At 44.5% G+C, this 261959-nt stretch overlaps 4 protein-coding genes and 1 long non-coding RNA gene across 16 annotated transcripts; all 5 read left to right on the forward strand.

Annotated features, from left to right (window-relative positions):
* The first annotated feature begins 19559 nt into the window (after nt 1-19559).
* Nucleotides 19560-61776, forward strand: tlcd1 (TLC domain containing 1). The gene is made up of 4 exons (XM_033046325.1): nt 19560-19917; nt 27160-27242; nt 41092-41174; nt 61351-61776. Exons 1-4 carry the CDS (start codon nt 19730-19732, stop codon nt 61741-61743), a joined length of 747 nt encoding a protein of 248 aa, XP_032902216.1. The 5' UTR covers nt 19560-19729; the 3' UTR covers nt 61744-61776.
* Nucleotides 61777-70970: 9194 nt separating this feature from the next.
* On the forward strand, nt 70971-190604 carry LOC116988694 (nuclear pore membrane glycoprotein 210-like). Its single transcript, XM_033045539.1, has 41 exons — nt 70971-71122; nt 72408-72544; nt 93640-93771; nt 98274-98370; nt 98727-98877; nt 101773-101905; nt 109146-109304; nt 113005-113073; nt 114039-114160; nt 116417-116557; nt 120212-120334; nt 122245-122400; nt 123247-123445; nt 126696-126875; nt 129763-130005; nt 131048-131274; nt 133562-133735; nt 135895-136087; nt 137796-137893; nt 141711-141818; nt 146589-146690; nt 146767-146895; nt 147288-147415; nt 152570-152702; nt 154817-154879; nt 156119-156298; nt 160452-160532; nt 161012-161143; nt 163839-163997; nt 165312-165403; nt 166164-166338; nt 173770-173945; nt 178412-178632; nt 180277-180413; nt 181822-181948; nt 182908-183054; nt 184369-184622; nt 185529-185739; nt 187216-187323; nt 189010-189078; nt 189734-190604. The coding sequence occupies exons 1-41, from the start codon at nt 70971-70973 to the stop codon at nt 189805-189807; spliced, it is 5892 nt and encodes a 1963-aa protein (XP_032901430.1). The 3' UTR covers nt 189808-190604.
* Nucleotides 190605-192752: 2148 nt separating this feature from the next.
* Nucleotides 192753-223004, forward strand: tada2a (transcriptional adaptor 2A). Of its 12 annotated transcripts, XR_004416136.1 has the most exons (16): nt 192755-193098; nt 194644-194750; nt 200441-200500; nt 203466-203557; nt 206508-206665; nt 208228-208316; nt 210198-210270; nt 210763-210826; nt 212212-212255; nt 214453-214563; nt 214917-214988; nt 217808-217940; nt 219233-219276; nt 221243-221342; nt 222164-222237; nt 222595-222658. XR_004416136.1 is itself a non-coding variant. In XM_033046329.1 (15 exons), exons 1-15 carry the CDS (start codon nt 193074-193076, stop codon nt 222778-222780), a joined length of 1335 nt encoding a protein of 444 aa, XP_032902220.1. In that variant the 5' UTR covers nt 192755-193073; the 3' UTR covers nt 222781-223004. The 12 variants fall into 12 exon arrangements, 8 of the variants coding, with proteins under 8 accessions (XP_032902225.1, XP_032902220.1, XP_032902224.1 ...); XR_004416138.1 differs by lacking the exon at nt 222595-222658 and having other exon boundaries at nt 192753-193098; nt 217808-217928; nt 222155-222237; XR_004416137.1 differs by lacking the exon at nt 222164-222237 and having other exon boundaries at nt 222595-222724.
* On the forward strand, nt 203565-205011 carry LOC116989121. The gene is made up of 2 exons (XR_004416139.1): nt 203565-204241; nt 204279-205011. It is a non-coding gene; the product is annotated as an uncharacterized LOC116989121 (long non-coding RNA).
* An 18911-nt stretch (nt 223005-241915) lies between the features above and the next one.
* On the forward strand, nt 241916-254893 carry dusp14 (dual specificity phosphatase 14). Its single transcript, XM_033046335.1, has 2 exons — nt 241916-242066; nt 253184-254893. The coding sequence occupies exon 2, from the start codon at nt 253270-253272 to the stop codon at nt 253876-253878; it is 609 nt and encodes a 202-aa protein (XP_032902226.1). The 5' UTR covers nt 241916-242066; nt 253184-253269; the 3' UTR covers nt 253879-254893.
* The last annotated feature ends 7066 nt before the right edge of the window (nt 254894-261959 follow it).

The following is a 261959-nucleotide window of genomic DNA, read 5'->3' on the forward strand; positions in this document are numbered from 1 at the left end:
CAAAACGTCACCCATTCCTTCTCCCCAGAGATGCTGCCTGTTTATTTTTGGAAAACAAAATGTAATGTCCAATTAACCCAGCCCACCGCCCTTGAATGAGCGTACTGTATTTATTTACTTGGTCATGTGTTGTGCTATCAAACGGCACACTTGGGCAGGAGGTTCCTGCACAGTGAGAGGTGTTTTACATGGACACCTGTGTAGCATAAAGTGTGCAAGACATCACTGCAAGTGCCAGCGCAACAAGCTGCTGTAGATCCACAAACCTCAGTCTGCACAGCAGGGATTGGTGTGTGGTGGGTGTCCCAGGGCAACAGAAGGTTCCATGCTTGCCTCTGCCCACTGGTCAGACCACAGTGTACCCCCGAGTCTGGGCAAAGGACATGGCTGCAGATACAGAGCAGTTCCCACACTGCACTGGCACCGTCTCTGGTGAGATGCCCCTCCTCTCTAAAGCGAGAGTTCTGCACCCTCTCTTGCTGCACCCCCTCTGTGATTCCCCCCACTCCCTGACTCTACCACCTCCCAGACTCACTATCACAGCCAACCCCAGCAACCCTCTCTCTCCGACCCTCCCCCACCATAGTCGTCATACTAGTTTCACTGTCGTCGTGTTGAGTTTCACTGTCTGTGTAACTCGTTATCATCTACCCCACAGCCAACAATGGACCATTGTGGGCTCCACCTTTCCTTGATCAGTGTTACATACTGTATTTAGAGATACAGCACGGAAACAGACCCTTCGTCCCACCGAGATCGCACCGACCAGCAACCCCAAACACTAACACTCTCCTACACACACTAGGCCCAATTTACATTTACACAAAGCCAATTAACCTACAAACCGGCACATTTTTGGAGTGTGGGAAGCAACCAAAGATCTCGGAGAAAAGCCACGCGATCACAGGGAGAACGTACAAACTCCATACAGGCAGCACCCGTAGTCAGGATCGAACCTGAGTCTCTAGCACTAAAAGCGCTGTAAGGCAGCAACTCTACCGCTGCGCCACCGTGCCACCCATATCTTACATTCATTTGTTCTACGTACCGTCTATGTCTCTCGTCCCCCTCTTTCCTGACTCTCACTCTGAAGAAGGGCCTCGACCCGAAACGTCACCCATTCCTTTTCTCTGGAGATGCTGCCTGTCCCGCTGAGTTACTCCAGCTTTTTGTATCTATCTTCGGTTTAAGCCAGCATCTGCAGTTCCTTCCTCCACATTAGGTTAAGGCACCAACAGCTGAGGCGAGTGTAAGGATCGCTTAGCACCGTGACTGGAGGGCAGAATGATCTGCTCAACGTTTCTCCTTCACAAGAACATCAGGTCATCAGTGACAGGAACAGAATTAGGACATTCGGCCCATCAAGTCTACTCCACCATGCGATCGTGGCTGATCTATCTCTCCCTCCTAACCCCATTCTCCTGCCTTCTCCCCGTAACCCCTGACACCAAACATTGGATCATTGATTCGTTATTGATGGAAACTGCGCAGGTTACTCGTCATGTTTATCTACACAATGGACTCGATGTTTGCAAGGATAATGCATTGGCTATGAAATGTTCTCCAGGTACTTGATGAGATGCTAATACCAACACTAATCTTGCAAATGGTTTTTGCTCAGACCAATTCATAATGCACATTATAAGTAGAAAATTCAATTTACAGAAAATATTCCAACATACTGCAGTGACCATGAATGTAACGACTTATTGGAAAGGCACTTAAAAATTTAATTGCAATGAAAATTGTTTTCCATTTGTAGTCTTTAGTCATAGTCATAGATTCTAACAGCATGGAAACAGGCCCTTCGGCCCCACTTGCCCATGCCAACCAAGATGCCCCATCTAAGCTAGTCCCATTTGCCCGCGTTTGGCCCATATTCCTACAAACTTCCTCCTTAGGGTGGCACGGTGGTGCATCGGTAGAGTTGCTGCCTCACAGTGCCAGAGACCCGGGGGGGGGGGGGGGGGGGGGTGGGTGATAACATCCATATTCAATGTTTTGGATGATGTTTTGGGTCGAGACCCTTCTTCAGACCCTCAGATTGAAGAAGGGTCTCGACCCAAAACGTCACCCATTCCTTCTCTCCAGAGATGCTGCCTGTCCCGCTGAGTTACTCCAGCACTTTGTGTCTATCTTCAACATTGGTTGACAGGTTACAAGTCGTACATCCTGGAACCATTGCATCTTCTCCTCTCTTTCACCATCTGGTAACGAGGGGTCAGTGTGGACAGGACTGGTGATGATGACATGAGATATTCTACTGTTCACAAATAGCAAACATAGCACTAATAACTCTGCTGCAGTGCTCCTGAAACCCAATGTGGATTCATTACAGTCTTCTGGTTTTATAAACCAACCTTTGTGTTTGAGTGAAAAATGAAGGTTGTAAATGAGGCTTTGTAATGTAATTCTTGCTGAATGTTCCAGTGAGCTGCCTGGGGCACCAGGTGTGTCGTGTACCTGGTGTACCTGGTGTACACATGGCCGTCAATAACCTCAATAATCATAGGTTCAATTATATTCCAGGTTGTGTCACATCTGGACATCGAGGCTGAGACACACCTGGGCTTAAATTACTGTGTTAAATCTGCGCATCATTGCTGTGGTTCCCCGTAACATGAGCGGACAGGCGGACGGGACTGGGGTTACCCCGGACAATGGGGGCTCGCTGACAGGTAGACTCTGCAGACCCCCTTACAAAGAGTTGTGGACGCAGCCCAGACCATCACACAAACCAACCTCCCTTCCATCGACTCCATCTACAACTCACGCTGCCTCGGCAAGGCCAGCAGCATCATCAAGGACCAGTCTCACCCCGGCCACTCCCTCTTCTCCCCTCTCCCATCGGGCAAGAGGTACAGAAGTGTGAAAACGCACACCTCCAGATTCAGGGACAGTTTCTTCCCGGCTGTTATCAGGCAACTGAACCATCCTACCACAACCAGAGAGCGGTCCTGAACTACTATCTACCTCATTGGTGACCCTCGGACTATCCTTGATCGGACTTTGCTGGTTATTCCCTTATCATGTTTCCACTAATGGGAGAGTCTAGGTCTAGAGGTCACAGCCTCTGAATTAAAGGAAGTTCTTTTATGATGGAGATGAGGAAGAATTTATTTAGTCCAAAGGTGGTGAATCTGTGGAATTCTTTGCCATGGACGGCTGTGGAGGCCAAGTCAGTGGGTATATTTAAGGCAGAGATTGATTCTTGATTAATACGGGCGTCAGAAGTTATGGGGAGCAGGCAGGAGAACGGGGTTAGGAGGGAGAGGTAGGTCAGCCATGATTGAATGGTGGAGTAAACTTGATGGGCCGAATGGCCTAATTCTGCTCCTGTTATTTATGAAATTATGAATGTATACTGAGGATAATCAGTGGTAAAAGTTGCAGGATGTTATGGACAATCAGGTACCTGCCCCCTCATCTCCCAGCCCCTGGAAAGAGCAGTCCCTCCCTCACCGAGTCCCACAGGTGACTCAGGTATCTGGACATGACCAAAGGTAGACACAAAATGCTGGAGTAACTCAACGGGTCAGGCAGCATCGCTGGACTAATGCCTGACCCACTGAGTTACTCCAGCATGTTGTGCCTATCTTCAGTAAACCAGCATCTGCAGTTCCTTCCTACACATGAGGACATGGTCAGTGCCTGTGTAGGGCACCCACTAAAGTCCAGTCAACATCAGTGACAAAGAACAACAGGCTGGTAAAACCCACCTCTGCTTTAGGACGTGTGCGTGAGGGGAACAAGAGGGACCGGCCTGAAGACTGAGCTGAATGATGCCCTCACCCTCCCTCCTCACACTCTGCTCTCGAGAGACATAACTCAGTGGGTCAAGCGGCATCTCCGGAGACAATCCTGACTACGGGTGCTGTCTGTACGGAGTTTGCACGTTCTCCCCGTGACCTGCGTGGGTTTTCTCCAAGATCTCCAGTTTCCTCCCACACTCCAAAGACGTACAGGTTTGTTGGTTAATTGGTTTGGTATAAATATAAATTGTCCCTAGAGTGTGTAGGATAGCGTTAGTGTGCGGGGATCGCTGGTCGGTTCGGACTCGGTGGGCCGAAGGGTCTGTTTCCACACTGTATCTCTGAATTAAACTAAAAGGAATAGGTGATGTTTCGGGTCGAGTCAGGGGGAAGGAAAACTAGAGATGTGGAAGGGTAAGGTGTGAAAAAGACAGATCAAAGCAGACGATGGTCAAGGAAATGTAGATTGGTTCAATGTTAGCAGAGGGGAAGGTGACACAACATCTCCCTGGGTCCAGATAACCCCCTGGCTAGGAATTTAATCTAAAACCAGAGGGACACAGGGAGGTCTGAACCCTCCCCCCCCCCCCCGTTCTCCAGCAGTGCCCGCTACAGTGTCCGGAAGTGGCGGCGCTGCCCTGCAGCTGCGACTCGCCTGCAGTCCGTTTGTCTTTTGTCCTGTTGTTTGTTTTATGTCAGTTTATTTTAGTTGTGTACGTGTGGGGGGTGGGAGAAACTTGTTTTTAGTCTCTTCCTTCGGGGGGGGATTCGACCTTTTCTTGCCGTATCCCCCGTCTCCGTCTCCGTCTGCGCTGAGGCCTAATCGCGGGGCTGGCGGCCTCCAACTGGGACCGACCTCGAGGCTCCTGAGGCAGAGCCAGGACTCACCAACGCGGGGCTGGCCGACTTCGGGGCTGTGGTGGCGACCCGACTTCGGAGCCTCGGAGGCTTCGGCCGTGGTCCCAGTGGACTCTGCCGCAGGCCCAGTGGACGACATCGTCGGGAGCTCGCAGGTCCCAGGTTGGTGACCGGTTCTCCGGAGTTCCTGCAACAACAGCTTCGTCCATTGGACTGGAGGGCGGCAGCTTCGACCGCCCCGGGCCGCAGAGTTTGAACCAGCCCGTTCACGGAGCTCGGATTCGGCCGCGGGACTGATTACCATCGCCCGGTGGGGGCCCAACATCGAAAGCCTGGATCGCCTCAACGCAGAGGGAGAACAAGGAGGGAAGAGACAAGGACTTTAAGACTTTTGCCTCCATCACAGTGAGGAGGTGCCTGGTAGACTCACTGTGGTGGATGTTAATTTGTGTTTATTGTTTGTTTTGTTATTTTATTCTATGTTATGACTGCAAGGTTCACAATTTCGTTCAGACTGAAAGGTCTGAATGACAATAAAGGATACTTTGACTTTGACTTACACACACGCAGAGCTGGCTCAGTGTGACGTGGACAGTGATGGAGACCTGGTGACATCTCCACCCCAGACTGGCTGCCCCTCCTCTCCCAGTCAGTGATAGCCAGTGCCCAGTGTCGATGCTGTACCTCGCTACACGTGACTAGAGACTAAACTGAACCATGATGCCCCTCGGCCCATAGATGAATGAACTCTACTTCAGTCACTGATAACCATCAAGTGTTTGAAATGAGTCCATGATATTATAATGCCGACAATAAACATAGCAGTAGATTGCCAGTACAAGCCCCTTTACCTTGAATCTTTAATCTCCTTCATTAAGGCAGTTGGTGAGACTTCAAACGCACGCGCTCTGAGATCTTATCACTGAACACTATGCAGGTTCCAAGCTCAGATCTCCAGCAGCGCAGGCATCAATGTGTTATTTATGTACACGCTGGTAAAATGACAAAGAGCCAACAAACTCCTTTCCCAATACAGAACATAAACACACAAAGCTGGAGTAACTCAACGGGACAGGCAGCATCTCTGCAGAGAAGGAATAGGTGACGTTTCGGGTGCAGACCCTTCTACAGACTAGAGTCAGGGGAAAGGGAAGAAAGAGATATAGATGGTGATGTAGAGAGATGAAGAATAAATGAATGAAAGATATGCATAAAAGTAACGATGATAAAAGAAACAGGCCATTGTTACAGACGGGTTACAGACAATGAGACTCAACAAGGCGACTTTGAAACTAGTACTTGGGATGGAGAGAGAAGGAAAGCAAGGGCTACTTGAAGTTAGAGAAGTCAATGTTCATACCGCTGGGGTGTGAGCTGCCCAAGTGAAATATGAGGTGGTGTTCCTCCAATTTGGGTTTGACCTCACTCTGACAATGGTGGAGGCCCAGGACAGAGAAGCCAATGTAGGAATGGGAGGGGGAGGGGATTTTCTCAATACAGAGTGGACATCTACTCTTCAGTTGGCGCCGACCTGTAGGGAGTATGGCTGCCTAGCCTGCAGCTGTCTGTTTTTCATTTATTTTTTCTTAATTTTAGTTAGTTTAGTGTTTTGTTTTTAAGGAGTTCTAGCTTTATGTGTGGGGAGGGGGGGGGGACGGGGGAAACTAATTTTCAGGGTCCCTACCTGGTCGGAGATGCAGCTTTTCTCCGGGCTGCACTTTCGACCCGTCCTCGCGGCCTACCAGCGGGCCTGGAGCGGCATTTCCTGAGGGGACCGCCCGGAGCCTCGGCATCGGCATCGGCAGCGGCGGAGCTGCGGGTCCGAGGATCGAGGGGACCGCCCGGAGCCTCGGCATCGGCGGCGGCGGCGGCGCTGGCATCGGCGGCGGCGGAGCTGGGGGTCTGAGGACGGCGGTGCAGCGCTGGAGCGCCATTGCGGGGCGGGCGGTGCCTTGCCTGGGACGCCGCGCTGGAACTCCGGTGAGCTGGGACCGGCATTAAAAACATCGCGGAGCTGCGGGCGGCGGCGCTGAACTTTCCATCGGGAGCCTGGGATCTCGCAACGAGATCGCCAGTTGAGCTCCATTCGGCGCGGCCTTGTCGGCTCCAGAAGCCACGGTCTCGAGTAGGGAGGCGGCCGTTCCAGGGTTCCCAAGCCGCTGAGAGGACTCTCCCAACCCCGGAACATCATCACCCGGCGAGGACGGCCTGGAACATCGGGCCTCCGTAGAGGCAACTGTGGAGGCCTCAATAGGCCCGACTATGGGTGGACATTGGGGATGGGACTGGACTTTGTGCCTTCCCCCATAATGGGAACCATTGTGGGGGGATGTTTTTATGTTAAAGCTATTTATTATTGTTATGTTTGTATTCTTTCTTATGTGCTGCATTGGCAAAAGGAATTTCACTACATCTAGGTGTATGTGACAATAAATCAACCTTTGAACCTTTGAACCTTTGAAGTCTGAAGAAGGGTTTCGGCCCGAAACGTTGCCTACTTCCTTCGCTCCATAGATGCTGCTGCACCCGCTGAGTTTCTCCAGCACTTTTGTCTACCTTCGATTTTCCAGCATCTGCAGTTCCTTCTTAAATACTCCAGTTTGGGCATGGCCAATCAGTTCCCCAGGGCCGAAGCTGCACGAACTGCAAAGAGATTGAAACGGAGAGAATTTTCCACGTCTATGATTTATATGGTCCGATTGTTAATGTTATTAATTTATGCTTAATCTGAAGAAAGTGTTAAATATTATTCACAACAACCTGCTGAACATTTGTAATGTACAACCTGCCATTATCTTAATATGAATTTATGTGTCTTCTAAGATTAAAATGTAAATGCTCTTTTCCTGAAGTCATTTGAAAATGGGATGGCAGAATAATTGAAATCATGCTTTCATAATGTGTAAGGAATCTAACAAAAGGCCACATCAAACTACAATGCCCCGCCTCCATCATAGCTCGATTGTACGGGTAGGTAGTGATCAATTGTAGGGCAGGGCAGGAGGTGATCAATGTGCAGGCATAGTTTACCACAGGCAGCAGCAGGTCCACATGTCCCAGTAGATGTGGCATTGGCCATTCCTCCCATCCAGTCTATAAATGTCGCTGGTACACAAATCCCATCAGCAGTGATGGAAATGGGTGCGCTAAGGTCCGTGAGGCTGAGGTTAGGAAGGAGGGGGGGGGGGGGGTTTGTGCGGTCATACCCATGTAAGAGTACAAGAATCCATAACTTGTTTATGGGTATTTGTAATACAGTTTATTGTACTTTCTTGCATCTCTCTCTCTCTCTCTCTGTGTTGGCTGCAGCCATTGTCTACTTCGGTGAGGGAAGCAGGTCAGTGATTGATCACAACACCCCTCGGAGACTGTGGCTGATTGGCCATCGAGTGACCAGCGCAGTATGTGATTGGACACAATGCCCTTGGAGACAGAGGCTGATTGGACGGGAGGAGACTGATTTGCTAATTGGACGAGAACTTGGGAGGCTGGTGCAGGACTCTCAAAAAGTTAATTTGCAAGTCGAATCGGTAGTAAGGAAGGCAAATTCAATGCTGGCATTTATATCAAGAAAACTGGAATACAAAAGCAGGGATGTAATGCTTAGACTCTTTAAGGCACTGGTCAGGCCACATTTGTAGTACTGTGAGCAAAATTGGGCCCCATATCTGAGGAAGGATGTGCTGGCTCTGGAGAGGGTCCAGAGGAGGTTTACAAGAAAGATTCCAGGAATGAGTGGGTTAGCATATGATGAGCACTGGGCCTGTACTCGCTGGAGTTTAGAAGGTTGAGGGGTGACCTCATTGAAACTTATAGAATGATGAAAGGCCTGGATAAAGTGGAAAGGATGTTTCCACTGGCAGGAGAGTCTAGGTCATAGTCTCAGAATTAAAGGACGTTCTTTTAGAAAGGAGGTGAGGTGGAACTTCTTCAGTGAGAGGGTTGTTAATCTGTGGAACTCATTGCCACAGAGGGCTGTGGAGGCCAAATCAGTAGATATTTTTAAGGCAGAGATAGACAAATGCTTGATTAGAACGGGTGTCAAGGGTTATGGGGAGAAGGCAGGAAAATGGGGTTAGGAGGCAGAGAACAGCCTTGATTGAATGACGGAGTAGACTTGATGGGTCGAATGTCCTAATTCTACTCCTATAACTTGTGAACTGAAAATCAGATGAAGTTCTGACTATGGTTGTGGACGTTACCCTGTCTACACAGGTAGACACAGGTAGAAATGTTGCCTGTCTACCTCCTTCCACAGATGATGCCCGACCCACTGAGTTCCTCTAGCATTGTGTTTTGTTCACTACCTGGAACTTGTGAAGAGAATGTGCCAGCAATGGGCTTGTGTCAGTGAGGTCCACATTTGAGCATTGGCCAAGCGCTGCTCATCAACAAAAACACTTTCAGTCTGAAGGTGAATGGGAGAGTGATTCAGCCTGGAGCTAATGCAGGGAATCTGCACATTCCAATCACGATATTGTGTGTGAAAGTCTCTTTGTGTAGAACTGTAGCTAAGTCACAGGGCTGTATTACCTTTCACAACACTACCCCGAGCTTCACCAATCACATCCAGGGATGTAATCTCTGACTGTTTGCTCTGCTCCCTGTTAGTGTAGGTAGGGAGGAGGTTAAATATTGACCAGCGATTGTAGTTGCTGGAACCCTGAGCACAACACAAAGTGCTGGAGGAACAGTGACCCTGACCCACCCTGAGCTACGCCAACACTTGCCACTGTAGTCTGGTGACTGACCTCGACCGCACTGGAGCCAGGCACCAGCTCTCGGACACCTCATACCCACCCCCTGACCATCACCCCACAGTCAAACACCAGACCACCATCTCCTAGACTGTTTCTGATCTCATCACCTCCGGCCATCATTCCCCAGCCCTGCAGTCCTCTACGTCCATCCTAAAGTCCACAAACAGGACCGCCCTGGCCGACCCATTGTTTCTGCCTGCCCCTGCTGTCACGTTCATGAGCGATAGGAATAGAATTAGGCCATTCGGCTCATCAATCATGGCTGATCTATCTCTCCCTCTTAACCACATTCTCTTGCCTGACCCGCTGAGTTACTCCAGCACTCTGTGAAACGTCACCTATCCCTGTTCTCCACAGATGCTGCCTGACCCGCTGAGTTACTCCAGCACTCTGTGAAACGTCACCTATCCATGTTCTCCACAGATGCTGCCTGACCCGCTGAGTTACTCCAGCACTCCGTCTTTCATAAACCAGCACTTGCAGTTCCTTGCTGCCACTTTTTATCTTCAACCTTCGCTGGATTAAATGTTGACCTAGAGCGCCACCCTGTGACTGACACTGGATACTGCAACCTCCCACACGTGGCCATTGACAGGTGAGGGAGTGAGGATTAGATTGCCAACTGTTGGCAGACCTGTGCCTTCCTTGCAAGCTTTGCTTCCATTACAATGATCAGCTGGCTCCCTGCTCAGGTGCTGGTGACATCAATGAGCATTCTCTGTGGCTGAAGGGGAGTGGCACACTTTTTAGTCTTTAGAGATATACCGCGGAAACAGGTCCTTCGGCCCACCGAGTCCGCTCCGACCAGCGATCCCCGCACACTAACACTATCCTACACACACTAGGGACAATTTACAATCAAACAATGCCAATTAACCTACAAACCTGTACGTCTTTGGAGTGTGGGCGGAAACCGGAGCACCCGGAGAAAACCCACACGGTCATGGGGAGAATGTACAAACTCCGTACAGACAGCACCCGTAGTCAGGATGGAACCCGGGTCTCTAGCGGTGTGTGGCAGCAACTCTACCGTTGTGTCACCTGGTGACAGGTGGGGCAGGAAGTGCCTGGTGGGTTTGAGGGAGGGTCCTGAGGTACAGACGTGAGGTTCTCAGCACACCCCACACAAACCTTCTCCATGACCAGCATGTTGTGTCAGACAAATAGCAGGAAGGAACGGAAGATGCTGATTTAAACTAAAGATAGACACAAAATGTTGAAGTAACTCAGCGGACAATAATAGTGGTACCAACACTGAACTGTCCGATCCCTGTATGGTTCCGTCCTCAAGCCTTGCATGTGCAGCCTTTTTATTTTTGACCAAATATATAATCTCTTTGATCATCCGAGGTTCCCTTACATTGCCATCCTTATCCCTCATTATTGGAACACACTGGTTCTGAACTTCGATCAACTGGCCTTTAAACAACTCCACGAGTCAGATGTAGACTCACCCAATAACAACTGCTCCAGTTTAGTACCTACCCACAAGTTCCAGCATTCTCCCTATTCAAAACAATCTTCAAACTTATGAACTTGTGGTCCCAAAATGCTCTTCCACTGTAGCACCAGTCACGTGTCCAGGCTCATTTCCCAACACAAGGTCCAGTATGTTCCCTTCTAGGGTTGGGCCAAAGATCGCTCCGCTATAGGATCTTTGGGCTGGACTATCCACATACTGTTTCAAGAAACCCTCTTGGGTTCTGCCTTGCCTATGCCTTTGGCACTGAGCAAGTCCCAGTCAATACTGAGGATGTTAAAGTCACCAAAAAGGCACACTGTTGCTTTGGAATCTTTTGGTAATCTGTCTACATATCTGTTCCTCTGTCTCCTACTTGCTATTGGAGTCTAGAGTACAATCCCATTAGAGTCCTTGCACCTTTCTTATTTCTAAGCTCAACCCACACCACCTCAGTGGATGAACCCTCCAGTCTGTCCTCTCTGAGTGCTGCCATGATAGTCTCCCTGATCAGTAGTGTAACTCCTCCACCTCTTTACCCTCCCTCTCCATCTGCAGACAGCAGGCAGTGAAGAAAGCCAATGGCATGTTGACCTTCATAGCAAGAGGATTTGAATTTAGAAGCAAGGAGGTCCTACTGCAGTTGTACAGGGCCCTGGTGAGACCGCACCTGGAGTATTGTGTGCAGTTTTGGTCTCCTAATTTGAGGAAGGACATTATTGCTATTGAGGGAGTGCAGCGTAGGTTCACCAGGTCAATTCCCGCGATGACATATGGTGAAAGAATGGATCGACTGGGCTTGTATTCACCAGAATTTAGAAGGATGAGAGGGTATCTTATAGAAATATTTAAAATTCTTAAGGGATGGACAGGCTAGATGCAGGAAAAAATGTTTTCGATGTTGGGGGAGTCCAGAACAAGGGGGGTCACAGTTTAAGAATAAGGGGTCGGCCATTTAGGACTGAGATGAGAAAAAACCTTTTCACCCAGAGAGTTGTGAATCTGGAATTCTCTGCCACAGAAGGCAGTGGAGGCCAATTCACTTGATGTTTTCAAGAGAGAGTTAGATTTAGCTCTTCGGGCTAAGGGAATCAAGAGATATGGAGAAAAAGCCGGAATGGGTTATTGATTCTGGATGATCAGCCATGATCATAATGACTAGTGGTGCTGGCTCAAAGGGCCGAATGGCCTACTCCTGCTATTTTCTATGTTTCTATGATCCCGTCTGAAACATTGACATCCCAGGACATTGAGCTGCCAGTCCTGTCCCTCCCACACCCATGTTTCCACAATGGCCACAACACCATATTCCCAGCACCGATCCAGGATCTAAGCTCATCTGCCTTCTCCACAATACTCCTTGCATTTGAATAAACACACTTCAGCCCTTCAATGTCACCATGTTCCTTCACTTCTCCCTGCCCATCCTTCCATTGAGACTTACTGGTCCTAACCTCTATCTACCCATGAGGAATAGAAAGTGTTTAGTTTAGAGATACAGTGTAGAAACAGGCCTTTCAGCCCACTGTGTCTGCACTGACCAACGATCACCCCGTACATTAGCACTGTCCTACACACACTAAGGACAATTTATAAATTAATCTACAAACCTGCACATCATTGGAGTGTGGGAGGAAACGGGAGCACCCGGAGAAAACCCACGCAGGTCACAGGGAGAACGTACAAACTCCGTACAGACAACATCTGTAGTCAGGATGGAACCTGGGTCTCTGGCGCTGTGAGGCAGCAGCTCTACCCGCTGCACCACCGAGCTGTCCTACCAGCAGAGCATACAGAGGTCAGTAAATGCCTACAGAATTAACATTATTTAATGATTCAAGAGAGTTTATTGTCATGTGTCCCAGATAGGACAATGAAATTCTTACTTTGCTTCAGCACAACAGAATATAGTAGGCATGAATACAGAACAGTTCAGTGTGTCCATATACCATTATATAAATATATACACACATGAATAAATAAACAGATAAGTTGCAAAGAAACAGATAAAGGTCTATTAATGTTCAGAGTTTTGTTTCATTTGAGTTTAATAGCCTGATGGCTGTGGGGAAGTACCTATTCCTGAAAGTTGCAGTCTTCAGGCTTCTGTACCTTCTACCTGAAGGTAGCGGGAAGATGAGTATGTGGCCAGGATGGTGTGGGTCCTTCATGATGCTGCCAGCCTTTTTGAGGCAGCGACTGTGATAGATCCCCTCGATGGTAGGGAGATCAGAGCCGATGATGGACTGGGCAGTGTTTACTACTTTTTGTAGACTTTTCCGCTCCTGGGCACTCAAGTTGCCGAACCAAGCCACGATGCAACCGGTCAGCATGCTCTCTACTGTGCACCTGTAGAAGTTAGAGAGAGTCCTCCTTGACAATCCGACTCTCCGTAATCTTCTCAGGAAGTAGAAGCGCTGATGTGCTTTCTTTATAATTGCATCAGTGTTCTGGGACCAGGAGAGATCTTCAGAGATATGCACGCCCAGCTCTTGACCTTCTCCACCATCGACCCGTTGATATAAACGGGACTGTGGGTCTCCATCCTACTCCTTCCAAAGTCCACAATCAGTTCCTTAGTTTTGCTGGTGTTGAGGGCCAGGTTATTGTGCTGGCACCATATGGTCAGTCGGCCGATCTTTCTTCTATACTCTGACATCAGTGATACGTCCCACAACAGTGGTATCGTCAGCGAACTTGATGATGGAGTTCGCACTATGACCGGCTACGCAATCATGAGTATAGAGTGAGTACAGCAGGGGGCTGGGCACACAGCCTTGAGGTGCTCCTGTGCTGATTGTTATCGTGGCTGACACATTTCCACCAATACGGACAGACTGTGGTCTGTGAATGAGGAAGTCGAGGATCCATTTGCAGAGGGATGCGCAGAGACCCAGATCTGAGAGCTTGGTAACCAGCTTGGAGGGGATGATTGTATTAAATGCCGAGCTGTAATCAATGAATAACAGCCTGACATATGAGTTTTTGTTGTCCAAGTGGTCCAGTGCGGAGTGGAGGGCCAGCGAGATCGCATCCATCTCCTGTGGGCGGCGCGACTCTTGTCAGCAGCGGCCTCTGCAGTCCGTCTGTCTTTTTATTGTTTTCTGTCTTGTTTCTATGTAGTTTTAATGTTTTTTTTGTCGGGGTATGTGTGTGGTGGTGGGGTGGGGTGGGGGAACTTTAAGGTCTTTCCCCTGCACGGGAGACCCGACCTTTTCTTTGTCGGGTCTCCGTTATCGTTGGGGCTGCAACGTGGAGCGGCCTCCAACAGGAATGACCTGGGGCTCCAGTCGCGGAGCTGCGAATTTACTCACCATCACGGAGCTGGCCGAGTCCGGAGCGGGTGGAGCTGTGGTGGACGCTGCTGTAACCCGACACCCGGAGATTCGGAAGCTCCTACCGCAGGTCTGTGGACAGTAATACCGGGAGCCCGCGGGTCCCTGGTGGGAGACCGCTTTTCGGGGCTTCCGCAACGGCGACTTCTCCCGCCCGAGTTGCGGGGTTGAAGATTACCTGGAGCGGGGCCTTACATCACCGCCCCGCGCGGCTTGGAATGGCCGCGGGACTTTGTGAGTGCCCGCCGGGGCTCCAACACCAAGAGCCCGCCAGGGCTCCAACACCAAGACCCGGTGCGTGGCCTTGCATCACCCGGCGTGGCTTTAATGGCTGCGGGACATTTAACATCGCCCGCCGGGGGCTTTGACTCTGTCTTTGACTCTGTCTTTGACTCTGACATGGGGGGGAGAGGGGAGTGCAGGGGAGAGATATGTTTAAGTTTTGCCTTCCATCACAGTGAGGAGGACTCACTGATGGATGTTTATGTGAATTGAATTGTGTTGGTGTGTGTCTTTGTTCTTTTTTTGTATGGCTGCAGAAACCAAATTTCGTTTGAACCTCATGTGAGGTTCAAATGACAAATAAAAGGTATTGTATTGTATTGTATTGTATCTGTTGTGGCGGTAAGCAAACTGCAGAGGGTCCAGGTTTTTGTCGAGGTAAGAGTTGATTTGCGCCATGATCAACTTCTCAAAGCACTTCATCACCACCGGCGTTAGTGCCACTGGTCGACAGTCATTGAGGCACGTCACCTTGCTCTTCTTGGGCACCGGTATAATTGATGCCCTTTTAAAGCAGGTGGGAACCACAGACCTCAGAAGTGAGAGGTTGAAAATGTCCGTAAAAACTCCCGCCAGTTGATCCGCACAGGTTTTTAGAACACGACCGGGTATACCATCAGGTCCAGGCGCTTTTCGAGGGTTCACCCCTCTGAAGGATTTTCTGACGTCGGCCTCTGTGACTGTGACTGAAATACCATCCCAGCGAATGGGGGCTCGAGAAGGCACATCAGTATTCTCCCTATCAATGCGTTCGTAAAACACATTGTGCTCGTCAGGGAGCGATGTTTCGCCGACATTCGAGCTGCCTCCTGATTTCGCCTTGTAGGAGGTGATTCATTCAGGCCCCGCCACAGCTGCCGAACATCTGTCTCATCCTCCAGCTTGGAGCAGAAGTCCCTTTTGGCCTTTTTGATGGCCTTACCAAGGTCGTATCTGGACTTTTTTTAGACCACTGTATCATCAGACATGAATGCTCGGTGTCTGGTCTTCAGAAGAGTGCAGATCTCAAAGTTCATCCAAGGCTTCTGATTGGAAAACACTCTGAAGATTTTTGTAGGGATGCAGTCCTCCACACATTTCTTTATGAAGTCTGTAACGACTGTGGCGTATTCGTTCAGGTTGAATGTTTAATATTAACATTTTCAGAATTCTGGAAACTTGGGAATGTATATTTGTGTCGCAGAAACTCCCAGGAGGTTACATGCAACATACCCGGGTACTGCAGCCTACCAGTGGTTTACTGCACACATGTAATAAACTTTAACAAGCTGGACCTTTCCCAGGTAATTTCTGATAGTCTCACGTTTCCTCAGCACCCCGGGTATGTTTTATATTTGATGCAGAACCAGGACCTAGTGCTGGGAACATTCTGCCCATTGTTGACTTACTGACCCAGTATCCCCCTATCCTGTAAACGTTCCCCCCCCCCCCCCCGTGACCGTATGTTCCCCATGTCCCGTGTCCGTTCCCATGTCCCCCATCCGTTCCCATGTCCCGTGTCCGTTCCCATGTCCCGTGTCCGTTCCCATGTCCCCCATCCGTTCCCATGTCCCGTGTCCGTTCCCATGTCCCGTGTCCGTTCCGCGTCCCGTGGCCAAGTAAAATTCTAGGTTCAGACGTTGACCTGGGTGAGGTCGATGGGGCACCAGCCTCCTTGAACTAAGAGTTCATTGGAGGGAGTTCCCTGCATCTTGTTACATTCTCCAGAGTCTGCCCACATCTGCTAGTGACCGCCCCTCCCTCTGACCCCTGGTCTCCCTCTGACCTCAGGACCCTCAGCTCCTTCTGACCCCTGAACCCATACCACCCGCTAACCCCTGGACGGTGACCTCCCGCCGACCTTACAGCACGGTTGCACCAGACACCAGCAGAAGGGGATGTGGTGTACGACAGGGTTTACTGGCACTGACCCCAGGGATGAGGGCTTCATCATACATGTACAGTCACCTCGGATGTAAACACTTACCGCCCCCTCTCAGCCCCACCCCCACACACACCCCCACACACACCCTCACACACACCCCCACACACACCCCTACACACACCCCCACACACACCCCCACACACACCAGCCCACCTCAGGTGACGTGCGACAGCTCTAGGCTCCAGGTGGCACACGGACCTTCCCCCGCTTCAGGTGATACGGGGTGAGGGGGACACAGCACGGAAACAAACCTGGACCCTCATCGCCCGAACCCCCACCCCCACCACCACCCTGGTCTCAGTTTTTTATTCTCCCCACAACCCTATCGCCTCACCTCACATTCTGCAACTTACCCATGCATTCGGGACAATGTACAGTGGACAATTACTGGTCACAGGGAGAACGTGCAAACTCCACACAGACAGCACCTGAGGTCAGCATCGACCCCAGGACTCTGGCACTGAGGCAGCAGCTCTACCCGCTGTGTCACCGTGCCCCTGTTCAAACATGCTCTGGAGAGGAGCGCACGTCGTTTGAATTTACGAGAGGATTCCTCATCCTGAGGGATTTGTTCACGCTGGAGGCTGGGGTCAAGGGTTCACAGCCCTGTGGTTCTGTAGCGTGCCGGTTTGACGTATAGGACAGAACATTGGTCACGCGTGTGGGATGGAGACCACACTGCCAGTGCTGACATTCACGCCCCATTCCAGCGGGTCATGTGTGATCACAGCTGCATCATTCCTCCATACCCCAGTGGGGTTGAGAGGGAAAGGAGAAATGTCTTTAATCAGAGGGTGGTGAATCTGTGGGATTACTTGCCACACAAGGCTGTGGAGGCCAAGTCAGTGGGTATTTTTTAAGGCAGAGATAGATTTTTGATTTGTACGGGTGTCAGGAGAATGGGGTTAGGAGAGAGAGATAGCTCAGCCATGATTGAATGGCGGAGTAGACCTGATGGGCCGAATGGCCTAATTCTGCTCCTACACGTATGAGCATGTAGAGCAGGAGAGAGATCGTGAGGGGCCTTGATCGGGTGGATGCACCGAGGATGTTCCCAATGATCGGGGAAACTAGAACTAGAGGACATAGTTGCAGAATAAGGGGGGGCTCTTTTAAAACTGAGATGAGGAAGAACTTCTTCACCCAGAGGGTGGTTAATTTATGGAATTCACTGCCCCAGGGAGCAGTGGAAGCAGAAACTTTAAATATGTTTAAGACTAAAATAGATGGTTTTTTAGCTGCCAAGGGGATAAGGGGCTACGGGGAGAGGGCAGGGATATGGACCTAGGTATGGTTAGTATAGTAAGACCTGAGTGATCTCCTGGACAAGTGTCGATCGCCTGGATTGGGGTCGGAGAGGAATTTCCCGGATTTTTTTCCCGAATTGGACCTGGGTTTTTATCCGGTTTTTTGCCTCCCCCAGGAGATCACGAGGTTCTTGGGGTGGAGAGGGGTGATAGCGGTATAAAGGGGAGGGTAGTGTCTTGTGTTCTGTGTCTTGTGTCTACTGTTTGTGGGTAAGTGTGTCTGTTTAGTGTTCAGCCATGAGCGAATGGCGGTGCGGGCTCGACGGACCTGGTGGTCTACTCTCGCACCTACTTTCTATGTTTCTATGTTTCTATGTAACATGATCTGGAGCTCCGTGCCCCGTTTCTCCCACAGAACACACAGTCTGGGGCTGCACCACTCTCCCGTCCGATCCTTCACCAGGGTATCAGGAAATCCACGGCCATTGCCCTCAAAGTTCCCATTCACTCCCAGCCCTGGTGAAGGATTGGACTAGTGAGTGGGGCAGCCCCAGACTGCATGTTCTGAAGGAGTAGTTGGGCACTGAGGCTGCAATAAGTCACAGAGCTCCAGGTCATGTACATACGTGTACGAGCAGAATTAGGCCGTTTCCTGGTGAACCAAGTCTTCATCAATGAGCGAGTGTGTAGCTCACGTGACTGATCAACAGGGCAAGCTTCTCAACGGCAAACAACAACTCCAAAGACGTTCAGGCTTGTAGGTTAATTGGCTTCTGTAAACTGTCCCTAGTGTGTAGGGTAGAATTAGTGTGTGGGAATCGTTGGTCAGCACAAACTCGTTTGGCCGAAGGGCCTGTATCCGCGCAGGATAGATAGACAGACAGACAGACAGACAGACAGACAGACAGACAGACAGACAGACAGACAGATAGATAGATAGATAGATAGATAGATAGATAGATGGGTGGGTGGGTAGGTAGACAGACAGACAGACAGACAGACAGACAGACAGACAGACAGACAGACAGACAGACAGACAGACAGATAGATAGATAGATAGATAGATAGATAGATAGATAGATAGATAGATAGATAGATAGATAGATAGATAGATAGATAGATAGATAGATGTAGCTTAGATCTGTTTGGTCCATTAACTCACAGGCACTTTTTAAGCGCACATTTTGATTACTTTCCATTCTACCATAGAGATATAAAGTCTATAATAGACTTTAATTATATTTCTATGAATCTACAGACCTTGGCTGGGAACATGGGGCTCACAAAATTGTTCCCAATTGGGCCCCGCACCTCCTAAGCCCGGCCCTGTCTGAACCTCTTGCCTGATGGGAGAGGAGACGCGGGAGTGGCCGGGGTGCGACTCGTCCTTGTTTATGCTGCTGGCCTTGCCGACAGCCAGAAACTAGACATCGGGAATAAATAGGAGATTTTCAAGTTAAACTGGTGTAACCAGTGTGGTTCCACGGGAGGAGCCTGGCCGGGGACAACTGCTACCAAAGTGTATCAACAATTTGCAAGAAGGAATCCTGTATCTAAGATAGACACAAAATGCTGGAGTAACTCAGCGGGTCAGGCAGCGTCTGCGAAGAGAATGAATGGGTGGCGTTTAGGGTCAGAGGATGAGACAGAGTGTCACTGTGAGATTGGGAAAGGTTGACTTGTTACAAGCTTCATCCTCATCTGATGTGAAGAAGGGGTTCGGCCCGAAACGTTGCCTATTTCCTTCGCTCCATAGATGCTGCTGCACCCGCTGAGTTTCTCCAGCATTTTGTCCACCTTCGATCTTCCAGCATCTGCAGTTCCTTCTTAAACATCCTAATCTGAATGTTTCGATTGAGTTAAACTTGAGCCGCCGTTGGGAGCGGGTTCAGGAGGCTGGGGTGGGGGTGAGGGAGGGGTGTGAGGGAGGGGGGTCCAGTAGAGAGGTCCCTCCTCCACGGCACAGGCAACCCAGGGGTTAATGCAAGATGCGCCGCTCCCTCCTCTCTCCGCTCCGCTCTGCCGGCGGGAGGGGTCTGATCCCGGGGCGGGACCCGGGCGTTACCACCGCCCACCAGCGAGCGCGGAGTCGCGGTCGCCCCCAGCCCGGCTATGGTCGCCCAGAGCCACCCGCTGCTCGCCATCCTGCTGTCGGCGCTGAGTTTCAAGGCGCTGCGCTCGGCGGTGCGGGCACGGGGACTGGCGCCTCCGCTCACAGACCCGACCCGGGCGTGGAGATGGATCAACCTGCACGTCTCGCTGCTCCACTCGGCGCTCAGTGGACCATGGGCGCTGCTCTGGTGAGTCCCGCACCCCACCCCACCCCACCCACTGACTCACCCCGGGGTCACCCATGGGTGCCCGCTCATTGTCCACACTTGACTCCACGCCACCCCGGCGCTGGTGCCGCCAGCGATGGACATTCATTCTACTCTTACAGGTTGAAAATAAACTTGAGGGCTTGAATACAAACCTGACCGCAGTTTCATCGTCTTTAGCTGAAAGGAGTTTTCACCGCAGTTACCGGTGATGTCCAAGTTTCCTGTTGGTTAACTGGATCACACAACGCGGTTTGTGCCCCCCCCCCCCCCCCCCCCCCCCCGGGCGCTCCCCACACCCTGAGCTCCCCACTCATCCCCACCCCTACAGTAAACCCCTTACCCCCCCACCCCGTGACCCGCACCCTCTGTCTCCTCCACCTCCACCACAATCACCCACCCTCTTTCCAGTGGCCCCCACTGTGCCCACCACCCCTCTACCCCTTGCCCTGTACCCCTTGCCCTGTACCCCTTGCCCTGAACCCCTTGCCCTGTACCCCTTGCATTCTGCCCCTTGCCCTGACTAGACGACAGCCCAACCTGCCCAGTGTAGGTCTTGCCCTTGTTCCACAAAAGGATTCCGCTGTGGCTGCAGAAATATGAGACTACAAACATTTACAAACGATCAACATTGAATAGGTACTGTAGATAAAGCTACAGGTGAACACATTAGCAAATGCCCCTTCCTGTGTTCCTTCTCCCAGTCCCACATTCCCGTCTGATGTCAGTCAGGTGCCACTGTGCCTGAGCGGGTCAGGGTGCTGGTGAATCTCGGCAACGTTACTCTCCCATCATTGGAACATTCGGAGTCATACAGCATGGAAACAGGCCCTTCAGCCCAACTTGCCCACACCGGCCAACATGTCCCAGCTACACTAGTCCTACCTGCCTGCGTTAGGTCCATATCCCTCCAAACCTGTCCTATCCATTAACCTGTCTAAACGTTGGGATAATCCCAGCCTCAACTACCTTCTCTGGCAGCTTGTTCCATACACCCACCACCCTTTGTGTGAAAAGGTTACCCCTCAGATTCCTATTACAATTTTTCCCCTTCACCTTGAACCTATGTCCTCTGGTCCTCGATTCCCCTACTCTGGACAAGAGACTCTGCATCTCCCCGAGCTATTCCTCTCAAGCCTTTTTGACCACCTCATCTACCTGCGACTCGACCTTCAAGGAACTCCTGGATCCCTCTGCTCTACAACACTACCCAGAGGCCTACCATTCACTGTGTAGGTCCTGCCCTTGTTCGACGTCCCAAAATACAACACCTCACACTTCTCTGTATTAAATTCCATCAACCATTCCTCCGCCCACCTGGCCAATCGATCCAGATCCTGCTGCAATCTTTCACAACCATCTTCACTATCTGCAAAACCACTCACTTTTGTATCATCAGCAAACTTGTTAATCTTGCCCTGTATGTTCTCATCCAAATCATTGATGTAGATAACAAACAGTAACGGGCCCAGCACTGTACCCCGAGGCACACCACTAGTCACAGGCCTCCAGTCTGAGAAGCAACCTTCCACCATCACCCTCTGCTTCCTTCCATGGAGCCAATTTGCTATCCATTCAGCTATCTCTCTTTGGATCCCATGCGATCTAAGTTTCCAGAGCAGCCTACCATGTGGAACCTTGTCGAATGCCTTACTGAAATCCATGTACACAATATCTACAGCTCTGCCCTCATCGACCTTTTTGGTCACGTCTTCAAATAAAATAAATCAAATTTGTGAGACACAACCTCCCACGTACAAAACCATGCTGACTGTCCCTAATCAGCCCTTGCCCATCCAAATGCCTGTATAACCTATCCCTCAGAATACTCTCTAGTAACTCCGACTACAGATGTTAAGCTCACCGGCCTATAAATCCCTGCATTTTCCCTGCAGCCCTTCTTGAAAAGAGGCACAACATTTGCCACCCTCCAGTCTTCCGGCACCTCTCCTGTAAATTGTAAAACTCGTAAATTTCAACCATGGTCCCGCAATTTCCTCTCTTGTTTCCCGCAATGTCCTTGGATATATCTGATCTGGCCCTGGAGATTTGTCTAGCTTCAAACACGACAGTACCTTCAGTATTTCTTTAACGGTAACACTGACTGCTCTTAAGATACTTCCATTGACTGGCTCATGTTCCTCCGTCCTACTGCCTTTCTCCTCAGTAAATACAGAGGAGTAATACTCATTGAAGACCTTGCCCATCTCCTGTGGCTCCACACAGAGGTGACCACTTTGATTCCAGAGAGGTCCCACTCTCTCTCTAGTTACCGATTTCCCCCTTATGTATTTATAACATCTTGGTATTGTCCGTAATGCTGCCCGCCAGAGCTATCTCCTGGCCCCTTTTTGCCCATCTGATCTCCTTTTTCAGTTTACTCCTTAGTTCCCAAAACTCCTCCAGGGATGCACTTGATCCCAGCTGCCTACACCTGTCCCATGCATCCTTCTTGTTTTTGACCAATGCCTCAATTTCCTTCATCAGCCAAGCTTCCTTACGTTTGCCTGCTTTAACGGGGATGTACATACCCTGAGCTTTCATCAGCACACTTTTATAAACATCCCACTTGGCCGATGTTCCTTTCCCCTCAAATAATCTGCTCTAGTCAACTTGAGCAAGACCTTCTCTGCTGTGGGGTTCCACAAGGTTCCATCCTTGGCCCCATTCTCTTCTCCCTGTATATGCTCCCCTTAGGCCAAGTTATTCAAAGGCACGGCATTTCCTTCCATTGTTACGCAGACGATACACAACTCTATCTCCCCCTGAAGCCCAAAAACCAATCAAATCTACTTAACCTTACTCGCTGCCTCGAGGATATAAAGTGCTGGATGGCCCAGAACTTCCTCCAACTAAACGAGAGTAAGTCTGAGGTCATCCTTCTCGGCCCCTCGGACTCAATCAAAATGATAGCAGGCAGCCTTGGAAGCCTTACCCCACTACTCAAACCTCACGTCAAAAACCTCGGCGTGATATTTGACTCAGCACTGAAATTTGACAAACAAGTCAATGCTGTGGTAAAAGCTAGTTTCTTTCAGCTTCGGACAATAGCTAAAATAAAACAATTCCTCCACTTTGATGACCTCGAAAAGATCATCCACACATTCATCTCCTCCCGCCTAGATTACTGCAACTCCCTTTACACTGGCATCAGCCAATCTTCCCTGTCCCGCCTGTAACTGGTCCAAAACGCCGCAGCGAGACTCCTGACGGGCAACCGAGAAAGGGACCACATCACCCCGATCCTGGCCTCTCTCCACTGGCTCCCTGTGCGGTTCCGTATACATTTCAAGACCCTCCTCTATGTCTACAAAGCCCTCAATGGGCTTGCCCCCTCCTACATTAAAAGTCTTCTCACCCACCACACAACCTCCAGGTCCCTCAGATCGGTCGACTTGGGGCTGCTGAATATCCCGCTGTCTAGGCATAAGCTTAGGGGCGACCGCGCCTTTGCGGTTGCAGCTCCTAGACTGTGGAACAGCATCCCCCTTCCCATCAGAACTTCCCCCTCCATCGACTCCTTTAAGTCAAGACTAAAATCTTATCTATACTCCCAAGCCTTTCCTGACGTCCACTGAACGAGGGTTATATGTATATATGTATGTAGTTTGTTTGTTTATACTATTCTTATAACAAATGTAAAGCACTTTGGCCAACGAGAGTTGTTTTTTAAATGTGCTATATAAATAAATGTGACTTGACTTAACTCATACCCTCAAAGTTGGCCTTACCCCAGTTGAGCATTTTATAATGCAGTGAACAGATTAACTTTACATCTGAAACAGCTAATTGTCAATTAAATAGTTTGGGTCTTCCTGAAAGGCATGATTTGAACACATGTCTGTCTATCTAATTTCCATTATTATCAGGTAACCTAACCCTAATCCTAGATAATGTTTAGAATGATTTCTTAAGCCCTGTACCTCTCAGTTTGAGTGCAATGGGGATCTGATTGACGATGGAAGCATTGGTGCCAGCCTCAGTTACACTTGAGACACAGTGCAGGCCCATTGATGTGGTTGGGGAGGGAGGCCATTCAGACTCTGCATCAATGGGGAGTGGATATGTTTCCAAGACAGGATTGTGTGTGGATCTAAAGAAAAGCTTGGACCAGCTCCCTGACCTTGTGAGCAAATGTGGTGCCTTTTGGAGATGGAGCAAGTTGCAACTACTGTGCTTCAATGATGGAGGATGTAAACATGTAAGGAGATGGATGGATTACCAGCCAAGGCAACGGCTTTGCCTTGGAAAACTGACTGATTGAGTGTCGTAACTGCACTCACTCTAGGCAAGTGACGAGCATTTTGCTCCTGACCAGTGCCATGTAGATTTTGTAGGACTCGTCACGCAGTTCAGTGACAAAAAAATCAGTTCCCTGTAAAAGCAGATCATGCTGGATGCACTCACCAGGCCAGGCCATACCTGCAGACGGTGCAACAGGTCAATAGAACAAACCCTCTCTTGTAGCAGTCTAGTGTCTAGTCCATGGCTGGTCCTCTATATCTGATGGGCACTGGAGGACTCGATGACATGATCTGAGTGTTAACAATGGGCGTGGGGACTCCCTTGTTGAAGATGGTTGTTGTCTTTTGTGACACCTCCCATCGCGTGCCATATTGTTTCAGACATGCTGCATGGAGACACCCAGGAAGTGTGAATGGAGTTCCTAAAGCACTGTTCACAGAAAAACATGGGTTCCTGCTCGTGACCAGAGCAAGGTCATTTATCTGTTCAAAAGGGAACTGCAGATGCTGGAATATCGAAGGTACACACAATTGCTGGGGAAACTCAGCGGGTGCAGCAGCATCCATAGATGGGCATCCATAGATGCTGCTGCACCCGCTGAGTTTCCCCAGAAATTGTGTGTACCTAAGGTCATTTATCTGGTAATTTAGCTTCTTGTTAATCTCTGGGTTTATGCCATGTCCATGTCAGCTGTGATGATTTGCCAGAGTGACTACTCTTCTTTTCAAAAAGTACTTTATTCAACATGAAAGAATGAATATTGCTGAGGATATAAAAGGCGTTGCGTAACAGCACGCCCATTGTTTAAGTTAAAATGTGAGGGGTCGGAGCAAGCAGGTTACCATGGGAGCAACGTATGCAGTAATTGCTATCGGGAAGACCAGAAGCACCAGAGATGTGCTAACACAGTGCGAATACATGTAACAAAGTACACAGTACACATTACTTTAGTTGCCCCCCCCGCGGAACTGTCTGTCTTTTCAATACGACGTATATCCCTGAATATTCAGTTCCCAGCCCTGGCCCTCTTGCAGCCGTCTCTGTAATTCCCACAACATCATACTTGCCAATCGCTAACTGAGCCTCAAGCTCATCCACTTTATTTCTTACACTTCACGCATTCACTTATAACACTTTTAATTCGGTATTCACCTCCCCTCTCACACCAGTTCCTATTTCACCTGACCTTGCTCTTATCCCTTCTTGAACTTTCCGTCCCATTAATTCGGGTGTCCTTCTTTTCCTATATACCCTTTCCCTTTAACACTATCCATATACTCCCAATTTGTCAACCCCCCCCCCCCGCTATTTAGTTTAAACCCACATGTGTAGTACTAGCAAACCTGCCTGCCAGAATGTTGGTCCCCCTCAGATTATAATTCTGATAACAATACAATCCTTTGAAATTAAGAAGACGTTTATAATTTCTAATGGAAGAGCTCCATCCTGTTTGATCTTTCCTGATTCATGGAATCAGTCTCTGGTGATGTTATTTTTCTGCATCCTTTCTTATGATGTGGAAACCAGGTTTCTTCACAGTGCTCCATGCAGGATCTGACCATGTTTCCTAAAGCCCCTGTCCCACTTAGGCAATTTTGTTCGGCGACTACAGGTGACTAGGCTGTTGCCACATGGTTGTGGGGTGATGCCTGGATGGTCGTGAGTAGTCTCCTCAAGTCGCCTAACGAGTCGTAACCATTTTCTGGTCGCCACTGGATTTTGAGATTTTCAAAACTTTTCGGCGAATGTGGGCTTGACGTAGCTTGTCTTCTCCGGTCCGATCGTAGGTGCTGTCGTAGGTTGTCACCAGGTGACGTAGGTTGTCGCCGGGTACTGACTTTGGTGAATTCCATTGGCGACTACCTACGTCAACCTACGTTGACCGGCGACAGGTATCGGCGACTGAATTGTCTTCAGTGGTTGCCGACATGGTCGTTGCTTGTCGTAGCTTGTCGCGGGTGGACGTAGGTTGATTTTGGTTGCCGTAGGTTGTCGCCTGTGTGGTCGTAGGTGGATGTCCTAATGGGTCGCCGGTTGTCGGTAGCTTGCCGTAGTTTGACGTCGACTAGGTGGTAGGTTGTCGTAGCTTGTCGTAGACATTGTCTAAGGGGGTTCCAGTCGACGCTTTTTCGGCGACGTGTTATGACCGTGGCAGTCGCTGGCAGTAGCAGAGAAAATCGCCTGTGGGACAGGCCCTTAAAGCAGTTAATGTAAGTTCTATTACTGTTTAATTCTGTCCCCCAATAGATAACCACTGTTTGCTGATTTCATGGCCATATAAACCAGTCATGTTTGAGAATAACAAGAACTTTCACATGGACAACACCAAGAGAAGCAACACAGCAAAGGAGAAATGAATCATCTTTGTGAATACACGTGTAACATTTACCATGATCTTCCCATGGAAACTTCCTCAGCATCTGCTGTGACAGGTGACCAGCAGTAGTGATTTGGGAATTCCTATTTCTCCGTTAGCTAATTAGGTTCCATAAATCCCAAAGATTGTGGGATGACAGTAGAAAGTAGGGGGAATGAAAACTATCAGAATGCCACCAAAGCTAACTGGTTCAGTGACATTCCTGTTTGGTTTCACCTACCTGTGAATCTTTGGCTGAGACGGATTGCTGACAAAACTTTTTCTTCTTCTTGCATATGGCGTGCACAGCCTGAAGTTGTAAGACAACTTGCTCTGTTTGATCTTCTGTTTGTGCACGGCAAGTTGATTTCATTCGTCGAAATAGGGTGGACTACGTTGTAATCTCACACCCTGCTGACAAAACATAGCAAGTGATTCCAATCCCATAGTAAACAGCTTGCACAATCGTACACCCAAAAATAGAAATAATAAGGATAATAAATTCCTTTTGCTTGATGCTATGCAGTAATCTACGTTATTCGTCTTCAGTCTAATACTGTGTACTGTATCACAACTTATGTAAAGCACAGTTCAGTAACATGTCTCTTTCTCCTCTCTTGCAGTGTTTACAACGCGCCTGAAATGTTAACTGACATTTATGCGTTCCAAAGTTCCTTTTCGTACTCGCTTGTCTGTTTTTCCACAGGTGAGAATCTCTGTCAATGGGAATGTCATGAACAGTGTAAAAAAAATAATGGCCATATTCAGAGGTTCTTCCTGACAGTAAACTCAGACAAATGTCCCAGCTAGCAGAAAGCCTGGTTAGAGTGGATGTGGAGAGGATGTTTCCACCAGTGGAAGAGTCTAGGACCAGAGGTCATAGCTTAGCCTCAGAATAAAAGGACTATCCTTTAGGAATGAGGTGAGGAGGAATTTCTTTAGTCAGAGGGTGGTGAATCTGTGGAAATCATTGCCACAGACGGCTGTGGAGACCAACTCAATGGGTATTTCTAAGGCAAAGATAGATAGATTGTTGATTAGCATGGGTGTCGGGGGTTATGAGGAGAAGGCAGAAGAATGGGGTTCAGAGGGAGAGATAGATTAGCCATGATTGAATGGCAGAGTTGACTTGATGGGCCGAATGGCCTAATTCTGCTCCTCATGCGATGCGGTGCCATATCTGTGTGATGTATAGTTTCCAATGCCCATGGTGATCTGCCAGAGATATGTGTCACTGTCACATCTGGATGAATGAGCCTCTAATGAAACTTATTTCACTGCAAAATGGAGAGTTCAATATGTGTATGAAGGAACTGCAGATGCTGGTTTACACCGAAGATAGACACAAAATGCTGGAGTTACTCAGCGGGACAAGCAGCATCAATGGATAGAAAGACTGGATGACGTTTCGGCTGAAAGGGAGACACAGAGATATGGAAGGGTAAGATGTGAAAATGAGATATCAAGGGATGTAGATTTGGGAAAATGTAGAATAGATCATTATTAGCTGGGGAAAGTGACAACGAAGCTTACAAAAATAAAATGTAATCAGGAGGACAGTCAGACTGTGGGAGAACTAGGTATACTTTGTTGTCACCTTCCCCTAGCTAACAATGATCTATGTACATTTTCCTTGATCTATGTCCCCTTTGATGTCTCATTTTCACACCTTACCCTTCCATATCTCTGTGTCTCCCTCTCCCCTGACTCTCAGTCTGAAGAAGGGCATCGACCCGAAACGTCACCCATTCCTTCTCTCCAGAGAATTCATTATCATTGATCCAATCCTGTTCTGGTCATAGCATCAACAAAGTTTTCAAATTTACATTGGAAAATGTGTTATTTTAAGCAATGCATCTGTGGGGTTTTTTTTCTATTGCCTTTCAAGTCCACTCACTGGAATTTGGAAGAGTGAGACGGGATCTAATTGAAACTCACAACATTTTGTCGAGGCTGAAGATTAGATGTGGAAGGTAGACAAAAGTGCTGGAGAAAGTCAGCGGGTGCAGCAGCATTATGGAGCGAAGGAACTAGGCAACGTTTCGGGCCTAAACCCTTCTTCAGACTGATGTGGGGGGGGGGGGGGGGGGGGGGGGCCGTAAAGAAGAAAGGAAGAGGAGGCGCCAGAGGGCTGAGGGAGAGCTGAGAAGGGGAGGAGACAGTCAGGGCTACCTGAAATTGGAGAAGTCAATGTTCATGCCGCTGGGGTATAAACTGCCCAAGCGAAATATGGTGGTCCTCACTCTGGCCATGGAGGAGGCCCAGGACAGAAAGGTCAGATTCGGAATGGGAGGGGGAGTTGAAATGCTGAGCCACCGGGAGATCAGGTTGGTTATTGCGGACCGAGCGTAGGCGTTCGGGGAAGCGAGCGCCAAGCCTACGCTTGGTCTCACCGATGTAGATCAGCTTGGAGGAGATACAGGTGAACCTCTGTCACACCTGGAACGACTGCTTGGGTCCTTGAATGGAGGGGGGAGGTAAAACGACAAATGTAGCATTTCTTGCGGTTGCAAGGGAAAATGCCCGGGGAGGGGGTGGTACGGGTGGGAAGGGACGAAATGACCAGGGAGTTATGGAGGGAGCGGTCTTTGCGGAAGCAGACAGGGAGGAGATGTGAAGATGTGGCGAGTGGTGGGGTCACGTTGGAGGTGGCAAAAATGACGGAGGATTATTTGTTGTCTGTGACGGATAGTAGGGTGGAAGGTGAGGACTAGGGGGACTCTGCCCTTGATACGAGTGGGGGATGTGAGAGAGAGCGCAGTGTTACGTGGTATGGAAGAAAACCTGGTGAGAGCCTCATCCTGGGTGCAGATGCGGCGTAGACGGAGGAATTGGGAGTAGGGGATGGAGTCCTTATAGGAAGCAGGGTGGGAAGAAGTGTAGTCTAGATAGCCATGGGAGTCAGTGGGTTTATAGTGGATGTCGGTCAGAAGTCTATCACCTGTGATGGAGATAGTGAGGTCAAAAAATGGTAGGGAAGTGTTGGAAATGGTCCAGGTGTATTTGAGTGCCGGATGGAAGTTAGTGGTGAAGTGGATGAAGCCAGTGAGTTGTGTGTGGGTGCAGGAGGTTGCACCAAAGCAATCGTCGATGTAGCGGAGGTAGAGGTCGGGGATGGGGCCCTGGTACGTCTCGAACAAGGATTGTTCGACGTATCCTACAAAGAGGCAGGCATAGCTAGGGCCCATGCGCGTGCCTTGTGTTTGGAGGAAATGGGAGGAGTCAAACGAAAAGTTATTAAGGGCAAGGACCAGCTCTGCTAGGCAAAGGAGAGTATCTGTAGACGGGGATTGGATGGTTCTCCGGTCGAGGAAGAACCGGAGGGCTTTGAGACCATACTGGTGGGGGATGGAGGTGTAGAGTGACTAGACGTCCATGGTGAAGATGAGGGGACGGGGGCCTAGAGAACGGAATTCCCGGAGACGACAGAGAGTGTCTGAGGTGTCTGGAACATAGGGAGGGATTTAACCAGGGGGAATAGGATGGAGTCGAGGTATGTGGAAATAAATTCGGTAGGGCACGAACAGGCAGAGACAATGGGTCTACCAGGACAGTCTGGTTTGTGGATTTTGGGGAGAAGGTAAAATCGGGCCGTGCAGGGCTGGGGAACGATGAAGTTGGAGGCTTGGGGGGGGCAGGGAGCCGGAATTGATGAAGTCAGTGATGGTGCTAGAGATAGTGGCCTGGTGCCCGTCTGCGGGGTCATGGTCCAAGGATAATTAGGAGGAGGTGTCTGAGAGTTGGCGCCTGGCCTCAGCCTTGTAGAGATCATCACGCCACACTACCACGGCACGTCCCTTGTCGGCGGGTATGATAACACTGTCTGGTTTGTTGCGGAGTAAGTGGATGGCTGTACGTTCAGGGGGGTAGAGGTTAGAGTGAGACGGGAGTGGAGAAGTTGAGGCGGTTGATGTCCCACCGGCAGTTTAAAATAAAAAGGTCTAAAGCCGCTAGATGTCCATGAGGGGGGGTCCAAGAGGACGGGGTCCGTTGGAGACGGGAGAAGGGGTCATCAATGGGGGGCGAGGACTCCTTCCCATGGAAGAACGATGTAAGGCGGAAGCGACGGTAGAAGAGCTCCAAGTCGTGGCGGGCGCGGAACTCATTGAGGTGGGGATGGAGGGGGACGAAGGTGAGGCCTCTGTTGAGGACAGACCGTTCGGTATCTGAGAGGGGGAGGCCAGGGGGGATGGTGAACACACGGCAAGGATGGGGGTTAGGGCCGGAGGAAGGCAGGTGAGTGGACTGAGGCCGAGGCGATGTCTGGTGGACCCGGTGCAGCGGCAATGTTCGGTGGGCCCAGTGTGGCGGCAATGTTCGATGGGCCCGGTGTGGCGGCAATGTTCGATGGGCCCGGTGTGGCGGCAATGTTCGATGGGCCCGGTGTGGCGGCAATGTTCGATGGGCCCGGTGCAGCAGCGATGTTCGGTGAGCCCAGTGTGGCGGCAATGTTCGATGGGCCCGGTGTGGCGGCAATGTTCGATGGGCCTGGTGTGGCGGCAATGTTCGATGGGTCCGGTGTGGCGGCGATGCTTGGTGGGGCCCGGTGTGGCGGCGATGCTTGGTGGGGCCCGGTGTGGCGGCGAGGTGAGTAGGCCCCGGTGCGGCGGCGAGGTTTGGCGGTCACGTTATGGTGGCGATAGTCGGAGGAATCGGGGAGGGTGAGATAGAGTTACCGGTGAGGCAGCGAGGCTCGGCGTCATCGATAGGCTGGTGAAGGTCGGCGGCAGCGTCGGCGAAGGCGGCGACCTGGTGAGTGCTGGTGCTGCTCCTCGTGGGCAGGATGGCGTAGCGGGACTCGGGCAGGCAGCGTGGGCCAGTGTAGGGGCCTGGGGCCTGCAGGCAGTCGAGTCGCGGAGTGTCGGTGGCAGGAGAAGCCTGGAGGTGGGCTAGTTTTAGGTCCTTGGTGGAGTTAAGGTGGGCCAGGAATCATTGATTGAAGACGGATTTTCCGGCGGATGAAGTAGAGTTGGGGCCCGTTGCAGGTCTGGGTGAGTGAGGCCCGAGGTTTCGGGAGAATCAAAGTGAGGTCCTGCTGGTGCCGGCGCATCGCAGCCAGGGTAGATCTCAGTGCCCGGAAGGAGAATTGTTGAGTATGGTGGCAGATAGCTAGGCGGTATCGATAGTCCGGCTTGGGTCCGAACTGGGAGGTAGGAAACTGGAGCTGGAAGCCATGAGGTACAAGATGGAGGCGCAGGCAAGTGCCGAGGAAGTAAATGAGGCTGTGGTAACGGATGTGGTCGTTGAGTTGGAGGGAAGGGGGAATCACAGAGGGGGGGGGCAGTGAGAGAGGAGGTTGTTAAACTGTCTTCGGAGGGAGGAGGAGAACTTCTTCAAAGTAGGCATACCTTGAGATATCGCAGTGGAGTAGACAAAGTGTTTAAGAAGGAACTGCACATGCTGGAAGATCGAAGGTAGACAAAAGTGCTGGAGAAATTCTATGGAGCAAAGGAAATAGTGTGTTCCTTGGCAGAGGAAGGGTGTGGGATCTCAATCAAAAAATAGTTTCAGGTCACAAGATTCAGATTCAGATTCAACTTTAATTGTCATTGTCCGTGTACAGTACAGAGACAACGAAATGCATTTAGCATCTCCCTGGAAGAGCGACAAGGCAATAGATTTGGAGTTGAGAGGAGGAGAAATATCTTAATTGAGAGGATGGTGAACCAGTGGATCTCGTTACCTATGACCTGTCGAGGCCACTCATGCCATATACAAGTACAACAGGTAGTGCAAAGAGAAATACCAGAGTGCAGAGAATAGTGTTACTGTGTTGTAGCGTTATAGTTACAGAGAAAAAATCCAAGGTCTGCATTGAGGTAGGTTGGAAGAGCGGCTCTATCCTAGTTTATGGGAAGACCGTTCAGTAGTCAGATAACTGTGAGGAAGAAGCTGTTCCTGAAACAGGTAGAATGTGCTCTCAAGTTTGCTTGTTTTAAAGGATTAATCAAGGCAGTGCAACTTTGGTGATTCCTTAAACAATGCCCATGGAATAATTCTGTACATGGCCTGAATTATGAGGGATTTGGTGACAGATGCTCAGCACACAGAGCCTTGCATTTGACCTGGCTTCTCAAATTGCAAACTTGATGGAAGGAACTTCATCCAGACACAAACCTGACTTGTTTAGTCAGCAGAATCAGCATAAGCTCCATTCCCCAAACCAACGTCAGGTCACGTGGATTTAATTGGCATGTATGTATAAACTGATGCAACCCTACATCACAGTCCATAGAATGGACATGATGGTGGCATTTAAATCCAAGCCCACAGTAACAGACTGGAGCAAGGTACCAGTGCCGTCTCATCACAGAGTGGAGGGCTTTAGAACAAGAATAGTGATGGAGTCCTCATAAAGTGAAATGGAACCAGACACAAAAGAGCAAGACTTGCAGAGTGTTAGTCTATGCGTCTAAATGACAGGAACCAAGAAGGCTTTACAGTTACAGTGTAGATCAACTGTCAGTCAGTAGAAATGTAGAAGGACAAAATGACTTTTGCATAATGATGAAGGCACTTTGACCAAGAGGAAAACTCCTCTTGTCTGCAGACATACACTGGTAAGGGGCAAAGGCACAAAGAGAACGTGGTTGGCATAGTGCTTTTCAATGACAGTGGCCACGTACATAGAACAACTGCCATTACTTGGCAAGGAACAATAACGGAATGAGGCATCAATTGGGAAGATGTGATCACTGAAGGCAAACATCATCATCATAATAGTACTTTATTAGCCAAGTATGTTTTGCAACATACAAGGAATATGATTAGCCACATGACGATATTAATGCAAAAGAGACACAGTCCAGCCATACAGCATTCCTTCTCCATAGATGCTGCCTCACCTGCTGAGTTACTCCAGCATTTTGTGTCTACCTGCCATACAACTTATGGAAGATGACTTCATTCACGGCAGATAAATTATTACGACAATTATCAGCAAAGGTTGGATCAACTGATAAATATTCAAATGTGGATTTACAATTATTTTACTATAAATGGAAGACATCATTGTTTGCAGATGTCTCAAGTGGGGCAGAAACACACATCCCTCGGTCTGTAAGTCAAGTCTCACTACGGCCTTACTCAGACCATGCCTGCACAACATGGGGATTTATCCATTACTCGGCTATGATAAAGATTTCTAACATCTAATTTCAACATGGAAGATGGGTAGAGATCATTTTTTACAACTTGTGGCATACCTGAAGAAGGTGTATTAGACAATTGTCCTTCAGTCACATCACATCTGAACACTAAAGAAGTAACAACACACCCTTATTTGTTAGGACGAGGTTTGCAAGCTTTAACTATGAATCTTCACCATCATCATCGAGCTAGCTTTCTATGTAGGTATTACACAGAGCAGCGTTTCAGTATAGGAATCATCCCAGCAGAACTGTTCACCTGCCATCGATCTCAAATGGACTTGACTTAAAGTGATAGAATCTTACAGCGTGAAAACAGGCCCTTTGGCCCAACCTACCCAACATGTGCCATCTACACCAGTCCCACCTACCTGTGTTTGCCCCATATCCCTCTAAACCTATCCTATCCATGTAAAGTGCGACTTTAATGCAGCCTTGCCTGGACAAGGGAGTGGAGGGTCGGCCATTCAAACAAATGCAAGTGTAGTAATCGCATCTTAATAACTCAGTGGGGAATTGACAAAAAGAAGGCCTTTGTGTTGCAAGGTGCAGTGGAGTGGAGTGCTGGAACTAATACACTGGTACATTGAGTTGGGATCAGAGGATGCTTAGTACAAATTGGAGGACATGTGGTAAGTGTCCCTGATGGACCAAGTGATTACACAAAGAGATGAACCAGAAGATACTGGAGAGATCTGTGATGTGTAATTTATTCCAGGAGTGGACATAACCAACAGCAAATCAACAGAGAGGTAAGGTCAGGATGTCAGACAGCCTTCAGTTTTAAGACATAACCACAATAATTGGACATACAGTTTCAGCGAAGGTTCACTTTTGAGATAAAAGTTACAGACTAAGTTTGTAACTGTGTATATATGGGGGAGAAAATGTCAGAGATTCGACCCATCAAGATTCTGTGGGTTGAAGGCCTGAATCTGTGCTGTACCTCTCTATGTAAGAGCTGTTCCTTAAGTTAATAATAATAATAAATACTTTATTGATCCCCTCAGGGAAATTCAGATGTCCAGAAGCCAACAACCAACAAACCCACACATTCAGAACGAAAGCAGACAAAAAATACATAAAATACAATATGGAAAATACCTGAAAGCAATGGAAGACATGGATTATCATTGTATACCTCAAATACCTAAAAAGACCCAATAATTAACTATTAAAAATGCAAAGCATCCCCATACAGCCTAGCGGTCAGTATTATAAAATCTAATGGCTGCAGGGGTGAAGGATCTCCTGAACCGCTCCGTCCTACAGCGCAGGGAGAGGAGCCGGTTGTTGTTCCGTGTGCTCTTTTGACCCTCCAGAATTTCATGGAGGGGGTGCCCAAAGTTGTCGAGGATGACCTGCACCTTGCACCTCATACGCCTCTCAAGCACATCCCCCACAGAGTCCACTCCCCCCCCCCCCCCCCCCCCAGCACTGAGCTAGCTCGTTTTACCAGCTTGTCCAACTTCTTGCTGTTTTTAGCACTGATGTTGTTGCTCCAGCAGACAACAGCTCATGCAAGTTATGCAACAGCAACAAGTTATGGTGACCACCTAATTTCTTGACAGTTGACCACACCTCAATTCCTGTAGTCAGCCAACAACCTGAATATTGCAGGTCCCACAGTGGTTATGTGGAGACATGGGACAATTAGAGGCAGCACCCTGCACATTCCTGTTTAACAACATGCCTCAGATATACATTTTCATACAGACTTGGTGTTGCTGACAAGCATTTTCATCGGCAAATTGATCTCAGCTCGTAGAGACTCACACACTCTCTGAGTTTATTGTTATATGCAGTGAGGTACAGGTACAATTAAAGTCTTGCAGCAGCATCATAAGATAGAATGAAGACGGCAAAAAAAGGACCGGTTTAGAGGGATATGGGCCAAACGCAGACAGGTGGGGCTAGTATAACTGGGACATGTTGGTGGGTGTGGGCAAGTTGGACCGAAGGGCCTGTTTCCACACTGTATCACTTGAGTGTAAAACACACTGTAGTGTTCCATTGTCATGGTAGGATCAGGGTTGTGTGGGTTGATTCAATGAACTGATAGTTGAAGGAAAGTAACTGTACCTGAACCCTGAACCTCCTGCCTGGTGCTAGCAGTGAGGTGAGGGCATGGTCCAGAATGTGGAGATCCTGGAGGATAGATGTCACCTTCTTGAGGCAGCTCCTTGTGTAGACGGTTTCATTGGTGGGGAAGACTGTGCCTGTGATGGTCCGGGCTGAGTTCACTACTCTCTGTAAACAATGAACAGCAGGCTGATGTCTGTATTCCTGTTATGTCGAGGATGCAGAACAGAGTGGAGAGCCAGTGAGAGTATCTACTGTTGCGATGATAGGCAGATTGAAATGGATCCAGGTCATTTGTGAGGCGGGAGTTGATTTCTGCCGTAACCAACCTCTTGAAGTACTTTGTTACAATCGATGTAAGTACTATCAGGCGGTAGTCCTTGAGGCAAGTCACCATGATCTCTTTGGGTACCAGTACAATAGATGCGATTCTGAAGAAGTTTTGATAAACTTCAGTTACAAATGGAGTATCTGATCAACACACTTACAGCTGGTTGTGATTGTCCTAATGTGGGTGCATTCGATTAACATCGTTCCACGGATGACAGATTTCAGCTATAAGTTTAAACTGGAGACACTAAGCTGCAAAGAAGGTTTAGGGAAGATTGGTTGAAGTGTATTGAGGATCCTGACTGATCCAGTCAAAGACCGCATATCTGATATGACAGTGGGTATGTATCTGACCTGTACTGTCAACCCAGGATCTGGGCCTGGGTTCCACCAGCACAGGTAGAGAGTTTATTTCCAAATGACAACATTTGTTTGAAATCAAACATATACAATACATATTTGCTGTAGCAGATGGTGTTTGAGGGCCCTAGTGGTTGACAGGTATGACACAGGGAAGATTTGCAGGCCAGGTGTGACTCCTGATTCCACAGACTGTGGTTGTACAGAGATGCTGTAGTTGCCGGAGATCTGCACACACCGTGAACAAATACTGATGTTTGGGGGCAGAGATCAAAGGGAAACTTTGGGAAAACCTTTCCACTCAGATAGAATCGATAGGAGCAGAATTAGGCCATTCAGCCCATCAAGTCTACTCCACCCTTCAATCATGGCTGATCCATCTCTCCCTCTAACCCCATTCTCCTGCCTTCTCCCTATAACCTCTGATACCAGCACTAATCAAGAATCTATCTCTGCCTTAAATATATCCACTGACTTGCCTCCACAGCCTTCTTTGGCAATTAATACCACAGATTCACCACCCTCTGACTAAATAAATTCCTCCTCATCTCCTTCCTAAAGGAACATCCTTTAATTCTGAGGCTATGACCTCTGGTCCAAGTTTCTCACACTAGTGGAAACATCCTCTCCACATTCACTCTATTCAGGCCTTTCATTATTCGTTAAGTTTCAATGAGGTTCCCCAGTGCCATGAAATGCTCATCATATGTTAACCCACTCATGCCCGGCATTTATGGAGAAAGTCCCTGCATGTGAAAGTGATGGAAACAAAATCAATCAAAGGCTTCAAAACAGAACTGGATGTGTGTTTGAGAAAGAATAATTTACAGAGCATTGTGGAAAGAGTGAGGAAATGGATTGTTGGAGCCAGCACGGACTCAATGGGCCAAATGGCTGCCTTTTGTGGTGTAATAACTCTGAGTGCATGTTAGTGAGACTGTCCTGGCTATTGTGGAGCAAAGCTCTTGAATGAACATTGGTAGTGAAATAAAAGGCAGAGGCAGACACATTAGTTAGTGGAGAACTAATTAGATAATGATAATTAAAAGGAGGCGAGAGAAGGGAAATATATGCAACACCATTGATACACAGCATATAAGTGGGTGGTGAATCTGTGGAATTCTTTACCATAAACGGCTGTGGAGGCCAAGTCAGTGGAAATTTTTAAGGCAGAGATAGATTGATTCTTGATTAGTGCGACTGTCAGGGGTTATGGGGAGAGGAAAGGATAATGGAGGGAGGGAGAGATAGATCAGCCATGATTGAATGGCGGAGTAGACTTGATGGGCCGAATGGCCTAATTCATCTCCTATCACTTATGATCTTACAATCTAAGCTGCTGTATCGGCCAACCAGCCAAGCATCACATGTGGCGGACAGAGGAGATCGAGAAGTATGATGCTCGAATGCAGTTAACCCTAACCCTCATGAGTGCAGTATTGGGGAAGAGTATCTGTGCTTCCTCACAATAAGCAGACATCTAATGAATGTGTGCTGACCCTGATAGTTATTGACGGTAATATTCCATGACCCACTCACCCACCAGTGGAAACATCTGGAAGGTCACAGTTACAACTGAGCACTGAACGTGTGTGCTTTATAGTGCAGACTAAGAGCAGACGAGAACAAAGATGTCAAATTCCAAACTTCTTCAGTAAATGTGTAACTTACTCAGCCAAATAATAATACTCTGCACCAAGATATAAAAATGTTTCCACAAAATTATGCATGTAACAAGATTGTTTTTACCCTGAGCTGCTATTGCAGAGTTATTGATCATTGCTGAACAAATCAAATGTGTCACAATACAATACAATACAATACAATACAATTTATTTGTCATTTGGACCCCTTGAGGTCCAAACGAAATGACGTTTCTGCAGCCATACATTACAAAACAAAAGACCCGAGACACAACCCAATTTACACAAACATCCATCACATCGCTGTGATGGAAGGCAAAAATACTTATCTCTCCACTGCACTCTCCCCCCCGATGTCAGAGTCAAAGTCAAAGCCCCCGGCTGGCGATGGCGATTGTCCCGCGGCCATTAAAGCCACGCCGGGTGATGCAAGGTCGCGCACCGGGTCTTGTTGTTGGAGCCCCCGGCGTGCGCTCGCAAAGTCCCGCGGCCATTCCAAGCCGCGCGGGGCGATGGTAAGTATCCCCGCTCCAGGTGCTCTTCAACCCCGCAACTCGGGCGGGAGAAGTCGCCGTTGCGGAAGCCCCGAAAAACGGTCTCCCAGCAGGGACCCGCGGGCTCCCGGTGTTGCCGTCCGCCAGACCTGCAGTTGCAGCCTCCGAAGCTCCGGGGGTCGGGTGGTAGCAGCGCTCCATCACCGCTCCACCCGCTCCGGACTCGGCCAGTTCCGCGACGGTGAGGTGAGTAGTCCGCAGCTCCGCGACTGGAGCCCCAGGTCGTTCCTATTGGAGGCCGCTCCACGTTGCAGCCCCAACGACAACGGAGACCCGACAAAGAAAAAGTCGGGTCTCCCGTGCAGGGGAAAGATTTTAAAGTTACCCCCTCCCCCCTACCCCCCCCCCCCCCACACACATACCCCAACAAAAAAAAATAACAAAAACTACATAAAAACGAGACAAAAAAAAAAAAAACACAGACGAACTACAGAGGCCGCTTCTGACAAAAGTCGCGCCGCCCAACAGAAATACTCACTTTAGCACCATTAAACATTGCTGTTGTTTCTGTAGTTAATGCAAGCAGATTATTGAATGTGGAGTACCTAGCTCTGTCCTGTAGTGACTCTGTGTTCAAAAACACATTACATTTTGACCAGAAATATAGACAAAGGAAATATTTCAGTGCTAAATTAAAGAACAAGACATATAATGCTATTAGTTATCTCAAGGAGTTGCAAAATGCTACATGGTCAATTAAGAACATTTCAAGCATAATTGGTATTATAATGTATTCCCATGAATCTCAATTTATTAATGATCAGATATGCTGTTGGTGCCTGCATATGCTGGCCAAGCTGCCAGGAATAAGGTGCCTGATTGTCTTTAAGAGAGTGCTGTGGGAACTGTCACCTCCACCTGAGAGGACAGGGGCTGTTTGGCTTTAACAGAGATGATGCAAGTGGGACTGGCTCAATTAGGCCACCTCTCTGTATGGACAAGTTGGGGCAAAGGGCCGGTTCCGTGCTGCATATGTTGAGGCTTTTGGAGAGGCACATGGATATGCAGGGAATGGAGGGCACAGACATTGTGGACCGAAGGGTCTGTTCCAGTGCTGTACTGTTCTATATGCTATACAACTATGACTCTTCAACTAACTGAGCCATCTTCTGCCAATTCAGTAGACAGATAGATCCTTTGCTGCTATATTTTTAAATAGCTCTGAAAATACTGGACAATATTCTTCCCATAAACCTGCATTACCAAGGACTGTGGGTTTCCTCATGTGGTCACCTCACTTTCCAAAGATGCTGGTATGATCATTGGCAATCGTGTAGGTGTCTAATACAGGTGTCTAGTACAGGTGTCTATTACAGGTGACTAGTACAGGTGTCTAGTACAGGTGTCTAATACAGGTGAGTTAATAGGAAAGGGGATAGAATAAACAGATCAGTAAGAATGAGTGACACAAAAAGCTGGAGTAACTCAGCGGGTCAGGCAGCATCTCTGGAGAACATGGATAGGTGACGTTTCACAGAGTGCTGGAGTAACTCAGCGGGACAGGCAGCATCTCTGGAGAGAAGGAATGGGTGATGTTTCGGGTCGATACGACTCCGTATGAATGTGCGCTTGCTGTTCCAACCCCGTGTCGCGGGGTTGGAACGACCCGGAGCGGGGCCGTTCATCGCCCGGCGCGGCCTAAAATGGCCGTGGGACTTATCATCGCCCGCCTGGGGCTTGGACATCGGAAGAGAAATGGAGAACAGGGGAGAGAAAAGACTTTGCCTTCCATCACAGTGGGTTCACTGTGATGGATGTTTGTGTGAATTAAATTGTGTGTATGTCTGTAGGAAATTGTCTTTGTTTGTATGGCTGTGGAAACGGAATTTCGTTTGAGCCTCACTGAGGCTCAAATTACAGTAAATATTGTATTATTATTATTGTATTATTATTGTCAGTGTGGACTTGATGGGCCAAAGGGACTGCATTCATTCTGTGTGATTCTGTGAATTTGACAGTTAAGTAGTAAGAAGAAGCATCAGCCTTGGCCTAAGCAGTGCGAAGACAATATGAGCACCACTCTGGCTAAGTCCCTGATGGAACTGTGTGGTCCCTGGTCGCATGACCACGCAAGAAGTCAGTGGATGGGAAACTTGTTTATTTTTGCTATTTTCTCAACTGTTGATGATCCAGCTCTTTGAATAAGTATATTATTTTTCCAGTCATCTGTGGCTTTTAAATGTTTAAGAAGGAACTGCTGATGCTGGAAAATCAAAGGTAGACAAAAATGCTGGAGAAACTCCCCGGATGAGGCAGCATCTATGGAGCGAAGGAAATAGGCAAAGTTTCGGGCTGAAGAAGGGTTTCAGCCCAAAACGTTGCCTATTTCCTTCGCTCCATAGATGCTGCCTCGCCCGCTGAGTTCCTCCAGTATTTCTATCTATCTGTGGCTTTCAAATGATGCGCTAATAGCTTCTTGTTCTGTTCTTTGTCATCAGGCTATTTTATCCAAGACGTGGCTGATATCACCCTGAATGGACAGTCTCGAGCTTCCTGGGAATTCCTTTTACACCATCTCCTGGTATTTATGCCCTTGAGCTCATTAATTAGACGGCATTTCAAATCAGCTTGTAGCATTAAAGGGGTTAAAGTGAATTGGGTTGTGGGTTGTAAAAACTTTCTCTCCCAGCCTAGTCAAGTACTACACTGAGAACGCATCAGTAGTCATAGCAACGGTCAGTGTTATCTGCTGTTGTATCACAGGGTGTAATTTTATGAGTCACGGTGTCAGCAGGGAGCTTTGTTTGATGAAATCACGTACCCAGAACTCCTGATGATGTGGTGCACGACTGTAGCCACTCAGCCCACTGCACAGTCTGTGTTGTATCTCAATACAACAACTCATCTTCAGAAATAACATTGCAGATGCTGGGAATACTCAGCAGTCGGTAGGATCTGTGGAAAGTGAAAGATAACCGTGAATCAAAGCTGGAAAAAAAGTTAGAACATATGTTGTGAGTGATGTGTAAGAATGAACTGCAGATGCTGGTTTAAACTGAAGATAGACACAAAATGCTGGAGTAACTCAGCGGGACAGGCAGCATCTCTGGAGAGAAGGGATGGGTGACGTTTCGGGTCGAGACCTTTCTACAGACTCAAGTTGTGAGCATTGGTATGTCTGCTAGAATGGAAACCAGACACATATGGGCACGAGTTTGTTAACTGGAGCCAATCTATTCACTTATTTCTGTTCCTCCTCCTCCTCGTCTCTGATGTCTGCCCTCACCAGGGATTGGTACCTCTCCCCATCAGCATGGTCCCACTCCTTTCCCTTCTTCCAGATTATCTCTCGTATCTCTCGTATTTTCTTTCTGTATGGGAGGAGGCCATTTGGTCCACTAAGTCTCTACTGGCTGTCAGCTCATTTCCTTGTTCTTTGCTCACACTCATCTCCTCATTCTCCTGTTGTCCACCTTCACTTGGGGATGCTACTGTAACCATTTAACCTGACAGCATGTTAAAGCATCTTTTAAAAGCCACAGATGGCTAGAAAAACAGTATGCATATTCAAAGATCTGGATCATCAACAAATTGAACAGTGAAGAAAATAGCAAGAGTAAAGAAGTTTCCCACCCACTGGCTTCATACAGTACGTGGTCATGAGACCGGGGACCTGCACAGTGCCTTTGGGATGTGGGCGGAAACCCACAGAGACACAGGATGAACCATGTGAACTCCACACAATCAGCAGCCAGTGTGGGGGTTGAACCCACGGGAATGATGTGGTAACACCACCAACTCCTGCACCGTCATGCCACACCACTCTGCCACCTTCCATGCCCCTTTGTTCTCCTTTCTGAGATGGTGTCACTAGCACTGGTGTGTGGATGGGACAGGAGGCGGACACCTCATGTGAGATAATTAGCCAGGAAGAACTGAGGGAGCACATCCACACATCTGTCTGACCTACACCTGCAGAGTTTGCAGCCCCTTTATGGAGGTGGGATGTAACCACCATCATGTAGACTGGTTCAGGGGAGCTCCTCACAGGTTCTCATATCAGAAAACTAAATGCCTAGATGTTTCTGGTAAATCCTGCAACCATTAAGTGTCAGATGTGCGCTGCTGCTTCTGTAACGTTTGATTCCATTTCCCGCTCCTCAGCAGAGGGGACAGCCCGTATTCAGGCAACATTCAGACATCAGTAGATAAACGGCAAATAATCTTTGCTTCATAAATGATGCACCACTGGCGAACTCCAACAAGAGGAAGTCTAACCACCTCCCTCGGTATTGAGTGGCATTACCATCAACATCAATGGTGTCACCATTGACTGTCAACTCAGCTACACCAGCAACATGGCATTGAGAGCAGGCTGGGTATCTGTTGCAGTTGACCAAGCTCCTGAAGCCCAATACCTTCCCACCATCGACAGGCTGCAAGTCAGAAGCCTGATGGCGCACCTGCCCCTTGCTGGGATGAGGTAGTCCCAGTAACTCTCAAAAAACCTAATACCATTCAGAAGATACAAGTGTATGAATCGGGAAAAGGAGTAAGTCGCTTGCCCGCTCAAGTCTGGGATTTAAACAACATGGTTATAACCAATTGTTACGCCTTGCCAAACAGAATTGTTTTCGTCTCCTCTCTGTTTCCGGCTAGTAAGCCAATCCATACTAATATATTATTTCATACAACAGATTTTAATTTTCTTCAATATACTTGGAAATAGTATTGTTTCAAATGCATTCAGAATATCAAAATGCAGTACACCCACCTTTATCCACATATCACCTGTTCAATGAACTCCAATCTACACTGGCCAAACTCCAATACACTGGCCAAACTCCAATACACTGGCCAAACACCAATACACTGGCCAAACTCCAATACACTATGGCCAAACTCCAATACACTATGGTCAAACTCCAATACACTGGCCAAACTCCAATACACTGGTCAAACTTCAATACACTGGCCAAACTCCAATACACTATGGCCAAACTCCAATACACTGGCAATCTTCAATACACTATGGCCAAACTCCAATACACTGGCCAAACTCCAATACACTATGGTCAAACTTCAATACACTATGGTCAAACTTCAATACACTATGGCCAAACTCCAATACACTGGCCAAACCTCAATACACTATGGCCAAACTCCAATACACTATGGCCAAACTCCAATACACTATGGCCAAACTCCAATACACTGGCCAAACTCCAATACACTGGCCAAACTCCAATACACTGTGGCCAAACTTCAATACACTGGCCAAACTCCAATACACTATGGCCAAACTCCAATACACTGGCCAAACTCCAAACCCGCCCCCCAATGATGACCCCTTTTCCCGTCTCCAACGCACCCCCTCCTCGTGGAACCCCCCTCATAAAGTCCCGGCTCTGGAACTATTCATTCAGAACTGCCGCCGCGACGTCAACCGCCTCAACTTCTCCACTCCCCTCTCTCACTCTAATCTTTCCCCCTCTGAACGCACTGCCATTGAATCACTCCGCAAAAACCCAGATTGGGTCATCAAACCAGCCGACAAGGGAGGTGCCGTGGTAGTCTGGCGCGCCGATCTCTACAAAGCTGAGGCCACGCGCCAACTCTCGGACACCTTCTCCTACTTACCCTTGGACCATGACCCCACTGACGAGCACCAGGCCACCATTTCTAGCACCATCACCGACTTCATCAATTCCCACGCCCTGCCTGACCAAGCTTCCAACCTCATCGTTCCCCAACCCCGCACGGCCCGTTTTTACCTTCTCCCCAAAATCCACAAACCCGGCTCTCCCGGCAGACCCATTGTCTCTGCGTGTTCGTGCCCCACTGAACTCATCTCCACATACCTTGACTCCATCCTATCCCCCTTGGTCAAATCCCTCCCCACCTATGTTCTAGACACCTCAGACACTCTCCGCCGCCTCCACGCATTCCACTCTCTGGGCCCTCACCCCCTCATCTTCACCATGGATGTCCGGTCACTCTACACCTCCATCCCCCACCAGGATGGCCTCGGAGCCCTCCTGTTCTTCCTCGACCAGAGGAGCAACCTATACCCAGCCATTGACACTCTCCTCACCCTCAACAACTTTACATTTGACTCCTCCCATTTCCTCCAAACACAAGGCGTAGCTATGGGCACACGCATGGGCCCCAGCTACGCCTGCCTCTTTGTCGGGTACGTTGAACAATCCTTGTTCGAGGCGTACCAGGGCCCCATCCCCGACCTCTACCTCCGTTACATTGACGACTGCTTTGGTGCCACCTCCTGCACCTACACACAACTGACTGACTTCATCCACTTCACCACCAACTTCCATCCGGCACTCCAATACACCTGGACGATTTCCGACACTTCCCTACCATTCCTTGACCTCACCATCTCCATCGCAGGGGACAGACTCCTGACCGACATACATTACAAACCCACTGACTCACATGGCTATCTGGACTACACGTCTTCCCACCCTGCCCCCTGTAAAGACTCCATCCCCTACTCCCAATTCCTACGCCTACGCCGCATCTGTTCCCAGGATGAGACATTTCATACCAGGGCATCGGAAATGTCCTCGTTCTTCAGGGAACGGGGATTCCCCTCCGCCACCATAGATGAGGCTCACACCAGGGTCTCATCCATACCCCGTAACACTGCTCTCTCTCCCCCCATCCCCGCACACGCAACAAGGGCAGAGTCCCTCTGGTCCTCACCTTTCACCCCACCAGCCGGCAAATACAACACATAATCCTCCGCCATTTCCGCCACCTCCAACGTGACCCCACCACTCGCCACACCTTCCCATCTCCCCCCATGTCTGCCTTCCGCAAAGACCGCTCCCTCCGCAACTCCCTCGTCAATTCTTCCCTTCCCTCCCGCACCACCCCCTCCCTGGGCACTTTCCATTGCAACCGCAAGAAATGCAACACCTGTCCCTTCACCTCCCCCCTCGACTCCATTCAAGGTCCCAAGCAGTCGTTCCAGGTGCGACAAAGGTTCACCTGTATCTCCTCCAACCTCATCTACTGCATCCGCTGCTCTAGATGTCAGCTGATTTACATCGGAGAGACCAAGCGTAGGTTGGGCGATCGTTTCGCCGAACACCTCCGCTCAGTCCGCAATAACCTACCTGAACTCCCGTTGGCTCAGCACTTCAACTCCCCCTCCCATTCCCAATCCGACCTCTCTGTCCTGGGTCTCCTCCATTGCCAGAGTGAGCAACAGCGGAAATTGGAGGAACAGCACCTCATATTCCGTCTGGGGACCTTGCGTCCCTATGGCATTAACATTGAATTCTCCCAATTTTGCTAGCCCTTGCTGTCTCCTCCCCTTCCTTAACCCTCTAGCTGTCTCCTCCCACCCTCCTATCCGCCCGCCCTCGGGCTCCTCCTCCTCCTCCTCCCCTTTTCCTTCTTCTTCCCCCCCCCCCCACCCCCCATCAGTCTGAAGAAGGGTTTCGGCCCGAAACGTCGCCTATTTCCTTCGCTCCATAGATGCTGCTGCACCCGCTGAGTTTCCCCAGCAATTTTGTGTACCTTCAAACTCCAATACACTGTGGCCAAACTTCAATACACTATGGCCAAACTCCAATACACTGGCCAAACTTCAATACACTGGCCAAACTTCAATACACTGGTCAAACTTCAATACACTGGTCAAACATGATTTCACTTTGAAAAAAAGTCATATCTTGCTTTGAATTTTTCTAAGTGGCCTTCTATAACACTTTTAATCATAGATTCCTGCATCTCCCCAGTGACAGGTGTTAACATAAACAAGTTTACTGCTTTTTGTCTCTCTCCCCTTCTAAATAAGTCAATTGTATTTCTCATTAATGGGAATTTGGAAAATTAAAACCAACACATCAACGATTGAAGTCAAGCCAGGGCAGGAATGGAACCGTCATCTCACCAGCTAGAGTGAGGTCCTGACCTCCCATCCTGCTAATTGGAGACCTTTGAACTATCTTTAATCCTGCACTAAATGTTATACCCTCTATCTTGTATCTGTACACTGTGGATGGCTTGATTATATTCATATATAGTCTATCTTTGACTGAACAGCATGCAATGTAAAGCTTTTCACTGTACCACATGACAATAATAAACGGAACCACAGTGAATGGCAGGGCTCTGGGCAATGCTGTGGAGCAGAAGGATTCAGGAGTGCAGGTACATAGTACATTACAAGTAGATAGGGTGATCAAGAAGGCTCTCATCACACTGGCCTTCATCTGTCAAGGTACTGAGTAGAGGTTTGGAATGTTATGTTACAATTGTACAAGACGTGGTGAGACCACTTTTGGAGTATTGTGTTCAGTTTTGGTATCGCTGGTATTGGAAAGATCCATGTTAAGCTGAAAAGTGTAAAGAGAAAAATTATGTGGATGTTGCCAGGACTTGAGGGCCTGAGTTATAGGGAGAGATTGGTTAGACTAGAATGTTATTCCTTGGAACACACGAGGATGAGGGATGATTTTATAGAAGTGTATAAGAACATGAGTGGAATTGATAGACTAGATGGCAGAGTATTTTACCCAGAGTAGGGGAATCAAGAACCAGAGGACAATTGTTTAAGATGAGAGGGTGAAGGTGAATATTTAATAGGAATCTCTAGAGGGTGGTGGGAATATGGAATGAACAGCCAGAGGAGAGTTGAGCCTGATACTATAACAACATTTAAAACACATTTGGACAAGTACATGGATAGGAAAGGTTGAGAGGGATATGGGTCAAACGTGGGCAGGTGGGACTAGTGTAATTTCTACAGCTTGCGGCGTGGGAAGGTTGGGCCGAAGGGCCTCCTTCCACGCTGTTTAACACCATGATTAGATTATCCACCAGAAATGTTCAACAGGTCCCTGTGAGTTCTGTCATTTCTGACACAGAATCCCATGTGATTATTAACTCATTAAACAGCCTAAACATTCTCTCCACCACTGGCACTCAGTGGCTCGAGTGTAAACTATCTACATAATGCAGTGCAGCCAATAGCCTAGTCCACTGTTACAGTACCTTTCAAGCCTGCAGCTTCCACCATGATGTACAAGGACATGAACATGGGAGTGCTTCATGTCACAGGAATATATCACAGATCCTTCATTGTCACTGGATCTAAGTTACTGAGCTTCCTCCCCAACAACACTGCAGGAGGATCTTCACCAGAACCACTGCAGCTGTTCAAGAAGACTCATCATCACCCTGTGTGGATCTTAATTTCTTTAAGGGCTAGGGCAATAAATGTCAGGAATACCTTTTCCTAAAAATGAATAGAGAATAAATAATTATTTTCCTTCCTCTTGATAAGCAAAATATGGATAGGAACCCTAATCCTAAATAGGTTCCCAACCCGAAACTTCATCTATCCATGCTCTCCAGAGATGCTGCCTGACCCATTGAGTTACTCCAGCACTGTGTCTTTCCTTGGAAAAGCAGCATCTGTATTTCATTGTTTCTACATAGGAAACCTAAATGTTGTGAAGACCTAATACAAAAGAATATCTGAAATTAAATCAGCAATGCTGGTAATCGTGGGTTGGCCAGCACCTATGGAAGGAGAAACTTTAATGTTTCAAGTCAGTGATCTATTATTTGAACAAACTGGGTGGGATATACCCTGGGACTGAAAGAGGGCCAGTGGTTCGAAACCAGTATTCTTATGTGGTCTGTTTTACTTTTACATCGACGACTGCTTTGGTGCCACCTCCTGCACCCACACACAACTGACTGACTTCATCCGCTTCACCACTAACTTCCATCCGTCAATCAAATACACCTGGACCATTTCCGACACTTCCCTACCATTCCTTGACCACACTATCTCCATCGGAGGTGATAGACTTTTGACTGACATCCACTATAAACCCACTGACTCCCATGGCTATCTGGACTACACTTCTTCCCATCCTGCTTCCTATAAGGACTCCATCCTCTACTCCCAATTCCTCCGTCTACGCCGCATCTGCTCCCAGGATGAGGCGTTCCACACCAGGGCATCTGAAATGTCCTAATTCTTCAGGGAACGGGGGTTCCCCTCCTCCACCATAGATGAGACTCGCACCAGGGTCTCTTCCATACCCCACAACACTGCTCTCTCTCCCCATCCCCTCACTCACAACAAGGGCAGAGTCCCCCTAGTCCTAACCTTTCACCCCACTAGCCGTCACATACAAGTAATCCTCCGTCAGTTTCGCCACCTCCAACGTGACCCCACCACTCGCCACATATTCCCATCTCCCCCCATGTCTGCCTTCCGCAAAGACCACTCCCTCCGTAACTCCCTTGTCAATTCTTCCCTTCCCTCCCATACCACCCCCTCCCCGGGCACTTTCCCTTGCAACCGCAAGAGATGCTACACTTGTCGCTTTACCTCCCCCCTCGACTCCATTCAAGGACCCAAGCAGTCGTTCCAGGTGCGACAGAGGTTCACCTGCATCTCCTCCAACCTCATCTATTGCATCCGCTGCTCTAGATGTCAGCTGACTAAGTGAGACTAAGCGGAGGCTTGGCGATCGTTTCGCTGAACACCTCCGCTCAGTCCGCATTAACCAACCTGACCTCCCGGTGGCTCAGCACTTCAACTGCCCCCCCCCATTCCGTATCCGACCTCTCTGTCCTGGGTCTCCTCCATGGCCAGAGCGAGCAGCACAGGAAATTGGAGGAACAGCACCTCATATTCCGCTTGGGGAGTCTGCATCCTGGTGGCATGAACATCGAATTCTCCCAATTTTGTTAGCCCTTGCTGTCTCCTCCCCTTCCTATCTCTCCCTCAGCCCTCGGGCTCCTCCTCCTCCTTTTTTCTTTCTTCTCCCCCCCCCCCCCCCACCCCCCCATCAGTCTGAAGAAGGGTTTCGGCCCGAAACGTTGCCTATTTCCTTCGCTCCATAGATGCTGCTGCACCCGCTGAGTTTCTCCAGCATTTTTGTGTACCTTTACTTTTACATTTTCTTATTAAGATGACAAAGACAAACTTAGTACAAACCCACATGGCAAAGATTTTTTCTTTACAAATGAATAAAATAGAGCAGCAGGAAAGACTTTCAGTGTTGAAAATGTTAGCATCTTAATCATGAGATCTATAGGGTAGTATAATGATGTTAGCATTTCACTGTTGGAATAAACAGCGCCTTCAAGTTTATTTTTAGCCTATGTCTGATTAAGTTGCTGACAATCTGTCATGTGAATTTTAACATTAGTATGTAGGTTAATCATAAGATCACAGCAGTCTGGAATCTTACAGATCAGCCAGGCAGCAGATAAATTTACATAATGACAATCAGCCCGCAACAAGACATTAAAGAAATCACAAGAGATCAGTGAAACCATTGTGCGTCCTGAACTCAATGTGAAGACTGTTTAATACACACACCCTTGTGATACCAGTGGAACTATGAACAGTGCCATTTCTGTTATTATCAGAAGTGGAAAATGGCTAATGTAAATGCAGCAACTTATAATAGTATTGGGGGTGAAATGAGTAGACTGGTGCCATTAGCTCTCAGAATTCTGCTATCTAAATATAGTGCATAGTCTTGTTCTTGACAACACAGCTCAGAGGTTCTGGGAAGGGCCTGTGAAGAGTTCTCCAAAATGTATTTAAAATAAAAATTGGATGAGGCTTGCAGTGTGAATTTTTAATTATTCTCCCTAGAGCACAATATTGGAGATGTATTCACGCTACACCCTTGATTCAAACCTGCTCTCCAAAACAAATGTCTACCACTGGCAGTCTCTTTTGTGTAAGAAGGAACTGCAGATGTTGGTTTAAACCGAAGATAGACACAAAAAACTGGAGTAACTCAGTGGGACAGGCAGCATCTGTGGAGAGAAGGAATGGGTGGCGTTTTGGGTCGAGACCCTTCTTCAGACTGGTTAAGGATAAGAGAAACGAGAGATACTGACAGTGATGTGGATAAAGAGCAATGAATGAAAGATATGCAAAAAAGTAACGGTTAAAGGAAATAGGCCATTGTAAGCTGTTTGTAGGGTGAAAACGAGAAGCTAGTGCGACTTGGGTGGGGGAGGGATAGAGAGAGAGGGAATGCCGGGGCTACCTGAAGTGAGAGAAATCAATATTCATACCACTGGGCTGTAAGCTGCCCAAGCGAAATATGAGATGTTTTACCACCAATTTGCATTTAGCCTCACTCTGACAATGGAGGAGACCGAGGACAGAAAGGTCTGTGTAGGAATGGGAAGGAGAATTAAAGTGTCCAGCAACCGGGAGATCAGGTTAGTTCAGGCGGGCTGAACGAAGGTGTTCCGTGAAACGATCGCCCAGTCTGCGTTTGGTCTCGCCCATGTATAAGAGTCCACATCCTGAACAACGGATAGATTAGATGAGGTTGGAGGAGGTGCAAGTGAACCTCTGCCTAACCTGGAAGGACTGTCGGGGTCCCTGGACAGAGTTGAGGGAGGAGATAGAGCGACAGGTGTTGCATCTTCTGCGGTTCCAGGGGAAGGTACATGGGGAGAGGATGGTTTTGCAGGGAAGGGATGAGTTAACCAGGGAGTTGCGGAGGGAACGGTCTCTGTGGAAGGAGGAAAGAAGTGGAGTTGGGAAAATGTGGCTGGTGGTGGGATCCCATTGGAGGTGGCGGAAAATTCGGAGGATTATGTTATGTCTCTTTTGTTGTCTCTGCACCCTACAACATTCTGCAATGATTTTGTTGTGCAAGTTGTTGAACCATTTGGTCCAATAGTTGAGGAACCCGTTTAGAATTAACATGTTGGCAGCTCAGAAGGTAAAGAATTAAATAAAGAACACATCAAGCTGGGTTATTATAAGGTACACAAAAAAGCTGAAGAAACTCAGTGGATGCAGCAGCATCTATGGAGCGAAGTAAATAGGCAACGTTTCGGGCCAAAACCCTTCTTCGGTTATTATAAGATTGTAGTTATTTTGAAAAATGACATAAAATATTAGAGTCCTTGCTATTTTTCCAATGTTTCCTTGGAATTAGAAATAACACACAATTTAAACAGTTCCAAAGATGATAACACCACTAAGTGATCTGTGGATTATTGTGAATACTGTGCCAACATTCTGGATATGTTGCTTATTCTTGTGGGGACAGGAGGCCAACAAGTTCAACCAGATGGCAATCATCAAAGCTCCAGACACATCTATTGTTGTGTATTAAGCATTAGCTAGTCTTTGCTGAATGTTTTCTCCATTATTTTCGCACTGTAGCACTAGGGCAGGTTTGGCCTACGTGCCTGGCTGGCTGAAGGTGAGGGACGTAGATCGTGGACTGTTTGCTTTGCTTGCTTCATGCAGCTGGGCCTGATGTAATTAACTGCAATCATTTAGGAGGATGTTTTGCAGGGTAAAATTTGCAATGTATAATAAAGATGTTAAAGGCTGTTGTTCGTCAGAGCAACTAAAATTGCATTTTAATATTAAAGGACTTTATCTTCTCCCTTTTGTCCTAAATTTCAAAGTAGCAGTTCTATAATGAATGGTTGAAGCCAGTATGTGGATGGAGTCAGGAAATGGGTCAGCCATGGTTACATTAAATGTTAGAATGGGGATGAAGGGCTAAATGACCGACTCTGATCCTGTGCCCCGAGTTTCAGTCTGAAATGCAGATGTCATTTCAGCAGGACTGATTACACCATTGATAGGGAGCTGTGCATGATGGTTTCAAGCATTAGATCATAGAGATGTTGAAGGTACTATTGTGTATGAAGGTAGACAAATCTCCAGGGCCTAATCAGATATCCAAGGACATTGCGGGAAACTAGAGAGAAAATTGCGGAAGCCCTGGTTGAAATATACACGTCGTCTTTAAATTGAGCTGCAGGGAAAATGCTGGGAACTATAGGCCAGTGAGCTTAACATCTGTAGTTGGAAACTTACTACAGAGTATTCTGAGGGATAGGTTATACAGGCATTTGGATGGACAAGGGCTGATTAGGGATAGTCAGTATGGTTTTGTACGTGAGAGGTCGTGTCTCACAAATCTGATTGTTTTTTGAAGACGTGATCAAAAAGGTCCATAAGGGCGGAACTGTAGATGTTATATACATGGATTTCAGTGAGACATTCGACAAGGTTCACAAGTTATAGGAGTAGAATTAGGACATTCGACCCATCGAGTCCACTGCGCCATTCAATCATGGCTGATCTCTGCCTCCTAACCCCATTTTCCTGCCTTCTCCCCATAACCCTTGACACCTGTTCTAATCAAGCATTTGTCTATCTCTGCCTTAAAAATATCTACTGATTTGGCCTCCACAGCCTTCTGTGGCAATGTATGCCACAGATTAACAACCCTCTCACTGAAGAAGTGCCACCTCACCTCCTTTCTAAAAGAACGTCCTTTAATTCTGAGACTATGACCTAGACTCTCCCATCAGTGGAAACATCCTTTCCACATCTACTTTATCCAGGCCTTTCATCATTCTATAAGTTTCAATGAGGTCACCCCTCAACCTTCTAAACTCTAGCGAGTACAGGCCCAGTGCTCATCATATGCTAACCCACTCATTCCTGGAATCTTTCTTGTAAACCTCCTCTGGACCCTCTCCAGAGCCAGCACATCCTTCCTCAGATATGGGGCCCAATTTTGCTCACAGTACTACAAATGTGGCCTGACCAGTGCCTTAAAGAGTCTAAGCATTACATCCCTGCTTTTGTATTCCAGTTTTCTTGATATAAATGCCAGCATTGAATTTGCCTTCCTTACTACCGATTCGACTTGCAAATTAACTTTTTGAGAGTCCTGCACCAGCGCTCCCAAGTTCCTTTGCACTTCCGATTTCTGGATTCTCTCTATATTCTGCAGTCCTTGCTGCCTCTACATTACCTGCCCTCCACCTATCTGAGCATCATCTACAAACTTGGTCACAGCCTGCAATCCGCTTATCCAAATCATTAATATTCAATGTGAAGAGAAGCGGCCCCAGCACCAACCCTTGCGGAACTCCACTAGTCACTGGCAGCCAACCTGAAAAGGCGCCTTTTATTGCAACTCTTTGCCTTCTGCCATCCAGCCAACCCTCTATCCATGCTAGTATCTTCTCTTTAATACCATGGGCTCTCATCTTCCCTAGCAGCCTGGCTCGCGGCACCTTATTGAAAGGCCATCTGAAAATCTAGGTAACCAACATCTACAGCCTCCCCTCTGTCTGTTCTGCTCTTAACTTCCTCAAACAATGTCAGGCAGGACTTCGGCCTATTTTATCGTGAATTTCCAAAGTACTGTGTAACCTCATCCTTTATAATTGACTCTAAATTCTTACCAACCACCGAAGTCAGGCTAACTGGCCTATATTTTCTGCTGTTCTGCTTTTCCCCCTTCTTGTACAGTGGGGTGATATTTGCAATTTTCCAATCGCAAGGTTCCGCATGGTAGGCCGCTCTGGAAGGTTAGATCGTATGGGATCCAAGGAGGGTAGCTGAGTGGATAGAAGATTGGCTTTTTGGAAGGAAGCAGAGGGTGATGGTGGAAGGTTGCTTCTCGGACTGGAGGCCTGTGACATATGGTGTGCTTCAGGGTTCGGTTATTGTTTGTCATATACATCAATGATTTGGATGAAAACATACAGTGCCCTCCATAATGTTTGGGACAAAGACCCATCATTTATTTATTTGCCTCTGTACTCCACAATTTGAGATTTGTAATAGAAAAAATCAAATGTGGTTAAAGTGCACATTGTCAGATTTTAATAAAGGCCATTTTTATACATTTTGGTTTCACCATGTAGAAATTACAGCTGTGTTTATACATAGTCCCCCCATTTCAGGGCACCATAATGTTTGGGGGACAGCAATGTCATGTAAATGAAAGTAGTCATGTTTAGTATTTTGTTGCATATCCTTTGCATGCAATGACTGCTTGAAGTCTGTGATTCATAGACATTACCAGTTGCTGGGTGTCTTCTCTGGTGATGCTCTGCCAGGCCTGTATTGCAGCCATCTTTAGATTATGCTTGTTTTGGAGGCTAGCCCCCTTCAGTTTCCTCTTCAGCATGTAAAAGGCATGCTCAATTGGGTTCAGATCAGGTGATTGACTTGGCCACTCAAGAATTGACCATTTTTTAGATTTGTTGCTTTAGCAGTATGTTTGGGATCATTGCCTTGCTGTAGAATGAACTGCCGGCCAATGAGTTTTGAGGCATTTGTTTGAACTTGAACAGATAGGATGTGTCTATACACTTCAGACTTTATTATGCTACTACCATCAGTAGTATCATCAATTCTTCTGTCATCAGCTGTGGAGGTCTTCCTTGACATGCCAGTCCCTTTGCAATTAGTAAGCTCACCAGTGCTCTCTTTCTTCTTAATGATGTTTAAAAGTTCCCAAAGGTGACATTGCTACATTGGCCCTCATCAGTCAGAATGTTGAGTATTGAGGTTGGGAGGTCATGCTGCAGATGTATAAGACCTTGGTGAGATCGCAACCAGACTACTGTGTTCATTTCTGGGCACGATGTTATAGGAAAAATGTTGTCAAGCTGGAAAGGATACAAAGAATATTTACGAGAGTGTTGTCAGGACGAGAGGATGTGGGCTGTAGGGAGAGGTTGAGTTGGCTGGGACACTATTCCCTGGAATGCAGGAGGATGAGGGGTGATCTTATAGAGGTATATAAAATCATGAGAGGAATAGATCGGGTAGATGCACATAGTCTCTTGCCCAGAGTAGGTGAATTGAGGACCAGGGGACATAGGCTTAAGGTGAAGGGGAATTATTTAATAGGAATCTGAAGGGGTAACTTTTTCACACAAAAGATGGCGGGTGTATGGAACAAGCTGCTAGAGGAGGTAGTTGAGGCTGGGTCTATTCCAATGTTTTAAGAAACAGTTAGACAGGTACATGAAAAGGACAGATTTGGAGGGATATGGACCAAACACAGGCGGGTGGGATTAGTGTAGCTGAGACATGTTGGCCGGTGTGGGCAAGATGGGCCGAAGGGCCTGTTTCCACACTGTATCCCTCCATAGAAATGCCAATTCCACTCATCCATCCATTCATTTTGCTTAATTGAATGTTATAACACAGCCACGTATGTTTGAAGAACCCCCACCATTCATATGTTTGTTTCTAAGATTCATTGGGTATTTTGAGATTGAGTTAAAGGAAATGAAAATACTATATATAGGGTTTGAAACTGTATTGCCTGGTAATTCACTCAGTGGTGCTAAATATGTTCTATGGCGGTGTTGACACTTGGACCTTGCATGTCAAACACACTCCACTTCTAGTGGTGGTGTTCCCACTTGGACTCTGTCAAACACATTCCACTTCTATCCCAGTGCAACCAACAAGTGGTGAATTTCTAGACAAGTCTGAGTGCCAGTCACAAAGTGTAAAATATATTGGGTTCTAAGATTGTGCAGATGCCATGTAGGTTCGAGTTCCAAGCTGTGGAGGCTTGTGTGAATTACGTATGAAGCTAGCACCAATCATAAGATGTATTTAGATCCTCAGAATAATGTACATGGTAATCGGCATTCATGACTGAGGCCCAGAAAGGAACATCTACAAAATGAATATTCCCAATTTAAAAAAAAACTATATCTTTTCAGTACTTAATTATGGAATTGTTGCTTTTAAAAATATACATATTCACATTCATATAATGTAAGACCTTCACGCAAACCTCCCACACTAACAAACAAAAGCAAGGATTGCAAATTGCTAGAAATGTTAATACATGTTTCTCCATACGATTTAGAATAATTTGGACCAAACCAAAGCATGTGATAAATATTTGTAAGGGCAAAGATGATTCCCAGACACATACTGCAAATCCAAATACCCGCTAAAATTTACTAATGAGAATGTACTGAAGGAGGCAGAGTTAAAGTGGAGAAAATAAACAGCAGGGTGTTTCAAATGTCACTCCACCCACAGCATTTAATTTAAGTGAATTATGTTCCTGTGGACCCAGCTGCGTGACTTACCCAAGGCTGCACAAATGAATAGCTCGCTGGTACAGAATTGCACCGTTCTTGGTACTACAGCTTTAAATTGTTCTCGGTACTTTCACACTGACTCCATTGTTCAGCCTCCAGTGAACCCGAGTTACTCTGTTGTCAGGACACCTCACACAGCAACTTCTCGCTGCTCGGCAGTCGATAAATTGGTAAATGTGCTTAAAAGACAACTATTCAGTCTATCTTGCATGAGATTTTACAGATGTCGCCTGTTCATTTGAATAGAAACATAGAGAATGGGTGGAGAAGTAGGCCATTTGTCCCTTTGAGCCAGCACAACCATTCAATCTGATCATGGCTGATCATCCAAAATGAGTTCCGCTTTTTCCCCATATCCCTTGATTCCGTTAGCCCTAAGAGCTAAATCTAACTCTCTTGAAAACATCCAGTGAATTGGCCTCCACTGCCTTCTGTGGCAGAGAATTTCAGATTTACAGATGGGTGAGAGTTGTGAACCCCTTATTCTTAAACTGTGACCCCTGGTTCTGGACTCCCCCAACATCGGGAACATTTTTCCTGCATCTACCCTGTCCAATCCTCTAAGAATTTTATATGTTTCCATAAGATTCCTTTACATCCTTCTAACTTCCAGCGAATACAAGCCCAGCCGACCCACCGGATCTGTACTCCATAATTTGAGATTTGTAATAGAATAAAATCACATGTGGTTAAAGTGCACATTGTCAGATTTTATTAAAGGGTATTTTTATACATTTTGGTTTCAACATGTAGAAATTACAGCTGTGTTTGCACACTAATATCTTGTGTGGGACCTTATCAAAGGCATTTTGAAAGTCCAGATACACCACATCCAATGTGCTGCTATAACATCTTTAATAATCGACTCAAGCATCTTCCCCACTACCGATATAAGGCTAACTGGTCTATAATTCCCTGTTTTCTCTCTCCCTCCTTTCTTTAAAAGTGGGGTTACATTGGCTACCCTCCAGTCCACAGGAACTGATCCAGTCGAGAGAACATTGGAAAATGATCACCAGTGCATCCACGATTTCTAGGGCCACCTCCTTGAGTACTCTGTGATGCAGACCACCTGGCCCTGTGGATTTATCTGCCTTCAGTTCCAACAGTTTACCTAACACCATTTTCTGACTAATCTGGATTCCTTTCAGTTCCTCCCTCCCACTAGATCCTCGGTCCCCTAGTATATCCGTGAGATTGTTTGTGTCTTCCTTAGTGAAGACAGAACCAAAGTACTAGTTTAACTGTTCTGCCATTTCTTTGTTTCCCATTATAAATTCACCTGTAAGGGTGAACATTCGTCTTCACTAATCTTTTCCTTTTTACATACCTAATAATTTTCTACGGTGCAACCTTTTGATTGAAGACATCTTGACAATGAAAGAAAGGACTGATGTCAATGAAGAAGGCACAAAGTAAAATGGTACAAAATCTGCAAGAGACTTTTTTAGTTTATTAGATGTTGTTTGTGGGCCTACATTTATTGCTGATCACCAACTCTGCCATTGGTTTATTATTGTCATGTCTGCCATGCAGTGTTGGAACTTGTTTGTGTGCTATTCAGTCAGATCACACCATAGACAAGTATAACAGGTAGTGCAAAGCGTGCACAATGTACTGTCACAGCTGGAAAGAAAATGCAGATTAAAAGGGGATGGCATCCTTACAGGAGGCAGGGTGGGGAGGTAGTTTCCCAGCAGCTATCTGAGTTGTTTTCAATTGAAAGTCTGCGTCCGGAGCTGACAACAGAGAAATCCAGAGAAATTAGAGAAATGATAAAAGTGGTCCAGATTAATTTAAGGGCAGGGTGGATATTGGTGACACCTTTGATCTGCAAAAATGTGAGGAGTTGAATGAGAAGTTGTTGATGATAATAGCAAGTTCTGTCAGCGAAGGGAATGTTAGTTGAGAACTGGTTGGTCTTCATTCAAGAATGGGAGTTGGAGGTATGTAGACAAAGATAAAAAAGTAAAGATGATCCTGTTGGGATCACGCATTTCTAAGTTGTCAAAATGATGAAGGCATGAGAAATGTCCTGATGTAAGTAGAAGGTAGATAAAAATGTTGGAGAAACTGAGCGGGTGAGGCAGCATCTATGGAGCGAAGGAATAGGTGATGTCGAGACCCTTCTTCAGACTGATGTAAGTAGAAATCACCTGGTGGACAACTGGAATTATTACTGTCAGGAAAAGCCAAGGTTCCTCCAGATCAAACCCAACCCCTGTGTCATTCCTCCCTCATCTGCTGGTGGCAAGATTTGCTCACAGGAAGCAAAACACTTATTGCTGCAGGAACTGCCTTGCCGCACCCCAGGGGAACAAAGACTCGATATTTGTGTACCTGTGTGCACCCACACCTGTGCTGTCCCCAGGTTTTTTCATGTCAGTGCTCTATGTCAATCAGCTAAAACCTTCTGTTACAGTTGCTTCAGGATAGATGTTTATTTGATAAAAATATCAGCAGATACAAAATGTTTTCAAAATGTGAGAAAAGAGTTTGTGTCATTTAAAAAGTTACCCTCATACCATGAGACTCCTGTGCCCATTAATGTTTGCAAGTTAGGCATTAAGTAGTAATTCAGCATTACTTTCGCAATTTTATGTTTCTTGTCTAACTCTGCCACAGAGTTTTGAGGGGCTTGTGCAGGGCTTGGTCTTTACTCCAGATATAAGCACCTGATCACGATCAGTGTCACAGGTGGGAATAATAAATGCTTCTTCCAGAGAGGCCAGTTGAGCACTCCTCCAGCCACTCCAGGTGTTGACGTCCCAGTTCAAACCCAGCTCCAGCTCTCATCGAAGATAGACACAAAAAGTTGGAGGAACTCAGCGAGTCAGACAGCATCTCTGGAGGAAAGGAATAGGAGACGTTTCGGATCGAGACCCTTCTTCAGACTGACAGGCAGCAGTAAATATCAAACACATGTTGCCGCTGATGTAATCACAATTTGTTGCAGATCAGACCCATGCTGCTGTGTAAACAATCCAGTAAAATATTCTCCAACAATCTCCAGAGACTTTACTGTTGAAAAGTAGAAGCATTGGAATTTTTCATCTCATTATGAACATTATCCTAACGTTTCAAGAGAGCTTTTAACACAGAATTATACGCAGAGTTATGCAGAACTCTGAGCATAATTGAATGTGTATGGGTGGCATGGTGGCACAGCAGTTTGTACTGCTGCCTCACAACTCTATCCACCTGGTCCGATTGACCTTGAGCACCGGGTACTTACACATGCTGTGACTCTGTGAGCATCCCCCTCCTCCCACCCCGGCATCCAGTAGCTGGGTTAGTGACTACTGTAAATTGTTTCTAGTGTAGGTGGGAAGAGTTGGGGTCATTTATGGGCCTATGGTTGATTGCAGATAAATAAGTTGGGGAATGAGATTGATAGGATTAGTCTGAGAGCTTGCAAACACCAGATGGGCCAAATGTCCTCTTCCTATGTCACATGAGAAGTAAGTAAGTAAGTTTATTGGCCAAGTATTCACATACACGGAATTTGCCTTGGTGCTCCGCCCACAAGTAACAACATGACATACAGTGACAGTTACGAATGACTCAGAAAACACTAAACATTAATAATAATAAAACATTAATGATAAAACACCATTGATCAAGCAAGTGAACCAACAAAATAACCGATCAAAGGGAGTCTACAGATTTTTGGCTGTTGAGTAGAGCAACTACTCGTGGATAAAAACTTTTTATGTCTGGCTGTGGCAGCTTTGACAATCCGGAGTGGCCTTCCAGAGGGAAGTAATTCAAAGAGTTGGTGGCCAGGGTGAGAGGGGTCGGAGATGATCTTGCCCCCCTCGCTTCCTAGCCCTTGTAGTGTACAGTTCGTCAATGGAGGGAAGGGAAGAATGTGAGAAGATGGAGAGTATGTGCTCACAATGTAGAGTTAAACCACGGGAAAGATATGCCAGGGTATTGTTCGTGGGTTAAAAGGACTGCACGATTGTGATACTACTGTCGAGCAAAATAACTGACTTCCAGCTCAGTGAATGATTTCACATAAATTATGTTATAAATTACATTATAGTTGGTGTGTGAAATTCATGTGTGTGTGCATTTGAACTGTGAAGGCAGACAGCAATGTAATTAATATTTTTATACTCGAACGATCTTTTCAAATTTGTGTTGTGGAAAGATAACTGACAATTTGTATTTTGTGGCAAAAAATTTAACTACCTCAGGTTAATTTTTGAAAATGCAAATGATGTGACAGAATTGCAATTTGAATGCGTAATGATAGGTTGGATCATTTTGATTAAGTAATTTTGACTTTATACATTTGAGTATTTTATATTGAATCCTAGAGGACTTGTTACCGATGAAGCAAATCTGAGGTGCTGAAGAGGAATATCAAAAATATTATTAGTATCAATTCAGTTGCCTCTGAAGCCTATTACTGACAATAAACCTTTTAAATGTAAATAACAAACTAAATGTGTGTATAATTTTTCTTCCTGCTTACAATTATATATCAGGCACTTCAATGCAACAGGATGTGTGTGAAATGTACATTATAATCCTAGGTATATAATTTGTGAAGATATCGCTATTTATTTGACCGCCACTCAAAAATTGTAATAAAATAGCCCGGATTGGTACAGGTGTATAGTAGTATAAATAGTATATATAGTATAAATAGTATAGATCCTAACTACAGAAACACATTCTGAGTTGTTTTGTGCAGAGGAAAGCAGTTAATGTTCCAAGTTGTTGAATTGATGGAAATTATTTGAAGCTGATGACCTGAAATGTTCAAAAATACATCAGCTGGCATCTAACGATGATTTTTCTTTGCTCCCCAGGTGATTTCCACCTTCCTGTATATAGTCCTGACCCACCGCTACGTGGCTGGAGCTGTCATTGCCTTGTTTGTTGAAGTAAACAGTATCTTCCTCCATGCCCGACTGCTCCTGAAGCTGGCAAATGCACAGGGCTCTCTGCTCTACCACTACAATAAGTATATCAATGTTTTCACCTACATTGTTTTTCGACTCTCACCCCAGTTTTACCTCACTTGGTTTATGCTGAAGAGTCTCGGAGTCCTCCCGCATGCCGGCTACATCATTCTGTCCTTGAATGCGGTCAACATCATGATCCTGGTTTACTTCTGTCGCCTGATCCGTACAGATTTCTTCAGTAAGCCGAAACACTGCTTACAGAATGGAAACAATAACACAAAGTTTGTGGATGATTAATAGAACCCCAGCTTTTGAAACCAAGATTTGCAATGAAAACAAAATTGTTGAATTAATCTGTGTGAACTACAGTGCCCTCCATAATGTTTGGAACAAAGACCTATCATTTATTTATTTACCTCTGTACTCCACAATTCGTAATGGAAAAAAATCACATGTGGTTAAAGTGCACATTGTCAGAGGGTATTTTTAGGGTATTTTTATTCATTTTGGTTTCACCATGTAGAAATTACAGCAGTGTTTATACATAGTCCCCCCATTTCAGGCACCATAATGTTTGGGACACAGTAATGTCATGTAAATGAAAATAGTCATGTTTAGTATTTTGTTGCATATCCTTTGCATGCAATGACTGCCTGAAGTCTGCGATTCATGGACATCACCTGTTGCTGGGTGTCTTCTCTGGTGATGCTCTGCCAGGCCTGTATTGCAGCCATCTTTAGTTTATGCTATGCTTGTTTTGGGGGCTAGTCCCCTTGAGTTTTCTCTTCAGCATATAAAAGGCATGCTCAATTGAGTTCAGATCGGGTGATTGACTTTGCCACTCAAGAAATGTTAATTTTTTAGCATTGAAAAACTCCTTTGGTGCTTTAGCAGTATGTTTGTGACCACTGTCTTGCTGTAGAATGAACTGCTGGCCAATGAGTTTTGAGGCATTTGTTTGAACTTGAGCAGATAGGATGTATCTATACACTTCAGAATTCATTATGCTACTACCATCAGTAGTTGTATCATCAATGAAGATAAGTGAGCCAGTACCTTCAGCAACCATACATGCCCAGGCCATAACACCCCCACCACCGTGTTTCACAGATGAGGTGGTATGCTTTGGATCTTGGGCAGTTCCTTCTCTCCTCCATACCTTGCTCTTGCGATTACTCTGAAATGTTAATCTTCGTCTCATTTGTCCACAAGACCTTTTTCCAGAACTGTGGTTGCTCTTTTAAATACTTTTTGGCAAACTGTAACCTGGCCATCCTATTTTTGCAGCTATCCAGTGGTTTGCATCTTGCAGTGCAGCCTCTGTATTTCTGTTCATGAAGTCTTCTGCGGGCAGTGGTCATTGACAAATCCACACCTGAAGAGGGTTTCTGATCTGTCCGACAGGTGTTTGGAGATTTTTCTTAATTAAAGAGAGAATTCTTCTGTCATCAGCTGTGGAGGTCTTCCTTGGCCTGCCAGTCCCTTTGCGATTAGTAAGCTCACCAGTGCTCTTTATCTTCTTAATGATGTTCCAAACAGTTGATTTTGTAAGCGTACGGGTTGGCTTTCTCTGTCTCATAATGGCTTCTTTGACTTTCATTGGCACAACTTTAGCCTCATGTTGATAAACAGCAATAAAAGTTTCCAAAGGTGATGGAAAGACTAGGTGCTGAGAGCTCTCTTATACCTGCATTATGGAGGCAATTAAACACACCTGAACACCTGTGAACCATGTGTTGCAAACATTATGATGCCCTGAAATGGGGGGAACTATATATAAACACAGCAGTAATTTCTACATGGTGAAACCAAAATGTATAAAAATACACTTTAATAAAATCTGACAATGTGCACTTTACCCACATGTGATTATTTAAATTACAAATCTCAAATTGTGGAGTACAGAGGCAAATAAATAAATGATAAGTACTGGAGTAAAATTACTTACATGTTAACATTGGCGTTTGTACAAGGTTGCATTTTAATGTGATGTATGTAAAGGGAATGACTTATGGCTACTCCAGAAAAGGAGAACATAACACATGTTCATGACTACTGACTATGTATTATTCGTTGTTAGCCAATATGGCTAGATTGGGTAGGAACTTTAACTAAAAAAAAACTTTGTGCTGTAATTGTTAGGTTAAACGTTATGTGAATGTTTTCATATAATTCACAGTAACATGGGAAGTAAAAGAGTGCAATAATACATTTAAAGAGGTCTCATGGAGTTCCTCTGAAAGTTAAAACACCTTTTATCTGATAAATCAATAAGGAATTTTGATCTGGTACCCAATCTCTGGACCAATCCCTACTGTGATGTTGGGGATTCCTTGCATTCCTGGTTTAAGGCAGCAAAGTAACACTGATGATAGCTATCCAGTAATGGTATGTGTCAAATGTACAGCAGGTTTGGGGCAGCTTGCAGCAATGAATATGCCCACACTGTGGCCCCTCCGTATGGCTGCAGGTGTGGACCCTGGATAGCAAGGCTTTGGCGAGGGAGGAGCACATCACAGCTCCAATGACACTTGTCAATTTTCAGAGTTGGGTATTCAGCAGAACTTTGGTCAGACTCTGCCCGGAAAGGATGTTGAGAATGGAAATGGAAGATTGTTAAATTTTTTTAATTAAAGTTAAAAATTGGCTTTGAGAAGTGTCTTTGTGCACATAACTGTTTTGCCATTGGCTAGACATTTCTTATTCTTTAGCATTAAAATCACTGCTAGCTATCCGTTGTAAAGCTGGTTGGATTAACTAAAACATCGATACATTCCAGGATTGTGAGCAATATAATGATGGGAAATCCACTGAGCAATTTATTCATACCTATTTATGGCAATAATAATAAATTTGCCAATGTTCAAAGCCCGAGTGCGTCTTCCAGCAGGGGATGGTTAGGAGTGCTACTCATAAATTGGCAGCGGCTTCTAACTCATTTTATAAACTTTGATAAAACATCCCACAACTTAAGAAAAAAAGTGTATGTCAACAGTGAAATGTCAACTGCTGTCAACTTCTGGTTTGTTCACCAATGAAATTCCATTCAGTGGTTGCTGTCCTTCTGCAGAGGACCTCATAACATCATATTATATTAAGTGCTTTTGGTGTTAATGGCACTATTACAATTTAAAATTGATAACATTTATATTACTTACATTAGGAGACATTTCAATGGAGAGCACCAGAATATTCAATCAGTTTGTGTACTAATTTGGCAAACGGGCTACAGTCCTATTTGTGCTGAGAATGGAAGCAGGAGTGTGTGTAATTCTCCAGCCCATGGTTTAAAGCCATTTCTAGTATGTTGCAAGTTGATTGAGAAGGTGCTGCATGGTTGGTAATTTCTTGTTTGTTATTGAGGCAGCCCTACTGATATCATATATCACAGCAGAAACACAATGTTACTGTTTCACAATTACATCTTGTAGAAATAAAACAGATGGACAGAATTTATATTTTGTAGTTTCCAAATTTGCAGGCAAATGTGTTCTCAGTGTCAGCAGGGTTGGATTTCATCAGCACTCTCTTGCTGTTCCAAAATTTTCTAAACAGTAAATTTCTGCCTCAGCAGCCAAACATTCCTGAAGACACGTGGCTGCCAATAAGAGCCAGCTGGATAAAGCAAGAAGAACTGGGAGGGGAATCTGAGTTAACTGTTTGCTGCAGGACTTGTACTGCTCTTGGAACAACTCTGTGGTGGTGGTACCCTGGGGGCTTTGTCCTGGGGGAACAGCCCTCCATTATTGCCTGTAGCCTCTGGCTGTTTTTTATAAATGTGTTTCAGGTCTCTGGTGAATTGCTCCCACACACACGTCTTCCATTTTGTTAACATTAAATCTAACATCTGCTACCAAACCACTCTCTCCAAATGGCAAAGAAAAATTCTCAATAATAATGAGGACTACTATTTTTATGACACATCCTCATTTTATATGTTGGCGGCACAGCGGTAGAGTTGCTGCCTTACAGCAACAAAGACTTGTGTTCAATCCTGACTACGGGTATATTCCACCTGTGACCACGTGGGTTTTCTCCCGGAGCTCCCGTTTCCTCCCACATTCCAGACACTCAGGTTTGTAGTTCATCGGCTTATGTAAATTGTCCCTAGTGTGTCGGACTAGATCTAGTGTGTGGGTGATTGTTGACACTGACAGTGAGCAGAAGGTCCTGTTTCTACGCTTTATCTCTAAAACTAAATCTAAAACTATATCAAACACTGCAGGGTTTAGTGGTTGGATGCTGCTGCTGTCAGTTTGCCACTTATGCCATGAAAGCGATGCTATCACACGTGTATGAATGAAGTGTAGTAACGGGATGTTGCTGAGAGTTATACCCAGCTCCTCCACGGGACCTGCCATTGCCGCTCCATGGGGCTGCTGTTGATACCTTTGCAATAGCCAATCAAAGATTTGATGAACTATCTTTGTGTGAAATCTACGCCTTGTTGAATGAAATGCAGCTAAACTCTTAACGGTGTACTAAGCCACAAACTCCCTTCTAACCCTGAAACTCTAATTTTATATGTGGCGTCTGATTTGTCAGCATAACCATTTGTAAATTCAATGGTTTTGAAATGAAAATATCTTTTTAGGCGTGTTTCAGTTTCTACCTTTGTATGTGTACATGTGTGTACATATCAATTTTTAATTCACTCTTTGATTGCCCAGCACCCAATCCTCTTGGTTGAAAACAAGATAATCGTTTTTAGTTATCATGCGACAGGCAGTGATATCCAATGGATAAAAGTGGACAGACTCTGTTCTCCCTGAGACCATATATAACCGATTGATGTTAAATGATTGCTGCAAATCACAGCACATTATGATAGCTTGACAAAATTCACGATTTATGATAAAACATTGCATTTAATTATAATCTGTAATTGTTTGGGATTTCACTTTATGGTAAATAATGGAAAATCTAATTTTAAAGAGACTGCATTCACTGTACATCAAAAAAAACTAAAGGTTAAATAGACGAAAGCTATCAGTCAGATGAGATTATTAATGAATGATCCCATAAACAGGATATCGTCCATCTGATGATATTCACTGTTACACTTCAATCTAGTTTGCAAGTGAGAAACAAATTTTACCTTTTAAATTAATCTGTGTGCTGAGCGAGTGTTGGAATATTACGGATATAGCTGTACTGGAGGAGTCTACCTTCATTAAATTCTTTGGTGCAACCAACAGGATTTGTTGCCTTGTGTAAAAAGAGACAAAATGTAAAATTTTCTATGTTTTTCACAATCTTTGACAAATAAAATTGCATTCTATTAAATTCAATACATTATTATTTCATACATGACCTTGTGAAATGAGCATTGTTCACAGGAATTGTAAATATTTCAGGTATTACTCAGTGCCAAAGGCTTAGGCAAGGCAGAATTTGTGAAGTGTACCCAAGAGGGTTTCTTGAAACAGCATGTGGATAGTCTAACCTTAGAAGGGAACATACTGGACCTTGTGTTGGGAAATGAGCCTGGACACGTGACTGGTGCTACAGTGGAAGAGCATTTTGGGACCCCAAGTTCATAAATTTGAAGATTGTTTTGAATAGGGAGAATGCTGGAACTTGTGGGTAGGTACTAAACTGGAGCCAGGTAAACTTCAACGATTGTTTTGAATAGGGAGAATGCTGGAACTTGCGGGTAGGTATTAAACTGGAGCCAGGTAAACTTCCACATTTTTAGGCAGAAGCTCGGGAGGGTACATGGGAGCAGCAGAGCTGCCAAGTAGTACGGATTTTCCGTATTTTGTACGGAAATGCGATAAGAATACGGATGTACGGTTTTGCTTTGTAAAATACGGATTTTTAAAAAATCGTCCCAACTTCCTGTTTCATCTTGCTGCTTAAAAAATGCATGGATATAGGGGGGTTGCACGTAAGGTCACCGGGTCAAAGGGCTTGACGCATGGAACCGCTCAATCCATCTGGAGGACATCGCAGCTTCCAGTATATTTTGTTAATACACGAAACGCGTACCTTCCTACCTGTTAAAAACCGCCAAAATGGTGAATTTTTCTACTGTAAAAAATTGTGGAAGTCGGGGTAAGCGTGAGAGACATCTATCCTACTTCAGAATTCCAAAAGTGAAGAGAAATGAAGGTAAAGAGAAGCGAGAGCTGAAGGGACAACAACAGCTAAAGTGGTTGGCGAACATTGGCTGTGCAGATATCAAATTGGAAAATATTGGGAAATATTGCATTTGCTCATGGCATTTCATCAACAGTAAGGCATTATGTATGTTTTTTCTTTATTCACTTGGTGTCTAAAAAGTTTCAGAAGTGATAAATCTGGCTGTAAAATGTTAAAATCGCTCATGGTTCTGAAGTGGGTTTTTACATGTAAAAGTAAAATGTTTCTGAAGCTAAATTTATCTTAAAAAAAATCTCCAGACTTACGAGTGGTGTGTGAAAAAGTAAGTTTTCTATCATTATGCTATTGAGATGTATATTTTGGCAAATAATAAAATGTTCTGACAGCTTAAACACCCACTCCCTTTCAATAGGATATTGTCAATTTGCTGAGGTTGATTATGTCCAATTAACAGCTAACTATTATGCCATTCCTTGGCTTGCATCTGAGTAAAATGTAATTCAAAATTCACGTATGGTTTGCAAATTTTTTTTTAATGAGAAATTTTGTTTCAGAGGCGGTTTCTTTTTGTATGTAAAAACCCACTTAAGAACCATGGACAATTTTAACATTTTACAGCCAGATTTATCACTTCTGAAACTTTTTAGATGCCAAAGGAATCAATAAAAACACAAATAATGCCTTCCTGTTGATGAAAGCAGTGAGCAAACGCGATAATTCCCTATATTTTAAATCGCGATATCTGCACGGTCAATGTTCGCCAAGCACTTTGGCTGTTGGTGTCCCTTCAGCTCTCGCTTCTATCTACCGTCATTTCTCCTCACTTTTTGAATTCTGAAGTAGGATAAATGTCTCTCATGCTTATGCCGATTTCTATAATTATTTACAGCGCAAAAATTGACCATTTCGGCGGGTTTTAAGGGGCCCGCTACGCTGAAAACAATGGTCAATGCTTACCTGCGGTTCATCGCGTGTACTCCAGTTGACGTAATGTAGCAACAGTATGGGTCACGGGTCGTGACCCGACTGCCGTCCAACCTCCCTATAAAAAGTCATACTATAACTCTAAAAATTATAGCAGAATAAATCTATTAGTGAAACTGTGTCTGTGGCTCGTTTGAATCCAGCCCGCTTGGACCTTCCGAACCCAGCAAGCCCCCGGGGCATGGGATTGTTTCTACGTGTTCGGGCCGCCTCGTTCGGCGTCCCGTCCAGTTCGTGCCTCTGGTTCGGAGGGTGGGGTTCATGTGGCGGCTCCTGGTGGCAACCCAAGGGCACAACGAACCATCGGCTCTAGAAGGCGGCGTCTTGGTGTGGGAGGCGCTAGACACGGGGTCGGTACCTGAGTTGGTATTTAAGGCCGGGCAACGCCCGTGTCCTGCAAGGAGTAGGGAGCTGTGTTGGAGAGAATAAACACATCTAGTGCACACAACTTGTGCTTCTGGCTGGACTCCTGCGAGTCCCTGCTACACAGTAAATACAATCTGTTTTCACAAGAGCAAAATACTGTGATCAGAGAATTCAACTGGGTGGAATCATTTTATAAAGCTCTGATTTCCATGTCAAGCTTTGATGTAAAATGTATGCCTTATGTTTTCCAAAGTGAAATAAATAATTTCACTACGTTTCCATGAATAGAAAATGATGAAAGTTGAACAGACTATCTTCTTGATTATTGCTGCAGTGATTCCTGGTGACTTTATGCTGGTTTAAAAAATCCTGTGATATCTGAGCTCACATGACCATATAACCATATAACCATATAACAATTACAGCACGGAAACAGGCCATCTCGACCCCTCTAGTCCGTGCCGAACACATAGTCTCCCCTAGTCCCATATACCTGCGCTCAGACCATAACCCTCCATTCCTTTCCCATCCATATAACTATCCAATTTATTTTTAAATGATAAAAACGAACCTGCCTCCACCACCTTCACTGGAAGCTCATTCCACACAGCTACCACTCTCTGAGTAAAGAAGTTCCCCCTCATGTTACCCCTAAACTTCAGTCCCTTAATTCTCAAGTCATGTCCCCTTGTTTGAATCTTCCCTACTCTCAGTGGGAAAAGCTTTTCCACGTCAACTCTGTCTATCCCTCTCATCATTTTAAAAACCTCTATCAAGTCCCCCCTTAACCTTCTGCGCTCCAAAGAATAAAGCCCTAACTTGTTCAACCTTTCTCTGTAACTTAGTTGCTGAAACCCAGGCAACATTCTAGTAAATCTCCTCTGTACTCTCTCTATTTTGTTGACATCCTTCCTATAATTAGGCGACCAAAATTGTACACCATACTCCAGAATTGGCCTCACCAATGCCTTGTACAATTTTAACATTACATCCCAACTTTGTATGACAGTTTGCAGCCGGTCATAAAAAAAACATGTTAGTGAGTCTTATTGTATGTTTATAGTGAAATCAATCCTTTTGTTCTCCAAATTGTCTTCTTATAGCTACTTTACATTTTAAAAATTATTTTAGGTGAACATTTGCAAGCTAAGCAGGGTTTCTCAATCTTACACCCATTGCAGAGTGAGATGTTCCTCCTTGGAATATGCTGGAGTCTGAAAGACACAGCTGGCCGAGCAGCATCTCTGGAGATATGGACAGGCCAATAGTTCAGTTCGATCATCTCTGGGGACATGGTTAATCTGGTACCATCATGTACTTGTATAATGCCAATCTATAACAATGATGAAGTTACTACATTGTTCAGATAGTCATTAATTATATTTACAAGATATCCCGTAATAGACACAATTGTAACTACATTCAAGGTCTAAACCTGAGCAGTCTGTAGAAGGGTGCGACCCGAAACGTCACCCATTCCTTCTCTCCAGAGATGCTGCCTGTCCCACTGAGTTACTCCAGCTTTGTGTGTCTATGTCTGGAGACATGGTCAATCTGGAGACGTGGTCAGTCTAGGGTCATGGTCAATCTGGAGACATGGTCAATCTGGAGACGTGGTCAGTCTGGGGACGTGGTCAGTCCGGCTCCATTACCTGCGGAGTGGACACATGAACAGGCGCCGTTAGTCCGGCCCCGCCCCCCTTGAGAGGACGATCTCCCGCCTTCTCCTTCCCGCCAACGCGCAGGCGCGGGATGAAACTCCGCCAGAGCACGTGACCCACCGGGCGGGGCGGCTCCAGGGTCACGTGCTGCACATGGCGGCGCCATCGTGGTGAGCCCGGCCCGGCCCGACCCCGAGTACAGCTCCCTCCCTCCCTCCCTCCCTCACTCAGTCCCCTCACCGCTCCCTCAGTCCCCTCACCGCTCCCTCAGTCCCCGGCCCGCTTCCCTGCCACACCCAGGCGGTGATCGTGGAGGGGATCCCGGGCCGGCCTCGAGCAGAGCTGCATCCCTCCCTCACTTCCCCGCCCGTTTGGCGGCTCCACTCGACGCTGCGAGGCGGCGTTGCCATGGCGATGGGCTGGGCCCCGCTGCTGCTCCTGGCGCTGCTTCCCCGTCACATGTCCGGAGCCAAACTCAATGTCCCCAAGGTGTTACTGCCCTACTCCAGCACCGTGAAGGTCAACTTCACCCTGCAGGCGGACGAAGGGTGCTATGGATGGTGAGCTGCGCTTCAGGCCGACGCCGCGGGCCGGGGACTGCGAACGGGCACCGGGCAAGGGGAGGCCAAGTGCTCCGGAGCGAACATCACTGCCTGACAGCTGTCACACTGATCCGGAGCAACCAGAGGAATGAAAAACTGCCCCCAACATCAGTCTGAAGAAGGGTCTCGACCCGAATTGTCACCCATTCCTTCTCTCCATAGATGCTGCCTGTCCCGCTGAGTTACTCCAGCATTTTATGTCTATCTTTTGTTTTGACCAGCATCTGCAGTTCCTTCCTACACACAATGTGAAACCACTCTTTAAAAAAAAAAGAGGGAGACAGAAAGTAGCAAACTATAGTCCAGTTCGCTAACGCCTGGCATTGGGGAAATAATTAGTGCAATTTTGGGTAGACAACATCAGGCAAAAGTTGACAAACAAATTATAAGACAATCAAGAAATGTAATGTAGAACAGTACAGCACAACACAGGAACCGGCTGACCATGGTACAATGTCTGTGCCGACCATGGTACCAATTTAAACTACTCCTTGCACACAATCCATAATCCCTCCATTCCCTGCATATCCATGTGCCTATCTAATACATAGAAAATAGGTGCAGGAGGAGACCATTCGGCCCTTCGAGCCAGCACCACCATTCATTGTGTTCATTGTCCTCACCTTTCACCCCACCAGCCGTCACATACAACAAGTAATCTTGTTGCTGCTGCAAGTAAGAACTTAATTGTTCTGTTTCAGGACCTATGACAAACAATATTGACTTTAGGTAGTTCAACTGTTCTTACTTTGAAAGGGTGTAAATTCTATTGAGAAGGACAAGTCCAGATATATATTGTCTTTGAATTAATTAGAGTTGACATGCTTATTAAGAGTAAATTCATGCAACTCATATTTTAAGCTATAGTATTTATAATAGACAATAAGTGCAGGAGTAGGCCATTTGGCCAGCACCCCCATTCAATGTGATCATGGCTGATCATCCCTAATCAGTACCCCGTTCCTGCCTTTTCCCCATATCCCCTGACTCCGCTATTTTTAAGAGCCCTATCTAGCTCTCTCTTGAAAGCATTCAGAGAACCTGCCTCCACCACCCTCTGAGGCAGAGAATTCCACACACTCACCACTGATAAATTATACATTTGGTAGAAATTCACATTGTATGCATAAAAAAATTATTTCAGTTAACACATTTTGAGCTAAACCCACTTAGTAAATTGAATACCTTAAGCAATAATGTGTGAGTAAAAGTCAGAGAACTGAATAGTTCTTTTTCATGACAGGTTTTCAACCCGACCAGATATAGCAACCATTGAACCTGTGTATCAGAATAATACTGACTGTTCCAATTCAGCGGTGATATCTGCTCGCTCTACTCAGCGTACTCGCCTCACCAGCATAATCATAGCAGAGGAAACTGGTAAATATCGAATTATTATTATAATTACTTTATTGGGCTGACATGAATTGAAAATATAACTCAGAAGACAAATCTGGTATGTAGTCATTGTTGAAATGGACATTTGACATTAATCATCTAAAATAGATATTTCAAATCCTTTGTAGACTATTCCTCAGGATGAAGGATGTCTTGTTGTCACTACAATTCGATAGATTTTGAGGTAGCTGAAATGTGAGATTTGTACACGTGCATGGGGCCGGAGGTGTTTAATAAGAGAGTGAGTGGGTGGTTTGTTATACACCTACCTTTTTTGTTGGTCTCTTAGATTAGATTAGATATAATTTATTGCCACACAGCCAGGCTGGTGGAAATTTGGGTTGTCTGCAGCGATACAATAATAAAGAACACACAACCACAATAAAACTGTAACACAAACATCCACCACAGCATTCATCACTGTGGTGGAAGGCACAACATTTGGCCAGTCCTCCTCCATTTCCCCCCCGTGGTCAGGACCAGAGTCCAGAGTCAGTCCAGGATCGACTTGCTCACCGGAGACCGCGGCTTTAAGATGTTGTAGGCTGCAGACCGGCGGTCAAGATTTAAGTCCCCGCCACAGCCAGAAGCACCGTAGACTGCAGGGCCGGCGGTCGAAGCTCCCCTCCAGGGGTGATGGTAAGTCCATGCCGGACCCGCAGTAGAAGTCGGCCGCGGGCCGGCAGTGATGGCTTCTTCTTCCCCCTGGTCCCCAACGTGAGATCCCGGGCTGTAGACGCCGCACCAGCTGGAGCTCTGCAGACTGCGACTTCAGGCTGCCGGCTGCCCCGGGCCAGCGAAACGGAGCGCTCCCCTCCAGTGAGGGCTCACCCGCTCCACGCCGAGAGTCCACGCTGCGCCCGCCGCTGAAGCCCCGGGTGCGTCTCCGGGAAAGGCCGCGTCGATCCATGATGTTAGGCCACGGGAGAGGCGACCTGGAAAAACTCGCCTCCGTGGAGGAGGCGACCGAAGCGGTTCCCCCTTACCCCCCACACAAAACACACAAAGAAACATTAAATACAGACTTTAAAACATACTAAAAAAAAAAAAAAAAGTTGAAAAACTGACGAGCTGCATGACATGGCTGCTGCCAGAGCAGCGCCCCCTCCGTTGAGTTCATCCCCGGGCGATGGATTTGAAGAATGGATTTGTGATTGCCAATGTCATCCCAATACGTACCACTCTGGCTTAAGTAATCATGGGTTAATGATCCTCATGAGTCGGTGGAAATGGTGACCATTTTCAAGTAAGCTGTGAGAGAATTCTTAAATGTTTCTGTTTTCCAACTTGTAACCACCATTGACAGTGTTTTTTTGTTTTTGAGTTGAGGATTGGACAGGTAAAGATTAGCATTCTGTGCTATCTGAGTATAATTATGACCAGAATTCTAGAAAGTTGCTCTGGTGGGGGGGATACTATGTTGGTTTGCTTATCCTACCAGTGAATTTGAAAGAGTTTGTGGAGTTATTTCCGGTGCTTTGAGGTATCTACTGTGGGTAGTCAATAATTCAGAGCCACATGTGGATAATTTCTTCCCAGCAGACTTTAACTCTCAAAATACTTATTTTTAGAACAGCAAAGGCCATGTTAGTGCACAGAAGGTGACTGAATTTCATGAGCACTTTCCGCCTTATTTGAGAGGAGGCGCCCAAGGTGTGTGAAACAGTTTGAAACAAACACAAAATTCAATTTCCATTTTCTAAAGTATGGCGTTAGGAAAATTGTGACATGGATCATTTTCCAGGAAGCCACTGGTGTCACCGTTAGTATATTTGAATGAATAGCAAATGGCATGTTGGCCTTCACAACAAGAGGAGTTGAGTATAGGAGCAAAGCGGTCCTTCTGCAGTTGTACAGGGCCTTAGTGAGACCACACCTGGAGTATTGTGTGCAGTTTTGGTCTCCATATTTGAGGAAGGACATTCTTGCTATTGAGGGAGTGCAGCGTAGGTTCACGAGGTTAATTCCCGGGATTGCAGGACTGTCATATGTTAATAGAATGGAGCAGCTGGGCTTGTATGCTCCGGAATTTAGATGGATGAGAGGGGATCTTATTGAAACATATAAGATTATTAAGGGTTTAGACACGCTAGTGAAAAGGTCAAATGCTTTAAAATATCTTCTATCTATCTTATATATATATATATATATATATATATATATATATATATATATATATATATATCTATATTACATAAAAGTCTGTTCTTGACCGGTTTTGGCCATCTGTGCTGCGATTTCCGAGAGAACGCCGCCACCTACGGCCGTCATTTTTGGCCACCTCGCTCAGAGCCCCCCTCGCCGCATGTGTGCCGAGGATTTTTCCCGTCGATGAAATATGACAGAGATATTAATGTTTTTACAAAATTCCCCATTCTCTCTGCTGCTCCTGCTGGTGGGATGGGGGAGGGACTATAAAACCAGGAAGTGGTGTGCCCCAATCAGTCTCTACAACATGGAGGTCTGAGCTCTGAATGACTGAACAAATGTCTACATAGCTGCGAGTAAGTACCCTTAATTTGGTTTGAAAATGAAAATATGGTTATGGTTAGTTTGAAGGAAAAAAGCACTGCCTGCAAATGGTTGTTTGGGGGGTTTGGGTTCTCTCTCTCTCTCCCCCCCCTCTCTCCTCTTCCCCCCCCCCTCCTCTCTCCTCCTCTCTCCCCCCCCTCTCCTCCTCTCCCCCCTCTCCTCCTCTCCCCCCCCTCTCCTCTCTCCACCCATCTCTCCTCTCCCCCCTCTCTCTTCTCTCCCCCCCTCCTCTCTCCCCCCTCTCCTCCCCCCCTCTCCTCTCCCCCTCTCCTCTCCCCGTCTCCTCTCCCCCTCTCTCATCTCCCCCCTCTCCCCTCCCCCCCTCTCCTCTTCCCCCCCTCCTCTTCCCCCCCCTCTCCTCTTCCCCCCTCTCCTCTTCCCCCCTCTCCTCTCCCCCCTCTCCTCTCCCCACCTCTCCTACTCCCCCTCTCCTCTCCCCCCTCTCCTCTCTCCCCCCCTCTCCTCTCCTCTCCCCCCTCTCCTCTTCCCCCTCTCCTCTTCCCCCCCCTCTCCTCTTCCCCCCCTCTCCTCTCCCCCCCCTCTCCTCGTCCCCCCCCTCTCCTCTTCCCCCCCTCTCCTCTTCCCCCCCTCTCCTCTCCCCCCCTCCTCTCCCCCCCCCCCTCCTCTACTCTCCCCCCCTCTCCTCTCCCCCCCCTCCTCTTCCCCCCCTCTCCTCTCCCTCCATCCTCTCCCCCCTCCTCTTCCCCTCCTCTCCTCTTCCCCCCTCTCCTCTTCCCCCCTCTCCTCTTCCCCCCCTCTCCTCTTCCCCCCTCTCCTCTTCCCCCCCTCTCCTCCCCCCTCTCCTCTCCTCACCCCTCTCCTCACCCCTCCCCTCTCCTCACCCCTCTCCTCCCCCTCTCCTTTCCCCCCCTCCTCTCCCCCCTCTCTCTCCCCTCCATCCCCTCTCCTCACCCCTCTCCTCTCCTCACCCCTCTCCTCTCCCCCCCTCTCTCTCCCCTCCATCCCCTCCCCCACCCTCCCTCCCCTAAACCCCCTCCCCTCCACACCCCCTACCCTCTTCCCTCCACCCTCCCTCCCCCTCCCTGGTCCCCACCTCTCCCCCTCACCCCCCTCTCAGCACCCCCTCTCTCTCCCCCTCACTCTCACCCTCTCTCTCTCCTCCCCTCTCTCTCTGTCCCTGCCCCTTCTCTCTCTGCCCTCAATCTCTACCCCGCCCCCCCCTCTCTAGATATGACTGCAAGTTGGGGGCTATGCGTCAGTAGATAGGGTGGTTATGGGGTAAATGGAGCAAATTAATAATATTAATATAATATAAAGGGGGGTAATTAGCGTGAGTACGGGGGGGAGGGGGGATAGTTAGTGTGTGTGACGCTGCATGCCGCCTCCCCCATCCCCACAACTGCACGTTGGGGGCACAGACCCGACGGGTCTGCACTTGGTCTAGTATATTAGTAAAAGTCTGTTCTTGACCAGTTTTGGCCACCTTTGCTGCGATTTCCGAGAGAACGCCGCCACCTACGGCCGTCATTTTTGGCCACCTTGCTCAGAGCCCCCCTCCGCCGCATTTCCCGTCGATGAAAAATGAAAGTGATATTAATGTTTTTACAAAATTCCCCATTCTCTCTGCTGCCCCTGCTGGCGGCAGGGGGGAGGGACTATAAAACCAGGAAGTGGTGTGCCTCACAGTCTCTTCAAGATGGAGGAAGGCAGAGGGTCACGTTTCTCTGAGCTGTGAATAACACTGAACACATGTCTACTCAAATGTAAGTGCCCTTAGTGGTTCTAAAATGCTTGCATAATGTGTCTATTGGTTCTAAAGCTTGCAAAAAATGTCTTGGTTCTAAAGCTTGCAAAAAATATCTATTGGTTCTAAAGCTTGCAAAAAGTGTCTCTATTGGTTCTAAAGCTTGCAAAAAGTGTCTCTATTGGTCTAAAGCTTGCAAAAGTGTATTGCTTCTAAAGCTTGCAAAAAATGTCTATTGGTTCTAAAGCTTACAAAAAATGTCTATTGGTTCTAAAGCTTGCAAAAAAAATGTCTATTGGTTCTCAAGCTTGAAAAAAAATGTCTTGGTTCTAAAGCTTGCAAAAAATGTCACTATTGGTGCTAAAGCTTGCAAAAAATGTCTATTGGTTCTAAAGCTTGCAAAATGTGTCTATTGGTTCTAAAGCTTGTAAAACAATGACTATTGGTTCTAAAGCTTGCAAAAATATTACTATTGGTTCTAAAGCTTGCAAAAAAAAGACTATTGGTTCTTAAGCTTGCAAAAAAATGACTTGGTTATAAAGCTTGCAAAAAAAAATGACTATTGGTTCTAAAATGCTTGCAGAAAAATGTCTATTGGTTCTAAAATGCTTGCAAAAAATGTCTATTGGTTCTAAAGCTTGCAAAAAAATGTCTATTGGTTCTAAAGCTTGCAAAAAAAATGTCTATTGGTTCTAAATCTTGCAAAAAAATGTCCATTGGTTCTAAAGCTTGCAAAAAAATGTCTATTGGTTCTAAAGCTTGCAAAAAAATGACTATTGGTTCTAAAGCTTGCAAAAAAATGACTATTGGTTCTAAAGCTTGCAAAAAAAATGACTATTGGTTCTAAAGCTTGCAAAAAGTGTCTCTATTGGTTCTAAAGCTTGCAAAAAAGTGTCTCTATTGGTCTAAAGCTTGCAAAAGTGTATTGCTTCTAAAGCTTGCAAAAAATGTCTATTGGTTCTAAAGCTTGCAAAAAAATGTCTTTAGAACCAATAGACATTTTTTGCAAGCTTTAGAACCAAGACATTTTTTGCAAGCTTTAGAACCAATAGACACATTCTGCAAGCATTTTAGAACCACTAAGGGCACTTACATTTGAGTAGACATGTGTTCAGTGTTATTCACAGCTCAGAGAAACGTGACCCTTTGCCTTCCTCCATCTTGAAGAGACTGTGAGGCACACCACTTCCTGGTTTTATAGTCCCTCCCCCCCTGCCGCCAGCAGGAGCAGCAGAGAGAATGGGGAATTTTGTAAAGACATTAATATCTCTGTCATTTTTCATCGACGGGAAATGCGGCGGAGGGGGGCTCTGAGCAAGGTGGCCAAAAATGAAGGCAAAAAATGTCACTATTGGTTCTAAAGCTTGCAAAAAATGTCACTATTGGTTCTAAAGCTTGCAAAAAGTGTCTATTGGTTCTAAAGCTTGCAAAAAAATGACTATTGGTACTAAAGCTTGCAAAAAAATGTCTATTGGTTCTAAAGCTTGCAAAAAAATGTCTATTGGTTCTAAAGCTTGCAAAAAAATGTCTATTGGTTCTAAAGCTTGCAAAAAAATGTCTAGTGGTTCTAAAGCTTGCAAAAAAATGTCTATTGGTTCTAAAGCTTGCAAAAAAATGTCTAGTGGTTCTAAAGCTTGCAAAAAAATGTCTATTGGTCCTAAAGCTTGCAAAAAAATGTCTATTGGTTCTAAAGCTTGCAAAAAAATGTCTATTGGTTCTAAAATGCTTGCAAAAAATGTCTATTGGTTCTAAAGCTTGCAAAAAAATGTCTATTGGTACTAAAGCTTGCAAAAAAAAAAGACTATTTGTTCTAAAGCTGGCAAAAAAATGACTATTGGTTCTAAAGCTTGCAAAAAAATGACTATTGGTTCTAAAGCTTGCAAAAAAATGACTATTGGTTCTAAAGCTTGCAAAAAAATGACTATTGGTTCTAAAGCTTGCAAAAAAATGACTATTGGTTTTAAAGCTTGCAAAAAAATGTCTATTGGTTCTAAAGCTTGCAAAAAGTGTCTTGGTTCTAATGCTTGCAAAAAGTGTCTATTGGTTCTAAAGCTTGCAAAAAAATGACTATTGGTTCTAAAGCTTGCAAAAAAATGTCTATTGGTTCTAAAGCTTGCAAAAAAATGTCTATTGGTTCTAAAGCTTGGGGAAAAAATGACTATTGGTTCTAAAGCTTGCAAAAAAAATGTCTATTGGTTCTAAAATGGTTCATACTAGTGCTCCAGAAAGACCCCCCCCCCCCCACACCTCCACCACTGGTCAGCAATATTGGAAGTGGTGCAGAGGTGGAATATTGCGTTGGGGGACCAGCCCTCCCGTGTGAAGCTGGGACCCAACGGGTCCCACTTAGTCTAGTATATAATGGAATCCTGGACTAATATCAGGGCCGGATTTAGATGAAGAGAAGCTAAGCAATTTCACTTGTGTGCTCCCCCCTCCCAATCCCCCACCCCCACGACTAGAGGACCATGACTACTCGACAGTGACAGTGACACTTTTAGATCCTACAGTATGTTGTCATTAAACAGTTGGTTTTAAAATACATATTGGATTCACCGTGCAGCATGCGATGCCTTACCTATCTCCGTTTGAAGCCCTGGAGTGTTGGGCCTGCTGCTTCAACATCAGAGCTGTGGTTTGCGGAGCTCCCAGCCTCGGGCCGCACTGATTTCAACATCGCTGGGGTCCTGGGAACCCTTTGCCGAGGGCTGCCAGCGTGAATCTCTACCCAGTTCAGCTTGTGGACTTCGGGAGCAGCGGAGTAGGAAGTGGCCGATTCGGAAGTCCAAGCCGCTGAGAATGTTCTCCCGTTCCGACGTCGGATGGTGACCCCCAAATTTCATTGTACCAATGGCCATGAGGTGGGGTCCAAGAGGAAGGGGTCCGTTGGAGACGGGAAAAGGTATCATCAATGGGGGCGAGGACTCCTTCCCATGGAAGAACGATGTGAGGCGGAGGGGACGGAAGAAGAGCTCCAAATCGCAGCGGGCGCGGAACTCATTGAGGTGGGGATGGAGGGGGACAAAGGTGAGGCCTCTGCTGAGGATAGACCATTCGGTAACTGAGAGGGGGAGGTCAGGGGGGATGGTGAACACACCACAGGGATGGGGGTTGGGGCCAGAGGAAGGCAGGTGAGTGGACTGAGGCCAAGGCGATGTCTGGTGGAGGTGTGGTGGGTGGTCGGGGGGTAGGGGCGTATGAGGACTGTAGTGTGGGTGGGGAAGAGCTGGGACACATTGTTTGAGGGGAATGGGGAAGACCCAGTGGAACAGCCATTGAGGTTACCAGGGTTAGGAGGACTAGCACTAGGACCCAGCGCAGTCAACCCCGGGGAGTGGGAGTCTGCAGCATGGAAACTTCAGGCCCGGTGCTGAGTCCAGGCTGCAGGTAAGGCGACGGCTGCGGACTGCTGGAGGGCGGTGGAATGGCCAGGGTTAGCGGGCAAAGAGTAGGAGGTCCCGGTGGGCAGATAGTCGGTGGGGCGGCGAGGTTTGATGGGTCCGGTGAGGCAATGAGGTGAGTAGGCCGCCCTAGATCTCGAGGCCCTAAGCTTAAACTTGTCTAGCTTATACGTAAATCCGGCCCTGACTATTATAACTTATATTTCACCTCAAGCAGGCTTTCTCCAGTAGATTGATAAGAGAGAGAGAGAGAAGCCCAGTGTGGGGTATTGAGACAATGTCTGATGCCTTTGAAATGTGCAATGACCGATGACTTTGAAATGCGTCTACTAATTGATGAGAGAGAGAGAGGCCCAGACGTCCCAGTGAGGTGTATTGAGACAATGACCGATGCCTTTGAAATGTCTTATCTTGAAAGTACTAACTGATAGGATGCCTTTGGTATGCAACTGCTGATTGACAAGAGATAAACTCAGACGCATCCTGTGGTAAATGTGTATTGACTGTACCTCTGACCATGACTAACATCTTTGGAATGTGCTTAGGTGACAAAAAAAACAGTATAAAATGTAAAATAGTCTGAAGAAGGGTTTCGGCCCGAAACGTCGCCTATTTCCTTCGCTCCATAGATGCTGCTGCACCCGCTGAGTTTCCCCAGCAATTTTGTGTACCTTCTAGTATAAAATGTAATTCTTTGTTCATAGAAGTGGTGACACGAGGAGAGTCAAGTGTCTATGTTGCTTACCTGGTTGGTGTAATCCTCGCCACTTCCATCGGCCGATAATTAGTAAAGTTTGAGTTTTGTGAGTTGTCTGTTTATTAAGAAGTGAACTTTTTCATTGGCGTATAGTCGGCAGGCCTCGCTGGGACAATACCGACAATCGACAATACCGCCAGCGGGCTGGATAACGAAGCTGAAGGGAGGAATGTGCACACTTTCTCGTTGTCCGAGCACGATGTGAGGAGGGCTCTGACACGGGTGAACACGAGGAAAGCTGCAAGGCCCGATGGCATCTCAGGACGAGTACTTAAGTCCTGTGCTACACAGCTAGCTCTGGTGCTCACTACAATATTCAACCTCTCCCTGGACAAGTCCGTGGTCCCTGCCTGCTTCAGAAAATCCATAATTGTACCGGTACCAAAAAATGCCTCCACAGCCTGTCTGAATGACTACCGTCTGGTCGCCCTCACCTCGGTAGTCATGAAATGCTTTGAGAGGCTGGTGAAGAAACACATCTGCGCCTTCCTCCCTCACAACATGGACCCGTTACAATTCGCATACAGTCCGAACAGATCCACGGACGATGCAGTCTCCCAGGTTTTGCACACCGCTCTCTCTCATCTCGACAGCCAGAAGGGGAGCTACGTGAGGATGCTGTTCATAGACTTCAGTTCAGCCTTCAACACGATAGACCCCACCAGACTGGCCGAGAAGCTACTGGAATTAGGGCTCAACACCCCTCTGTGTGCCTGGACCCTGGACATTCTCACTGCCAGGCCCCAGGTAGTCAAGATGGGAGGGAATACATCGAAGTCCCTCACCCTGAGCACAGGATCCCCCCAGGGTTGCGTCCTCAGCCCCCTATTGTACTCCCTGTACACACATGACTGTGTGGCTAGGTTCAGCTCCAACTCGATAATCAAGTTTGCTGATGAAACTGTGGTGGTGGGCCTGATCTCAGACAACGATGAGAAGGCCTACCGGGAGGAGGTGGCTGATCTGGCACTCTGGTGTCAGGACAACAGCCTCCTCTTGAACATCAAAAAAACTAAGGAGCTGATCATGGACTTTAGGAGGGCACATCATCCGAGGACGTACACCCCATTGAGGATAAATGGGGATACTGTGGATAGGGTGAGCTGTTTTAAATACCTGGGAGCCCACATCTCTGAGGATATGACATGGACATCACACGCTGCAGCACTCGTGAGTAAGGCAAGGCAGAGCCTTTACCGCCTCAGGCAATTGAGGAAATTCAGAGTGTCTCCGAGGATCCTCCAGTGCTTCTACTCAGCGACTGTGGAAAGCATCTTATCCGGAAATATCTGGTTTGGGAATTGCTCTGCCCAGGACGAGAAGGCTCTGCAGAGAGTAGTGCGTTCGGCCGAACGCAATATGGGAGCTTCACTCGCCTCCATGCAGGAACTATACATCAGGAGGTGCAACTCCAGAGCCAATAAGATCATGGGAGACCCCATCCACCCCTGCAACGGACTGTTCCAGCTGCTACGGTCAGGCAAACGCCTCCGTTGCCATGCTGTGAGAACAGAGAGGTTGAGAAGGAGTTTCTTCCCAGAGGCCATTAGGACTGTAAACTCCTATCTCACCAGGGACTAACTTTACTGTACCACTCTACTGCTTTCTTTTAAATTGCTGTTTTTATTTCCCTTTTTCCTTCCGCCCACAATATTTAATATGTAAAAGAATATGTGATTCTGTTCCATTCTGTTTGTAGTTTGTTTGGTTGTTTATTTGTTTGTTTTTTTGCACAAAGTCTGCGAGCATTGCCACTTTTCATTTCACTGCACATCTCGTATGTGTATGTGACGAATAAACTTGACTTGACTTGACAGTCAACAGATGAATGTGCAAGAGGTTACAGAAGTTACCGGGATTGGAAGGGATTGGAAACTGAGCTCTATCGGACCTTTTGAGACCGACTCCCATAGAAACTCCCGGGAACATCTGTGATCCTTCGTCTGAAGTTGATATGCTTACCAGCCGAGGGTTCTTAGATACAGCCCAATTGTGTGTATTTTTAAAATTATTTTTATTAAGTCAGCGGGTTGAGAGAAACGCGGGCCAGATTTTGTGTATGTATTTTTTAAGTCTGCCGAGTTGAGATACGCGGGGCGATTCGGTTGAGAAGTCAGCCGCGTTGAGACACTTGGGGCAAGGTTAAGTAGAAGTAGCCAGGCTGAGAAACCTTGCGGCTAGGTTAGGTAGGGCTAGATTAGGTAGTAGTTGCCGGGCAGAGAGAAACACGCGGCTATGGGGAATAATTAGGATAAGAATTACGGGGGAACGCCCATCCAACACGTGTATTTTAATCCTAAAAGTTACAAAGACTATAGAATATTAAATTATAAGCTAACCAAACGTTTGTGAGATGAATCTTGGCCAGTTGGAAGAACATGTAATGTATACCTGTTAAAAAGACAGAAAAGATTAAAAAGGATGGTATACCTAAGAATTGGGATGTGTTACAAGCGGAATATAATTGGCATGATAAAACAAAAGGAAAAGGCTGAAAAAGAAATGGCCTGATTGAGTCGTAAATTAAGCAACAATTGGTTAAAAAAAATTGGGCACAAAACAAAATAACCCAGGGGACCCCTTGTCTGTGGCATGGCGACACTGTTTATGGAAGAAGGGCGGATAAGGAACAAATTCGGGGGGAGGGGGGGGATGAGAACAGATAGCGATGCGGAGACTGAATAAAAAGATGGGGAAAAAAGAGGAGAAAGGGCTGATGCAGAAGAGGAAGGAAGAGCACTAATGAATCCAGCAGTGAGAGTTAAACAATGCAGAACCAGATTATCATTGGATACTACTGTTGGCCCTTGCCTCTGCCGAAGCACCAAATTCTGCACATTGGTCCACACAGAACCAAAGATTAGAGTAAACAGAACGGCCTTGCCAAGACATGGGTGATATAAAGTTAATACTGAGGGACGTCTCTTAGCGGCAGCGCGATTTTTGGAAACGAGAGGGCGACGCCATTGACTCCTTGACGGGCCTCTGGCTAACCCCTTTCGGAAATGTTTTGTGTAATTGATGTTTTTCTGTCCGTTCTTTTATATTATATACACTACCTTACACTTGCTGGTAAGGAGGGAAGACAATGGAGAATCACCTCACAATTTCAAAACCTAATTGTGATGACCATGTTACTTTGTGAAAATTCCAATGTTAATTCAGTACATCACATGTGGAATGGTGGTCAAGCTTATGAGCGTATGTGGGTGGAAAAAAAATGTTTTAAGAGGTTGAATAATTTCCTTGAAGTGTGTATAATTGCGTTACTTTTGAATGAGAATATTATTGTTTTAAAGTGTGAATATCTGAGAGATTTAGTATATTGAATGAGGTGTGATAACTTGTGAGTGAATGTCACAGAAAAAATGTTTTAAGACGTAGTGTCTCTTTAAGAGATTGCAGTTGTGTGGGGTGGAGCTACTTAGTTATTTTATTTTCCTTTGTTCGTTGGATATGCATATCTATTTATATGGAAACTATTTGTTTGTTCTTTGTTCTCTTTTGACTGTTAAACTGAGTAGAGATGCAAAAATGTAGTTGCTTTGTCTTATCAATGTTTTTAGTTGTTCTTTTCTTCCCCAAATTCTAATCTTTTGAGCCGAGTTGAAAAAGAGATCTGGATGCTTTTGGCATCCTGATTAAAGTGTTAGATGAGATTGGAAATGCCGATATCACAGAGAAAATGTTGATTCGGGAAAATTGTGATTGGTATTCATTTATGCTAGGAATTTGAGGTTGTGAATTTGGGGAGATAGATTGGAACAATTGGGAATGATTTTTAAATTGTTTTTTTCCCTAATAATGATCTATTTTTTAAAGAGTTTAAGGATATTGGCGGTTATGGATTACTGATTTTGAGTTTGAGTTCTTTTGAGAAAGTTGTTTTGATGAGGAGGACAGGATCTAAGGGGGTAGAGGAACTGAAATAAATTTTCATTAGGCGAGAAATAGTATTGGGTAGGCTAATGGGACTGAAGGATGATAAATCCCCTTGGCCGGATGGTCTGCATCCCAGGGTCCTCAGGGAGGTGGCTCTAGAAATAATGGATGCATTGGTGATCATTTTCCAATGTTCAATGGATTCAGGATCAGTTCCTGTGGATTGGAGGATAGCTAATGTTATCCCACTTTTTAAGAAAGAAGCGAGAGAGAAAACGGGGAATAACAGACCAGTTAGCCGGACTTTGGTGGTGGGAAAGATGCTGGAGTCAATTATTAAAGAGGTAATAATGGGGCATTTGGATAGCAGTAAAATGATTAGTCCAAGTCAACATGGATTTATGAAAGGGAAATCATGCTTGACTAATCTTCTGGAATTTTTTGAGGATGTGACAAGTAAAATGGATGCAGGGGAGCCAGTGGATGTAGTGTATCTAGACTTTCAGAAAGCCTTTGACAAGGCCCCGCATGGGAGACTGGTGACTAAAATTAGAGCACATGGTATTGGGGGTAGGGTGTTAACATGGATAGAAAATTGGTTGGCAGACAGGAAGCAAAGAGTAGGAGTGAACTGGTCCTTTTCAGAATGGCAGGCAGTGGTGAGTGGAGTGCCGCAAGGCTCGGTGTTGGGGCCGCAACTGTTTACCATATATATTAATGATTTGGAAGAGGGAATTAGGAGCAACACTAGCAAGTTTGCGGATGACACAAAGCTAGGTGGCAGGATGTTAGGAGGTTGCATGATGACCTGGACAGGTTGAGTGAGTGGGCAGATGCGTGGCAGATGCAGTATAATTCAGATTCAGATTCAACTTTCATTGTCAGTGTACAATACAGAGACAACGAAATGCATAATATAGATAAATGTGAGGTTATCCACTTAGATTAGATTAGATTAGATATAATTTATTGCCACACAGCCAGGCTGGTGGAAATTTGGGTTGTCTGCAGCGATACAATAATAAAGAACACACAACCACAATAAAACTGTAACACAAACATCCACCACAGCATTCATCACTGTGGTGGAAGGCACAACATTTGGCCAGTCCTCCTCCATTTCCCCCCCGTGGTCAGGACCAGAGTCCAGAGTCAGTCCAGGATCGGCTCTTCCTCACCGGAGACCGCAGCTTTAAGTTGTTGTAGGCCGCAGGCCGGCGGTCAAGATTTAAAGTCCCCGCCGCAGCCAGAAGCACCGTAGACTGCAGGGCCGGCGGTCGAAGCTCCCCTCCAGGGGTGATGGTAAGTCCATGCCGGACCCGCGGTAGAAGTCGGCCGCGGGCCGGCAGTGATGGCTTCTTCTTCCCCCGGGTCCCCAACGTGAGATCCCGGGCTGTAGACGCCGCACCAGCTGGAGCTCTGCAGACTGCGACTTCAGGCTGCCGGCTGCCCCGGGCCAGCGAAACGGAGCGCTCCCCTCCAGCGAGGGTTCACCCGCTCCACGTCGAGAGTCCACGCTGCGCCCGCCGCTGAAGCCCCGGGCGCGTTTCCGGGAAAGGCCGCGTCGATCCTTGATGTTAGGCCACGGGGGAGGCGACCAGGAAAAAGTCGCCTCTCCGTGGAGGAGGCGACCAAAGCGACTTTGGCGGCAAAAACAAGGGGGCAGATTATTATCTCAATGTGGTTAGGTTAGGTAAGGGGGAGGTGCAGCGAGACCTGGGTGTCCTTGTACACCAGTCACTGAAAGTTGGCATGCAGGTACAGCAGACAGTGAAGAAAGCTAATGGAATGTTGGCCTTCATAACAAGAGGATTTCAGTATAGGAGTAAATAGGTTCTTCTGCAGTTGTATTGGTCTCTGGTAAGACCACATCTTGTGTACAGTTTTGGTCTCCTAATTTGAGGAAGGACATCCTTGTGATTGAGTCAGTGCAGCGTAGGGTCGCGAGATTGATCCCTGGGATGGCGGGACTGTCATGTGAGGAAAGATTGAAAAGACTAGGCTTGTATTCACTGGAGTTTAGAAGGATGAGGAGCAATTTTTAAGAATCATATAAAATTATAAAAGGACTGGACAAGCTAGATGCAGGAAAAATGTTCCCAATGTTGGGCGAGTCCAGAACCAGGGGCCACAGTCTTAGAATAAAGGGGAGGTCATTTAAGACTGAGGTGAAAAAAACTTTTTCACCCAGAGAGTTGTGAATTTGTGGAATTCCCTGCCACAGAGGGCAGTGGAGGCCAAACCACTGGATGGATTTAAGAGAGAGTTAGATAGAGCTCTAGGGGCTAGTGGTATCAAGGGATATGGGGAGAAGGCAGGCACGGGTTATTGATTGGGGATGATCAGTCATGATTACAATGAATGGTGGTGCTGGCTCGAATGGCCTCCTCCTGCACTATTGTCTATGTTTCTATGATGTGAAAATAGTGTTTGTCTTTTAAAATGCAAATGAGCAGCCAGGTTTCCTGTCTCAATTGTTTTAATGTGATCATAGCGTTGTCTTTTAGAATGGAAACGAACAGCTAGGTTCCTGTGTCCAGACAAACAAATGTGTTGAAGCATGTGCTATGTAAGGGACAAATGAAGGTCCATGCAGTATTGTATTAGTTGATCACATCAGACCGTACTTACAAAAGGGGGTTTGAGGGAACTCACAATGAGTAGCAATGTCACAAAATTTTGAGATTTTTAAAATCAAGTCTGCAATGTATGCCATCAGATAAAGCATAAAAAGAAGTTTAATTTGACATCTAATTCACTTTCATATCTTCAGTATTAAAAAAGTTATGGCCATTTTCATACTCTAAAGTTAGCATCTTGTTCTCTATTGCTTTTCCATTGACTTAACTCAAAAGCTGTGATCAAGGACAGTCAAAAGCCCATAACTTTCTTAAAAATTAAGAGAACTGAATGAAATTTTCAGTTATTATAGATTGAAGCATTCTGAAACAAATATGAAACAATCTTACTTGGATGACCTGAAATTAAAGCATATAATTAGTTACCCAATTGTAGCTAATTACAAAATTCAATTACTAGATCTAAACATCTATCCATTTCTTAAGAAAAGATTAACATTTTTAAATAGCCTAAGTGTTCAAATAACATTCACACAATAATTCACAATATAACATGATTTTTAAATCTCATTGTCATTAATTTATAGGCCAAATGGAAGGAATTTAGTGTTTAATTCCCGTAAATTAATGGCCATTTAAATCATCTTGCGAGTGAGATTTTATGGATCGTGCTGGTTTGGAATGTTGCATTTGATGTGAATTTAAACCTCATATCTGCAGGAAAAATACTGCCGGTTCGTATATTTACATAATGACATTTTCGCAACGTGAAATTTTGATTAAAGGCATCCTTAGAAGCAAGTTTATATATAAAATAAACGGCTTTCATTTACCTGTCCCGTACATGAAATCCGTCGGCGTGGACGGCTTTGGAAGATTATTTTTAATTTACTCCTGTTCGTAAAATATCCAGTGCAGTTTAAAAGAAACTTAATAAAACGGCAGTCAAAGCGATTTTTCTTTAGCAGCTAAACAGCCTGACAGACATCGATTTGAATAGGCTGGAGAAACAAGGCATTTTAAACCCCCCCGCTCTCAAAGGTGCCAAAATCGCGCACACGGGCAGCGATAGATCTGAGATAATATTTAGGTGGGGGTCCCTCTTCAGATAGACTCGTATCAAAGAACAAGTTCACAGGGAAGGTGATGAAGGAGGCTTCTAAAGACTGATTTCACATTTCCAAAGCACCCGCAGTTTTAGTGGAGGGAATGAATATGACACTAAAGAGTTTAAGTAAAGTCTTGACTGAGACTGGATGGGAATGGGTTAAGGTATTCCCAGTCATTCTGAGGATTCAGAACAACCTCAGCTAGAGAGACAGGATTAATGACTTTTTGAATTCATAACAGGACATGCTATGCACCTACCAGAAGATGGCCGCACTTGAAATGAGGATGACCTCAGGCTACGTACCCCCTGGAGTGCGACTAGAGTGTGGAAGTTACACCTACAGGCCCTCAGCGATGAACTAATTATGTATGCACAGTAATTAACCCATGCCTTGCCAGGTCTGCATTCCCAGGTACGAGAAGCACAGAAGCCACTACCAGTTGAGCACAGGGACGAGTCCATAAAGACTACATACTGATAAGGTACTGGGACCGGACGAAATTGAGACTGCGTTGAAAAGAACTGCACCAAGTGTTACCAACAACATAAACCGCCATGAAGATTGAAGATCACCCCCTTTGGATACATCTGATTGACTAAACAGTTCGAAGAAATAACGCCGTGGAGCGGCCTCCAACCGGAACGACCTGGGGGCTCCAGTCACGGAGCCGGCGGAGCTGCGGACTTACCATCGTGGAGCTGGCCAGCTTCGGAACGTGGAGAGCTGTGGTGGCGCGCTGCTGCGACCCGACTCCGGTGGATGGTGACACCGGGAGCTCGCGGGTCCCCGGTGGGAGACTGCTTTGCGGAGCACCAGCAACGGCGACTTCTCCCGCCCGAATTGCGGGGTTGAGAGTGACCTGGAGCGGGACCTTACATCGCCCGGCGTGGTTTTAAATGGCCGCGGGACTTGCTAGCGCCCGCCGAGGGCTCCAACATCAAGTCCGGAGCAAGTCCTTACATCGCCCGGCGCGGCTTTAAATGACCGTGGGACTTGCTAGCGCCCGCCGGGGGCTTTGACTTTGACTTCAGGAGAGGAATGGAGAGCAGGGGAGAGACAAGACTTTGCCTTCCATCACAGTGAGGAGGAGATTCACTGTGATGGATGTTTGTGTAAATTGTGTTGGTGTGTGTCTTGGTTCTTTTCTTGTATGACTGCAGAAACCAAATTTTGTTTGAACTTCATGTGAGGTTCAAATGACAAATAAACGGTATTGTATTGAAAGGACAATGGGGCTATTGACCCTCCTTTTATTCTGGGGTTGGCCCAGATGGACTGGACTTGGGGAAATAATTTGTTTCTATGAGTTTTTGAATTTGCCCTTCGTGATACTATAAGTGTATGCTGGGTGTGTACGCTCATCCTATGTAATGATGGAGAAGGAACTGTTTTCGAAATAGGGCAGCAACTAATGGGTGCCTTCAGAATGACACACTTGAGACTAACCCATATTTGAAGGATGGTACACCCCTCCCTTTAAACAAGATTGCAATTAAACATGACAAGCGCAGCAGATATACCCCAACTTCAGATAGTAAGAGATCCGCACAGGTCAGTTAATACTACCTGTTTTTGCCGCAACCAAGGCACTGCTGTATTTTTGGGAAACAGTACGTGTATGACAACCCTGTCAGCCACCATTGCCAGCCCACCCCGACCGGTTAATGGCACATTTCATATGTGGATCCTGGGCCTACCCATGGTTACCAAGAATGCCGCTGGCAGACGGGGCAACTTGGCAACAACTAAAAGGACTCTATTACTGTACAGGGTGTTGTATGTTGCATATGTGGTGCCACACATGTGAAGCATGAACCACTTGCACCAGCACACGGGGATTTCTAAGCGAAGCCTAACGAAGGCTGAGCAATTTTTTATGATCCTCTTCCAGTCCTATGGTAGTATGATAGTGCCGATGCCACTGCCGCCTCCTTGAGTACAACGCAGGAGGAGATAGAAGGGGCAACAACTGAGATAATAGCTATGAGAACTGTAGTATTACAAAACAGAATGGCCCCAGATTTTATCCCAGCAGAAAAAGGAGGGACAAGCGCCATAATAGGTCGGGAATGTTGTCCTTTTATTCCCGATGCTTCCTCCAACATTGCCGACTTGACCACCCACATCAGAATGGAAGCGGCTAAAATAAAGAAGGTAGGAGCTGAATTCCATGATTATAGCTCCGGGGGCGGTTGGTGACCATTTAATATGTTTGGAAGGACTTGGGGAATTATTGTCCACTATGGATTGATTGTATTACTAATTGTACTCTTAATTTGTCTGTTGCGATCACTATGATACTTTATTAGCCAAGTATGTTTTGCAACATACGAGGAATTTCATTTGCCAGGTCAGTCATACAAATAAAAAGCAGCAGAACACACAAAACACATTTTAACATAAACATCCACCACAGTGACTCCTCCACATTCCTCACTGTGATGGAAGGCAAAACAAAAAGTTCAATCTCTTCCCTTGTTTGCTCTCCCGTGGTCGGGGGCCTCGAGCCCTCCGTTGACGGGCCGATCTTGACTCCCGTAGTCGTCGGCGGGCCCTCCGCGTCGGGGAATCAGCTCCTGTATCGGGGGGATGTCAGCTCCCCTGCGCCGGCGATCGAACCCAGCGTCATGGCTGGTCAAGCCTCTGCATTCGTTGGAGCTCCAAACTAGCCTCCCCCGAGACTGCGAGCTTGATGGTAAAGTCCGTAGGCCGCTGTTGGAGCAATCCCAGGCAAGGGATCGACTCCGATGATAAGTCCGAGGAGGCGTGGGGGAACTGTTGGAGGGGGAGGGGGGACAAATTGAGGAGCTGGTGTGCTTTGTAACTTTGTCAGCGCCGTAGGTGTCTGCTATTTGTATACATTGTGTAGGGACTCGGCAACGGACCTGAACGAATACACCACAGTCGTTACAGACTTCATAAAGAAATGTGTGGAGGACTGCATCCCTACAAAAACTTTCCGAGTGTTTCCCAAACAGAAGCCTTGGAGATCCACACTCTTCTGCAGACCAGACACCGAGCATTCATGTCTGATGATACAGTGGTCTACAAGAGGTCCAGATACGACCTTGGTAAGGCCATCAAAAAGGCCCAAAGGGACTTCTGCTCCAAGCGGGAGGATGAGACAGATGTTCGGCAACTGTGGCGGGGCCTGAATGCAATCACCTCCTACAAGGCGAAATCAGGAGGCAGCTCGAATGTCGGCGAAACATCGCTTCCTGATGAGCTCAATGTGTATTACGCACGCTTTGATAGGGAGAACACTGATGTGCCTTCTCGAGCCCCCATTCGCTGGAATGGTATTTCAGTCTCAGTCACAGAGGCCGACGTCAGAAAATCCTTCAGAGGGGTGAACCCTCGAAAAGCGCCTGGACCTGATGGTATACCTGGTCGTGTTCTAAAAACCTGTGCGGACCAACTAGCTGGAGTTTTTACGGGCATTTTTAACCTCTCACTTCTGAAGTCTGAGGTTCCCACCTGCTTTAAAAGGGCATCAATTATACCGGTGCCCAAGAAGAGCAAGGTGACGTGCCTCAATGACTGTCGACCAGTGGCACTAACGTCGGTGGTGATGAAGTGCTTTGAGAGGATGATTATGGCGCATATCAACTCCTACCTCGACAAGAACCTCGACCCACTGCAGTTCGCTTACCACCACAACAGATCAACGGTGGATGCGATCTCGCTGGCTCTCCACTCCGCTCTGGACCATTTGGACAACAAAAACTCATATGTCAGGCTGTTATTCATTGATTACAGCTCAGCATTTAACACAATCATCCCCTCCAAGCTGATTACCAAGCTCTCAGATTTGGGTCTCTGCGCATCCCTCTGCAATTGGATCCTCGACTTCCTCATTCACAGACCACAAACTGTTCGTATTGGTGGAAATGTGTCAGCCACTGTGTCATTGGTGGAAATGTGTCAGCCCCCTGCTGTACTCACTCTATACTCATGACTGCGTAGCCGGTCATAGTGCAAACTCCATCATCAAGTTCGCCGACGACACCACTGTTGTGGGACGTATCACTGATGGGGAAGAGTCAGACTATAGAAGAGAGATTTGACCGACTGACCAAATGGTGCCAGCACAATAACCTGGCCATCAACACCAGCAAAACCAAGGAACTGATTGTGGACTTTGGAAGGAGTAGGACCCACAGTCCCGTTTATATCAACGGGTCGATGGTGGAGAAGCTCAAGAGCTTCAAATTCCTGGGCGTGCATATCTCCGAAGATCTCTCCTGGTCCGAGAACACTGATATAATAATAAAGAAAGCACATCAGCGCTTCTACTTCCTGAGAAGATTACGGAGAGTCGGCATGTCAAGGAGGACTCTCTCTAACTTCTACAGGTGCACAGTAGAGAGCATGCTGACCAGTTGCATCGTGGCTTGGTTCGGCAACTTGAGTGCCCAGGTGCGGAAAAGACTACAAAAAGTAGTAAACACTGCCCAGTCCATCATCGGCTCCGACCTCCCTACCATCGAAGAGATCTATCGCAGTCGCTGCCTCAAAAAGGCTGGCAGCATCATCAAGGTCCCACACCATCCTTGCCACACACTCATCTCCCCAGGTAGAAGGTACAGGAGCCTGAAGACTGCAACGTCGAGATTCAGGAATAGGTACTTCCCCACAGCCATCAGGCTATTAATCTCAAATGAAACAAAACTCTGAACATTAATAGACCATTATCTGTTTATTTGCACTTTATCCGTTTACTTATTCATGTGTGTATATATTTATATAATGGTATATGGACACACTGATCTATTCTATATTCATGCCTACTATATTCTGTTGTGCTGAAGCAAAAGTAAGAATTTCATTGTCCTATCTGGGACACATGACAATAAACTCTCTTGACTCACTTGACTAGACTTCTTATCTTCTTACTTACAGATGCTGTGTGATTCTTAGGGGCAAAGGAAAGTAAATAATCACATTTCTATTTTGTGGTTAGATGAATTTAGGGACATAAAGCTTATCTCTAATGGATTGGTGATTTTTTTTAAAATAATGAACCTCGCAATATTTTCAATATAATGAAAGAATCTTGGATAAACAATTGAAAATGATGTGTAAAGCAGTAATGTGTTTTTATTTCAGTGACAGGACAGGTGTTGCGCTGTGATGTAATGGTGGACAAAATAAATCAAATTGAAATTTTATCAACAACTCGGGAGTTGTACGTGGATGACTCACTGTTAAAATTAACAGTTAGAGCCTTGGATGAAGAAGGTATGGTTGCTTTCTCACACTCTAGAGATATATCTATCTTATTTATTTACTGTTGTCTTGTTTATAATTTCCCATGCCTGATCTACTGATTGCAGAATGTAATTTTCTCCTAAACTCATTTCCCAGGAAGATTTCTTCTGTTTTATCTGACGATTTATCTGACTCTCAGTACCAATCATTATTTTTCAGTAGTCATTCATCATCTGCAAATCCGTCATTGTTATGAATGCCTGACTTATGGACACCCTATACATACGAACAACCATTTGGGAGACTGACAGGATGCTGCCAGGTTGCAAGGACCTTCTGCTGTGTGGGAATAGGGCATTTCTATGAGTCTTCTCCCCACCTGAGTTGCAACAATCGATTGTTCCGAGTCGAGCAGAGCTGGAAAGATGGAGCATAATCACTTACTCACTTACTGTTAATGAGGCCACTGGCAATCACTCTACCTGTACCTACTGGCTCTCTGTTTACAACTTTCTGTTGTCCACTCTCACACATTTTATTCATTTCCAATTCATAAACAGTTCTGCTTATAACACAGTTCTCGGGAATGGAGCTCCTGAGGGAGACACTCTTCAATGGACATCGCAACTGATATCAGGCCCATGTTTTTCTGCTGGAAATGTAACTGTAGATATCAGAGATTGCTGTATCGCAGAAGTGGGATATCTTGGATTTTTGTCTCCATTGTTGTACTGTGAAACTATTGAGGCCAATTGGAGTGCTACAGCCCTTCTGGCAGAGAGCAGCTAATTTCAGAGAGGCTCAGGATTGGACTAAGTACTTTCCCGGTCCATTGTGCTTATGTGACAATTATGAAAAGGCACAATCTTTCAGCAGGAAAATCTATTTGTATTATTTTAACATAGCAGAAATGTTCCAATGCACTTCTTTGTTGTATTATCGAAGATAAATTTGGAAGCAATACTGAAATATTAGAGAAGATCACCAAAAGGTTGGTCAAAGAAAGAGTTTTTACTCAATCATCAACATAGAAGAGAGATAAAAGATGTAAGGAAGAGAATTACAGAGCTTGTTTTTTTGGTAGCAGAAGCCAACTGGTATTGGTCGAGCAAGTAACTTCAGGTGCTCAAGAGGCCAACAATGGAGGAGATTAGGAAGAAGCAAGGAAGTGGCAGGAATAGAATGGTGCGAGATCATGAAGGGATTTAAGATGGGGACTCTGCTATCGTATACAATCTTCAATCCCATCCTACCTCATGAAAGGATGTAAATATAATCGTCTATTCCCAATCTCCTTATCCAGCTTATCTTTATTCGGCTAGATTTTTTAATAACAAGCAAATCATCTTGGGCTGTGTATCCGGGGCTCAATATTCTGTGGGAGATCAGCACCCAGCTGATCAACAAGACGGGGTCTTTTAGACCATAAGTGGCCATCTCCACTCTGAATGGCTTTGGCAACCAATCAATTACCCCAATGGTAAACAATGTTACCCAGTAACCAAGGGTAACCCCAGGCTCACCAGCTATTATGGCAAAATGTTATGAAAACGCCAAAAAGGAGGTTTACCAAATGTGGCCTTGTTTAGAGGGTTTCAACAACAGGGAGAGGTTGGATAAAATTATTGTTTTCTTTGGATTGTTGGAGGTTGAGGGGAGACTTGATAGAAGTATGTAAAATTATAAGAGGCATAGATAGGGTAGACAGTCAGAATCTTTTTCCCATGTAGAGTTGCTGCCTTACAGCTCCAGGGACCCAAGCTCGATCTTTACTATGGGTGTTATCTGTGCGGAGTTTGTACGTTTTCCCTGTGACCGCGTGGATTTTCTCCCAGTTCTCCAGTTTAGGATGGAGAGTGACATAATTAATTCAGAAACAAGGGTTCTGAACTTAAAGAAAGGTAACTTTGAGGGTATGAGACGTGAATTGGCCAAGATAGACTGGCAATTGATTCTTAAAGGGTTGACGGTGGATATGCAATGGAAGGCATTTAAAGGCTGCATGGATGAACTACAACAATTGTTCATCCCAGTTTGGCAAAAGAATAAATCAGGGAAGGTAGTGCATCCGTGGATAACAAGGGAAATCAGGGATAGTATCAAAACAAAAGATGAAGCATACAAATTAGCCAGAAAATGTAGCCTACCAGAGGACTGGGAGAAATTCAGAGTCTAGCAGAGGAGGACAGAGGGCTTAATTAGGAAAGGGAAAATAGATTATGAAAGAAAACTGGAGGGAACATAAAAACTGACTGCAAAAGGTTTTATAGATATGTGAAGAGAAAAAGATTAGTTAAAACAAATGTAGGTCCCTTGCAGTCAGAAACAGGTGAATTGATCATGCGGAACAAGGACATGGCAGACAAATTGAATAACTACTTTGGTTCTGTCTTCACTAAGGAAGACATAAATAATCTGCCGGAAATAGCAGGGGACCGGGGGTCAAATGAGATGGAGGAACTGTGTGAAATCCAGGTTAGCCGGGAAGTGGTCTTAGGTAAATTGAATGGATTAAAGGCCGATAAATCCCCAGGGCCAGATAGGCTGCATCCCAGAGTACTTAAGGAAGTAGCCCCAGAAATAGTGGATGCATTAGTGATAATTTTTCAAAACTCTTTAGATTCTGGAGTAGTTCCTGAGGATTGGAGGGTAGCTAATGTAACCCCACTTTTTAAAAAAGGTAGGGAGAGAGAAAACGGGGAATTACAGACCAGTTAGTCTAACATCGGTAGTGGGGAAACTGCTAGAGTCAGTTATTAAAGATGGGATAGCAGCACATTTGGAAAGTGGTGAAATAATTGGACAAAGTCAGCATGGATTTATGAAAGGTAAATCATGTCTGACGAATCTTATAGAATTTTTCGAGGATGTAACTAGTAGTGGATAAGGGAGAACCAGTGGATGTGTTATATCTGGACTTTCAGAAGGCTTTCGACAAGGTCCCACATAAGAGATTAGTATACAAACTTAAAGCACACGGTATTGGGGGTTCAGTATTGATGTGGATAGAGAACTGGCTGGCAGACAGGAAGCAAAGAGTAGGAGTTAACGGGTCCTTATCAGAATGGCAGGCAGTGACTAGTGGGGTTCCGCAAGGCTCAGTGCTGGGACCCCAGCTATTTACAATATATATTAATGATATGGATGAGGGAATTGAATGCAACATTTCCAAGTTTGCGGATGACACGAAGCTGGGGGGCAGTGTTAGCTGTGAGGAAGATGCTAGGAGGCTGCAAGATGACTTGGATAGGCTGGGTGAGTGGGCAAATGCATGGCAGATGCAGTATAATGTGGATAAATGTAAGGTTATCCACTTTGGTGGCAAAAACAGGAAAGTGGACTATTACCTGAATGGTGGCCGATTAGGAAAAGGGGAGATGCAACGAGACCTGGGTGTCATGGTACACCAGTCATTGAAAGTAAGCATGCAGGTGCAGCAGGCAGTGAAGAAATAGAATGGTATGTTAGCATTCATAGCAAAAGGATTTGAGGATTGGAGCAGGGAGATTCTACTGCAGTTGTACAGGGTTTTGGTGAGACCACACCTGGAGTATTGCGTACAGTTTTGGTCTAATCTGAGGAAGGACATTCTTGCGATAGAGGGAGTACAGAGAAGGTTCACCAGACTGATTCCTGGGATGTCAGGACTTTCATATGAAGAAAGACTGGATAGACTCGGCTTGTACTCGCTAGAATTTAGAAGATTGAGGGGGGATCTTATAGAAACTTACAAAATTCTTAAGGGGTTGGACAGGCTGGATGCAGGAAGATTGTTCCCGATGTTGGGGAAGTCCAAAACAAGGGGTCACAGTTTAAGGATAAAGGGGAAATCTTTTAGGACTGAGATGAGAAAAACATTTTTTACACAGAGAGTGGTGAATCTGTGGAATTCTCTGCCACGGAATGTAGTTGAGGCCAGTTCATTGGCTATATTTAAGAGGGAGTTAGATGTGGCCCTTGTGGCTAAAGGGATCAGGGGGTATGGAGCGAAAGCAGGTACAGGATACTGAGTTGGATGATCAGCCATGATCATATTGAATGGCAGTGCAGGCTCGAAGGGCCGAATGGCCTATTCCTGCACCTATTTTCCATGTTTCTATGTTTCCTCCAACACTCCAAAGATGTGCGGGTTTGCAGCTTGTTTGTCTTTTGTAAATTGTCCTTAGTGTGTAGGATAGTGCTAGTGTACGGGGAGATCACTGGTCGGCGCGGACTCGGTGGGTCGAAGCGCCTGTTTCCCCTCTGTATCTCAAAACTAAACTAAACTAAACTTAATGGTGGTTTACAAAAATGCTGGAGAAACTCAGTGGGTGAGGCAGCATCTATGGAGCGAAGGAAATAGGCAACGTTTCGGGTCGAACCCCGTCTTCAGATGGTGGTTTAGTGCTGAAGGTAACAGGCTGACAATCCAGAGGCAAGGAGGCTTGCCATCACCTCCTGGGGTCATTGGGGATGGGTACTAAATGCTGAATTGCCACCAACACCACAATCCTGAAAATGAACGTAGAAATAATGTGGAATGTTTTTTATAGGAAATACATTTAGCTGCTTGGAAGGATTTATTTTCGTTTGGAGCATTGTGAAGAATGAAAACTCGGATAATAACGCTGAGTCGCCACGTAAAATTCGGTAGGCAGCAGCTGGAAATCTAACAAAATACTAATCAATTCTTTCTTATCGATTGACAATAAAGGGATTAAAAGCAAGCAAGAGGTTGTTGCTGTGAGTATATTTGCTGTTGTTGTTTGTCGATGTGAAATAAATTCTGACTTGTCATACTTAGAAGTCTTAATTATATATAATTTTGTTTGAATTCATGGTGACTGTTTTCTGTTGGGAGATATTTCGTCGGCTCTCTCATTTCTTTGTTGCAGGATATTTAATTCAAATTTTAAAAAATCCAATAATCTAGTATTTAGGTCTTTTAGTTTGATACATATCAAATTCATCTTATAAATATTGTATATTTTCACAATTTTGGTCAGAATACTGAAGTTTTCGGAATCCCCCTACTTACCATCTGCACACATAGAAAAAATGGAAAGAGAAGGAAAGCAAGGAGACATTATTCTCGTATCTGGGTTAATGACTGGTACTGCTAACCTGAATGCACGACTGCATGAAACTATATATAAGGTACTGGTTATTTTGCTAATTTTAGTTTAGCACAAAACCAATTATTTAAAAAGTTATTTAGCTCTTTTTAATATTAGAGTGTTAGAGTGAAGGGCAAGGCAGGCAAACGTAAGGCTTTGATGACAAGGGAAATTGAGGTTTTGGTCAAGGGTAAGAAGGAGGCATGGGACAGGTATAAGCAACTGGGATCAAGTGTATCCCTGGAGGAGTTTCGGGAACTAAAGAGTAAACTATAGAAGGAAATCAGAAGGGCAAACAGCGGACAGGAGATAGCTCTGGGAGGTAGTATTAAGGATAATCCCAAGAGATTTTATAAGTACATAAAGGGTAAAAGGGTAACTAGAGAGAATGGGACAGCTGAGGCTTCAAAGCGGTCAACTCTGTGCGGAGCCACATGAGATGGGCAATGAGTAATACTCAGAGTATTTTTCCTCTGTTTTTACCATGGAGAAAGACAGGAGGATTGAGGAATTTGGGGCAGTCAATGGAAGTGTCTTGAGAGCAGTCAGTATTACGGTTGAAGAGGTGATGAAGGTTTTGTTGAGAATGAAGGTAGACAAATCACCCGGGCCTGATCAGATATATCAGACTTTATCGGAAAATTAAAAAGGAAATTGCAGAAGCCCTGGCTGAAAAGACTTCTATAGACATAAAAGTGAGCAGTTATTAAGCAAAACATTATTAATTATTGCTTATTCTGACTTGCATTTTGGCTTCTGCAGCTTTAGGTGGCCTTTTGTTGTCTGTTAACTTCTTTCAATATATATATTTTCAAAGGAGCCTAAGCTAATTTCATGAGGCCATTAACCTTGTTCATACTCATCATTAAATATGCTTAGTTGAGATGTCCATCCAGCTTATTTTCAATTAGCCATTTCTATTGGACTAATGGTAGACAAAAATGCTGGAGAAACTCAGCGGGTGCAGCAGCATCTATGGAGCAAAGGAAATGGGTAACGTTTCGGGCCAAAACCCTTCTTCAGACTGATGTAGGGTGGGGGGGGGGGGGGGCGGGAATAAGAAAGGAAGAGGAGAAGCCAGAGGGCTGAGGGAGGGCTGAGAAGGGGAGGAAACAGTGAGGACTACCTGAAATTAGAGAAGTCAATGTTCATACCGTACAAACTGCCCAAGCGAAATATGAGGTGCTGCTCCCCCAATTTCCGGTGGTCCTCACTCTGGCTGTGGAGGAGGCCCAGGACAGAAAGATCGAATTCGGAATGGGAGGGGGAGTTGAAGTGCTGAGCCTCCGGGAGATCAGGTTGGTTATTGCGAACCGAGCGGAGGTGTTCGGCGAAGCGATCGCCAAGCCTACGTTTGGTTTCACCAATGTAGATCAGCTGACATCTAGAGCAGCGGATGCAATAGATGAGGTTGGAGGAGATGCAGGTAAACCTCTGTCGCACCTGGAACGACTGCTTGGGTCCTTGAATGGAGTCAAGGGGGGAGGTATGTTGTGGTTCTAAATCATATAACATTTGCTATTACTTTCTGATTAATTCTGAAACAGAATTGGCCCAGGAGTTAGAGTCATGGAGTGAAACAGTGTGGAAACAGTCCCTTTGGCCCAACTTGCCCACACCGGCCAACATCTGCCAGCTGCACTAGTCCCACCTGCCTGCACTTGGTCCATATCCCTCCAAACCTGTCCTATCCATGTACCTGTCTAACTGTTTCTTAAACATTGAGATAGTCACGGACTCAACTACATCCTCTGGCAGCTTGTTTCATACACCCACCACCCTTTGTGTGAAATAGTTACCCCTCAGATTCCAATTAAATCTTTTCTCCTTCACCTTGAATCTATGTTCTCTAGTCCTCGATTCCCATACTCTGGGCAAGAGACTCTGTGCATCTACCTGATCTATTCCTCATAGATCTACTCAACATATCCCTATATAGCTCACACCCTCTAGTCCTGGCAACATCCTCGTAAATCTTCCTTGACAATATCTTTCTATAACATGTTGCCCAGAACTGAACACAATATTCTAAATGCGGTCTCACCAACGTCTTATACAACTGCAACATGACCTCCCAACATCTATACTCAATACTCTGACTGATGAAGGCCAATGTGCCAAAAGCCTTTTTGACCACCTTATCTACCTGCGACTCGACCTTCAAGGAACCATGCACCTGTACTCCTAGATCCCTCTGCTCTACAACACTCCCCAAAGGTCTACCATTCTCTGTGTAGGTTCTGCTCTTAGACGTCCCAAAATGCAACACCTCACACTTCTCTGTAGTTTCATGACATCTATTTGAACATGTAACTAGAAACTGAGTGACTACTGCATATTGATATCAAAATGATTAGTTAATTTATTAACACATTTCTATGGTCGATTATCATTCTGCAGATATAAAAAAATGTATTATGTTACCAAACTATTCGGTTTGCTTTTGAGAATTTAAAACCAAATTCTCCACCCTTCCTGACAACACCAACTATTGTCCATCTCTATACTGCAATATCTATTTAATACAACATAACAGATATTAAAATCAGATTCATAGTTTTGCAGTCAATTTGTTATTGCAAGATTCAACACAGAAATGCACCCTTCAGCCCACCGAGTTTGCATCAATCACCGATTTACACTAAAACCAGATAGATTGTTTCACTGTAAATTTGTGTTCAATTTAGTTAACTTGTTAATTAATTTGGATCATCAGAGTACTTACCATGGGGTTAGGTAACATCTGTTTGATCCTTTACTTTGATCAAATGTTCGCCTATTATAATCTTGTTGCCATGGAGAACATTGGATTAATGTTTCTGCAGGGTGAGAATTGAACTTCCTTAATGGATGTATTTCTGATGTAGCTGGACGATGGCCCCATCAGTGGTGGCACATTGAGTTATTCTAACTTGTGGTTTTTGTTTCTCTCTAGCGTGTTCCTGCTGCAACAATACGCCTCATTATTCTGGAAAACATTATTTTAAGCCCAGCCCATGATATTTACCTATTGGTGGGAGCTTTTATTCACTACAGAGTTACTAAAATAGTAAATGGGATAATGACAGGTAAATTACTATTAAATGACCAAGTTGAAAACTGCCAATAATGAGTTTGTTGAATTTGCATGTAATGTAATATGTTCTTTCTGATTAGCATGAAAACAAAATAGATTAGAACAAACGATTTCAGTGTCCTGCTATGAAACCCAGCTCTATTTTAGGATTGTTTGACATAGAATTACTTAAAATGTTGTCAGATAGAGTGTCAATAGATACTGTAACAGTTGAGCTATTAAAGAAACATATTCCAATTAAATCACAATCACAATAATACTTTATTAGCCAAGTATGTTTTGCAACATAGGAGGAATTTCATTTGCCAAGTCAGTCATACAAATAAAAAGCAATAAAACACACAAATACATTTAACATAAACATCCACCACAGTGACTCCTCCACATTCCTCACTGTGATGGAAGGCGCAAAAATTTCAATCTCCTCCCTTCCTTGTTCTCCTGCAGTCGGGGGCCTCAAGCCTTCTGTTGACGATACGATCTTGACTCCCGTAGCCCACGGCGTTTAGGCCGTCCACATCGGGGCGATCAGCTCCTGCATTGGGGGGATGTCGGCTCCCCCACGCCGGGCGATCGAACCCCACGTCGGGGTTGGTCGAACCTTCTGCGTCGTTGGAGCTCCCGACTAGCCTCTCCCAAGAGGCTAATACATCTTAATGTGTATTTAGCAATGAATTGAGATCATGAACAAAGTGCATGTTTCTTTAATGTTATGATAATGTGTCATAAAAACTATCCTTTATACAGAAAAGGTAATATTTCATATATTCCCCACCACCTGAACTTTAAATGCAATACAGAAACGTAGGACAAGGCTTTTAACAATGTTCATCTTTAGAACAATGTTAATTTACATGAGGGGAATGCTGCAAGAAAATAAGCTGTCATGTAAACTCAATGATTTAAAGAACCCCCAGCTGGCTTACATTTGAGCTTTGGCAGTACATGTCATGGGAGGTCTGGATACAGGCTTCATATGTAGTGCATTTCACAGCATACACTGTGCTCTCATATTACTTTTAGCACCATGATACCACTGCCTCACATTTTACCTCATCATCTTTAACTATGGTTATTTGTTTTATATGTTAATACTAACAAAAGAAATGGAGAGGGTAAAGGAACAAATAACTTAATGTAGGTGGCCTTGTATTTTTTTCAATGTCATTTAATGCATTAATTGAGAAGAAATGCCTCGCAGGACTTTTAGAAACAGATAGTCTTCCTATGAGTGGATTAAATTTGGTGTAGCTTCACAGTTGTAAAATCAATGATCGGTTGGCTCGACAGGTAAAATTTCATTAAGATTCAAGATTCAAGAGATTAAAGAGAGTTTATTGTCATGTGTCCCAGATAGGACAATGTAATTCTTACTTTGCTTCAGCACAACAGAATATAGTAGGCATTCCTCTTAACAATTTGCTTCCTTGTCAGTTCTCAACATCTTCACTTCTACAGAATAATGCCTGCCAATTATCTCAATTCCATTCTGACAACTGGGACACATTCTGTCACTAGTGTAGGAAGGAACTGCAGATGATGGTTTACACTGAAGATAGATACAAAATGCTGGAGTAACTCAATGGGTCATAGAAACATAGAAAATAGGTGCAGGAGTAGGCCATTCGGCCCTTCGAGCCTGCACCGCCATTCAATATGATCATGGCTGATCATCCAACTCAGTATCCTGTACCTGCCTTCTCTCCATACCCCCTGATCCCTTTAGCCACAAGGGCCACATCTAACTCCCTCTTAAATATAGCCAATGAACTGGCCTCAACTACCTTCTGTGGCAGACAATTCCAGAGATTCACCACTCTCTGTGTGAAAAATGTTTTCCTCATCTCGGTCCTAAAGGATTTCCCCCTTATCCTTAAACTGTGACCCCTTGTTCTGGACTTCCCCAACATCGGGAACAATCTTCCTGCATCTAGCTTGTCTAACCCCTTAAGAATTTTGTACGTTTCTATAAGATCCCCCCTCAATCTTCTAAATTCTAGCGTGTACAAGCCAAGTCTATCCAGTCTTTCTTCATATGAAAGTCCTGACATCCCAGGAATCAGTCTGGTGAACCGTCTCTGTACTCCCTCTATGGCAAGAATGTCTTTCCTCAGATTAGGAGACCAAAACTGTACGCAATACTCCAGGTGTGGTCTCACCAAGACCCTGTACAACTGCTGTAGAACCTCCCTGCTCCTATACTCAAATCCTTTTGCTATGAATGCTCACATGCCTGCATGCCTACTTTTAATGACAGGTGTACCATGACACCCAGGTCTCGTTGCATCTCCCCCTTTCCTAATCGGCCACCATTCAGATAATAGTCTACTTTCCTGTTTTTGCCACCAAAGTGGATAACCTCACATTTATCCACATTATACTGCATCTTCCATGCATTTGCCCACTCACCCAGCCTATCCAAGTCACCTTGCAGCCTCCTAGCACCCTCCACACAGCTAACACTGCCCCCCAGCTTCGTGTCATCCGCAAACTTGGAGATGTTGCATTCAATTCCCTCGTCCAAATCATTAATATATATCGTAAATAGCTGGGGTCCCAGCACTGAGCCTTGCGGTACCCCACTAGTCAGGTCAGGGTCCACAGGGTCAGGCAGCATCTCTGGAGAAAAAGAATAGGTGACGATTCGGGTCGAGACCCTTCTTCAGACCATTCTGTCACTTGTTGAGGATGCCAGTGAGCAGCCATGCCGACAGCACAGGAGTAGGCTGCTAGCCCATTGGGTCCATTCTGACTATCCACCTAATCCTATTCCTTTTTAACACTGTTTACACTTTACTCTGTTACTTCTTTTAAAATATTTGTCCATTTCCTTTGGAACATCACATTTAAATATTTCTGCATAATACACCCTACAAGTAAATTCCAAATGATGATGTATATAAAATGCCCGTCCTAATAGAGTGATATCATAGTGCACTTTTATTAATCGGCAGATTCAGGTTTATTATTGGCATGTGTACTGAGGTATAGTGAAAAGCTTTGTTTTGAGTGCTATCCAGGCAGATCAGATATACCTGACATAGATACAATCAGTTCAAACTCTAGTAGAATAGATAGAACAAAGGGTAGTACAGAATATAGTTCTCGGCATTGTAGCACATTGTAGCGCATCAGTATCTTAGACAAAGTCCAATGTCCTCAATGGGGTAGAAGTGAATTCAACAGTGCCCTAGCTTATGTGAGGACTGTCCAGAAGCCTGGTAACAGAGGGGAAGAAGCTGTTACTGAGTTTGGTAATGCATGCTTTCAAGCTTCTATTCATTATGCTAGGCGGGAGCAGGGAGAAGACGGAATGATTGGGGTGGGACAAGTCTGATTATGTCGGCTGCTTTTCCGAGGCAGCCTGGTCTACTATGGAGTCCATGGTGGGAGGTCCGGTCTGTGTGATGGACTGGGCTACATATATAACTCTGCCTGGCCAGAACTGTCCAGTTTTGTTGAAAGTAACTCATCTGTAAGATTCTCTCTCCACTGACACCGTCTGATCAACTGGGTATTTCCCACATCTCTGATCTATATTTCACGGCATTTTCTAGCTGCTTTATTCTCACATCTTTCACCTCCCCCATTAATCTATCAACCAGATACCTTCAACAATATATCTTTGCAGCAATGCAGGACCCACACTGTCAGAGATTTGTCCTTTCTCCTATCCATCTCTCCCCTTTCTCTCTGCAGATTAAACTAATGAGTTTTCTTATGACCTGAAATGTCAACTCTTTTTTCCCACCGATGGCACCTAACCTACTGAGTATTTTTTTAACATTTTCTGTTGTTATTTGTGAGGTATTTCATGGCATTTTCAAGTGATATAAACAGCGGACTAGGCGAGACTAGGCTTGTTAGGTTACCATGAAAAAGAAATTCAGCTGCTCACAATGTGTCCTTGGTGTATTACATCATTTCTAATCTCTGCACTCCACGTAGTTGTGCTGTCATTACTGAGCAAGAGTGATAAATCAATTGTCGTTTGATAAGTTATTAAATATCTTCTTCGTTCACTCTTGGAATTGAGGGTGACTTGCCTCAACTCCAGTTCTGTGCATTCACAGATGACTGATGAGGCTAATGTGGAACCCACATTCTCTTCCACAGATGCAGCAAGAGGTGCCTGACAGTTCAGGTGGCTGGCAAGTTTGAAGGCTGGGGCCTTTTCCGAAAAGCACAAAGCAAATGCTTTGGAAGCGTTCTGTTGTTTATCAGCAACAGCATGTATTTCTGTAGCACCTTTAATGGTAAAATGTCATAGAAACTTGGATGTCCCAAGTGTTTCAAGTTACATCAACAAAGTTTTGACAGCAAGACACACAAATCTTTAGATTACATGACCAAAGGTGTAGTCAAAGGAAATAGGTGTTAAAGAACATTCTAAGAAGGAATCTAGTAGGTATGTTGTTCAGTAAGGAGTTATAGCATATAGACTTATGATCCTGTCTCACTTAGGTGATTTTTTTTAGGCGACTACAGGGAACTAGGCTGTCGCCATGTGGTCGCCGGGGTGTCGCCTGTATGGTCGTGAGTAGTCTCCTCAGTTGCCCAAAGAGTCGTAGCGACTTTCTGGTCGCCACTGGATTTTCAACATGTTGAAAATTTTCAGCGACAGCGGCAACCCATGGGTTTGACGCCAATGAGCGTAGCTTGACGTAGGTGCTGTCGTAGGTTGTTGCCAGGTTAGCAAAGGTTGTCACCAGGGTGTCGTAGGCTGTCGCCAGGTGATTTAGGTTGTTGCCAGGTCAACGTAGTCTGTCACCAGGTGATGTAGGTTGTTGCCAGGTTAACGTAGTCTGTCGCCAGGTGATGTAGGTTGTTGCCAGGTTAACATAGGTTGTCGCCAGGTTAACATAGGCTGTCGCCAGGTGATGTAGGTTGTTGCCAGGTTAACATAGGTTGTCGCCAGGTTAACGTAGGCTGTCGCCAGGTGATGTAGGTTGTTGCCAGGTGATGTAGGTTGTCGCCAGGTTAACGTAGGCTGTCGCCAGGTGATGTAGGTTGTTGCCAGGTGATGTAGGTTGTCGCCAGGTTAACATAGGTTGTTGCCAGGTGATGTAGGTTGTTGCTGTTGTTGACTTCGGTGTCTTATTCGCCGGCAGTCGCCTAAAAAATCGCCTAAGTGGGACAGGCCCATTACAATTGCAGGCCTCTCTACCAATGGTCGAACAATTAAGATGCAAGTAGTTAGAAAAGGTTGCAAAGATAAGGATGGTGAAGCCAAGGATGTCTCTGAGGAATATAATTAAAATGTGAAAATTCACATGCTGCATAACCAGGAGCCAGAGCAGTCAGCAAGCACAGAAAAAACAACATGGTTATTGACTGGGAAAGTAGACCGTTCAATGCAGAAGTAATGGGGGTCAACTTCAACAGAGGAAATTCAGCATGTCTCCAGTGACTCTTACAAACCCATTACAAGAAAGATGTGGAAGCTTTGGAGAGGGTGCAGAGGAGGTTTACCAGAATGCCGCATTCTGTAGTTTCATCTACAGGGAGAGGTTAGATAGACTTGGATTGTTTTCTCTGGGACGTCAGAGGTTGAAGGGAGACTTGATTTAAGTACATAAAATTATGAGAGGCATAGTTAGGGTAGACAGTCAGAACCTTTTATCCCAGGGTGGAAACGTCCAACACTTGAGAACATAGCTAAAAGGTGAAATGGGGGAACTTTAATAGGGATGTGCCAGACACGTTTGTTTACACAGTCAGTGGTGAGGGCCTGGAATGTGCAGCCGGACATGGTGGTGGAGGCAGGTACAATAGTGGCAATGAATAGATGAATATAGCTCATGTGCAGGCAGATGAGATCAGTGCAGCTAAGCATCAAGTATGGCACAAACATTGTGGGCCGAAGGGCCTGTTCCTGAGCTGTACTGTTCTACGTTACGTTCGAGTTTAATTGTGTTTAGTTCAACTAAGCTATGTTCAACTCACCTATTTCCTATTAAGTACAAATAAATCTCTGTTCCACCTGGAATTAATATTTAGGTCCTTGGATGGCAGGAAGGTTTAGTTTAGAGATACAATGTGGAAACAGGCCCTGCGGCCCGCTGTGTCTGCACCGACATGCGATCCCTGCACATTAATATTATCTTACACACAATAGGGACGATTTACAATTATGCCAAACCAATTAACCTACAAACCTGTACATCTTTGGAGTGTGGGAGGAAACCAGAGTTCCCAGAGAAAACCCATGCAGGTCACGGAGAGAACGTACAAACTCCATACAGACACCACCCATACTCAGGATTGAATCTCGGTCTCTGGCATGCGAGGCAGCAACTTTACCGCTGCGCCACCGTGCCGAGATGAGATGAGGTAAAAGATGATGTTGCATGGGAAAGTACCACGAAGGGAGCGATTGATGGAACTGGATGTGGACCTCAGAATTGCAAATTGAATGGTCCCTTTGGAATGCTAGGATGGGATGGGATGATTTGTCTGGTTGTGGAATCCTGTGGAAGGAAGGTGGTGGAAATAGTGATAGGTTATTATTAAGTGCAACGGTATTGGTTTATGATTGTCACGTGTGCCGAGATACAGTGAAAATCTCTGTTTTGCGTGCTATCCAGGCAGGTGATATGTTTGAGTTCCTGATTTAGTGCAAAATAGAAAATAAATAGAGGGCAGAATAGAGTCAATAGCTAAAGGAAAAGTACAGTGAAACAATGTGCAAAAGTCACAATGAGATAGATTGGAAAACGGAGAATTCATCCCTAGCGTACCAGAGGAGAGGGCAAGAAGCTGCCCTTAATCTGGTGGTACCTGCTATCAAGCTTTTGTCTCAATTGCTCAAGCAGATATAATAAGTGGCCATGGAAATGCTGGCTTGCCATTAGAAGCCCGAGATGTACATTTAATCTCTGCCAGGAAGGGAACACGGTGCACATATGAGGCTTGGGCAACATTAAACATGGTTGATTCTCTTCATAGAGCATCCTATAATGCAAATGGGTCACCAAATATAGGCGCAGCCCTCAATAGTTTCCCAGGGTAACTAAAGGTAGGTAGTGGATGATTTCAGCATGACACACATCCTGGCAATAATTCGTCGAAAATGGTGAATGTTCATTTATTGCAGATAATTTCATAGAATTAATGGGGCACCAAGTTCAAATGTAAGTATTAATATTTCTGCATTGAGACATTTTTTGTCTAGTTTTCATGAATTACCCCACATTCCAACTTGCCTGTGTATAATGTCTTTACTCTTGCAGAGGTTAACATGCCATCTGAACAGTATAGATTGGAGTTACACAGCGATAAGATGCGCTCTGATGGAGAGGGAAATGCAACTGTTGCTAAACTGGATTCTGACTCCTCCATTGTCACAGCAGTACACACAGGACGGGCCAACTTAGTTCTGACCTACAAGAGTATCCTTTCCCCATAAACATACTGTCCATGATAGTAATCTGCAGATCATTTTGTTCCAATGGTGTTTCATCTTATTCAATAGGCACTATCCTAATATTACATTTTATTATTGCAAATTGTAAGGTTGAAAATAGATAGCTATGTTTAATCTCTAATTCCATCATTAACAATACAAGGATCCCGTAAACCATATCTGCCCCACCAGTTAGGCAGGTGTAAAGAAATTAAAGCTTTATGGTTTATTCCAGATGTGCTCACAAGGAAATCCTGTACTGTCGTCGCAAAATGAACATTTAATTTTTATTTCTGTATTATGCCAACTTTGCATTATATTGCTGAATTGGTCATAATGCGATTTTGATTTGGAACTAGAGAATCACTTACATTTACTTTGGAAATTGACAAGTGGAAACAAAATTGTCTTGGAATGGTATTGGGGGAAGCTGTTTCTATGTAACCTCCCTGTAGTAATCAGACACCATTGTGCTGTGTAGTGCTGGCTCGAAGGGCCGAATGGCCTACTCCTGCACCTATTGTCTATTGTCTAATACAACCTGTCAGTTTCACCACGGGTGTCTATTGAATATGACAGGCAATTGCTTCAATTGATATTTAAACTCTATTAAATAATAAGCATACAGTTTTAGTATTTTTGGCTTGCAGCAACAGAAATAAACTTATTGCTCTTGAAAAGAAGTTGATTTTTGAAAATACTGCAGCAATACTGCACTGATCTAGAAGATTACAATGCTCAGGATTTACAGTTACTTGGTTATTTGGATTCGGAACTCGCTTATACGATTTGATAAAACTTTATTCATCCCCAGAGGGAAATTGATCAGAGGTTTGTGGTGGCACGAAGATATTCAGGCTGGAGGTCTGTGACCAGAGGAGTTCCGCAGGAATCTGTGCTTGCACTTCTGCTGTTTGTGATAACTTGGATGTAAATGTAGATGGGTTGGTGACTAAGTTTGTTGACGACATTTAAGGAAATTGGAGGAGTTGCAGACAGTGAGGAGGACTGTCAGAACACAGCGGTTATACAGATCAGCTGCAGAAATGGGCGGAACAATGGCATATGGGGTTTAACCCTCACTAGCAAGTGTGAGGTGTTGCACTTTGGAAGGTTGAATATAAGGAGAGAGTATCCAGTTATGGAACGACCCTTAACAGCATTTGATTTGCAGAGGAATCTTAGAGCCTAAGTTCATGGCTCACTGAAGGTGGCAACACAAATAGATAGGGTGGTTAAGAAGGCGTATGGTATGCTTGCCTTCATTGCTGGGGGCATTGAGTACAAGAATCAGGAAGTCATAATGCTGTTCTATAAGACTTTGCTTAGGCCACATTAGGAGTATTTCGTGCCGTTCTGTTTGTTCGCCCCATTTCAGGAAGGATGTGGAGTCTTTGGAGAGGGTGTAGAGGAGGTTAACCAGAACGCTGCTGGGATTGGAATGTTTCAGCTGCAACTGCAAGGAGAGGTTGCATAGACAGATTGTTTTCTCTGAAATGCCAGAGGTTGAGGGGAGATATAAAAAGCAGTTATATAAAATTATAAGAGGCATAGACAAGGTAGACAGCCAGAACCATTTTCCCAGGGTGGAAATGTCCAACAATGTAGGGTATAGCTATAAGGTGAGATGGAGAATGTTTAATGGAGATGTGTGGGACACAGAGAGTTGTGAGGGCCTGGAACGCATTGCCAGGGGTGATGGTGGAGGCAGATACGATAGTGGTTTTAAAAAGGCTTTTAGATAAGCACATGGAAGTTCAGGGAATGGAGTATGAATCATGTACAGGCAGATGAGAGCAGTCTAACTTGGCATCATGATTGGTTCAAACATTGGGCCCAAGGCCCATCCTGTGCTGTACTCTTCGATGTTCTATATATAAATAATTTGATATTATGAGTCTCAAACTCTCTAGCCCCTAACCCTCTACCCCCCCCCCGATACAGTTGTTTGTGTCATGTGATTTTCTATAACATGAGGTTTTGAGGTTAAGCACGGGTACTAATTCTGTCTTAGTACACACAACTATTTCCAGACTAGCCAGTAACCATACGCTGTGGAGCTTTGCATAGTTGGGATTGCATTACTGGCTTTTTAATGGTAGTGGGTATGATATTAAAAATATTTTCTATTTCTTAATGGAGTATTGTATGTTGGAAGACATCTATATAATTAAAAGTCTCATTTTGACCACTTCCTGTTTGCACTTCATATTGATTTTAGAAAAAACGCTACCACTTATGGCAGTGATTTTTGGCCATCTTACTCAGAGTTCCCTTCCGCTACGCAGGACAAGAGGATTTTTCCCATCGATGAAAAATAAAAGACTTATTAATGTTTTAAAAATGTTGAGATTCTCTCTCCTGTCAATCATGCCATGAAGGCCACGCCTCTTCCAGTGGGAGGGGAGGGGCTATAAAACCCGGAAGTGCGGGTGTGGCTCAGTCTGCAACATGGGGGAGGAGAAGTCAGAGGAGCAGCGGATGCAGTAGATGAGGTTGGAGGAGTTACAGGTGAACCTTTGTCGCACCTGGAACGACTGCTTGGGTCCTTGAATGGAGTCGAGACAGGTGTTGCATTTCTTGCGGTTGCAACGGAAAGTGCCCGGGGAGGGGGTGGTACGGGAGGGAAGGGAATAATTGACAAGGCAGTTGCGGAGGGAGCGGTCTTTGCGGAAGGCAGACATAGGGGGAGATGGGAAGATGTGGCGAGTGGTGGGGTCACGTTGGAGGTGGCGGAAATAGCGGAGGATTATTTGTTGTATTTGCCGGCTGGTGGGGTGAAAGGTGAGGACTAGGGGGACTCTGCCCTTGTTGCGAGTGCGGGGATGGGGAGAGAGAGCAGTGTTGCGGGGTATGGATGAGACCCTGTTGCGAGCCTCATTCCCACATTCCCCGTTCCCTGAAGAACGAGGACATTTCCGATGCCCTGGTGTGGAACGTCTTATCCTGGGAGCAGATGCGGCGTAAGCGGAGGAATTGGGAGTAGGGGATGGAGTCTTTACAGGGGGCAGGGTGGGAAGACGTGTAGTCCAGATAGCCATGTGAGTCAGTTGGTTTGTAGTGTATTGTTGAATTTGGTGGCCTTGCACCCTGCTTGAAATGGTAGGAAACTGCATTTGAATTTGATGGCCTTGCACCCTGCTTGAAATGGTAGGAAACTGCATTTGAATTTGGTGGCCTTGCACCCTGCTTGAAATGGTAGGAAACTGCATTTGAATTTGGTGGCCTTGCACCCTGATTGAAATGGTAGGAAACTTCATTTGAATTTGGTGGCCTGCACTCTGCTTGAAATGGAATTTCAAAGAATAGCTGTGAGTCAACTGCCAGCCCACCAGCCCTGAGTGAGTGAGCTGCCAGCACACCAGGCTTGAGTGACTGAGCTGCCAGGCCAAGAATCCATTCGGCCCACAATGTCCATACTAGCCCTCTGGAAACCAGTCCCTTCAGCCCACAACACCCATACTAGCGCTCCAGAATGCCCCCCCACCCCACTGACCACCAATATTGGAATTGGTGGAGAGGTGGAATATTGCGTTGGGGGACCAGCCCTCCCGTGTGAACATGGGACCCAACAGGTCCCCCTTAGTCTAGTTAGACATAGAACCTGCACTAATTCACGAATAACTACTAATTATTTATACATCTGCAATTATTTAAATATTGTGATGACTTTAACTAAAATGTAGACATTCATATGCAAGCACTTTCTCATTTACCTAACAGTACAATATATGTTGTGGAAGTTGGCTTTCTAGGTTAGTATCATATTATTTTGGCTATTATGTAGGCAGAATGTTCAATTAACTGAGATATAAAGTGTTAAATCGCTTCATTAAAAATTGATTAAACTAAAGCATTACCCATATTAAATGTGTTTAGATTTGCTTAAATTAGGTCTACCTTATTGTGTCTAATTCTGCAGTAATAATCTTCCCTGTCTTTCCACTTTCCAAGAGGTAAATTCCCTTGCATAATAATCATATAGGAGATTATTGCCATGTAATGTGGACAGATGGAAGTCGATCTGTGTGACAGTTCGTGGGGTACTCTTTCAAGACCTGCTGCTCCACAGTGGAGCTTCAGATCAAGCATCAGTGTCCAAAAAGTGTTAGAGTGGAAAGATGCCAAACGTAAATTCAGACCTGAACTGTTATTGAGCCGGCCTGTGCCTAGGGCACATGGACCCCAATTTTTCCATTACTAGAAAATATAAAGCTGTCCACAGTAATCTTCAAACTAGTTACTTTTTGTTTTCTTTGTTTTGAAAGAAGCATTCACATAATATCACCTAAATTGGTTAAATATGGAAATATTTGGTCTCAAGACTAATTACACAGCCTCTCTGCCAGGTATGAACCATTTAAAGTGCTCTGAAGATAGGATGTCTGAACTTTTTATAATAATTATTTATTTTTCCCAAACTGCTCACATCACATAATAAGAAAGCAAAACAAATATAGAGAGATCAGTCTGAAGAAGGGTTTCGGCCCGAAACGTTACCTATTTCCTTCACTCCATAGATGCTGCTGCACCCGCTGAGTTTCTCCAGCATTTTTGTGTACCCAAAACAAATATAGAGCTGTTTAATTTTTCTATTTTGGCCTTGTGTACAACCAAGAATTTCCCACTTAAATATCACTTGAAATGCTTTTATTTTAATGGACAATTATTCTGGAGATTTTTTTTACAGTGGGTGCTTGAAATTTTGTAAACATTGGTCCTTTGGTTCATCCAGGCTTTTTCATCTTGCCTGGAGAAAGATGGGTGCTGGAAGTAGAACGAAAGTATGAATTTACAGTGGAAATCTATGACAAAAGGAGTAATAAAGTTTATTTATCTGATGTAAGTTATTTCATAACTCATTTGTGACACTTTTGGAACTTTTTTCTGTGTTTATGTTCTTGAGAATAAAATTGAAATACTTATCGTTTTCAAATTTTAGGCGATACTGCACTTTCTCATTTATAAATTAACAGCATATGAAGGAACACCAAGATTTATTTACAGTGCAGAGAAGCCCCTCTCGCCTACCATGTCTTTGCACGCATTAAGCAGTTTTAAACAATTGCAACTTCCATCCTTTAAAGGATTTCAACATTAATATGTAGAAAAATAATCACGAAACAGGGAAGAAAATAATGATTGACAATAGGTGCAGGAAGAAATCCATGCTGACTCGGACTGATCCTGTTATTGCTATCCAAATGTGCTGCTACTTCATCTTTTATAATTGACTCCAGCAACTTCCCCACCATCGATGTCGGGTTAACTGGTCTATAATTCCCTGTTTTCTCTCTTCCGCCTTTCTTAAAAAGTGGGATAACATTAGCTACCCTTCAATCCACAGGAACTGATCCAGAGTCTATAGGACATTGGAAAATTATCACCAATGCATCCACGATTTCTAGAGCCACTTCCTTAAGTACCCTGGGATGCAGACCCAGGCCCTGGGGATTTATCAGCCTTCAGTCCCATCAGTCTACCCAACACCATTTCCTGCCTAATATGGATTTCCTTTAGTTCCTCCGTCACCCCAGATCCTCTGGCCACCACTATATCAGGAAGATTGTTTGTGTCCTCCTTAGTGAAGACGGATCCAAAGTACCTGTTCAGATGTTTCTACAACTTGATTGGAGTCCACTAGTGGTAAATTAAATTGATTGGACAGGATTTGGAAAGGCACACACTTGTCTATATAAGGTCCCACAGTTGACAGTGCATGTCAGAGCAAAAACCAAGCCATGAAGACGAAGGAATTGTCCGTAGACCTCAGAGACAGGATTGTATCGAGACACAGATCTGGGGAAGGGTATAAAAGAATTTCTGCAGAATTGCAGGTCCCGAAGAGCACAGTGGCCTCCGTCATTCTTAAATGGAAGAACTTTGGAACCACCAGGACTCTTCATAGAGCTAGCCGCCCGGCCAAACTGAGCAATCGGGGGAGAAGGGCCTTGGTCAGGAAGGTGACCAAGAACCCAATGGTTACTCTGACAGAGCTCCAGCGCTCCTCTGTGGAGATGGGAGAACCTTCCAGAAGGACAACTATATCTGCAACACTCCACCAATCAGGTCTTTATGGTAGAGTGGCCAGACCGAAGCCACTCCTCAGTAAAAGGCACATGACAGCCTGCTTGGAGTTTTCCAAAAGGCATGAGAAACAAGATTCTCTGGTCTGATGAAACCAAGATTGAATTATTTGGCCTGAATGCCAAGCATCACGTCTGGAGGAAACCAGGCACTGCTCATCACCTGGCCAATACCATACCAACAGTGAAGCATGGTGGTGGCAGTATCATGCTGTGGGGATGTTTTTCAGTGGCAGGAACTGGGAGATGAGTCAGGATCAAGGGAAAGATGAACGGAGCAAAGTACAGAGAGATCCGTGATGAAAACCTGCTCCAGAGCGTTCTGGACCTCAGCCTGGGGTGGAGGTTCACCTTCCAACAGGACAACGACCCAAAGCACACAGCCAAGACAATGCAGGAGTGGATTGTCTGTGAATGTTCTTGAGAGGTCCAGCCAGAGCCCGGACTTGAACCCGATTGAACATCTCTGGAAGGACCTGAAAATAGCTGTGCATCGACGCTCCCCATCCAACCTGACAAAGCTTGAGAGGATCTGCAGAGAAGAATGGGAGAAATTACCCAAATACAGGTGTGCCAAGCTTGTAGTGTCATACCCAAGAAGACTTGAAGCTGTAATCGCTGCAAAAAGTGCCTCAACAAAGTACTGAGTAAAGGGTGTGAATACTTATGTAAATGTGATATTTCAGATATTTCTTTTTAATTACTTTGCAAAAATTTTGTTTTTTAATTATGGGGTATTGTGTGTAGATTGAAGATAAAAAAATGAATTTAATCCATTTTAGAATAAGGCTGTAACGTAACAAAATGTGGAAAAAGTGAAAGGGTCTGAATACTTTCTAAATGCACTATATTTCTGGACAGAAGAATTTAGCTGCTGCAACTATAATTTATTCCATTCATAGAACCACTGTATTTGAAAAATCATATTGCATACAAAATTAGAAATGTGAAGGAAACCTGTTGTTGGAAGTGGAAAATAATCGTAAGACTAGAATTTTCTGTTTTCTTCTAGAATCTAAATATTGCCACTGTCCTTCCACAATCACATTTCCAAACTCTGAAAACAACGAGGAATGGGTCTTATCATTATGTGAATGTTATGTTGGCTGGCCACACAGAAATTAAGGCAACACTCTTTGGAGTGGTTGGGCAGGTAAGGATAAAATACTTAAATGAATAGATATCATGCACAAAATACGACAAGAAAAACCATGGAATTGTTTAGCAATGTTATGAGAAACACAGAGTGTAATCCTGCAAATGTGCTCCATCTGGCATATTTTATCCCTATTTGCTTATTTTTTTAGTAACGCTATTCCAAATCACATTAAGAAAGAGATGGCATTTTTATAATATGCACTAAAGCAAATTTGATGAATTGACTTTTTAACTCAACAATTTTCGTCGTTCTGTTCACAGCTCCTCAGCAAGTAGTGTTTGAATCTAATAGTGTTTTTTTCTCTTTTCGTATAACTGCCATTCATAAAATTATTACAGGTTCTATTGTACATCAGTGGAGCTGCACACTAAATCTCGTTGCACTAACGTGCAATGACAATAAAAGATATATTATTATTATTATTATTATTATATTATTGAAGTCATGAAAACATCAGGTTTGCAAGAATGAAACCTTTTCCTGTACTTAGTTAAAATTGCTTGACCATTGTTTACATTTTTCAAATGGTTTGATCAGTAATTATTTTGTAAATATGAATAGTACTTAGTAAAAGTTGGTAAGAAAATGCTAAAACGTGATTATTTGTAGCAAGATTTTTAAAGTTAAGGAGAATTGTGGTTTATGGAACCCAATGGGGAAGTGAAATTTGGGGCCAAAATTTATATTGTTTTAGTTTTGTCCATCTGTATAAACAGCCGTCAAAAACACAAACATCTTGCACCAATGAGTCCTTATGTTATTAATGATTCTTAATTCTCCCAACAAATGCAAAATCAGTCAACACATTTTAACATGATTTCACTTGTAGAATACTTGCATTGCGCAGATGAATTTTAAATTGAAAATAGATTTTTGTGATATTAGACCAAATTAGACTTTCTGCATTTGCAATGTCTTTGGAGTCGTTGACTTTGTTTAAAAAGGTATGTGCAATTAAGAGGTGTGTTTCTTTCTCTTTATTTAATTACTAGACTAAGTGGGACCCGTTGGGTCCCATGTTCACATGGGAGGGCTGGGCTCCCGACGCAATATTCCACCTCTCCACCTATTCCAATATTGGTGGCCAGTGGGGGGGGATTTCTGGAGCGCTGGTATGGGTTCTTGGGGTGGCAGCTCAGTCCCTCAAGCCTGATCTGCTGGCACCTCACAGCTGGTGGGCTGGCAGTTGACTCATGGCTATTCCTTGAAATTCCATTTCAAGCAGGGTGCAAGGCCACCAAATTCAAATCCATTTACCTACCATTTCAAGCAGGGTGCAAGGCCACAAAATTCAAGTGCAGTTTCTTACCACTTTGAGCAGGGTGCAAGGCCACCAAACTCAAGTGCAGTTTCCTACCACTTCAAGCAGGGTGCAAGGCCACCGAATTCAAGTGCGGTTTCCAACCACTTCAAGCAGGGTGCAAGGCCACCGAATTCAAATGCAGTTTCATTCCATTTGAAGCAGGGTGCAAGGCCACCAAATTCAAATGCAGTTTCATACCATTTCATGCAGGGTGAAACCACCATAAAACCACACAAAACACCAAACTCACAGTTCAGTAGACATTCAGTGTGTTCAGTTGATTCACAGCTCCGACAGAGTCGTGACCTCTCCCTCCCCCATCATGCAGAGACTGAGCCACACCCACACTTCCGGGTTTTATAACCCGTCCCCCTCCCACCGGAAAAGGTATGGCCTTCATGGCGTGATTGACAGGAGAGAGATTCTCAACATTTTTTAAACACTAATAACACTTATTTTTCATTGATGGGAAGAATTCTCTGCACCTGCTCAGCGGAGGGGGACTGAGTAAGATGGCCAAAAATCACAGCCGTAAAAGTGGTAGCGTTTTATCTAAAATCAATATACAGTGCAAACAGGAAGTAAGTGCATTTGCAGTAGTGCCTTTTAACTTCAAGCCAATGCACCCAAGCCACCATTTGCAGTAAGTAGTGCCTTTCAACTTCAAGTCAAAGCACCCACCACCATTTGCAGTAAGTAGTGCCTTTGAACTTCAAGCCAAAGCACCCAAGCCACCATTTGCAGTAAGTAGTGCCTTTCAACTTCAAGCCAAAGCACCCGAGCCACCATTTGCAGTAAGTAGTGCCTTTGAACTTCAAGCCAAAGCACCCAAGCCACCATTTGCAGTAAGTAGTACCTTTCAACTTCAAGCCAAAGCACCCAAGCCACCATTTGCAGTAAGTAGTGCCTTTTTACTTCAAGCCAAAGCACCCAAGAGACCATTTGCAGTTAGTCCTTTTAACTTCAAGCCAAAGCACCCAAACAAGCATTTGCAGGCAGTGTCTTTTTACTTCAAACAAACCATATTTTCATTTTCAAACCACGTTAAGGGGACTCACAGTTGAGTAGACATTTGTTCAGTTATTCAGAGCTCAGAGAGACGTGACCCTTTGGCTTCATCCATCTTGCAGAGACTGAGTGAGGCACACCACTTCCTGGTTTTATAGTCCATCCCTCCAGCAGGGGCAGCAGAGAGAATGGTGATTTAAAAAAAACCCATTAATATCTCTCTGATTTGTCATCGATGGGAAAAATCCTCTGGTCCCGGAAGGGAGAGGGGGGCTCTGAGCGAGGTGGCCAAAAATGACGGCCGTAGGTCGCGGCATTCTCTCGGAAATCGCAGCACAGCGAGCCAAAAGCGGTCAAGATCAGAATTTTAGTAATATAGATACTATAAGTTTTTAAAGTGTTTTTAATTAAATGTCTTTGTATTTTAATTTAGTTATTTAACAACAATTAGAATTTTGAAAGTTTATGGTTATCAGAATTGTTAAAGAATATTTCAAATGACTTGAAGAGCTGCAAACTGACAAGACAATGTCTAAGAGACAGGGTAAAACACAGAGTGCTGGAGGATCTGCAAGAGTTCAATGGTTCAGTGGTTCTTTATTATCACATGTACAGACATACAGTGAAATTCTTATTCTGCCTATAGTTCAGTAAGTATTGCCATAAGCACAATCCCTGATTAGTTCTATGTGCATAGAATTAGTCCACTGAGACCGCGTGCAAGAGTCGGCAGGTTTTGGCGCCATTTTCAAAGTACTGTCAGGTCCATGTGCTCGGTCACCTGGAGCGGCCCCCAATCTAAGCAAGCCCCAGGCTGCCGCAAGGCCTCCAGTCCAGATCGTCCAGTGAGCCGTCATCCCTCTCCCAGTCCAGCTAACTACAATACTGCCTTTGTGCCTCAGGGGTGCCTCCCGCAGCCGACCTTGAGGGGGCGGAAGGTTCATGCTCTTACCAGCCCTAGCTCTTGCGTCCGCCATTGATAGGTTCCTCCTCACTGGTTCTCCGGTCCTCAGTGGACGGGCAGGTGCTGGGCTTGGCGGCTGCCCTCTACAGGTCACGGTCCGCCAGTACTTCCATCCTGCCGCATGGCCCACCAGGTTAGGCTGCATCTCTGGAGGGAATGGACAGGTGATGTTTTGGGCCAGGACCTTTCTTCAGACTAAGGACAGGGCCTCAGGATCTTCCAAACGAATCCTAGTTGCTGCTTGATTCCTGTTTCACAGGAGCACACCCAGCTATAGAGGATCAACTTGGTTCATCTGCCATATCCTTACGAACTTGATTGGGAAGGAGTTCAAGTATTACATTTTGACTTATGTAACTTTTTTATCTTATAGTATCTGACTACACCTATTACCAACAGCCAAGCAGTAATTATTTATAACTCAATAATACTGGAGCCAAGTATTCTTGTCTTCCCTTGGCACCCCAAGCCTCGATGTTATCGACATATCATTAAGGTAGTATGAGACGTTTGATTTTCACAATATAGACAAAGTGAAAACTGAATTTAGAAAACACAATTTGTTGATGATCAGCCATGATCACAATGAATGGTAGTGGTGGCTCGAAGGGCCAAATGGCCTCCTCCTGCATTTTCTATGTTTCTATTATGATGGATTGAAATGTCATTTTCAAGTAATGCAAATTGGGATGGGTGGTGAATAAAATAGAGATGACAATTTAAACCTGAGCTTTTTACACCCTATCCTAAATAAAAAGATCTTTGTAGAGGTTTGTAACATTGTTTTCAATAATAATTCTGGTGCTAAATATGGAAGACTCATGAGTGCGTCTCCTCAGCATCCCAAGTTTGAAGCCATTGATAACGTGCTTCATGGATGCTTTTATTACAGGTTCAAAATAAGAAAGATTTGTATCAAGAAATTGCTAAGAGCCTGAAACTAATGGATGCAGATTTAATAAAATTAATAACATTTAATAAAATTAAATTAAAATGTTCTTGAGTAAAAAATAGAATATTCTTTTGAGCAATGAGTTGTTTTGATCTGGAATTCAGCACAGGTAGTTCTGCTATAATGTGATAGCTGTGTTGCTAAGAAACCTGGTGTTATAGAAAATCATGTTATAAAGACAAATTGTGTCAATGGAGGAACTGGGTTTAGGGACTAGAGAGGTTCAGTCTTGCAATAACAAAGTTATTTTTTTACAGGACTAGGATTATCAAAAATAAAAGTATTTTCAATAGCAGTAAGTTTAGTTTTGTTATTGCAAACTAAAGTTATTAAAGGCTGTACATTAAATTGCTTAACAGAGTATTGTTGCTTAAGTGTCAGTAGAAGTGAGAACTGCTTGCTTGTCAATTTTCAGTGGCCAATCCGAGTTATAGCAATAGTCTGTGTTCTTAAGAGACAATAGTGTCTGATTACTGTATGGCGGTTTAATAAAAAACAGATTTTTTTCCCCCAGAATTAAAGGACGCTCCTTAAAGAGATGAGGAGGAATGGCTTTATTCTGCTCCTGTCACTATGAACATAAATCCAAGCTTTTTTCTACTTGTCAATTTCCAAAGTAACTTTTCAGTGTTTCTCTCTAGGTCCCAATCAAAATTCAGCAAATAATGTTCCCTAGTTCATTATTTGTGTTATATCCAATTCGTGTTATGGAAACATGTGTTGTAGTAGAACTACCTGTATCTTGAAAGCAAATCTCTGAAAGAATATGAAAACATTTGAATTTTGCAGAGCTTGGGGCAAAGAGCAGAAGAGAGGGACAATTTGGAAGTCCATTTCAAAGTGCCACATAGACATGATGAGTTAAATGGAGACACGAAATGCTGCAGATGTTGGAATCCGGAGCAAAAAACAAACTGCAGAAGGAACTCAGCGGGTCAGACAACATCTGCAGAGGGAATGGACAGATGACATTTTGGGTTGATGACTGACCAGTCCACAATAAGGGTCTTGATCTGAAACATCGCCCTCCTACAGCTTCCTTTTATGCCCCAGGAGTATTTTTTGCCCAACTGCCTTTTCCCATATCGTTCTATGAAGCTACTCAAACTGTTATTTAGAAACAAATGGAAAGTAGACATTGGATAACATTCTAGACTGCCCAGATACAAATGCTGCTCTCTAATTGCTAGCATGCTTCTCAGTCTCCTGCTCTAAATAGGGTAACTCACTTGTCACAAACATTAGCTCAATAGTTAGAGATGAGCAAGTATAATGTAGTGTACAGCCAGAATGTAGTGCACATGGAATTAGTACGTCACAGCTGGGGTACCCAACAGAACCAGTGCAACATCTAGACCACATTGTCCTAAAATGGTCCCTTGTTGTTTTCAGGCAGTAAACTCATAAATGAGTATTTTAAAATATCTTAAACTGACTGCATTTTTATTCTGCAGGTTATAGGAGGAAGTGGGAACTTTACATGGTCATCAAGTAATGAAACTGTTGCTCTGGTGACAGTTAAAGGTTTGATAGCAACTGGTGACAGCCGAGGCTTCAGCATTATACGGGCGAGGGATGTGGAAAATGCTATTCACTTCGGCGAAATGCAAGTAAGTCGTAAATAGTGACTTCCTTAAATATCTAACACCAATGATCGTGCTTTCTAAGCTCCATTTTTTTGCTTTAATATGTAACCAATTTAAAATAAATCTATTGGTGTGAAACAATATCAGTGGAAAGGTCTGAGCCCTTGCTCACTCAATTTTCATTTAAATTGTATTTATTATCTATTCTTGCCCTTGTAAATGGCTTTCAAGTTGTCAAGAGTGTTTTATTGTCATATGTCCCAGATAGGACAATGCAATTCTTACTTGCTGCAGCACAGAACATGTAAACATAGTACACAATGGGAGGCACAATACATTGTACAGTGACACACTAACCCTTTTCAGATTTGTGCTTTATTGAAATTTAAAATAGCCTTTTCCTGCATGAATCGTGCTGGGAAACGGGCCTTTCATGATTCTAAACATAGTCTACTGCAGGGGTTCCCAACCTTTTTCGTCCTGTTTACCCCTGGCAACTTTAATAGCACATAACAAAGTTATTTCACTTATTTATGAACAACTAATGATGAACAGATACCGGTAAACCAGAACCTAACACAGTCAGTCAATGAGAAAAAATATGTTCAAATCCAGAATCAACAAATGTACCCCCTGGGGGTAACATTACCCCAGGTTGAGAACCCTTGGTCCACTGTGTAGATTATGTAGATTCATCACTTTGTGGATCATGTGTTACTCTACTATTTCTGTTGGGAGGCCAACATATTTCTGGTGTTCATTGTGGAAATTAACTTACTTTTGCTCCATCCTTATGGACCACGTGAATACATTATCTTGGGATTATTTAACATGGATTTAAAAATGAATTGATAATTTGTTTAATTGTAGGTCAATGTGCTCAGGCCAGTCAGTATAGAGTTTGTCCAATCCCGAGTAGAGGCTGAGGTTGCTCAGTATCTTTACTTGTGGATTATGGTCTATGGACTCAAGGAGACAGATGACATGGAAACAGTTCCAGTGAATGACTGCTCACTAATGAACTTGGCGGTGGATATGGACAAGCAAGGGGTGTTCAGAGTCATACAAGGTACATCAAAATCATCATTCAATTTTATGGTTAGCTGCTGAAAATAAGATATTTTGTTTTTATTAAACATTTCTTTGTTTTAGTCCCTTGCTGTATTTCATATCTTCAGAACAAGATGCAACTGTTTTTCTAACAGCACCTTTTCTCTACATTAAATAGATAATTCAACATTTCCGTAAGTAGGTGGGTTAAGTGCGCTTCCTTTGGGCCTTGAATGCTACTGAATTTCCAAATCAAAATTGTGATTTTCACACCATGTAGCAGCTGATTAACATAACTCTGCAAGGTCTATGGAAAATGTTGGCAATTATCAGTTTTTTAGTTTAGTTTAGAGATCCAACGTGGAAACGGGCCCTTCAGCCCACCGAGTCTGCGCCGACCATGCAATCACCGTACACTAACGCTATCCTAAACACTAGGGACAATTTACAAATGTTACCAAGCCAATTAACTTACAAACCTGCATGTCTTTAGAGTGTGGGAGGAATCCGGAGATGCCGGAGGAAACCCAACGTACAAACTCCGTACAGACAGTACCCGTAGTCAGGATCGTACCCGGGTTTCTGGCTCTGTGAGGCAGCAACTCTACCCCTGCACCACCATGCCGCCCTATGTAATATAGTGCAACCTTGATATAAGGCAGGTAATGAGGGACAGCTTTAATACCCACACTTATTTATTCACTAAGTAAGTGAAGTTAATATTTCTTTGATTTTTTAAATTGCTCTCTTTTAAAATATAATACCATACTTACACAGACCATTTGAACAGATTTCTGCAAGGTCCACCCTTCTTCTCTCCACTCAGTCACTGTTGCTGTAATCCACAGATGCTATTTGTACAACTTGTGTGATTTGCAGATCCTTTTCCTGAATCGATTGTTTAAGAAGGAACTGCAGATTATGTAAAAATCGAAGGTAGACAAAAATGCTGGAGAAACTCACCGGGTGAGGCAGCATCTATGCAGCGAAGGAAATAGGCACCATTTCGGGCCAAAATGTCTGAAGAAGGGTTTCGGCCCGAAGCGTTGCCTATTTCCTTCGCTCCATAGATGCTGCCTCACCCGCTGAGTTTCTCCTGAATCTATTGTTCCCTCTTCAGTACTTCAGTACTCGCAGTGACTCACAGCAAGGATCTGTCACCTTCTGCTGGAAATATTACTGCCTACCCGTGATCAGGGAAATAACTGCACACTGGCATCCAAAACCATAACAAAAGAAGGCAAAAAGATAGACTCATTGGATAATAGCTTTGAGATATGTTCAAATTACAGAGTGGCAGCTGATAATTATAATTCAACCTCTGAATAAATCTGGAATTTAATAAATATCTAGTCATAGAGTGATACAGTGCAGAAACAGGCCCTCCGGTCCAACTTGCCAACATGTCCCAGCTGCTATAGTCCCACCTACCTGCGCTTGGTCCACATCCCTACAAACCTATCCTATCCATGTACCTGTCCAACTGTTTCTTAAAAGTTGGGATAGTCCCAGCCTTGTCATCTGGCAGCTTGTTCCATACACCCACCACCCTTTATGTGAAAAAGTTATCCCTCAGATTCCTATTCAATCTTTTCCCCTTCACTTTGAACCTACGTCCTCTGGTCCTCGATTCCCCTACTCTGGGCAAGAGACTCTATGTATCTACCCGATCAATTACTCTCATGATTTTGTACAGCTCTATAAGATTAGATATAATCAGTAATGGTGATAAAAAAAACATGGGATTGTGAGAAAATTCATTAACCGCCCTTTTCTTGTCTCGTTTGAGTGTAGTTTACAGTGTTTTTTTAACTGGGTATGTGTGGGTGGGGAAACTTTAAAAACTTTTCCCTGTACGGTGGACCCGACCTTTTCTCTGTCGGGTCTCCGTTGTCGTTGGGGCCTAGCACCGTGGAGCGGCCTCCAACCGGAACGACCTGGGGCTCCAGCCGCTGAGCCTGCGGACTTACCCACCATCGCGGAGCTGGCCGAGTTCGGAGTGGGAGGAGCTGTGGTGGCGCGCTGCGGCTACCGGGACCTCAGCACCTTCTGCCGGTCCACTCACCTCTGGCAGTGCTGTCCGTCTGAACAGTGAGGGGACCAGCTCAAGAGCAAAGATCATAGAGCGGAGCGGGTCAGCGGGCGATGGATACTGGACAGCGAGCAGTGGAGCTTGCTTCTGTGTCAGCGCGAACAAGGGACTAATTGAGGTTACTCGCACTGACACATGAAGTAAGCTCCACCGCTCGCTGTCCTGTTATCCATCGCCCGCTGACCTGCTCTTGAGCTGCTTGCTGGCATGATCCCCGACCCCGATCTCATGGTTCATCCAAGGCTTCTGGTTAGGAAACACTTGGAAGGTTTTTGTTGGGATGCAGTTCTCCACACATTTCTTTAGACTATTGCTGGCCTTTAAATCAATGTCCTTCTTTATGTCCTTAGAGGCCAAGTCACTGAATGGATTTAAGAGAGCGTTAGATAGAGCTCTAGGGGCTAGTGGAGGCAAGGGATATGGGGAGAAGGGAGGCACGGGTTATTGATAGGGGACGATCAGCCATGATCACAATGAATGGCGGTGCTGGCTCGAAGGGCCGAATGGCCTCCTCCTGCACCTATTTTCTATGTTTCTATGTGCGACCTAACTCAGTATCCTTATCAAATGTAGGTGTCTATTTCTTCATCTAAGCCATTTCTGAAATAGTAGATAGCTAATCTCCAGTAAAGAATCCCTACACTATACTGATACTCTTGACTATATGTTGTCCAATAGAATGCATAATCTATTACTCCCACTATCTACCTAACATTTTCTCAATTAATTTCATAATATGTTACATTTTGCTCCAAATCACTTCACCAAATACCTTGAGGTTAATTTAAATAACATTTATAGATACTACCTTATCTACCTTCTCAGAACACATGTTGCACAAATCTGCCCTTAAAAAAGTTAGAACATTTACAAAGGTAATGTCTGTTGTGAAGAACTTAAACAAGACAATTAAAATATATTTGCAGTTAAGGAATGTTTGTGCCAAATATGAAGGATTTTTAAATCGAAAAACGTGAAGCTAATTAAACTTTAATCTCTAATAACCAAACATTGATAATAGAACAGTTTGATACAGTGATGGCTGGCAATAATATTTTCAATGCACCCTATATAATAAAAACATTCCAAATTAATTGTGTCGAGCATTGTAGGACTTGTATTCTTCTACTAAATAACAGTTTTATGACCAATCTATTTTTTCTTTTTTTCCCACCAGGGAAATTAGAGGCAGATGCTACTCATTGCACTGGGATATCTGTACAGGCAGAGACACCAGGCCACACATTACTAACAGCAAGTGCTGCATTTCTGGAGGTCCATTTTAGCAGCAGCATAAGCATTGCCTCTTACCATCGACTTAGAGTAAGTATTTATGATATATTGATGCTTAGCACAGGTCAGAAATAAAGCTTCTAGAGATCCAAATCTTATATGAGAATGGTCCCTAATATTTTTAAGTGGACTGGAGACATGAGAGTAGCAATGTTACAAAATTTTGAGATTTAAAAAATCAAGTCTGCAATTTATCCCATCAGATAAAGCACAAAAAGAAGTTTAATTTGACACCTAATTCACTTTTATATCTTCAGTATTAAAAACGTTATGGCCATTTTCATACTCGGAAATTAGCATCTTATTCCCTATTGCTTTTCCATTGACTTAACACAAAAGCTGTGATCGAGGACAGTCAAAAGCCCATAACTTTCTTAAAAATTAAGAGAACTGAAAGAAATTTTCAGTTATTATAGATTGAAGCATTCTGAAACAAATATGAAACAATCTTACTTGGATGACCTGAAATTAAAGCATATAATTAGTTAGTTACCCAATTGTAGCTAATTATATAATTCAATTACTTGATCTAAACATCTATCCATTTCTTAAGAAAAGATCAACATTTTTAAATAGCCTAATGCCCCTGTCCCACTTAGGAAACCTGAACGGAAACCTCTGGAGACTTTGCGCCCCACCCAAGGTTTCTGTGCGGTTCCCGGAGGTTGCAGGTGGTTGCCGGAGGTTGCAGGTAGGGAGACTGACAAAAACCTCCGGGAACCGCATGGAAACCTTGGGTGGGGCGCAAAGTCTCCAGAGGTTTCCGTTCAGGTTTCCTAAGTGGGACAGGAGCATAAGTGTCCAAATAACATACACACAAGAATTCACAATATAACATGATTTTTTATGTTATATGGAAGGAATTTAGTGTTTAATACCTGCAAATTAATGGCCATTTAAATCATCTTGCGAGTGGGTTTTTCTGGAACGGGATCATTTGGAACGTTGCGGTTGTGGTGAATTTAAACCCCATATTGGCAGGAAAAAATACTGCCAGTTCGTATGGGGAAAAAATCACCGTTTCGCAACGTAAAATGTGAATTAAAGACATCTTAAGGAGCACTTTTATACATAAAATAAACGGCTTTCCTTTACCTGTCCCGTACGTGAAATCCGTCCCCGTTGTCGGCATTGACAGCTTTAGAAACTGATTTTTAAATTACTCCAGCGCTGAACTTGTCAGGCGATTTAAAAAAAAAAACATTCACAAAACGCCCGTCGGAACAATTCTTCAGCAAAAGCTTGCACTCCAACAAAATATAATCCAGGACAGGTACGTGAAAACGGCATTTTAACCCCGCCCCCCCCCCCAAAGGCGGCAAAATAGCGCACACGGCCAGTGGCAGAACTGCAGCGCCGCTGAAGGTAAGTTTTGTAACAAACTTAATGAGAGTAAATATGCTGGTTCTACTTATCACCTTCCAGCCTCAGGCCCAATACACCCCCTCACCCTCCCACTCCCCCTCCCATTCCCATTCCCAATCCCCCTCCCACTCCCACCTGCTTGCACCTATCACCTCTGTCAGCCTCTGCCTCACCCATCCATCTTTCTATTTGCTGACTACCTTCCCTCTACCCCTTCAGTCCTGTTGCCTTGACCATCCCTTTGTCTCCACAGGTACTGCTTGAACCGCTGAGTTCTTCCAGCAGCTTGTTTTACGCCTTTAAAGCCTATTTATTCACACTTGATCAAATGCGCATCACATACCCTCCTTGTAATGACCCCCTGTGCACATTTCATGTATCATGACCAGTGTCAATTTCATATCTTCTTACCACACAGAAGGAGCCACTTCAGCCACCAGGTCTATGCAATCCATTGTCTAAAGTGCCCAACAATTTTCCACTTTTTCGGCACCCGCCACATCAGTGGTCATTTACAGCAGCCAATTAACCAACCAGCAAGTCTTTGGGAAGTGGAGGAAACCCTTGTAGCCACATAAAGAATGTGCTACCAGCAAACTCCACACAAACAACATGTAACATCATGATGAAGCCTGGAGCCTATGCAGCAGCACTACCTGCTGCACCAAGGTGGCACACTTGCTGCTTGGCATGGCAGATCTGCAGTGATTCGTCTATGCCACTGGTGGTTTGGAACTACATGCATTGTCGATTATAGGTGGAGAGGCGTGATGAAACTACACACATGTAGACACATTTCCTCCCTCCCCTCCCTTCCACAACGTGCACTCACATGTCTGGCATCCTTTAAGCTATTGTACTGAGGCCACCATGGAGAGAGTTCCTTTCAGCCTGAGATCTACTTCCCCTGACTCCTGTGGCAAAGACATGACAGCTACAACTTCTACCAGATTGCTCGGGTTAAAATTTAACATAGCAGTCGGAGTGAAAACGATTTAAGATTGTGATTGTATGTTATGATTATCTTCCGAGCTATGATGAGGGAAGTAGCTGTTTTAGTCTCACAATTAAAACTTTCTCAAAATTCCTCTTTGATGCATGTCTTGGTCAAGAACAATCGATATATAGCTTCCCATTGATTTAAATGCAGTTAGTTCGACGATAACATGTGTTTCCATAACATACCAAATACCAAATATGATCTCATCCGAATCACATAAATGAATTAATATTTTAACAATATAAAGATTCTATTAACAATGTAATGTCTTCTGTATGACCTTGTTAGACTAGCACAATGAATACACGTCCGACATCTTGTAGGAAAGGTTTAATCTGCAATGACTGAAACTTCCAGAAGGTCACCTGACCTCAGTCACGAGGCACAGGTACATTTGCCAGCTTCTGCTTTTGGCCTCAAGGGGCACGGGCATTTACATTACATTTACATTACATATTACATTACATATACATCACATCTCCCCCTTCACTTTAATTACATCACATCTCCCCTAATATCCACATAAGGATTTACACTAGACTCAATTAAGAGTGCTGCTGTTTTTCACTTTAACCTCAAACTCTAGAAACTCTCGAACATGGCGGCGGCTGTGGGCTCAGATCTTTGGGCGTGGGTGATGGTCCGGGGCAGCGCAGTGGCGGCCATTACCCCCTCTGGGAGAGGCCGTCAATTCCTTTGGCCATCACGGAAGGCGACCTTCTCTCCGTCTCCCGGTGCACCGCTTGCGGCCGCCCGCCGGCCCTCTGTATCCGTCGTCTTTCGGCTGCGCTTCGGAGTGGGCGGCTGCGGCGGCACCTGCGTTGTGGCGGTAAGTGAAGGCCTTGTCTGTCGCTTATCTACAGCCGGCCGACCGCTCCTCTCCCTCAGGGTGGGGGTAGCCTGGTCCTCCGAACGGGGCTTTTGGACCTGCTGGGTGAGTATGAGAAGCTGTCGGACTTCGATATTTACTTTGCACATTTCCTCCTGAATTCTGAATCATCATCAGGATCGTGAGGCTTCTCCCCCTTTACTTTTACTACGAAGCTGTGGGACGTGGTGGAGGATTGTGAGGCTGAGCGGCTCTGGGCCCTCCACTGCTTTCAAGGCAAGGCGAGGCCGTGTGCTTACTCTTTGGGCTGCCACATCTGTGTTTCTTGCTCTACCTCTTCCTTCTTTCTTCTTTCACTTGGACTGTTACCTGCTTTTTTTCCCGAACTTTTTTTTATCCTCTCTTCCTTTGACCGAGCATCGGGACTGGTTAACTGTCCTCGGCTCCGAGTTTTCTTTTTCTTTTTCTTCTTTTTCAGCTCACAGTCTCTCATGCTTCTTCTTGCCTGGAGAGTGGTCGCGGTGGATTGAGTCTCTCCATTTTTTTAAAACTCTGACACCATGTAATGCCTTCAGTATGACCTTGTTGTGACTAACACAATGAATACATGTCCGACATCTTGTAGGATAGGTTTAATCTGCAATGACTGAAACTTCCAGAAGGTCACTTGACCTCAGTCACGAGGCACAGGTCTGAAGAAGGGTTTCGGCCCGAGACGTTGCCTATTTCCTTCGCTCCATAGATGCTGCCGACCCGCTGAGTTTCTCCAGCACTTTTGTCTACCTTCGATTTTCCAGCATCTGCAGTTCCTTCTTGCACAGGTACATTTGCCAGCTTCTGCTTTTGGCCTCAAGGGGCACTGGCATTTACATTACATATTACATTACATATACATCACATCTCCCCCTTCACTTTAATTACATCATATCTCCTCCTTCACTTTAATTACATCACAAACAAGAACCATGAGCCTATTTTTATTAATACTTTAGATTTCATCTCAGGAGAATGATTCCAAGGCATTTATTATTCTGCTCCTAATGTCAGGCTATTGATCCAGTTGCTGTTGCTATAGTCACTCTAACCTCTTCAAAAGAAATGCTGTTTGAAGGAGGTCCCAGGCCTTGGGTACTGGAGCCATCAGGATTCTTCATGGATCTGACTGGTGAAAAGAAGAAGAAGATAACCATTGAACAACAATGGGCTCCGTCCATGAAAAAGAAAAGTCATCATGGGTTTAGAGTCACCTGTGTAGCCTTAGGAGAACAGGTAAGAAAGAGATTACATGCAAATGTCATTTCAATCCCAATTTTCCACACTTCTGAAACCTTGTAATTTTCTGAACAGAGATTGATTATACCATTCTCTAAATTTGACAAAGAGAAACATGGTATTAATTTATAGAATCTGAAAAATTGTTGCAGTGGAGAGTAGCCAGATTTTTTTTTGAAAACGTCACCCATACCATCTCTCCAGAGATGCTCCCAGTCCCGCTGAGTTACTCCAGCTTTTTCTGTCCATCTTCGCTTTAAAGCAGCATATGCAGTTCCTTCCTACCAGATGTTATTTGAAGGCATAGTGACATCTTCATTGATCTAGGGGCTCTGTTAGGTTGCTTCAGGAGTAGAAGGAATGACATTCCCTAGTTTTTGAAAAAAATGTTTTAAAAGTAAAATCAAAGATGAACAGTATTTAAATAAATTAGGCTTGTTAAAATATGGTCTTTAAAGCAACGAGGTTATGGTAAAGCTTGAAGACGTGAAGATAATGTCACTGAGATCTTCAACAGATGATCTAAACAAGATTTTCTTTTGCCTTTCAACTACAGTTCAACCTTCACAATGTTTTCAACATTTTCTATGTATTGCAAAACCATTTATGATTTTTGTAGCTTCCTGGTCCATTGGTATGTCTGATACTCGTTAGTCCGAAGAAGGGACCCAACCCGAAACGTCACCTATCCATGTTCTCCAGAGAGGCTGCCTGACTCGCTGAGTTACTCCAGTACTTTGTGTCTTTAGACTTTACAGGTGAAACAGTTCCTTCGGCCCACCGAGGCCATGTCAACCAGCGATCACCCCGTACACTAGCACTATCCTGCACACTGGTGACAATTGACTGTGTTCTTTTGTGTAAACCATCCTACCTAGACTCCAGGTAGGGTCTTGGTGAGACCACACCTGGAGTATTGCATACAGTTTTGGTCTCCTAATCTGAGGAAAGACATTCTTGCCATAGAGGGAGTACAGAGAATGTTCACCAGACTGATTCCTGGGATGTCAGGACTTTCATATGAAGAATAATAATAATAATAATAACTTTATTTATAAAGCACTTTAAACAACTGCAGTTGCCACAAAGTGCTGTACATGAGAACTCATGAACAAAAAGCTATTACAAACAATTAAAAACCATTACAAACCGTAAAACGAAGGACTATAAAAAACACACTAAAAATTAAAAGACATTAAAAGCACTAAAAACAGGAGCAATGCCTCAGCCAGTGTCGAAAGCCAAAGAATAAAAATGTGTTTTTAGGGAGGATTTGAAGATGGACAGTGAGGGGGCCTGTCTGATGTGCAGCGGCAAGGTGTTCCAGAATGACTGAATAGACTCGGCTTGTACTCGCTAGAATTTAGAAGATTGAGGGGGGATCTTATAGAAACGTACAAAATTCTTAAGGGGTTGGACAGGCTAGATGCAGGAAGATTATTCCCGATGTTGGGGAAGTCCAGAACAAGGGGTCACAGTTTAAGGATAAGGGGGAAGTCTTTTAGGATCGAGATAAGAAAAACATTTTTTACACAGAGAGTGGTGAATCTGTGGAATTCTCTGCCACAGAAGATAGTGGAGGCCAGTTAATTGGCTATATTTAAGAGGGAGTTAGATGTGGCCCTTGTGACTAAAGGGATCAGGGGGTATGGAGAGAAGGCAGGTACAGGATACTGAGTTGGATGATCAGCCATGATCATATTGAATGGCGGTGCAGGCCAGAAGGGCCGAATGGCCTACTCCTGCACCTATTTTCTATGTTTACCGTCTGCGGTTCCCTGTTTCTACATGTCTGATTCTCAACCCCATTGGGCCACAAATCCTTTAGCAGTTGTCTGCCAGGGAGTGGTAGCACATCTGTGGATAATAATCTGATGATACATAATACTGTCCATTATGTCCCTGTTGTAAGATTCCCGCCTTCTTAATTCTGCCTTGTATTCATTGCACCCATTCAAAATTAGTTTTAATGGAAGATAGATACAAAATGCTGGTGTAACTCAACAGGTCAGGCAGCATCTCTGGAGAAAAAGGATGGGTGACGTTTCAGGTTGAAACCTTTCCTCAGACATCAATCCATTAGTTTTAATGGATTGAAGGTCTTTTTCAACAAAAGTTTCAGTTTTGAATATCAAGAAAAAGTATGAATGAAACAAACCATTTTACTGAGCTATTTAGAATTAACATTAGTAAGTATTTTGAGTGTAAAGTTACTATTTTAGAGATTAAAATAAATCTTGCTTTTGTGGTCCTTGAAATAAACGTTTGAATCTTTGCATGGTAGTTTTTGACATTTAAAGTTGGCAACCAGCCAAGCTTGCTGAATCTCAACCCTGCCGTTGAAGATGTAAAAGTGAAGTTGGTCTGTGCTGTTCCCACCAGCGTGACATTAGCTCCTGTGTATAAGTCACGAGAACGTGGTCTTCCATGTCCTCTGCTGCAACACAACAAGCAATTGGTAAGGTTCAAGGTTTGTTAGCCCACGTCATATTGATGTGTAATTATGCAATACATAGGCAAGAAATTTTACAAAACACAAAATGTATCTGTATCATTGCTAAGAAGATATTTCACCATCATGCAAGCCTTTAATTATGCACCTGAAGGGTGCCAGGCTTCTGGCTCCAGGAGTTGGGTCAGCTGATGAGCTCCAAACCGAGCCTCACGGCAGAGTCTGTGCAGAGAAAATTAATCAGTCTGAAGAAGGGTCCTGACCTGAAACGTCACCTACCCATGTTCTCCAGAGATGCTGCCCAACCCACTGTGTTACTCCAGCACTTTGTGTCTTTTTTATAAACTAGTATCTGTCATTTGAGTCTGAAGAAGGGTTTAGGCCCAAAACACTGCCTATTTCCTTCGCTCCATAGATGCTGCTGCACCCGCTGAGTTTCTCCAGCATTTTTGTCTACCTTCAATTTTCCAACATCTACAGTTCCTTCTTAAACATCTGTCATTCCTTGTTTCTAAAATAATAACATTATCAATTTTTAAAAGGCTATTGTGGCGTGTGATGTCTGGTTTCAAATGAGATGACGAACTAATTTGCTGAAGAAATACAGTGGTCCATAATAAAACTGATAGACTGTCACTGAAATCATTGAAAGGAGACATTCTCAGCATAATGTAGAATTTAAGCACAGATCAGCCATTCAATCCAAAGTTTTAGAGATCCTAATATTTTAAGAATTTTGTCTGATCATTGTACAAACATTTCTGTAAAGCTAAATATTCAACCTGTAAATCCACAATTTTCATTTGGACTGAATTTATAACATCAGATTGGAAAGATTTACAACAAACTGAAATTATGATTAAACTTTATCACTTAACTGATATTCCAAACGTTTTACTTCAGAATTCCCATTTGCATGTCAGGAGCTGGTTTAATCTCCACGCATTGCAATATGGATTGGGAGAGAAGTTTCATTGAAGGGACATTCGAATGGGTACATGGATGTGCAGGGAATGGAGGGATATGGATTATATGCAGGCAGATAAGAGTTGGTCATAACGGCCTGTTCCTGTGTGATACTGTTGTTTGTTCTAAGTCAAACCCATCTATGTGCTTCAGGTCCTCCTTGGGTTATAGCAGGGTTTGTTCCCGAGAACTATTCATGACATGACCAGTTCATAAATCAGAAATGCAGCCACACACAATGTACCCACATGGTCGATGTTCATAAGCCACATGAATAGAATTAGGCCGTTCATCCCATCAAGTCTACTCCTCCATTCAATCATGGCTGATCTATCTCTCCCTCCTAAACTCATTCCCATACCATCTCCCCATAACCTCTGACACCCTATACTAATCAATATTCTATCTATCTCTGCCTTAAAATTATCCACTGACTTGGCCTCTACAGCCTTCTGTGGTGGAATTCCACAGATTCACGACCCTCTGACTAAACAAAATTCTCTTCATCTCCTTCTTAAAAGAACGTCCTTTCATTCTAAGGCTATGGCCTCTTGTCTTAGACTCTCCCACTTGTGGAAACATCCTCTCCAAATCCACTCTATCCAAGCCTTTCAGTATTCTATATGCTTCAATGAAGTTCTTCTAAACTCCGGCGAGTACAGGCCCAGTGCTGACAAACCCTCATTATACGTTAAACTACTAATTCCTAGGATCATTCTTGAAAACCTCCTCTGGACCCTCTCCAGTACCAGCCCATCCTTCCTCGGATATGATGCCCATAATTGCTCACAATGTTCCAAATGAGCCCTTACCCGTGCCTTATCGAGCTTCAACATTACATCCCTGTTTTTGTATACAAGTCCTCTTGAAATAAATGCTAGCATTGAATTTGTTTTGTTGCCTGCAGCCCTGCAGCAGTCGGCAAATCCATCTCGCTGGTCTCTCAAACGCTTGTTCACTTTATCACTTAATCAAAAATCTGTTAATTTAGACTCTCAAAAATTAAAATTGTTTGCTTATATGATTTTAAAGAACTGCTGTTGTAATATTAATCTGAAATTTACAATTTCTTATCCTTGTGAAAAGTGTGCTTTTCTTAAGCATTGTCTTAATACTGCTTGTTTCAATATATATATTAAAGTTTCATGTTTTGTATTTGTTATTTTTAAATATAATTTTATGTCTTTTTGTTTGAGCAGGTACCCGTTTCTTTCTGCAGAAACACCATTTTGGAACTAACTGCATATGATCAATATGGACGGAAGTTTGATAACTTTACCTCTCTGTTCATTAACTGGAAATCATCCAACTCTTCTCTGGGCAGTCTTCATCCTACATTACTCATGGAAATGATTTTAAGAGATGACGGAAGTGGACAGAAGAGGCTACATGGTAATGTATTGTGAGCTGAGCACAAGCACCTTAATATATTGCAAAAAGTTACAGTGGGAGAACAGATTGTCTAAGAATATTATTTTAAATGCCAGGGTCTGTTTGAACTGTATAATACAAAAGCAAGCTAAAGTAGCTATTTCAAAGGATGAAATCTGGTAAACAGAACTACTGACCTAAATTCCAGGAATTCTTCCCTGTAGAAGCAAGACCAAAGATCAGGGGCTCCGCTCTATGATCTTTGAGCAAGACGATATCTCCATCAAGGTGTAGTGAGTTGAAGAATATAAACTGGTATGTCTAGGTCCTGTAGAAGGTCAGTCTAGAAAATTAATGAAACTAAACATGTGGCGGCGCCAGGTAATGTACAGGTCGGCAGGGTTATGCAGCACGTAGACCAACATGCGGTGGTGGCAGGGTGATGTACAGGTCTGCAGCATGTATGTGGCAGCAGGGTGATGCAGCACGTAGACCAACATGCGGTGGTGGCTGGGTGATGTTCAGGTCTGTAGGGTGTATGTGGCAGCAGGGTAATGCAGCTCGTAGACCAACATGCGGTGGTGGCTGGGTGATGCGGCGCGTAGACCAGCATGGGTGGTGGCAGGGTGATGCAGCTCATAGACCAGCATGGGTGGTGGCAGGGTAATGCAGCTCGTAGACCAGCATGCGGTGGTGGCAGGGTAATGCAGCTCGTAGACCAGCATGGGTGGTGGCAGGGTGATGCAGCTCATAGACCAGCATGGGTGGTGGCAGGGTAATGCAGCTCGTAGACCAGCATGCGGTGGCGACAGGGTGATGCAGCTCGTAGACCAACATGCGGTGGTGGCAGGGTGATGCAGCACGTAGACCAGCATGGGTGGTGGCAGGGTGATGCAGCACGTAGACCAATATGCGGTGGTGACAGGGTGATGCAGCTCATAGACCAATATGCGGTGGTGGCAGGGTGATGCAGCACGTAGACCAATATGCAGTGGTGACAGGGTGATGCAGCACGTAGACCAATATGCGGTGGTGACAGGGTGATGCAGCACGTAGACCAATATGCAGTGGTGACAGGGTGATGCAGCACGTAGACCAATATGCAGTGGTGACAGGGTGATGCAGCACGTAGACCAATATGCGGTGGTGACAGGGTGATGCAGCACGTAGACCAATATGCAGTGGTGACAGGGTGATGCAGCACGTAGACCAATATGCGGTGGTGACAGGGTGATGCAGCACGTAGACCAATATGCAGTGGTGGCAGGGTGATGCAGCTTGTAGACCAACATGCGGTGGTGACAGGGTGATGCAGCACGTAGACCAATATGCGGTGGTGGCAGGGTGATGCAGCTCATAGACCCGCTGCCTCACGGGGTTCAGTCCTCATCTTGGTGCTGCCTGTGGAGTTGCACATTCTCCTTGTGACTGGGGGGTTTCTTCAGGGTGCTTTGGTTTCCTGCCACATCCCAGAGATGTGCAGGTCGATAGGTTAATTGGCCTCTGTACAAAACCTCGAGTAAAGATGAGTGGTTAAATCTGGAGGGAGTTGTTGAGGATGCAAGGAGGATAGTGGGATTCACTTAGGATTAAGATAAATGGGTGGTGGGTCGTCGACACAAACTCAGTGGACTGAAGAGCCCGTTTTGTGCTGTACTTTTGTTTTGCTAAAACATTTTCTTGTAATTTTCACTGAGTATATATATTATATTTTCATTTTTAAAAACAGGTCATAGAATGGTTACAGTTTACAGGAAGAAAGGAACTGTGTCCATTTCAGTATATTTGGTTGGGTATCAAAAGACTCCGACTGACTTCTTCCCCGAAGTAAGTTAACAGTATAGCTTTGAGTTATGCAAATTCATTTATGCCTTTACATTTCTGTCTTGTGTACACAGTTTAAAACTATTTCCAACCACGTTGTCAAAGATCTAGATTATATTGTCAATCCTGAAATAAATAAATTGGTAGAATATGAGATGAACTTTTCTCTACCTTTTATAGCAACATCTAGGACTTAGATTTCATTTGGAAAATATACTATCACATATTCTTATTTACATTTTCTTTGAACATTTCTGTGTAATTCTTCAATTATAAAACTTGACCAACCTCCTAAATGATATTGAAACTGCAGATTGTGGAGTCTGGAATGAATAACAAACTTCTGGAAAAATTCAGCAATGGTAGAGGAAGGCTGAGGTTGACATTTTGGGTTGATGTCCTGCATGAGGAGTGAGATTATATAAGGAATGATGGCCGGCATATAGAAGTGAGCCAGATAGAGGCAAGGGTCGGCACACTGGTGCAGCGGTAGAGTTGTTGCCTCACAACGCCAGACCCAGGTTCCATCCTGACTACGGGTGCTGTCTGTGCGGAGTTTGTACAGTGTCATAGAGTGTGGAAACAGGCCCTTCGGCCCACACCAACCAACATGTATCATCTACACTAGTCTGGCCAACATGTACCATCTACACTAGTCCCACTTGCCTGTGTTTGGCCCATATCCCACTGCCAAAATTAATCAAAGACTTTATTGTCATTCAAAAATATACCAACAAATGCAGATCTGAACGAAATTTAGTGCTCACTGTGCTCACTGTGCAACATAAAATAACAAAAGGATAAAATCGATAAAAAGATAAAATAGATAATAGTGGCGGCACATTATATAGAATTCAAGAGTCTGAATTCAAGAGTCTGATGGCTCGGGGGAAGAAGCTGTTGCAGAACCTGGCCGTTCTGCTCCTTATACGGCAATACCTTTTGCCCGAGGGCAGCAGAGTGAACAGTCCATGATGGAGATGTGTGGGGTCTTTTATAATACTGTTGGCCTTGGACAGGCAATGTTTGCACGGATTGAAGGAAGAGAAGTCCCAATGATTTTTTCAGCCGTCCTCACCACTCTCTGCACAGACTTCCAGTCAGAGGCTTTACAGTCCCCAAACCAGACAGAGATGCAGCTGGTCAAAATGCTCTCTATGGTGCCCCTGTAGAAAGTGGTGAGGACGGGATGGGGGAGGTGAGCTCTTCTCATCCGGCGCAGAAAGTGCAACCGCTGCTGCGCTCTCTTAACTAGTGATGCGATGTTTTGTGACCAGGTCAGACTGTTCGTGATCTGCACCCCCAGGAACTTAGTGCTACTGACCAAAAGTCCATCCTAATTCTCTTTCCCACTGAACACATGCTCAGAAACTTATGTTTCCACCAGTGGGAGAGTCTAGGACTAGAGGTAATAGCCTCAGAATTAAAGGACATTCCTGCAGGAAGAATTTCTTTAGTCAGATGATGGTGAATCTCTGGAATTCTTTGCCACAGAAGACTGTGGAGGCCACTTTAATGGATATATTTAAGGCAGAGATAGATAGATTCTTGATCAGTACGGGTGTAGGGTTATGGGGAGAAGGCTGGAGAATGGGATTAGGAAGGAGAGATAGATCAGCCATGATTGAATGGCGGAGCAGATGATGGGCCAAATGGCATCAGTCCACCAAGGCTATGGGACCTCCCGGGTGCCAACCATTTCAACTCCCCATCCCATCCTGACCTTTCTGTCCTGGGCCTCCTCCATTGCCAAAGTGAGGCCACATGCAAATTGGAGGAACAGCATCTCATATTTCGCTTGGGCAGCTTACCAAGTGGTATGAACGTTGAATTCTCTAATTTTAAGTAACTTCTACCTAAACTCCCCACCCCCTCCCTTCACCCTAGTCATTTAACCAGTTCCACAGTTCACCCCATTGTATCCCTCTTGAGATCACACCTTCCCTAGCCAACAGTGGGCCTACCAGGGCACCACCCTGCTTGAAGTCTTTTGTGGCCAGCCCTGATTCCTGGGCTTTTCTGCACCCCCCCCCCCCCCCCCCCCCCCCCCCCCCCCATTATTTGAAGAAGTGTCCCGACCCAAAACATCACCTATCCTTTTTCTCCAGAGATGCTGCCTGACCGGCAGAGTTACTCCAGCGTTTTGTGTCTATCTTTGGTAGACTAGTTATTCTGAATGGATGAGCGTGTTCCACTTTTAGTTTTTTCCTCAAGAAGGTGAACCCACTCTTTATTCTTTGAGCTGGTTGTCTCCTGTCCTTTGTGCCTGACTGAGGACACAGAGTTGATAAATATCTGTCTTCCCAAACTCTGATAACTGATTGCCGATAGGACCTGTCAGAGTTGGGACTGTTCATGACCATCAGGCTGCTCATAAACCACCCACTTGCCAAAGCTTCAGCGATGACTGCATCAGTTTGCAACAGAACTCTTCCCTTTTACAAACTGGAGGCATGGCATCAATCAGCACTGGCCAGCTTCAGCTGGTGCTAGTTACTTACTACATTAGATGCCCTGGACCCACAGTAAAGTAATAGCCAGAAGATAGATGCAAAACGCTGGAGTAACTCAGCGGGACAGGCAGCATTTCTAGATAGAAGGAATGGGTGATGTTTCTGGTCGAGACCCTTCATAGAAACATAGAAAATAGGTGCAGGAGTAGGCCATTCGGCCCTTCGAGCCTGCACCTCCATTCAATATGATCATGGATGATCATCCAACTCAGTATCCCGTACCTGCCTTCTCTCCATACCCCTTGATCCCCTTAGCCACAAGGGCCACATCTAACTCCCTCTTAAATATAGCCAATGAACAGGCCTCAACTACCTTCTGTGGCAGAGAATTCCAGAGATTCACCACTCTCTGTGTGAAAAATGTTTTTCTCATCTCGGTCCTAAAAGACTTCCCCCTTATCCTTAAACTGTGACCCCTTATTCTGGACTTCCCTAACATCGGGAACAATCTTCCTGCATCTAGCCTGTCCAAACCCTTAAGAATTTTGTACGTTTCTATAAGATCGCCCCTCAATCTTCTAAATTCCAGCGAGTACAAGCTGAGTCTATCCAGTCTTTCTTCATATGAAAGTCCTGCCACCCCAGGAATCAGTCTCGTGAACCTTCTCTGTACTCCCTCTATGGCAAGAATGTCTTTCCTCAGATTAGGAGACCAAAACGGTATGCAATACTCCAGGTGTGGTCTTACCAAGGCCCTGTACAACTGCATCAGAACCTCCCTGCTTCTATACTCAAATCCTTTTGCTATGAATGCTAACATACCATTCGCCTTCTTCACTGCCTGCTGCACCTGCATGCCTACTTTCAATGACTGGTGTACCACGACACCCAGGTCTCGTTGCATCTCCCCTTTTCCTAATCGGCCACCATTCAGGTAATAGTCTACTTTCCTGTTTTTGCCACCAAAGTGGATAACCTCACATTTATCCACATTAGACTGCATCTGCCATGCATTTGCCCACTCACCCAACCTATCTTCACACATCCCTTCTCTCCAGAGATGCTGCCTGTCCCGCTGAGTTACTGCAGCATTTTGTGTCTATCTTCGGTTTAAATCAGCATCTGCAGTTCCTTCCCACACAAGTTAATAGCCAGCATTGTTTGAGCTGATTGGGAACTGAAATCATGATAATAAGGAATAAATATTAATTCTGTGTGCTTCCTGCACCAGGTGTAACAGGGCCAGTCCAGTTGCATCATTACAATCTCAATCTGTCGTTATCTGCACTTTGAGTTAAGCACTGAAGTATACAGTTGTGCCTCTTTATTTAGTAATCTAATCCATTGTCCAAATATATTTTCTGCAGGTGAATAGCTTGTTTGTGCCAATAACGGCCAGCATTGATTTATTACTGGTGGATGATGTGTCCTTGGTCCCCAGAAACCTCACTGTGTACAACCATCCCGATATATTGGTAGGTAATGCATTTAATTCAAGGTTTCTTTTACAATAAAATTAATAGAGTATAGGGACACAGTCCACAAAATAGTGATGTAAATTCACAAATCTCATTCAAATTGAATTTGATAAACTGGCCGTGAAAAATCTGTGACTTAATTCTAAGCAATAACCCTAGGAATTATAGTGAGGTACAAGGGAAATGCTGTATGGTTGTTGGTTGCTATTTGAACCGTGGGCTGGAGTCCTACTAGCTTTACCTTGTACCTTTCCATCTGAAACTAGGCAGATAAACCTGGGAGTAAGTTAATTCACAAGGATATGGAGATAATTTATGTTTGGAGTCTGAGGATGTAGTTGAGGTGATAAATGAGAGCTTGACATCTGTATTCATTGATGAGAAGGACATGGAGGACAGCGAGATCAGTGAGGACAATACAAATATCCCAGGGCAGGTTGAGATCGAGAAGGAGGTGGTGCTGAGACTCTTGAAGAACTTCAAGGTGTATGTCCCCAGGGCCTGATGGGATCATTCAGTTCCTTATCTCCATAGTGAACCTGTAGAGTAAAGAATCTCCAGGAATAACACGTGTGCAGAAGTCATTCCTATAGAAGCAAGATACAATATAAAGGAGTATAGCACAAGAACAAGCCCTTTGGCCCACAATGTCTATGTCGATCATGATACCAAGACTGATTCTTATCAGCCTGCACATAATCCCTCCATTTCATGCAAATCCAAATGCTTATTAAAAAGTCTCTTAAATGCCTCTATCATCCATGATTGATGGGCGGAGTACACTCTGGGCTGAATGGCCCAGTTCTGCTCCTATGACTTATTAACTTGAGGCCAGTTCATTGGCTATATTTAAGAGGGAGTTAGATGTGGCCCTTGTGGCTAAAGGGATCAGGGGGTATGGAGAGAAGGCAGGGATGGGATACTGAGTTGGATGATCAGCCATGATCATATCGAATGGCGGTGCAGGCTCGAAGGGCCGAACGGCCTACTCCTGCACCTATTTTCTATGTTTCTATGAACTTATGGTATCTGCCTCGACCACCATCCCAGCAGCATGTTCCTGGCACTCACCACTGTCAGTGTGTAAAAAAAATTGCCCCTACATCTCCGTTAAACTTTGCCCCTATCACCTTGAAGCTATTCCCCTTTGTTTTTGATTTTTCCATCCTTGGAATGGATCCTTGAAAAAGCTTCTGTCTGTCTACCCCCATCCATGCCTCACAATTTGATATACTTCCATCGGGTCTCCCCCCTCCCTCCGGCGATCCAGTCCAAGGCTGTCCAACTTCTCACTGTAGCTAATACTCCCGAATCCCTTTGGGCAAGAGTGACCATAATATGGTTGAGTTCTTCATTAGGATGGAGAGTGACATCGTTAATTCAGAAACAAGGGTCCTGAACTTAAAGAAAGGTAACTTTGAGGGTATGAGACGTGAATTGGCCAAGATAGACTGGCGATTGATTCTTAATGGGTTGACGGTGGATATGCAATGGAAGACATTTAAAGACTGCATGGATGAACTACAAAAATTGTTCATCCCAGTTTGGCAAAAGAATAAATCAGGGAAGGTAGTACATCCGTGGATAACAAGGGAAATCAGGGATAGTATCAAAGCGAAGGATGATGCGTACAAATTAGCCAGAAAAAGCAGCATACCGGAGGACTGGGAGAAATTCAGAGACCAGCAGAGGAGGACAAAGGGCTTAATTAGGAAAGGAAAAATAGATTATGAAAGAAAACTGGCAGGGAACATAAAAACTGACTGCAAAAGTTTTTATAGATATGTGAAAAGAAAGAGATTAGTTAAAACAAATGTAGGTCCCTTGCAGTCAGAAACAGGTGAGTTGATCATGGGGAACAAGGATATGGCGGACCAATTGAATAACTACTTTGGTTCCGTCTTCACTAAGGAAGACATAAATAATCTGCCGGAAATAGCAGGGGACCGCGGGTCAAAGGAGTTGGAGGAATTGAGTGAAATCCAGGTTAGCCGGGAAGTGGTGTTGGCTAAATTGAATGGATTAAAGGCCGATAAATCCCCAGGGCCAGATAGGCTGCATCCCAGAGTACTTAAGGAAGTAGCTCCAGAAATAGTGGATGCATTAGTAATAATCTTTCAAAACTCTTTAGATTCTGGAGTAGTTCCTGAGGATTGGTGGGTAGCAAACGTAACCCCACTTTTTAAGAAGGGAGGGAGAGAGAAAACGGGGAATTACAGACCAGTTAGTCTAACATCGGTAGTGGGGAAACTGTTAGAGTCAGTTATTAAAGATGGGATAGCAGCACATTTGGAAAGTGGTGAAATCATTGGACAAAGTCAGCATGGATTTACAAAAGGTAAATCATGTCTGACGAATCTTATAGAATTTTTCGAGGATGTAACTAGTAGCGTGGATAGGGGAGAACCAGTGGATGTGGTGTATCTGGACTTCCAGAAGGCTTTCGACAAGGTCCCACATAAGAGATTAGTATACAAACTTAAAGCACACGGCATTGGGGGTTCAGTATTGATGTGGATAGAGACTGGCTGGCAAACAGGAAGCAAAGAGTAGGAGTAAACGGGTCCTTTTCACAATGGCAGGCAGTGACTAGTGGGGTGCCGCAAGGCTCAGTGCTGGGACTCCAGCTATTTACAATATATATTAATGATCTGGATGAGGGAATTGAAGGCAATATCTCCAAGTTTGCGGATGAAACTAAGCTGGGGGGCAGTGTTAGCTGTGAGGAGGATGCTAGGAGACTGCAAGGTGACTTGGATAGGCTGGGTGAGTGGGCAAATGTTTGGCAGATGCAGTATAATGTGGATAAATGTGAGGTTATCCATTTTGGTGGCAAAAACAGGAAAGCAGACTATTATCTAAATGGTGGCCGACTAGGAAAAGGGGAGATGCAGCGAGACCTGGGTGTCATGGTACACCAGTCATTGAAAGTAGGCATGCAGGTGCAGCAGGCAGTGAAGAAAGTAAATGGTATGTTAGCTTTCATAGCAAAAGGATTTGAGTATAGGAGCAGGGAGGTTCTACTGCAGTTGTACAGGGTCTTGGTGAGACCACACCTGGAGTATTGCGTACAGTTTTGGTCTCCAAATCTGAGGAAGGACATTATTGCCATAGAGGGAGTGCAGAGAAGGTTCACCAGACTGATTCCTGGGATGTCAGGACTGTCTTATGAAGAAAGACTGGATAGACTTGGTTTATACTCTCTAGAATTTAGGAGATTGAGTGGGGATCTTATAGAAACTTATAAAATTCTTAAGGGGTTGGACAGGCTAGATGCAGGAAGATTGCTCCCGATGTTGGGGAAGTCCAGGACAAGGGGTCACAGCTTAAGGATAAGGGGGAAATCCTTTAAAACCGAGATGAGAAGAACTTTTTTCACACAGAGAGTGGTGAAACTCTGGAACTCTCTGCCACAGAGGGTAGTCGAGGCCAGTTAATTGGCTATATTTAAGAGGGAGTTAGATGTGGCCCTTGTGGCTAAGGGGATCAGAGGGTATGGAGGGAAGGCAGGTACGGGATACTGAGTTGGATGATCAGCCATGATCATATTGAATGGTGGTGCAGGCTCGAAGAGCAGAATGGCCTAATCCTGCACCTAATTTCTATGTTTCTATGAATCCTGGCATCATTCTGGTAAACGCCCTCTTTTCCAAGCCTATTTTGGGCTGTTCAGGACTGGACACAATACTAAATGCAGCCTATGCAAAGTCCTATAAAGCTACAATGTGACTTCCTGACTCTTAATGCCTCAAACTATGAAAGCAAGTATACCACTCATGCCTTTTCCACTCTTTCTACCTGTGTTGCCACTTTCAGGGAGTTATGAACTTGGACCTCAAGATGCTCTGTACATCAATGCCGTTCAGACTCATGCTATTGATCATATATTTACACCATTCATTAAACCCCATCTTCCATTACTCTGCCCATTTCTACAGCTGATCTATACCGTACTGTATACCTTTGACCGCCATTCTCACAGTTCGCAACCCCAGCAATCTTGGTATCATCTGCAAATTTACTGAAAACATGTCTAAATTTACGTCCAAGTCATTTGTGTATTTTACAATGCGTTGAGGTCCCAACACAGATCCCTGCAGAACTCCACTTGGCAGAGGCCTCCAGCCTAATATTGTCCTTCCACTACAACCCTGTGTGTTCTATCAGAAATCTATATTTTTACCATCACCATTTAGGGTATAAGGTTAGGGAATCATTCATTGTTATATGTTGTATTCAGTGCAGCTGGACTGCAGGATACGAGTGGATTGTTTCTATGTGTGAGGCACTCTTTGTATCTCTGCTCAGCTGCTGCAGTTGAAGAGTGTGGAAGTGTGAGGAGACACAGAACTAAATAATAACCCTAAGAAAGACACAAAACGGAGTAACTCAGCGGGTCAGCATCTTGGCAGAAAAGTAATAGGTGACATTTCAGTCATCTCACTAACTCTCAGTCTAAAGAAATATTTCGACCCAAAATGTCACCTATTCCTTTTCTCCAGAGATGCTGTCTGACACGCTGAGTTACTCCAGAATTGTGTGTCTCTTTGATGTAAATCAGCATCTGCTGTTCCTTCCTACACATAAATAATAGTCCTATTGCAGCAAGATCCATCTCTTGTCAAAAGAATCACTTTGAAAATTTCTTGTAATATGATATTGCAAAATATTGTGTGTTTATTCCTTTCTTTGTGAGCAAATTATAGTTTAACCTGTACATTTTATGAATGAAACAAACCCAGTAATTTACATTTTCTTTTTCTTTAGGAAGTAATCTATTTAACTGAAGGCTCTGGATATTTTTTTGTTAATACGACAGACGCTGAGGTTTTGACCAGCACATATATGGAAGCCAAAAATTATGTCCAAGTTAGTATCTGGTTATGAAAAACGTTATTTACATCTTTAGTGACGATGTTAATACTGAAAGCACTTGTTGTCGCAGGTAAAGCCACTGCAACCGGGAATAGTGACACTGAAAGCTTATGACCTTTGCCTGACCTGCAAAGGTCCTGCCAGAGCTGAGATCCATGTATCGGATATATTGGATTTTGAGCTGGACCTTATTCATAAGGTAAGCATAATGAGAATGTGTAAGTGCTGTGAAATGTATAATACTAAACTCCTACTTTCTCTGAACACTTGGTCATTTTGTTGACCAAATAAAAGTCATTTTCTCATACCTAAAGTTTCAAACATTAAAGATGCTTGCAATTTATACTGTTCATTTTCTGCACAGTCACAAAGAAACCTGACAGCACACGAGACCGTTCAACGTATTGTTAATGAAAACATCTATTGTCGTAATTACTGCTGAACATGAACTTCTGATACCAGATCAGTAGAACTTTGAGTCTGAAGGAAGGGACTCAGGGATGATCTGAAGAATCTAAACTAGAATGTATTTGACAAATGCAGAGGAAGCAGTAAATAAGTACGTTATTTCATTGCGTCATTTTTCCTCAGATTGAAGTTGGAAAGTCTGTTGCAGTAAATGTGAGAATCCTGGATTTCTTCAAGCAACCCTTTTTGAACAGATACTTTCACTGCATGAATATAAGCCTGCAGGCAGCCTCCCCAATTGTCACCTTAGAGTAAGTACAGAGCAAGGTTCCAAAGGTGCAGTTTACCATTTTAGGTAGACCACCAAAATAGATCAGAAACATAATACATATTTCTTTCAAAAGCTGTATTGATCTCTTTATTGCCACTAATATCTTCACTTTCAGGTCAAGCCGATGTATATTTTGATATAATTTTCACTACTTACTTAGTTTAGGGTTCACAAGCCTTTGGACACAAATCCTCTACTTGTTAACCAGATCCTAAGTCTGCCATTTAATCTTGAACTTCACAACAAGACGTACAAATTCATCGGTTAATTGGCTTCCACAAACTGAGGCAGTACTCCACCACCTGCACCACTGTTCCACACATTTCAGATGAGAAAGACAAAGACTAAAAGGAATATGAAAAGTGGGGGAGAAATACAATGTAGGAAGTAAAGAAGGAGAAATTTTAACTCAAAGTTGAGAGAAAGAAAAAAGGGAAGTGGACAAGAGTGAAAGTCAAAAATATAGTGGACAATGGAAGTCAAAACAAAGAGAAATCTAGGATAATGGAGCGAGAGATAGAGGGAACATGGTTAATGAGCGAGAATGCTCATAATATACGAGTGTGTTTTCAAATGGATCATGTCATTGGGGATTTCACATTGTAATGTTATCAATGTGCTTAATTGCAATATGCATGATCAATAATGTTTTTTCTTGCTTGGGGTACAATGTAGTAACTGTTTAGTAATGTGCAATCGTGAAAGTTTGTTAGTTACAACAATGTATAAATGTTAACAATTTACAATGAGCATTAGGAGGTTTGTACGTGCCTCTTAAAAGGTTAGACATAGTTTTCCAATTTAATTTTAATTGTACTAACATGGAAGTGTGGGGAGATGCACTTGTTTATAGTGTTCATTGAATAATTGTACTGGGATGTGTTTCCTTGTAGTAATTTTTGGAACGTGGTTAAATATGTTGTAAATGACAAATATACAAAGGCAGCTGGTGGATTGGTTGAGTGAGTGAGTCTATTTCAGTGGCACAGCAAGTCGTCAAGTCAATTTTATTTCTATAGCACATTTAAAAACAACTCTCATTGACCAAAGTGCTTTACATTAGTGCAGGTACTAACATGCTACAAACAGTGGTACATAGATCAACAATACATATATAAATACATACATACAGCGCTCCCTCAGAGGACCTCAAGAAAGGCTTGAGAGTAGAAATAAGTTTTAAGTCTAGGGGGAGGGGGCAGTTCTGATGGGAAGAGGGATGCTGTTCCATAGTCTAGGTGCTGCAACCGCAAAAGCGCGGTCGCCCCAGAGCTTATGTCTGGACCGCGGGATGGTCAGTAACCCCAAGTCGGCCGATCTGAGGGACCTGGAGGTGGTATGGTGGGTAAGCAGATGTAGCTGGGGGCAAGCCTGTTAAGGGCTTTGATAACAAAAAGAAGGAGCTTGAAATTGATTCGGAACCGCACTGGGAGCCAGTGAAGAGGGGACAGAATCGGGGTGATATGGTCCCTTTCTCGGGTGCCCGTCAGAAGTCTCGTTGCGGCGTTTTGGACCAATTGCAGGCAGGACATGGATGTGGGACAGGAAGTCCGGAAGTGGCGGCGCTGTTAACAGCTGCGGCTCGCCTGCAGTCCGTCTGTCTTTACTTTTTGTTGTTGTTTTTTTTGTCTTGTTTTGGCTAAGTTTAAGTTTATTAGGTTGTGTTATGGGGTGGGGGGGGTGAAACATGTTTTTTTTTGTCTCTCCCTTCGGGGGAATGCGACTTTTTCTTGTCGTATCCCCCTTCTCTGCCTCCGTCTGCGCTGAGATCTACTGGCGGAGCTGGCGGTCTCCAACCTGCGACCGACCTCGAGGCTCCGGAGGCCGAGCCAGCCAGGACTTACCAACGCGACGCTGGCCGTCTTCGGGGCTGAGGCAGCGGTGGCCCGACTCGCTGATGCGGCGTTCCAGCTTTCGGCAGCGGCCCGGAGCTGAAACTGCGGGACTCGGAGCTGATGCAGCGGGACTCGGAGCTGATGCAGCGGCCCGGAGCTGGGGCAGCGGGACTCGGAGCTGGGGCAGCGGGACTCGGAGCTGGGGCAGCGGGACTCGGAGCTGGGGCAGCGGGACTCGGAGCTGGGGCAGCGGGACTCGGAGCTGGGGCAGCGGGACTCGGAGCTGGGGCAGCGGGACTCGGAGCTGGGGCAGCGGGACTCGGAGCTGGGGCAGCGGGACTCGGAGCTGTTGCAGCGGGACTCGGAGCTGTTGCAGCGGAGGCTGCGGGACCCGGAGCTGTTGCAGCTGAGGCTGCGGGACTCGGAGCTGGGGCAGCGGGACTCGGAGCTGGGGCAGCGGGACTCGGAGCTGGGGCAGCGGGACTCGGAGCTGTTGCAGCGGGACTCGGAGCTGTTGCAGCGGGACTCGGAGCTGTTGCAGCGGGACTCGGAGCTGTTGCAGCGGGACTCGGAGCTGTTGCAGCGGGACTAGGAGCTGTTGCAGCGGGACTCGGAGCTGTTGCAGCGGGACTCGGAGCTGTTGCAGCGGGACTAGGAGCTGTTGCAGCGGGACTCGGAGCTGTTGCAGCTGAGGCTGCGGGACTCGGAGCTGTGGCTGCGGGGCTCGGAGCTGATGCTGCGGGGCTCGGAGCTGAGGCTGCGGGGCTCGGAGCTGTTGCAGCGGGACTCGGAGCTGTGGCTGCGGGGCTCGGAGCTGAGGCTGCGGGGCTCGGAGCTGGGGCAGCGGGACTCGGAGCTGGGGCAGCGGGACTCGGAGCTGTTGCAGCGGGACTCGGAGCTGATGCAGCGGGACTCGGAGCTGAGGCTGTGGCGGGCCGACTCTGAGCGGAGACGGCGTTCCGGCTTTCGGCAGCGGCGACATCTCCACGGAGGTCCGCTGGACTGGAGAGCGGCATCTTCGGCCTGGATCGATCGCCTCAGCGCAGAGGGAGAACAAGGAGGGAAGAGACAGAGACTAAGACTTTTGCCTCCATCACAGTGAGGAGGTGCTTGGTGAACTCACTGTGGTGGATGTTAATTTGTGTTTATTGTATGTTTTGTTATTTATTGTTACTGTGTATGACTGCAGGCAACGTAATTTCGTTCAGACCGAAAGGTCTGAATGACAATAAAGGAATCAAATTCAAATTCAAATTCAAATGATTGGCTGATGCCAGTGTAAAGGGAGTTGCAGTAATCAAGGCGGGATGATAAATGAGTGGATGATCTTTTCAAGGTCGTCAAATTGGAGGAAAGGTTTTAATTTAGCTATCGTCCGAAGCTGGAAGAAGCTAGCTTTTACCACAGCATTGACTTGTTTGTCAAATTTCAACGCGGACTCAAATATCACGCCAAGGTTTTTGACGTGAGGTTTGAGTAATGGGGTAAGGCTTCCAAGGCTGCCTGCTATGGAGTCCGAGGGGCCGAGTAGGATGACCTCAGACTTACTCTCGTTTAGTTGGAGGAAGTTCTGGGTCATCCAACACTTTATATCCTCGAGGCAGTGGATAAGGCTGAGTAGATTTGATCGGTTGTTGGGTTTCGGGGGAGATAGAGTTGTGTATCGTCTGCATTGCAGTGGAAGGAAATGCCGTGCCTTTGAATGACTTGGCCTAAGGGGAGCATATACAGGGAGAAGAGAATGGGGCCAAGGATGGAACCTTGTGGTACCCCGCAGCTAAGGCTAGCTGGGGAGGAGAATGAGTTGCCTATGTTTGTAGAAAAACTCCTATCTATGAGGTAGGAGATGAACCAGCTCAGGGTAGTGCCATCAATACCAACCCCGTATTGGAGGCAGTCAATTAGGATGGTGTGGTCCACTGTATCAAATGCTGTGCTGAGGTCGCGAAGGAGCAGGATTGCAGTCGCCGGAGTCAATGGTGAGAAGCAGGTCGTTATGTACCTTCAAGGCAGACTCTGTGCTGTAGTGGGCCCTGAAACCTGATTGGAAAATTTCCAGGATGGTATTTTGGTGTAGGTAAGGCATTAGTTGATTTTAAATTACCTTTTCAAGGACTTTTGAAAGGAAAGGCAGTTTGGAAATAGGTCTGTAGTTGCTAGGCAAGGTGGGGTCTAGGTCAGGTTTTTTCAGGAGGGGCTGGACCACCGCGTGCTTGAAGCAGGTAGGAACAGTGCCAGTGGCCAGAGAACTGTTGATGATAGCGAGGATGCTGGGACCGGCTATTGCAATGACATCCTTCAGAAGGCCAGTGGGGGAAACGTCGAGGGGGCAGGTAGCAGGGTTCATAGTGGAGACCAGCTTTACAAGGGAGAGTAGCGTAACGGGTTGGAAACCGTCTAATTTTGAAGAACAGATCAATGAGATAGCTAGGTCACGGATGGGAGGGAATATTTGTTCTGATGTTCTTAACTTTGCTGGTGACCGGAGATTTCAAAAGGCAGTTGGATTAGTTAGATGGGCAAAATTGGCCAATTGAGCAGCTAATAAAAAGAAGGCAAGGTGTAGCAGAGCGGTGTAGGAAAGAGTGCAGTGAAGATTTAGTTTAGTTTATAATAATAATAATAATAATATCTTTTATTGTCATTACACATAAGTGCAACGAGATTTGGGTTTGCAGCTTCCATCCAATGTCATGACTTAAATAACTAATAGAATTTAGATTTAGATACCCCGAGAAACATTATTATCATTGTCATTCCAAGGCACAGTGAAAAGCCTTGTTGTTACATGCTATCCAATCATCAAAATGGCATGATTACAATAGGCTATACATGATTACGAGAGGAGATTCCCAGGATTTGAGGGCCTGAGCTATAGTGATGCGTTGGGCAAGCTAGGACCATTCTTTGGAGGGCAGGAGGCTGAGGGATGGTCTTATAGAGGTACATAACATTAGGGGAATAGATCGGGTGATTTCACCCAGTCCTTTACCCAGGGCAGGGCAATCAAGAATCAAAGGACATAGGTGAGCGGGGAAAGATCTAATAGAACCTGAGGAGCAACTTTTTTCACACAGCGGGTGGTGAGTATATGGACCGAGCTGCTATAGGAGGTAGTTGAGGCAGGAACTACAGCAACATTTGGACAGGTACTTGGATACAAATGATTTAGAGGGATATGCACAAACGCGGGCAGGACGAGTATAGATAGGGTTTCTTGGTCAGCATGGGCAAGTTGGGCCAAAGGGCCTATTTCTGTGCTGTATGACTATTTTCATAATTTTAAAACCTTTTTTCAGAGCTATTTCTAACTTGGATAAACATGCTGCAAGTTACATGATGAGAGCTGTGACCCTGGGCCAAACAACGCTAGTTGCAACTGTCAAAGACAAGAATTGTCGCAAGCTGAGTTCCTCTCCACGTCAGATAGAGGTGAGTGTGTCTGTCTGGCAGGTTCTTATGCATGTACGTTTGCTAGCATTAGCATTCATACACGCATCTGCTTTAGCCACTGAACAGAAAGTAATGGTTCCTGCTGAGAATGTTGTGCAGAGTTCCAACAGGAGGCTCAGAGAGACCTGGAGCGACATAGCATGGAAACAGGCCCTTCGGCCTAACTTACCCACACCGGCCAACATGTCCCAGCTACACTCATCCCACCTGCCTGCGTTTGGCCCATATCCCTCTGGACCTGTCCTATCCATGTACCTGTCTAACTGTTTCTTAAATGTTGGGATAGTCCATGCCTCAACTACCTCCTCTTGCAGCTCGTTCCATACCCCCACCACCCTTTGTGTGAAAGTTACCCCTCAGTTCCTTACCCCTTCACCTTAAACCGATATCCTCTGGTCCTCGATTCCACTACTTTGGGCAAGAGATTCTGTGCATCTACCCAATCTGGTCACTTTCTTTGTATAACAAAGTAGCAAAGCTTTTATATAGGTTAACGCTTGTGCTAATGGAGCAAACTTACTTCTGAAGCCAAAGCATGGATTTACCCCCATTTTCCACCACAAATTAGGGGGCGGGGGGAACAAAAGCATAATTAACGACTTGGGGATATACAAGCTTGAATACATTTTTTCTCTCTCCTGAACTACAAACCGCTAGCTGCTCCATCGATGTCTTTAGTCCTGTAGATAATGATGGGACACAATATTTGAGTCATGATCTGTTTTTACTCAAGTAGGATGCTAGGATAGGTCCTGGACTAACCTTAAGTGTAGGAAAGAACTGCAGATGCTGGTTTAAATCAAAGGCAGACACAATATGTTGGAGCAGGACAGGCAGCATCTCTGGAGAGAAGGAATGGGTGACGTTTCGGGTAGAGACCCTTCTTCAGACTGATGTCAGGGGAGTGGGCGGGACAGAGATAAAATGTAGTCGGAGACAGTAAGACTGGTGGGGGAAGGGGGAGGGGGTGGAGAGAGGGAAAGCAAGGGCTATTTGAAGTTAGAGAAGTCAATGTTCATACCGCTGGGGTGTAAGCTACCCAAGCGAAATATGAGGTGCAGTTCCTCCAATTTGCGCTTGTTGGAGCATGTTTGAAGAATGGGACTTTAATACTGGACTTATCTCTCTCGCCTTTTTTCTTATGGATCCTGTCCGTATTATTTTTTAAGAAATTATTTTTGTTGTGTTGCTTGCTCCCTTCTAAGAGTAGATATACCTTTGGTATTTCAAGAGTAATGTGATTGCGGTGCTCATTGCATGTTGCCCTGTTTGCAGCAGTGTCTTCAGTCTTGCAGTAATGTTGCCGTCCTGTATAATTAAATGAGCCCGAGGGAGAACGTTGACTGGGTTTACAGCTCATAAACCTCCCAACCCAGTACTCTTCAGTACACCGAGAGGAATCCTGCTCAAAATATCATTCGACAATAAATAAAAGCAAAGAATGCTGGAGGTATTTGCCGGTCATGTTCCAACCACATGCGGGCCATGCATCATAGCCTGCGAATATCTGAGATGTAACACATTTTTAAAATGTGTAGAGGCATGGAGGTGTCAGAAAGGAAAATAACGCACTCTGTACCAACTGCTGTACTTAGTGAGAACACTCAGTCCAGATGTAGAACCATCAACCAAGTCACTACCCGACTTGACTACTTCCAGAGTTTTCTGTTTTAATTGCAGATTTTTATTTGTTTAATATGCATGCAGAATACATTGAAACCTAGCGATGACACTATGGTTGCCTGAAAAAAAAACATGTTTCATAAAAGTATTGCAGTTATAATTTGTAACGGTGTTGATTAAAATAGTACATGGGAAAAGAAAAGCTAGTCAGATTTTTAAAGTAGCTATTGCTGAGGTAAGAGAGGATATGCTTTTGTTATGCTGTTGAATTTTGGTAGATTTGGTAGACTGAGGCACCTATTTGACAATTGTCCCTTTGATCTTCATATCAAAAAGCCATGTTGTTTTCTTATCAATGACAAGGCTGAATGCACACTTGCATGAATTGTATACTTTATATTTTCATGGATTAAAAATTAGCTTTTGTAATATATATCCCATGTATAAACTGCACTTTTCTTTGGCACCAGGTATTCCCACCATTCAGACTAATCCCACGAAGAGTGACATTGATCATTGGTGGTATGATACAGGTAGGCAGAATCAAGCTTATTTATTGCATGGATACATACTCCAAGCATATCCAGTGGTGACAGGGAAACAAATGCTTTCTAAACAAGAGCACAATATGTAGCATGCAAAGAATTGAGAGCCAATGTAGATTTAGAACAGTTGAGAATCGTAATGGATGAGGAAGTGGTGCTTGGAACTTTCATGATCAACTAACTCCATGATATCCTCGTCATTATCATCAAAACCAGTCATGGTTCTTCTTGGTGGCGAAACCAAAACATTCATAGCCAATTATGGCAGACATCAGTGAAGCTGATAAACTGGACACTTCACTGTTCATTGTGTCGTGGAGCATGGAATCTCAACTCTTCCATAACTGAGCTGGTTCCATTTGCCTGCATTAGGCCCCTACCCCTCTAAACCTGTCCTACCCATATACCAGTCTAAATGTATTTAAAAAGGCACCATTCTACCCCTCTCTAAAGCATCCTCTGGCAGCACGTTGCATATACACACACCCTCTATGTGAAGAAGTTGCCCCTCGGGTCTCATGGACGACGTTTCGGGTCGAGACCCTTCTTCAGACTGATGTCAGGGGAGGGGCCGAGACAAAGATAGAATGTAGTCAGAAACAGTAAGACTAGTGGAAGAACTGGGAAGGGGAAGGGGATGGAGAGAGAGAAGGGCTATCTGAAGTTAGAGAAGTCAATGTTCATAACACTGGGGTGTAAACTACCCAAGCTAAATATGAGGTACTGTTCCTCCAAATTGCGCTGGGCCTCACTCTGTCAATGGAGGAGGCTCAGCACAGAAAGGTCAGATTGGGAATGGGAGAGGGAGTTGACATGTCGAGCCTGCGCTTGGTCTCGCCGATGTAGAGAAGTTGACACCTGGAACAGTGGATACAGTAGATGAGGAGGGGGTGGTTTGGGTGGGAGGGGACGAGTTGACCAGGGAGTTTCAGAGGGAACATGTCTCTGGAAAGCAGAAAGGGGTGGAGATGGGAAGATATATGCATATAATCCTCCAACATTTTCGCCACCTCCAATGGGATCCCACTACTGGCCACATCCTCCCATCTCCACTTATTGTGTCTACCTTTGATTTAAACCAGCATCTGCAGTTCTTTCTTACACAAAGATAGGAAACTAGCTTTGTGAAGAAAACGGAGAAAAAATACTTTTCTAATTGTTTTCCTAAAAGTAGTTCAACAGTTTACAGTATTGCACATTTACTAATTTTGTTGCAATCAATTGCAGGTGATGTCTGAAGGTGGTCCACAACCACAGTCCAATATTTATTTCTCTATTAATAATCACACTATTGCCAAGGTAAATAAATTAGGGCAGCTTACTGCCTTGGTGGTTGGAACAGCAAAAATGACTGGTATTGTCCAGGCTATTGACGATGACACAGGAAGAGTGGTTGTTTTCTCTCAGGTAATGCTACTTTTTGCCTTTGAATTCTCTACAAATGTGTTTCTGCCCAGAGACCCAGCTTTCAACTTGTATCATGACTTTTGGTTAAGATTCAGTATTTGTTTTATGCATTAAAAGCTCATTGCAATTTTGTCTAATTAAAAACAAATGTCATTTTTGATTTTCCTATTATGTGTTACTGGAATGTTTGCATTCAATTTTGTTTTAATCAGTTTTAGAAGTACATCACAGAAGGACACCATTAAGACCATGCCAGTCCTCTGTGGAGCTGTCCAGTCATTCGAATTCCCCAGCTTTTTTCTCTAGCAAATTACTTTCCTTAAAGCATCCGTATAGCAGTTTAGAAAGGTTATTTAATTTGTGACTTAAAATTTCTTTCAGGTTATATCCAGAATAAAAACCACATGTTTAAATATTTAACTTTATATAGTTTTGCTGGTGAAATTATACTTACTTAGCTTTCATAGTAAAAGACTGATCCTGTGGCATATAAGTGTAGAAAGGAGACCTCAGTAAACTTTTTGTATTTCAGGCATTTTACTTGAGTGTGAGACCAAGGTGACAATAATTTTAAATTAGTAAGTTTGAGGATGACACTAAAGTGGGTGGTATCGTAGATAGCGAAGATGATTATAGAAACATAGAAAATAGGTGCAGGAGTAGGCCATTCGGCCCTTCGAGCCTGCACCGCCATTCAATATGATCATGGCTGATCAGCCAACTCAGTATCCTGTACCTGCCTTCTCTCCATACCCCCTGATCCCTTTAGCCACAAGGGCCACATCTAACTCCCTCTTAAATATAGCCAATGAACTGGCCTCAACTACCTTCTGTGGCAGAGAATTCCAGAGATTCACCACTCTCTGTGTGAAAAATGTTTTTCTCGTCTCGGTCCTAAAATATTTCCCCCTTATCCTTAAACTGTGACCCCTTGTTCTGGACTTCCCCAACATCGGGGACAATCTTCCTGCATCTAGCCTGTCCAACCCCTTAAGAATGTTTCTAAGTTTCTATAAGATCCCCCCTCAATCTTCTAAATACTAGCGAGTACAAGCCGAGTCTATCCAGTCTTTCTTCATATGAAAGTCCTGACATCCCAGGAATCAGTCTGGTGAACCTTCTCTGTACTCCCTCCATTGCAAGAATGTCTTTCCTCAGATTAGGAGACCAAAACTGTACGCAATACTCCAGGTGTGGTCTCACCAAGACCCTGTACAACTGCAATAGAACCTCCCTGCTCCTATACTCAAATCCTTTTGCTATGAATGCTAACATACCATTCGCTTTCTTCACTGCCTGCTGCACCTGCATGCCTACTTTCAATGACTGGTGTACCATGACACCCAGGTCTCGTTGCATCTCCCCTTTTCCTAATCGGCCACCATTCAAATAATAGTCTACTTTCCTGTTTTTGCCACCAAAGTGGATAACCTCACATTTATCCACATTATACTGCATCTGCCATGCATTTGCCCACTCACCCAGCCTATCCAAGTCACCTTGCAGCCTCCTAGCATCCTCCTCACAGCTAACACTGCCCCCCAGCTTCGTATCATCCGCAAACTTGGAGATGTTGCATTTAATTCCCTCGTCCAAATCATTAATATATATTGTAAATAGCTGGGGTCCCAGCACTGAGCCTTGCGGTACCCCACTAGTCACTGCCTGCCATTCTGATAAGGATCCGTTTACTCCTACTCTTTGCTTCCTGTCTGCCAGCCAGTTCTCTATCCACATCAATACTGAACCCCCAATACCGTGTGCTTTATGTTTGTATACTAATCTCTTATGTGGGACCTTGTCGAAAGCCTTCTGGAAGTCCAGATATAACACATCTACTGGTTCTCCCTTATCCACTCTACTAGTTACATCCTCGAAAAATTCTATAAGATTCGTCAGACACGATTTACCTTTCATAAATCCATGCTGACTTTGTCCAATGATTTCACCACTTTCCAAATGTGCTGTTATCCCATCTTTAATAACTGACTCTAGCAGTTTCCCCACTACCGATGTTAGACTAACTGGTCTGTAATTCCCCGTTTTCTCTCTCCCTCCCTTTTTAAAAAGTGGGGTTACATTAGCTACCCTCCAATCCTCAGGAACTACTCCAGAATCTAAAGAGTTTTGAAAAATTATCACTAATGCATCCACTATTTCTGGGGCTACTTCCTTAAGTACTCTGGGATGCAGTCTATCTGGCCCTGGGGATTTATCGGCCTTTAATCCATTTAATTTACCTAACACCACTTCCCGGCTAACCTGGATTTCACACAGTTCCTCTCATTTGACCCCCGGTCCCCTGCTATTTCCGGCAGATTATTTATGTCTTCCTTAGTGAAGACAGAACCAAAGTAGTTATTCAATTGGTCTGCCATGTCCTTGTTCCCCATAATCAATTCACCTGTTTCTGACTGCAAGGGACCTACATTTGTTTAACTAATCTTTTTCTCTTCACATATCTATAAAAACTTTTGCAGTCAGTTTTTATGTTCCCTGCCAGTTTTCTTTCATAATCTATTTTCCCTTTCCTAATTAAGCCCTTTGTCCTCCTCTGCTGGACTCTGAATTTCTCCCAGTCCTCTGGTAGGCTACTTTTTCTGGCTAATTTGTATGCTTCATCTTTTGTTTTGATACTATCCCTGATTTCCCTTGTTATCCACGGATGCACTACCTTCCCTGGTTTATTCTTTTGCCAAACTGGGATGAACAATTGTTGTAGTTCATCCATGCAGTCTTTACAAATCACAGCAGGATCTTGAACAGCTGGGCACGTGGGCTAGGAATGGTTAAGGGAGTGAGTAGAGCAGAGAGATCTGGGAGTTCTGGGAGTGCAGAGCCTTAGTTCCCTGAAAGTGGCACCACAGGTAGATAATGTTGTCAAGAACGCTTTCGGTACATTGGCCTCATCAGTCAGGGTATTGAGTACAGAAGATGGGATGTTATATTACAGTTGTACAAGACATTGACGATTTGTTCAGTTTTAGTCACTTGCTATAGGAAGAATGTCGTTCAGATGAAAAGAGTAGAAAAGATTTATAAGGATGTTGCTAGGCCTTGAGACCATGAGCTATAGGGAGAGGTTGAGCAGGCTAGGACTTTATTCCTTGAAGCACCGGAGGTTGAGGGGTGATGTTATAAAGGTGTATAAGATCATGAGGGGAATAGGGTAAATGGTCCCAGAGCTATATCCAGAATAGGGGAATCAACAACCAGAAGATATAGGGTTAGGGTAACAGGGGAAAGATTTAATAGGAACCTGAGGGGTAACGTTTTCACACACAGGGTGGAAGTTGCCAGAGGAGGTAGTTGGGGCAGGTACTTCACAACATTTAAAAGATATTTGGACAGGCCAAACACAGGCAGGTGCGATTAGCGTAAATGGGGCATGTTGGTCGGCATGGTCAAATTGGGCCAAAGGGCCTGTTTCCGTGCTATATGGGTGTTTGATGAATAGGTTATTCTTGTTAACTACAGATTAGTATATTGACACAGTAAATGCAGCATCTAATTTGACAAAAGCATTTGCAGTAAAACAAGAGTTCCTGAAAGATAAGTTTCTTTAAATCGTTTGTTTCTATCATGCAACACTTATGGTGGTAACTGGGAGGCCTGATGGTGCAGTCTTCTTCTTGTTGTATTTGATCTTATTTGATTGTGCACACCGGGTTGATTGCATTTGTCGAAATAGGGCGGACCACGTGAAGGTTGCAATCTCCCACCCCGTGCAGTCAGTATTCCTTTCTCATATATTATATAAGCACAATATATCAGACAGTGAGCAGCATTACTTTTATAACAAAGGCTCTTAACCTGAAGACTGCTCGTTCAGTAAGCTGCTGGAAATACAACAGAGTTAACAGATTATTACCTTGGTCTTTCCAAAATCCGCACAACCGTCACTGATGAAATCATGCTGCTTGCACGTGCAGTAACTATCACTTTGTACATTCAACTATGGCAGGCAGGCAGCCTCCTGTGTTAGAGATGGGGAGGTGTTGTCAATCTCAGCCAATGTATTTTGTATTGAAGTGGGTGAGAATGTCATTTTACGGTGGTTTGGACAAATGCTCAGATCAACCGGCAGTTTCCAACAAGCTGCACTAATGTAAGATTAACTTTTGAGAATAACTCAAGCTTTTCTGATAAAAAGGATGAAGTGACCGTAGAGGTGATTCGGCTAAAAGGGATAAAGATCCATGCTCCAGTAACTAGACTGAGGACTGGAACTCAGGTATAGTGTGTTATGATCTTATAGAAATACATGAGATCCTAATGGAATGTGACATGGTGGATATTGAAATGTATCAAGAACATGAAGAGACAGATTTTAAAGAGAAATGTATTTTTTGTATCAAAATGATTCATAGTGGGTCAGAAGGAACTGCAGATTGGTTTAAACCAACGATAGACACAATGTGTCCTGATGGAATGAATTCTAGAATCTTTATAGTTGCAAAACGTGGAAATAAATTAATCCCATCTGTTTTGCTTTGATCAATAAAACCTTCATAGATAAGACTTTTGAATTACATTTTGATTATATTTTGTTAGCTTTAATTGCCTTTTAAAATGTTAAACATTTGTTTTAGCTTTTATTGCATAACAAGTTCTGTATTCAGAACATTAGGGATAAGTAGCTAGTTGAATGTCTGATTTATTTGTTAGACGTGATACACAAGCTGTAAACATTGTCACATTTTAACTCTTCAGGTGCCGGTGTATGTGACAGGAATCACCAGTTCCCAGACTCCATTTTCCTTTGGTAATGGGGTTCCTGGCCTAACCTTTCACTGGACGACAACAAAACGGGAGGTTATCGAGATTGTCACCCGACATTCCGAAGTAAGGTGTTATTTCCTCACATGTTGAGCCGATATCCATGCTTAAATGCTCAGCCAAGTACATGTGTTAATTTACCGTCCAGTGCTCAAGTACTTCAAATAGCGACCTTCTTCAATTCTAATTTCTTTTTTAACATTTCTATAGATGATTTTTGGTGATTAAGCTAACTAAATATTTGAGAAACATTCGTTTGGAAACAGTGTAAGGGAACAATGTCATCTTTATAGACTGGGGATCTTGCAGTTTTTACTTTATTTTATGTGAAAAGTGATTTTTTTCCGTATCTTTCTTTCCTCGTTTATAAATATACTTAATTTCTCCCTCAGTACTTGCACACATACAACAGCAGCCTGGGTGAATCTTCAGAACATAGAACAGTACAGCACAGGAACGGGGCCCATCGGTCCACAATGTCCATGCTGAACATGATGCCAAGTTAAACTGATCTCCTGTGCTTGTACATGAACCATACTTCTGTGTGCCTATCTAAAAGCCTCTTAAACACCACTACCATATCGCTCTCTGCCACCACATCTGACAGTGTGTTCCACTATTCTCAGCATGAAAAGCTTTCCACACATCTCCATGAAACGTTTCCCCCTCTCACCTTATAGCTATGCCCTCTAGTGGTGGACATAACCAACCTGGGAAATATTACGTTCTTTGATTTTTTTTAAATATGAAGTTTGATGCCCAGTAAAATCTCATCATCTCTGAACTTCTTTTCTGACTACAGTATTTGTTCAGTGAAAATCCAGCCATTCAGAAACAGTCATGTCATAGGCTGGCTGAGCATCTGAAGGCAGTGGAGGCCAATTCTTTGGATGCTTTCAAGAGAGAGTTGGATAGAGTTCTTAAAGATAGCGGAGTCAGGGGGTATGGCGAGAAGGCAGGAACGGGGTACTGATTGTGGATGATCTGCCATGATCATATTGAATGGCGGTGCTGGCTCGAAGGGCCGAATGGCCTACTCCTGCACCTATTGTCTATTGTCTATTATGTTCAAGAATTTTCACATATGGCAAACCAGGAAGAAAGAAGCAAAATTTGTAATAATTAATATTTTACCATAAACAGAATAAGGTTGACATTCAGATTATGGCTGCATTGCAATATTTAAATAAAATACACCTTTATATTTTGAAGTATTTATCCAAGCAATTATATTCCATGTACATTGTAATATTTAAACCAGGAAATTACTGTTCCTTGGACTTTATGCAATGCAGCAAAACTTGTTTGTACAAACGTGACATTTTCATCTCTTCGTTGATTTCCTTCGCATGTTGGGGAAGACTACTTAAAGCCCGTTTTGCATTGAAATTCTGAATCACTAACAGCAACTTCAGTATTTTCATATTAAAGTATCTATGCTTTGAATTCCCAAAGCTTGTGGCATATTCATTGTGTAACATCAGTGAATACCAACAAGTTGCAGTCATAACTATTGCAGACTCCATGTCTTCCGGCAACCTGAATGCCCAGGAACAAAGGAGATTACAGGGAGTGGTGTATAATTGCCCAGTGTATTACAGATACTGACCACTCCACCATCAACGAGATCTATGGGAGGTACTGCTTCAGCCCAGAGTATTACAGAAACTGATCTCCCCACCATCGACAAGATCAATGGGAGGTACTGCCTCAAAAAGGCAGTCAATATCATCAGAGACCCACACCATCCTGGCCACGCTCTCATCTTGCTGCTAACATCAGGAAGAAGGTACAGGAGCCTGAAAACTGTGATCTCCAGGTTCAAGAACAGCTTCTTCCCAGCAAGTATCAGCAACTGTGATCTTCTACGGACAGTGTCTCTGGTTGCACTACGGACTTTGGTTTTTGCACCACAAATATGGTTATTAATTATTAAAATTATCTTATTTGTGTGTATTGTATTTATGAGCCCGTTAAGCAGTTGCAGGTGAGAATTTAGTTGTTTTGTTGTCAGTACATATGAAAATGAAACACTCTTGACCCACATCCCCCACACCGCCTCCCCTATACCCCACCTGAACTCTCACCTATTTCTCCCCTCCAATCCCACCCCCCATCCCCCTACTCTCGTCCGTCTGACTTCACATCCGCAACTCTTCAAACCTGCTCATATTTTCTGCTCTTATCTCTGGCCTTTGTTCCAACCATCTGCCTATCAAAAATCCCCTCGCCTGTGTCCACCTATTACCTGTCTAGCTTTGTTCTGCCTCTCCTCTTTTCCAGCTTTCTTCTGCCTCCCATCTCATAGTCTAAAGAAGGGCCTCAACCAGAAACGTCACCTATCAATGTTCTCCACAGATGCTGCCTGACCTGCTAAGTTACTCCAGCACTCTGTGATCTGTGCATACTTTGTGTGCACTTTGTGTATTAACCAGCATCTGCAGTTCTCTGTTTCTACTCTTGACTCTCTTGTCATTGTGCTGAAATTCCTGCTCTTCTGCATTAGAACATCATACAATTAATTGAGGTTTTGGAGGATATGCAAGGCTAGAATTGAAGATTTTATTTTTAATTATAAAATGCCTCCTCCCACTTGGCATGTTTAGACTGACCAATTCTACTGAGACCAGGCAAAACCCAACCATCCCTTTGAGCTACAATAATGGCAGGCTTATGGGCTAACTTTAATAATAGTGAATAGATTTTAAAACACTAGCTGCATGTGAATAATACTTCTGCATGTTTTGTGCTTCATTTATAGATTTCCTTGGAGCTCTCCGCAGAGCATAATTTTGCCATGTTGCTGCACAGCCGAGCACAAGGGAAAACGGGTTTGAAGGTCACGGTAAACGCACAGGATCCATCTGCAGGACAGTTTGAAAAATACGTTGACATGTTTTCTGATGAGATTCAGATTATGGTACGTAAAAGGTTTTTGGGTGTAATTTAATAATTGGAGCCAGTTTAGAATGAACTCTGAAATGTGTTAGATCAGCTGACCCACTGAGTTACTCCAGCTTCATGTGTTTATCTTTGGTTTAAACCAGCATCTGCAGTTTCTTCCAACGGATTAAATTGCAAGTTGAATCGGTAGTAAAAGTGGAAAATGCAGTGTTAGCATTTATTTTGAGAGGACCAGAATACAGGGTAATGCTAAGGCTATGAGGCATTGGTAAAAACAGCACTTTGTGAATTCAAGCAGTTTTGGGCCCCATATCTGAGGAGGGATGTGCTGGCTTTGGTGAGGGTCCAGAAGAGGTTTATGAGAATGATCCAAGGGATGATTGGGTTAACATATGATGAGCGTTTGATGGCACTGGGCCTGTACTCGCTGGAGTTTAGAAGGTTGAGGGGGGACCTCATTGAAACTTACCGAATAGTGAAAGGCCTGGATAGAGTGGATGTGGAGAGATTGTTTCCACTGGTGGGAGAGTCTAGGACCAGAGAGCACAGCCTTAGAATAAAATAATGTGCCTTTACTAAAGGAGAAGAAGAGTAATGTCTTTGGTCAGAGGGTGATGAATCTGTGGAATTAATTGCCACAGACGTCATCATTGGTATTTTTAAAATGGAGATTGACAGATTCTTGAGTAGTTAGGGTGTCAAAGGTTACAGGGAGAAGGCAGGAGAATGGGGTTGAGAGGGAAAGATAGATCAGCCATGATTGAATGGCAGAGTAGACTCAATGGATCGAATGGCCTGATTCTGCTCTTATGACTGATGAACTGGGTGCATGGATAAGAAAGATTTAGAGGAATATGGCCCCTAAGTGGGCAGGTGGGACTAGAATAGTTGGGGTATCTTGGTTGGCGTGGGCAAGCTGGGCTGAAGGGCCATGCCATTTGACTCTGAATTCAGTTCATTTTCCAACAGTTTTTAAATATATGATAAAATTGTTCATTTCTGACGTAAAATATGCACAATTGAGAACCCAGTCCCTGTATATCTAAATTATTCGTAGAATCTATAATATTATGAGAATAATAATTGAATAAAATCTGTGTACTTTCTACAGTACAACAGGAAATGTAATCATGGTAAATTAGTTATTATGAAATATAATTCCTATCATTTTGATCTGATTGAATCCAGTTAGTTACTGCGGAAAAATACAACTGGAAAGCATCTTTGCAAAAACTGAAAAATAATAGGAGTTTTATATTTGCTTTTTTCAAGTATGTGACATAATAATACCAGCACCTAGATTAATGACAACATATTCTCCTTGATGCAGGTGTTTGGAATACTACAGCTCTTACCTCTCTCTCTGCCAGCAGAGGAAGTCCTCATGTCACCAAATTCCCAATTGAAGTTACAAACGTCTCGGTGAGTCTCTTCTTTCTTGGACTCACATTGCCCAAGGAGTACAAGTGTAGGAGGGTGAGCAGCACCAACTTCTCAACCGGGGCAGTAACTGTGTCCGTAACAATGCTGCCCAACCCCTCCTCAGCTTCCACTCAGTGTGTCAGTGACAGATTGCTGTTTATGTACTCATTAACTTGGCAATGGAAACAAAGTGTAAAATCCAAGTTGCTTTTTTTTAAACCTTTGCTTTCATCATAGAAAATAAAACATCCATTTCAAACACCAATGCCAACATTCTAAATTGAATATCAAACAAGTACCCAGTATATAAATGGAAGGTGTTATCCAGTGATGCATTTATGACTTAAACATAATATTCACTTTCATCATTTTCCCTTTAGTTCGGCCAATTTACTTTAGTCTTTAATTCTGAAGCTGTGGTAATTTTGCATGAACTTTCTCACACCAAATGAATGCTGAGTTAGTCATGCATTTTGTGTCTATCTTCCGTAACTACCTGATATCACAATTCGGCCATGCGGACAGCAAATATGGAAAGTTTTCATCAGAATAGACTAGGCTGATGGAGCCGAGTTTTAAGAGTTGAAAGCCGACATATAATGTGTTGCACCGACCTGCTCCTCAGGAAATAATATTTAAATGTGTGAAATTATGAAAATTGCTGTTTCTTGTTCTCTTGAAGCCGTTTCTTTTAATGGATAAGGTTTAAAGTATATCACAGAATCAGGTACTTCTAAAGCTCTCTGTCTGGAATGAACAGGGATGGGAAAGCTCTTGTGAGCTACGAAGTACGCAAATGTCCAAATAATAAGTCTGTGATTATGGAGGATGGGCATGGACTTTTGATGTCCGGACACAGAACTGGTTCTTCTGCCCTGACAGTAACATCGCGCGAATACTTTGGATTGAACCAAACCATTGTAACTGGAGTGAGGGTAAGCTTTTTACTATTTCATTATGCAATTAATTATAACCCGAGTAAAATGATCATTAGTTTCTGACGTGAAATTAAAAATGGATTTATTCAGTGAAACTCTTTGATGGCGTCCAAAAATGAAGTTTGATAATGTGTACAGCAAAGTCCTGATCACAACAATATGTAATATCAATAGACAAAATGGAGATGGAGTTTTAAATAACACAGATGAGTAAAATAAATTACAGGAGTCTTGATGGAGATATGAGTCATCGTTAGACATGAGTGAGGTGCCAGGTGACTGGAGGGTGGTTAATATTGTGCCTCTACAAAGGATTGCAAGGAAAAGCTTGTGAAATATAGACCAGTGAGTCTAACATCTGTGTTACTGTAGAGGATTCTGAGGGATAAGATATATATGCAGTTGGATAGCCTTAGGCTGATTAGGGATAGTCAACACGTAGGAGATAGTGTCTCAGGAGTTTTTTGAAGAAGTCACCTGGAAGGTTGACAAGGCCAAGGATGTAGACATTGTCTATATGAACTTCAGCAAGATCTTTGACAAGGCTTCCGGTTGGCGCCACGATGTGAGTGGAATCGCGCCATTACAGCTCCGCAAAAAACTGAATTTAAAACGGGGGTAAAAGGGTCAAACAAACGCACTTACCACAGGAGATCGATTGCGAACGGCTCCGGTAGCGTTTAAAAGGTGCGTGACGTCATCAGGCGCGCGATTTTAAGAAGAAATTATGACCCAGCGCTCCCCTCCCCCCACCACTGGAAAAAAATCTACGAGAAGGGAAACTGGCCTCAGCTCGGGTGCTGCTTCTGCTTCTCAAGAAGATGTCTCACAGAGGAAAGCTGAAATGGAGGAACTCAAGACTACCATTCTAGGTGAGATAAAGAAGCAGAGGAAGGAGTATATGGAGGAGATAAAGAAGCAGAGGAAGGAGTATATGGAGGAGATAAAAAGTTTAAAAGCGGATATGCTGGTGTCTCACGAGAAAAATAAAGAAGACTTAATAAAACAAGTTATAACGACAGTAAAAAGTATGATGGATGAGTGGAAGGAAAAGGCTAATGCCGAGTTACAAACTCAAATTGAGGAGGTAAAGGATATAGCTGCTGGGATGGAAAGAAAGCTGGATGACAAGATAGATCCTACTATAATTTCGCTAGACCAACAAGGCGAAGCAATTAAAGAGCTAACTAAGATTGCTGAAGTGAATACTAAGGAGACCGAAAAACTCCGTGCCGAGAACAAACGCCTCTTAGAATTATTACGTAAAACAAACGAGAAATGTATTGATCTGGAGGGACGCCAACGCCGTAAAAATTTGCGTATAGTTGGTCTGAGCGAAGGTCGTGAGGGGAGTCAAGATCCTCGAAAATTTGTTGCAAAACTTTTAATGGATATTCTGAATTTGGATCATGAACCCCTGTTGAGCCGTGCACATAGGGCTCTAAGACGGGCCCCTGGGATAGGTTCATCGCCCAGACAAATGATTGTAAAAGTGGCCTTTGACCATGTCTTCGAAGAAATGATGAAGATAATAATAAAAAAGAGAAACCTGAAATACGAGGGAGACAACATCAGTATTTTTAGAGACTACCCAGCAGAAGTGGCCAAGAAAAGATCACTATTTAAAGAAACAAAAGGTATCCTGAGGAATTTACAGAATACTAAGGATCTGAGATATGGCTTGATGTACCCAGCAACACTGAGAGTAACTTATGATGACAAGGAATATCGTTTCGTTAAGTATACTGAAGCATTGAAATTCGCCCGAGGCATACAGCAGAAGCCAGAAGATGAAGAGAGAGAAGACGCGGAGGAAGAACCCGAGGGAGAAGGAGAGGACTGAACTTTTATCATCGACCTGTGGTTATGAAATACTCACTTAGAAGGAAGTGGAATAATGGACATTTAGTTGTAGTTCTGTATTAATTATTAGAAAATATTTAATTATTCCATGATAATAGTATTACATATTATAGTATTAAATACAATTGATATTAGTAATTAGCAAATAGTAATATGAATAATAGAAATAATTACTAAGTATTAAGTATATAAAGTTAGTACCCCACCCCAATATATATAGCATTTGAGATAGGAGCTGGTATAATTAACATCTTTTTTTTTTATTAAAAAAACGGAAGTCTTTAGATTAATGGCCACGTTAGTGTGGCTTTCACCTTCACATACTACACACTATACAAGTGTAGTTTCTTTTTTTTCTGAGCACCCTATTAACACCCTTTACTTTTTTTTTAATTATTGATATTTCTTATTGTTTTTGTTTTTTATTGATCTTATATTATATATTATTTGAATGTAGATGTGAAGGATATTGTGTATTTAGTTTAAGAAGACATAGATGCGGATTAAGGTGGATAGAAATTCTCATTGGTTTGATGTCCGGGTGCAACGGGGAGCTGGGGGAGTCAAGAAGGCTACTCCAAAAAAAGCCACCCTAATAGTAAAATGCATGATATAAAGGTGAAGACTGGGGGTGATGGAGTAACCTTCTGCAGTTGGAATGTAAAAGGAATTAATGAACCAATTAAAAGGGGAAAGGTGTTAGCTCAGTTGAACAGATTGAAGACAGATGTCATTTTCCTTCAAGAGACTAATCTTAAAAAAGATGCTCAACATAGATTAACAGCTAAATGGATTTCTAAGGTGTATCATTCTACATTTATTCATAAATCTAGAGGAGTTGCAATAATTATTCGCAAAGGTATACCTTTCATACAAAGTTCTATTATAGAGGATAAAGAAGGCAGATATGTAATAATTACAGGGGAATTATATTCAAAAAAGGTAATTTTAATGAATATATATGCCCCTAATTTTGATAATCCACTATTTTTTAAGAAAATATTTAATAATATTCCTATATCCACTCAACACAATTTAATAATTGGAGGTGATTTAAATTGTACTTTAGATAACTATCTAGATAGATCATCTGCAAAAAGGAAAGCTGCCTCGAAATCAAGTAAATTCATAAATGCTTTTATCAATACATCTAATATTAAAGACATCTGGAGGTTAGATAATCCATCCGGACGAGAATATTCTTTTTTCTCGCCCGTACATGGAACCTATTCGAGGATAGATTATTTTTTAATAGATTCTAAATTACTTCCTTTTACGTATGACGCAAAATATCATAATATTATCATCTCGGATCATGCGCCATTAACATTTAAGATAAAATTAAAAGATATATCTAATAAAACTACTACCTGGAGATTTAACCCTCAGATATTAAAGGACAATGACTGTTGTAAATATGTGATGGATCAGATTAAATTATTTTTTGAAACTAATGATAATCCTGAAACTTCTCCATCACTATTTTGGGACACATTTAAGGCATTCATGCGTGGCGCAATAATATCCGCACAAGCACATCTCAATAAAGAAAATCGAAAAATAGAACAAAATTTAGAAAATGAGATAAAACGTCTAGATAATGAAAATATAAAACAGCCTTCCAAAGAGTTAAGTAATAAAATTGCATCAGTAAAATATAGATTAAATAAAATATATTCTAATCAAGTGATTAAACTTTTTCAACAAACTAAGCAAGTGTATTTTGAATTTGTAGATAAGCCACAAAAATTACTAGCACGACAGCTTAGAAAATTAGAAGATGAGAAGATGATACACGGAATTAGATCTGAGTATGGAAATATATTAATTACTCCAAAAGATATTAATGATAGATTTTTACAATATTATAAAAATCTTTATTCGTCAAAACTAACAGGACAAACAGATAGTATGGAAATATTTTTACAAGAATGTCAAATCAATAGCTTAGATCAGGAAGGTAGAGAATTGTTAAATGCTGAAATAACAGTAAAAGACATTATAGAATCAATTAGTTCGCTAAAGAACGGAAAAGCAGCGGGCCCAGATGGCCTGAGTGCAGAATTTTATAAAAAATTTCAAGATCTGATTTCTCCAAGATTACAAATAATGTATAGATATGCATATGACCAAGGAAAATTACCAGAATCTCTAAATGAATCCACAATTACACTCATCCCTAAAGTAGATAAGGATTTGGAAGATCCTAGGATCATATAGAGCGATTGCCCTTTTAAATACAGACCAAAAAATATTAACTAAGGTCTTATCTAGGAGATTAAGTTTAGTGATCTCTAAATTAATACATTATGATCAAACAGGTTTTATCCCAAAACGTTACTCATCCCATAATCTCAGACGTTTGTTTAATATTATATATTCAAAAAGAATACGATATACGGAACTAGCGGTTATATCACTAGATGCAGAAAAAGCGTTTGATCAGGTGGAATGGATGTATTTATTTAATATAATGGAAAAGTTTCAATTGGGGGATAGATTTTGTAAATGGGTAAGAATTTTATACTCGAATCCTATGGCAAGAATTTTGACTAACCAAATTTTATCAGCCAAATTCAAACTCTCTAGGGGATGCAGACAGGGATGTCCGTTATCACCCTTATTGTTCGCATTGGTGATAGAACCATTGGCGGAAAAAATTAGATCTGAACCTGAAATATATGGCTATAATACTGATACAACAATTAATAAAATTTCTTTATATGCAGATGATGTTTTGATTTATATTACAAAACCGGAAATTAGTATTCCCAACCTGCTAAACATTATAACTAAGTTTGGTGCATTTTCTGGGTATAGGATTAATTGGGATAAAAGCGAGATTATGCCAATAACAGGAATAAATCTAAATACATTACAACAATACCCATTAAAAGTAGTTACAGACAAACTTAAATATTTAGGGATTAACGTAACTAAAACTCATAACTCATTAATAAAATCCAACTATCCTCAACTATTAGATAAACTTAGAAAAAATATTTTATATTGGAAAACACTTCCTATATCCATGATTGGTAGAATAAGTGCCATAAAGATGGTATTTCTACCACAGTTGTTATATTTGTTTCAGGCTATTCCTTTTTTTCTTCCGAAAACTTTTTTTTTTTTAATTGATAATATTGTCAATAGTTTTATTTGGGATTATAAAAATCACAGAATAAATAAAAAACATCTATGCAAAGCTAAGATAAATGGAGGATTAGCACTTCCAAACTTTTTATATTATTTTTGGGCTGTTCAGATTAAGAATATGAATTTCTGGTGGGTAAATATGGATCATGAACCGACATGGTTAAATATAGAAAAGGAAGACTGTCTACCTTTCAATGTAGGTTCGATAATTTTTGCACCAACGGAAGTACAAAAAAAAAATTATAAAGACAACCTAATAATATATAATAATAGACGTATTTGGAAACAAATAGTTAAGACTCTACATTTGGATAATCTCTCATTTAGATTACCAATTATGAATAATCCATCGTTTAAACCTGCTATATTAGATGGGGGGTTTAAACAATGGGATGATTTAGGAATTACAAGGATAGAACACCTTTATAGAAAAGGAAAATTTCTTTTATTCCAGGAGTTACAAGATATTTATGGATTGTCTCCACAACATTTGTTTAGGTATTTACAAATTAGAGATTATATTAAATCCAATACACAAGATTATAAAAATAAAGAAGCAGGATTGTTAGACGAACTGTTTAATTTATATCCAAATACAGAAAAATTAATAGCCTATATATATAACATCATTTTGGATAAGGAGAATCCAATAACGGAAATATCGTCAAGCATGGGAAAATGAAATGGGATTGGCTATAACAAAAGAAAACTGGGAAGAAAGTCTACAACGAATACACCGGTGTTCATTAAACGCCAGACATATACTGATACAATTTAAAGTATTATATAGGTTACATTATTCGAAAACTAAATTAAATAGTATTTTTCCGAATCTCTCCGCTATTTGTGATAAGTGCAAGAAAGCAGAGGCAAATTTAATACATAGTTTCGTTACATGTCCTAAATTGAATTATTACTGGACAGAAAATTTTAAAGTTATTTCTGAAGTCATCAAAGTTAAATTGGACCCTAACCCAAAGCTAATAATATTTGGAATTCCGGATTTACATCTATCACTTACAGTAAATCAAAGAAATTTCTTTGATTACTGTTTGATAATTGGGAAAAAAATCATATTGAAATTTTGGAAGGGAACATTATCCCCCACAACCAAAATGTGGGCAACAGAGATGATGGAGACGTTACATCTGGAAAGAATTAGATTTGTCCTATTGGACAAGTATAATTCTTTTGAACAGATATGGTCTCCATATATACAGTATTTAGAGAAGTAGCTGTTCTTGGCAACACAGCTCGGCGTGCACCCTGCGGGATTTGGTGAGAATAATTCATTTTTATATTGGAATTAACATATATGTCTTTATTGATACTATCACTTGTAGTAGTGTTATTAATAATACATATTGTGGTTTCTCAATTTTTTTTTATTTATTTATTTTTTTTTTTTTTCGTTTCTCTTTTCTTTCTTATATATAATCAAATTATTATTTAATCACTCTCTTAATGATTTATAACTGTTCTATTCTTTCTCTATCATTATTTCTAAAAAAAATAGTAGATAAGTATTACTAGTGTTTTACTTAATGCAAATTGAATTAATTTGATATAAAGTTGTTTGAAGCATTGTAATTGATTACCTTTAATAAAAAAATATATTAAAATTAAAAATAAATTTAAAAAAAGATCTTTGACAAGGCTTCGCATAGCAGGCTGCATGGGAAGGTTAGATCGCATCCACGGGAAGCTAGCTGTCTTAATATAGAATTGGCTTCATTGATGGAAGAAGAGGCTGGTGGTAGAAGATTGTTTTAGATTGTAATTTTGAGATGAAAAGCATCTGTGATGTGCTAACACTCGACCGTTAGTCCCTCACAGCTCATTGATCGATCCTGCCAGTAGTTCTAATGAACGTCAGCAGGCAGCGGTGTAGAGCAGGTCGTCTGGGCGATCTTGCATCTCTACTATGGAATAGTTACATCAAAGATAATGCTCCTTTATTATAAACGCAAATATTTGGGCCTGGGGATTAGGTTTAGGACTTCCATCTAACAACTTTCAGGAATGTTATGCCTTGGAGAGTCCCTCACACAGATTCTGAGGTTACCCTTATTATGCAGCAGGCAAATATATCAACAAATATTGTGTAATGCTCATGAACGATTTATTGGCAAACCAGACCTTTGGAATACTGCTATTATTTCAGAAATAAACCTTCTCTCGACTATAGCAGCAACATTTCTCCATTTAAACTGTTCAATTATTTCAATTTCTTTTTAAAAGAAACTCATAGGTATAATGAATAAATACATTCTCATCAGAGTCGGAGTACCTACCAAAAAGATTGTGAAAAGTTGATGTATTTAACAGATATTAATCAAGATTTACGGTAATTTTAAATACTTTTTCACATGCAGTTATCATAGATATTAATTACCATTGTAATATTAGGTGGCTCCAGTGGCATACCTCAGTATTGTGACCAGTCCAATGTTGTACATAACCAAGAATGAAGAACTGACTGCCCTTCCTCTTGGAATGACATTGACTTTCACAGTCAACTTTTATGATCTCAGTGGAGACCAGTTTCATGCACACAATACAGAATTATATTTAGCTCTTAACAGGTGAGCAAGAAATAACTGATATTGTTATCTTAAATGAAAGATTAAAGGAACCAGTTCTTTTATAAAATTGATTTAAAGCTCTATCTAAATATAATGCTTTAGTGTTTTAAGAAAATCTGATTAACTTCATTTGATTAGAGCTAAGTAGAAAGCATTTTTTTGTTTTTTTTTTTTGCACTCAACATTTATTAACAAGACAAAGTACACGTACAAACAAGATATACAAATCACACAGCAGCTGTCAGCATCACATCAGATCATCCTAGAGTTCTGTCGCAGAAGCATCACATTCACAGGCACCCAAGCAAGCTCATCATATTTAATCCTACTTAATATATAATCACCCGTTATGTTAAACCAGACACTTGTATGCCACTTGAAGAACTTATTTTGTCATTGTGCGTACTTATACACAGTCACAATCATGACTGTACATATGGTTCCAAATACACGTATACATTACCAGTCGAACTCCTCCCCTCCACTGCGGCTATGGAGAAATTGTGTCCTTAATTAGTCTTGGCAGTTTAAGTAATACCGGTGTATTATTGGCAGTTGTAGTAATAATGTTGAAAGCATCAGTCCTTAACTGGAGCTTAGCTGTTATACTTTCCATCAAATATACGCTTTTCAGTCTTTCCCTCCACTGTTGAACATTTGGTGGCTTTACATTTCTCCATGACACTAATCATCTTCTTTGCAATCAACAGCAACACCCCAAGCAAGTATGTCTGATTTTTGATATCTATATTTTCTGGAGTATCTCCTAGTGTGAAACATGCCGGCTCCAGAGGTAAATCCACCCCAAGATTAGCTTGATCTCCGCCTGAATGTCTCTCCAATATTGATACAATTTGGGACAATCTCAAAAAATATGGGTATGATCGCCAATCTTCCCGCATTGTCTCCAGCATAAATCTGAGGTGTTGCTGTATCTTGCTAACATAAGAGGAGTCTTAAATACTCTCATTCTAGTTTTCCATTCAAACTCCCTCCAGGCGGGGCTGTTTGTTAACTTATAACCCAAAAGACATGTCTTTTCCCACATTTCGCCAGTAATAATATAAAGCATTTTAAGAGTGCGTGATTAATATTTTTCTTTGGTTTACCTTTTTGGTTTACTTTTTCTGTACATGATTAGTTTCTCCTTATCTAGGTACAATCTATAGCTGGAGTAACTCAGTGGGTGAGGTAGCATCTCTGGAGAGAAGGAATGGGTGACATTTCGGGTCGAGACCCTTCTTTGGACAGAAGGGTCTCAACATAGAAACATAGAAAATAGGTGCAGGAGTTTGCCATTCGGCCCTTCGAGCCTTCAATATGATCATGGCTGATCATCCAACTCAGTATCCTGTACCTGCCTTCTCTCCATACCCCCTGATCCCTTTAGCCACAAGGGCCACATCTAACTCCCTCTTAAATATAGCCAATGAACTGGCCTCAACTTCCTTCTGTAGCAGAGAATTCCACAGACTCACCACTCTCTGTGTGAAAAAAATAATTCTCATCTCGGTCCTAAAAGACTTCCACTTTATCCTTCAACTGTGACCCCTTGTTCTGGACTTCCCCAACATCGGGAACAATCTTCCTGCACCTAGCCTGTCCAACCCCTTAAGAAATTTGTAAGTTTCTATAAGATCGCCCCTCAACCCTCCATTCCAGCGAGTACAAGCTGAGTCTATCCAGTCTTTCTTCATATGAAAGTCCTGCCATCCCAGGAATCAGTCTGGTGAACCTTCTCTGTACTCCCTCTATGGCAAGAATGTCTTTCCTCCGATTAGGAGACCAAAACTGTACGCAATACTCAGGTGTGGTCTCACCAAGGCCCGGTACAACTGCAGTAAAACCTTCCTGCTCCTATACTCAAATCCTTTTGCTATGAATGCTAACATACCATTCGCTTTCTTCACTGCCTGCTGCACCTGCATGCCTACTTTCAATGACTGGTGTACCATGACACCCAGGTCTCGTTGCGTATCCCCTTTTCCTAATCGGCCGATAACCTCACATTTATCCACATTATACTGCATCTGCCATGCATTTGCCCACTCACCCAACCTATCCAAGTCACCTTGCAGCCTCCTAGCATCCTCCTCACAGCTAACGCTGCCCCGACATCTTCGTGTCATCTGCAAACTTGGAGATGTTTCATTCAATTCATTAATATATATTGCAAATAGCTGGGGTCCCAGCACTGAGCCTTGCGGTACCCCACTAGTCACTGCCTGCCATTGTGAAAAGGACCCATTTACTCCTACTCTTTGCTTCCTGTCTGCCAGCCAGTTCTCTATCCACATCAATACTGAACCCCCAATACCGTGTGCTTTAAGTTTGCAAACTAATCTCTTATGTGGGACCTCGTCAAAAGCCTTCTGAAAGTCCAGATATAACACATCCTCTGGTTCTCCCTTATCCACTCTACTAGTTACATCCTCGAAAAATTCTATAAGATTCGTCAGACATGATTTACCTTTCATAAATCCATGCTGACATTGTCCAATCATTTCACCACTTTCCAAATCTTTAATAACTGACTAACATTTTCCCCACTACCGATCTTAGACTACCTGGTCTGTAATTCCCCGTTTTCACTCTCCCTCCCTTTTTAAAAAGTGGGGTTACATTAACTACCCTCCAATCTTCAGGAACTACTCCAGAATCTAAAGAGTTTTGAAAAATTATCACTAATGCATCCACTATTTCTGGGGCTACTTCCTTAAGCACTCTGGGATGCAGCCTATCTGGTCCTGGGGATTTATCCATTTAATTTACCAAACACCACTTCCCGACTAACCTTGATTTCACTCAGTTCCTCCATCTCATTTGACCCCTGGTCCCCTGCTATTTCCCCTGCAGATTATTTATATTTTCCTTAGTGAAGACAGAACCAAAGTAGTTATATTCAATTGGTCTGCCATGTCCTTGTGAAATGTCGCCCATTCCTTCTCTCCAGAGATGCTGCTTCACCCACTGAGTTACTCCAGCATTTTGTGTCTACTTTTGATTTAAACCAGCATCTGCAGTTCTTTCTTACACAATCTTGCTGGTTCCTCGTTGAGATTAAACTTGCACAATTGCTGATTTTTTTTAGTTACTTCATTGTTAACATTGTTCATTGTTAACAACCAGGATATTTTTGTTGGGGTTTGGTATATTAAATGTACTCTCTGCCCAATCTTTACTGTTCCAGTCAGGTTGCACGAGGTCATTTGAGATTTCCCATTCACCAAAGCAAACACTGATTGAACTTGGCACCTGCATTCCACAATGTCTTTGGCAGAGCATACTACCATTTATGTTAGAACTGCATCTTCCAAGTTATATTTATTTGCTGTGCCCCTATGGTATAAAGAGTGTGGAATAGAGGAGAAACACGATCACTGAGCAAAGTTGTACATTTTGTTTGAGCTGAAACATTTGCTATGCAGACTTGAGCTGAGATCCAGATTGACCTATGAATGCATTGACATTAACTTGTAAATGGTTTACCCAAGAATCGTTGATGATAATGGCTGTAGGCAAGAGCGGAACTCGCTACCAAAACATGGGGGGGACGTGTCCCCTCTGGCCTTCCGCCCCTGGTTGGAGGCCAACATCCTCTTGTCTAATAATCCTTCGTTCTCACCCAGAATGCATCCTGGGAAACTCGACTGCTGTCAGTTCAGTTTTCTGAAGTTGTAGAAACTATTCAGTTTGTACTAAAGCAAGTGGGATGGAGAGAAGCATCTTCCACACTGCAGGGTCAGGAATGTCCTGCTGACACACGCTGATCCCTGGAGATGATGGTGCTGCTGGCAGTGGCATCTAAAAAATAAATGGCCCCTTACACTCCACATCTCTGGCATCATTTTAGACAATAGGTGCAGGAGTAGGCCATTTTCACTCATCCATTGGAGTTACAGCAGTACACTGGAGTTATAGCAGGAGTACACTGGAGCCCATAGATTTCTCACCCATTTTTGTATTGTATTGTATTCACTTTATTGTCATTATCTCATATTAGAGACAACGAAATGTGAGATAATGACAATAAATTGAATACAATGCCTGAAGATGGTTCAAACTTAAAATGTATTTCTTAGATATCTGCTGAATCTTTATTGTGTTGCTCTGGGTACCAAAGTGATATGATTTTTTTCCTAGAACAAAGTTATGGAAGGTGCTTATTTGTGACAAATGTTGATTTACTTTGTGAGGTGAATCACTGCCTTAACTGATTGTACAGAGCCCAACCCGGTGACAGGCAGATTATGATTCCACTACATAATGCAGATCAGCCTGAAGTTATCATTACCAAATGGATTTCCTTTGGCAAAGTTGTCAACCTAATTCCACAGTTCACCATTCATATTTACATGTTTAATTACATTTGATTAAAGTGAAAATGTGACAGGAATAAAATTTGAAAGTAACAATTTTATAAACATTGCCTGAAATGTTAATGTGTTTGCTCAAAATCAATGTAGGGATGATCTGCTGCTGATTGGACCGGGCACCAGTAATAACACCTATGTGGCTCAAGCTGCCAATGTAGGATTGACCATACTGGCAGTTTGGGACAACAAGCATCCTGGCATTGCTGACTACATCCCCATACCTATCCAGTACGCCATCTGGCCCAACATATCAGAACACGTGGTACTGAGTGATGTCATATGTTTCTCCAGCGTCCTGGTGAATCAGGAAGGTTAGTCATCTGTCTGAAAAGAAGAATTTAATCTAATTGGTTTGAAGGCTTCAAATAGCACAGTCCATGGTTTTCTGGAATATTTACAATCTATCAACAAAGTATTCTGTTTTGATTGATTTTCCGACACACTTGGCCAATTTTTAGGGTATTGAGTATAGAAATTGAGATGTTGTGTTACAGTTGTACAAGACATTGGTGAGACTGCATTTGAAGTATTGTCTTCAGTTGTGGTCACCCTCCTGTAAGAAGGATGTCATTAACCCCGGAAAGAGTGCAGAGAAGTTTTACGAAGATTTTGCCAGGACTCGAGGGCCAAAGCTAAGTCTAAGACTTTATTCCTTGGAGCGCATGAGGCTAAGAGATGATCTTATAAAGGTGTATAAAATGTTGAGGAGAATCCTTTATCCAGTGTAGAAGATTCAATAACCAGAGGACATGGGTTTAAGGTGAGAGGTAGAAGATTTAATAGGAACTTGAGGGACAACTTTTTCACTCAGAGGTTGGTGGGTGTATGGAATGAGCTGCCAGAGGAGGTAGTTGAGGTAGGTACAATGGTAACATTTAAAATACACTTGGACAGTACATGGGTAGGAACAGTTTAGAAGGATATGGACAAATGCAGGCAAATGGGACTACGTCAGATGTGCTATCTTGGTCGGCGTGGACCAGTTGGGCCGAAGAGTGTTTCTGTGCTGGATGACTATGTCTTTCTATGACTTCTCAACTCTTCAACGTAAGGTAAATTTTCCTTGGCTAGCTTCCCTCCAACCCCCAAAATCATGAGAGGGTAGAGAAGAGCCATTTACCATCTCATCCAAATGACTGCAACTAGAATAGTCATTACCCCTCTCCATGGCACTGGAATGTCATCCCATGTTAAATGTTCAAGTCTTGAGAGACACTTGAACTCTCAACATTCTCAGAAGCAAGGATTCTATTACTGCTAATAACGGCAGAAAATCCTGGAAGCTCTCAGCAGGCCAGTAGCTTGCTTAGGGTAATGCTTATGACTGATGTATGTAGATGGACACATGAACAGGCGGTAAATGGAGAGATATAGACCACGTACCGGCGGATGTGGTGTCTTCACGGTTGGTGCGGACATGGTGGGCCGAAGGACCCGTTACTGTGTTGTACTGTTCTATGTATTGCAGTTGGTTAATTATTGCTGAACTACCTGATAATCATAGGAAATTCTGCAAACTGTTTCTCCCTATGTATGTACCATAGTCATGGCAAATCGGATCTATCTACATGTGTCATGGTGCTGCACTTTGCTTTGTGGTTGCCTGCTTTGTGCAATAATTATAATTTACAGTACAGTATTTATAATCCCCATAGCTGCTCGAGGAAGAAAACATTCTCATCAGTGGGTCCAACGGATTGTTTGGAACCCTAAATGCCACACACATTGGAGTGGTAAAATGTAACTTTTTTATAATAGCATGTTGAAGGACTTAATATTTATAACATAAATATTTTCCATTACCTTTCCCTTGCTTATAATTTTTAACAAATGCGGAATATTACAGTTGAAATTGTTTCTGTGACTGATGTGTTCCGAGTGGTCTGCCAGAATGCTGAATGAGTGTTTTTGCTGAATCTTTTCAAAGCTACTTACATACTGAACCATTAATTTAGGTGAGCCTGGGAACTGGTATGTCTTATCAAATGAAGTTCTGCAGATCGATAGTGGCACAGGATTGGGAGTTACCAGGGGCACAGGGTCGACCACTGTCTATTACGAAATTCCAGGAATTGTGAAAACCTACAGAGAGGTAAGGCTATCATAGAATAGAATGCAATTTATTGTCATTCAAACCTAGGTTTGAACGAAATATTATTTCTACAGTTTTTTTACATTACAAAACAATCCAAGACCCACACTTAACACAGTTTACATAAACATCCATCACAGTGAGTCTCCAACATCTCCTCACTGTGATGGAAGGCAAAGTCTTTATCTCTTCCCTTTGTTCCTTCTCCCGTGGTCCAGCAGTCCAACTGCAGTGTCGAGGTGAACTGGGGCTCCGATGTTAAAGCCCCCGGCGGGCGATGGTAAGTCCTGAGGCCGTTTAAGCCACGCCGGGCGATGTTAGGCCCCGGCTCCATGTCCTTAAACCCGCGATTCCAGCGGGAGAAGTCGCCGTTGCGGAGCTCGGAAAAGCGGTCTCCCACCAGGGACTTGGAGCTCCCGATGTTCCTGTCCACCGGGTCTGCGGCTGGTGCCTCCGAACTCCAAAAGTCGGGTCGCAGCCGCACGCCATCACAACTCTTCCCGCTCCGAAGTTGGCCAGCTCCGCAGCGATGTCAGTTCCGCAGGCTCTGCAACTGGAGCCCCCAGGTTAGTCCCGGCCGGAGGTCGCCGCCGGCTCCACGATGTTAGGCCCAACGACATCCAAGACCCGACAGGGAATAGTCGGGTCCCCGCACAGGGAAGAGATTTAAACGGTTTCCCCCACAGCCCCCCCACCACCCCCCACATATACACAGCTAAAAAATAATAATAAAAACTAACTCAAGACATACATTTAACAAGACAAAAATAAAAAATAAAATCATCATTTTACTTTTGGATAACCGTGTCTGATAGAGATAAGTAATTCATTGAGAGCTACTGTAACAAGTTAAGGGAAAACTATTTACCTTTTAGCTTGACAAAAATGCTGGAGAAACTCAGCGGGTGAGGCAGCATCTATGGAACGAAGAAAATAGGCGACGTTTCGGGTCGAGACCCTTCTTCAGACCCGAAACGTCGCCTATTTCCTTCGCTCTATAGATGCTGCCTCACCCGCTGAGTTTCGCCAGCATTTTTGTCTACCTACGATTTTCCAACATCTGCAGTTCCTCTTGAACATACCTTTTAGCTTGTATTCTTAGTAGAAATTACTTACTCACAAAAATTGTTCTTGTTAAATGTTTATCAAAAAATAGTAAGAGGCTAGAATGATCTCTTTCCTCCTTCAACCCATCTGTCATCTTAGAAATGAGTCATAAATTCTCATTACATTGTTCACATTGTGCTTATATTACTAATTGTCAAACTAAAACAGAAACTCGTAAAAATGTAAGTGTACTGAAGCCTTCAGCATTTCAACATAAATTGCGTGCACTATTTTCAGATAAGAACTATGCCTTGGATTTGTTAGTGCATTTTGTGCAATAATTCTCCCATATCCATTTCAGCTCACAGTTACCGGTGTAGGAAAAGCCTCCATTTCCTTTCACGGTTTCAAACATATTGTCGGCCTTCCTAAGTTTAATGTGTACAGATTTATTGTGACTACAATGAACAAAGATAGCAGCCTGAGGGGTGAGTGCTCATTCTTTCTATCCACAAATGGGAAACTACAATTGTGTAGAGAGACTTAACCCTTAAGAGACTTGGGCTATATTTCAATGACGCTGTAATTATACTTGCCCATCAGAAGAACGAACCACGGCACAGTGGCGCCATGGTAAAGTTGCTACCTTACAGTACCAGAGACCCCAGTTCGATCCTGACCCTAGGTGCTCCCTGCAACAGCATGGGTTTCCTCCCACACTGTAAATTTGTCGTTTCTTTGAAGAACGAACCAGTTTGTCACAGCCAACAGTTTTATCTGCAACATTCACATTCTACATTTTCACTTTCAGATTTATAATAGTGGCAATATATGATTTAGAAGGGAAGTGATTTACATCCTGTCAGCACATCCTGGTGAAATTATTCTCCACTGTGTACTCCTGTTTCACCAGACACTGACTTCTCAACTTCCATGTGAAGGAGATTGAGTAATAAATGTGATCTTGCATTATTGAGTAAAATATTTGTTGGTGACTGAGAGAGCATAACATTCTAATTAATATAGAAATGGTTAATCCTGAAGAAAAAACTTCAGAGGTTTTGGAGAGAAGGCAGGAGAATGGGGTTGAGAGGGAAAGGTAGACAAGCCATGATTAAATGGAGCAGTAGACTTGATGGGCCGAATAGCCTAATTCTACTCCTATCACGTATGAAATGGTGGAATTTGAAGAACAGACTACTTGGATAGTAATGCTAACACCAATATTGGAAGGATTTTCTTCACATGAAGGAGTACAGACAGCTTACGTTAAACTGAATTATCATTCTACCTCTTTTCCTGTTCCTCTCCCCACCCCTACTGGTTTGGTTGAAGTCAGGAGCTCATGTTGAATTGTGTCTGGCTGACAGCATTTTGTTGGCAAATTATCTCAAAGTAAATGTAGTCCATTGTACGTTAATGATATAATGCCTTTTTATTTGCCCAGGGGACTGCAGTTTTGCTCAGATTAAAGCTACATCAAAACTAAAGCCAGAATCAAACCTTGCCTGTTCTGTGCGATTTAATAATATTGTATTACAAGTCTTTGCAGGCTCTGTTTTCTCTGTGGAACCTGAATTCATTGCAGATACAGGTAAATTAGTCTAAAAGCTTTTCTAGAATTATATGATCGTTCACTGTTCTACGCCAATTTTAATGTTAAAATAATTATTGCCAGAAATAATGTAATTTTCTCCAGATGTTACCTTTACTAGCAAGGCCAGCATTGATTTCCCATGCCTATAACCTCATGAGGAGTGACAGGATTAGCTGCCTCTTACAGATTTATGCCTGCAGATTGCCAACTCTTGATGCATATCAATATTCACGGGTTCCTTTGTTGAGAAGCTGTGATTGGAATTGAAAATGCTGAGGATTGGATATCACTGGTTAATTTACTTCTTTGTATTCCTTAAAGATATTTCAAGCTTGTGGAAAATATAATGAAAAACCAGTGCATTTATAAAAAATAAATCAATATCAGAATGGATTTAAAATTTGCCACAATTACAATCTGAAATTACAGTAAACCCTTGCCACAACGGTCCTCACGGGGGAGATGGTATCCGTTATTGCCGATTGTTCGTTATAACCGAATAAGAGGGTTAATATGTAAAACAGCCGATAAACACATACTACACAATAAACAGTAAAGAACACAAAATACACAATGCCTCGGAACGGCACAGTGGCGCCATGGTAGAGTTGCTACCTTACAGTACCAGAGACCCCAGTTCGATCCTGACCCTAGGTGCTCCCTGCAGCAGCATGGGTTTCCTCCCACGTTGTAAATTTGTAGTTTCTTTGGCTTCTGTGAATTGCTGGTAAGAGCCACTGCTGCACAGCACCAAAGATGGGTTCAATCCTGACCTCAGGTGCTCCCTGTGACCACATGTGTTTCCTCCTGGTGCTCCATTACACTAGTTCTATCTTACACATTAGGAACAATTCACAGTGTAGAATAGAACTACTGCACATTGTCTTTGCAACGTGGGAGGAAAGATAGAACCAGTCCTACACACACTGAATTGTTCCCAGTGTGTAGGATAGAACTAATGTATGGGGTGATCACTGGGCGGCGCAGACTTGATGTTTTCACACTGTATCTCCAAACTAAACTAAACTAAAATGGGTCGCAAAACACTATTCAAATGTGTAATTCTCCAAAGTATTCAAAATGCTTTTATTAGTACAGTAATAGGAACAGTAGATAATAGTTTATTTCCTAAACTAAACTCCATCCACCTAGTGGTTATTCCATGAAACGGCAAACTTGGTCCACAACAGATTTGATCATCTATAACTGAAATCCATTGTAAAGAGGTCCATTAAACGAGGGTTTACTGTGTTGACATCTATAATACACACCTTTTGTTATCATGTTTACAAAGAGCCTTTCTAATTGTAGGTCAGTACAGCTGTACAGTCATGATAAAAGAACTACCAGATGCTGTGTTTCGGGAGTTGAGCACAGGTGGGGACACCTATGTCTCTGTCAAAGCCTCTGTTCTCGGAGGACATTACGCGGGCCAAGTGGGAAGAACAGAGATTCCTTTCATCCCTGGATTTTATATGAACCAATCAACTGTTTCTCTCAGCCATAAAGAACCACTAATAAACATCACTATTTTTGGTATAGATAGAGTGTTGAATGAACTGGAGGTAAGCACAAAGTACTGTTGAGTTCAACCTGATTGCTATAGAATTCATGAAGAAAGTCTTGGGATTGCAATGTCAATTTGACAGCATTACAAATATCAACTTTCTCCTCGGCCATGAGTGGAAAGTTGCTGAGTTGCAACTTCAACTGAAACATGAGGGAAAGAAACCCTCTTGACACCAGGCAGGCCCTCCACTTACTTTGAGCACTTTCTGCATCAGATTGTCATTGGATGCAAGGAAATTCCCAGCCTACTAATTTGCATGAAAATATTTTTTTCACGTTAAAAGGAATGAATAGCTAGATAATTGCTTCAAAGTATACTTCTACTTTGGGATTTAGTCGGGAATTCACTAGGTGTTTTCTGGAGCTTCATCACCTATGCATTGATGTAACTTGGTAATTGTGGAGGCAAAATAACCACATTTTGGTATATAGCTGAATAACCTTAAAACATTTTACAAAAATAATAATATAGTAAAATATATGATTTAATATATTTTATTTATTTATATTTACCCTTTCTCTCCCTCTCCTCCTTGTTTACATAAACATTTACCTAATATTGGGATTTAATTGTTCTAGTACCAGCCACACTAATATCTGACATCTTACTCATATGAATAGTAGAAAGCCTTTTTAACTGTGAGACCTCACTAATAAGTAATCAACAACTATTATCACATAGTGATCAGAGACAGGATCTTTGCCGAGCTTTCCTGTTCATAACTTGTGACTCTCAGGTCAGGTATATATTGTTTGCAATGATGTCAGATTATTGTGCACATTGCATCAATGAAATCTAACCAGAATGTGTTATGCTAGTCATCATAGTTATCTTCAATTTTGTGTTTTAAATTGTATATGTTTAATTGCATTTGTATTACCTTATTTAATTTAAATCTTAGGTCCAATCTCAATCATCTGCCATTGTAGTGAGTGAGCCCATCAAACTACTTGCAGTACCCAATATTGTTTACACACTGAGCCCTGCCAATGTCAGCCTTCTCCAGCTGGGCATGTCATGCACCAATATCAGCGTGTCCAGCCCTCTGACACGGCAGGTGATGCACGTGGCCGTCACAGTGCTGCGCACTGGATCCAGCAGCGGAACACGAGGCAAGATTCAGCACCTCCTTTCAACCGTCTTTGTAGAGCTCTGTCAAGTGAAAGTTTCTTCACAAATGTATTTAGTTCATACTTTCAGTTTAGAACTGCATTTCTCGAACATTTAAAAACGGTAATTCTCTATTCAAAACCATCTTTCCCAGAACCATGTTCTGTGAGTAATGAATGTCATAGAAGTTGTTATGGTGGAATATCTTCTGCTCTGTGCATGGAGATGTTGTGTTCTCCAATCGTGGAACAGCAAAATAAGGTGAAGGAATCGGACTTGTAAAACCCCTCTGTTGCATCACACTTGGGATTTCCAGAGGCTTTACCTTCCTGGCTATCTGAGTCTGCCTCTAGATGCTTACACTAGAAAGGGTAAATCACCAGGGGTCGGTGAATGATCATTCTTGCAGGCTCAACTAATCAACCTCACTGCTTTCCTTCCTCAGTCATCACAGCCAGAGACGTCTTATCTCGGCATTTCAACATTCAGTACATGCTCTCTATGAACATTATGTCCGAGCCCTCCTCTAAACTGTCGCTTCATATAAATTCCCAAACTAATATACGTGGTCACCTATTGACCCTGTCATTCAAATGCCCAAGGTAATACCATCGGCCCAGAACATCTATTTTCACCTCATTGTTATATCTATCTTCCAACACTTCTGTATCGGTCTCTGGTGAGCTGGGGGGGACTCTCGCAATATAATTGCACTTTCAAAATTGCCTTCCTTTGGCCACTATTTCTTCAGTGACTGGTATGATTTTTACTTTCACCCTATTCGAAATTAAAACAATTATATTCACTCGCCCTGGTTGGTTAAAGAAAATTGTGATCATTGTAACTAATTCTTTAATAATCAAAATATATATTTGATTAAACATAAATTCTCATAAAGATATTGGACAGTGATGCTGGTAACACTACCCCAGCATATATATATATATATATATATATATATATATATATATATATATATATATATATATATATATATATATATATATATATATATATATAATATCAGCATTTGACAGTATAAGCATATTGTGTATTTACATTAATTTATTCACACATTGGTTGGGAACTCCTCCAACACCACTGCCCAATTATTTCACATATTTAGCAATAATCAAACATAAATTTATTAATATCAAAGTGTAATGCTGTTTAAAATTCTTTATTAGTTGAATTTTAAAAGAATATCCAATAACACTATCTTTGCAATGGAAATGAAAACATTGCTTTTTCCCAATGGCAGGCATTTTAAGGGTATAGTCATTCCATAGGCATTGCACACAGTCAAAAAAGCTGTGTGTGATATGCATTTTGTAAGTCCCATTTTTGTACAGATTCAAAACTATCCAATTTACATTACAACATTGTGACTGAACCAAGTGTAGCATATTATTTAGAATCACAATATGACAGTTGACAACTTTGGCCTATCAGATGACATTTTTTTGTATGTTACATAGATTTGTCCTTTGAGGAACCTACTTTCTTTGACCAGCTTGTGGAATCCTACCAGGTGCTGATGTTCACCTTGTTTGCAGTCCTGGCTACAACAGCTGTCATTTTTATTGGTAAATACCATCTGTTGTTACTTTCAGTGCATCACGTGCAATTAGAGATGTCCTCTTGTTCCTCTTGTTCCTCTAAACTTGGACATTAGGCCTGTACAGCATGGGAGCAGGCCTGTTGGTCACAATATATGTGCCGGACATGCTGCCAAGTTACACTAATCTCCTGTGCCTACATGTGATCCATATCCCTCTAGTTCCTCCATATCTATGTGCCTATCAAAAAGCCTCCCAAACACCACTATCGTATCTGCCTCCACCACCACCCCTGGCAACTGACCACCCTCTCTAAAATAAAATAAAATTTGCCCCAAACATCTTTAAACTTTCCCCCTCTGACCTTAAAGCTATGCCCTATTGAGTCATAGAAGCATAGAGCATGGAAACAGGCCTCTCAGCGCAACTTGTCCATACCGACCAAGATGTCCCATCTATGCTGCTCCCAACTGTCTGCGTTTGGCCCACATCCCTCTACACCTTTATTATCTAGAGCCACCATCCTATCTGTGCCTGGTGGAGGGAATTGTTTGTTTGACCTGGATGGACAGCACATTAAAAAAAAATCCTGTAGATCTGTGATGATTTTCTCAAACAAGGTTGATTCAAGGCCTTACAGTGTACACTGGGAACTGCTCTAGGAGAAAACAAAGTGTTTCAATGATTCACTGCACCACAGGCTTTTTGCACACTTCTTACACAATGGTTATAACAAAGATAGTCTCGACCCAAAACATCACCCATTCCTTCTCTCCCGAGATGCAGCCTGTCCCGCTGAGTTACTCCAGCATTTTGTGTCTATCTTCGGTTTACACCAGCATCTGTAGTTCCTTCCTACACAATGGTTATATGCAAATTTAACATTTTTGGAATAATTCTTCAATAAACAGTGTTCTTCTGTATTTCATCGTTGTTTTTTCCCAGAATTATCTTCAACCTTATGATCCCTATTTAGAATACCATCGTCCCATTTGTCTGCCACATGGTTGCAATAAAGGACTTCTGTTACTTCCTGCTCATTGTTATTGTTATTGCCCTCAACCTGGTTTACAACTGCCTATCTTTATCTTTACTCCAGCTAGCATGCTTTACAATCTAAACATTTCCTAAATTATTTATTGCCTCTCCTAGCACGACCTTAAAGTTGCCTTCACTATGTTGGCCTCTTTTCTCAAAAAACTCTCCCGGTATATAAGCTCTTGCACTAAACATATTATAAACTTGCCAAATTCTCATAATGCCCAGAATTTGCTATATCATTGCCCCTCTTATTTTATAAACTTCTTTATGGTCACCACTTAGCCTCCATTCCAGACAACATCTTGGCGAATCTCTCCTGCACTTTCTCCCACTCCCACATGATGAGTAGAACCCTACACAAAACGGCAACATCTTGTGCAGGTGCAACATGACCTCCTCTTATACTCAACGCCACAGCTTATTCAATCATGGAAATAGTTGATACAGTTCCAACATATGTGGCCTTTAAATTCCATGTTGATGTTTGAACTTCTAGTGAGCGAGTTGGTTATATTGTATTGTTTTCTGTTAGCGGTCTTTACCTAAAGGAAATTAAGGGAATAACCTTTTAAGTTGATGTGAGCTACAGTAGTGAAAATTAAACTAACCATAGTAAACCGGTACTGTGTTGTGCAAGAAAATAAATGGTAATCACTTATATTCTTATTGTAGCTTACAACGCCTTCTTGACAAGGATACAGACTATTCCTGTAATTTATGTTTCAGCACCACAGCAAGCAGGTAAAGAAGGACTTTGCCACAGTCATACTGTTCACTGTTGGGTCTTGGTTATATTAGTAATCAAATGTAACTATGCCCACTGCAGAAATTACTTAACAAGAGGGTACAGTTTCTCCTGTTGTAAACCTGTACCTCCGCTTTCTTTCCCATGTCCCCCAACACCACCCTGCTGTGCTCCCATCTCTCCACCATTTCCCACAGCTCCCCCCTCTCCCAGTCACCCTGCTCGTTTCCTCTCCTTTGTACACATCTCCCAATCCCGGGTCCCCCATTTCTCTCTTTCCCCCAAATCTTTCCACCCACATTACTCCTCCAGCTTTACATTTCACTTAGCCTTTATCACATCTCTCATCTGCCAATCAATCTAGCCCTCACCTGTATCCTACTATCACTTGCCAGGATTTGTTCCGTCCACACTTCACTTTTCCAGTCGTCCCCCTCCCCCCCCGACTAATCAGTCTGAAGTGTCCTGACCCAAAACTTTGTTTGTCCATTTCCTCCACACACGCTGCCTGACCCACTGACTTCCTCCAGCACTTTATTTTATTTAATACTGAAAACCCATTCTGACAAAATATGTCATGTAGTTGTATTTTGATACAGACGATTTATAAGATATCAAAGGTTTACTTTCATATTTCCCTTTGTTGTTTAGGTTACACTTCAGCACCTCATTGTAGTAACCCACGGAGGCGATATCTGCAGTCTTGGCTGTGGAGTGTTCGTTGACAAACTGTTGTGGAGAAAGAACCAGTGCAATTAGCTAGCAGTAAGAATTACTTTTGTAAAATATGATTGCATTTTGTCAGTTGTGTTTAAAATTCAAGCAAATTTAATCTTGTCTTCATTAAAGCTTTTGTTCAAAGCAGACATCTAAATTATGACACTGAGCGCATTTACAACATCACGTTAAAGATTGTAACTTCAGGGTACATTGAGACACACTATCAGTTTCACTGTAATCCCAGACATTATCCAGCAATATGGTCTCATTACCTCTTCAATTTGATTTGTAATCTGCCTTGGGAGGGAATGTACTTTGTTAATATCTGGTGGCATAAATACGTATAACGAGCATGAATTTCAGGAGTGTAATTACTGCGTACTGTGGAGAACGTCATTTCTCACGTAAGAAAATCAGCCAAAGAAAAATTATACAGCATTGGTTGTTATTTTTATATCAAACGTTTAGGTGATGGCTTCATGAGTGACAAATGAATAATCATCGTACCCTGTATAGAAACATAGTGCTATCCACTGGCTACAAAATGTTGTTCATTGTTGTATTTTATATAGCGTTACATGTCTGGCAAAGCAATTATTTATTCCTCATCTCTCTGTTAATTGTACTTCTGAATCTATCCTAAGTTGTTGTTTGGAAGTTGCATCATTTAAATATTGCTATCTTGCGATCATTTGATCTTGTAGTAACATTAGTCATTCAATCTTGATTGTTATAAAACCGAGCATGTTTATTGTTGTAGGTAGTTTAAAGTTGAATGTCTTTAATTTAGGTGCAATAAAATTCAGAGGGAAATGAACAACATGTATGGTTACATTTAGAATGTGGAGTTTGGTACTGAAACTTTGTGATTCAGTTTACTTGGCTTCATACATTGGGAATAAAAAGGTTATTTTAATTTCAAATGATTCCAATTTACAATGTAGCAGATTTATGTGCATGTAGTGATTCAATAAATATATTTTACACATCGCTGAGAATAAATCCAGCTCACCGAAAGATCCATTTGAAAGGATGATTTTAAGATGTTTTTGACCGAGAGTAAGGGAATCGAGGACCAGAGGACATCGTTCAAGGTGAGAGGGGAAAGATTTAATAAGAATCTGAGGGGTAACTTTTGGGAGAGATTGAGAGCTGGGAATCTATTCCTTAGAGCGCAGGAGGATGAGGGGTGATCTTATAGAAAATCTTGTATAAAATGATGAGAGGAATTGATCGGGTACATGCACAGCGTCACTTGCCCAGAGTAGGTGAATCGAGGATCAGAGGACATAGGTTTCCAGGGAAAGCGGGGGAATGCTGTCTTCAATTCACACATGCGATGAACAGAAAGGTAAACGACTGCCACAGTGTACGGTAAGTCCTTTAGAGAGCGCGGAGGTGGGGGGGGGGAGAAGGAGTGGAGACATTTTTAAGAAGTATAATAAAGTTTAGCGGCCATTTTACCTACCGATCAGTTTTCCTTGGTCCTGAAAACTCCAATGAGCCAATTAAAATGCCCGGTCGAGTGGTGGCGCCATAGAGTGTGGCAGCCTCGCCTGCAGCTGTTTGTTTTTCACCTTTTTTATTTTTAGTTTGTTATAAGTTTTGTTTTGGAGGCCTTTTAGTCTTTTTTATGTGGGGGATGGGGGGGGGAAAGGGGGAAAGGGGGAAACCGTTTTTTCCAGTCGCTACCTGGGCGAGGATGCGTCCTTCCTCCGAGCCGCATCTTCGCCCCCTCCTCGCGGCCTACCACCTGGATTGGCGCGGCCTTTCCTGCCGGAGACCGAGGTATCATCGTGGAGTGGGGCCATGCCTTACCCGGGTCGCCGTGCGGAGCTCCGGAGTGCTGTCTGCCAACTTCAACATCGTGGAGCTGTGGGGTCTGCGGCGGCGCTGACTTTAAACACCGCGGATCTTTCGCCGAGATCGCCAGTGTTGGAGCTCCGACCAGCGCGGCCTGTGGACTTCGGAAGCCGCGGTCTCCGGTAGCAAACGTCCGTTTCGGAACTCCAAGCCGCTGAAGAGTGTTCTTCCGATGCCGGAGTTCCATCATTCCAGCAAGAGGGCCGGAAACATCACTGCGGAGGCCTCAATAGGCCCCGACCACGGGTGAACATAGAGGAAGTGGACTGAACTTTGCTGCCTTCCCTCACAGTGGGAAACATTGTGGGGGGATGTTTTTATGTTTAATGTTAAATTCTTTAATGTGTTTATTTTAGTAGTGTGCTGCAATGGCAACTCAAATCTCACTACACCAATTGGTGTATGTGACAATAAATGTCCTTTGTCGTTGACAACGAAGAAGATTGCCTACGGCTGCCCTCGACTGCCTGTAAGTAAATAGCGACCCCACTCGACTGCACTGCGAGTTCAAAAGAAGCATGCCGACCAAATTTTACTTGCGGAAAAATTTTCAACATACTGAAAAACCTTCCACGACCTAGCTGAGGCCAGGAGTATGCGGGAACTTCCCTCGAGCATGAAGGAGAGTTCCAGTGACCTCATCGGATCTCCTAGGACTACGTGTCGACCATGCTGGGAGTTTGAGTCGAGGGCAAACTCTTCTAAACTCGCAGATTGGGTCGCCCAAGTGGGACAGCCCCTTAACCCGCAGAGATTCTCCACGCACGGTTGTACCCGGGTTGGTGGAGCCTCCGTTAGTCTGACGGAAAGTTACTGTCATTTCTTATTATTTGTGGGATCTGGCTGCTCACTTTATTTGTCATTTTCCCAAACCAAAACTTACTTAGTTCTTTAAGACATCTTTTCATGAAACCTGAAGACACAAGATTACAGATGCTGGAATCTGGAGCAAAAACTACTGCAGCCTTCTGATGCACAGCCACACACATGTATGTACCAAGCAGAGGGGGTGGGCAGCGGGGAGGCAGGGAGGGAGGGAGCGCCGTGGGGGGGGGGGGGGGGAGGGGGAGGGGGAGGGAGCGCCGCGGGGGCGGGGACTGATCCGTCACTCATCCCCATCTTGTGGCGGCGTGGACTTAAAATGGCGGCGCCGCTCCGGGGCCCGTAGTGTTGGCGGTGAAGGATTCCGGCTCTCGCGCTCTCTGTGGCGGAGCGTAGTTGTCTCCGTGCGGGTGGACGGGCCCCGGCCCTGCCGTGTGTGGGTACCGGCCGTGTGCGGGTGGACGGGCCCCGGCCCTGCCGTGTGTGGGTACCGGCCGTGTGCGGGTGGACGGGCCCCGGCCCTGCCGTGTGTGGGTACCGGCCGTGTGCGGGTGGAGGGAGCGGGCCAGGAGGCTGAAGCAGAAACATGGACCGGCTGGCGCCGTTTGTCAGTAAGTTAAAGTAGCCGCCCCCCGAATACCGCGGACATTTGCTGCCGAGCTCAGGCTTTCATTCTCGGACACTCGAGATGTCCTAGTGCGGGTGTCGGGATAGGAGTGCGAGATAGACCAACCATGATTGAATGGGCCGAATGGCCCAATTCTACTATCCCTTATGACCCTCTATAGCAAACGTGGGTCCCCCAGGCTCCCATATGTGTTCCTCACCCGCGTGTCTGTGTCTCGGAGTTGTGCTCTCCCTCTTCCCCAGCCCGAACAAGGACAGTTAAGGGCCTGTCCCACTCTCACGACATTTTTTACTCGTGGATATTTTTCATCGTGCTAGAAAAACGCCCCTACCTACTTGATGCCACGAGTACCCACGACTAGCATCACGGCATGCTACGAACTTGTGACGACCATGCTGCGGAATTAGGTCGTGAAAGTGGGACGTGCCCTTTAGACACAAAATTGCTGGAGTATCTCTGGAGAGAAGGAATGGGTGACGTTTCTGGTGGAGACCCTTCTTCAGACTGGTTAGGTATAAGGGAAACGAGAGATATAGACGGATAACTGGAGCGAAATCGCTTGGGCAGCTTACAGCCAAGTGGTATGAAATTTGATTTCTCTCACTTTAGGTAGCCCTGGCATTCCCTCTCTCTCTATCCCTCCCCACCCAGTCGCATTAGCTTCTCATTTTCACCCAACAAACAGCTAACAATGGCCTGTTTCCTTTATCATCATTCCTTTTTTGCATTTCATTCAGTGTTCTTTATCTCTCCACATCACAGTCTATATCTCTCGTTTCCCTTATCCCTAATCAGTCTGAAGAAGGGTCTCAATCCGAAACGTCACCCATTCTTTCTCTCCAGAGATGCTGCCTGTCCCGCTGAGTTACTCAGCATTTTGTGTCTAGATTCGGTTTAAACCAGCATCTGCATTTCCTTCTTACACAAGGACAGAGTTCTATGGTCCTCACCTTTCACCCTACCAGCCTCAGCATCCAAGACATCATCCTCAGACACTTCCCTCTCCTCCAACGGGATCCCACCACGAGCCACATCTCCACCTATTTCTGCAGAGACAGCTCCCTCTGCAACTCTTTGGTTCACTCATCCCTTCCCACCTACACCACACCCTCCCCAGGTACCTTCCCCTGCAACCGCAGGAGATGCAACACCTGTTCCTACACCTCTATCCAGGGATCCCAGCAGCCCTTCCAGGTGAGGCAGAGCTTCACGTGCACCTCCTCCAACTTATGAATAAAAATCGTAAGAGTCCCATTTTTCGATTGGAAATATGCCCTTGCTACTACTTCATGTTGCATAGCTAAAATGTTGCTGACAATGATAGACACCAGATTGTCAGAGCTTTTATAAACAAGTTTAGCAAGAACATTTACTCATGTCAATTTAATAATATACTAGAGATAATTTGTGGAGTTACTGAAGCACCCGCAATCAGACCCAACTGTTCCACGTTTGCATGTGTGGAAAACTGAGTGAGTGTATCCAATGTATTGCAGTTTTATTATATTTAGAGTTGGCTTTATTTCAGGTGACCCATTTGACCAGCCACCTTGTCGTGGTTGCTCTTCCTACCTAATGGAACCCTACATAAAGTGTGCTGATTGTGGACCTCCTCCTTTGCTGATATGCTTACAGGTACTCTGCAATATTTGTGATGCTGGAAAGATGTGATTCCTTGCTGTAAATTGTACTTTATTACATGTGCACTGCAGTTTATCCATGGATGTTGTAGTCCAAGATAATGTATTGAAGTAGTTATGGTATTAAGAAATCTTCATTGATTTATATTGAGAAATATATATCCTGCTATATGAAAAGTGTCTGGGCTGTCTTCATGTCCAAACTGTAACTTTTCCTCCTATTTACACAAACAGTCCTTATGCTGATTTGCTGATCCATATGCTTGCAAGATCTGGCACAATCCCATCTCAAATGTTTTATCCATCAAATATATCTATAAAATATGTAACTACTGAGGAAGTAATTACTATCTGCATAAATACCGTTTCTACACCACTTGTGTCAAGTGGCTCCATGCAGTGCAATGTTCTGATAAAGATCAGTCTTTGTTTACACGGCTACTTGTGATTTCAAAACTAATCATTGCTTGTAAATTTAATTGCACGTAGATTGTAGCTAATATATTTATTTTTAGGTATTCCTATGTTTTAATCTTTTTCAAGCAGATACATTAGTTGCATTTCAAAGACTGCAGTGGTGCAGAAGGGTCTCGCCCTGAAACGCCACCCATTCCTTCTCTCCAGAAGCTGCCTGTCCCGCTGAGTTACTCCAACGTTTTGTATCTATCTTCAGTGTAAACCAGCGTCTGCAGTTCCTTCCTACATAAAAACTTAACTTGGATAGTTAATTTCCCTCCTGGGATAAATAAAGTTATATCGTATCAATATATATATATATTTTTTTTTTTTTTGCAGGGAATGGAGGGATATGGGTTATGTCCACTGATGATGTGATGGTCTTGGCATCATGTGCGACATAGAAATTGTGGGCTGAAGGGCCTGTTCTATGTTCTAATGCATGTTAGTGTTTTGAGAATATTAGGCATATTTATATTTATTTGGTGGATCTATTGGATAAAACATAATATCTCTTGGTGGTATCGCATTTTTGTGATACATGTGACTACCCATTTCTCTTGATTACAAAGATTTGATAAAATAGTTGATTTGAACAAAGAAATAGCAGGTGAACTGAATACTCTTTTTGCATCAATCTTCACAGTGGAAGACACCAAAAATATGCCAGAAATTCAAGCGAGTCAGGATAGAAGTGAATGCAGTTGTTAATACCGAGGAGAAGGTGCTGGGGATACAGTAATAAATGATGTAGAAAATATCAGAAGATTCTCAGTGTTGGTGTCTTCTGCATTGGAAATCTAGAATTGATTGTGCAACTCACTTGTGAAGTCAATGTTCTTATGAAAACTAGAAAAAAATATTAAGGGGCAGTCCCACTGCGGCGACCTAATTTGCGAGTTTAGAAGAGTTTGCTCTCGACAAACTCACAGCCTGGTCGACGCGTGGTCCTAGGAGGTCACTGTAACCTTCCTTCATGCTCGACAGATGTTCCCGCATACTCGCGGCTGAAAAAATTTCCGCGGGTAAAAATTGGTCGGCATGGTTCTTTAGAACTCATAATGCAGTGGAGTGGAGTCGCTAGGCAGTCGAGGGTAGCCTTAGGCAATCTCCTTTGCTGACCGGGCATTTTAATTGGCTCATTGGAGTTTTCAGAACCAAGGAAAACCGACCGGTAACTTTAAATTCCCACTAAACTTTATTAAAAGTTGTCTGGCTTCTTAAAGTGTACCTTCCCCCCCCCCCCCCCCCCCTTCCCCTCCCTCCCCACCTCCCCTCTTCCCCTCCCTCCCCACCCCCCCTCTTCCCCTCCCTCCCCCCCCCCCCCCTTCCCCTCCCTCCCCACCCCCCCTTCCCCTCCTCCCCCCCCCCCCTTCCCCTCCCTCCCCACCCCCCCTTCCCCTCCCTCCCCCCTTCCCTCCCTCCCCCCCTTCCCCTCCCTCCCCCCCTTCCCCTCCCTCCCCCCCTTCCCCTCCCTCCCCCCTTCTTCCCCTCCCCCCCTTCTTCCCCTCCCCCCCTTCTTTCCCCTCCCCCCCTGCTTCCCCTCCCCCCTTCTTCCCCTCCCCCCCTTCTTCCCTCCCCCCCTTCTTCCCCTCCCCCCCTTCTTCCCCTCCCCCCCTTCTTTCCCCCCCCCCCTTCTTCCCCTCCCCCCCCATTCTTCCCCTCCCCCCCTTCTTCCCCTCCCCCCTTCTTCCCCTCCCCCCCTTCTTCCCTCCCCCCCTTCTTCCCCTCCCCCCCTTCTTCCCCTCCCCCCCTTCTTCCCTTCTCCCCTCCCCCCCTTCTTCCCCTCCCCCCCTTCTTCCCCCTCCCCCCCTTCTTCCCCTCCCCCCCCTTCTTCCCTCCCCCCCTTCTTCCCCTCCCCCCCTTCTTCCCTCCCCCCCTTCTTCCCCTCCCCCCCTTCTTCCCCTCCCCCCACTTCTTCCCCTCCCCCCCTTCTTCCCCTCCCCCTCTTCCCTCCCCCCCTTCTTCCCTCCCCCCCCTTCTTCCCCTCCCCCCCTTCTTCCCCTCCCCCCCTTCTTCCCCCTCCTCCTTCTTCCCCCTCCCCCCCTTCTTCCCCTCCCCCCCTTCTTCCCCTCCCCCCCCTTCTTCCCCTCCCCCCCTCTTCCCCTCCCCCCCTCTTCCCCTCCCCCCCTTCTTCCCCTCCCCCCTTCTTCCCCTCCCCCCTTCTTTCCCCTCCCCCCCTTCTTCCCCTCCCCCCTTCTTCTTCCCCTCCCCCCCTTCTTCCCCCTCCCCCTTCTTCCCCTCCCCCCCTTCTTCCCCTCCCCCCCTTCTTCCCCTCCCCCCCCCTTCCCTCCCCCCCTTCTTCCCCTCCCCCCCTCTTCCCCTCCCCCCTTCTTCCCCTCCCCCCTTCTTCCCCTCCCCCCTTCTTCCCCTCCCCCCCTTCTCTCCCCTCCCCCCCTTCTTCCCCTCCCCCCTTCCTTCCCCCCCCCCTTCTTCCCCTCCCCCCCTTCTTCCCCTCCCCCCCCTTCTTCCCCTCCCCCTTCTTCCCCTCCCCCCTTCTTCCTCTCCCCCCCCTTCTTCCCCTCCCCCCCTTCTTCCCCTCCCCCCTTCTTCCCCTATCCCCCTTCTTCCCCTATCCCCCTTCTTCCCCTATCCCCCTTCTTCCCCTATCCCCCTTCTTCCCCCCCCCCTTCTTCCCCCCCCCTTCTTTCCCCCCCCCCTTCTTTCCCCCCCCCCTTCTTCCCCCCCCTCCCCTCCCCCCCTTCCCCTCCCCCCTTCCCCTCCTCTGCCCCTTCTTCCCCTCCCCCCTTCTTCCCCCCCCTTCTTCCCCTCCCCCCCTTCTTCCCCCCCCCTCTCCCCCCCTTCTTCCCCCCCCCCCTCTCCCCCCCTTCTTCCCCTCCCCCCCTTCTTCCCCTCCCCCCCTTCTTCCCTTCCCCCCCTTCTTCCCCTCCCCCCCTTCTTCCCCTCCCCCCCTTCTTCCCCTCCCCCCTTCTTCCCCTCCCCCTTCTATCCCCTCCCCCCCTTCTTCCCCTCCCCCCCTTCTTCCCCTCCCCCTTCTTCCCTCTTCCCCTCCCCCCCTTCTTCCCCTCCCCCCCTTCTTCCCCTCCCCCCCTTCTTCCCCTCCCCCCTTCTTCCCCTCCCCCCTTCTTCCCCCCCCCCCCTTCTTCCCCTCCCCCCTTCTTCCCTCTTCCCCTCCCCCCCTCTTCCCTTCTTCCCCTCCCCCCCTTCTTCCCCTCCCCCCCCTCTTCCACTCCCCCCCTTCTTCCCCTCCCCCTTCTTCCCTCTTTCCCCTCCCCCCTATCATTTCCCTCTATCCCCTCCCCCCCCTCTTCCCTTCTTCCCCTCCCCCATGTCTTCCCCTCCCCCCTTCTTTGCCCCTCCCCCCCTTCTTCCCCTCCCACCCCCTGCTTCCCCTCCCCCCCGTTCATTCCCCTCCCCCCCGGTTCTTCCCCTCCCACCCCTAGTGTCTTCCCCGTCCCCCTTCTTCCCCTCCCCCCGCGTTCTTCCCCTCCCCCCCCGTTCTTTCCCCTCCCCCCCCTTCTTTCCCCCTCCCCCCCTTGCTTCGCGCCTCCCCCCTTCTTCCCTTCCCCCCCTCTTCCTTTCCCCTCCCCCCCTTCTTCCCCTCCCCCCCTTCTTCCCCTCCCCCTTCTTCCCGCTTCCCCCCCTCTTCCCTTCTTCCCCTCCCCCCTTCTTCCCCTCCCCCCCCTCTTCCCCCTCCCCCCCCCTTCCTTCCCCTCCCCCCCCATCTTCCCCTCCCCCCTTCTTTCCCCTCCCCCCTTCTTCCCCTCCCCCCCTTCTTCCCCTCCCCCCTTCTTCCCCTCCCCCCTTCTTCCTCCCCCCCTTCTTCTTCTTCCCCTCCCCCCTTCTTCCCCTCCCCCCTTCCTTTCTTCCCCTCCCCCCCTTCTCCCCCTCCCCCCCTTCTCTCCCCCCCTTCTTCCCCTCCCCTCCCCCCTTCCTTCCCTCCCCCCTCCCCCCTTCTTCCCCTCCCCTCCCCCCTTCTTTCCCTCCCCCTCCTCCCCTTCTTTCCCCCTCCCCTCCCCCCTTCTTCTTCCCCTCCCTCCCCCCCCCTTCTTCCCCTCCCCTCCCCCCCTTCTTTCCCTCCCCTCCCCCCCTTCTTTCCCTCCCCTCCCCCCTTCTTTCCCCTCCCCCCTCCCCCCTTCTTTTCCCTCCCCCCTTCTTCCCCTCCCCCCTTCTTTCCCCTCCCCCCTCTTCCCCTCCCCCCCTTCTTCCCCTCCCCCCCCTTCTTCCCCTCCCCCCCTTCTTCCCCTCCCCCCCTTCTTCCCCTCCCCCCCCCCCCTTCTTTCCCCCCCCCCCCTTCTTCCCCTCCCCCCCTTCTTCCCCTCCCCCCCTTCTTCCCCTCCCCCCCTTCTTCCCCTCCCCCCTTCTTCCCCTCCCCCCCTTCTTCCCCTCCCCCCCCCTTCCCCTCCCCCCTTCTTCCCCTCCCCCCTTCTTCCCCTCCCCCCTTCTTTCCCCTCCCCCCCTTCTTCCCCTCTCCCCCTTCTTCCCCTCCCCCCCTTCTTCCCCTCCCCCCCTTCTTCCCCCCTCCCCCTTCTTCCCCCTCCCCCCTTCTTCCCCTCCCCCCCTTCTTCCCCTCTCCCCCTTCTTCCCCTCCCCCCTTCTCCCCTCCCCCCCTTCTTCCCCCTCCCCCCTTCTTCCCCGCCCCTCCCCCCTTCTTCCTTCCCCCTCCCCCTCCCCTCTTCCCCTCCCCCCCTCTTCCCTTCTTCCCCCCCCTTTCTTCCCCTCCCCCCCCTTCTTCCCCTCCCCCCCCTTCTTCCCCTCCCCCCCCCTTCATTATTCCCCTCCCCCCCTTCATTATTCCCCTCCCCCCTTCATTATTCCCCTCCCCCCTTCTCACCCTCCCCCCTTTTCCCCTCCCCCCTTCTTACCCCCCCCCTTCCCCCCCCCTTCTTCCCCTCCCCCTTCGTCCCCTTCTTTCCCTCCCCACCCTTCTCCCCCCCTCTTTCCCCTCCCCCCCTTTCTTCACCTCCCCCCCGTCTTCCCCTCCCCCCTTCTCCCCTCCTCCCCTTCTTTCCCCCCCCCTTCCTTCCTCCCCCCCCCCTTCCCTCCCCCCTCTTCCCCTGCCCCCTCCCCCCTTCTTCCCCACCTATTCCCTTCCCCTCCCCCCCTCTTCCCCTCCCCCCCTTTCTTCCCCTCCCCCCCCTTCGTCCCCTCCCCCCTTCTTCCCCTCCCCCCCCTTCTTCCCCTTCCCCCCCCTTCTTCCCCTTCAAACATTTTTAAAGAAATGCAAGTCAAAGAATGCAGTTTGAATATTATTTTTCTTGTTTACAGTGCTTTACCAGAGGGTTCGAGTACAAGAAACATCAAAGTGATCATAGTTATGAAATAATGGTAAGTACAGTGACTTGTATTCTCCCATACATGGCTATGGAAATTAGTTCGAACGACTTCCTAAACTAGAGAAATAAATTTATCATTCAGAGGAAGCAATTTCATTCATACTTTACTGTTTTAGATATAAAGTAGAATGCAGATTGAAGACATCCTATTTGAGTTTCTATAGGTTCTTTCCCGGGATAGAAAGATCAAATGATAGAGGGACACAAAGGTCTCGACCCAAAACGTCACCTATCTATGTCTCCAAAGATGCTGCCTGACTCGTTGAGTTACTCCAGCACTCTGTCCTTTTTGTGTATTAACCAGCATCTGCAGTTCTTCGTTTCTAAATACTAGAGAGCATAGGTTTAAGCTGAGCGGGACAAAGTTTATAGAAGATATATGGGCATGTTTTCTCACAAAGGGTGGTGGGTGTATGGAACAAGCTGCCAGAGGAGTCAAGTCAAGTCAAGTTTATTCGTTACATACACATACGAGATGTGCAGTGAAATGAAAAGTGGCAATGCTCGTGGACTTTGTGCAAACAGACAAACAACCAAACAAACTATAAACACAATCATAAACACACACATATTCTTTTACATATTAAATATTGGAAGGAAAAACATTCAGTAAAGTTAGTCCCTGGTGAGATGGGAGTTTACAGTCCGAATGGCCTCTGGGAAGAAACTCCTTCTCAACCTCTCCGTTCTCACAGCATGGCAACGGAGGCGTTTGCCTGACCGTAGCAGCTGGAACAGTCCGTTGCATGGGTGGAAGGGGTCTCCCATGATTTTGTTGGCTCTGGAGTTGCACCTCCTGATGTATAGTTCCTGCAGGGGGGCGAGTGAAGTTCCCATAGTGCGTTCGGCCGAACGCACTACTCTCTGCAGAGCCTTCTTGTCCTGGGCAGAGCAATTCCCAAACCAGATGGTAATATTTCCGGACAAGATGCTTTCCACAGCCACTGCGTAGAAGCACTGGAGGATCCTCGGAGACACTCTGAATTTCCTCAATTGCCTGAGGTGATAAAGGCGCTGCCTTGCCTTACTCACGAGTGCTGCGGCGTGTGATGTCCATGTCATATCCTCAGAGATGTGGACTCCCAGATATTTAAAACAGCTCACCCTATCCACAGGATCCCCATTTATCCTCAATGGTGTGTACGTCCTCGGATGATGTGCCCTCCTAAAGTCCACGATCAGCTCCTTCGTTTTTTTGATGTTCAAGAGGAGGCTGTTATCCTGGCACCAGAGTGCTAGATCAGCCACCTCCTCCTGGTAGGCCTTCTCATCGTTGTCTGAGATCAGGCCCACCACCACAGTGTCATCAGCAAACTTAATTATTGAGTTGGAGCTGAACCTAGCCACACAGTCATGTGTGTACAGGGAGTACAATAGGGGGCTGAGGACGCAACCCTGGGGCGATCCTGTGCTCAGGGTGAGGGACTTCGATGTATTCCCTCCCATCTTGACTACCTGGGGCCCGGCGGTGAGAAAGTCCAGGACCCAGGCACACAGGGAGGTGTTGAGCCCCAATTCCAGTAGCTTCCCGGCCAGTCTGGTGGGGACTATCGTGTTGAAGGCTGAACTGAAGTCTATGAACAGCATCCTCACGTAGCCCCCCCTTCTGACTGTCAAGATGAGAGAGAGCGGTGTGCAAAACCTGGGAGACCGCATCGTCCGTGGATCTGTTCGGACGGTATGCGAACTGCAACGGGTCCATGTTGCGAGGGAGGAAGGTGCAGATGTGTTTCTTCACCAGCCTCTCAAAGCATTTCATGACTACCGAGATAAGGGCCACTGGACGGTAGTCATTCAGACAGGCTGGGGAGGCATTTTTTGGTACAGGTACAATGATGGATTTTTTGAAGCAGGCAGGGACCACGGACTTGTCCAGGGAGAGGTTGAATATTGTAGTGAGCACCGGAGCTAGCTGCGTAGCACAGGACTTGAGTACTCGCCCCGAAATGCCATCGGGGCCTGCAGCTTTCATCGTGTTCACCCGTGTCAAAGCCCTCCTCACGTCGTGCTCGGACAGCGAGAATGTTTGCACATTCCTCCCTGCAGCTTCGGTAGCCAGCCCGCTGGCGGTATTGTCGATAGTCGGCAGACCTGGGGTGGTGTTGCCCATCTCGAAACGAGCGTAAAAGGAGTTCAGGTCATCAGCTAGGGAGGTGCCGGCACTTGCGGATGAGGGTGGGGTGCTCCGGTAGTTGGTTGCAGTCCGTAGCCCCTGCCACAGGCGTCTGGTGTCCTGCTGCTCCATCTGTGTCTCCATCTTGTCCCTGTACCTCCTTTTTGCGTCCTTCACCGCCCTTCGCAGGAGGTAGTTGAGGCTAGGATTATCCCATCATTTAAGAAACAGTTAGACAGGTACATGGATAGGACAAGTTTGGAGGGATATGGACCAAATGCGGGCAGGTGGGACTATTATAGCTGGGACATGTTGGCCAGTGTGGGCAGGTTGGGCTGAATGGCCTGTTTCCACACTGTATCACTCTATGACTCTAAGTTTTTACGCATAAGGTGGCGAGTGTCTGGAACAATCTGCCAGGGGTGGTGGTGAAGGCTTATACGATAGGGAAATTTAAGAGGATTTGGGATTGGCACATGGATATGCAATGAATGGAGGGATCTGGACTATACACAGGTAGATGGCATTGTGTTTGGCACAGACACTGTGGGCCAAAGGGCCTGTTCTTGTGCGATACTGTTCTATGTTTTTGACAGACTTAATACTCTTTGAAACTTTTGGAGTGTAATATCTTGTGTAAAATAGGTACAGTTAATTCATTCATTCATTCAGATCATCTAGAGGATAATAAGTTTTTCAATTTATCCACCTCTTGCTCTTTCAGTCAGACATTGACTATGACAACTGTGATTTCCGTACTTAAACTTTGGAAGGAATGAGGCAAATAATGCTGGGTGTAAATAGCTTTATTCTTCTTTTTTTTCCCCCCATTACCAATACACAGACATCTGACTTTCCCATTTTGGATCCAAACTGGAGAGCTCAAGAGGAGATGGCATTACTTGAGGCTGTGATGGACTGTGGTTTTGGAAACTGGTAACATCATTAATCTTTCACCTGCAATGAAACTAATTTGAGCAAACGTTGATAGATTATTTTCATATGTGGATGTTTTCATGACCATAGTGGAGACATTCAACTCTTCACTATTCCCTGCTTCTATCTTTAGTTTACTTTATTGTCACGTGTACTGAGGTACAGTGAAACTACAGCACGCCCGTTTCTTTTACCCTTTCTGGGTAAAGAGTGTTCCTTTCAAATACTCTTTGCTAATCACGAACGCGGTAAGTTACCAATGCTCTGTACTGAAGGGTCTGTCACAGAAGACACCATTCAGTGACAGTGCTGTAATTGCAAACCTTTCCATGATACCAGTAAATGTTCCCAGTCTTTCCTGTTTTAATAGACAATAGGTGCTGGAGTAGGCCATTCTGCCCTTCGAGCCATTCAATGTGATCATGGCTGTTCATCCCCAATCAGTACCCCATTCCTGCCTTCTCCCCATATCCCCTGACTCCGCTATCTTTAAGAGCCCTATCTAGCTCTCTCTTGAAAGTATCAAGAGAACCTGCCTCCACCGCCCTGAGGCAGAGAATTCCACAGATTAAAATGAGCCCCGGTCCTGGAGTTACATTCATCACTGGTGATGAGTTTAACCCATATCTTGTGTTTAAGATATTTGCTGTTTTATACCAATGCTCAGAACCCAAAGGAATACTTGTTTCACATTCCTTAATATATTTCACTGACCACAAAGTAATTATAAAAAAGATGAATTGATAATGTAAATACATATTATTCAATGTCTTCCCCTTGTATTCAAGGGGAATACCACTCTAAACTTCTACGCTTCATTTATTTAAGTTACTTGTGCACTTTAAAAGCACATTGATACCATAAAGGAACAATATTTTAAGGGCTTGTTATCAGAATACAGTTCAGCACACGAACATGCCGACAGCGTCAGTGCCTGCACGTGATCGATATCCCTCGATAACCATGTGCCTGTCTGAAAGCCTCGTAAACGGCACTGTGGTATCTGCCTCCACCTCCAACCCTGGCAGCGCGTTCCAGATACCCTCCGTTCTCTATGTTTAAAACTATATCTTGCTCCACACATCTCCTGTAAACTTTTCTCTCTTCGCACCTTAAATCTATTACCGCTAGAATTTGACATTTCCGCTCTGGGTAAAAAGATTCTGACTACCCTATCTGCCTCTCACAATCTTACATACTTCTTTTTGAAGGCACACAAAAATGCTGGAGAAACTCAGTGGGTGCAGCAGCATCTATGGAGCGAAGGAGATGGGTAACGTTTCGGGCCGAAACCCTTCTTCAGACTGGTCTTGAATACTTCTTTTTGATCTCCTTTCAACTTCCGATGCTCCAGAGAAAACAGTTGACATTTGTCCAGATTTCTGCCCTCTAATCCAGGTAGCACCAGGGCAAACCTCTCAAGTCTCCACGTCCTTCCTATAGTGTGGCAGCCACGACTGCACAAGATATTCCAAATGCAGCCTAAACAAAGTTTTGTAAAGCTGTCTGAAGAAAGGTTCCGAACCAAAACGTCACCTATTCCTTTTCTCTGGGGATGCTACTTGACCTGCTGAGCTACTCCAGCGTTTTTTGTCTAGCTTCGGTATAAACCAGCATCTGCAGTTCCTTCCTACATATAGCTATGTTGTGTAATCAATCTGAGTACTGGCCCTGTATTCTGCAGATCTTGCCTGCTTATATTCTGGCAATTCAAGCATTTGGCCCATTCCTTGTGCATTTACATCGTCCAATACCTTCAAAGCTTCTCATTTCCAATTCTAATTAATTCCATTCAAGCCGATTTTCAGTGCATTACAAAAAAAACTCATCAACCACGCAAGGTATCTTCAGCAGCTATCAAATTAACTTGAGGAAACAGTGACATTTGGTTTTCTTCCCACTCCTGCACCATTGCCTGCATGGAATCTTCAAAAGATCTATTCTTGCCTTTTATTACTGATCTACTATGAATATCCAATGGTACCCACCTTAATCTGACAACCACCTCCTTCCTGATCCGTAGTATTTGTGATTTCAAATCAGTTCATGCCCCTGCCCTGCCCTTCCCAAAATCAGTAACTAGTGTGATCTGTAGGAATTGACATCTCTGCTTTTGCACTTCAGACATTGAGCGTGTTTTTTAATCACCATGATTTATGTTGCTTTTTCATAAACCTGAATTGCCTGTCCAAACTTTTAAGATAATGTTTTGGTTCTGAAGAAGGGTCCCGACCCAAAAATGTGACCGATCCCTGTCCTCCAGAGACCGATCCCTGTCCTCGCTGAGTTGCTCCAGTACATTTTGTCTTAAAACCCAGTGCTTGGACCAGACGTATAGTTCAACAACCTTGTTATCTTTTGTGCTCGTATATGTTGGTCCTGGTTAATCAATGCCTTGATCCTTTTCAAAGCATTCAGTGAACTTGTCCCTCATTATCTCTGCAACCTCCAGTGTCTCCAGGCTATCTGTGGTTATGCCCTGAGCATCCCTGATTTTAATCTCCTCCATTTGACAGCTATTTCTGCCAGGATGTTTCTCCCCAAATGTCTCCACTTTCCCATGTCTCTACTTTATTCTACAGTTTAAAACTTACCCTTTTGACCAACATCATGTGTATTAATATCCTTCTGTTTATTTTGTTGTGAAATGCTTTGGTATGTTTTTACCAAATGAACGCTGCTATACAGAACAAATGTCATTTGATGTCAAATCTTAATAATGTTCTTCTGAGAGAACTTGAAGCACATTGCGATGTTGAAGGCACTATATAAATGCAGCAACAGTAACACCATTGGAACTCACAATGTTTTGAGTAGAATTAGGCAGAAATGTTTGGTGCGTGAGCACAGCATTCGTACCCAGTTACCCGCAGTTTATTGCTTTGCTCATAATTATAGAAACAAACATTACGCATGTTAACCATGGTTTTTCACAAAACCTTTCTTGAAGGCAAGATGTGGCCAACCAGATGCGTACAAAATCCAAGGAAGATTGTGAGAAGCACTACATGAAACATTTTGTTAACAATCCACTGTTTTCCTCGACGTTGCTGAGTTTGAAGCAGTCTGAAGAATCCAAAGATCTTGATACGGCAATCACATTCAGACGTACGTATCACTGCAATTGAAAGTAGAAAAGTGTGGGCAAAAAAAGCCAAACTGGCAATTGACAAAGACAAAGGCTTTTTTTGTGGCTTGGGTCCAAGGAATTCCTATGATTGGTTGAGCTACATGAATCTGAAGAAGTCCTGGCCTCTGCTAGAGTTTGCAGTGCCACAGTTGAGTTTCTGTAGATACTGACACTTGGTACCTTCCTCTTTGCTCTACATCTTCTTGAATTTGGCTAGATTGTAGTTATGTATAATATTATCTGATTTGATTGGATAGCATGAAAAAAATATCTTGGTACACATGACAATAATAAGCCCTTCATGTGTTGCGAGATGATGAATGGACAAAGATGCCAGGCTTGTAGGACATCAGATGGTGACTTAACCAGGCTTCATACCCTGTGATGCACATCCCATTAACGGTTTATTGACACCATTATGTTGGAGTATTTGGGCTTCAAGTCATACCTTCTGCAGCCTAATACATGAACTTACAGGATCTCCTAGTCTTGTACAGTCTGATCCACATTTCAACAGTTCAATGGAAGTTCAACTGTTACTTTATTGTCACATATATTATGATACAATGAAATGCTCTGTCAATCATACACAAGTAAAATATTGCAAAGAGTGAAGTGTAAAAAATATGATTTCTTCTGAGGCAGCGCACCAACAATTGCCATGTTGCCAACGCCAACTCATAGCTTTCAAGTATCGTTCATCAAAAATATCAACTCTTGGTTAAAACCCTGTTGTGATGATGAGAGGTGATCTTACAGAGCTGTATAAGATTATGTGGAGGATAGAAAGGGTGAATGCACAGGAGTCTTTTACCCAGAGTAGGGAATCATGAACCAAAGGAAATAGGTTTAAGGTGAGAGGGGAGACATTTGATAAGAACCAGAGGCTGAGGATTTAAGAGGAACCTGAGGGGCAACATTTTCACAAGGGTGATAGACACAAAAAGCTGGAGTAACTCATCCTGACAGGCCGCATCTCTGGAGAGAAGGAATGGGTGGCGTTTTGGGTCGAGACCCTTCATCTGAAGAAGGGTCTTGATCCGAAACGTCACCCATTCCTTCTCTCTAACGATGCGGCCTGTCCCACTGAGTTACTCCAGATTTTTGTGTCTATGTTCGGTTTAAACCAGCATCTGCAGTTCCTTCTTACATTTTTTTTCACATGGGTGGTGGGTATATGGAATGAGCTGCCAGAAGAGGTAGTTGAGCCAGGTACTATAACAACATTTAAAAGGCATTTAGACAGGTACATGGATAGGAAAGGTTTAGAGATATGGGCCAAACAAGAGCAGGTGGGACTTGTGTAGATGGGATATGTTGGTTGGCACGGCAAGTTGGGCCAAAGGGTCTGTTTCCCAGCTGTATGACTCTACAAGAGAGACATAAAATATTAATTTCCTTTGAGCACCTTTCTTCAAAGCATCACGAAGGACTGCAGCAATTGTGTGATGTTTTGCAGCATTGAGCATGAATATTTACATTATTAACTGGCACATCGTTATTATAAATTAAATGGTGGCTTGTTTCTCATGGACTGCAGCATCTGATGAGCCGCCTCGGCCAGCATTTGATTCGGCGCTCTCCAGGGACATGGCGGGATATATGCCAGCTCGAGCAGACTTTGTTGAGGCAAGTCATTTGCCTTAACTGGATTTGAGAATCACTATCAAAATGATGTATTCAATAGAGGGTTGGATAATTACAGGAGAGAGAGATGAATGAAAGGATACAAGGTTAGAGAAAGCAGGATGGGCAGAGTGTGTGAGGGGCGCAAACACCAAGAGTCAAGAGTGTGTTATTGTCATATGTCCCAGATAGGACAATGACATTCTTGCTTGCTGCAGCACAACAGAATATGTAAACCTAGTACATAACGGGAGTAATCAGTAGTCGGGCAGGCTGGCTTATATCGGATTGTAAATCCTGTAATACTACCTGTAAAATCACTATGAACAATGTTGTGAATACTGACCTCGGGTCTGATAATTCCTTTCCTTTCACTCAGTTGGAATTCTATTTTGGCATAAGCTAGCCTCACAATGTGTGTCCCTCCCTCTCTTTCTCCCCCCCCCCCCCCCCCCCCTCCCCAAGTGAAGGACATTTGGATGCACGTCATCAGGTAGCAGAGAACCTTTGTAATGTTTAGTATACGTCCGTATGATTGATACTGGCATCAATATTGTGGGCATTGAGTGTCTGTCACAATGGGTAGATGAGCACCTGATGAACAGTGGAAGACTGCAATACAGCATGGGACCAGCATGTTTATCTTGGCTGCCGTTCAGTATTAGCCGTTTGTGCCTCTGTTCACGGAGGGCTGCAGGGAAAAGGCTGGGAACCACAGGCCAGTGAGCCTAACATTTGTGGTCGGAAAGTTACTAGAGCGTATTCTGAGGGATAAGATATACAGGCACTTGAGGCTGATTTGAGATGGTCAGAGCGGTTTTGTATGTGGGAGGTTGTGTCTCACGAATCTGAATTAGTTTTTTGAAGATGTGACCAAAAAGGTTCATGAGGACAGAGCTGTCGACGTATATATGGACTTCAGAAAAGCATTTGACAAGGATTCAAGGAGAGAAAGCTGAATGGATAGAAAATTGGCGTCATGGAAGAAAGCAGAGGGTGATGGTGGAAGATTGCTTTTCAGACTGGAGGCCTGTGACTAATGGTGTGCCTCAGGGTTCGGTGCTGGGCCCGTTACTGTTTGTCATCTATATCAATGATTTGGATGAGAACATACAGGGCAAGAATAGCAAGTTTGCAAATGACACTAAAGTAGGTGGTATTGTAGATAGTGAAGATGGTTGTCAAAAATTGCAGCAGAATCTTGATCGGTTGAGCAGGTGGGCTGAGGAATGGTTGCTGGAATTTAATGCATTTTGTTGCATTTTGGGCAGTAACAAGGGCTCTACCTACACAGTGAGTGGTAGGGAATTGGAGAGTGTTGTAGAACAGAGGGATCTAGGAGTGCAGGGACATAATTCTCAGAAAATGGCGTCACAGGTAGATAAGGTGGTCAAAAAAGCTTTTGGCACATTTGCCTTCATCAGTCAGAGTATTGAGTATAGAGGTTGGGAGGTCATGTTACAGTTGTATAAAACATTGGTGAGGTAACATTTAAAGTATTGTGTTCCGTTTTGGCAACCATGTTATAGGAAAGATGTTATCAAGTTGGAAAGAGTGCAGAGAAGATTTATGAATAAGTTGCCAAGACTCGAGGGCCTGAGCTACAGGGGATACCACGGAGATGGGGAATCTAGACCTAGAGAACATGGGTTTATGGTGAGGGGGCGAAAGATTTAATAGGAACCTTGGGGGTAACATTTGTACTCAAATGGTGGTGGGTTAATGCAGCAAGCTGTCAGGAGGTAGTTGAGGCAAGTGCTATCACAGTTTAAAAATCAATTTGGACAGGTACATGGATAGGGTTGTTTATATTCTAGTTTATACAAGGTTTTTCATATTAAAAAATGAAAGTTACTGAAACCGCTGCATTTATCTCTCGCGCAGGAATTTGATAATTATGCAGAGTGGGACCTGAGGGACATTGACTTTGTAGAGGATGACTCTGATATTTTGCATGGTGAGTATTTTGATGGACAATTCCCTATTGCTAGCCCAGTAAACCCCAAAACTGCATCTAGTTTCCGTCATGCGTGGAAAACTTTCAAATTCCCCCCTTTATAAAATTGTTTATAATTGTCCGTTTTGGTAAAATGCCAAAATACTGTATATTCTAGTGGAATTGAATTTAATACTATTGGGTTTAACTTGACAAATGGCTTGCATGACAAGCCAAATAGTTCTGGCTACAAACTGCCAAGAGGGTAGTTGCTGATGACTATGTCTAGTCCTATGTTGCAGTGTGGCCCCAACCCTAATGCACACCTGACTTTGATGGAGCAACTTTACCTGAGGATGCAATTCTCACTAAAAAACTTTTCAAGAGAGACAAGATCTAATTTTTTCTGTGTTATCAGTTTATTTTGTAATTCATCCTTCTTTTGTTAATATAGTGATTAGCAGGTTTTTGCTGAAGTGTTTCTCTTCATTTTTGTATTTTCACTTTGAGCAGCTTTGAAGCTTGCCGTGGTAGACATTTATCATTCCAGATTAAAAGAGCGGCAGCGAAGAAAAAAGTAAGTTCATACTGAATACATTTGATCTTTTATATGCTTGGGTTTTTATTCTTCCAAAAATAATGTTCAAATCCAAACGAAACCAGAATGTATGCCTTTTCTGTCAGTTTGTTTATATCCTGCCTGTGTTCTTCCCTTCAAGGCAGAGTCCCACAGTACTGCCCCCCCCCCTCCCCCCCCCCAAATGGGCCACAGTACTGCCCTTCCCCTCCCCCCACCCCCCACCCCCCACAAATGGGCCACAATACTGCCTAATACTTGATTGATTTATTTCAAACGGCACTTTCATCTCGCGTTTGTATGTTGTACCTGCCAACTACCAAGAACAAAGGAGTCATAGACAGGCCCTTCAGCCCAACTTGCCCACACCGACCAACATGTCCCATCTACACTAGTCATAGAGTGATACAGTGTGGAAATAGGCCCTTCAGCCCAACTTGCCCGTACCGACCAACATGTCCCAGCTACACTAGTCCCACCTGCCTGTCCCACCAGAGTCTTTGACTTCTTCTCAGCATACTTCGTGGGTTCTGGGAATGTTTACATTGCAAATGGCATTTGGGGAATAAAAACAAACTTGTATTTATATAATGCTCTTTGACCGTGGGATATCTCCGACTACACCATTGCTAATGAGGTATTCAGCCGTGTCCTACTCTAGGGACTGCCGAGGCATTGTACACAGTTGTTTCCATGTACTGATGGATCGGAAGCACATCATGCCTGTTGTTGGCACTTTCACATTGTGAAGCCACTACACCAGAAAGCATGCATTGCTATTCTAGTCTGCTCAGAGGATCTCTACAGCACCATTTCAGAGCTTCCAGTGTCGGCAGCCAGCACATATTGTATGAAATTTGTGAGATCTAGCTTTGAGTATTGCGTCAAATCACCTTCCGTATTAACAGAAAAATAGTTTATCCATTTAAAGTTGTTTTTCATCGGCTCCGCACTAACACTGGTGATCTTTTACCCTTTCAGACAACGGTTCCCCACCTTGTCCAACCGTCCAAGATGCCCCATCCACGCTAGTCCCCACCTGCTGTGTTTGGCCAATATCCCTCAAAGCCTTGCCTATCCATATGCTGTTGTTTGAATTGTACTTGCGTTAGGGTTCGGTGAGAGGCCGATGTGTCTGAGCTCCGTGGGGAGCTTGGACAGGCTTGGACTTTTTTTTAGAACAGAAGTGATCTTATGGAGTTGTATAAAATCATGAGGAGAATAGATGGGATGACTACAGAGTCTTTTACCCAGTGTAGGGCAACCAAGAATGAAAAGGCATAGGTTTATGGTGAGAAGGTAAAGATTTAATATGATTGTGAAATGTGTTGTTTATACCAGTAATGTAGAAAAAATATCTGACGGGAACATTTTACATTCTACAGAATTTTGAGAGACCATGGGCTGATTAACCTCAGAAAATTTCAGAGTAAGTATAAACAGTAAGCAGTTTGCCAAATGCAAGCTCTGTAACAGATATGAATGGGGAGCAAGTGTATTTCATCCTGTACTGCACCTTAGAGTTATTTTCCTTTTGGTTGAAAATATCTAAATGTTACCACAGATTTCCACACTGTAAATGAAAGAGGACCTAAACTAACAACGATTCACTGCTGTTGGCAAGTTGTCAGCAATGGATTTTGGGAACCAAGTTGTGAATGAAATAAATACTAACTGCAGTGCCCACGTTGTGTTTTCTGTATAGTGATTCATGCTTATCTCTGATCTCTTAATCTGCTAATTTCTTTGGTCATTATACTAGCAAAAAGATCTTTAGCTTTAGACAGTTGCTGTCCAAGACCACTAATATAGCATTGATATGGGTATGCTAAACATTAGTGTTAACATTAAAGTGTTCTACATTCTCTAAACCGCAATACCTTCAGTTTTGTTGTTCTAATTTTCATCCTTTGTCTTTTCTGAATGTGACTATTTCTGTAATATCCTGACCAATATTCCATCATCTGCATCTGGACTTCATCTATTTTTTTCCTTCTGTCCAGATTTTATTTTGCACCTAGTTCCATTCTGCCCTTCCTGATCAAACTGATCATCGCATTTATATTATATTGCCCAAACCCCTTTGTGCTTGGCACCTCCATATCTCAGTAGTTTGTTTCTACTCATAAAGCCGCAATCACTTTCCCCTTTCGATGGTTCACCATTGCTTCTGTCATTTGGTTACCATGGTTTGAAATTCCTTCCTGCTCCCCTATCTCTCTTTCTATACTTTCCTCTTCTCTCTTTGAATCTCCTTAATGTCAAGCAGATATAATCAAGATCAGAGATAGAATCTGCTCCTTACCAATATATGCTATTTTTAGTGTAGGAAGGAACTGCAGATGCTGGTTTAAACTGAAGATAGACACAAAAAACTGGAGTAACTCAGCGGAACAGGCAGCATCTCTGAAGAAGGAATGGGTGATGTTTCAGGTTGAGACCCTTCTTTAGACTGAGTCTCATTGAGATGTTTTAACACACATGCACATGTTGTAAATTGTTTAACATTAGCCCATTCTATTCAAATTCTTTACTGTTTTCTTAAATCTTAACGCTTGTGCACAATGAAAGGAAGTTGATTTTTTTACATTTAGAAAAGCCAAAAGGGAATACGAAATTGCTTTGGCAAGTCGGATGAATGAAAATCCCCAAACTTTTTGTACCTATATATATATATATATATATATATATATATATTTTAATGGGTAACCGGGGAGAATGTATGGCTGATTAAGGATCAAAAAGGGAATTTGTGTCTGGGGATGTAGGAGTGGTACTTTGCATCTGTGCCAGTGAGATAAGTGTGGAGAACACAAGGGAAGTAGACACACAAGGAATTATAGGTCATTGAACCTATTTGTGGGGATATACTTCGGGACAGGATTTACTCCCATTTAGAGGAGAATGGGTGAAAGTAGGGCGGTCAGTGTGGCTTTGTACACGGCAAGCCGTGTTTTACTGACGATTGGATTTTTTCAGGAGGTGGTGAAGGTGATCGGTGAGGGTGGGGCGGTGGATGTCGTCTGCGTGGGTTTTAGTAAGGCACTTGATAAAGTCCACCATGGCAGGCTGATCCAGGAGATGTATGGGATTGACAGTGGCTTGGACGTGGGCATTCAGAACTGGCCCTTGTCTCTGAAGTGCCTGACACCCATGTTAGCCTTTGCCTATTAAGTGCTGATTTCCAGCTTGTTGCTTGCCCTGAAATTTAATTATATTATAAGTATATTTTGTATGGATACTGAAAAAGAATAAATCGTTTGAGCAGAAGTAATAGAGAAGGCCAGTGAAAATAGCTTGCTACTGAGATACTTAAACCGTAAGCCGTAATGAAATGTACATCAAGCAAATGAATGAAAACAACGTACAGAGCAATGGTGGGAAGCAGAAAGTGCAAGGCAGATGCATTTTCCAGACCAGCAGGTGATTTATTTTTAATTTAGGCTGATGATTGGCTCATTGCGTGTTTGTGAGTGCTTTATGGATTTGCACGCAGGTAGGAAGTACGGGACCTGTTGAAGCTGTTTAATAAATGGCAGAATTCTAAAGCTTTTGGCGGTAGCTTTTCCTGGAATAATTTCAGTTGCAGCTTAACTATTCAGAATTATCCATTTCTTTAATTGCAGTTCTTGAAAGAAGGTATCCTAAAGAAGTTCAAGACCTCTGTGAAGCAATGAGACACTTTGCAAGACTGGTCGGACCCATAGAGCACGACAAATTTATTGAAAGCCAAACATGTAGGTGGCACATGCATTCAATTGTTTTTATTTCTTTGGTAGATGCTTTTAAAGGCAAGGTGAGTGTTCATCTGCACATCAGTCTCAAATATTACATTCATTAAGAGATGAAAATGTTTTGTTTTTTCTATCACGGTCAGAATATCTCTAACAGTAATTTTAGTAACTTTAAATGCGGGAAAATATACAAAGACCATTGGGTTAGTTCTTTAGGACACAAGATAGAGAATTTTACAACCAATGTAGCAATGTGTTGGATCCCAGGTCTGACCCACCATGAGGTAGTTGGAATGAGAACATAGGGGGATGTGATACTACATGTTAAAATTCCATTTCTGACATTTTTTTCACAGTGGATTTTGAACTCCGGAAGGAAATCAAGCGGTTGCAAGAATACAGACTGGCAGGAGTCTTCACATTTCGAGGTGAATTATTTGGGAAAGCTATTCAAAAAGTATTGTTACTCTAAATGAACTTTTAATCTGGGAAGAGAGGAAAGCTGTTGTTCAAGAGAATTTTGTCCAGTTAATGTGCCGTGAAATGAAGTGTGTGTCAATGTTTACATCATATATTCAAATTAAAGTTGTGCAATGATTTCAATTCAATTCAATTCAACTTTATTGTCATTGCACAAATACGAGTATAGGTACAATGAAATGCAGTTTAGCGTCTGGTCATAGTCATAGTGCAAGATAGTAGAAGTAAAAATAAAAATACAAAATAAGCATACAATTAAAAAAAAAAAAATACTGGTTAACAATGTGTGGTTTGTGGATGAATTAAAACTGGCACATAGTCAATAACTATACAAATGGAAGAGTCTAAAGATAGCTAGCGACGGGAATCTGAGTTCAGCAGTGTAATGGTGTTATTGAAAAAGCTGTTCCTCAGCCTGCTTGTGCGAGACCTGAGGCTCCTGTACCGCCTCCCTGATGGGAGGAGGGCAAACAGTCCATGGTTAGGGTGAGAGGGGTCCTTGATGTTTTTCCCGGCCCGTCTCAAACACCGTTTTCGGTGGAGGGCATCCATGGCAGGGATGCCCTCGTTTTCTAGTTCTAGTAGATTTTCCAACAAATCTATGTGCAAATTAGAAAAGCAAAAAAAAAGTGTATAAATTTGATTCGTGCTCACTGCTACAGGGTTCAGGTCCTTCCTATTGTTACTGTGGTACTTGTTCCTTTTATCACCAAGAATTGGTCAGCAATAGGTTTGCTCCCATCACCATTTATGGGGGAGGGGGAGGGGAAAAGAGCAGTGGCAACATCCCTGGAGAAAGTGGATAGGTGACGTTTCGGGTTGGGATCCTTCTTCAGACAAATTATCAAATCTTTTTAAACGATTTATAAATGACATGTAACCTTTTAGTTAATTAATTTCATTTTTCAGAAACATCTGACATAAATATCTCAAATTATACTAACTCCTGAGGTGGCTACATGGTTAGTGTTTGGGCTATATGGATTGCTGCACGCTACATGGTTAGTGTGTGGGCTATATGGATTGCTGCACGCTATCCACCACCCACTACTCTTTACAGCATTTTATTTTATGGGCTTCAGGTTGTCAGGCTAAAACTAGAAGCATAATCTCAGGATATCAAATTGGCTGTTTAAGATTGAGACTCAAAACGTCATTACAGGTTATGAATCTGGAATCACTCAATCTAACGTTAAGGGTGATTTAGTGAAGTATTTTCAAGGCTGAGATTGATACTCCAATGAAATAGAGAGAGAGCTGGTGATTGGACAAAGCAGATGAGTTCGAGGAGCAGCAATGACTGTTATGGCGTACTGATTCTACTTGCCTTACTCAATTTCAGTATGTGGAGATAAAAATGTAAGGAAGAAGGTAACGTTACTATTTCATTATAAACATGCACCAAGTTTTAGTATTTAAATTTAAAGTTCATGAATGAAATATTAATTTAGAATCAAGGGTATAAAAGGTATCTTAAAATACTATTTCTGCATGGTGGGCTGCTATGGAAGGTTAGATCGCATGGAACAATAGGAGCGATAGCTGAATGGATAAACAATTAGTTTCATGGAAGGAAGCAGAGGGTGATGGTGAAAGGTTGCTTCTTGGACTGGAGGCCTGTGACTGGTGGTGTGCCTCGGGGTTCGGTGCCGGGTCTGTTACTGTTTGTCATCTACATCAATGATTTGGATGAGAACATACATGGCAAGAACAGCAAGTTTGCAGTTGGTACAAAAGTGAGTGGTTTTGCAGATATTGACAATGGTTGTGAAAGATTGCAGCAGGATCTTAATTGATTGGCCAGGTGGGCGGAGGAATGGTTAATGGAATTTAATACAGAGAAATGTGAGGTGTTGCATTTTGGGCAGTGTAACAAGGGCAGGACCTACACAGTGAATGTTAGGGCTCTGGGTAGTGTTGTAGAGCAGAGGGATCTAGAGGTACAGGAGCATGGTTCCTTGAAGGTCGAGTCGCAGGTAGATATGGTGGTCAAAAAGGCTTTTGGCACTTTGGCCTTCATCAGTCAGAGTATTGAGTATAGAAGTTGGGAGGTCATGTTGCAGTTGTATAAGATGTTGGTGAGACCGCATTTAGAATATTGTGTTCAGTTCTGGGCATCATGTTATAGGAAGGATATTGTCAAGCTGGAAAGGGTACAGAGCAGATTTATGAGGAATTTGCTCGGGCTAGAGGGTCTGAGCTATAGGGAGAGGTTGAGTAGGCTAGGACTCTATTCCTTGGAATGCAAGAGGATGAGGGGGCATCTTATAGGTGTGTATAAAATCATGAGAGTAATAGATCAGGTGGATGCACAGTCTCTTGCCCAGAGTAGGTGAATCGAGGACATAGGTTCAAGGGGAAAATATTTCATCTGAGGGGTAACGTTTTCACACAAAGGGCAGTGGATATATGGAACGAGCTGCCAGAGGAGGTAGTTGAGGCTGGGATTATCCCAAAGTTTAAGAAACATTTAGACCAGTTCATGGATAGGACGGGTTTTGAGGAATATGGGCCAAACTCGGGCAGGTGAGACTAGTGTAGATGGGACATGTTGGCTGATGTGGGCAAGTTGGGCCGAAGGGCCTGTTTCTGTGCTGTATGACACTGACTTACTATTTTCTAAAATTACCCTTTTGCTACAACATAGATTTATTCACAAATAATACTATTTCCATGCGAGTTATATATGCACGATTGCAAAGTTGATGGACTACGTTTATTTGTGGAATAGCCCTGATTGCACTCTGCTCTTTGATCTGTTATCCAGGTGCCAGAGTGTACGACTGCCTGAAGGTGCATCGTGAGGAGGAGCGACTGAAGCGGTGCATGCTGACGGACCTGCTACAGTGCCTGCAGGACTCCACTGCCTGTCAGCAGTGGTTACACAGGCAAGCAGCAATGTGAGTCCTGTGTCTCATCCACCTGGGCTCACACCAGTGCAGTCTGCCCCACCACCCCAAACTATCGTGTCTGGGTCAGCTCCTCTTATCTCTCCATTCACTCATCCTTCAAGAATCAAAAGTTTATCTTTAAGTAACTCCCCACACACATCAGAAATGATCTTGGTCAGTTTCTTGTCTCCTCCATTCTTTGCTCTTGCCACCACTCTGATATAAGTTAATCTTTGTCTCATCTGGCCACAAGACCTTTTCCCAGAACTGTGGTTGCTCTTTTAAGTGCAGTGTAGCCTCTGTATTTCTGTTCGTGAAGTCATCTGCAGACAGTGGTCATTGACACATCCACACCCTACTCCTGAAGAGTGTTTTCTGATCTGTCGGACAGGTGTTCGGAGATTTTTCTTTACCGAGAGAATTCTTCTGTCATCAGGTGTGGAAGTCTTCCTTGGCCTGCCAGTCCCTTTGCGATTAATAAGTTCACAGGTGCTCTTTCTTCTTAATGATGTTCCAAACAGCTGATGTTGGTAAGCCTAAGGTTTGGCTGATGTCTCTAACAGTTTTATTCTTGTTTCTCAGTCTCAAAATGGCTTATTTGACTTTCATTGGCATGACTTCAAACATTCATTATAGTTATCTGTCTTTATGCAGCTTCTTTCTACTTCTGTCTAGGTGAAGTACAAATGCAGCCTCTTGTGGTTTCAGTTTATGCTTTGAGCACCTTGTGTACTCCACCAGTGGTCTGTACATGTTCACATTATGTGTGTATTTGTTGGGGTGGATGCAATTATGCAAATTCTGATGATTATAAAAGCTATATAGTTTAGAGGTGCAGTGTGGCATCAGGGAGCAGGCCCTTTGGTCACCATCCATCCATCGCCCATTCACACTCGTGGCTCAAAGATTACAGGTCAGAGCGGAAGGAAACTAATTCATGAAGCAGACCCACTTTGCACATCTTGTGTTTGAATGTGGAATGCACTGCCTGCTCCCTAATGACAGAAAGCTCCATTGCAGCCTCCAGATGGGAGCTAGATAAATGTAGTGAGGAAATCTTTGTCAAGGCTCTGGAGAAAGGGGCAGACGGGGAATGTTGGAGACAGCAAAAAGCCTCTGCTATGAACATTGTATAATTCAGATTCTGTGAAGTTGTGGCAGAGTTAAATGGACAAAAAGCAGGAGTTTGCTCTGTTCTAACCTTTTTAGATTCACATTTAAACAGCAACTTAATTTCCTGGAGAGAAGTTTTATGTTCTAACAATGCACCAGGTTCATTATGTTTATATTGTTATTTTCAGTGATTCAGGAATAAACCCAGTGACACCAATCCTTTCATCTGCAGGTGAGTAGCTGCTATTTATGAATGGGAACATGAAGTGCACCAGCTTCTCCCTAACTTCTCCCTTGTCCCAAAGTGTAAACGCTCTCGCTGCAGAATGGAGTTGACAATATGTTAGAGGTTAGACTGTTGAACTAGCTTGTGCTTGGGTTCACATCTGCCCCACCATTAGTTGAAGTCATTCCTTCCGGATTACATTAGACACGTTTCATTGATCCAATAAACTAATTTGTCTCGGGTGCATTCTGAACAGCAACATTCTGAATGGCTTGTTTTTAATGTATTTTGAAAATATTGCAAATAAAGACCAACTTAGTCAATCAAATTTCTATTCTATTCTGGGTCATATTATATTATAGACATTTACGGTCATAGTGCCATTCAACAAGCCAACTCGTCCATGCCGACCAGGATGCCCTATCTAGTCCAGTTTGTCCCATATCCCTCAACCCTTTCTATCCATGTTCATGTCCAGTTGTCTTTTAAATGTTGTTATAGTACCTGCCCCAGCTACCCCCTCTGGCAGCTTGTTGCATATACCCACCACCCTCTGTGAGAGATGTCAGTGTGATCTAAATAAGTGCCATCAGTTCCCTGTAACGTAGTGCAGACCGTTTATAGTACTGTCGATATCAGGGAAGTCCATTAGCTGTACCTGTGCAACTGCTGCAGATTAGTGGACTTTGAAATAGTCTAAACACCCACTTCAATTCCCAGTGATCCTCCTGTTCAGTGTTGTAACACACATGGCACCATTACCATGCTTCCTGTTCAGATAAATATTTGCTTTTCTTGTTTAGTTTGTCCTAATGACTTGCAGCAGTACGCAGGTTTCTGCTTAAATAGGAATAAGTTGTTCATCTTATCAAAACCCGTTGCCATAGCAGCCTAACTTTCCTCGGCAAGTATCAAGCATATTCTTTACATTTAACCTTTGTTAAGCTTCATGGCAGCACAGAACGCCACAGGAGATCCTTTTCAGATTCAGATTCAGATTCAAACTCCCTGTGGCTATCAAGCTGTACACTGTCGTGGGGTAGACTGACCCCCCCCCCCCCCCAATCTTTGCGCATCACCGATCCCAATCCTGGAGTTTCCACGCGTCACTTTAATTTCATGTATCTTGTGTTTTATGACTGTTGGCAGATCAATTTCCCTCCTGGGATAAATAAAGTTCTATCATAGAAACATAGAAAATAGGTGCAGGAGGAGGCCGTTTGTGATTATGGCTGATCATCCACAATCAGTAATCTGTGCCTGCCTTCTCCCCATATCCCTTGATTCCGCTAGCCCCCTAGAGCTCTATCTAACTCTCTTTTAAATCCATCCAGTGAATTGGCCTCCACTGCCTTCTGTGGCAGAGAATTCCACAAATTCACAACTCTCTGGGTGAAAACGTTTTTTCTCGTCTCAGTTTTAAATGGCTTTCCCTTTATTCTTGGGCTGTGGCCCCTGGTTCTGGACTCTCCCAATATTGGGAACATTTTTCCTGCATCTAGCTTGTCCAGTCCTTTTATAATTTTATATGTTTCTATAAGATCCCCTCATCCTTTTAAATTCCAGTGAATGCAAGCCCAGTCTTTCCAATCTTTCCTCACATGACAGTCCTGCCATCCTGGGGATCAATCTCGTGAACCTACGCTGCACGGCCTCAATAGCAAGGATGTCCTTCCTCAAATTAGACCAAAATTGCACACAATACTCCAGGTGTGGTCTCACCAGAGCCCTGAACAACTGCAGTAGGACCTCTTTACTCCTATACTCAAATCCTCTTGTTATGAAGGCCAACATGCCATCAGCTTTCTTCACTGCCTGCTGTGTCGTATCGTAAAATATTGTCACCCAAGAAATTTTAACACCTATTTTAAAACTATTTTGGATTCATTTAGATTAATATAGTTCTGAAAGAATTGCAAGTAATATTTTCAGTTGAGCTTTTGTCTAGCTTTTCTTTTCCCCTCCTTTCCAGGCTGCAGAGCATGTTGTTAATCTTTCCCACCAATCTCATTTCCTTTATACGGGGAATTGCTCCTTACTACATCAGCTCCAGTTGAACAGAATTCTCCCAGGTGAGGTTTTACAAATGCATTCCCTCCGGAGAACTAAAGTTGTGTTTCACTGAGATAATCCCTGCATGTTGTAAATGTAGTTGGCATATTTCACAGCCATTGACAGTGATGGATCAGTCACTGCACCCAGAGTGTTGTGGAAATCTGCAGGTATGTGGACATCATCCCTATCCCAGTCAGAACAATGTCTGAAAGGAACATGAGTGGAGAAGCCATGGTGCTCTAAAGCATTGCTTCTCAGTGGAAGTGCTGCATTTCCCAGTGATATGTAATCTTCCCACCCATGAATAATGTTCCATGATACAGGCTCTCTATTGTCCAACTGATTACTTTGCTATTACAGCAATAATCCTTTGCTCTCTTCTTTCCTCTCTTTTCCTCATTAATATTACCAATAGTACAGTGTTAGGATAGTTGTTTAATTTACCTGTGGGAAGTGATGTCGCTGGCACAATCAGTTTTATTGCCTGACATTACTGCCTTTGTCAAGGTGTTTCGTACAGAATTGATGTATGTTTTTACAAATGCATTCCTTCCGGAGAACTACAAAGTTTAACGTTTTGTACAGGGACAATTGTCCCAAACGCTGCTCTCGTTGCTCCTTCCATTCCCAATTGCACCATTTTAAATTCTCTGCGCAACTTGTATTCATTTACACGTTCACAACTAAATACTTTCAGTGGATGGTAAATTGCAGGCAGTTTCTACTCCGATCTGTCAGCTGTTGGAACTTTCCAACCAATGACAAGTAGCGAATCGCCTTTTTGTTGCACTCTTCTTTACTGAAATTCTGTTTTCCTTTTCTGTTATGGATGGAGCAGGTCGGAGAAATGCACCTCCACTGAACCTCACCGGCCTTCCCGGCACCGAGAAACTGAATGATAAGGAGAAAGAGGTACAGGCAAAGCTGTCTCTGCAGCTAACTCCGGGCAATATCAAATCCTAATATGGGCGGGCAAGGAAAAATTAATCAAATTTCACTTCAGTCACTTTCAGTCTGTTCAGGCTTCTGTAGTTCCAACCAAAATGTTTTAAAAGTTAACCCTATAGTTTTTGCAATGCACGTCTCTTGCCTCTTGGAAGGTGAATTTCAACAGCTTATAAAAATATTGCCGTTTTGAGAAAGATGTTTGAGGTATTTAATCGTTCAGTGTATCATTTTCTTCCTGTAATCAGAGGAAGTTTATGTAAGACTTTGAATATGTTGTATAATGTTGCTTATGGATGTTTTCTTCCTCCACCTGTCTCACAGCTGTGTCAGATGGTACGCCTCGTTCCCGGAGCATATTTGGAATACAAGTCGGCTTTAATGAACGAAAGCAGCAGGTTAGGTGGTTTGAAGCTAGCCCAAGCAAGGACTCTCATTAAAATAGATGTGAACAAAACAAGAAAGATCTATGATTTCCTGATTCGAGAAGGATATATTACTAAGGCGTGAATGGGCAAGGTGTTGAGGAATGCTGCCTGTACAAGGCAGACTCACCCAGCAACTTCTCATTTCCTTTGTCAGTGATGTACAGAATGGAACAAAATAACCATGTCTTTTTATTTATTCTCTTCTTGTAAAAGATCGCAATTTGTGCTCTGTCAGTTCCTGGATCTTTTGTGTTTTGGTAAATGTAGTGTGAGTTCAATAAAATAAAATATGCTTTGATAAAGATATTTAAATGTTTTTGTTACCCAAACGGACGAAGTATCTGAGATTGAATTTGTTGTTTTAGATCATTTCTTGCATAAAATCCTAATGCAGTGTGTGTGCAAAGATGTCATGATCCCGGAGTTTAAATTTGCAACAAATAAATCCACTTAAGGTAATCACTAAAGGGCTTGGTGATTTTTTTGGCGAATGCCGGCATCATTGACTGACGTATCAGTTTGCGGTGTGATGACATATGACGCACGGTGTTTTTTTCAAGTGTCGCAACTTTGTTTTGTCGCCACTGAATTTTGAAATGTTCAAAATCATTTGGCGACACATATGACACTGGGAGTCGCTGAAAAAATGGGCAAGTGGGACAGGCCCTTTAGTGATTACCCTTGGGCTGCATTTACAGAATGGAGGTGTGAGCGGCACGGTGGCGCAGCGGTAGAGTTGCTGCCTCACAGCACCGATGTTCAATCCTGGCTACGGCTGCTGTCTATACGGATGTTCCCCCCATGACCGCCTGGGTTTTTTACGGGTGATCCGATTTCCTTCCACACTCCAAAGACTCACAGGTTTGTAAGATCTCCCTAGTGTGCCAGATACTGCTAGTGTACAGGATGATCACTGGTCAGCACGGACTCAGTGGGCCGACGGGGCTGTTTCCGTGCTGTATTAAGTCTAAAGGAGATGTATTAAAGCACTACTTTAGGGAATGCATCTTTGAGGAAGCATCTGTTGGGATGTAAATCTGGTTGGGGCAGTGTTTGAATATTGGCCCCAGCCAGGTGAGGTCACTGGGCCTTGGGGCATAGGATCTCCCTAAATGCACGGCAAACCAGAGGAACTAATAACAATGACCTGTGGAAAATGAAGTTTTGCAGGATGCTGAGGAGTGATCTGATTGGGGATATATAAAATCATGAGGGGAATATATAGAGTTGAATGCATAGTCTTTTACCCAAGGTAAGGGAATCTAGAACCAGAGAACATGGCTTTAAGGTGAGAGGGGGAGAGATTTAATGTGATTCTGAGAAGCAGCTCTCTAGACAGACTAACTACAATTAACAAGCAGAATCATGCTTGTTTAACATCGAGAGAGAGAGAGCCTCGTTTTTACGATGCTTTTTGTAATGGATTTTGGTTATAACGGACGGACCTACTGAGCGACCTTCACCGCCGGACTGGACTGCAGAAGCTTTCCTTGGCCGTGCCTGCCTGTCACCGTCTGTATCGCTGCATTCAGACCGTGGAGGTTTAGCTTAGGGCAGGTAAGGCTTGGCTTGGCTTTAATGTACCAACTGAGAAAAGGCACCTCTGTCAGTGTAGTTCTTACTCTGTCTCAATGTTATTGTTGGGTCTCTACACATGAAATGCCATCATTTTACACTCTGTTATAGTGGACAGTCACCATTTCCCCCGCTATGGTGCATTATAACAAAGGTATACTGAACATTCTAAAGGATTTAGTTGACATGAAAGTTAAGAATGAAATTGTTATACCATCTGTGTAGATGATTGGTGGCAAACAGGTGGACAAAATCAACATCTTGACCAAAGACACTTAGGCATGTGGAGGAGAGGGTACAAACAAATAGCTGGGTAGAGTGGAATGGATGTGCCCCTCAATATAATGTCCGACAGGGTGAGGTTTCACTCTGATTGGACAGTTCTCATTGTATTGCAAGATCTTATTTTCCTGAACAACAAACACAGTTGGTAGTCTCTGAATAAATGTGTGAATAAACGCTGCAGGAACTTACAATGCAGCTTCTTTGAGACATGGCCAAAATATTTTGTTTCCATCTTCTTCAAGCCATTGCCAAATAGTCCATTAGTTTATACAAAGTCACACTTAAATTAAGGTACATCATGCATGTTTATTTTATCTACACCAAAGATGCACCTGTAGCTTTATCCTCAAGGTCAGTTGAAGGATAAGTTTTTGTTAGTGAGTGAAGAGAGCTCCAACATTGTATTCTTTATCCCTGCATTTCAATTTGTGAAGTCATAAAATCATGCAGCATGGAAACGCGTCCAACCAGGATGCTCCATCCAAGCTAGTCCCATTTGGCCCATATCCCTCTAAACCCTATCCACGTACCTACACAAGTGCATTTTAATGCTGTTCTAGAACCTGCCTCCACTATCTCCTGTGGCAGCTCGTTCCATACACCTACCATCCTCTGGAAAAAAAGTTGCCCCTTAGATCTTTCTAATCTTTAAATCTTTCCCCTCACCTTAAACCCGTGTCCTCTGGTTCTAGATTCCCCTGCTCTGGGTAAATGACCGTGCATTCACCCTAACTATTCCAGAAGTGTCTTTGGTTAATTGTCAGGAACAAAGCCCACTTTGAGATCGACCTGATTCAAGTAGGATAGGCATTGCAACCAAAGTAGTTGTCAGCAAGATAGAAAACACTTAATCTTTGCCAGTCATTATTCCCTGTGAGGCAGGTGAGTCAGGAGGAACTATCTAGGGTTATTCTGCAGGAGCTATTAATGCCCAAACTTAGACATTTAGAAAACAATGAGTGGTGACTTCATCGGAGTCTGAGGGGGTGTGACAGGATTGAAGCTGGGAATACTGCAGCCTGGGAAGTTAGTAAGAATAGCCCATTTAAAATGAAGACGAGGAGACATTTCTTGGAGCCAAGTGTTTGAAATTCCTCCTGCAGACAGTCGTGGATTCTGAGACATGAATTAGTGATGTTTGTGGTAAATGTCTGGATTAGAGGAATCAAGGGTTCTGGTGACCTAGGTGTTGATGAATGATGAGATCAGCCATGATCTTATTAAATGGTAGAGCAGGCTCAAAGGGTTGAGTGGTTTCCTCTGGTCCTGTTTTTTATTCTTGATGTTTGCTGAATTATTTTAAAAAACGTTGCCAATTATTGTAATGAAAATTTAAAGACATCTAATGTTGATGGAACTGCGGAGACTGGCAGCATTTTCCCATTCGGATTATTCTGATCACTGACTAATTTCCTTGGTAACCATGCATTCACTGTGTACACCTTGGCCATTAGGGGCGCCGCATGATGGTAGTCTCTGCCTACAGTCTGTCTGTTTTTCCATCAATTTTTTATTTTTAGTCTGTTTGTTGTGGAGGTTTCTGTAGTATTTCTATGTGAGGGAGGTGGGTAGGATAAGGGGGAAACTTTCCCAGTCACTTCCTGGTGAGGATGCAACTATTCTCCGAGTCGCGTCCTCGCCCCCCCCCCCCCCCTCGCGGCCTACCAACTGGATTGGCGCGGCTTTTCCTGCCGGGGACCGACCAAAGCTTCAGCGGCGGCGCAGCACTGGATACACCATGGAGCGGGCGATGCCTTACCTGGGATCGCCGTTTGAAGCTCCGGAGTGTTGGGCCCGCTGCTTCAACATCGCGGAGTTGTGGTTTGTAGAGCTTCCAGCGCGGGTGGCGCTGACTTCAACATCGCGGAGTCCTGGGATCCCTTTGCCGAGGGCCGCCAGCGTGAATCTCCGCCCAGCGCGGCCTGTGGACTTCGGGAGCCACGGACTCCGGTAGGAAGTGTCCGGTTCGGATGTTCAAGCCGCTGAGGATGTTCTCCTGTTCTGACGTCGAAGTTCCATCCTGGCGAGAGGGCCTGAAAATCGGGCTGCCCGTAGCGGCGTCTGCGGGAGGCCCGGACCACGGATGAACATCAAAGAACATCAAAGAGGAGGATGACTGAACTTTGGGCCTTCCCTCACAGTGGGAAACTTTGATTCCGCTGTGTGGGGGATGTTTATGTTAAAGACTATCGTGTTCTGTTCTTTTTTTATTCGTATGGCTGTATGGTGACCCCAAATTTCACTGTACCAATTGGTGCATGTGACAAATAAGTCTCTCGTCTCTACACCTTTGACAACATTGGACAGCCAAATTCCTTCAGAGTTTGAAGTAGGAGAATCCTGTCCATAGTTCAGCTTCAAATAATCCTTACATTTTATCTATGTCTATAACAAAATAAATATAAATATCTGACTGTCTTTACAGGCACATTTTATTAAGTAACGCCAGAAAGGGCATGTTTTACCTGACAATGAATGCATAATTTGCAGTTTACAGGGTCAGAATGTCTTGGTCAATACCTTTGTGCGAGCCCTCACTGTGGGAGAGATTACTTTTTGTTGAGTCTCCAGTGTGCATTAGCAAACAGATCAGCACAATGATGAAACCTCCAAGATGGGAGGCACGTTATTTAATGTCTCCGGAGTAGGATTTTAAGGTGAGCTTGCCGATGAAACAACTCTCAATTCAAATCAAACTGCTGCAAAATGAGAAGCAAATGTTGCGGAGCCTGGAAAAAAATGGAATAAAAACAGGAAAATACTGGAAATATTCTGCAAGTCGGGCAGCATCGGTGGGAAGAAAAACCTTTTAAGTCAAGGGCCATTCAACAGAATTGATGAGATTTCGGTTTCCAGATTCTTTGATCAAATTCACCTTGAAGTGAAGTTGTGGTGTGACCCCAACACGAGTAGTTTACTATTGTCACATGTACAGAGCTACAGTGAAAGGCATTTGCTGACTGCTATCCAGTGCTTACAATTAAGCCGTCCACAGTGTACAGATACAGGATAAAGGGAATAACATTTAGTGCAAGGTAAAGTCTGATTAAGGATAGTTTGAGGGTCTCCAATGAGGTAGATGGGAGGTCAGGACCGCTCTCTAGTAGGTGAGAGGACGATTCAGTTGCATGACAACAGCTGGGAAGGAACTGTCCCTGAATCTGACAGTGGGCAGTTTCACACTTCTGTACCTTTTGCCTGATGGAAGAGGAGACGAAGGAGTGGCCAGGGTGGGACTGGTCCTTGATTATGCTTCTGGCCTTGCCGAGGCAGCATGAAGTGTGGATTGGGTCATTGGAAGGGAGGCTGGTTTGTGATGGTCTGGGCTGTGTCCACAACCACACAAGTCTTGGAATCAGATTTTGATTTGTGGTGCATTGTTATAACTATGGGGGGATCGCTCTGTTAATCAGCGAGTCACGGTCATTATGGATGACGCAATCCTCGACACTTCAAATCTACCTGGACCTTTCAACGAGCAACTGGCCTGATTTAAATATTTAGCATTTTGTTCCCTTTGGTTACTTACTTACTTTTCTAAAAATATTTCCACATCTCCATTGTCCAAGTCCAAGGAAGGTTTTCTCCACTTGCCTGAGTCCTTCCAGTGCCCTGAAGTCTATATCTCTGGCTGTCAATACTTCAGACAATGGAATTGCTTTTTTCTTTTCTATTTGAATTTCTAAAGATTCAAATGTTTTCCCATTCCTTCCAAATCACTTACCTTTCCCAGCTGAAGGAGGACAACCCAGTTTCTGAGCAGAACTCTAATTTCCACATCAACAGTATGAATTAAACACACAGCCTGGTCGAATTCTGCAAGCACTCGGGTTAGCAAGGGATTATTGTCCTGCCGCTGACTTCTACAAGGTGTACATGTGAGTGTGAGGCTGGAAAATGGAATTAGTTTCAGTAATACCGACATGGTACCTTTTCCATAACCTATTTAATTTACTTTTAACTGCTGATAGATCATCAAGTGTATTTGTATTCAACTATTTAATTTTATCAGCGTTTCACAATCTTATGCTTTGTTTTAATTGTGAAAAAGCTTTGTGAATGATTCCAAGTGTTTATGCTGATCCCCCAAACCAGATTCTTCTTTCAGTTTCCGCATGGGATGTTTCTGATATCAACTCTGTTTCATTCCTGGCTGAGGGATACAAAATGTGAGGAGCATAGATAGGTTGGATCATAAAAACGTTTCCCTATAGGGAGATATCTGAAACCAGAGGATTGGAGGGAGAATTATTTTTATCCAGAGGCTGGTTGGAATCTGGAACTCACTGCTTGAGGGGACACTGCAGGTCAGAACTCTGAGAACTTGTAAGAAGTATCTGGATAAGCATTAACCAGTAATAATCCCATTCACCAGTGCATGGAAGGATAGTGGCCAGACACTGGTAAATGGCATTATTATAGATGGATAGAGTTATACAGCACGGAAGCAGACCCTTCGGCCCAACTCATGCAGGCTGTCCAGAGCGGCTTGCTGAGCAAGTCTCAGTTGGCTGATATTCCTCAACCTTTCCTATTCAGGTACCTGTTTCAATGTTGTAATTATCTCTGCCTCAGTCACATGCCCTGGTTTTGTGCTGAATGACTCTTTGCGTTTATTTTGTAGGTTTAAACATTTTTTTTAATAAACAGGCAGATAATTATTTTCATCTGCCGTTCCGAATCATTCAGTCAGTCCCAACTCCACATTGGTGAAAATATTCAGTGGAATAACTGACGGCCTCCTTAAACTAAGCACTTAGTAGTTTCAATGCATGCGTGTTTATACGTGTAACATCTGCATATGTACTGTATGTAGATATGTATTGGAAGCTGGTTTTAGATCAATTCCTGGTGGATTTGATAACTTGTTTGAGATATTTTAGGAAACATCTTTTGTGTAACGTTTGAGACCACGTAAGGCCCTGTTGTGACTAGCACAAGCAGAAGGAAAACACGTCCGACATCTTGTAAGTATGATTTATTCTGCCCCACCCACGGACACTTCTCCAAGGTCACCTGCTCTCGATCACGAGGCACAGCCCTTTATATTAAAGGGGCACTGGCATTTATATATACATCACATCTCCCCCTTTACTTTAATTACAATTCTCCCCCTTCCCTTAAATTACCGTACATCTCCCCCTTCAACGTTGGTCAAAGTTAATAACTTGAACCTTAATGAATTTAATGTGGATAAAGTACCACAAATAACACAGTGCTCGTCATACTACAAAACTATAAAAAAAATTGCCCAACAATTTTACATAACAAGTCGAGTTGGGGGTTTTGACAATCGCCCACTTCTCGTGCAAGTCGTCTTTCCAACTCGTTCTGTGTCGTATTTCTGTTGTGTGCGAGTGTGGCTTGGCTCGCTTTGAGCCGATTTCCCCCACCACAGACCCTTGTGATGCGGCCTGTGATAGTGCGCTTGAGTTTTGGAGACTAGCTCCTTCTGGGTGAGGGGTTCGTCCTTGTGGGAGAGTGTTCGCACTTGTCTGCTGCGTGTTGCCAGGGCATGGCTCAGCTGCTTCGTGCGCAGGTCGTATGTCCTTCCTGTTCCTGCGGAACTCTGTACCGCTCGGTGTAGAGATGACGTAGCTCCGAGGGGACAGGTTTTCTCTTGCAATACGGCCACGTTGCCACTCAGTTGGTTTGGCATGAAACCATACCTGTTGTTGTTGTTCCAGGCGCGGCAGCGGCTCGACGCTTGCCTTCACATTGAAGTATGCTGCACATCTGTCCCCATTCACACGTCGACCCAATCACAGCATCAGTCACGGCGTCAATGTAGAAGACATTAACCTCGTCGTCCACTGGCTCAGGCAGCGGTGAGGCGTTCATCTGGAACTCGACGTTCTGGTCTCCAACTGGAGGCGTGGGTTCGTATCCCACTTCTGACACCATGTAACGTTTGAGACCACGTAAGGCCCTGTTGTGACTAGCACAAGCAGAAGGAAAACACGTCCGACATCTTGTAAGTATGATTTATTCTGCCCCACCCACGGACACTTCTCCAAGGTCACCTGCTCTCGATCACGAGGCACAGCCCTTTATATTAAAGGGGCACTGGCATTTACATATACATCACACCCTGTATGTTTCCATAATTTGAATGCAGCCAACTTTATTTTGGTTGTGGTGTCTGGCTCTTGATATCTTCCAATATTAGTTTAAATTCACAGATGGTTGATGCAGCTGCCTGCGGGTGGTGATGTGTTGTTGGTTGGTTGGTTGCACAGAGCAAAAACAAAGCACTTCTTTATTGGAGTGTGTGTATCAGGCCAGTAAAGTGCTTCTCCCTTATCTTCATCCATCTTATTACAAAATGATAAATTATGAAAAGGGGCTGAGTTGTCACTGCACTCATGGCCTGAGAGATGGGTAGTAGTGGGAATGCAGCAGGAATGTGGACGTATTAAATGGCAGAACCGCAACCGTATGACTTGCTGCTCCCATTTTGTGCTTTCATGTTCTTAATAAGTGTCATCACATTATCCTCGCACTCAATCACAGCCAAATCCTGCTTAAGGCCATGAAAACCGTTGCAATTAAAATTAAAATCAACCCATCAAATGCAGCCCAGTGCTACGATGCATGCCTCATCGTTGGGTCCCATGTTCACACGGGACTGCTGGTCCCCCAATGCAATATTCCACCTCTCCACCAATTCCAATATTGGTGGCTGGGGGGGGGCTTTCTGGAGCACTAGTATGGGTGTTGTGGGCCAAAAAGAGACTGATTTCCAGAGGGCTAGTATGGACATTGTGGGCCAAATGGATTCAGGCTGGCAGCTCAGTCACTCAAGCCTGACGGGCTGGCACCTCAGTCACTCAGGCCGGCAGCTCAGTCACTCAGGACTGGTGGGCTGGTAGCTCAGTCACTCAGGCCTGGTAGGCTGGCAGTTCAGTCACTCAGGGCTGGTGGGCTGGAAGTTGATTGACTCACGGCTTGTGGGCTGGCAGTTGATTGACTCACGACTGGCGGGCTGGCAGTTCAGTCACGGCTATTATTTGAAATTCCATTTCAAGCAGAGTGTAGGCCACCAAATTCAAATGCAATTTCATACCAATTGAGCTTTATACTCCTGATGTCCCGGAAGAGGCGTTACCTTCATCATGGTGATTGACATGCGAGAGGACCAATCAGCTGATCTCAAGATTTTTTAAACATTCATAACTTTTTTATTTTTCATCGATCAGAAAAATCCTCGGGGTTGCCTCAGTGGAGGAGGACTGAGTAAGATGGCCAAAAGTCATAGCGATATATGGTAGTGTTTTTTCTAAAATCAATATACAGCGGTCAAGATGAGACTTTTAGTTATATAGATGTAATGTATTCAGAATGCATGAGGGACAGCTTAAATATATCTGAAAGGTTTATTTACAAGAGAATATGCAAACTATTTACCTGCTGAGATGTTAAGACTCAGTGCAGACGGCATGCGAGACCCTGCATGCACTCCACATGAATCTACTGCAAAATGTAACAATATGAACCGGTTACTAAATACAGAGCAGCATATTCCACGGTTAGAATGCATCGATAACTATCCCGCCCCCCTGTGAAGTACGTAACATATCAATGTACACGGTGGATTTGCCGAGAACATGATGTCAGGGTCTTCCTGATCTCACAGGTTTTCATATTGAATGAAATTTGGGGCTTTTTGGCTCTTCATCAGACTGAAAGCTGGATCAAGCTGCCAGAACACCGTGGGGAAATGACTTGGTTCATTCTGGCAGAGGTCATTCGATTTATGTAAACACCTAATGTTATCTCCAAATGTAATCAACTATCTTCTGGTTTCACATATCTCTAGCATGCTTCCTATTTTGATGAGATGACGCAGTAAACGGGCTACAAATAAATGTCCTAATTTTGCCTAAATATGCCTTTGATTTCTGATTAGTAACAGTGATGCTCCTGACTTAGTGCCTCTGTTTAACTCTGGAAGCCATGATTGTTTGAACAAGTCTCATGAGTTCTCACTCTTCTGAGGATATTGAGTTGGATGATCAGCCATGATCATATTGAATGGGGGTGCAGGCTTGAAGGGCCAAATGGCCTACTCCTGCACCTAGTTTCTATGTTTCTTATTAGCAATGTGCTACTGCCTGTCCTAGATTTTCAGTGTCCTTGCTTCTTGAGAGCATCCTGTTTTCTCAGCTGCTAACTTCACTTTCCGAGCATGCAGATTCCCCTTTGGCAGCGAGTTCCTGATTCCAACCTACCAACCATTTAGGGACATTCTCATTCACAAAGTCTGCATGTCCACTCTGTAATGGTCTTGTTTCCCATGACGTGATTGCAAAGATGTTTTTGCTGACTTGCTCTTCCAATTTTGTCAGCTATTTCATCAATTTGCCAATGTTTCAATACCACTGTGTAAATGAGGGCTGTGATCAAAGCTTGTAGCAGTTGCTTTCATTCTGCCTGTTCTAGCCTATCTTCAGCAGCTATTTCAGCCGAAGTCTTCCATTGCAGCAGTGGGCATCACCACCCCATAGCCTTTGCTCTCGTTAAGATCACGGCAATGAATGTGAACACTTGCAGTTCCTTGTCGCACTTGGTCAGATGATTGGCCTCTGAGAAGGACTGACTGTGACTTTAGAGACACTATGTCTGAGCTGATCAGTGTTGATATCTCAATTTGTGGAATTCCCTGCCACAGAGGGCAGTGGAGGCCAAATCACTGGATGGATTTAAGAGAGAGTTAGATAGAGCTCTAGGGGCTAGTGGAATCAAGGGATATGGGGAGAAGGCAGGCACGGGTTATTGATAGAGGACGATCAGCCATGATCACAATGAATGGCGGTGCTGGCTCGAAGGGCCGAATGGCCTCTTCCTGCACATATTTTCTATGTTGGGAATGTCATTAAACTGAGACCCTGGCTACTTCCATGTGGATTTAAAAGTCCAGGGACATCATGGGGAGGACAGGGTTTGCTTGATATCCAGGCTGTGGTTTTCCCAAATTAATGAGTAGGTATAATTTGTGGGACTTGCTTAGTGAATGTCGCCTGTCCACCAACCATGGCAGCATGTAATTGTGAGGATGGCATTGGATAAAATATAAATGGAGCTTCCAGTAGCTGCCACATTCCAAGTCTGCTGAAAATAAAAAATCCAGAACCAAGAGACAGCTGAGGAAAATGATATTTGTTGGGTGACACAAGTAATCTCCAGGTCACGTAAAGGAAGGCATGGATTGGTTCAGCAGTAACTACTCAAGATGCATAAACTCCCTACAAGAAAATAACAATGAAAGTGCTTTAAAATCCAAAGAAATGTTTGAGGTAACACACAACTTACCTCGAACACCACCCGCGCAGCATGTTGCAGGCACTCATCGCCCATTGTGTAAAGGTCTTGCCCTGCACATCTCCTTTAAACTTTACCCCTCTCACTTTAAAGTTATGCCTGCTAGTATTTGATTTTTCCATCCTGGGAAAAAGGTTCTGACTGTCTACCCTATCTTTCTCTCTTTCATCATTTTATTAACTTCTATCACATCTCCCTGCAACCTCTGCCATTCCAGAGAAAACAATCCAAGTCTGTCCAATCTGTCCCTGTTATTGATGCCCGCTAATGCAGGCTGCATTCTGGTAAACCTACCCTGCAGTCTCTCCAAAGCCTCCACACCCTTCCTGTAATGGGTAGACCAGAACCAGAACTGTGCACAAAGCTCCAAATGCAGAATAACCAAAGCCCTGTAAAGATACTTCATGACTTCCTGACTTTTATGCTCAATGCCCCAGCCTATGAAAGTAAGAGTACCATTTGCCATCTTTACCAAGCTGTGCAATTCAATCTTCCAAACATCTAAAACTCTGGGCTGCATTTGAACCTTCATAACACAGGGGTGTCTAGCTTCCTCACATTAAGCAGCAACACTCCCACTGTTAAAGCAGACCCTCAGTTAGCACAGCGGCACACACATCAGTGTTGTGGACTCTTTGCCCACGCCCGCACTTCTAATCCATCACATGGTCGATGCCACAAGCAATTTAAAACAAGACATAGGGCCACACTTTATGATTCATGGACAAACTGCAGAACCCACAGATGAGCACCAGGCCACTATCTCTAGCACCATCACTGACTTCATCCACTCCGGTTTCCTGCCCCCCCCCCCCCCCAGCCTCCAACCTCATCGTTCCCCAGCCCCGCACGGCCCGATTTTACCTTCTCCCCAAAATCCACAAACCTGACTGTCCTGGTAGACCCATTGTCTCTGCCTGTTCGTGCCCTACCAAAGTTATTTCCACATACCTCGACTCCATCTTATCCCCACTGGTTAAATCCCTCCCTACCTATGTTCAAGACACCTCAGACACTCTCCGTCTCCAGGAATTCCATTCTCTAGGCCCTCACCCCCTCAACTTCACCATGGACGTCCAGTCACTCTACACCTCCATCCCCCACCAGGAGGGTCTCAAAGCCCTCCGTTTCTTCCTAGACCGGAGAAACAACCAATCCCCGTCTACAGATACTCTCCTCCGCCTAGCGGAGCTGGTCCTTACACTTAATAATTTTTCGTTTAACTCCTCCCATTTCCTCCAAATACAAGGCGTAGCTATGGGCACGCGCATGGGCCCTAGCTATGCCCAGGGCCGGATTTATGTATAAGCTTGACAAGCTTAAGCTTAGGGTCTCGAGATCTAGTGGAGCCTCGCAGAGCCGGATTTACCACTAGGCTTCATTGGCTGAAGCCTAGGGCCTCGAAATCTAGGGGGCCTCCAGCCAAGGCAGGACACCTGCCGTTCAACTCTGGGCGGGCCCCCCCCCCCCCCCCCCCCCCCCCCCCCCCTCTCTATCTCTCTCTCTCTGTCAATCTCTGTCTCCACCCGTCATCCATACCGTGTCCAGGTCTCTGCTCGCTCCTCATCCACCAGCATGCTGATATCACTCATGCTGATATTTCAGATGCCCAAGATTAAAATATTAAAATGTAAATGCAGTGATGGGAGAATGCATGAGGATTTAGGAGATGATGGGAAGGACATTTCTTTCCAATTTCAGGCTCTCCATGATGTTTGCTCTAGCAATGGGAGAAGAGGAAACCTGATCTGGGCGCACGGGTCAACCATCCACCGACAATGTGGGCAACCGCAGGCAAAGGAGTGACTGCTGACCCTTGGGAGGGTGTATATGGACCCTTGTAGTAATGGGACCAACATGCCTCACATAGAGTCCATCCCTTCCTGCTCCTCCACTTCTACACTGCTCAGTCCTGCACGGCCCTGGGAATCACTCTTGTATGGACCGTCGGCATGGAGCCGGTCACTGTTGTCATGGAGACGGGCACTGTTGTCATGGAGACGCTGGTCACTGTTGTCGAGAAGTTTTTCACAATTAGTGATGTCAGAGTATTGAATGGGGTGGGAGATTGCAACCTTCACGTGGTCTGCCCTGTTTCCACGAATGCAATCAACCTGGTGTGCACAATCAAATAAGATCAAATAGAACAAGTTGTCCTACAACTTTAGGCTGTGCACGCCATACACAAGAAGAAGAAGAAGAGTATTAGATGGTTATTTGGCTCAACTCCTGGCCAACACATTTCAGCATTGTTAAGGGAGTGAGTGCTGCCCTGTCAGGGTCAGGGTCTGTCCAAGTCTGTCCAATTTCTTCCTGTAACTAATAGCCCGTAATCCAGGCAGAGTTGTGGTAAACCTCCTCTGCACCCTCTCCAAAGCCCCCACATGCAGCCTGAAATAGGGTGACCAGAACTGCACCCAATATTCCAAATGCCACCGGACCAAAGTCCTATATACTGAATGCCCTGACCCTTGAAGACAAGCAGAGCATATGCATTCTTTATCACCCTATCTACATGTGTTGCCACTTTCAGGGGGGCTATGTGCTTGGACCCCAAGATCTCATTGTACATGAATGCTGTTGAGGGTCATGCCATTAATTGTATATTTTTCCCTCACAACCTGCCTGCCCTGGTCTTTGGCTGTCTGTCACATGCGAGGGAGCATTAACAATGTGTGAGTTTCAGTCCTCTCGGGTGTTGGCATTACCCGTGAATCCCACTCATTGGTGATTTTAGACCAAGGGTCTTGAGCCCACAGATACACCATTTGCCAAGTAGGTAGGTTGGGCACTCTGGGGCTTCCTGGCAGTGACACTTGGGGCCCAATCTCAATGCTACTCCTGCATTCCTCCATTAAAGGAGGTGCCCTGATAAAATGCTTCAACCCTGCTTCTCTCTCCACAGATGCTGACTGATCTGCTGAGTATCTCCAGCTTTCTCTACATTTGTCTCTACATCACAATTTCTTCATGAACTAGGTAATGGCCAACATACCAGGAACTGTAGATACTGGTTCACAACAAAAAAGACACAAAGTGCTGGATTAACAGCAGGTCAGACAGCACCTCTGCAGAACATGGACAGGTGAGGTATTGGATCAGGACCCATCTTCAGACTGGAAAGGTGAGCACTTCACTACAATCTCATAGAAATCCAGGCAACTGAATTAAAGCAGTGAACAGAATCACATTTTATGCCTCACAATCTGCAGCCTCCAATATGTTAATGAGCATGTCATTTGGATGGGAGCCAAAGTCCAAGGCAGGCAGGTTGTGAGGGAAAAATATACAAATTAAGAAGGAAAGTATCCTCCACCCTTCCTTTCCTGTCCCATTCCTTCCCCACCTGTCCCTCCCCTATCCTGTCCCTCCCCTATCCTGTCCCTCCCCCACCTGTCCCTCCCGCATCCTGTCCCTCCCCCACCTGTCCCTCCCCCACCTGTCCCTCCCCCACCTGTCCCTCCCCTATCCTGTCCCTCCCCCATCCTGTCCCTCCCCCACCTGTCCCTCCCCCACCTGTCCCTCCCCTATCCTGTCCCTCCCCACCTGTCCCTCCCCTATCCTGTCCCTCCCCACCTGTCCCTCCTCCACCTGTCCCTCCCCTATCCTGTCGCTCCCCCACCTGTCCCTCCCCCGCCTGTCCCTTCCCCCACCTGTCCCTCCCCCACCTGTCCCTCCCCCATCCTGTCCCTCCCCTATCCTGTCGCTCCCCCACCTGTCCCTCCCCCGCCTGTCCCTTCCCCACCTGTCCCTCCCCCACCTGTCCCTCCCCCACCTGTCCCTCCCCTATCCTGTCCCTTCCCCACCTGTCCCTCCCCTATCCTGTCCCTCCCCACCTGTCCCTCCCCCACCTGTCCCTATCCTGTCCCTCCCCACCTGTCCCTCCCCTATCCTGTCCCTTCCCCACATGTCTTGCCCATTCCCTACCTGTCCCACCGCCGCACAAGATGTGACGGTGCAGATGGCACTGGGGAACTAATCCGGATATCATTAACTTCATATTGCATCAGCATGAAATTGGGTAAAAGTTAGCATTTGATGGCTAACAGTGAGACCCAAATGTGTAAACATCACGATGCAGGGAATGGATGGTGCTACACTGTGTGGACTTCACTGCCATGATTATTCATTGTTCTTACTCTATTTCATTTCCCCCAATAATGTAGAAATAGGCCATTTAGCCCATCAGGTCAATGCTAGCTCTCAGAGCAATCCCACCAGCCCCATGCACCCTGATTCTGCTGCAACTAATTCTCCGTCTACCCACCTACACAAGCGGAAATATGCAGCAGTTAGTTAAACTAACAACAAGGAAGCCTTCAGTCTGTGATCCAGGTGGTGTTGAGAAAACATGCCAACCCCACAAAGGGAGCGCCAGAGGTCAGATTAGAACCTGGGTTGCTGGAGCAGTGAGACTGAGCGCCACCTGTAATGCCACCTGTGGTGCCATGGGAACAGGTGTTACGTTGATGCCCAGGTATTGAATCCAGATTGGTGTTGGGATGAATGTTGGCTGTGTAGTCAGAAGGAAACCATCACATTGTAAACAATCATGGCAGAATATAACTGCAGAATAATTAGGACGTTGGGTTTAGATGCTTACTGCTGGTATTTGCTGATAAATAGTCTGACCTTGTTATTACAATCGCTGGATTTATTCTTGCTCCCACTAGGATTCGGCTAATTGCAAGACAAGCCTCAGTCTGGACTGTAATTAACTTCCATGTGACAAAGTTTATGTAATAATTAGTGTCTAATAACAAGGTATCAATCACTGAACACTTTTTATTTTTCCTCAGACGGAAAGGGTACATATTACACCTGGCTCCCTCTGGTTTGTGTTGGAGTCCAGTGCACTTGGTCACGGGTTTGTGTTGGAGTCCAGTGCACTTGGTCACAGGTTTGTGTTGGAGTCCAGTGCACTTGATCACGGGTTTGTGTTGGAGTCCAGTGCACTTGGTCACGGGTTTGTGTTGGAGTCCAGTGCACTTGGTCACGGGTTTGTGTTGGAGTCCAGTGCACTTGGTCACGGGTTTGTGTTGGAGTCCAGTGCACTTGGTCACGGGTTTGTGTTGGAGTCCAGTGCACTTGGTCACCGACACCAGGCAGTGAGGTGTAAACATCATTTACATTTGAATGCCACAGCCACCTCGTCATGGAAACCACTTTGGTTTAAGCCTTCAAACGGCCACTTGAAAAGCATTCTCGTCACCGCACAGGATTGTAACCGTCGCCATGGCAATTGGGATCTGTGCCACTCCAGATTCAAAATGCAAACAAAACTAAATCAACATGAATCTATCCCCAGTGAACGTGAGGCAGGAGAGAAAGGCAAAACATGGCCATGCTTTAAACAAGAGAAGTGGGAGCAGGTACATAGATTGCAATTTAGTGCCGAGATCTGCAGAGAAGTGCTTTCATGGTCAGCCTCTCTGAACTGGAAGTAAAGGATTCACAATCCTTAATAAAAGACCAGTTATCTTATGAGAAGAAACCAACAAAGATGTGCAGTGATATAACACTTGTTCTATAAAACTAAGGGACTAAATAAATCTCTCTAGCTAAAGTATCTAGTATCTCTAAACTAAATCAACATAGAAAAGGAAATGGACGAGGATTTGGGGAGAAATGGGAGAGGGCGTAGTGTTCTCCAGGAATCAGTGCGATGGAAAGCTGAGGCTGCCATGAATGATGATGCACAAAGACCATGTTGACAATAGTTTACAGAGCACTGGACAAACGGATGTGGGCATAATGTGACTGATCTCACCATAACACTGTCTGTAGCTCTCTGCTGTTCACTTGCAAGCAAACGATTATTGCTTTACGGATCTAAACATCCAAGACATAGTGATCCCTAAAGAAGAGGGATATGAATCTGACAATTCGCGAGCAGAATGTTTTAACAAACTATAGTCTTGCTCTTTTACTTTATCAGAAAAAACAATTGTCTACATTTTTATTTGAAAACAGATTAGTTAGAATAATGTGGAGGTGTCTGTTATAATGTCGATCAGTTCTCCCTTTGTGTAGTGTGCAAGTGGGCGAAAATAGCAATGCAGATAAAGATGTCCTTGTCATTGGAGGAACTGCGGTGCCAAGGAGTCGGCGAAACAAAGAATTTTGGTGGTAAATAAGATTCAGGGATGATGATTCAGGGAAAGCTCTGAAATCATCTGTATTCAAAATCTTATAAATAAGATAAATCTGCTGCACAAGCTGCTTATTCGTCATTTAGAGTTAAGGGTTGTCGTTTTGGGTTGGAAGTACAGTATTGGGGAAGTGGGGAAAGGTTTTCACCTCTGGGTAAAGTCCTGCTTGTAATGCTAGATGCTAGTCATGTAATTTGGCCTGTTTTATCAATGTAATGGGTTAGGTGGGCAGTGGGACAAAATGCCCTCTGGTGCTCAATGATCTACCCTAGAGCAAAGGAAGAACTAGGAGTGCCGTTACCTCAGCTGGAGTGAGCCAGATTCAAGCCTGACCTCTGCCGCTGTGGAGTTTCCTCTGGGTGCTTCAGTTTCCTCCCACATCCCAAAGATATACTAGCCTCTGTAAATGGAAGTTTGTGTGTGTGTGGGTGTTAGATTCTGGGTGCAGTTGATGGGAATGTGGAGAATCTATGGGTCACAGAATCTATGGGTCACACGCCAGCCTTGTGCTGTGTGACTATTATAGATAGATCGATAGATTCTTGATTAGTATGAGTGTCAGCGGTTATGGGGAGAAGCAGGAGAATGGGGTTAGGAGAGAGGTAGATCAGCCATGATTGAATGACAGAGTAGACTTGATGGGCCGAATGTTCAAATTCTACTCCTACCATTTATGACCTTATGCTTCATTCTGTCACTTAGATACATTTTCCTCAGTTCAAACATTTGTGTTTGAGGAAGGTTGATAAGGTTATAAGGAATGGGAGTAGAGTTGGGCCATTCAGCCCATCAATGAGGTCATTTGGCCCAGGTTCTTAAGTTTCTCACCCCAGACTTTCACTGGCCCTCTAACAGTGAAGCAAGGACAGGAATCTCCCATCTTTTAGAAGTTCATCGGTGAACATTTGGTGAATGTTAGATCCATTGCCGATAAGGTGTGAGTGTCCGCCACTCTGGGGAGCAAATTGCAAATGTTTCCCACAGAACGTTGGAAATTGTCACAGCTGAAGAAACAGAAATCCTTAGACCTGAGATGGAGGCGAATCTGGACAACCAGGAAGGTTGTGACACTACCGTGGTGTAGGGAAGGTTTGACATTACTCACAAAATGCTGGAGTAACTCAATGGGACAGGTAGCATCTCTGGAGAGAACGAATGGGTGACGTTTTGGGTCGAGACCCTTCTTCAGACTGATTTAAACCAACATCTGCAGTTCTTTTCTACACACTGAAAGTAAGCATGCGGGTACAGCAAGCAGTGAAGAAAGCAAATGGCATGTTGGTCTTCACAGCAAGACAATTTGAGTATAGGAGCAAGGAGGTCCCACTGCAGTTGTACAGGTACCTGGTGAGACTGCACCTGGAGTATTGTGTGCAGTTTTGGTCTCCTAGTTTGAAGAAGGACATTCTTGCTATTGAGGGAGTGCAGCGTAGGTTCACCAGGTTAATTCCCGGGTTGGTAGGAGTGTCATATGATGAAAGAAAGGATGGACTGGGTTTATATTCACTGGAATTTTGAAGGATGAGAGGGATTTTTATAGATTTGAAACATAAAAATTTTCAGGGATTGGACAGGCTCGATGTAGGAAAAATGTTCCAAATGTTGGGGGAATCCAGAACCAGGGGTCACAGTTTAAGAATAAGGGGTCGGCCATTTAGGGCTGAGATGAGGAAACATTTTTTCACCCAGAGAGTTGTGAATCTGGAATTCTCTGCCACAGAAGGCAGTGGAGGCCAATTCATTGCATGTTTTCAAGAGAGTTAGATGTAGCTCTTGGGGCTAAATGAATGAAGGATATGGGGAGAAGGCAGGAACGGGGTACTGATTGTGGATGATCAGCCATCATCATATTGAATGTCGGTGCTTCTGTGTTGCTGTGATGTCGGTGACGGGGCGGCGCCTTTAAACGGAAGAGCAGAGTCGGGGAGGCGGAGCCGCCGCTTTATTTCCCCGGAATCTGCGTCGGGAAACGCGGCGGCGGCGGCGACTTCACCCGGGGCGGCGGAGACAGAGAGATGGGGCGCGGCCGGCACTGGTAGAGTGGGGAATGAGGGGGTGCGGGCGGGGTACATGGGGGGAGACGCGGGGCGGGGGTGCGGGGTACATGGGGGGAGACGCGGGGCGGCAGCGCTGGGAGTCGGGGGTTGAGATGATGATCAGGTTCGGGGCTGGAATCCGCGCTGTGATTTTTGTGAGTTGTTGCGGGGCGACGCTGCCGGGCGAGGTTTAAACGTTACTCTGGTGAGAGCAGAGCGGTTCTGAAGCCCCAGGGGGGGGGGGAGGGACGCGATGGGCCGAATGGCCCCGTGGCGCACAACGTCCCCACTCCCCACTCTGGGAGTCGGACTCTGTATTCCCCTTTCCCCGGGACTGGAGGCCAGAGCTACACAGTCTGTCCTTGCTCTTGCCAGCTTCTTCCAATGGGAATAGTCCTGGGTTAAGCTCGGCTCTCGGTGTCTAGGATGCAACACAGCTCCATCCAAGACCAGAGAATTGTAGACGCAGCCCAGACCATCACACATTATCAACCCTCCTTCCATTGACTCCATCTACACCTCACGCTGCCTCGGCAAGGCCAGCAGCATCATCAAGGACCAGTCTCACCCTGGCCACTCCCTCTTCTCCCCTCTCCCATCGGGCAAGAGGTACAGAAGTGTGAAAACGCACACCTCCAGATTCAGGGACAGTTTCTTCCCGGCTGTTATCAGGCAACCGAACCATCCTACCACAACTAGAGAGCAGTCCTGAACTACTATCTACCTCATTGGAGACCCTCGGACTATCCTTGATCGGACTTTGATGTGGACTTGCCATGTTTGTCACATGTGCCCAGGCACAGTGAGACGTTCCTCTGAGAATCATACAATTGTTAAATTGCTTCTCCAGCTTCTCTTGAAGAAAGTTCTCGACCCAAAACGTCGCCCATTCCTTTTCTTCAGAGATGCTGCCTGTCCCGCTGAGTTACTCCAGCATTTTGTGTATCTTCAATTATTCATTGACGAGACATGGTTGTGTTCATGTACACGTGTGTTCACGTACATGTGTGTTAACACGGATGTGTTCATGTACTCATGTGTTAACATGGATGTGTTCATGTAAGTTGTGTTGAGCACGAGTTGAGCGTTAAGAGACACTGTGCCACTAGTATTCCCGTTTGGGAGAAGGACGGGCGACAGGTTTGCTTGGCGCTGCCCTGGGGTTTTGAGCAGAGGGGGCAGGATGAGTGAAGTTTACTGTGGGGAAGCAGAGACTGCCTGGTGGCAACATGCCCTCACATTCTGGCCATGGAACGGACCTAAGGCCAGGATTTAGATTAGCCCTGGATTTCATGGCAGCTTTCCTCTGTATCTACTGAGAGGCTTGTTTAGAGGCACGGTTAGTTCTGGAGATGCCTTACAGCCTTCATGTCTCCACTGCACTCGCTCCCAACTGAACCCAAGTAGCAATGCCAACATGTTCATTAGAGTGAGAGTTGATCACATCAATGCTTCTAATTTGCCTGTGTGTTACTTGGTTGGTAGCTTTGCTGGATGTTACCAGTTCAATGTGGAGCCACACCTGACATTGCAACTTTCAACTCAGACTAGCTTCAGGAGATCATTGCAGGGGGTGAGAGCACAGACATATCAGTCCCCACTGGAGCAAGTAGCAAGCCCATTGTTGCTCAGAGTACCATCAACTCATGATGGCAGCTGGAATGTGCCCTGGTCACTACACTTCTGCCTTGATCCAGCAGACTGGATGTGCCATCTCCAGCTCTTACTTTGACTGTTATCTAAACACAGACACCAATGTGATTTCTGACACCAAGTTCAGAAACATTGTAAAGGCTGCACACCTGATGTGTTCCCCTAGAACATCCATGCAGCATCACAGTGGTTTTGTCAAGAAACTGGCCTTGATTCTTCATCTTATTGTTCGTTATTATTATTACATTATCCTTCTTCTTATTCTTCTTATTATTATTATTACACTTGAGTATTCGCCTCTTTCCCTTTACATATTTGGGCGTGGAACACTGGGTATTGTAGCAGTCTACGTAAAGCAGCATTTGGATGTGTCTACTGGTGTTTGGTCGGATGGATGTGACCCATATTGCAACCATGCAGCCAGTACATTTATTTTTCCTTTATATACAAATACTGTTTGTTGATTATGACACTCTAGATTTTGGAATTATGGAAACAATGACTCGAGCAGCTCTTCTGCTGTGGAACGTGTGTGTGTTTTGTCAGCAACATTGTTGGTGTGGGTGGTAGATATCTCAGCCCAGTTACATTGACCACGATGGCACGGCAGCTATGTGCTGGTGAGTAAAGCTGAAGGGACCAGCAGAGGGGGTTCAGTTAAAGGGGTTCAGGGGTCTGTAGAAACATAGAAAAATAGGTGCAGTAGGCCATGCGGCCCTTCAAGCCAGCACCACCATTCACTGAAAGTAAGCATGCAGTCACTGAAAGTAAGCATGCAGGTACAGCAGGCAGTGAAGAAAGTGAATGGCATGTTGGCTTTCATAACAAGAGTAGTTGAGTATAGGAGCAAAGAGGTCCTTCTGCAGCTGTACAGGGACCTGGTGAGACCACACCTGGAGTATTGTGTGCAGTTTTTGGTCTCCAAATTTGAGGAAGGACATTCTTGCTATTGAGGGAGTGCAGCGTAGGTTCACAAGGTTAATTCCCGGGATGGCGGGACTGTCATACTGTATGTTGATAGAATGGAGCGGCTGGGCTTGTACACTCTGGAATTTAGACGGGTGAGAGGGGATCTTATTGAAACATATAAGATTATTAAAGGTTTGGAAACATGTTCCCGTTGTTGGGGGAGTCCAGAACCAGGGGCCACAATTTAAGAATAAGGGGTAAGCCATTTAGAACGGAGATGAGGAAATACTTTTTCACACAGAGAGTTGTGAGTCTGTGGAATTCTCTGCCTCAGAGAATTCCACAGGTGGAGACCGGTTCTCTGGATGCTTTCAAGAGAGAGTTAGATAGAGCTCTTAAAGATAGCGGAGTCAAGGGATATGGGGAGAAGGCAGGAACGGGGTACTGATTGTGGAAGATTCTGCACCTATTGTATATTGCCAATATGATTGTGGCTGATCATCTAAAATCAGTACCCGTTCCCGCTTTCTCCCCATATCCCTTGATTCCTTTAGCCCTAAGAGCTAAATCTAAAGGGCCTGTCCCACTTGGGCCGTCATTTACGCATCAGACAGTGACTGACGTGCGATGGTCGCGCGTGTCATCATGCGCCCCCACAGCCGTCTGGAGCGCGTGACGTCATTTGAAGATGGACACAAAATGCTGGAGTAACTCAGTGGGACCGGCAGCATCTCTGGAGAGAAGGAATGGGTGATGTTTCTGGTCGAGACTTCTTCAGTCTGAAAGAAGGGTCTCGACCCGATACGTCACCCATTGCTTCTCTCCAGAGATGCTGCCGGTCCCGCTGAATTACTCCAGCATTTTGTGTTAATCTCCAATCGTCTTGGCCCCGCTCTGGGAGTAGGAGTGGGGGCTGATCCGGACCGCAACGGCCGTGAGCCCCAGGCCGAGTCCGACGATCGTTTGCCTGCTTCTGCTGCTGTTGGAGATGAGATGTTGCGTCACACCTGTCCCACTTTGGCCATCAGTTACGCGACAGGCCGGTGGCGCGCGAAGATTTAGTGCAGGACAAAGTCCACACGCCTCCACACCACTCCATGTGCCTGTCCACACGCTAGCAGGTCGCGTAAATGGCGCGCGAATGACAGCCAAGTGGGACAGGCCTCTTGAATACCTTCAGTGAATTGGACTCAGTCCTAAATGGCCTACCCCTTATTCCTAAACTGTGACCCCTGGTTCTGGACTCCCCCAACATCGGGAACATTTTTCCTGTATCTTCCCTGTCCAATCCCTTAATAATTTTAAATGTAAAGCGGAGGCGGTGTGACTGGTTGGGCCGGGGAGGGGGTCCGGGGACCTGTGTTGGGGATTAAAGCTGGGTGGCCCAGTGGAGGGGGCTTGGCAGACAGGGTTCAGGGTCGGTGCTGGTGTGTAGAGTTGGGGGTACCAGCAGAGGGGGTTCAGTGGGAGGTTGGGTTGAAGGGGTTCAGGAACCTGTGGTGGTGAGTAAAGCAACAGAGCTCTCCTTTCTGCTGTCATGGTGCCTAGTTTTCATCCTGCGAGTTCCCACAATGAACCAACACACGTTTGTGTTTTATTGTCGGGTGGTGGTGATTATTTTTGTTGGATGGTAATATCTCTGCAGAATCCAATCTGAAATTTTGTTGAAGAAGGGGCAGATGTTCGATTTGTGAGTAAGTATTTCTCTAAAGAGCTGTGGAATTTTGATACGTCAATAGAGTTTGATATGATCAGCGGCGTTAGATGGACCTTGCCACGGGCTGTTATCTGTGGGCTATAATGTTTGTTGTCTCTGCTCTTGAACCTATTATGTAACTAGTAACCACTTGGGTGACGTTGTGGGAGGAGGTCGACTCTTGCCTTTTACATTTTTTCTGAGCACTGGGTTTAAGGGTTTTGAATCATCTGAAGCAGACACCGTGTGTGACCACAGCGTGGGCTCTGGTTTGAGTAGATTGAGGAGCTATATGTGACATGTTGCTAGGGTTTCACAGCCAGTCCGTGGAGAGACAGACATCTAGTGTGTGTGAATAAATTAGGCAGAATGTACGAGATGTTATTCATGGCTAGTGATGTCATGCAACAGCTAACGGCAGCATTCATTTCCACCAACCACCAATGCACAAGATGAATAGTCCTCTCTTTTATTTTTGCAGTGCCTTTTATCAGACAAGATTAGATGTGCTGAGAAATGAAAGATATTTAATCTTGGGTCTTGGGTGCTGCACACTAAGAAAAGATTGAAGAATCCGGGACCGGCTGTTCCTGACTCTGTTCCTTGTGATTAACTGCTGATTATTGGCGAAGATAGTCACAAAAAGCTGGAGTAACTCAGCGGGTCAAACCACATCTCTGGAGAAAAGGAATAGGTGACGCTTCGGGTCGAGACCCTTCTTGAGTGAGAGTTGGGGGAAAGGGAAACGAGATAGACAATGATGTAGAGAGACATAGAACAAATGAATGAAAGATATGCAGCATAAGTAACGATGATAAATGAAACAGGCCATTGTTAGCTGTGTGGTTACAGGCAATGAGACTCAACAAGATGACTTTGAGGCTAGTACAATGATTAGGGTGGGAAGGATTGGAGAGAGAGAGGGAAAGCAAGGGTTACTTGAAGTTAAAGTCAATATTCATATCCCTGGGTTGTGAGCAGCCCAAGTGAAATATGAGGTGCTGTTCCTCCAATTTGCGTTTGGCCTCACTGGACAGTGGAGTAGGTCCAGGACAGAAAGGTCAGTGTGGGAATGGGAGGAGTTTAATTAAGGTGATGAAGCATCACCTATTCCTTTTCTCCAGAGATGCTGTCTGACCCGCTGAGTTACTGCAGCATTTTGTGTCTATCTTTGGTTTAAACCAGCATCTGCAGTTCCTTCCTAACATTTTGTCTGCTTATTATTGGCTTTGGGTTGTTCACAATGCCCCAGTTTAACGTGGACCTTGTGTTTGTCCTCTCCCAGGATTGAACTTGGTTGCAGGAAGTGAAGAAGGCCAAGGGTAGAAATCCTTGCTGTCTCTGATGTTCTGCTCTACCATGCCCATTCCAAATGCATTCACATGACCAAGACCTTTCAGATTACAATTCAAGTGAAACCAACTGATCCTGGGAATAGGGGTGAGATTTCCAGGACAACTGGCTCAGAATTGATGTGGCTGTTGGGTGGCAATGGATTTAACACCAGCTCCCACCTGTGCACAGACCAGGACAATTAACAGTGGCCAGTCTGGGGTATGGATGAAACTCGTAGTCAAAGGAAGAACGTGCAAACTCCACAATCCTGACATATTGTGCTGCTTTGTGTTGGGCAGTTTGTGGACCTGGTGATGTAGGCATTGAGCAGCTGATCTGGCAGCACCTTTAGTGACCCTCCTACACTGACTGCAACTGTAAATGGAGGATGCATAGGAAGAAACTGCAGATGCTAGTTTATACTGAAGACAGACATAAAATGCAGGAATAACTCAGTGGGTCAGGCAGCATTTCTGAAGAAAAAGGAATAGGTGACGTTTTTTAGGACAAAACCTTTCAAACCCAAGAAGGATGAAGTCTGAAGAAGGGTTCTGACCCATATGTCACCTATTCGTTTTCTCCCGAGATGCTGCGTTACCCACTGAGTTACTCCAGCACTCTGTGTTGTCTGATTGAAGATCAAGACCTTCCTGCCCTCTGTTCCTTGGTGGCAGGATGCAAACAGCCTCATTCTTGGCTTATCCTCTTGGCTCAGTAACAACACCGATTTTTGTTTCTGTTCCTCTGGATTCATTTGCAGGGACAAGCAGAGCCCACATCGTGATGTTTGTCCTGAAACCACATCTCTGCCAGTGCAGTGTTCCCTCAGAATTGTTATCCTAGGTTGTATGTCGACCATAGTTAGTTGCATTCTAAACACAACATAAAAATAGTCCCAACTTACAGATATTTTGTAGTGATGCCTCAGCTGGGCACCTTGTTGGCCTTGAGTACTATTAGTGTCCATGAGTACTATATTTGCACCTTGTTGGCCTTGAGTAGTAGTATTAGTGTCTGGGTCGTGAGTTTGTAGCAACCTCCCTGTGTGTAGAATGAATTTTGCGGAGTTTGTCAGTGTAGGGACTCCACAAACACCGCCAGCCTGACTTCACTGAGTGGAAGCAGTGGAACGGAAGATTTAATCCGGAGTGAGAAATATCACGGCAAGAATGTGGGAAGGGTAGTATGGGATTTGTGACAATCAGCTGGCTTTCAAGGGAATCTTGTCAAAGTGCCACAATATAGCTGCATCATGACTTCCATTAACTCAATGCCCCGAGCGATGAAAGCAAGCTTCATTACCGCTCCATCTATTATGTTGCCATTTTCAGGGAGCTGTGGGTCCTTCTACACGGTGCAGGCTCAAAGGGCCAAATGGCCTTCTCCTGCACCTATTTTCTATGTTTAATACTGGTGAGGATCATGTCATTAATTGTATATTTTCTCCCAAAATAACCTCCCAAAGTACCACACCTAACATTTGCTCAGGTTAAAGTCCGCCTGCCATTCCTCAGGCCATTACTGTAGCTGATCTAGATGCCACAGCATACTTCGATAGACTTCCTCACAGTCTGGGACCCCAGCAATCTCAGTGTCATCTGCAAACTTACTGATCATTTTAATATATATATATCCCGAATATTGTCCTTCCCCACAACCCTCTGCTTCTGTCAGTAAACCAGTTCTAAATCCATACCACCAAGTCACTGTTAATCCCATGTGTCTGGATCAGCCTACCATGGGGAGTTTATCAAGTACTTTGCTGAAATCCATGTAGACAACATCTATCACCTTTGTCACCAACCCAAAAAAAATCTAATCAAGATAATCAAGCAGCTCAGACCTCTCTAATATTAGCTGTGCCTCCTCCACCATCCTAGAGGGTTGCCTGATCTGTGACCTCCTGCTCCGGGAGTTTCTAACTGGGGGCGTGTCTCCTGTGGTTTTGATCAGTCAAAGTATTGAACATAGAAGTTGGGAGGTCATGTTACAGATATATATCACAAGGACACATTTAGAGGATTGTGTCAGTTTTGGTCACCATGTTATAGGAATGAGTTGTCAAGATGGGGAGAGTGAAGAGAGGACTAGATTGGGTAAATGCAGAGTCTCTTGCCTAAAGTAGGTGAATTGAGAACCAGAGGACACAGTTTAGCTTAGTGTCACGTGTACCAAGGTTTTGTTGTGTGCTAACCACGTTTAAGGTGAGGGGATGGTGGTTGAATGGAACGAGCTGCCAGAGGAGGTAGTTGAGGCAGATGCAATGTTTAAGAAAGATTTGGACAGGTACATGGATAGCACAGGTTTAGAGGGATATGGGCCAAATGGAGGCAGCTGTGACCAGTGCAGATGGGATATGTTGGTCGGTGTGGGCAAGTTGGGCCGAAGGGCCTGCTTCCATGTTGTATGACTCTGCCTCGATGACACAATAGCCAGGTAATCAAAGGTGCCCCAGTTTGAAGCTCAGATTCCAGGTCATCAATTTTGAGCCTGAGTTCCCCGAACAGCCATCACTAGGGTGGCTCAGCACTGGAGTTGCTGCCTCACAGTGCCAGAGACCCAGGTTCCATCCTTACTACGGGTGCTGTCAGTACGGTGTTTACATGTTCTCCCCGTGACCGCGTGGGTTTTCTCCGGTTTAGGAAAGAAGAACAATTCCATCAAAGAAAAGTTAGAATAAGAACCAGCTTATAAATATTTAAAAAGCTGAATGCATTATTAATTTGTAATAACAAACATTGATGAGCAGAGTTAATACGCTGCTATTCTCAGCTTTAATGTTTTTGTCAGTTTTCACAGCAATGTGAAATTGACAGTGGTCATCTCTGTTTTAACTTTAAATACAGGTTGATTATGTAGTTCTACTTGTATGGAACAATATCATTAGGACCGCATTTATGACAGGCACACATGCACACCACTCTGTATACATAGATTACTAAAAGGTTCTAGATAATGTTAACACTTGCAGGGAGGTTCGCTAGTGCTATCTGGGAGGGTTTAAACTAGAGACTCAGGTGGGAACCAGAGCAGCAGGTCAGATATCGAAGGGGTGATGGGAAGATAGAGGTTAGGACCACTAAGTCTCAACGGAAGGATGGGCAGGGAGAGGTGAAGGAACATGGCGACACTGAAGGGCTGAAGTGTGTTTGTTCAAATGCAAGTATTGTGGAGAAGGCAGATGAGCTTAGATCCTGGATCGGTGCTGGGACTATGGTGTTGTGGCCATTGTGGAAACGTGGGTGTGGGAGGAAAATATGTGGGATAAGTTTTTTTACAGACAGAGGATAGTGGGGGTCTGGAACGTGATGGTTGCGGCAGAGATTAAGGCATTTAAGGGACTTTAGGATAGGTGCATGGATATGGATTATGTTGGTCTCGGCATCATGGTCAGCACTCAGGCCAAAGGGCCTGGTCAAGAATGGTGACATTACTAGAGTTATGTTAACATCCCATTACACGGGTAAATTCCTCCAATGGCTGTTAGTTCAGGAGAAGTTAAATGTTACAGAGAGACTTCTGAAAGGGTAATCAAGCAGAAACTGATGAAATGTATTTTAATAAGAACAAATAAAAAACGGGTACTTTGAACCAAATCCACTGTTGAATTGAATCAAAATTGGACATCAGCATCTGTGGCCCTTGCTCATGGCTATGTCCCTCCACTGATGCTGCCTGACCTTCTGTGTTCTTCCAGCACCTTGTATTTTGCTCCAGAATCCTGTCTCTAAATCAGTGACCGGTGTCCTCTGCTGGCCTTTGACGGCAGTTCCTTTCATGTTTCCACATTTCGTTCATTTACCTTTTTGCAACAACTGCTGCCATGTTCAATACCAGTGTCAGTGTCTGCATAGTCCTCCACAAAATTCCAAAGATTCACAGTCTGAAGATATTTCTCCCCTCAAAAAGCTTGCTCCCTTTTCTGACTCCCTTTTCCAACCAATTGAGTGCTTTAAGAATCTTCTAAGTTTTGGTGAGACCATTCTTATTCCTTAAACCTTGGATAATACAGGTCTGGTCAACAAAAACCCTGTTGTTCGGGGAACTAATCCGATGAATGTATTACACTCTTCCCATAGCAAGCACATTCTTGGAGACCTTATCTCTACAATATTCATGCGGCAGTGTTACTAAAGCACCATGTAATTGAAGTGGAACTCCTCATATAACCTCACATAAAGGCACCAGTCACCTTTTTACTGATTCCTTATTGCATCAGCTGTGGGAGTTTGCAACCTTCACATTGTCCGCCCTGATTCGACGAATGCAATCAACCTGGCGTGGCGTGCGTGCGTGCGGGGCACCAGTTTGTTGGTTTGGAGTGCTTTATGCACCATCAACATTGCTCAGATTTGAAGATTTTGCATGTCGATGAATACACTCTTGAACATCTACAAGTGTGTGGTGGGGGCATATTGACTGATTGCATCATGTTTGGCAACGGATGCCCGGGAGTGAAAGAGATTAGAAAGAGTTGGGGACACTGCCCGGTCCATCACAGGTACTGACCTCCCCACCATCGAAGGTCCATCACAGGTACTGACCTCCCCACCATTGAAGGGATCTACAGGAGGCGCTGCCTCAAAAAGGCAGCCAGCATCACCAGAGACCCACACCACCCTGGCCACGCTCTCATCTCGCTGCAACCTTCAGGAAGAAGGTACAGGAGCCTGAAAATTGTAACATCCAGGTTCAAGAACAGCTTCTTTCCAACAACCATCAGACTATTGAACACCACAAACTCCAATTAAACTAAGAACTATGAGCTATTTTGCAATTGGGACTATATTGGTCTATTTATTTATTTTGTTTATCGAAGGTTTTTGTCCAGATTGTGCAGCTACAAGTAAGAATGTCATTGTTCCGCTTTGGTCCAAGTGACAATAAAACACTCTTTACCTTTGACTTAACTCTTAGTAAAAGGTCTCACTTACTCCACAGATGTTTCTGAAGTCTAACTCCTGAGCCACGTTCTTGGCTGATTTCAGGGTTAAGGTCCTGTCATGTTCTCTCGCTGTTTACATTTCGAGCTACCTTTTCATTCCTGTCCCTATCATCGTACTTTGGGACTTGACAAATCTCCATTCCTGTTTCTGCATCAACACCAAGTTTCCCAGGAGTTTGGTCGTCTGATGTGGACCACTTGTTTCTTGAATATCTTGGCTTTGTTTCTGTGAAGTTCTGTGGATGGTTTCCTCGTTTAAAGTAGCGATGTGAATAGAAGGTGTTTCTAAGGGCCTTGACCAGGTATTGCCACAATTTTCTTAGTTGAAAGTCTATTCGATGAAATTCCAGACAGATCCAAAATTCAATGGTACACTTCACATGTACCGAGGTAAGAGTGAAATTACATTTTTGCATGCAGTTCAGTAAAAGTATTACAGTAAGTATATACACAATATTTGTATGGATCAAGTGGGTACTTGGTTGGGCGGGTTGGGTATGTTTTCAGTGCTGTCAGAGTGAACAGTTGCTTATCTGGCTGTAATCATGATATAATCATATTCTCTCGCTGTTTTTCAGGTCCAGTAATATTGGCTGGCAGAAAGCCTGATTGCAGCTTTAGTTCCAGGCCCGCTGATGTACAGCAGCGCTGAGGCAACACTTCAATGAGTTCCCGCAGTCAAAGCTTTTTTCACCGCACCCCGCCCGGTCCCTCCTCTAAGCCCCGGCTAGTGACTGGAGGGGTGCTGGGTGGGATTGCACAGATCACCCCCTTCCTCTACCTGAGCAGTGGGAATGCAGCTGCCAACCGCAACCTGGTCCTGTCCAAGGGCATCACCTGCATCATTAACGCCACCATGGAGATCCCCAATGCCAACTGGCCTGAGGTGGAGTATGTCAAGGTGCCAGTGGCAGACCTGCCCCATGCCCCACTCTCCCTTTACTTCGACAGCATTGCCGACAAGATCCACAGCATTAGCAAGAAGCATGGATCTGCTTTGGTGCACTGCGTGGCTGGAGTCAGTAGATCCGCCTCCCTTTGTATTGCGTACCTGATGAAGTTCCACAAGATCTCCCTGCTGGAGGCTCACAACTGGGTCAAATCTCGCCGGCCCATCATCCGGCCCAACGTGGGCTTCTGGAAGCAGCTCATTGAGTACGAGCGGAAACTCTTTGGCAAGAACAGCGTGAAAATGGTGCAGTCCCCCATCGGGGTGATCGCAGATGTTTACGAAAAGGAAACCAGGAACCTCACCCCCTTCTGGGGCATTTAACATAAGTTGAGGAACTAATCTTTGACCACACTATAATAATAAAAAATTAATGTCTCCCATAGGATATGTAAATCTGATGGCAAATACTAACGTAGTTTCAGCTGAATCTGTCGTAAATGGATTAAGCTTCAATGTTCTGTTTCCCCAAATGGCCCTGGAATATCGTAAATCTGTTAAGCCCAGGCCGGCCTTAAAGCTTGGTCATGGAAATCATTTTTAAATATTTCTAAAATTAATCCTAATTATTTTATCTTTAATGTTTTTAATTGTGTCCCTTTTAATGGACATGCAAGAAGATATTAATCTTTGTGATACTGGCTGGAAGTGGCACTTACACTGTAGGCCGTAGAGTGGAGAGTTTGGCTGGCCCAGTGATGCTTGATAGTTGCTGCTATGGACTTGGGCAGATTGCAGCTCAGTCCATTTTGAACAAGACCTAAACTGTAAATGTAATGATTCGATTTGCACTGCTTCATTGTTGTTCTGTCCTGTGTGCTGCCTACCTTCTAATGAGGGCTGTGGTCAAACGCAAGCAGAGACGAGCTTGTCTATTGGATAGCCCTGTGCAGTCGGTGAAACGTTGAACAGTGCTGCTGCTATTTGTTTTTAAAAGCACAAATTTAAAGAGAAAAATGTGCTGGAGTGAATCAATGAACAGAGTTTTTTGTGCCAATGAAGACTTGCTTGCATTTGGCTTCCCAGTGAGTGTGTGGTATTTCTCAGTGTTGTGCGTTTATCTTCTGGGGTTTACAGGTTCAGGGTTGGTATCTGCTCCGTGATGGGATTCATGGCTCATCATCCGTGCACTTTCTGACATCCTGGGCCGGCAAGTCATCAGACTGACAGGAGCCGACTATCTAATGGGTTGGCAAATGTCGGCCAAACACAACAAGAATGTTGTAACAGTTGGTTATCTCTGGCACTGCTTGTAAATGGTTTTCTTCAACGGGAATTGCAATGTATGAAGAGCTTTATCAACAACAAAATGAAATAAAAGGTGTTTTTATATAAAATTGCAAATATTTGTCTAATTTGATGAGTATGGTGCTTTGAGTCCTTGCTCTACTGAGCCACACCTTCATCCTACAGAATGAACCTGCACATTCTGGCCATGCCCATACTTGCACCCCCTTCCTTTGACTTCCTTCCCTCAGCTCACCCTTACTGCCAGTTTTTCCACCCCCGTAACTCAATGGGTCAGGCAGCGAGTCTGGAGGACATGGATAGGTGATGTTTCAGGTTGGGATTCTTCTGTGAAATGACAAATTGGGGTAAATTGCACCCATTCCCACTGACCTTTCTGTCCTGGGCCTCCTCCATTGTCAGAGTGAGGCCAATCACAAATTGGAGGAACAGCACCTCATATTTCTTAGGCAGCTATTATGTAACCCTTGTTTTCCCTCTCTCTATGTCCCTCCCCCACACAAGTCGTCATGTTGAGTCTCATTGTCTGTAACTCCTTTTCTCCTAGCCCACAGCTAACAGTGGCCTGTCTCCTTTTTCATCTTTACTTTTTTGCATATCTTTCATTTATTTGTTCTATGTCTACATCACCATCTATATCTCTCGTTTCCCTTTCCCCATCTCTCAGTCTAAAGATGGGTCTCGACAGAGTTGTGAGTCTGTGGAATTATCTGCCTCAGAGGGCAATGGAGGCTGGTTCTCTGGATACTTTCAAGAGAGAGCTAGATAGGGCTCTTAAAGATAGCAGAGGATATGGGGAGAAGGCAGGAACGGGGTACTGATTGGGGACGATCAGATATGATCACATCGAAGGGCCGACTGGCCTACTTCCTGTACCTTTTGTCTAAGTCAGGGAATGTTTGAAGAAAGAAATGCCAGTGGGATATTTGGAAGATTCCATTGGAATATGTGATATGAGGGTTTTATATACACCTTTCATTTCTGTTCATGAAGTCTTCTGCGGACAGTGGTCATTGACAAATCCACACCTGACTCCTGAAGAGTGCTTCTGATCTGTCGGACAGGTGTTTGGGGATTTTTCTTTATTATAGAGAGAATTCTTCTGTCATCAGCTATGACCTTCATTGGCCTACCAGTCCCTTTGCGATTAGTAAGCTCACCAGTGCTCTCTTCTTAATGATGTTCCAAACAGTTGATTTTGGTAAGCCTATGGTTTGGCTGATGTCTCAGTTTTATTTTTGTTCATCAGTCTCATAATGGCTTCTTTGACTTTGATTGGTACAACTTTAGTCCTTATGTTGAGAAACAGCAATAAAAGTTTTCAAAGGTGATGGAAAGACTGGAGGAAAGACTAGGTGCTGAGAGTTCTCTTTTCGCTGCATTAAGGAGGCAATTAAACACACCTGAGCAATTACAAACGCCTGCGAAGCCATGTGTCCCAAACATTATGGTACCCTCAAATGTAGGGACTATGTATAAACACAGCTGTAATTTCTACATGGTGAAACCAAAATGTATAAAAATGGCCTTTATTAAAATATGACAATGTGCATTTTAACCACATGTGATTATTTCTATTACAAATCTCAAATTGTGGAATAGAGGCAAATAAATAAATGATGGGTCTTTGTCCCAAATATTATGGAGGGTACTGTAAAACCTTGCCGTGAACAGGAGCATATATTGGGTTTATAATATATTTCAACTGATTTAGTACAAGCACAATACCATGAGTCTGTTGGTTTTTTTGAAGAACATACTGATGTGTGCAAATGGATTTTAGAAGTATAATTTCCAGTAGTATGAATATGCTAATACAGTCAGAATTTGCAGAACTAGCAACTGTTTAATGCAAAAGTAGAATTTACAGATAGTCATTTAATTTGCATTACTCAGCAGGCCAATTAAACATTTTAAACAGAGACAGAAGACCAAACATCAAATAGCAGCTCCATTGAACACTTCAAATGGTTCAATATAACTTCTCTTTCACAACTGCTCTGGATGTTATGTAAATTCAGATGTTATTCTAGCTTAGAAGTGTCTCAAAATTATTCTATCAACAGTTCTCTTGTCTTTTCTCACGATCGAGGCCTGTGGTGCAGGTAGCGAATTTACACAGCAGACATTTCAATGAATTGTGCTGCACACACACACACACACACAATAATGTGACTGCTGTCGCTGATCACTTGAATAAGATTCATAGTGTAGTGATTTTCCTGCCATTCATTTTCATCAAATCTAAATGCGAGAAATGAAAATGAAAATCACTTACATAAAATATCCCGTGGATTACAAAAGAAATTACAAGTAAACTGCCCAACATTGTCACATGTTCAACAGTCAATTGAAGCCTTTATCCACTCCTTGGGGTTGGTTCAAATGTGTGTTTTATTCAGTTAATAAAACAGAATATAGATTGTATCAAATAGCTGAAAGTTAATTTGCTGAGTAGATTGTTACCATGTTTATTTAATATTACATTGCCAGAATCATATTAGCATTCCATCATACTGGAAAAAATACAAACCTGCATCAGAATAAACATGGTTTCATGTCAAATAGATTGTTTTGCTCAGAAAACAAACTTCTGTTTATTAAATTCTGAGTTAACAAATGGTTTAAGAACAATTTCAAAGCTCCTACTTCCCCACATTATAAACTAGGAAGGAATTCAAGTCATTAATAACCGGCATCATTCATACTTTGTTAAAGAAGGAACTGCAGATGCTGGAAAATCGAAGGTACACAAAAATGCTGGAGAAACTCAGCGAGTGCGGCAGCATCTATGGAGCGAAGGAAATAAGCAATGTTTCGGGCCGAAACCCTTCTTCAGACTGAGGTAGGGTGGGGGGGGCGGGAAGAAGAGGAGCCAGTGGGCTGAGGGAGAGCTGAGAAGGGGAGGGGAAAGTAAGGACTACCTGAAATTAGAGAAGTCAATATTCATACCGCTGGGTTGCAAACTGCCCAAGCAAAATATGAGATGCTGCTCCTCCAATTTACGGTGGCCCTCACTCTGCCCATGGAGGAGGCCAAGGACAGAAAGGTGGGATTCGGAATGGGAGGGGGAGTTGAAGTGCTGAGCCACCGGGAGATCAGGTTGATTATTGCGAACCAAGCGGAGGTGTTCGGCGAAGCGATTGCCAAGCCTATGCTTGGTCTCACATCTAGAGCAGCGGATGCAATAGATGAGGTTGGAGGAGGTGCAGGTGAACCTCTGCCGCACCTGGAAAGATTGCTTGGGTCCTTGAGTGGGGTCAAGGGGGGAGGTAAAGCGACAAGTGTAGCATTTCTTGCAGTTGCAAGGGAAAGTGCCCGGAGAGGGGGTTGTTCGGGTGGGAAGGGACGAATTGACCAGGGAGTTACGGAGGGTGCGGTCTCTGTGGAAAGCAGACGGGAGGAGATGGGAAGATGTGGCAAGTGGTGGGGTCACGTTGGAGGCGGCGAAAATGACGGAGGATTATTTGTTGTACGTGATGGCTGGTAGGGTGGAAGGTGAGGACAAGGGGGAAACTGCCCTTGTTACGAGTGGGGGGGATGGGGAGTGAGAGTAGAGTCACGGGGTATAGAAGAGACCCTGGTGAGAGCCTCATCTATGGTAGAAGAGGGGAACCCCCGTTCCCTGAAGAATGAGGACATACTTTGGTCATTCTGACTTCTTCCTACTCCCAAGGGGCAGAGATACAAAGGATTGAAATCACATATCAGATCCGGTACAACCTCTTTCCTGCTATTATAAGACTATTGAACAGACCTTGCATAAGATTAAGGATATCTTCCCAATCTTTCAATCTACTTATGTGGCCCTTGCACTTTTTCTGTAGTTTTAACACAATATTCTGTATTCTGTTTCTCTTTTGTACTGGGGGAAGGTTTGATGATACTCAAGAATGATAGATTTGCAGGGATAGCATCCAAAATAAAGGTTTCACTGTATACCTGACAATAATAAACCCTTACACTAAGATCTCAGCTATGCCAAGCTAAGTAAACTTAGGTTGACTAGGGGTATTAGAGTTAGGATCAGTCTGAAAAAGGGTCTTGACCTTGAAGGGTCGAGTAAGAATAGCTAAGCCAATTGAGATGGATTTGAGAGAAGATTATTCATTGTGTCAGCCTTTAACAAGAATGCAGACTGGAGATCATTTATTTAAGAGAATAAACCAGTCCAAGAATAACATGAATCCAAACAAATGCCTTAAAATACAATAAATTCTGAATATATTTAACGTTTTTCAGACTATTTTTTAGCTCAGTCAGAGACAAAGAGCAACCTTTGTCCCACTGACTCTCTCCTGACATTAATTTTAACATCAACCCGACTGTAACTTCATCTCCCACGTTCCCATCAACTCTTCCTGGATTCTACCACCACTAGGAGAAAATTAGTGACCAATTATCCCAGCACAATATAAATAAATTATCTTTAAAAAACATATTACTGGGTTGTGCCTATCACCGACATTTATTGCACATCCGTTGTGAAATGATTGATACTTTGCCACGTGTACTTAGTACAGTGAAATTATTTGTTTTGTTTACAGTACACCAGTGTGCAGTCACCATGTAAAGGCCGTTGAAAAGTTGTCATAGAACAGAGCAGATCTGCTCATCTTGTCCATGTCTCATCTAATTGACTCCAATTTGCCCACGTTTGGTCCATATCCCACTAAACCTTTCCTTTCAATGTACCTGTGTAAATATCTTTTACATGTTGTTATACCTGCCTCAACTACACATCGTTCCACATTCCCAAAACTTTCTTTGTGAAAATGTTGCCCCTTGGGTTCCAATTAAATCTTTCCCCTCAATTTAAACTTATGCCCTCTAGTTCTTGATTCCCCGACCGTTTTGCATGTGGAAGGTCGTGTCTCACAAATCTGATTGAGTTTTTTGAAGATGTGACCAAAAGAGGTTGATGAATGCAGAGTTGTCGAGTTTTTGGGAATTTCAGCACGGCATTTGACAAGATTCCAAATGGTAGGCTGCTCTTCAAGGTTAGATTTCAAAGGATCCAAGGAGAGATAGCTGAATGGATAGAAAATTGCCTTATGGAAGGAAGCAGCGGCTGATGGTGAAAGGTTGCTTTTTGGACTGGAGGCCTGTGACCAGCGGTGTTTCTGAGCAAAATAATCTATTTGATACATGATTATATTAATGATGCTGTTTGTCATCTGTATCAATGATTTGGATGAGAACGCACTTCACATGATTACCAAATTTGCAGACAAGATAAAAATGGGTGGTATTGTAGTGAAGATGGTTGTCAAAAATCTTGGGAGCTGGGCAGGTCGGCTAAGAAATGGTTGATGGAATTTGCTGAAGAGAAGTGGTATTTTTGGCAGTTTAACAAAGGCAGGAATTACAGCACCTGGCAGACCTCTGGGGAGTGCTTTAGAACTGAGGGCATTAGGAGTGCAGGTACATACTTTCTTGAAAGTGGCATCACAAGTGGATAAGGTGGTCAAGAAGATTTTCGGCACATTGGCCTTCATCAGTCAGAGTATTGAGTATAGAAGTTGGGAGGTCATGTTACAGTTGCATAAGGCATTGCTGAGGCCGCATTTAGGGTATTGTGTTCAGTTTTAGTCATTATGTAAAAGGAAAGATGCTGTCAGTCTGGAAATTTTTACGAGAATGTTGCCAAGACTCAAGGGCCTGAGCTGTAGTGAGAGGTTGAGCAGGCTAGGACTTTATTCATTGGATCGCAGGATGAGAGGTGATCTTATAGAGGTGTACAAGATCATGCGAGGAATAGATCAGGTTAATGCACAGGGTCTTTGTCCAGAATAAGGGAATTGAGGACAATAGGACATAGATAGGTTTAAGATGAGGGGGAACCTGAGGGGTAAAGGTGGTGGTTGCATGGAATGAGCTGCCGGAGTAGGTAGTTGACTATCATTGTGATAGGTGTAGAGGGTTTATGGGCCAAGCCTGGGCTGGTGGTACTAGTATAAATGGGGCATGTTGGTGGGTGTGGGCAAGTTGAGCCAAAGGGCCTGTTTCCACACTGTATGACTATTTTGACTTCCCAAAATGCAACACCGACCACTTATCCAAATTACACTCCATTAGTCATTCCTCAGCCCACTTGCCCATCTGATCAATGTGCTGCCGTAGTTCTAGGTAACCATCTGCATGATCTATGATACTACCTACTTAGGTGTAATCTGCATTTACTAACAATGCCTTGTACATTCTCATCTGAATCCTTGATATTAACCAAACACAGCAATGGGCCAGCACCAGTCCTTGACGTACGCCACCAGTTCTTCCATCATGGCCTTGTGCATCCTGCCAAGAAGCCACCCCTGCATTCCATTAACACTGTTGCCCCATTAGAGAGAGAAAGTAATGGAGGAAATAAGAATACTAGCTTCCCACTGAAAATAAAAGAGGTTCTTGTGAACTACAATTATTTTATTTAAAGTACAGTAATGTTGATTTGGAAATCTGAGAGTTTGACAGGACAGGCAGACTGAGAAATTGGGAAATGGCAGGTTGATTACAATGGTCTATTCCCATCCTATAGTCACGTATTACTGCAATGTCATTAATTTCACAGTAACTGAAAACATTCTGGAAAAGACAAGGGAATAAGAAAGAATTACACTAATTATTTTAGTTTAGAAACTTGATTTGTCATAGAGTGATACAGTGTGGAAACAGGCCCTTCGGCCCAATTCGCCCACACCGGCCAACAATGTCCCAGCTATCCTAGTCCATAACCCTCCAAACCTGTCCTATCCATGTACCTGTCCAACTATTTCTTAAATGATGGGATAGTCCCAGCCTCAATTACATCCTCTGGCAGCTTGTTCCATACACCCACCACCCTCTAGTGTAAAATGTTACCCCTCGGAAACCTATTAAATCTTTTCCCCTTCACGTTGAACCTATGTCCTCTGGTCCTCGTTTCCCCTACGCTGGGTAAAAGACTCTGTGCATCTACCCGATCTAATCCTCTCATGATTTTGTATACCTCTAAAAGATCTACCCTCATCCATGGAATAGAGACCCAGCCTACTCAACCTCTCCCTATAGCTCACACCTTCTAGTCCTGGCAACATCCTCGTAAATCATTTCTGAACCCTTTCAAGCTTGACAATATCTTTCCTATAACATGGTGCCCAGAACTGAACATAATATTCTAA

The sequence above is a fragment of the Amblyraja radiata genome, chromosome 28 (genome assembly GCF_010909765.2).
Source record: "Amblyraja radiata isolate CabotCenter1 chromosome 28, sAmbRad1.1.pri, whole genome shotgun sequence".
Taxonomy (NCBI): domain Eukaryota; kingdom Metazoa; phylum Chordata; class Chondrichthyes; order Rajiformes; family Rajidae; genus Amblyraja; species Amblyraja radiata.

Coding starts and splice junctions, on each gene's coding strand:
- tlcd1 (XM_033046325.1), top strand. CDS start 19,730: ATGGTCGCCCAGAGCCACCCGCTGCTCGCCATCCTGCTGTCGGCGCTG. Junction 27,243..41,091: donor GCTTGTCTGTTTTTCCACAG/GTGAGAATCTCT, acceptor CTTTGTCATCAG/GCTATTTTATCCAAGACGTG. Junction 41,175..61,350: donor TCCTTTTACACCATCTCCTG/GTATTTATGCCC, acceptor TTTGCTCCCCAG/GTGATTTCCACCTTCCTGTA.
- LOC116988694 (XM_033045539.1), top strand. CDS start 70,971: ATGGCGATGGGCTGGGCCCCGCTGCTGCTCCTGGCGCTGCTTCCCCGT. Junction 71,123..72,407: donor GACGAAGGGTGCTATGGATG/GTGAGCTGCGCT, acceptor TTTTCATGACAG/GTTTTCAACCCGACCAGATA. Junction 184,623..185,528: donor GAGTGTTGAATGAACTGGAG/GTAAGCACAAAG, acceptor TTTAAATCTTAG/GTCCAATCTCAATCATCTGC.
- tada2a (XM_033046326.1), top strand. CDS start 193,074: ATGGACCGGCTGGCGCCGTTTGTCA. Junction 193,099..194,643: donor CCGGCTGGCGCCGTTTGTCA/GTAAGTTAAAGT, acceptor GCTTTATTTCAG/GTGACCCATTTGACCAGCCA. Junction 219,277..222,148: donor ACCAATCCTTTCATCTGCAG/GTGAGTAGCTGC, acceptor TTTCCTTTTCTG/TTATGGATGGAGCAGGTCGG.
- dusp14 (XM_033046335.1), top strand. CDS start 253,270: ATGAGTTCCCGCAGTCAAAGCTTTTTTCACCGCACCCCGCCCGGTCCC.